Genomic DNA, 255,344 nt, shown 5'->3' with positions numbered 1-255,344 from the left:
GCAAAAAGTGTCGTGACAACTTTTCGTAAGAATTTTTTCCGTCTAGCCCCCTTTCACAACGCGCGATAAGGAACTTTGTTCCAATAATAAAATTATGTAAGTCTATGAAAATTAAGCTACAAATAGTTTAAATTTCCTTTTTCGCGTAATTGTTAACAGAGATAACATTTTTGGTATATGTTTCCTCAATGAAAACTCACAGAGCATCCTCTCAGCACCCAATTATATATATTTTTCTTTCAAACCATTAAGTTACATCCGTATAAAAATTAACGTAGCATAACACGTTATGGGTTATAGTCGTCAAAACGTGGGTTGCGATGTTACAACGTAGACTTTCGGGAGTATAAAAACACCGTAAAATTGTTATGCTAATTTTTTTATGATAACGTTTGAAGTATAGTAACGTTTGTGTTTTGCAAGTGTATGATATAGACCAGGGATTCCCAAAGGGGTCGATATCGAACTTAAAGCATTGCTAATTCTCACTCTATCTTCTTATATTGACTTAAGTCAGAATGAAAAATAATAATAATAACAATGATTGATCTTAAAAGTAGATAATTTGGCCATGGGATGTGTGGAAATGGTTCATTTTGGAAAAGGGGGTCACTTGTCCAAAATAGTTTGGGAATCCCTGATATAGACCAAGGGGAATAACCCGGAGAACATAAGTCAAACTAAATTATGATAGATCACTAGCGCCCTCCTGTCAATGTCAAAAAAATCACACAGTCCTATTCATAATGTATCTGGCATGTTATATTTTTCTTTCATGACATTTTTTATAACTATATACGTTTTATATATCACCTCTTTACAAGAACAACGTGATATTTTTAAACCAGTACTTTACAGGAATTTTACACATTTAAGTTTTGATAAATTTTAAAATATTGATAATTTTAGTGTCGGAAAACAATTAAATTGTTGTTGTAATTTTAGTGCTTTCTGAAAATTAGCAAAAATACTTAGTTCAATATGAAATAAGGATTTATCAACGCTTAAATATTTTAAATGGCTCTCCAGTAAAGTTGTGGTTTAAAAAAATATTACGTCGTTCTTGTAATGAGGCGATATTTTCTGACAGAGCTTACTGTGTTAGTAGCGCCTCTCTCATCGAACCAGACATCCTTGTTTGTTGTCATTGTACTTGAATTTCTTTACAGTAATTCCTTTTTTTTTTGTTGATTAAACACAAATATTCTAAAACCTATTAACCATATTTTTAGGTTTTGAATGTTTGGTATAAATCAAACGTTGATTAAGGTGAATATTACTGGTACGTTTTTCCCTGTGAACCAAACTACTAACGGTACTCGACAGCATCGTGACCAACAGAGCGTGAAAACAAAGGTTGCTTTAGTAACCGGAGATACGAGACTTTTTTATGTCGAATAATATATTTTTAAATATCGATAAATTGGGTACAGAGTATATTAGCAACACTATTTAATTCATTCTAACTACCATTTGTTAAAAATTTACATTATTTAGCGAAAGATCTATTTATTTGTACCCTTGTAAATATATATCTGAGAAAACAGAGACAATATCTTACTAATATTATAAATGCGAATGTTTGGATGGATGGATGTGTGTTTGAAGGTACCTTGAGAACGACTAAACGGATCTCGACGAAATTTAGCATAGATGGCTATTATGTTTATTTTTAATTCCGCGCGGGCGGAGTCGCGGGCGACAGCTAGTATATTATATTTATTAAATGTCACTGCAACCGAAACCTTCATCGTGTAAATGTTTCGTAAATCAAACTATTTTTGCAAAATAAATAACATGCGTGATTTTTTTTTTCAATCCTGTAATACAAATGTCAATTAAAATGTTGCCATGTTAAAATATATCAAAATGTTATTTTAAACATTGTCGTCTACAGTTTCCTGTGGTTAATTAAAAACGCAGAGGGAAAAGGTTAAAAACTTATAATTGGGTCAGAATGTACTGTAGCAAAAGGGGATGGTTGTAGATGACGCTGCAGTGGCAATTTGGAGCACTGTTTTTTCTATCGTGCAACGTTTGAAAGGCAAAAGGCAATGGAATTGCTAAACACAGCCAATCAATAAAGCATTTAAAAATGTAAAACATTTTTTTTATCTTTAAAAAAAGGCACTTTTTAAGTGAAATAAAAATTATTTGTTGTTTTTTTTTAAGCAATTAATATACTGATAGAATCATTTTATTGATCGACTGACAGATTTTTTTTATGTATGTTTAGTGCAACCTTATCTAGGCTGGTACGGGCTTCTCTCGCAGTTATTCCTGTCAAAAAATATGTAAAACATAGGATTTTTGCATAGAAAATTACATAAAAGAAAAAACATGTCACGACAGTTACAGTACGACAAGAATCTTGTGGCACTTTTTTGACACTGACAGATGGCGTTAGTGTGCCGTCATAATTAAGTTTGACCACCAGGTCCACTATTCAAGGCGTTTATACTGAGTTTTCATTCGACTCGTAATCAGTCGGGCTATATTTTTTTTTAAATTAGAATAGTTGTTTACTTATATAGCAAAATAACGAGCGTTCGTTGTTCATTTAAACGTGTTACGAGATAAACAATAGTTAAAAAAAACTATGTTTGTAAACTTGACTATAAGAATACATCATTCAGAGACAATAATACTATAGTTACGTAGATATTACATCATTCTTGATGTTAGAAAATAATTGTTGTATTTAAATATTCGTCAATTATCTTTAGGACAATGAATTGATAAGAAAAGAGAATGCTGTGAATGTGTTCGTCCTGAATAAAATGGATTGATACACAGCAAGAGACAGAGAACTAAATTATAATTAGCTCAGTAGCGCCCTCATGTCAACATAAAAAAAGTATTACAAAAGTAACATTTTCTGTGCCCGAGTTTGTTGAAGTATTTACATATTGGAACGAAGTTCCTTATCGCGCGTTGTGAAAGGGGGGCTAGACGGAAAAAATTCTTACGAAAAGTTGTTACGACACTTTTTGCTATAGTAACCATGGCAACGACGTGACAATATATAACAAAAATTCATAGAAATAAAATGTACTTCTTGTGAAGACTTAAGTTTTTTATTCATAGAATAAACATTGGTTCCTTCACTAATTAATCGAAAGGAACTTCGTTCCATCCGGGTGTCCCTTGACACCTCACAAGTTTTTTTTCTGACAGAAATAACCGTGACAGTAGTCTCTCATCAGGTCAGATAAAGCCTTGTTTGACTATAAACAATTTTCTCTTACGTGTCTAACTCTTTGGGGATAGGATATGTAAAAATATCACATTTTTTAAAATCCTTGCACGATTATTTTAAACTAGCTGTAGCTCGCGACTCCGTCTGCACGGAATAAAAAAAATCTTAGTAGTAGTTACATGTGCTCTTCCAAGCTATGTTCTACATCTATACAATTTTGATCGAGATAAGTTGAGTTGTTCTGGAGATAGCTTCAAACAAACATTCATCCATCCATCTAAACATTCGTATTTATAATATGATATGATTAAAATGTATCTTTCTTATATAATAAAAAAAATCTTAAATAAAGTTTTAGTAAACAATAAATCGTCGTCATCAAATTTCTCGTTAATAAGATTTAATTTTTGAGGATGGCAATTTTTTTACACCCGGTTAAAGAAATCATAAATCAATTTTGACCCGTGAATAAAAGCGCAAAGAGACTAATTTAAAGATATACATTCCTTAACTATGTTATACAGAAGCATCTCTTGTAAGACGCGTCACTCGAGACGACGATGTTTATACGACCAGTTAATAGACTTCTAAGAATGGTCAGAGAATGCAAACACATTGCTCGTATGCCCTTTGCACCTTTTATGGAGAGTACATCTTTTTATAAAGGATACATTATTTATCTTTATGCTTTTATATCTTCCTACTGCTAGAAGACTGAATAGGAATCTACGAAGCTAGCGTGTCGATCTTTCGGCCACAATTTAAGACTAACTGTAAGTTTATGAGACCAAAATCCTTATTTAAAACAGTATAGTTATCTCTAAAGAGCGTAAGTGGCTCAGGGGTTAAACACTTGACTTACAATCCGCAGGTCTTGGTTTCGAATCCCGTCATGTACCAATGTGTTTTTCAATTTACATATGTACATTTATCTGACGTTCTTACGGTGAAGGAAAACATCGTGATGTTGTACATATCTGAGAAGAAATTCAAAGATATGTGTGAAGTCAACCTGCACTGGGCCAGTGTGGTTGACTATGGCCTAGACACCCCTAACTTGGGGAGGCTCCGAGCCCCTCAGTGGGGATGAGTTATCTCTGTTTTGTCAAAGATAATTTTGGTCTCAGAAACCAACGGTATTCCTGTTAAATAGTTACTCTTAAATTAAGTGTAGATTACAGTTTCTTGGTCATTCACCGATTCTGAGTATGACAGTACTGCAAAGCCAAAAAACTTTAACAAAAATATATTCCAAACAGGATGCTAAAATATTTTAATACAAGTGTTTCAAAGTGGAAGGTGGCAAGGTGGTTCTGGAGATACCTCCAAACAAACATACATCCATCCATACATACATCTAAACATTTGCATTTATAATATTAGCATGATAGATGGAGTGTTTCGTACAAGTTTGACGTCTGATCGAATGTCGATTTTCGAAATATAATTTCGTGTCGTAAATAACAAAAATAAGATAATTTAGCTCATAAAAAGGTCTCCTGAGGCCTTTTTATGCTCCAGATTTAGATTATAATATTCAATAATTGTAGGATATTCTTATATATTAACAATAATTGAATCCCGAACTATTTTAAATGATTCCTCGACAGATTGTTAGACAGAATTTTCACGTAAAACAATATAAAATTTTAAATTAAACAAGACACTACCAAATTGATTAAGATGTTTAGTCATTAGAAATTCCTTATTACCTCGATTATAATTTTAAAACATACTGTATAAGCTTTTGATGTATAAACAAAAGCTATATATCTATAAACAATTAAACATACCCATCGGTTAATACAAATTAATATTTAGAACACATAATCATTCCATTAAAAACACAATAGCTTCACCATAAACACACTAACACAGAAACAAAACAATACAACATTTATTACATTCAAATTAATTTCGATTTTTCAATACGTCTGCGCACGCGCAACGTTTTCTCGCTACTGTCGTATTGTAGGAAAATCGTAACAAGAGAGAGCGATGTATCGCGATGAAAGAGATAGTTCTATGTTTGTTTATACTACGTTAGGTTTTGATAATCAAAGATTAAGTACCGAAGATGATTTAAACGTCCAATCTAGTTTTGTTCCTACTCAGTGAATATATCTGAGAAGCTGTAACATTAGAGTAATTAATATAATTAAAGTCTCGATCGTCGGTCACAACAGCTTCTCTTCTTTCTGTTCTTACATAAAACAACTTTTCATTTGAAAACTACAGTTAAAATTACAATATAAAATGATTTAAAAAATTAATTTAAATGTACAATATTAATAAGTGCCTGAATTTATCCGCGTCACATTTAAATCGGTCGACAAATATTAACAGTGGCTGAAACAATTCAGAGAAATCGTTTTGTAAATGTTTATTTAACGTGGTGCAGGTTTTTGAATTGAGTACTACTTTATAAAACTAATATTGTATTTTATCTAATTATTAATTCATATTAAAATATAGTATGAACATAAAAAATTTAAGGTTTAAACAAACTATCTACATAATAGTAAAAACACAAGACTTAACAACACATCTAACATTCCAAAATATTTATTTATTTCTTTTTCGTAACGTACCTTCTACTGTATTTCCTTGGCACTTGGTTATAAACAAGAGTAGACACTCGTCTCGAAGACTAACAAACGACTGTCGCATCTACAAACCGATCTAATCTATGACAATGTTTACACGATATGACACGTAGTTTTATTGAGATGAATCTCATAAAGGAAATCACTGTCACTAGATTTATAATTGCAACGTAGCACATATTTACTGTAAACTCAGTACAGTCTTTATATCAATAGCTATAAAGTCGAAAATCCTTTTAATCTATCGATCAAAATAGCAATCATGCATGAACCAAAATTATGTATAAATGTTAGTACTAAATCTGCGCCTAGTTCTCACAGCCTTATTCAAAAACAAAACATAATTGTTAAAACTAAAATAAATATCATTTGTTTCCATAATGAATACCAAGAGACAGGGGAATCCTTTAAAACAAATCCTCGTAACCCTATGACTGAAGCTTTAAGGTTCAAAATGGCATGTATTTTAAAGACTGATATCTGGTAACCAGGGCAGTGATAAGACGGTCTCTGTGATTACAGCCTTGGTATTTGAACTCAGGTGGGAGTCAAGTAAGGTCATTGATCGGAACTTTTAGGGTACCTTTACCTTTCCTTTAGGGTACCTTTTACCTATCTTTTAGAGTGGTAAGCAGAAATTACAAACTTCGATTTGGCGCGGTCCTAACACTTCCCTCGTTCAAATTCATACATCAACGCATACATACATTATTAATAACTATGCTAATATTTTTATTATTACGGAACCATTCTAATATTGTGAACACTTTCCTACTGAATTATTTAGTAAGAGAGGTGCGTTTAATTTTGATAAGAAGTAGTTAACACAATGATAACACTAGTAGCGTAAGTTTTACAACTTCTAGGACATAGTTATTTTTTTATATATATTATAAGGTGGCATATGAGCATGCGGCAAAGGGACCTTTAATCAACGGAGGAAGGGACACACAGAAAGAGCATATTTCCCCTTCCTATGAAACCTTCACTCCGCCAAATTCACATTCCATTCCCATCATTTCCTTATAACGAAAGGGTGGAAAGGAAACTTGGACTGATAAGCCTCCGGCACGCATACTCAGCAGACGAAACGAGGAATTGCTTCCACTTGACGTCTGTCTTCTGTGTGGTCGTGGTATTTCACCGGTCGGGCAGCCTTTCGTGCACCCAACAAATATTGTTGTTGGTACCACAGTTAGATGTTACTAACCGACTCAGGAAAGTAATGTTTTATGCGGTTAGCTCATACATAAATATACTACAAACATATATATAGAATTTAGTGTTTAAGCTAGAGTTAAACAAACATACCTGCTTACTCTCGAACTCTATTACCTACTCCTATTCTGTTACTTGCATACTCTAAAAAAACATTATCCTCTTTTTATTATAATAAGAAACGATGTTACTAATTTCCTACGAATTTACGGTCGATTTCTGTCAAAACATTGTTACCTAAAAAAACAATATTAAGAAGCAAACAACAAACTTCACCAAGTTTTAATCCACGACCCAGCTTTCAGCTTTGGCATTAAATCTCTCACTAAAAGTTATGCCTTAGTAATTTTATACTAATGGATACATGAAAGAACTTTCGAGAAAATTTGTTGTGACAAAATAATATCAACTTTGAAAGCCTATTAAAATTAATTAATCCATTAAAAATACAACAGGTTTTTTTCTTATGTTCTGTGGAGCTAGCAGGAATTTTTGTGCCCATCGTCATAAAATCACAAGATCTTGGGCCCAAAGCAAAGAGAAGACGGCAGCTGGAGAACCCGCTATAATGCAGAAATCGAGATGCTGGTGGGTGAGCCGAATATCATAGAAGCCAAAGCTCGCAGACTCCGATGGCTTGGCCACCTTATGAGGATGGGGGAAGACTGAAATGCCAAAGCACCGTATCTCGGGATTCCGACTGGCCGCCGACATCGGCCGGCCTAGATACCGCTGACGACCGTAGAGCTAGACCTACTGGAGCTACAAGTGATGGACTGGCAGGAGAAGGCACAGGACAGGCGACTCTGGCGATCTCGTGTCGAGGCCAAGGCCCCACTTTGGGTCGCTGCGCCAGCGGAGTAAGTATCGTCATACAATCATCAAGAATTTGGTATTAAATTTGTACACCTTTATTAGGTGTAAATTAGACTAAAAATTTCATACTAATTTTTTCATGATTGACGATGACTGATACTAAAGCTATTTTCATAAACATTCGTGCTAGACCGTGGGTTTCTGAGACCCAATTATTTTTAAAATATATCGTTATCTCTGTTTTGTCAAAGATAATGACAGGGATGACGATATGTTTTATACAGAGATTTTGGTCTCAGAAACCTCTGGTTAAAAGTATAATGATCAATTTATTTTATTAGTTTACACAAGCGTCAAAAGATGGCGTTTATACAAATTTTATGAAATATCTATAAAAAAATTATAATAATTAATATTATTTATGTTGTAAATACTTACATTGTTATATTTTAACGTAAAATTATAACATCAATTGTTATATAATTACCTGAAATGAAATATATAAATAATTAATATTTACAGTTACATTTCTAATATTACTGATATTATAATTGCGAAAGTTTAGATGGATACATGTTTGTTAGAAGATATCTTTGGAACGGTTCTATGGATCTTGATGAAATTTGGCACAGATGTAGAACATAACACAGATTATTCATTAAAATTTTAGAACCACTTAGTGTAGATTTAATTAAAATTATAAGAAAATACTTTAATTTTTCGTTATGTCTAATTCCAACAGATATACAGTCAAAATCTGTTATAACGACATCGAAGGGACTACTCATATTGAGTCGTAAAAACCGATAGTTGTAACAACCAGTGACAGGTATTAATAGGAAAGATATGTAATAACATTCAGCCAGGACCTTTGATTTTGGTCAATTTAACCGGTATGTTGTTCTAAACGATGTCGCTATAAACGGTTTTGACTGTATGTGCAAAAGCAGTTGGATTTTGTTAAAAATAAGCTTTATTTAAAAAAATAGTAAAAAAGTAGTCTAGACTAGATAAAAATAAACTCAACAAAGATCTTAAACACACAGCAAGTTTTTCTATAAATATTGAACACTAACAAATCTAGGATATAAAAAATAAACACTCAATAATCTAGACTAGACTTAACATAAGCCAGACTGACAAATATCCGCAAAGCTTTCAATATAAATGTGAATAACCTATGTTCCAGAATTAGCCATTCTCAGATTATTAATTCCTTGTATCAGAGTATTCGCGTATTGGATGTTCAATATTAGTTTTTTTTTTTTTTTTTTAAATTAATTTGGTTTAGGAAAACTGCTCCTAGATGGCGCTACTCGGAGTCTCTCGCAGTGTCACTTGATGATGGCCATCGAGGGGGTTTTAGTGAGTAGAAATCTCACATAACAGTGTCTATGCTCCGAAAAGCATTTTTAAAGATTTCCCCCTCAATAAAAAGTAAATAAAAAGATGGCGCTACTCGGAAGATTTCTGTAACTGTTTATTTTAAGCCATTCTTGGTGTAACTAGATTTACAAACGTCAATAGTCAAAATGTTAGTGTAGGTTAATATACAATAGTATTAACTTTAATAAAATAAAAATGCTGGATGTAAGATTATTAGAAGAAATGGGGTATTCCCGTAAATTTTTGTAATGCAATAATAAATTTTCAGCTTTATAACTCGTTGATTCCGCTGCGTCGCGCGTCACTACCCCGCGCTCGTTCCCCCTCTGGGGACGTTGGCCTACATACAATGACCCATGCACTACTAGTGATGTACTTGGGATTTATCGACAATCGTTATTTTTCTCGAGTAGTATTTTTACTGTGTATTATTCGTTATATTCTGACCAGTACACTAATCTTGAACAATTTTGAGAAAGGATGACATTGTTTAATTTTTTTTAAATAATTAAATAAGTTTTATAATTCGTCAAAGTAAAAAGAATATTACAGCTTCGAACATGATTCTAAAATATATAAAATACTAGCTGTCGCCCGCGACTCCGTCCGCGCGAAGTTAAAAAAAAATGAAAAATAGATGTTGGCCGATTCTCAGACCTACTGAATATGCTCACAAAATTTCATGAGAATCGGTCAAGCCGTTTCGGAGGAGTACGGGAACGAAAACTGTGACACGAGAATTTTTTATATTAGACAAGCTGTCGCCCGCGACTCCGTCCGCGCGCAGAAAAAAAAATGAAAAATAGATGTTGGCCGATTCTCAGACCTACTGAATATGCTCACAAAATTTCATGAGAATCGGTCAAGCCGTTTCGGAGGAGTACGGGAACGAAAACTGTGACACGAGAATTTTATATGTTAGATATATTATTCTTTCTATAAATGCATCATAAGTAAATACAGAAGAAAAAAACAAAGAAATACAGTCGTTATTAACTGTGGCCAAGGTAAGCTTTCGTTCCAATATAACTTATTAAAAACAGTCCATTTGAAAATGAATGAAACACTAAGAGAAGTGTACGTGGCAAGAAAATTAGGTCGCGAGAGGTTTAGAAATGAAACGCTTAGTGCTTTAACTTTGTAAGGCTTTAGGAGTCCGTGTAATTGAAGCCAGGAATTTTTGTAGCGCGGGATTTAATAACGTAGAGTATAAAATTATATTATTCGTAGAAACACATTCAAAACTTATAATTTAGGAGAGTCAAGCAGAGATTGTAGTAATGTACAGAAACTAGCTGCCACCCGCGACTCCATCCGCGCGGAATTAAAAAAAACTTACTAAGTAACGTATGTGTTCCTCCAGATCATGTTCTACATCTGTGCCAAATTTCATTAAGATCCGTTGAGCCCTTCTGGATATACCTTCAAACAAACATCCATCCATCCATGCATCCCTTTAACCTTCGTATTTATAATAGTAAGATTACGTAGTCAATTGTTACAATTATTTTTTATCATACATCCATAATTCGATAGATTAATATCGATTAAGATCATACGGACATCACTAGCACCATAACGGGGCGATAGGTAAAAGGATTGAAAAATAACTACGTAGTAACAACGGGCTTAAGATTTTAAAAATCTCATCAAATTACATTATAAAAAGTATATTACAGCCCAAAATAGCGTTCCTATTCTCACTCCTTAACTCATCTACTTATCAAATACTAGCAGTTGCCCGCGACTTCGTCTGCGATGAAGTAAAAAAAAATCTAGTAATAAATATAGCTTATTTCACTCGTGGATAGTGTAGCTCCCAAACAGTGATTTTTTCAAATCGCTACCGTTATTCCATTCAATGCAAACAAACAACCAAATATTTCCTCTTTGTATTATTATTATTTTTATCAAATGATATTCGAACTAGTTTTTCTACTATTCTAGAAATTTCACCGCAATTATATCTATTTTTATTAATAACTAGCTTTTACCCGCGACTCCGTCCGCGCGAAATAAAAAATAGAAAACGGGGTAAAAATTATCCTATGTCCGTTTCCTGGTTCTAAGCTACCTGTCCACCAATTTTCAGCCAAATCGATTCAGCCGTTCTTGAGTTATAAATGGTGTAACTAACACAACTTTCTTTTATATATATAGATAGATAACTCTGTTTTCAAAGACAATGAGTGGGACAGGCAATATGTTTTTGTAAATGTTTCGATAGTGGAAACCCAAATTACAAATGTTTTGAACTTTAAAGACCTCCCACACGGTCGGCGAGTCGTAAACGAGAAAAAGCGTTAAAACAACAGGATGGAAGCAATTCATAAAAACCGGTCAAGTGCGTGTCGCGAATTGCCTTCCGCTTCGAGATATGTTTCCTTTCACACTACATATGTATATGTTTTACGCCTTTACACAATCTGGGTAGACAGAATCACCGTTAAATATCACTGCCATCTTTTCCTATGCCTACATCTTCCGGTGTCCTTCTACATTAAATATTTAAAGAATGAAAAAAAATTTTGTTATCAAACTTCAGATTTTTACTTAATGCGAATGTTTAATTATATAGATGGATGTTTGTAAGAAGGTATCTCCAGAACGGCTTATCGCATCACGCTATAAAACATATGTAACACATAGTCTGGAAGAACACATAGGCTAATTTTTATTTTTTTGTTCAATTCTGCGAGTCCAGAGTCGAGAGTGAAACCTATATCTATATATATAAAAGAAAGTCGTGTTAGTTACACTATTTATAACTCAAGAACGGCTGAATCGATTTGACTGAAAATTGGTGGGCAGGTAGCTTAGAACCAGGAAACGGACATAGGATAATTTTTACCCCATTTTCTATTTTTTTTCCGCGCGGACGGAGTCGCGAGTAAAAGCTAGTCTAATTATAAAGTACAATTAGTAACGATTAAACAATACTTTATTGAGTATTTCAGGTTAGAATAGGGAACGTTTTAAACACCCTTTGTATATGTATGGCTTCAACAATTTTCCACTCGGTTAAACTGTCGGCTCGCTTTTTGTTTTCGTTTCACGTCTACCACCTGCTAGGTGTTTAAATACGGGCTGCTGTAAACAAAGAACTTCATTGCAGTAACAGTTATCATTTGTTTTAATATCTCATTTAACAGTGGTAGAGCCAGCAAGAACAATATTTGTTGGCTGGACGAATGGAACGCCTCGACTGGTGACAGGCGTCAAATGGAAGTAATTCCGCGTTTTATGAGTGTGCGTGATCGATCATTATATCGCCGCCCTCGCCCCCCAGCAACAGCCCCAGGGTACCGGATACGAGTGGATCCGTCACCTGAGGCTGGTGTTAGACCTCCGCACTATAAGGGTATAGGGGGAGCTGTCTCGGCAACTGACGCAGGCGGGGTCGCGGACGAAAGCGCAAACGTGGCCTCGTCGACAGAGGAACAGAGTGGTTTAGTGGGTATGCTTTCCATCCGGAAGAGAATCCCACATCACTACCGCGCCCCCAGGAAGCATAAAGCATTCCCCTCAGAAAAAGAAAGATGTCTATGGGCAGCGGTGGCTTTGCTATTTTCGCGAATCCTGGTGGAAAATTGCTCGTTTGCCGCCTTATAGTATAAAAAAACAGCTATTAGCATATAGAGTATAGACAATGCATATTAGATCACATTTACTGTCTACATCAATATTAGAAATTCAAATCGACACACTCGATCACTCATCTAAATACCGTATAATAACCCGTACGGTAACGCATTCGACCATATAATTTTAATTAACAGAAAAAAACAAAGACTAATCAAGAAAGAAAAGTTAATAAGTCCTAATTAATACGACGATGCACTTACTGTATACAAAGTCGAGTATTTTTTTGCGATAGTACGTCGCTTTGTAAGGTGATTAACTGTGGTACAAGTGACAAGCGATTAGACACGAAATTATTGACGTTTTTGAACAAAGGATCAATGTCTTCAGGTACGAAAAAACATTTGGAAACCATTTCATTGTAACCACTTATAGCCTAAAGGGCTTTTGAATTCAAAAGTAAAGCGTCATTTTATTCGTATTGAGGACTGTAGGAGTGATTTTGTTTTTCAGTCGATCAAACTTTTTTAAGCTTTTCCAGCAAAAGCCAGCCAAAACATAACTCATATAACGATATTATTTTATTATATACAACATAGTAATAATAGTAGTCAATCGCAACCTATTATACATATAACATACTATTTAATTGATCTATAAATATAATTTAAATTTGTCGCTATCTCTTGTGTTTTTGGACCCCAAATTTACAGTTAGGGGCCGTGACCAAATGAACGATTTGATGGAACCATCCGTCCACATCGTGTGTAAAGCGACCAAATTGTATCGTACCTTTATGCCACTATACGATTAGGTAATACGCAACTTTTTAAATTAGTAGGGTAATAGCTTATGCAAAATATTATGCGAGTACGGTAATCTTTTTTAAGACATGACGTATACATAACTGTAATTGGTTTGCGTTTCCGTCTAGATATATTATTACACTAGCGGCCGCCCGCGACTTCGTCAGCACAGGAAAAATAATACGCCCGCGTGCATCACCTACCTTGCCGTCAAAATCGGTCTAACCGTTCCGGAGATTACCCAGAACAAACGCGGCCTTGCAGACAGACATAATGACACACAGGAATCAATTCAGATGTGACGGCTGCTAGAGATGTAGGGAAGAGTAATATGTATGAACTCTACATAGCGAAAAACCCAAAATGTATCCTTCCTTCGTTCATGATAGGTTTTTTTAATAATGCTTTTTCGTCTTTGGGAATTATGAGGCTGAATAAAGAGTTACGTATGCCTCAGTTGCTGAAGTTCGGTCGGAGTAAAAACTATCCCTAAAACAATTAAAATTCCAATAAATTAATTAAATATTACATTCTACAGTCTTAAAAGTGATTTGTTTATTTTTAGTATTAAAATTAATTTCAAACATCCTAAAAAATCAGGTCATCTAGAAATTACAGATTAGCAAGATACTAGCAAGAGTGAACACAAAATAAAGAAAACAAAAGAAACATTTGCCATTTCATCATCAAACGATAATTAACTGTATTAGAAACGAATACAATACGTTTTTGTTTACCAAAAATGCCCCAACGAATTTGCCCCAAAGAATAAGTCAATAAACCATTTGTCAAAGAATAAAAGCTTTTGAGTTATGAATGACAAGAGTCATAATAGCATATCAACATTATTAATGGGTTAAAAATGAAGGTTAACTCGATTAAAGGTAAAATGTTATAGGTCAGTTCAGTATAGGGAAACAGTTACTTCACAAACATTTTAGCTGTAATGGACATGAGAGCATTTTTCGAGCTACACAAATATTTATGTACTAAAAGAAAAACTACAATGTCTAAAAGGAGGATCAAAAATTAAAATACCGTTATTGACCTCAATCAGACCAAATTACATGGCGACCGACAAACTTACAGACGGACGCAAGGACAAAAACTCATCAAATAGGGTTGCCAAGTTTTTTAAATGAATACACGAACAATTAATAAAATATTTTTTGCTTGTATGTGTACAGTCGCGTAACACCACTGTGTTACACTTACAGAAAAATTGTCTTGCTCCCTGCAATGAAATAAACTTCGCCTTTTCAAATAAGCAATTAGGTGTGTAACACTGAACTTTTTTTCGTACACACACATTTAAAAGCGTCTTTATTGATTATTGTTCCGCGTTGTCGTCTTTATGTGTTGAAAAGACTGTAGCATTTATGATGGAACACCGCCAGATTCTTCGATTGTATGTAAATTTGTATGAAGATGAGTTTTTTTGTGACTTCATATAACCTGAACGATTGAATCGAATTCGACGAGTGAGGTAATGTTTCGATTCCTTTTCTTCCCCTAAGTGTCGTACAGTCAGTGGAGTTTTTTTTTTTAAATAACAAAAGGTCTTTATTTAATATGCGACAGCCCTATCCGAGTGCATCGGCCCTCTCAATTCGCGTTTCGCACGACTCCTCTGCAGCGTTGATTCACAGACCGCAAACTAATTTAAGATACTGCTATGCCCATGGCGTAGTGGTAACGATCATTGAGGCAATATGTAGCTGTCATGGCTTCAATTCCAGCAGTTTTTACCTGAATCTTATATATAAAATTCTCGTGTCACAATGTTCGTTCCCGTACTCCTCCGAAACGGCTTGACCGATTCTCGTGAAATTTTGTGAGCATATTCAGTAGGTCTGAGAATCAGCCAACATCTATTTTTCATACCCCTATTAAGCTTTTTTTAACTGCGCGCGGACGGAGTAGCGGGTAAAAGCTAGTTTTTAATAATATATTCCAATATTCTATAATTTAATGAAATGAAAACACAATAATTTTAATAAGGGCAATATGTGTAGGCATTTCCCTCATAAAAAAGTGAAAGCAAGAATCCTGGACGAAAGAAATATAAAAAAGAACAAAGTACGTTGTCTCTATTTCTTTAAAGAGCATAAGAGAGATAGTGGTATGTATTTATACAAATGTATCGACAATAAGACTGTAAAGAACTTATTCCATTTAAAGCTACGCTCAAGCTTGTTCAGTCTATTTCAGTAGACGATATTGTCAGTCTTTTGTTTTTGCTGAAATGCGTCAGCGAATGTTTTTAACTTTCGCATTCCTTTGCGAGCACATTTAGTCATCTTACTAATAATATAAATGCGAATATTTAGATGGATGGATGGATGGGTGGATGTATGTTTGAAGTTATCTCGGGAACGGCTCAACGGATCTTGAAGAAAATTGACAGAGATGTAAAACATAGTCTGAAAGGACAAATAAGTTACCTACTTATTAAGTTTTTTTAATGCCGCGCGGACGGTGTCGCAGGCAACAGCTAGTAGTTTATAAATATTAAAATAAACATTAAATTGTGTTTTAAAAAAATAGTACTATCTATCCTTATAAATGTTAACATTATAATAGTCAACTATTCTTTTACACATTATCATATTTCTTATTCATAGGCTTATATATTTTTTATCTTTTAAAAAGACTCCTTTCTTTTCTTTCTTTCTTTTATCTTTACAGACGTCATAGCAATTACCTTTAGTATTCTGTAACATGTCCTGTATATAAAAACGTTTTAAGTACTCTGTAAAATGTCGACCTAGAAACGTATGCGTATTCAAAGATTTTCTTGCACAGACTTTCAAGAATGATATATCTTACTAGCTGTCGCCCGCGACTCCGTCCGCGCGCATTTAAAAAAAAAATGAAAAATAGATGTTGGCCGATTCTCAGACCTACTGAATATGCTCACAACATTTCATGAGAATCGGTCGAGCCGTTTCGGAGGAGTACGGTGACGAAAACTGTGACACGAGAATTTTATATATTAGATATAAGCTGTCCGCAACTCAGTACACGCGGAATTAAGAAAAAAATTAGTAGCCTATGTGTTCTTTGAGAGTACGTACTATAATTGTGTCAAATTTCATCGAGATTTGTTGAGCCGTTCTGCACATACCTTCTAACAAACATCCCCCATACATACACCCAAACATTCGCATTTATAATATTAGTAAAAACTAAAATTTACAATTGTGAGTTATACTTAATTGCTTGTGAGAGTATTCACTTAACAATACTATGTTTAACGGTCAATATCCCCCTGTACGAAAGTTACCTTATGTTAATAAGATTAGATCTGTTAATGCCCCACTTACAGCTGTTACATAAGTATTGTCGTATAACAATGACATAAGGGTAGATACACACGGTAAAATAATCGTCCGAGTATTCAAGCTGGTATTATTAAGGTAAAGTTACGGCGTTCGTTGTTAAAGGGACCCTTAGTATGAGAGATCTACGCAGAGGGTAACCCTTAATAATGAACTATTCTTAGTGCTTTTAGCTCAAAGCTTTAGCCAATTAGTTTAGCAAAATTAAAAAGAAATCTAGTAATAAATATAGCCTATGTTACCAAGTGATAATGTAGCTTTCTAATAGCATAAGAATCAATAAAATTGGTCCAGTAATTTTTGAATTTATTCGTAACATACAATATTTTTTTATACTATTAGTAAAGATAAAGATTAAACTTTCGTTCAGAAACATTTCGGCACGGATTTAGAATTCCTCATGAACCTTCCATCCAAACCGTTGAAAGACTATTTAACCGTTAAGTTACCAAGATGGCAATATGTATAGGTATTTGAAATTGAATTCTCAAGAAGAATAATACGATTGGAATCTATTTTTATTGAAAAAGAGATAGTATTTAAATTCTCTATTTATGAAAAAAAAAATACATACCAGTCGCACGCAGTCGTTAGTGTGTACCAATCCTAAGTACTACACACGGATGTACCAGTTTAAAGCCATAGTTATGACTACGTTTACCTCGCGCTTGTGAAATAATAATGTTCTTGTAAGAGGAAATTCTTTATTCCTGACTGTATCGTTAGTGCCCGCTTTTGTCAGATGTCAGATGAATCATTGATTGCTTTACACTTATATAGACGTATTAGCTGTCGCCCGCGACTCCATCCGCGCTGAATTATAAAAAAAAAGTAATAAATGTGTTCTTCCAGACTATGCTTTACATCGGTGTCAAATCATCAAGATCCGTTTAGGGGTTCCGGTGATACCTTCAAACAAACATCCATCCATCCATCCATCCATCTATCTAAACATTCACATCTATATATATAAAAGAAAGTCGTGTTAGTTACACTATTTATAACTCAAGAACGGCGGATTCGATTTGTCTGGAAATTGGTGGACAGGTAGCTTAGAACCAGGAAACGGACATAGGATAAGTTTTACCCCGTTTTCTATTTTTTATTCCTCGCGGACGGAGTCGCGGGTAGAAGCTAGTTTATAATATTAGTAAGATATTATTATGTACCTTTATTTAATATTTGCATATCGAACCATGCGATGAAAACATTTGTAACATTTGTAACGTATCGATCGATGTTACGTTAAATAAAATTAATTGTTACAAAAACAAAGAGATGACACAGCCTCTTTTGTTACTTGTATAAACATAAAAATAAAAAGAGAAGGCATATCACTAGTGAGTGGTTTTGGAACCATGTTAAGTACCCTTAAAGAGTTACGTTGCGGATGACATGTCTACATTTGTCATCTTAACCTAAAGAAACTAGCTCTTAGACTAACTGTATTACTATTAAAAATAATGTTAGACAATGTTAAGTTAAACACGTGTTTTAACCCTTTAACCGCCGCTGATTGTTATTATTGACGTCCATGTGGTGATATGTTTCACCATAAATATGTATCACCACAATGCTTTCAGTATAAATACCTCTTTATTTATTAATAAAGATCGCATTTCGCAAGCCTACTACGCATAATAAAAATTCAATAACTATGATTTGGTTAAAAATCCGCGCCGGGCGCTAGTGTCGCGGTATAAAAGGGTTGAAGTATGTTTAAGCTAAAATATATTTGCAAAACTGTTTAATTTTTTTATTGTAAGGCTCTAAATATAATTTGGTAGACAGAAAAAACACGTGAAGTGTTAAATTTCAATACAGTTTACAGTGCGTTTACATTGTATAAAATGTACAGCGACATTCTTATAGAAGATTATCGAGTTTATTTTCTATTTCTTTACCTCAATCTGTGTAAAAAGTCAATTTCAAAAGACCCAAGTTTAAACTAGATAAGTTCTTCAATTATAAAAGCCTTGTAAAATTTTAATAGCTCAAAATATTTTTGAATTATTGATGGATTTAGACCCGACCATTCATTACTAAAATGGGGTAAACTGTTCTCGGTTTCAATTAAATAATAATAAAATGATAATAAATAATTCAAAAAATTTACTGACCCATAATTTAAATAGACTACAGTATTAACAATTCAATGTTGCCAACATATATTTAATTGGCAATCGTAGTGTTGCAACCGGTTGCACACATCTCGACAACATTGAGATTTTAATAATGTCTGTAAATGTCAAAAGAGGTTTGATTGGTGAACATTCGACGCTACATTGATTTTTCTATATTGTAATGCTAACTAGCTATTTGTCTCTGCTTTAAATTGTTGGAGCGTAATATATTATTTAGTCTAAGAAAAAGTGTTACAACTTGAGTATTAACTTTACCTGTAACTTTATAAAAGTTATTTTGATAATATGTCAGCGTACCTATGCCTTTTTTATCATAAGGTGGCAAACGAGCAAGGGACCAAATGAATTCGCCAAAATAGCGAAGCGACCGTTACCCATAGACATCAGAAATTGCAGATGCATTGAGTAACGTTAATGAACGAAGGAGAGGGTGCACAGAAAAAGGATAAATCCCCAGGTATCCCCTCCTCTGTCAAATTTACTTCCCTTTCCGCTCCTTTCCTTATCTATATATATAAAAGAAAGTTGTGTTAGTTACGCCATTTATAACTCAAGAACGGCTGAATCGATTTGACTGAAAATTGGTGGGCAGGTAGCTTAGGACCAGGAAAAGGACATAGGATAATCTTTACCCCATTTTCTATTTTTTTTTATTCCGCGCGGACGGAGTCGCGGGTAAAAGCTAGTAAGATATAGATGGGAAGGGAAAGCCGACAAAAATAAATCAAAAACAAAAACACTACGTTTATCAACGAAAGTCATATGAAAATTAGTTTAGTAGTTTTAGAGTTAATCGCGTACAAACATACGTGGCGAGTTTCTGGTTTCCACTATAGAAAGATCTATACAAAAAACTGTAACTATGGTTTTTCAGAGAGAATATAAGATGACAATATATCTTCATATGATTACTAGCTGTCGCCTGCGACTCCGTCCGCGCGCAGTTAAAACTAAATGGGGGGGGGGGTTATGAAAAATAGATGTTGGCCGATTCTCAGACCTACTGAATATGCTCACAAAATTTCATGAGAATCGGCCAAGCCGTTTCGGAGGAGTACGGGAACGAAAACTGTGACACGAGAATTTTATATATTAGATTTTGACAGTTGATGGGTACCTTTATCTAGCATTCATTCAGTAGCAATGTCAAATGACATTGGGCTTAACCCTTTCGCTTCCGAATTAATCTCTAAATAGCACAGACCGACAAAACTAATTAAACTACGTATACGTTACAATTGGTAGCAATTAATGTTATATTTGCATATCCGCAGAAATTACCTTTACATTTTTTTTATATCAAAAGGGTTAAACGTGCAAACAGGCACCTAAATTCGCCGAAATAGCGATGCGACCGTTGCCCATAGACATCCCCAAATGCAGACGCGTTGCCTACCTAATCGTGAGTCCATTTTCGAAATGTAATTTTGTATTGTAAACATCAGTGAGGGAATTAATTCCAACAAAAGTCTTCTAGAAGCCTTTTTTCGCCTCACTTTTGTGTTCTTTTTTTGTATAAGAGAAAGGGGCAAACGAGCGGCGCAAACACCGAAGTGATCATCGACGCCCATGATTTCTTTATTTTATCAATCTGTGTTTATTATATTCATTCATATTATAACGACCTTTTTGGAATATATTTATAAGATTCAAAGTGATCGAATATTAATATATTGATTACGCAAATTTCATGCTCAAAGGTTATTCAAATTTTGTAAGCAAATGTTATTTCGTTTTGATTTAAAATGTATAAAAGACTACCTGTCGACCGCGACTACGTCCGTGCGGAATTAAAAAAACTAAATAAGTGACATGTGTTGTTGTAGATCAGTGTTTCGCAAAGTGGGCGATAACGCCCCCTTGAGGGCGTTTGAAAACTAGTAGGGGACATTAAGGGGCCCAAAAAAATGGGGATTAAATAGATGTAAATTAATTATTTTTATATAAATAAATTAATTAAGTAATGAAATTGTGGTTTCTAAGTTTTAGGGCTAAATAAAAATTAGGGGGCTCTGAAAAATGATTGATTTTCAAAGGGGGCGGTGAAAGAAATAAGTTTGAAAATCATTGTTCTAGATTATGATCTACATCTGCAACAAATTTCATCATACCTTCTAACAAAAATACATCCATCCATCTAAACATTCCCATTTATAATATTAGTAAAATGAGCATATATAAAAAAATTGTGACCAAAAATATATGAAACCTTGAGAGCCAGAGTGATCATTTTTTCAATACAAATTTTAATTGATAAACCAGCTCTAAATTGTAATAGTCATACCACCACAGCGGCCTAAAATTTTGTTCAATATTTTTTTCTTATAAGGCATTAGAATTGCCATCTTAGACTATCAGAAATTTAAAAAGTTTGGTAGCGGTGCGCTGGCCAAGTGTGTTAAAGTTTCTGGTTAAATTATTATGCCACTCTGGCTTTCATGGTCTCATATATATAACTAACTTTGTAACCTCACTCTCAGTTACATTTTTTTTTTTAAGAGAAGGGGGCAAATGAGCAGCGGGAACACCAAGGTTTTCATCAACGATATTCAAATATAAGTATTATTGAAATGAAAACACCCTTTATTTAAAAGAAAGGAGGTTTGTGAAAGGAGTTTTAGTTACAGTACAATAAAGTTATGTTTAAAGGCCATTCGTATAAAAAACATATAAAAAAATTTAAGTAATTTAATTTATAATATATTCCTTTGGTATTCCATTGTAATATTCATGGCCATATTGAGTTTTTTAGCATTGAAAAATGAGCGAACAGCCAATTTGTCACAAACAGACCTTGTATGGCTCTTAATTAGAACTAGTTCTATGAAAAAATAATAAAGACTTGAATATCATTCTTCCATTAGATTTTTTTTAATTTTAGTCAGACATTATTATAAACTAGCTGTCGCCCGCGACTACGTCCGCGCGGAATAAAAAAAACCTAAGTAGCCTATATGTTCTTCCAGTCTATGATCTACATCTGTGCCAAATTTCATCAAGATCTGTTGAGCAGTTCCGGAGATACCTTCAAACAAATATCCATCCATCCATCCATCTAAACATACACATTTATAATATTATTAAGATAATATTACACATTATATTTTTCACATGGTTACCTTAAAAAGGGGTGTAAGCTTTTTCTCTTCCCGTATAATGATTGGACAGGACTATATTTATTTCACACATTTGATGCAAGTACTTACTCTAGCCTGAATAAAATCTAATGTACCTAGTTATATTAAAATATTAATTTGTATCCAAATTACACTTATTTGAATTTTATTGACACCATAACTGCATAAGGCATGTTACTAACATATTATGAATCCAGTCAATTTGTAATTTGCCCACGGTGTTGGCAAATTGCATGTTTAACAAATACATTAAAATGTGCCAAGTGATTTCAACATTTTGTTTAAGATTTAGCATTTAAAATTATTTCAAAGTAGTAAATAATATGTACAGTCAGGGCCCTTTGTGATGTTCCACTTATAGAAAAATTACTATGTTCTTTGCAATAAGACAAACCCTGCCCCTACATATATAATTACCAATTAGGTAGCAGTAAGTTGAATAAACAACATCATAATAGTAAAAAGCAATTAGTTGCGTATCACTGAACAACCTTTTTTTGGATATATATTTAAAAGTAATATTGTTTCCGCATCACAATCTCAATGCTTATGAAACATTCAAATGACTCTTACTTTTAAAGTGGAATACCACAAGATGCTTGTGCTTCAATAGTATAATAAAAAAAATATTTGTCATATTGTAAAAATATTTTATATCAGTCATTTTATTTTTAGTAATATTATTACAATCTACAGCAGAATGTTCATTTATAAAATGTGAAAGGAAGTATTGGGTGACTCATGTCCAGATTTAATTGCTTACATTTATTTAGTAACTCAACTGCCATACTCAGAGATTTAATATGAGAAATCTGGACTAAGGGAATGTTAAAGTAGAGGGGATTATGGGCAACTGAGGTACATAAATGATAATAGAAATAAAAAAATTGTTTCTATATTCTATAATGATTCTATAATTGAGTCAACCTTATGAGGTTTTCTATGGTTGTGAGATCATGTTTCTATGATTAATTTTAAACAATAAAATGATATTAAAAAAAATATTTGTAGTAGTTCCAATTTAGTAATAATGGAAAATTTTCTACAAAATATGTTAAAAAAAATGTACAACACAAAAGTAAAAGTTATGAAATTAAGCCAGCAACATAGAGTATAAAATTAAAAAAAATATATAGCTTATCAATGATGGGTATAGATAAAGCAAACTGGAACTGGATGAGTAATAAAATAAGCATAATTTCGCAGTTTTAAATTTAGCATGGGTGGGGTGGTATTAGTCATGTGGACGAATATTATTTGTACCCTCTAAAAGGGAGTCCAGTAACCCCATTTCGTAGAAAAATTACATATCGTAACCAAAGATTAACTAAAACTTGAAGATCAAAGTCAAGGCCAAAATTCGAATTTAGAATACCTTTACAAAACACATAGAAATATGAAACACCGTGTGGGGTCCCCCTTGTGCGTAGAAAATCAATATCGTTCTATTACGAAGTCCGCACCATCCTAGCTTGAAATATTTCAACGTTTAAACGTAAACATTTCGACTTCAAGTCTAAGTTCATTCATAAAAATATTATTACGAAGGAAATTAATAAATCGATGACCCGTGTCATTATCTCGTGTTTACGTCCCACATTGCTCGAAAACAGAAGAACAAAACACAACTATGGCAAATACTTAAATAAACTACGTTCAAATTTATAACGACGGTAATAAATTAACAATTTATTTATTTGTTATGTTCACGAAAGCTCCGGATGGTTTGATGAACTCTGAACACTTACCTCATTTTGATGCTCGTATCCTTTGTCGAGATCAATCCTTATGCACTATTGCACGGCACGCAACAATTGTTCACTTATAAACTGCATATTTTTCACAGACACCAACGTACATTGCACTTATTATCGACTCGTGGAAACGTCTGGCTTCGGGGTGGCCATTTTCGTGTCAAAAAGCACTTTTCGATTCACGTTCCGTTTTTACCCCGATTACGAAAAGCGACGAGAGAGAGGACGCTAGTACTGCGCCGGGACTGAGAGCGAATTAAAAAAATTAGCTCACTCAGAGCACAGTCATACGGAGCTACAATGTATAACATACATATGTAATCAAACAATGGCCACGAGCTTATTTTACTACGACAGCTGAAGGCTAAAGTTCTATTGTATACGGTGATACGATCGAATGCATCCCCCCACTAACCAAGCTTAAATTACGGTACAGCGTGTGCTGTTCGGCGTGAGTCCGGAAATTAAATTTACATTTTCGTCCCTATTTGGAGCTACTTTATTTGGTTGTACTTCCAAATTTAGTCGTGTAATAACTACGCTCGCCGGGGACCAATCATTATTCGTGGTTCGCTGTATTTCTTCGGGTTTTGGCGAGCATTGCCATCTATTGTTCGCTATATTAAACAGCAGAAATAGGTCGACTTAAATTTAATATATAGCAACACTAGCTTTGTAATTTGTGCTGTCAGCATTTTTGTATACGTTTAAAAAATATGCTTTTACCATAAGAGTCTAATTTTAACTATTTTTTATGAAGATTATGATATTATTCGGGATAATTTAAATTCATTTTCATTTCAATAGGTAACACAACAACGATTTTTGACAATGCGTCACTCAATCTGACAATCTCGAAGTTTTCCGAAGAGTTTGTCCTGTTTTCAATTTGATAAACAGTTCCATTTTCGAAAACACAAAAAGGATGGTGGGCGCGATGCCTGTTAATATAATACCAAAATTTTACAACGACACGATCGGTGGTTGTAACGGTATGGAAGATGAAATACAAGTGTCTATCGGTAGCAGGGTAAAGAGTGGTGATGATTTTGGCACAGTGAAATATATTGGTGAAGTGCAGGGTTACAACGGTATATGGTACGGAGTAGAATGGGATGATGTTGCCAGAGGAAAGCATGACGGTTTTGTTGACAATATCCAGTATTTTAAAACAACGAAATCAAATGCTGGGTCTTTTGTTCGTCCTAATAAGATATCACCTCTGAGGACTTGCGCTGATGCCATTCGAAAATATTACGGTGATCGTGAGGTAAGTTTTCTTTATTATGTACTTTCATTACTCCAAACTTGTCAATACAAGGTCTTACACCCACACAATACCAAATGCAATAAACATCTGTTAACAATTATGCTTGCAACTTCATGTATGTGCAAAAAATTAGCTTTTACTTTATTTATAACACAACAATGTGTACAGAAAACAACATTATACTGAACTTGTTTAACTTATACAGTGGACCCATGGTAATCTGATGCCCCTTGTAATTACATCACATCCATTTTCATGCTTCTTACATTCATTGTGTCATAATTGTGATTTTAAGGCATAGTTTTTGATTATTTGACTACATTTGTATATAAGTCATCATTTTTGTATGTTTTACAGCATTCATGGAGTTAATTTTACTTATTACTTCAGAGTATGTAATTTGTCAGATTTCAAGGTACTCTTTTTTAAAATAGCCCATACTAAGAGCCCCTCTTTGGCAGTACTCTAAGCTCCGATAAATTTGATACTGTCCTGCAAAAAGTTTGTCAAATTACCGCAGGTCTATTGTAATAATTTACGTACTACAAAATTTTGTTGTCACAAACATGAATTTAAAAAATAACAATCTGAATGTTAAATATTTCTTACTATCAACAGATAATGACACTTGACACTATATACTTGATTCCAGGATGAAACTGTAGCTGCTCATCGTAGAACCGTAATTAATGAGTGGAAGAGAGAAATGGGGGCACCATTTATTGAAATGGTTGGCTTTGAGAAGATACATCAGAAGCAGTAAGTTTATTTTTTGTGACATTTAATTTCCAACACCAAAATTTAGAAAATAGGAACTGATCATAAATCAAAAAAATCAAGGGCTACTATAAGGTTATGGAGGAAAATCTGTCACAAGTTTAATATTACGTATCTACAAAAAGTCTGACAGATGCAAGAAAAAAATTACAAATTGTATCAACGCCCCCAACAAATAATCCCGTAATGCACTCTTACCGGGTGTTTGCTTTTCCATCGAATTCGGCATCTAAAAGTCATATTACACGCTGTGAATTTTTTTATATTTTTCTTAATGTTAATTACGGAGATAAAAATTAAATATTGAAACAGTTTTTTTTATTTCCGGTATTATAATTTTTCCTTCATAGCACAGAATACGCCCGGAATATATGAATGAAAATTAAATACAATGAAGCTATAAAAATTAGCTTTGTTTTGGTATTTAAAAGATTTTTGTACAATAATTATTGATGAAGTTATTAAAGGGTTTTTTGCTTCTCCTGAAAAATTTGATTTTTCCTATTACGGGGTTATTCGGCGTGGGCGTCGTATGGCATAATAATGAAACTTAGTAACTAGGATTTCGTCCATTACTTTGATTCCCAGAAGGATTCCATAGTTATAGTTTGAGAACCGCTGCATTACAGAGTAATTGTGTCAATTTAAAGTAAAAGTCAATAATATTTAATGTCTGCAGGAAATTTGACCGTCTCCAAGAAGTTTGTGTACATGATCAGAATGTGTCGACCGCTGGTGACGTCGCCTCCCTCTGTCCGAACGTCCGCAGTCTAGATATATCCCGGAACTTGTTCTCTAACTGGCGTGAAGTGATACAGTTGTCAGCTCAGTTGCCTGACTTGAAGGAATTAGATGTCAGGTATTTTAGGCGAAAATTTTATTAGTTACTAGCTGTCGCCCGTGAATCCGTCCGCGCGAAATTAAAATAAATAATAAAAAGTAGCCTATGTGTTCTTCCAGACTATTTTCTATCTCTATACCACACTTCATCAAGATCTGTTGTGCGGTTCCGGAGATATCTTCTAACATCCATCCATCCATCTATCTATATTCTAAACTTGCTTTTACCCGCGACTCCGTCCGCGCGGAATAAAAAAAAATAGAAAACGGGGTAAAAATTATCCTATGTCCTTATCCTGGTTCTAAGCTACCTGCCCACCAATTTTCAGTCAAATTGATTCAGCCGTTCTTGAGTTATAGTGTAACTAACACGACTTTCTTTTATATTTATAGATATACAATTGAGCCATTCATTCCATCAATATACTAGTCACATGCAATTCTTCCCTCATAATATGACCTACAATTATTTTTTACGCCTACCCACAAACATTTGCATTATTATAAAAAGTTCTATATCTGTTTCCTACCTTAAATATACTGGGAAAGGGACGCAGAGAAGGATATTTGCCCAGGACATCAACTTCCCTTACAAGTTCACTTCCTCTTCGCATCCTAGTTAAAAATTCAATAAAACTGAGGATTTTATTTAATGTTTCTTATTTTTCAGCAAAAATCGTATGGCAATAGACATGTCTGAAGAAACACTATCCCAGTTATCTATTAACTTTGCCAGCCTTGAGAAACTTAATATATCAGTGTGTGACTATGAGTGGTCAGATATTTTAGTGTTGTCACACCTTTGGCCGAAAATAAATGAAATTATAGCTGCGTATAACAGAATTAAAAAGATAACACCACCCGAAGTGACATTACGCACTTTAACTATATTACGTTTAGATGGCAACCCTATAGATTCATGGAATGAAGTGAACAATCTCGGCAGATTGAAAAATTTAAAAGTACTCAGTTTGAACGATTGTGAAATTTGTGAAATAAGATTCAATAATGACCCTGGGAATGGAAAAATCAATATATTTGATAATTTGGAAGTTTTATTCTTGAACAGGAATAAAATCAATGATGTAAGTTATTTTTATAATTATACTAGCTTTTACCCGCGACTCCGTCCGCGCGGAAAAAAAATAGAAAACGGGGTAAAAATTATCCTATGTCCGTTTCCTGGTTCTAAGTTACCTGCCCACCAATTTTCAGTCAAATCGATTCAGCCGTTCTTGAGTTATAAATAGTGTAACTAACACGACTTTCTGACTATATATATAGATAACCTAAAAAATGTTTGCTAGAAAAGAACCCTTTAGATTTTTATGGTAATTGAGTGGGCCACTGCCCATACTGTCTATGGGATGAGGAGGGGACACACAGAAAGAGGATATTTTCTCTTCCTATGAGTCCCCTACTCCATCAAATAAAGTGATATAATCATGACCACACAGAAGACAGGCGTGAAGTGGAATCAATGTTATGTTTCGGATGATGAGTGCATTTTAGAGACCTAATTTTAGTCCTCTTTCCCTTCCCACTCTTTTCTTAAAAGGTGAAGGGGATTTTATGGAAAAGGAAATGCAAAAGGGGAAATATTTTCTTTCTTCAATAGTCGCTTTGCTATTGCGGCTAATTCAGGTGGTCGTTCGTTTTTTTGCCACCTAATGATACATAAAAAATCCACTTCCCTTTCAATCCTTACGTTATAAAAAAGGGTGGTAAGAAAAAGAGGAGTAAAAAGAGACCTTCAGAACCACACTCATCAGACGAAACTTGGAATTGCTTCCACTTCACGCCTGTCTTCTCAGTGGTGTTAATTCAACGGACAAAATGTTGCCATTAATAAAATCTACTAATTCTTTTATAAAAGCTATTATATAATTTACTACATTTAATAACAAGTAAATCTTTATTTTTTTATAATTTTTTTTTATTATTTCAGTGGCGATCAATAAGCGAGTTGGATAAATTGAAAAATTTGAAGAAGTTATATTTCTTAAAGAATCCAATACAAAATAGTGAAGATTACGACACTACTTCACAACTTGTTATCGCTAAAGTTGGCTCTTTGCAGGTAAAATAATTAAATATATATTTATGTCTATATTTTGTTCCAATTCAAGTCTTATTTTACTAATATTATAAATGTGCAAGTTTGGATGTATGTATGGATGTTTCTTAGAAGGTATCTTTAGAACGGTTCAACAGATTTCAGTGAAATTTGTCAAATATGTAGAACATAGTCAGGGAAAACAAGCTAAAATAAAAAACCACATACAAAACTTTTTTCACATAAAATACATAAAACCACTTTCGCCTGAATACATACTAGCTGTCACAGGCGACTTCGTCTGCGCAAAATTTAAAAAAAAACTTAATAAAAATAGCATATGTTCTACATCAGTGCCAAATTTCATCAAGATCCGTTCAGCCGTTCCGGAGATATCTTCAAACAAACATCCATCCATCTAAAAGATTGAAAAAGTTATCCATTAGTGTGATGCCGGAGGCCTAATTTGGAAAGGATGGGAAGGGGAGGTGGATTTGATGGAGGAGGAGATGCATAGGAAGGTTAAATATTCTCTTTTTGTGCGTCTCCTTCGTCGATTGAGGGTAGGCAACGCATCTGCAATTGCCAATGTCTATGGACAGGTCGCTTCGCTATTTCGGCGAATTTATGTGACCTTGTAATATAAAAAAATGGATAATAACAATGTTCCAGGAATTGAACGGATCAATAATAACTAGGGAACTCCGGAGAGGTGCGGAGTATGATTATCTTAAACGATACGGAGCAGAATGGAAAGTAGCTCAGCAAGATGCTGTACAAAAACTTGCTTTTGATATTGAACATTGTAGATTTCAAGAACTAATTGATAGTAAGTATATTTGTATATAATTTTCCTTCCTTTTTTTATCTTAAAATTACAGATAAGATGTTTTATTTCAATAGAAAATGGCAGTGAAATACTATGGTTATAATGTGAACGTCAATAGTCAAGACATTTTTAAAAAATAATTCAAAAAGCTAGAAAAATGTTCATTTTGTAATATTTTTTTAGGTATTCAATTTAAAAATATTATTTTTAATCAGCTTAACCTCCAAAATTAGATTGAATATTTGATTTCTCAAAATAATACTGTATTATCTATGGTATTAAGGTTTTTCTTTAATTTATTCCAGAATACGGCATACCAGATGACAGCTTGTTAGTCAAACAAGTGAGGAATACGACATTGACATCACAACTATTAGAAATTCTATTACGCGATGAAAACGGAAAAATATTAAAAAAGAAATTCCCATCCACTATGGCTGTACAAAAACTGGTAACACTCGCACAAAGACTGTTTTCGAAGACTGGCAACACTGGTACACCGACCCTAAATCTTTTAGACGATCAAATGAAAGGTGCAGAAATACCTTTGGACAATGTTATGAAAGATCTTGCGTATTATTCTATAAAAAATGGCGATACAATCCTTGTTCGGTTCAGATAATGTGGAAATTTGAAGTTTTACATGGCAACACTAAACGCACGTTTCCTTTATTGGCTTATTATATTACAAATTATTTCTATTGTTCAATTATTTAACAAAGAAAGCTTTGTATATATGATTAAAATTCTACCTTTATTTATTGCTAATTTTATTTTCCAAAATAAATATCCTATTGTATTTTATTTCCTTGTTTTATTTTTAACGTAATTTGAAAAAATTATGTTAATAAAGAATTAATTTCATCCAATAAATTATATACGGTGAAAAATATAGATTATTAATACAGATACGTGGATTTTCAGCCCACCTGTGACCTTTTCATTACGTGAAAAGAAACATCTGTAGCCTTGAATTTGACATTGTGAAAAGATTAACAATAAATATAAAATTAGGGTAATTTTCAATGCCACTGATATTCATTTTGCTTGATAATTATTAATATCAGTGGTAATTATAAGATTTTTATGAAGAACTAGCTTTTACCCGCGACTCCGTCCGCGCGGAATAAAAAAAGAAAACGGGGTAAAAATTATCCTATGTCCGTTTCCTGGTTCTAAGCTACCTGCCCACCAATTTTCAGTCAAATCCATTCAGCCGATTTTGAGTTATAAATAGTGTAACTAACACGACTTTCTTTTATATATATAGATTGATTGTTTGTTAATGAAAAGAGTTCGTTATATATATATCACAGTTCAAATTGTATTATTCATATTTTCAAAAATAGTTACTCAATTTAGGTATTATTAGTTTTCTGATCCAAAATAATTACATCTATAAATTATGCAAAGCACTCAGTAATAACATAGGTATAATAAAATATATGAAAATAATATTTTAAAACAAAAAAGGTTAACAAATAATTAAAAATAAGGTTTATTACGTTTTAATACTGGTCACATCGAACTCGATCGCTATTGGTAACCGTTGTGTCAACAGAAAAAATATAAATGTTTACAAATGGCATCTGGCGACAAATTTAAAGTCTTGAATTGGATTTGTGTCAAATATAATTTTAATTGATATTATAGTGTATTAAATATAGTGTTGTAATGGGTAATTGTTGGGCTATATTTCGACGACGTAGATTACGTCGTCATATAGTTTTAATACTAATCGGTTTAGACAACGCGGGTAAAACTAAGACAGTGAATAATTTGGCTGGAGAAAAAGATGATAAAGTTTTGCCTACGGTTGGTTTTAAAGCTGTTAATCTAATACATAAAGATACACCCGTGACTATCTACGATTTAGGCGGCGGGCCGCAATTTCGTCAAATATGGAGTCAATATTACAGCGAAGTGCATGGAATCATTTTTGTTATTGACTCAAGTGATTTTCAACGCTTGGACGAATGCAAAGCTGTTCTCGAAGAAGTTTTATCACATGACCGAATATCAGGTATAAATAATTTATTAAATAGACTATAGAAAATTGATGCTTTGTACAAATGACATGATAGTGGTAAAATAAATATGAAAGTACCCTCAAACAAGGATATTATTTCATATATTATTAATTATTATCTTTCTCTGTATTTTCCGTATTGAGGTAGACATTTTAAACCAAACAATTTTAGCTCCTTTAAAAACAGTTTTTAAGTCGTAACTTAGGTTTTATATGGCTATATTACTGGCCACTAATATCGCGTTACGAACTCGAGCATGTTTTTAATTAAAACCTTATCAAGTTCAACTTGGTGGGGTAAATCAATTATTACACTGTTTATTTACGCTACGCTTATTAAGATAGTAAAATTAATATTTTTTTTTTTTGTCAAAACTACGGTCTTAGTACGTACTACGTGTTTTTATCGTATTCAATATTTCTGAATTGTGTGCCAATAGTAGTCAGAAGGACTACACAGAAGCACACATATGCTAGAACCGTAGAGCTGCGGCTCAATAACTAAATTGGTACCGACGACTCACCGCGATGTACTAAAACTTTGTGAGCTGATGAGCCGCGAGCTAGCCTGCAAGTCGCAGAGCTGACCTGCGAGCCATTTCGATAATTTTTATCGCACACCATGTGTGAACTGATCTGCAAGTCATTAATTTTATAATAGCTAGCGCTCTGGGCGAGATTTCTACGGCGGCCTCGAGGTTTTTTTGGGGTTAAAAGGGTTATGTAATACTGAAATTCGCAGACCTGTAGCGCTCTTTTTCTGTACAACTGTCCAATCCCTGGGCGGCCAACCGAAGCCCAACCGCACCCTACTTTAAAGCCTGGTTAAAAAAAATTGGCATAATCCACACCCTGTGATTTTCAAAGAGCGAAAGACATTTACATAAAACATATTGCCATTCAAGTCGATCTTTTAAACAACAGAAATAACGATGTCTGTAAAATACGGACAATCCAAAATGACTCAAAACAGACAGATGACTTAAAGAAAAGTCATGACAAGTCTTCAAAAGGATCCACCAAAGATATGTTCACATTTCTCTGATGGATCCAAATCATGTCTTCATGTCTTAATCCACAGTTGTCATACATTTTGTAGCAGGTCAACATAAACTTCGTCAACAATGTTGTCGGAATATAGCTAACAAAATTATATAAAACCACTTTTTCTGTATTTTATTTATCATTCGCGTAAAGGCATAGTGTGTTTTAACAGTGGTAGATCCCGCAACAACAATATTTGTTGGGTGCACGAATTGGCCTTGACCGGTGAAATACCACGACCACACAGAAGACAGGCGTGAAGTGGAATAATTCCGAGTGTCGTCTGATGAGTGTGGTGTCGGAGTCCTAATTTTAGTCCACGTTCCCTTTCCACCCTTTTCTTATAAGGAAAGGATGGGAAGAGGAAGTGGATTTGATGCGGAGAGGGGACATTTAGCAAGAGGATATATAGTTTTTCTGTGCGTCTTCTCTCGATTTAAGGTAGGCAACGTTTCTAGAATTGCGGGTGTCTATGTGCAGTGGCCGCCTGCTCGTTTGCCACTTTATGATATTTAAAAAAAACCTATTTTTTCATCCATCTTTTTTCTGTTTACCATCAGGTAAGCCAGTGCTTGTGCTGGCTAATAAACAGGACAAGGATGGTGCGCTTGACGACATCGATGTTGTTGAGAAGCTCAACATTGAACCACTGGTCAACAAGTATGTGATATTTATCTCGTGATACTAACACTATTTGTTAATAAACAAAACAACTGACTTCTTTGAACTTTCCCTCAGTGTTATAAAATGATACCACAATGTTCAGACTTCAGTCAATAATTCTCCAGTCACAATGAAATTATTAAAACAACGCAAAACATCTTTGTCATTTCAGCAAAAAAATAATTAATAAGTAGCCTATGTGTTCTTTCAGACTGTGTTCTACATCTGTGCGAAATTTCACCAAGATCCGTTGAGTCGTTCCGGAGATACCTTTAAACAAACATCCATTTAAGCATTCGCATTTATAATATTAGTAATATATTAATTTTTTAGCGTTTGTAGTCTAATTATTAAATAATTTGTTAGGTACAGATGTCCAACATTAGTTGAATCTTATACAGCGTATCCAACAGAAACCAAATCTAAGAAGCCGAAAATTGATCCCGGTTTACGCAAAGGCTATCATTGGCTGTTAAATTATATAGTCCGTAGATACGGTGATATTAATTTACGTGTACAAACAGACATACACGCTGACTTAGAGAGACGTAAACGATTATTAAATAGGGCTGCCAATCGAACTTCACAGACGTTTACAGCTGAAAGTGATGATGTGGGTACACAAACAGGTTTTGAAAACCCTAATTTTGATCCACATAGAGTAGATAGAGAGAAAGATCTAGAAAAAGGTGTGATTATAGTTAAACCTATTGGAATTAAACCCAATAGTTTGGACACAACAATCACTGTAGAGAGTGTCGAAGATACGGATACTAGTGGTAAACCGAAATTATCACCGTTGTTTGGACGTAGCAGTAATAGTACGGTAAACGAGACTGTCCGGATAGAATTGGAGCCTAGAAATGAATTTAGAAAACTATCTCCGATTGTCCGGAAGAAGAGCGCTGGATCGCAGCCGTTTGATTTCAAGAATAGGCCGCATTCGAGTCCGACGACAAATAAAATCAAGGTTAGTGGAACATTAGACAACTGTTTAAGTTTCTATTGACGAAACATCATTACAAAACATACTAATTTGTCGTCTTTATCATTCTTTTTGAAAAAGATAAAGATAACAATATTCTCTCAGTAGATGTTTCAGCAATGGAAATTTAAGATGTACACTGTGTTGTACTTATCACGATATAAGGTATGCAAATACAACTTATAGATTTTATTTTATATTACAAGGTGGCAAACGAGCAAGCGGCCACATATATTCGCCGAAATGGCGAAGCGACGACTGCCCATAGACATTCGCAATTGCAGATGCGTTGTCTACCCTCAATTGACGAAGGAGGAGACGCACAAAAAGAGAACATTTAACCTTCCTATGCATCTCCTCCACCAAATCCACCTCCCCTTCCCATCCTTTCCTTTTAAGAAAAGGGTGGGTAGGAAAAGAGGAGTAATACTAGGCCTCCGTCACCGCACTCATCAGACGAAACGCGGAATTACTTCCACTTCAAGCCTGTCTTCTGTGTGGTCGTGGTATTTCACTGAGCGAACCGATCACCATATTTTTAAGACATCTATACCACTTTTTAAACGTTGCTTTCTATGTTGATAAAGTCATGATTAAATTTTTTTAATATTTATTTAGGTAAAGTAACCTTTTCATAAAGTACCTTCGTAATCCGACCAAAATTCAAAAATATTATCGATTAGTAATGTGCAAGTTAGTAAGCTTTGGATCGCGACTTCTTCCGGGCGGAATTAAAAAAACAAATTATTAGCCTATGCTATGTGTTCTTCCAGACTATGCTGTATTTATGTAAAATATCATTGAGATCCTCCGTTCTTGGAATCCCTTCTAACGCATTTATAATGAGCGTCGTTGGCTCAGGGGTTAAGCATTTGACTTGCAATCTGCAGGTCCTGGGTTCGAATCCCGCCATGTACCAATGTGTTTTTCGATTTTCGATTTACACATGTACATTTATCCGATGTTCTTACGTGAAGGAAAACATAGTGATGCTGCCTGCACATATCTGAGATGAAATTCAATTATATGTGTGAAGTCAACCCGCACTTGGCCAGCGTGGTTTAATATGGTCTAGTCACCCCTAACTTGGGGTAGGCTCCGAGCCCCTCAGTGGGGACGTATAGTGAGCTGATGTTGATGATGCATTTATAATATTAGTAAGATTAGTTAAGATTGTAAATTAAATTCTAAGACCAGTTTATCAATAGGCCAGTCAAAGTACTGTATCAAAGAATTCATCAATCCAAGAGGACGACATCAAAGAAGACATGATCTTAAAATACTCGGGTGATAATAAAACTTGGGACTCAGGTCTCAAACATCGAGTTTTTGTCAAAGATGTGGAACTGTCGCAGATGCATAGAGAGATTGTGCTCACTGAGAGAGGTAGGTATTATTTTTATTCGATAACAATTGTATTTGTTTTATATAGTAACAATATTGTCGAATTTAACACTTTGTTTGTTTTTAAAATAAATTCTGATAGTAGTATAAGACGTTGTTCCGATCCTAAATGTAGACAAATTGCATATTATTTTAAAAGTCTTAAGTTTCAAATATACGAACACACTAAAACACATTTTTATCACATAAGTACCACAGCTTCTTTTAGTATACAACTTCATTTTTTAATTTCAACCCTTAACAACCCTTTTTTTGTATTAAAATGTAGCCTATGTCCTTTCTCAGGCTCTAGACCAGGGATACCCAAAGGGGTCTATATTGAACTTAAAACGTTGCTAACTCTCACTCTGTCTTCTTCTATTGACCTAAGTCAGAATAAAAAATAATAATATTTATAATAATTAATCTTAAAAGTAGGTAATTTGGCCATAAAGGTCTGTGGTAACGGTTTAATTTGGAAAAGGGGGGTCACTTGTCCAAAATAGTTTGAGGATCCCTGCTCTAGACAATCTGTGTACAAAAAATTTAAATCGGTTTAGTATTTTTGGTGTGAAAGCGAGACATTCAGAGTTACTTTCGCATTTATATTTATAATATTAGTAAGAATTTACCTACATGTATGTCAATTTGTATGTATCATAGAAGGTCAAGTGAAAACTGCATCATCAGATATATTGACTTCAGCGACATTACCACTAAGTGCTAGACCCGCCTCCGCTTCTCAACTGGTGCGTCGTCAGCTGGAGATCTGCTCACAGCATAAAAGACGGCTCAGTCTCAGATGTGAGTCTAAACAGCGATTTTATAAATATTACAGTGATAAGATAGACGCAGTTAATAATTTTAGTTTTCAAACGAACCTTTTTACATTATAATATGATAAACTAGTTAACAGTCACCTTAATTCGTCGAAATATCGAAGTTAATAGCAAGATGTCAAACTTTTATTTTAAAAAAAAATTTAATAGAAGTTAATTGTTTTTTATTTGAACAGCTTTACTTAGTAATGGGAAAATTTACAGCCACTCTTTACACCTTATTTATTATTTAAACCTTTTTATTTAAATTAATACAAAAATGTATCTTTCTAGAATTTATCAATGGACTAAAGTGAATAGCGTTTGTGTTTAAGATCGCAGCTTATTTTTTTTTAAACTTGATTATGTCTTAATATTGAATTCCTATAGATATGCAACGTAACAAGACAAGTCCTGAAAGAATGTCAGCTATGGTCTATGAACCGAAGTCTCAAAGACATCTCGATAAAGGTGATTTCCAGCAACCTACGATAACTAACTGAATATGGTAAGTTTTTTATTATATTTATAGTTTACTAGCTGTCGCCCGCGACTCCGTCCGCACGCAGTTAAAAAAACTACATGGGGGGGGGGGGTTTATGAAAAATAAATGTTGGTCGATTCTCAGACCTACTGAATATGCTCACAAAATTTCATGAGAATCGGTCAAGCCGTTTCGAAGGAGTATGGCAACGAAAACTGTGACACGAGAATTTTATATATTAGATTTGCTGACTTTTTCTTCTAGATTTCGGATACTATAAATTATATCAACGACAAATTAATTGACATGTCCATTGAAAACATGACATTTTACAGCAATGCAAGCAATAAATTTAACACAATAAAAGTCCGTATATACAATACGGGAACGCGGAGTATATTTTATCGCAATTAAGAGCTTTATGTCTTTTGAAACTAGGTTTAATTTAATTTTCCACGTCTTTTTATATGATTACTCTTGATAGAAAGATGTGTGAAGTAAAATTAAACCGTGTTTCAATAATACAAAGCTGAATTTGCGATAATTTGTTCTGCTCACCGCCAGGTCTGTCTTAACGAACCCTAAACTAGTCTATTCAAAGTACTTTCTAACACAAATAAGGATTTGATTTTTAAAATGTTATTTGACAGATGCCAGTGTTGCAATAAGAGAAGAAAAAAACAGAATTATATGTTATTCACTCTAAAATTATAAGATTTTTTTTCTAATTCATACCTTTATATATTTAAAATACATTAGTCGTATATAATACCAACTTACAAAATCGTAATTTTTACTAAAATGTTTAAAATATGTTGCCATATTGAAAAAATTGGAAATTGGTAGTTTTTGTGGCGGAATTTTACTGATTGAAGGCAGTTAAAGATTTACTTATGTATTTGTCTTTTACGAAAATGAGGGTATCTAGAGATAAAAAGAGATCCACAGAATTTATCACATTTAGTAGTTTTAATCGATCCCACGTAAAGAGAGTCGATTAGTCGAATTGAATGGAAATGAGAAATTATATTTACACATGTCACTAGCTGACAATGTCATTTTTTGTTAACTAGCCGTCGCCCGTGACTCTGTCCGCGCGGCATAAAAAAAACTTAAGTAGCCTATTTGTTTTTCCAAACTATGTTTTATCTGTGCCAAATTTCATCAAGATTCGTTGAGCTGTTCCGGAGATACATTGAAACATACGTCCATCAAAACATTCACATTTATAATATTAGTAAGATGTATTTATTTATTTTAGAACGTTTTAGTGTTTAAATCTGTTTTTTAATAACTCTGTGATTAAACTTTTATAAAACTAGCTGTCGCCCGCGACTCCGTCCGCGCGCAGTTAAAATACTTAATAGAGGTATGAAAAATACATATAATAACATTGTGACACGAGAATTTTATATATAAAGATAATTGTGTAGATGGGTTTGCTCTAATTTCTCATTTTCATCGTATTTAAATATTACAATGCGAAAATATTAAGGGTTATCTTTAGTAGGTTTCTATTAAATGATTGTGTGGCAGTTTGTCGTATTATAGATTTGAGATTTAATTAAAAAGTAAAGAAAAAACATTAAGTGAAAATATTTTTTGTTATTGGATTTATATCTTAACAGGGTACATAGTTATGTATTAATTATATATACAAAAATATTTATAGAATAATACTTTGAATATATTTGTCATTAAATTACAGTGATTTCATTAACTTTATTTTCTAATGAGTCATTATCGTACTAAAATATATAATTTTAAAATAGATATATAAAATTTACTGTTGTATGTGTGCACAAGTAATTTTCTTTATTTCAAATATAACGTTTTTTTTGACATAAGATCCCCTTCATCTTGGAAATTGTTAATTTTTCTACAAAATTATAAAAATAACAAGTTTTAAAGAACATTTTTCGTTTTAAGTAGGAAAGGTAATTTTCGATTAAAAATTAAACTGCTATTTTTTTGTATTGATTCTAAAAAAATATTGTATAAAGGATTACTAAAATGGTAGAAAAAATTAAGATAGCAACACTATTACAAGAGGAATAAATATATTTTATTCGATGTGATTTATTTTTTAAGAAAATATGAGACTAAGATATGTTTTTTTTAAGTGTTTTCAAAATGAAAAATACCCAATTGGTAACTTTAACATACTTTTTCAAGTAATCACTATAGAGATGAAAATATAAATATTAGTTTAAAAAGTTTCACTAACTTGTAAATTATTTGAATTTTATTAAGTTAGTGAAATTATTTAGACCATAGATTATAATATTAACTAGAATTGTTTAGTTTTGTATTTTATATACGATTAAATAAATTTATTAAAATTATTCAAATAATTATGTTTTATTTTACTATCCCCTACATAAGTTTTTTAGAGCGACTGAATATTAATTATAATATATTTGCACCCCTCGACGCAATAACGAAATGAGTGCTGCCCGTAGTCATCTGCAATTGCAGATTTTTCTACCTTTAATCGATGGGAGAGGAGACACAGAAAGAATGTTTCCCCTTCCTATGAAGGACGCATCATCCTTCATCAAATCCACTTTCATTCTTTTTATTATAAGAAAAGGGATGGGAAGAGATCACTCATCAGATGAACCGTCTTCTCTGTGGTCGTAGTATTGCAGTGAGCGAGGCCCATTTGTGCAACATGTTGCTGACGTCTACCGCTGTTAAAGTTTTTTTTTTATAAATGAAACAAGTCAAAGTACATTAATGACTTTATTTTTAAATATCAATTACATATTTGTTATTAATTATACGATTTTTACATATTTTTTTTTGTTCATAATTATTTATGGATTATAAAATATATCTTTACAGCGTAATATTTAGGTAATGTCCGGTAATATAACGAATTTCCGGGGACGTGTCCAGAGTAACAATGACAGTGAAAAAAAAAATGTCAAAAAACAAGTCAATTTAAAATATGAGCCCGTTTATTTTAGATGACTTGTTTCGAATAAGTTTTATTGCCAATGTCACTCTATCTGGACTTTTAAAATAAAATTTAAATTCAACACATCGTTCACACTCACAATAAAAATCATCACCAGAAACTCGTTTGACAGCTACCGGACATTGTTGTCAAAATTAAAATGTCAACGCTTTTATTGAATTGCCAGTACGAAAATTAAAATAATTACCATATTTTCAAACAAAGAGGTCTCATCGTATATTTTCGTTGTTCTAAACCCATTACCCGACTTACAAATAGAGAAAATAAAGGAAGAATAACATTTCAGCGTCACTCGCCTACGGAAGGAACTTTCTTGTGTTTTTCGCCCGTGTTAATTATAAGTCACAACCACGATTCCATATTTTTTTACTTTCATTAAATTAAAATTAATAAAAAAAATTGTTCAATCTAATTAAAACAATTGTTCTAAATTGAGCAATGTTTTGACATTTTACAGAAGTGACAGTAAAACGTTATTCAACAAATCAGATTTTATAGATCGACAAATTTTAGAAAAAAAAATTACGTTCCTAATTTATTTCCAACATATTTTTTAAAGATATCTTTATCGTTAAAATAAATAATTTTGATCTAATTAAAAAAAATATCGTTCTGAATTAAAAATATTTACAATACGGCTACTCAGCGTAAATAAATTGTAATGTTATATTAAAGGAACATTGTCAAATTTACAACGTAATTATATAAGCAATTCAAAGCCATCGTAATAGTTCCCTATGTCGTATACGGTGTAAATGCTTATTCAAAAAAGCATATCATAGACAAAATAATCAGTATTTCGCGCCAAAACTAACGTCAAAGACCATAGAGTTGCTGAAATAAATTTTTGCGGCAACAGTTATTTTTTGGCAAAGATTACAATGCGATATATATTGTATCCAACAAGTTCTTTACTTACCGTTGGTTTCTGAGACCAGAATCTCTGTACAAAACATACTGTCATCCCTCTCTTTATTGACAAAACAGATAATAATATGTTTTAAACGGGAATTTTGGTATCGGAATCCCACGGTAACATGCAATAAACTCTTTTCTAATTAAATATCGAAAATTATAAAAATCATGATACCCTGTCATTTCAATACACATTCACAAAACATTTTTAAATGCAATCTTTGGAGGCAAAAACATAACAAACATTTGGCACTACGAGAGACAAAAAAAAACTTTCATAGTTTTCCTTACTCTATCTTATTCTGTAATTAAAGCATCTCAATGTGATTACACATTTATGTATACATATATATAATAAAACTATATATAATAGTTACTATTATCTTTTGCAATAAATTTTCAATTTTTCGTCGCAGGTACTCAAAAATTTCTAAAACATAATAGGGTTTAAATAACTTTAATAATACTTGGAAACGAATAAATCAACAGGTTAAAAAACTTTGTTACATTGCAGTACAAATACGACTACTAAATACAAAAATGGCTAAACTCAACTATCTCTCCTGTGTCGGTTGATTCGGCACCGATTAGTTGAACTCATCGGAGGCCCTATGTTAGGGTGAGTAGGATTATTACGAGGTCTCCGCCCGTCTTTTACTGATCCTCCAAGAAGGGCCCTCGATGGTTTCGAAACTAGTCGGTGCCGGATTAACCGACATAAGATAAATATGTAACTGTAGTCGTTTTTGTTAGAATATAATTATGTCTCATGAAATTTTAAATAATTCAACTACATTTCACATAATTGTATTTCATTCTTGTGGTTACGATTATTTGTTTAACTTTTAAGGGCGGAATTACACAAATCACTACATCATTTATTTACAAACATCTGAAGCATTTACTACGTTATCTAAGATTCTAGAATATATAGAAATAAAATTAATTTTGGAGATACATATAGAAGTTTAATTGATATTTTATATTTGAAAATGATATTATTCGAATTCATACAAAAAACAAAATCAAAGATATCAAAATTTACATAGTTTCAGAATTTCAAATCTGACTTTTGAGGTAATAATTTAACATTCCAGTTTGACGAATTGACGTCGATAAATTTCGTTCAGAGAACTTAACACAAATATACTTCGATGCGCGCCTTCGTAACGACATCGACAAATTCGACGCCCCCATCGAATAATCCTGTAATGCAATCCTCTTATCGGGTTTTTGCTTTTCCATCGAATTCGGCATCTAAAGGTCCTATTACACGTTGTGATTTTTTTTTATATTTTTCTTAATGTTAACTACGGAGATAAAAAGTCATTATTGAATCAGATTTTTTTTTATTTCCGGTATTATAATTTTTTCCTTCATAGCACAGAATACGCCCGGAATATATGAATGAAAATTAAATTGTATTTAATTTTCATTCATATATTAGCTAGCTATATTATATTAGGTAGCTATAAAAATTAGATTTGTTTTGGTATCTAAAAGATTCTTGAAGAAATGCGGTTTTTTGCTTCTGAAAATTTTGATTTTTCCTATTACGGGATTATTCGATGAGGGCGTCGAATTATATTAAAATCAAAATATTTATGAGATCTGTTGGTGTACTTTACAAACGTCGATGACGTTACGAAAAAGTTCTCAACAATATTCGTGCTAGGCGACACTCATTTAATATGTTTAGGGTGACATGACAGGCATAATTATGGTCATTTTTACCATTAAAAAAAACATCCATAAACAATCAGTTTCTAAAGACAATATAAAAGTGGATTTTCATGGTCGAAACATTCATATAAAAACGTATTAATATCTTTGTCATCTGAAAAAAAATGAGATAAAATTACATTTCTTAATGATTTGACAATGGAAACCCACGGTAACACAGTTCCGTGAAAACATCTCTGGTATAGAAATAAAAATATAATATTGCCATAATTCGTTCATTCGTCTTAATTTTTTTTTTTGAGATAATCTAAAAGCGGATTAACTAACCAATGTGCGTTTGTTTGTTTAATTATTATGACATAGGGTCGTAAATTTTATAACACCGTCAATAAAATAAATAAATATAAATCTGAAAATGTATTAGTTAACAAATTATACAATTTCAATGTAAACAATCAAATTTAAAAATAACGTGTTTTTGCAAACCATTGAGCAAATTGAGCAAAGACAAAACGACTATGTTTTTTTCCTAAAAGCGTTTCACGAAGCCGTTTCTTTATTTTTTTATAAAATAAATATCATTAAATTTTTTTTTACAACAATAAAAACATTTTTGTACAACTTCATCGACATAAATACAAATCTCGAAATAAACAACTACTCACATGAATCCATATTATTTAATACTTACATCGAATTATTACGTCCGAAATTATTTACAACCGACATAAGTAACTCTATTTTTTTATTTTTCTAAATTTAAAAAATGTAAACGTCACATTTGTCCGACGGCAGCGCCATGAAAAACACCACAACCAAATACTGACAGATACGATTAATATCGGTTTTAACAACTGATTTCCGTTTCACCGACAAATTCACCGCCGTTGCTACCCTGTTTCGTTATATTCTTTCCGTTACCAATTTTTACTTCTCCGTAGTTTTTGTTTTTCTTTTTTACACCATTACTTCCCGAACTCGATGACGCATTGTCACTGTCAGCATATGGCACATCTGTCATGGGACCATTCAATAAACTGGCTGCTGAACTGGATTGTTTTAATTTGCATTTCTCCTCTTTATGTTCGGATTCTTTCGGTAGATCGTGTATTATAGCCTTCTTGGGATCAATTTGTATTGTTTTTGATTCGGATAATTTATTAGGAGTTACAACATTTATATATGAAGGTAGTATGTTCATGGTTGTTAAATTTACAGATCCGCTGTTTTTCTTTAACTCGTTCAGATTCTGTTCCAATTGTGCAGCATCTAGACAGAGTGGTTTCGGTTTTGGAACCAACTTCGGTGGTTCTTTGCTTGGCCATGCATTAATCCGAGGCGGGTCGGGAGAAGCGACCGGTGCCGTTTTCTTTTCTATTGATAAATTGTTTTTGTTGTTCTTTTCTTTTACATTAGCCTCTATCGCTAAAGATAGTGCGTTTTCAGGTGGTTTCGGTGACGTTGGTGTTATACTTATCAGCTTATCAACCTATGGAAAATAATATTTTATATTACAAACGGCCTTAATTAATGGCTAGTGTCCGCTGCCTATAGACTATAGACATCTGCAATTAATTGTAAGATTGCAAGTTACCTACAGGTAGTAGATGCTACCTTTAAAAGACATAGGAGAAGATGTTTACAAAAGGAAAGAGGTTTGAATTGGTCTTAAGTACACAAATTTATGAAGCGAACGAAACATTTCCATTTGATATATATTTTCTATATTGGCAAGGTAACTCACGGCGGGTCCAGTGTCGGCGTTCGGTTTGAGGTCCACAGAGTTAGTGGGCCTCGGCTCGGTGAAGGACGTCTCCCAGATGACGGGCTTGTCGTCTACTTCCGACGCGCTGTCATCGTCCATTGATGTACCTTCGATCGAGCTCAATAATCTATAAAAAAACAAACATGTATTCTAATGTTATTCAATTAAGTTATAACTTTATAGATTAGTCAAATTGAAGTCGCTGGACGGATAATTTTAGTCCAAGTTCCTATCCTACCCTTTTCTTATAAGGAAATGGTGGGTAGGGGAAGAGCATTTGGTGGAGGACGTATAGCAGATGCTCGTATGTAACTTCATAATATAAAAAATCAATTAACTCTTGGCTAATGTTTTACCTGTCAGTAGAATTAGACGGCAGAAACTTTGTGTTTGTCCGCGTCTCTGCGCCGGAAGCAGGGCAGCCGTCGCCGCGACGACCGCCGCTCCGAGACGCCGTTGGAATGTTGCCATATTCTTGTGATGCTATACATTGGTAGTTCATTTATTAATAGGTTGGTTAGTCAATTTTAGAATTTTTACAAAAATATATGTAATTATTGAGTTTTATTGAAATTTACGTGGTCATAAATTTTCGTTAAATCTTTGCTGTCTTATTTTTTAAGAATTGTTAAAATCTTTTAAACTTCTTCTCTTTTTACAATGTGGAATAATCTGGATCTATTTTTATAATTTTTGACATGAAGTGGACTTGAAATTTAAAAGGTTTTTTTTTGATCCACAATCATACCTTTCAGAAGAGGTAGATATTGTGAATCCTCCATTTCTGGCTGGTCCGGCGCTGCCGTCGGCTGTTTGCTATGAGGCGTCAGCGGTTCCGTTGTGCTACAACAATTCGTCAATAAACCGTCCTCCCTGTCCACAGTTCTCAATGTTGCCAGTGTAATATTTCATTTACTACCAGCAATTAAGCGACGAATCATTTACTCAGATTTAGAAAGATGCCAATTGTGGTTGAAAAGAAAATAAAATCATGCAAATTTTGCTATAATTTTATGCTCGCTCAAAAGCTACTAAATTGGTTCTTTTTTATCTCGCTTCATTAGCTATTTGCAGGCAATACAATGTCTATAAAATTGGTCTACTTTATTTTCTTCGTTTTTTTTCATTTACATACTTTTTTAGGTTAGATCTTTAATAGTTTTTAGGATTTAAAAATTTAAAGATGTATCGGTATGGGTTCGCTAAACATGCATGTTAATGGTTTGTTACTAAACAATGGTAATTTTGAGGTTATTTATTGAAATCTAAATTTCCCCACTTTTCCCAAGTTGCTATGTATCTTGGATATCCAAAAAAATTGTCGTATTATGTCCATACAAATATATATCTTATCACTTTTGCTTAGTTTTTTAAGAGGTTAAATTTACTATTCAAGATTATTTTATCAAATAAATAAATGTTAATAATTTCAATCAATTTTAGATTTTATTAAAAGAATTGTTCCTTTTGTAAAATTTCTTTGCAATCTTTAATATTAACTTCTAAAAACAGTTGTTATGAGGAAGTTTAGAAAACCATTTTTTCTAGTCAAATTTCAAAATAAAAGGTGATGGTACATATAAGTCTTTGCATTCTTTTACATTATATACAGGTGACAGTACAATTCACAATGACATTTCAGTGTGACCAGTTTATAACAGCTACAAAATTACCATGACGTTATAACTATGTGCACAAAATAATTACATAATTGATATTTAAAATAAAACAAGGTAGAAAACATAGGTTGGACGGCCATTTTGAACCAGGATATCAATGAAAAACTTTTAAAGTGTGCTTTCTGAATATAATTGCAGTTTAGACGAACTTTTATTCTCTATAATAACGTTTGAAAATTATTTTCTACAACAAGTTTTACTTAACTCGATAAAGTTAATTCAAAATTTTTTTTTCGCATTTTCGAAAGGAGTATAGTCTTTACCCAACAGTTTGTCACGTAAACTAAAACAGCTCTACTGAAAAATTGCATGTCTTAAGGAATATCCGGTTCAAAATGGTCGTTAGTGGTTACCTGGGGTCGGAAGGCGCGTCCAGCGGCGGCTTGGGCACCAGGTAGTCGGCGGCCGCAGAGCGCTGCCAACACCACACACGTCACACCGGCGCCCCGCGCCCGGCAAGGGAGATCGCTACATGGTCTTTTAGCCGAGCTACTTTTAGCCTGATCGTCTTTTAGCCAAGCTTTTTTAGCCTGGTCATCTTTTAGCCCAGCTATTCATAGCCTAGTCGTCTTTTATCCGAGCTTTTTATGGCATGGTCGTTTTTTAACCTAGCTATTAATAGCTTGATCATTTTTAGATTTGCCGGTGCTGCTTACAACTCTTTTGGACTTTGGTTTGTTGTTTTATAATAAGTTTTAGTTACAAATAGCAACTCAAACAAAATTGTAGTTTTTATTAATTAGCATGAATACGTTTTGACTCAGATTCTGACATTTTGAATGACCTTGCCTCTATTATAATTTACTTTGCCCTTTTAAAAAAATATTTTTGACATTTTAAAGTACGTAATTGCCTACATCAATGCATTTTATTAGGAGGCAAGCGGTCAATATTTAGTTAGTCACATGACTAAAAGACCATGGACACGTCTTTGGTATTTTTAATTTTTTTAAGCGATCTCTCCGAGCCATTCCACTTATTAACTAAACGTGCATTATAACGATGAGCTTTGTAAAATATCTCACTTGTCAAAAATTAAATTTCATTGACGTTGACAGTTGTTTTTTTTTTACAAAACCCATGTAAAGGGACAAAGGTAAACGAAAGATACAGGTAGATTCTCGCTATAGCTACTAGGCAAGTACACTCAAAATTTTGAAGTATTTTGGTATAAATGTGAGATTCTTTGAAATGTATAATTGCAAGCGAATGTATGGATGATGTATTGTTTTAATGTTTTATACAATATGTGTCACTCCATGCGAATGAATGAATTTTTTTCATGACATTCCAATGAATCTCTCACTAACTACAGGGGTTTTCTAATTCTCTACGCGTTTCTCATTCAAGGAGAGGGTAGTTAGAAAAAAATATGAAAAAAAATATAAAAGATATAGTAGTAATTCATGCGCACTCGCAAGCACGGTACTTTAAATTCACGGATCTAACATCGATAATTTAGATTTTTTTTAATTAAAAAGAACCCAGTTACTTGCTTCTAGTAGCCAGAGCGAAAACATTTTCAAAAAAAAAAGAAAAAACGCTGTTATTAAATTAGTATTTTCCTTTATAATCGTTTTCTTTATTATTGGGGAAGTTTAAATATCTTTATTAAAGGTTTTTTCTATTAAAATATTCTTTTTCAAAAAAAATATATTTTACATGATTATTGAAGGCGTTAATCTAAAAATATTAAAAAATGTCCTTATAAAAGTCACAAAAACTTCGCACAAAACAAAAAGTTGGAGAACTAACGTGTTACCAAATATTGTTTCAATGTAACAATACTTCAGCGTTCTTTATTTGAAATATTAAAATTAACAGCTTTATAAAAATGTTGCCAGTATCAAAAACAAATCTACTGAAAATTACCATGAATATTTTTAGTATAACGCCCGTATGTAGTAACTGTAAGCACTATCGAAACGACTGTACATTGCCATCTCTGTTTTTATCAATGATAATGACAGAGATGTCAATATTGTGGTTGTTTCGGCATCTGACCGCAGTGTTTACCTGTGAGGCGCTGTCGTCGTTCACTTGAACGTCTGCGGGCGGGAGCAGCAGAGAGCGAAGTACTGGTAAAGGTGCGCTCACTATTTCTGGATCCTGAACCAATATAACGACAATTATAGAGTTACAAAATTACATAGCTTAAGAGTTATTCATAAACTTATTTTGTAAATTCTATTAACAGTGTTTCTCTCTCTACTTAAATTATATCTTTCTTCTCTTTCATGTAACAAATTTATCAAATGAATCAATGTACTAATAATATTAGTAAGTAAAAAGTTTTTGGAACGAAGTTCCTTATCGCGCGTTGTGAAAGGGGGCTAGACGGAAAAAATTCTTACGAAAAGTTGTCACGACACTTTTTGCTATAGTAAGTATGTTAACGAATGAGCGCTACTTCACCATGGCAACGACGTGACAATATATAACGAAAATTCATAGAAATAAAATGTACTTCTTGTGAAGACTTAAGTTTTTTATTCATAGAATAAACATTGGTTCCTTCAGTAATTAATTGAAAGAAACTTCGTTCCATCCGGGTGTCCCTTGACACCTCTCAAGTTTTTTTTTCCTTACTTGTAAAAACCGCTGCAGTCTATCAAACATCTGCGCAAAAGCTGGTCTCTCTTCAGGATTTGGGTTCCAACATTCACACATTAGTCGGTAAATCTCTTGTGGACATCCTAAAAGATGGAATCCATATCGTCAACATTTCACAAAATGGATACAGCAATATTTATTAATAGAAGTTGCACGAAAGTCTGCGGTTAGAAATGCTAACTTACCATAAGGTTTCTCCAGTCTTCCACCACCAGAAACCATCTCCATGACCTCTCTGTTGGTACACCCTGTGTACGGCATCATGCCCAGAGAGAACACCTCCCACAGCAGTACACCGAACGACCTGCAGAAACAGGTGTCCAGAATTACATCGACAAGAAAAGACCATGTATTATTTAGTGAAGTATAGTACAAAGTGCTTTATAACTTCTCTAGACCTACTACCACACTCATTGTTCTCGAGGAACACAAAATGTCTTGTCTTTGGCAAAAGATTCGTGAGTTTCGAGAAACACCCGGCCTTCGATGACGGAAAAAATTTAAGGTTCACAAGTTGAAGGCGATATACAGCAAGAGTTCAATGAAACTATTACAAATTTGAAATCGGTCTACACGAACAAAAGTTTGAGGATCAATGAGCTAGTAGAAGTTAATTTCTACATACCAGACATCGGTTTTAATAGTAAAAACTCCATCAATATACGCTTCAGGTGGCATCCATTTTATCGGTAGCATAGCTTTGCCACCTTTCTTATAATATTCAGCGCGGTACACGTCGCGAGCCATTCCGAAGTCCGCTATCTTGACAACGCGACCTGGACCCCGGGATGTTAACAGGCAGTTACGTGCTGCAATGTCCCTGGTGATACAAATGACCTTTAATATGTATTTATTAATTATTATTAGAAAATAATTATTGCAACTGGTAACATTATAGGTCAACTAATATTAGAATCATCTAAATTTACTAACAAACAGGCAAGAGACTAGTGATGGCAACAAAAGAATAAAATGTCGGCGACGCGCTGTTAACCTCTACATTGTATTTCGTAACGAGGCGTTCATAAATTACGTGAGGTGTTTTTTTGAAATTTCAAATCCTCCCCCCCCTTGGTTAGATGTCGTGAGATTTTATTCAACCACCACCCCCAACCCCCAATCCCACGTGAAATTTTTCAAAATGTTTGTTTCTTACTAAACGCGTTAGATTATTATTTCGTCTTTCTTCGTGTTTTTATTTAAGCATGTACAATCTGGATTAAATGGACCAAAATAGTATATTTTTTTTGCTTCATTCAGAAAAAAAATTACGTGATATTTGCCGAGACCCCCCCACCCTCCAATGTTAGATTAGGTGAGATTTGATTCGACCCCCCTTAAACATCTCACGTATTTTATGAACGCCCCCTAAGTGATTTAAATCGACGGGTTTCGAAAATTTACTTTGCGTTATGAAGGGCTTTAAGTGTTGAGAAAACTCACCTGTGTATGAACCTCAAGCTTTCCAAATACCGGGAACCTTTGCATACATCCAAAGAACATAAAATGAGATCCTTCATTGTGAGTGCACTCGCCCGCTCCGGCTTCGGACGACTCTCTCGTAAGAAGTTCTTCAAATCTCCACCCGCGAGTAACTCTAGGACTATAAATCTGTTGGAAAACAAATTACTATAGTTTAAGTTATTAAAACTAGCAGTAGTCCGCGATATCGTCTGCGCGGAATTAAAAAAAAATCTTGTTAAAAATATAGCCTATGTCACCCTTAGATAATGAAGTTTCACGACAATGTAAGAAATTTTCAAATGGGTTCATTAGTTTATGAGCCAATTCAAACAAACAAACAAATCTTCTTTCTAATATTAGTACAAATTAGTGTAAGTTTGTCTAATCAGTGCTCTAAATATAAGTTTTTATAATAATTTAGTCTTTCTTTGATTTTTAAAATCTTTTTTATATAAATGAAAATCAACGTATACTCATCATCTAAACAAGTGTTTCCCAAAGTGGGCGATAACGCCCCCTTGGAAGCGTTTGAAACCTAGGAGGGGGCGATAAGAGGCCCAAAAAATGGGGGGCATTGAAATTAATTAAAGTAATGAAATTGTGGTTTTTAAGTTTTAGGGCTGAATAAAAATTAGGGGGCTCTGAAATATAATTGATGTTCAAAGGGGGCGGTGAAAGAAATAAGTTTGACAATCACTGGTGTAAACACTGGACCAATGGATAGACTTGAAACTTTGATAGCATGTTCTGATAACGTAAGAGAAAGTTCGTGTCCTCAAAAAAACTAAATGTTTTTGCTTACATCTATATATATAGTCAGAAAGTCGTGTTAGTTACACTATTTATAACTCAAGAACGGCTGAATCGATTTGACTGAAAATTGGTGGGCAGGTAGCTTAGAACCAGGAAACGGACATAGGATCATTTTTACCCCGTTTTCTATTTTTTATTCCGCGCGGACGAAGTCGCGGGTAAAAGCTAGTTTGATATATTTCTCACCTCGGATGTCTATCAAAGCATACACCGATCAGATGTACAACATTAGGATGGTTGAACTTGGCCATGATCGCAGCTTCCATCAGGAAATCGCTCTCCGCTTGTCCGGTTGACAATTCTGGTAAAGTTTTGACAGCGACTGGCATTTCCACTGTGTCTCCAGTACGATGTCGGTACAGACCTTGGTATACTTCTCCAAATGCACCCTGACCTAATGCTCTGCAATAAATATACTAGATAAGTAAGCTTATAACTCTCAAACAAAAAAAAACTTGAGAGGTGTCAAGGGACACCCGGATGGAACGAAGTTCCTTTCTATAGGTATTCATTAGTGAAGGAACCAATGTTTATTCTATGAATAAAAAACTTAAGTCTTCACAAGAAGTACATTTTATTTCTATAAATTTTCGTTATATATTGTCACGGCGTTGCCATGGTGAAGTAGCGCTCATTCGTCGTAACATACTATAGCAAAAAGTGTCGTGACAACTTTTCGTAAGATTTTTTTCCGTCTAGCCCCCTTTCACAACGCGCGATAAGGAACTTCGTTCCAAAAACAATTTCAAATTCATACAAATTCATACAACTTCATACATTACGCAAAAACATTACCCTTCTTAGTCAGCCGGGTTAAATTACTGCGGAGAAGTGAAACTGACTAGAAATCAAGTATCGTTTTCGGTAAACAAAACAATTCAAGAGTTTACAAGTAAAATGCTTCAAATAGGATACATACTTGACAAGCTTTAAGCTCTCCCTAGAGACCTTCGGTAGACCTCTAACATCGACTCCTCTGGGTAGAATACTCTCACTGCCGTAGTGAGGGTTGAAGGCCATAGAGAGAGGCTCGTTACCTCCCGGAGCGTTCCTCAGACGTTGCAACTGTACGTCCTGTTCTGCATGACACTTGCGACGGAGTTCTTGTTCTTTATACTTCTGATATCTGTTGTCTAAACACAACAGTTTCACTGATAAAAGAATTTTCCCTAACTATATGTATTGCTACAAAGGTATACATAGAAAGTATGGGTTGTGTAAAGATAAAAAATGTTAGAAATGTGAAGAAAGTAAAATTCAAATATGACGGCTGATAGAGTGTATGGAAGAGAAGTACTTACAATGCCGAAACTACAAAGGGAATGGTTTTAACAGTTGTAGACCCCAACAACAACATCTGTCACAAAAGACAGGCCTGGGTATAGTTAATCCGCGTTTCGTCTGACGAGTGTGCGTTGTGCCGCAGGCCTAATTTAGTCCTCTTCCCCCTCTCATTCTTTTCTTATAAAGAAAGGATGGAAAGGGGAAGCCGATTTGTTGGAGGGGATCCTTAATATAGTTAGCGTTTTAATGTATGACTTACAGAGACGTAGACAGAAGAAGACCACGCCACACAAGACTGCAGCGATGGCGACGATCGCTACAGCTACTAACATCCATCGTTTGTCCCACTCTTCAACCACTAGGGATCAAATTAAACATAGTTCACTTTGTATTACTATTATTTAATAAGAGTAAAAATACCGCAGTAGATCTCGTAACAACAGTATCTGTTGAGTGTACGAATGGGTCGACCGGTGAAATACCACGACCTCACAGAAGACAGGCCTCAAGTGGAAGCAATTCCGCGTACAGTCTGCTGAATGTGGTGCCGGTGAACTCATTTTAGTCCTCTTTCCCTTCCCACCCTTTTCTTATTAGGAAAGGATGGGAAGGGGAAGTGGATTTGACGGAAGAAGGGACGCATGTGAAGTAGAAATATCCTTTTTCTGGGCGGTCCCTTCTCCGTTGATTAAAGGTAGGCAACGCATCTGAATTTGTTGATGTATATGGGCAACGGTTGCCTCGTGAATTTAGGTGACCTTTTGCAACAAAAAAAAGAGTAAAAATAGCCTATGTTTCTTCTTTCTTCTTTCTTCTTTCTTTCTATGTTCGTCAGTAATTAAATATCTATCTGATGGTATAATTTTTTTTTAAATCGTTACAGTAGTTTTAAAGGTTATTCGACACATGTACATAAGTAATTACTGTCAAATCTTGCCAAACATCTCGCTATCCATACATATTATACAGGTGCTCTTCTGTAACGAGGACTCCTTTTTTCAGAACTAATCTGATCAATTTTCTGGAAGAAATTTTACGAATTACCACTCTTGTATAGAGGTTTTCAAATATGTCGGCTTGTAACATCTTAGGAGTCGCTGCGCTGTACACAATAGATGTAGTGGGGTTTAATGAGAGATGCGCAGTTTGAGCTGCCAAGATATTTGAAATGATTTGTAAAATGTCATACTTACATAATATACATTTGGTGGGGTCAGTTGTGTCAAACATCCAATCAACCGGACAGTAGCAGGTGACCTCGCTCCTGTACTCGTTCAGAACTATGCAGCGATATGCACAACCACATTTCTGTGGACAATAGATTGGTATTAGAAATTTCCTAAGAATTTCATCGAGAAACATAACTTATAAATGCTCTTATATCAAACAAACAGTATTTAAAATTACTGAGTATGTCTCTACAATTTAATTTGTAAGATCTCCATCGATATTCATATAATACTAGTTGCCGCCAGCGATTCTGTCCGCGTAGAATTAAAAAAAAAACCTAATTGGTAGCCCATTTGTTCTTCCATAGTTCTGTCTATATCTAGGCTCTGTTTCAAAAATCCATCCATTCATATAAACTTTCACATTTAGAATATTAATAGGCTTAAAAGAGTGAGGCAATTGCAAGATTCGTGTTATATAAGTGAGGTATAGTTTATCAGCAGGGGGGTTAGAACCGCAAGTTAGTGACTCACGTGGGGGGCGGGCAACACCATCACTTCTCCGGGGCCGGTGCGTGGCGCGGAGGAGACGCGCGTGTAGCCGCCGACACTGCGCGCTGAGTCCACGTACGACCACCCCCCGCCGCCGTGCTCACCCTCGCCCTCGTTTGTGTTACCACCTGGTCAATTACACTTATGTTGTCATGTTTCATCAATACGATGAGCTTACACTGTCAATACACCGGTATAAAACATGTCACAACTTTGATACCTTAAAGAAATCGATACAATTGTCAAGTACAGCAGAAATGTTGTTATAATGAATATAATAACAGACCAGGAGTGGGAGAACAATAACTACCTACCTTGCTCTTATCCGTTTATGTATATATATTTACCTAGCCAGCCGCCGCCCCCGCCGCCGCGCCTGCAGCCGCCGCCGCCGCCGCCGAAGCCGCCGTGGGCGCCGCCCACACACGCCAGACCCCCCACCGCACCCTCCGGCAGCGCCCCCCCGCGCGCCACCTCGTGCCCCGGCGTGCTCGGCCCCAGCCGCGACACCCAGCCACCGCCCGCGCCTACACCATCACATAGACATTGGTAAGACATTAATAAATACTGATACTAAACATCTGTGTAATTCTTTGATTAAAAAAAATTAAAAAGACCCAATGCATCTGCACTTTATCTCTTTTAAATCGCTAGCTTACAAAAAGGAATAAAAGCCGAAATCAATATTTGATCCTCCGAATTTTTATTTGCTCTTTATAAAATACAGAAGCGTATTAAATAGGTAAAAATCATTAGAGAACAAAAAACTACTTCGTTTGTTGCTGCACAACACTATAAAGTTAACCATTTGAACGCCGCAAACACATACTAACCAGAAGTTTTCCCCGGAGGCCCGTACATATACCCGGACTCGGGCGTGGAATTGGTACGACCCTTGGCATGTTGGGAGCCGTCGTCATGAAACACGCCAACACTTAGACCGCCGCCACCGCCCGCGATCAACAGAGGATATGCTTTGTCGTCTTTGTCGATCTATTTGAATATGTAACATTAATTAAGACCTTTACAAATAGAAAGGTTTAATATTCACTGGAATAGAACTTTATAAAGAGATTTAGATGTTAATCACTTGACTGTAAAACCAATTACTTATGTAAAAGAAAACTTATTCAGTCCGTTTTATAATCAAAGAAGACAAACCACAATTGTTGATTTGGTGTCCTTTTTTAGCATCATATAACAGAAATAGTGCCAGTTGTAACATGTCAGAAAGAGAAGGAGAATAAAGTACAAACAACCGCAAGGTGAATCTAAATATATATAAGCCTGTTACATCAAAAAGAGGACATTGGGGATAATATTTACTCACCACAAAGACGAACGTGGCCCCACCTCCCCCTCCTCCACCATCGTGTACTTGCGTGTTGCGCACTTCATGCGTCTTACTCGTGAATATCTGCTGCGTCTCATTCGGCTGCCTTCTAGAACATTCATGAGACTCCTGCGCCGATAGCGTCTGCAAGAAAGAGTCAGTGAGATAGCAAAGATCTTTTCAAACAGCAATAGTTTATTTCAACTATGTTCTTGTGTAGTTATTGAACATTATGGAATTTAAACTCACCTTCTTACAAGCATTAAGCCCCGGTTGCCCCACCAGGATATAGATATTCTCTCCATGATGTAACTCAAACACTGCCCGCACCTGAGCGCCGTGCGATACGCCCGCCCACGCCGAGCCCAGCCCGCCTGACCCACCCGTAGCTATTATACTAGTGGGGAAACGGTTAACTATTAACAAGTACACGAGAATCATCACTTTATTATACATCCTCACTGAGGGGGAGCAGCCTACCCTAAGTTAGGTGTGACTAGGTCATAGTCAACCACTCAGTGCGGGTTGACTTCACTCATATCTTTGATGTTGTTTATATCACAATATTTTCCTTCACCGTAACATGGAAATGGTTAACTAGTACCAAGTATTCTTGCAGTAAAGGTAAACTTATATATTCTGCTTATCAACTGATGAATGGTGTAATAAAGGCCTCATTTCAGTAATTTTCTATGTAGCAGTCTCTCAGTCAATCATGACTCTAGAGTAAACAAAATTTTTATTGTTAGACTAGCTTTTACCCGCGACTCCGTCCGCGCGGAATAAAAAATAGAAAACGGGGTAAAAATTATCCTATGTCCGTTTCCTGGTTCTAAGCTTCCTGCCCACCAATTTTCAGTCAAATAGATTCAGCCGTTCTAGAGTTATACATAGTGTAACTAACACGACTTTCTTTTATATATCTAAGATGTCCTTTGATTTGTTGCTCGGTTACTAAGGAGTTTAATTTAATACGTTCAGTACCACCGTTTCTTTGAGATCATTTTTGTACATAAATATCTTAGTGGCATTTAACGTGTTAAGTAAAATGTTTCTTGCTATTTATACAAAATTGGATACTAACGTATAAAGACCCTCTGCAGGAACCTTCCATATCTGTATGCCTTGGTACGGTGGTTCAGATACGACCGTGACAGAGACTCCGGTGGTGTTGTACGCCGCATCACACATTGTCTGGTTCGGACCGTATCTACCTGTCGCACCGCAAGTCGTGAAACGGTAGTCTGCATAAGAAGAAAATATATTGATTCATTTTGTATAAGTACTAGCTGTCGCCCGCGACTTTGTCCGCTCGTAATAAAAAAACTTCTTTCAGAGTAAGTTCTACATTTATAGCAAATTTCATCGAGATCCGTTGAGCTGTTCCGAAGGTATCTTCAAACATACATCCATCCAAACATTCACTTTTATTATATTAGTAATATTATTATATTAGTAATATTCTGCCGAAAAACGACAATTGATCGCATAATATTTATTTATTTTTTGGCTTTGGTCTAATTGAATTAAGAATATTTTGATGCGAATTGTTTAGTTTAAAATTAAAAAATATGTTTATTTCTTTTTTACATAACATATTCATGGCCATAGAACATATTGAATGAAATAAAAGTATATATGAAAGCGCATGGGTCATTATGACCACGTATCGCAGTTAACGTGTTAACCTCAATGACGAACTGAACTCCGTTACAAATAAACTTACAAGGAACATCATAGAGATCAGGATGTGGATCTGTCTTCTCTTCAAATGTCGGATCATAATAATTATAATCTCCCAGCTCTTTTGGATCTATGTTTAGACCGAAACATTCGGGTGCCATTGAGAAATCATCAATAGCTGAGTCTGAATATATACGCATTCCCATACGTGTCTTGAACTGAAGGAAGTATCTAGAAAAGAACATTGTTACTTATAAAGGATATTGTCATCCTTATCATTTTGTTTAATAGAATAGAGACAACAATATGTTTGTACACGACTGACTCAATGTAGTGATGTTTTTGCGCGTTTTTATGGATTTCTGTTTTTTTTTTGTTATGTCAATTACATTGACGAGTTCTTAATAGACTTCTTTACAGTCAATTTTTTAAAATATCTAGGATTGTCACTAACCTTCTGGTAACATTTGGTAGGAATATCGCTGCTCTATACCAGTTCTCTCCTTTGTCTTTGGTAGAGAACCATAAAGATGTCGTAATGTTGCCTCTTGCGGTTATTTCCACTACATCGACACTGAGAGATCCGTAGTTCCTACCATTCTGCTGATAGTAGAAACGTATCTGTAGGAAAGAATTTTAATTACGTTAATATTCAGTTTTTTATAACAATACTAACTTTTGCCCGCGACTTCGTCCGTACGGAATGAAAAAGAAAAACTTAAAAAGGAATCTATGCGTTCTTCCAGACTATGTTCTGCATCTATGCCATTTCAGTAAAATCCATTAAACCGTTCTGAAATTACCTTCTAAAAATTATCCATCCATCCATCTAAACTTTCGCATTTATAATATTAGTAAGATTGTGGACTTGTGATATTTTTTAAAACACATATTTCGACCACATTTATTGACATTACAAGAAAACTAGCTGTCGCTCGCGGCTCTATCCGCGCTGAATTAAAAACACGTAATAAGCCTATGTGTTTTACGAGACTATGTTCTAAATCTGTGTCAAATTTCATCAAGATCCGTTGAGCTAATCTGGAGATACCTTCAAACATCCATCCATCCATCTATCTAAACATTCGCATTTATAATATTAGTATGAAAATGTACTTATTTTGAAACTTCAAAGAATTAATTTATATAACAACTCACCATACAACAATTGTAGTAACTAGAGCTGATATTCCCATGAACTTTTGGCGGTGGATTAAATATGACAGTCCTCATAACAGCTGTGGACGCAAAATCCGCCCTCTCCTTGTTAGGACCAGTCACATTCATATTTACAAAGAAGTAATAACCAACGCATTGGTTGAGAGAGTAATTCATATGCGCGGGGACTAAGGGAGGAGGGATAGGTACAGGGGAGTATGGGTCAGGAGGACCGCAAGTGTGGTCATAATTAGGACCAGTCTTATCAGTCGGTGTTGGACCACTGTGACGGGACCATTTTAAAATCGGCCTGAAAGAAACATTTTTAAATATTAAGATTATTGCAAATAAAAACTACGTAATCTTAATAAACTGAAAACTATCTCCTTATATAAAAAACAGTACATTTTAGTAGTTTCTCGTATGAATGAAAATTTTGGAACTTAACATATTGATTTTTTTTCTGTAGAAATTGTGTAATAATTTTAAATTGAGGTTACAAATTACGAAACTAATGAATTTGTCAACGACATAATACTTACTGAGGGACATTCACAAATCCGCAAGCGCCCGTTTCGAAATTGCAATATGAACCAAATGGCATCTTGTCTGGAAAACGAAAAACATGTTTCAAAAAGAGTTACAACCTTTTTTTAAAGAGGTGAATGCTTTATGCATACGTCGTGTCCCGGGGGACACGGGAGTTATGTGGGCTTCCCTCCCCTAAACGGGAGCATACCCACTAAACCACCTCTTTTCCTTTAACGAATTTGGGACGGGACCACGGTCACGCTTTCGATTTCGTCAGCGACCAGAGTTACAACCTAAAGTAACTTGATCTTAGTTTATTTCCTGGTATTTTCTTAAAACCAGTGATTCCCAAAGTTCACCGAAGACCCGGCGTTGGTTTACAATAGCGGAAAATATATTTAAAGGTTTCCCAAGCAAAAGAAATGTAACGGCAGATATTCACGGATACCGGATAAATTTCGAATAAGTACTAAAATAAAGTTTGTGGATTTCTGCTTTAGATATTAAAATCAACTAGTGCTTGTATAAAACAATGTATTTAGACAGGGGCCGTTCATAAAATACGTCACGCTAAAATCAGCTTTTTTTGACCCCCTCCCCCTCTATTGTCACGCTGTGTCACACTTTCTGTGACCCCTCTAGAAATATTCCGTCACAAAAACTAAGACCCCCCCCCCTCCTTAGTATGATAAATTTCAAATGATATTACATAATTTTTGAGAATGAAAAATATTTATTTAGTTATTATAATAAAATTTAAAATAATGAACGGCGAACGTCACGTTGCCGTAGACTCCCCGTCCCCCCTTGTCACACTCAGCAAGACCCCTCCCTCCCCATGTATGCGAACGTATTTTATGAACGGCGGCACAGTGTAAACCGACTGTAAGTACTTACCGCAGTTTTGATTCTCATCGCTGGCATCATCACAGTCTTTCACCAAATCGCAGACCTGTTGTAACTTGATACAAGATTCTTTCTGCAAATTATATTGAAATTAATTTACTATAGATAACAACCAGATAAAAATTAAAAAGAAAAAAGACTTCTTGTGTATTATGTAAAATGTAAAAGGCAACGCTTTATTCCCTACTAGCTTTTACCCGCGACTCCGTCCGCGCGGAATAAAAAATAGAAATCGGGGTAAAAATTATCCTATACCTATCCGTTTCCTGGTTCTAAGCTACCTGCCCACCAATTTTCAGTCAAATCGATTCAGCCGTTCTTGAGTTATAAATAGTGTAACTAACACGACTTTCTTTTATATATATAGATAGATTAAAACGATTACTTTATTTCATAATCTCGCAATTGTTCTTTATCATTTTCCTTTATTTAATTCAAAACGAAAGGAGTTTTTTTATATTATAAGACGGCAAACGAACAAGACAGAACAGACACCTGATTAGTCCAAATAATGTAGTGACCATTGCCTACAGCCACCCACAATGGCAGATGTATTGCCTACCTTTAATCTACATAGGATGGGACGCGGAGAAATAAAATATTTCCCCTATCTATGCGTCCCGTCCTCTGTCAAATCCATTGCCCCTTTCCGTCCTTTTCTTATGACAAAAGGGTGGGAAAGGGCAGTGGACTAAAATTAGGCCTCCGGCACCACACTCATCAGGTGAAACGCGGAATTGCTTCCACTTGACGCCTGTATTCTGTGTGGTCGTGATATTGCAGCCCATTCGTGTGACCTAAGTTGTTGTTGGTGGCGTCCACCACTGTTAAACTTTAACAATTCGTCTGTATTTTTTTAAGCATTAGTTTCTTCTTATAAGTGAAAGTGGTTACAAAGGTGGTGAAACACTGAACAATGTAATAGTTGTGTGAAAGAGGATATGCGTAAGATATATTTGAGCTTTATAAAAGAGTAGTACATACAGTACTAATAACAAATGGATAGGCGATTGCTTGGAAATTATAGCTTTTATTTTGTTCCGATTTAAACGCGCCTTTTGATGTTACGTGACAGTTAAATCTATCTTTATTATTAATTCGAATCCACACCATCGCTAAGAACCGCTGCCATCAACGCGAAAATGGCGAAAATCAAATAGGCACAAAATCCCAAGTCTTATAGCCAGTCTATTTATACACGTTAGTGACATACCAGTACTAAATAGAGAAGAAGTTAACTTACATTCATAATACTGCATTTAATTTGTTTATTTTTGCACACTCCATTGAAGACCGGAGGCTCGGGTAAGCATTCTATCATTCTTATATTGTCTACAGCGAAGTGTGGCAGGCTGTGTGCCAAACTGACGAAGTTAGGTCGTGTCACTTCAACAATGATGCGAACTTCCTGCTGCATCTTACCGATCATGAAGCGCAATGGTTCCCACCTGAAGACAGAAATTATATCTCTCGATTTTTGTTTGTTGAAATAGCTTGAAGGAATTGAAGCAATTTAAAAGGTTTATTTTAAATTAAGTTAGTTACGATTTATTTCTTTTTATATTGTGATAAAACAATCTGTAGGTTAATAAAAAAATATTAAATTATTAACTTCAATTTTGAACTTTTAGTTTCTTTGATTTTTTTTTTAACTAAGCAAATTAAATATGAATGTTTTCGAAGCTGATGTTTAAAATTATAATTCTTTTCATATTATTTGTTTTAAAGTTGAAAACATAGATTTTTGTGTTTCTAGTACATTTCAGAAATTGCCATCTAACAGTTGGTCGTTTTCAAGGATAAAATCAGATGGGATCGTGCTAAAGTATAGATTTATTAGTTTTACAAAACAACTTACATTTCGTTGTTATTCCCTGCAACTTCTTGAAGAATCCACTGCACTTCTGACATCGTGGATTCCGACACAAGACGGATACTTGCGTTCTGCATCTTGCTCTGATGTAGTCGCACTTCGAACTGTATGGAAAAATATTTGACATTTAAACCTAATTTGCACTAAGGACGCGCGACTCTGGTACCGCGTCGCTGTTTTCTTGTTTAACCTATTTCCACTGGAGCTGCTACCACTATACAAAATATGCGGTAAACCGCTCAATGTAAATAACCTATAAATTATGTTATACTCTTCATTTTTATTACAGAAATTAACTTGTAAAAATTCTACTAAATAAAATTCGGTAATATATAAATATTTTGTGTCACTGAATCGTATTTAAATGACAATTTTACTTACTTTACAGAACTCGGAAAGTCCACGGAATGGTGGCGATTTTATAACCATGTTTTCCATAGTCGGGTCCACTGGAAGATATAGGAAATGTCCTGGAAAAAAAAAACATATAAATAAATAAGTATAGTGCGAGGAACTAATATAGCTCGGTGTGTAAAATTTTGATTTTACACACATTTCTAAGATTGTTCTACCTAACTAATATTATAAATGCGAATGTTTAGATGGATGGATGTTTGAATGTAGCTCCAGAACGGCTCAACGGATCTTGATGAAATTTGGCAGAGATGTAGAACATAGTCTGGAAGAACACATAGGCTTTATTCCGCGTTGTTTTTTTTTAATTCCGCGTGTTTTTTATAAAGTACAAAAGGACTAAAATGAATGTAAAAGTAAAGTTTTCAACGGCGTGAAGCATAAAATGCAGTCCATTGAAGCGAATATACTAAAAATATCTTCTACGGTTTAAAACGTTACAGATAATTTAATACTAATTGGCGAGTGTCTCTTTTTAAAATATTTAAGTCAAGATTTACATTTAATAATAAATCAAAATTATTTTATTATTTCCGACTCTTTAAGTAAAGATAACTTGCTTTTCTTAACAGAAGGAACACTACGTTTGTTTTTACGCAAAAATGTCGTTAACAATAAATAAGAATTAAAAAATTATTTTTGTATTCGAAAAACCAAATAATTACGAAATATTATAGACTATTTAACATCACGTTATAATCCTAAAGAGTCCAGCTAAATAGAAAATCTACAAGTCTTCTAGTTATTTAAAATAAAATGGAACCCATCTGCAAGCACTTCCTTTCGATTAAAATAATTTTTATCAAAATCGGACCACCAGGGGCGGAGCATCGAGGTAACACACATAAAAAAAAATAATTTTTATCAAAATCGGACCACCAGGGACGGAGATTCGCGGTAACACACATAAAAAAAAAATCAGTCGAATTGATAACCTCCTTCTTTTTGAAGTCGGCTAAAAAACAGTCGAATTGATAACCTCCTTCTTTTTGATGTCGGCTAAAAAGAACGCTTAATCCTTAACTATCAATTCCAAAGTGCTATAATTTTGTTTTTATTTTTTTAATTAAAATTTTAACTTACCGTGGCTGTCTCACATCAAAATCCCCGTTTAAATCATATTGTTATCTCTGTTTTATCAAAGATAATGACAGAGATGACGATATATTTGAAACCAACGGTACTTAACGTGCCTGTTTACGTTCCTGACAGCTAATTCTATATATATGATTAGTTTGAATCCTGGCCACCGCGCTACCAACCGCAACCGTCAGCGTTTAAATGGTGAAAATCAAATAGGCACAAAATAGCACGGTTTATAGCCTGTCCATTTTTAGAATGTCCACGTTAGTGTTAAGTGATACCCAAGTTCCTTAGTAAATTAAGTATAAGTTATCTACTCTAAACGTTTGCTTATGTAGTCAACTCTGAGTGAGACATTAAAACAGTAAAATACAGTCACTTTATCCTGTGAGTAGAACAATAAATTTGTTTAAGTTTGAACTACTTTTGACAAAATTTAAGCATCGACAATTCTGTAGGAATGTGGGTGGTACCGCCATCTTTAAACGTTTTACACCCACGCTATAGTAGCAATTTAGTAAATTGAAATAAAAGAGAAGAAAAATGAAAACATACAAATGTACTAGCAACCCCGACTTAACAAGTGCACAGAGCATGCGTTATTTGTAAAAAGAAATATTGAACGAAACGTTTTTAGGTTTGTCACAAATAAAACGCATATTTTTAAAAACCTATTGAGTAGGTGCTAACTTTCCACCGATGATTCCAAGAAGATAAGATATTCATTTATTTGTGTCAATTACCTAGAATTTAACGACGATAGTTGAAAAAAAGCAAGGCTACACAGGCGACGCTTCCAATTAAGAAGTAGTCATGTTTTTCAAGATAAAACGTAACGATTACTGAAGAAAACTAATATATTGGTACATAAATTACTAGTGTGATTATTGCTAAATTTTAATGTTAAATTGGTACATAAATTACTAGTGTGAATATTGCTAAATTTTAATGTTATATTGGTACATAAATTACTAGTGTGAATATTGCTAAATTTTAATGTTATATTGGTACATAAATTACTAGTGTGAATATTGCTAAATTTTAATGTTATATTGGTACATAAATTACTAGTGTGAATATTGCTAAATTTTAATGTTATATTGGTACATAAATTACTAGTGTGAATATTGCTAAATTTTAATGTTATATAGGCAAGTTTAATTTTGATTAATGTAACACCATCGTGTTAAAACACAATGTTCATTTTGAATTACAAGAAAGTTACAGAAACGTCGACTGAACAGTTCTGAAATCAAACATCAGATACATTTATTTTTAGACGTAACAGTCCAACTAAAATCCTTTCATAGTCAGCGAGGTGTACATTCAAAGTGCATACATTTACAGTTTCTATTTGAATAATAAATGTGAACTGGAGCTCTTTATGTTTTCAATTAACTTTCCCGCCTACTGTCAAAATGAACGCCATGACGGAAAGTTGTCGATGGTCAATCTTGATTAATTTAAAAGTTGATGCCAATTCGAAAAACAAAAACGTTATTAAAACAACCTACAGAAATTTCTACACTATCATTATTTAAATTCATTATAATTTTAGGTAAATGTCAGCAAAGAGTGAGCTGGCCGACAATCAAAATGGGGAAGGTATCCGATGATCATTGGGGTAGATGCTCACCCCCGGCCCCCCCTTGGCGATGCCCATGACTGTTAGAAACTGTGCAAAAGTTTGTTTTAAAAAAAAAATGTATGCTAGAAATCGATCCGAAGAAATAAAAAAATGACTACCAAAATAAAAACGAAACCAAGTGCCTAAGTGTAAATTTTAAAAGCCTCAAAAAAGTGTCAACATTGTACGAACGCTTTCGACGTTGACTTCGTAAAGCAGGACTTCATCCGCCATTTTAGTTACATTAGGCGGGAACTGGTGCGCATCTGCCACCTTCATAATTCATGTAGCAAATTCTGAAACCACGTCCGCATTAACGTTCTCCTCAGTGAATTGCGGCCACTGAGATATTGATGTTGCGTACATTACGCTCTAGGAATAGAACGCATATCAATATATTGAAGTTTCAAAGATACTTACGACCAAGGGAAGTATTAACCTAAACCACTAAATATTTTTAAAACAGATTTCATTTGATTTAATTATTATCTTTTTTTGACACTGAATGTTTGAATATATGAAAGTGGAGGAGACGACAGGGTCTTCCAGGACCACGCTAAATGGAAGTCGTATCTTCATCTCTGCCTACCACACTGAATTAGGAGCGTGAGTACTTGTATTTTTTATTCTTGTTAATAAAAAACTCAACTAAAATAAAAATAACCATAGACATTTTCAAGATTGTCTGTGGTTATAAATAGAAATGGAGCGAAAACAACTTATTATACTCTTTGGCTGTGCATCTTAAGTTCAATACTTCAAAGCGCTACAACTATAAAAGGATATTCCTGGAATACACTTCTGTAATTGCCTTCGCTGCAATTGATTCAAATTCTTTTGCGAAACTGATAAATTAGCTTTTAGGAATGCAGTAAAACGTTTGAAGAAATAGTTAGGAATAACTGCAAGTTATTTTATTACTTACTTTCACTAATATAACAAATGCGAACGTTTTGATGGATGGATGGATGGAAGAAAGTATCTCTAAAACGGCTGCACGAATGTCGCTGTAATTTGGCATTAATGTAGATCATAGTCTGGAAGAACTAATTATGTTTTTTTTTATTCCGCCCGAACGAAGTCGCGTGTAACAGCTATTTTCTAAATATAACTAACGCAAGTTTCATTTAAATCCAACCCCGAAATTAATTAAATAAAAGTACGTCTGATTCTATACGTGGCGACCATTACGCTCTAACTTTATCAATAAAATAAAGAGATGTAAAGTTATTTAGTCTAAAGTCATTTGGAATTTTTGATTATCCGGAAAATATGTGCAGTTTGTTTGTTACGCAGTAAACAATACTAAACTAACATTTAACATTTTAGTATAAACATTTTGACTTAGGATTCGAACGAATATACTCCTAGTTAGGAATTTTAGTTTCGTTTATTTTGAGGTTATATGTCACCAAATCTATTCCCAGTCGATTGTGGAATTTTAACAGGCAGTCGAGACGAGTTCGATGACCGTTACAGTGTTGCATGAATAAAAAACATCCACTTTAATATAATGTTGCTCGCTGCGATTACAAACTCATGGTCTTTTAAAACAACTAAACCTTTCGAGCTTAATCTTGTACACATTTATTATATAATATAAAGTAACAACTGTCAAGAAATCTTTTATTTGCATCTCTTGTCGCTGGTTACATTGTTTTATATCATGTGTAACCAACACAAGTGGACTCACACCTAAAAAGGATGTACTAATTTATGGTGATTCCTTCACTTTCTCTGTTAGTAGCAAAATTAGTTAGATTACCACGATCATTGTCAACTTTTTCTAAAAAGATAACACGCTCGTAACTAAGAGATGTAGGCAGTGATTATAGATTTTGCTTTGGCGCAGTAGACACCCTTTCGTGCCGTATAGAGTAATTATTTGCCATATTGTTATCATTTTATTGATGTTATTTCTTGTTATTCATGCAATTGTCACAATAACAATTTTTTAATTAAAATTTGTAAAAAAAAATTAAGTTACATTTAAACCTACTGTGCCTATGACATATTTTTAAAAATTCAAAGTGACGTCACAAAATGGCGGATAAAGCTTTATGCTTTTGAATAAATTTCCCTCCATTCGTCGTGATGCAAGGACTCAGATAAATTGATTTGCATCTTATTCTACAAAGCGTTGAACTAATTAATTTCTTTATGTACTTATACATTATGTATATTATGCGCATGAGATAAGAAAGTTATTTTGCATATTTCTTTAGTACTAGTGGTCGCCCATTGATCGGAAATAAACCCTCTGACAATCTTACTAATGTTAATGTTTGATGGATGTTTGTTAGAATGTATCTCTAGAACGGTTTAAAGGATCTCAGTGAAATTTGGCAAATACGTAGAATAAAGCTTGGAAAAACAAATAGGCAAACAATACAAATTTAATTAAGTTATTTAATTATGCGCGGACTGAGTCGCGGGCGACAACTATTAATTCATAATCAAAGATTTTTTTTTTCATTCTTATCGTAGTTATTTCTAAACGATCAAAACGTTTAAAGAAAATCTATATATATAAAAGAAAGTCGTGTTAGTTACACTATTTATAACTCAAGAACGGCTGAATCGATTTGACTGAAAATTGGTGGGCAGGTAGCTTAGATAATTTTGGAAGGATAATTTTTACCCTATTTTCTATTTTTTATTCCGCGCGGACGGAGTCGCGGGTAAAAGCTAGTATAGAATATTTGAAGTATCGATATATCTATTTTCTAACATTCTACAGATACATAATAAATACGCTACCTACGCATGGCTTTTGTCTAGGGTTGCCATCTTCGAGTTTGATATGAATTCTAGTTCTGCGCACATATTTGTGAACAAATTCATAGATATCTGAAATCAACGAACCCGCACTGGACCAGCGTGGTTTTCAAATGTCAAATTAATTTAGGGTAGGCTTGACAGTAGGGTTATATTTGAGCTGTAAAACTTACCCGTGCTACGGGTTTGACACCGATGTCTTCTGGTCAGAGTGAGTACTGACATGTCAGAGGTTATCACTTGACGTCTTTTTTTTCTCGTCTAAATAACTCAAGAGTTGACAAGTCTTATAATTTCAATCCAACGCCAAAACAAAGTAAACAAAGGAACGTCAAATTCCATACATGACGGCCATTACTCTATTTCCAGTTAGTTATTTTGTGAATAAAGTGAAGTAAAATTGAAAAATAAGGGTAGCTAATGATACATACTTATGCAAGAAAACCTTTTTGGTATAAATTTGATGTAATTAAAGAGTTAATGCAATTTATCACGGTAATGGCTTTGAATTGAAACAAGAAATTACTCGTTATTCGGATATATTATACACTAGCTGTCGCCCGGGACTCCGTCCGCGCGGAATTGAAATAAAAACTTAATAAGTAATCTATGTGTTCTTCCGACTATGTTCTATATCTGTGCCTAATTACATCAAATTCTGTTGAACCGTTCCGGAGATACCTTCAAACATCCATCCATCCATCTAAACATTTGCATTTATAATATTAGTAAGATTAACAAAAATTTGACAGCCCTACTTTCCATTTCTGTCGTAGGCTGGGGGGTTATCAAAGGACACCAGACATAAATATTGTCTATGGAGTACAATGGCATTTGACACTCTTCTACTATTTATAGCCTGGTAATAGACCGTCTTTGGTTAACGTACTACTCAATTTACTAAATAGTTTAATCGAATTATCCAATATATCACGCATAATGGTTTCCCGCGACTTCGTGCGCGCGGAATTAATAAATGCTAGTAATCAATACAGCCTATGTCACCCGGGTTAGTGTAGCATCCTAACAGTGAAAATTGTTCAAATCGCTTCAATAGATTCGGATCCTTTTCAATGGCAAACAAACAGACAATCAAATCTTCCCCCTTTATAATATTAGGTCCTTACATATGAAATTGGCGTTTTGTATGGGAGGAACAAAAAGTGGAATATTTTTTAATATAATATATTTAATTAATCAAAGTATGAACCATTATTTTCTATGCACTTTTGCCATCTCATAGGTAGTTCATTGATCCCTTTACTAAAAAAACCAGTCGGACGGGAATCAATAAAATCTTTGAAGGCGATTTGGACTGCCCCATCGGAGTTGAATTTTTTCCCTTGCAAGAAGTTATCCAAATTTCGAAAAAAATGGTAATCTGTTGGTGCAAGGTCCGGGGAGTACGGAGGATGTCTTAGACTTTCCAATTGAAGCTCTTCTAATTTAGTAGCCGTCTGTTGCGCAGTGTGTGGTCTAGCGTTGTCGTGAAGCAGCAGTGGCGTGGAGCGATTGACCAGCCTAGGTTGTTTAGCCGCTAGCTTTTCCATCATGGTTTGCAATTGCTGACAAAAGACATCATCCGTAATAGTCTGGCCAGATTTGAGAAAACTGTAATGAACAATACCGGCACTAGTCCACCAAACGCTTACAAGTAACTTTTTTGGGGTTAATTTTCGCTTGGGGCAGGATTTGGCTGGCTGGCCAGGATCCAACCATTGCGCTGAGCGCTTCCGATTATCGTAAAGAATCCATTTTTCATCACAGGTAATGATTCGGTTTAAAATACCTTCATTATTGTGCCGGTTTAGTAATGTAACGCAACAGTCGACGCGCGTTTGCCGGTTTGCTTCAGTCAATTCGTGAGGTACCCACCTTTCAAGCTTTTTAATCTTCCCAATTTGCTTCAAGTGAATTAAAACAGTTTTATCACTAACATCGCAGCCTGCAGCTAACTCGGACGTGGTTTGCGATGGATCCGCTTCCACAATAGCCTTCAACTCTCCATTATCAACTTGAGTCTCAGGCCGTCCACGGGGCTTGTTCTGCAGATCGAAATTTCCAGAACAAAAACGTTGGAACCAAAAACGAACTGTGTTTTCTTTTGCAACACGACCGCCATACACATCATTCACCCTTCGAGTCGTTTCCGCAGCACTAGTGCCACGGCGGAACTCGTACTCGTAAATAATGCGATATTTTAAGTTTTCCATTTTGTAAAATGAGTGACGCAAACAGAAAAAAACAGAAGAAAAAAAACAAATGAATGACGGTCATCGAACCACAAATACATGAGTCTATAGCTGTACAAATTTGAATTTGGAATTCCTTACCAAAGAGGAGAAATTCGTGATTAAAGTGGCCAGTACGAAAAACGCCAATTTCATATGTAAGGACCTAATATTAGTATAGATAACTTCAGAATGGTTACATCAGTTCGTCATTTATTTTGTTTTCCAACCGTTTTTCACTACCGCAATATATGGATAAAAATAGAGTTAAAACAATATTTTTCTATATGTTTTCAACAATGGAAACACGCCGTTTTATTGCTTAATTTTACGTATAAATTGTGGGATAGTCCTAGTCTAAATTGATCTAAATCTAGTATGTATTTCATAACCTTTCGTTGTACCTACCAGTTACCATTTATTTCAGTTTTTAAAAGGCAACGGTCTAATATTATAAATTATCTGTTGCGCACGGTGGCGCCCCCGTCTTTTAGTTTCAAAATGGACCTTTGACATTTAAAGGTTGAATGATTTTTATTTTGTTTCGTAAACGAAAAACATTGTAACACATTTCAGTATTAAGTGTTTGCCTATATATAGTATTTGACCTTTATAACATTTTATATTACTCTCTTTTACATTCAAAGGGGGAACGTTGCCAGTATTTTCAGAACCTTGAATGTAGGGACTCCTTCTAATGATATATTTTATTTTTTTAATGTTTTTAGTTTTATCATAAACAAATAAATGGTGATAGATGTCAACACCGTAGTTAAATTGACATTCCTCAAACTTTATACTACTCTTAGAAGATCTCAAAACATTTAAAAAACTGTCGAAGTTGTAGCAACAATTAAAGCAATGTTATACCAAACTTAACTAAGCAGTCAAATCACACAAATGTTAATAAATAGCTTTTGTCCGCAACATGTCAGCGCGGTATTAAAAAATAATTTTAAGTAGCTTTTATGCTACTTCTAATATAACTCTGTGCTTGTATTTAGAAAAAAACACCCGAACCTGTAACATTTCCATCAGCATCCTTTTTAGGACCAGAGAACTTTAGTCCACGAGTTGTCCCGTTCATGACTTCGAGATCCGCCGCCGTCACCACTTTGAATCCCAAACCGTGGCTCGATACAGTCGTGTTCCACTGCCACATACACATGTCAACTTGCGAATTATTGTTCGGTTCAAAGTTGCAATACACACCGGTCACTAGTGGCACGTAATTATACTTAGATACTGCTTCATATGTCAAACCATCACCACGTAATGCCTTCATCTTGTCAGCCAGCGTGTCTGTTGTATTGTCGGGCATCATTTTTTGTTTAGTCGCGATTGCACCTTCATTATCATTCAACGTATCATCATTCTGAGCTCTATGTTCGCGGTTTATTTGTAGAATTTTATTTAAATTGTTTTTCCCTCTTCGTCTACCTTCTCGATGGTTTTCCGTACGGTTCATTAGGTTCGATAGTTTCTGGAAGGAACCGCGTTCTCTGCCCGGATTCGCGGACCTAGATCTTTCCTTTTCCGCCGCCAGGGCCTTCTCCTTGTCCACGGCATGCTCGCAACCAACTATCGCAATTAGTACAAGAGTGATTAAAACCGTACTACGCGCCATTAGACCAATGCAGTTATTCAGTTGTTTAAATCACCGCATCCAGCGGCTTGTATTCGGCAGTTGTGATCCATTACGCGAGTGAATTTATCGCGTAATCGATTCATAACAAAAGATGGTAAATGTTAGATTCTATTGTGATTTACTGGAGCGCCGTGACCTCAGGGAATACAACGCTACGCCTTGGAAGACCGCCAGTCCTGGAGATATGGCATCGGTCGATAAACGACGCACAATACTTTCGCACATTTTATCACAACAGTCAATATCTACACATTATTGCGTCTTTATTTCGCACTTTTTCATTTATATAATTGTCTATTCACAGATAAATTTGTGTATAGTGACTACATCCCCGAATAATGTGATCGGTAATGGAGGATCGCCCTGGTACATCGGGCACGACGTAGATACATGGAATGAGATCGCGTGTAGCGCACTCGGCTCGCACTCAAATATCACCGAGTGACGATTATGGTTCAATAAAGACACTTGCGGAGCTATACATCCGCAATTTTTCAATTTCCACCACTAAAATTACGTTTTAACTAGCCCCTATAACAAGGTACGTACACCGACGTCCCACTTGTGCAGCTCGCAGCGCCACGGCGGGAATATGCGGAACTACGCTTGTGGACAGAAATAATCATTACTTTTCGCGAGATGTGATCTTGGTTCGGCGTCCGAGGGGATGCTGCGCAGGTGTTAGCCCGCCTTTAGCTCGTTCCCGGGTTTTTCGCGCAGAATGTAGTTGCGTCAAACACCGGACGCGCCATTGGTTCGGTTAGGATTATTGTTCACGTCATTCGAGATACATTGGTGTGTTTTACAAAATCTATTTTCCAATTGGCTCCAAAACGAATCAGTAAGGAAGCGGGCCAATTGTAATTCGCACCGGAAATTACATCGAAGAAATTTCCTCACAGATTTGTTTACGCTAACGTTGGGTGGTCGCGACTTTTTCACCGATGATCTGCGGAAATTAGATTGAGCATCGATCAGATACCGTTTCTGTCTCGTTATCTGAACAATTTTATCTGTATTTGTGAAATAAAACGCTCCTTTAATATAGGGATTTAAATTTTTACAAAATGCTTGCTTGTAGTATTGATTTTGTTATAGCTTCCCTCAGTGATCAAACAGTGTGTGTTTATAGGAATATCTCTTAAAATCCATGGTAACATTAGCACATAGGTGACATTTCAGCACATCACATATAGGTATAATTTACAAAAGCGAAAATTTAATGAAAAATTCCCAATTGTTAACTACAAATAAAAAAATCTATTTTTAATTTATTTCATAGTTATAATTATAATTTTTTATTTTCCTTCTCAAATTAATTAAACGTCAGAATCGATTATCATTTGTTCAATTCTGCCGAAAATTAAAAATTAACTAATACTTTTTTGACAGTTCATTTTCATGTTTCTGAACGCATTTCACCACTCCTTGTGTTTTATTTTGGTCTGAAGTTCTAGTTTGATTAAATTTATTCTCATTTCTGTTATAATGAATGAGTAACTCATAATTATGTGTCATTCGTGTAAGAGACTAACAATGCAGTGTGTGTTACAATTCGAACAATAATATAACTAAGGTAAGCAATAAATTTAGTCCAATAAATAAGATAAACAGTTATACCAAATACCTACGAGCATTCACTCCATATGATATGTATTCACCTTTTTTATTTTGTATTAATTTAGTAAATTAATAAGTACGCTATGATATATTATTTCTGTTTAGAAAAATAACCCAATTTGAATAATAAAATACACATAATTTTAGTTATCATGTTCTAATGAAAATTATTTTAATTGAAGAATGAAACAGACTGTATTTAATTTTGATTTTCTATGATATTGCTTTTAAAGATAACATACCATATTTTGTTAGTATTATACAGAAATATGTTACATAAAATAAAAATAAAAACCTTAAATAAAATTAGATTATATAAAGCAAGAAGTTGATTAAAGGTAGGCAATGCTACAATTGATTTGCATTTTTTTAATGGTAGGGAACCTCTCTTTCTGCAAATTCAGGTGGCCGCTTGTTTCTTTGCCACCTTTTGATTAAAAAATTAAGGAAAGAAAGATAGTTCTATAATAAAGGTAAATTTGGGTGAAATTATGTTATAATAAAATATTCCTCTTAGCCACTTTAGACTTGCTAAAGTGGCTAAGAGGAATATTTAAAAGTTATCTTTACTCTATTATCTTCAATACTCTTTTCTAATAAGAAAAGTTTTAGAAAGGCAGGTGAACTTAATGGCATCATATAATATAAAAATTGTAATATTAACTAGTTACAATTGTCAATATTTCTTACTACTTATACTTACCACCCGTAACTTCGTGCAGAATTAAACTTAATAAATAGTCAATGTATTCTTCCAGACTATGTTCTACATCCGTGCCAAATTTCATCAAAATCCATTGAACTGTTCCGGAGATACCTTCAAACATCCATCCATCTGAACATTTGCATTTATAATATTAGTAACTAGCTTTTACCCGCGACTCCGTCCGCGCGGAATAAAAAAAAAAAACGAAAACGGGGTAAAAATTATCCTATGTCCGTTTCCTGGTTCTAAGCTACCTGCCCACCAATTTTCAGTCAAATCGATTCAGCCGTTCTTGAGTTATAAATGGTGTAACTAACACAACTTTCTTTTATATATATAGATGATTGTTCCTTGAATATATCACTAGTATGTTGTGATGTTATCTGTACATTCACCTCGGTTATAAAACAACATATACATTATTTGCTATAAATAATATATTTAATGACAAAGAACTAGTTACATGTGTGGTTCACATTTAATTTGTTGCCCTCATTTTGTATGGCTTCATTAACTACCCTACATATATTCAAAACTAATTTTGTGCTAGTGGACAAATCGTATATTAAAAAGTTGCATAGAAATTCTAACAATTAAAAATACTTATTCCGGATCTATTTATTATACGAGCTGTACCCCAGAAGTCTAAATAAACAAAATATCACAGTCCAAGCTTTTATTTTCAGCTTTTTTTGTGTATAAACCTTCGTTAGTCTCTTCAGAACATTTAACGAAAGTTTCATAGAAATCTATCTTATGGCTTAGGAATGCATAGGGAACAAACATACTCATATTAATAAGTGACAAAGACATATTAGTGTGTAATAATCACTGACCTCTATACATGGATAGGATATAAATCGAATATTATGTGCCTATTTGAGTTTCGCCATTGGCCGCTGACGGATGCGGTTGGTAGCGGTAGTGAGGATTCGAACTAATAATATGGATTTAGTCTCAAGAACATCAACAAACACCATTAAGTCTAAAAGAAGCAAAAGATAAAAAATTATTATGTTTTATTAGAAGCATAAAACTATAAATATTTTTATTCCTAAACGAAAATTGTTTAATGGTTATTCCCAGAAGCTGATTACATTGGGAAAAAAATTATCGTATCACAGATTATAACACTTATCGTTTATCAGATAACACAGGGAAATAAATCAATAAAGAATAATTACTCATTACTAGTTGGCTGTTTACGTCGCATTCGCGCGCTTTTTGATTAGTGACGCTTTGGTTTTTTTTTTTAAGATAAAATCAGTGATTGTATTTTGGCTGAATTATGCTGTGACTTTTGCCTGTAATACTGAAACAGTTTTGTTGGATTAAAAAGGTACCGTGTGTTAAATTAATGGGCATAAAATTGGCAATTCATATCAGTGTCATTTTGAAAAAAAAAAAAAACCTTGAATAGGCAAATCAAGTATTGTAGTTTGTGTGTTTTTCTTGCTATTGAATTATAACTATTGTTTAAAAATGTACATTCCCTTACTTACAATTAGCAATGTATTGTTACATACAAATTATTTTCAAGGTATTTTTTTTAATAATTGAAAAGACAAAAGCTATGGTGTCCATTCAGCCAAAGTAATATTAGGATATGATTTTTTAAGTATTTTTAAAGCAGTTTAATATTTTCGTGTAAAATATTAAACTTGGAACTACCAATAGCATATATGTGTTCTAATAAGACAGCTAATACTCGACCTAAATCCGTTCTAGATTGCTAACCTAGATAAAGTCTATGTTATGAGGTTGCTCAAACGCCCGTTAGCGTATAAATTGAAATTGAAAATTGAAATTCTTGCGTATTTGTGTATTTGTGAAGACTATTCCAACAGATATCTTATAAACGGAAAAATGTATATTGAAGTAATTGTACTTCTAGTTTCTTAGTAGTTATGTCAAATTGTTATACTATCAATTGTTTTCTTAGTAATTTTCACTCAGATTTCTCTTTTGTACTTTCTAATTCTGGCAGACAATTTAGAACTCCAAGAGTCACAATTTAAAGAACGGACTTCACAACTACCTTGCCACTGTTGTAGCCCACAGCGCCAACGTCACGGTATCTCCAATCTTAGCGCTATGAATAAATAATGAGATGAAAAAATAAATAAATAAATGATATGTCAATTTGCTACAATTACCTTAAATCATGTTTATATCTTACTAGCTTTTACCCGCGACTCCGTCCGCGCGAAATAAAAAAAATGCACCCAAAATAAAAAAGTTCCTATGTCCGTCTCCTAGTTCAAAGCTACCTCCCCATCAATTTTCAGCTAAATCAGTCCGACCGTTCTTGAGTTATAGTGTAACTAACACGACTTTCTTTTATATATATAGATTAACATAGCATTTATCGATCTATTTATTGCTCTCTGTGTACCCCAGATGAGACAAGACACGTGAATCATGTCGGGCGGCAACGCGTCCAAAAACAAGGCGCGCTCCTCCAAGAGGCAGGAAGGCTGGGAGGAAGCAGGAGGGGAATTCTATCAGGTATCACCATCACACAATCTGAACCGTGGGTTTCCACTGCCGACATACTTTCATAAAAGTAAATTGTCACACTTATCGTAAAAATATGTTTTGTACAGATGTTTCAGCAGTGTAAATTCACTGTTAATATAACATGTAAAACGCATATAAGTTGTTACTATAACATTTTGTTGCAAGATTGACTGGGAGGTAATGTTTTTTTCGCTTATTGTAACATCCTGTAGTTTCAATGACTCGACTAATTTTACAGTTGAGATGTCATTCAATACATATTCACCCTAGCTCTGCACATAGATATAATTTGGCTTGTTAGTCTTTAAAAAAGCTATTACTTGTTTTGACACTTGACGCCTGTCTTCTGTGTGGTCGTGGTATTGCACCGGTCGACCCAGCCCATTCGTGCACCCAACAAATGCTGTTGCGGGATCTACCACTGTTAAACGTGATACGTCAATTTACTATGTAAACGTTGGACACTTAAAATTATCCAATATTTCCAGGAACTATATCCTGGAGGTGAACAGGAGCTGTTTGAGAACCTCCAGCGAGCTGATGCAGCCAAACTCGCGACTCTACTGCCCTCCAAACAAGCTAGGAATAGTGAGTAAAAAGTTTTCATGTGAACAATCTAATATTGTGTACTATTATCAAATCAATTGACTGTTTTAAGTTCATATTTATCTATTTTAGTATATCAGATTAAATAGAAATATTTCAAGGACATTTAATATACAAATCAATTTACATATTTACAATCTAGACTGTTTAATTCGTAACTTTTTCGATGTAATGTTATTTCTCATGATGAGCAGTTCAAAATTTTGTATCAACATATATCGATGGGTTCTGTGTATAAGAGCCATAGTAACAAATTGATGATTTTTACTTTTTTATGTTAATAGCTACCTCCTAGTCTAGTCAACATGCACTAAACACAAATACACATTAACGGGTGTAAGCGTTTTTTTTTGCTAAAGTAAAAGGGCTTATGCGGCATCTTCTCATATATGGTTGAAACTTTGAGAGCCTCTCCTGTATAGTTGTCAATTTGCACATTGACCCTTATTCGTAGGAGCCATCGACATGTTACTTTTGTATAATAATTTACTATCCGATAGTCATTTCTAAGTGGCAAGAGAATTTGATTTTTTAAGAGAATATATTCCTAAAGTAAGCATTTATTCATACATAAGAGCGGCGGTGGCTCAGAATAAGCACTTGAATTGCAATCTGCAGGTCTTGGGTTCGAATCCCGCCATGTACCAATGTGTTTTTCGAGTTTCGATTTACATATGTACATTTATTTGACGTTCTTACGGTGAAGGAAAACATCGTGATGCAATCTGCACATACGTGAGAAGAAATTCAATGATATGTGTGAAGTCAAACCGTACTTGGCCAGCGTGGTTGACGTTGGCCTAGTCACCCCTAACTTAGGGTAGGCTCCTCAGTGGGGATGTTTAGTGAGCTGATGATGATGAAGCATTTATTTTAAAGCGACTACAGTGAAGCGCGGTAAGTCACAAAATGAGAGGCGGCAGTCGACGTTCGCGCGCACCACACAGAGCAGGGACATACATCTCTCCATGTTACCCGACCTATCAGGTTAGTTAACTACTCTTGCTGCTGATCTCAGAGAGGTTTAACGATCGATAAGAAACCCTAAGTGTATATTTACTATGAGAAGCTTATACTCAAACTTGGCAGTTAGATAATTAATTTCTAGCAATTTTTTTTTTTAAATGGGATAGTTTTTTGCAAGATAGATTTGACTTTTAGTACAAACAACATAGCAAAGTTAAATTAATATAGAAAATATTTTTATATTTATTTTACACCGTCAACTGTCCTTGAATAATGTAAAATAGTTTGTTAAGACAAAAACTAAAGTATAACAAACAAGGCTCACCATGGGTTTGTTTTTTTACGGATTTCAAAATTCATATCAATTTAACAAACACATCGATATCTTTTTTTATTTAAAGTTTTCTGTACCAATAATAATTTCGTAACAGAAAACAACTTCGTAGTTTTAGAGAAAATATAACGGGTTTTTATCTACATTTTTATGCGACCAAATGCAATGGAACAGTAAAATAAGCTTATTTATCCTAATATTTAAAGTAATCTATACTACTATTTTAAAGAGGAAAAATTTGTTTGGTTGTTTGTATTGAATTGGTTGCAAAACTACAAAATGGTTTTTAAAAAAATTGTTTCGCCATTAGGAAGCTACACTATCTCCGGTTGACATGGGCTACATTTGTAACTTAATTTTTCTATTTTTACACACGGACGAAAAAAAAAAAGAAAATTTTCGTGACCGATTATCCTAAAAAAATCTCAACACGGTCACCCTACATTCTTTACATGCCAACAAGATTTTTGTTAGAAAACAAAAAGAATTGAGGGCAAACTCACGTTCGTGCCCGTTTCATTTAATAAACCGTCTAATAACAATTAATTATTCTAATTACTAAACGGTTCGTTGTACTTTGTACGTAATTTTTAATTTCGCGCCGAAATTTGACAGCTTTGTTTTTTTACGCTCGGGCAAAAAAGTTCGTGTTGTTCAGCCAAAGTTTTTATTATAAAGTTTTTACTAGAGTTATGGTTAAAAATAAAACTAGTTGTATTGGAATGAATCGTTTTAACAAAGAACATATAGGTCAGTAAAAAGTATTTTAAGTTATAACGACTAACTTTTTTATTGTGATTACGAATGTATATTTAAAGATTATTTCCTTAGTCTATGTAAGGGCGAAAGAATTTACTAGATAATTATTTTAGATTTTATCCGGAGCAAACAATCGATCAAATCGTTTCTTCAATATTAGTAAAAAAAAAATCGTTACTTTGGAAATCCGAGTTTTTTTTTCTTCAGAAAACCTGTCAAATGAGGAGCGTAGTTGGGAAGAAATCATGCAGATCAAAGCAATGCCGTTACCAATGGGACAGAAGAGAGAAATAAAGGCAAGGCTTCAGGTATGCATTTTATTATTAATTTAATATCGTAAAAACAATTTATACTCTGTGCCAATGTTTTTTTTAAATGTAGATAAAACTTTTTTTATGTATTTGAGTTCTGATGATTCTGACATTCGCCTAATAAATTGACATAGATACGATCGAATTTGATATAAAAATCTAGATAACACAAAAACACCAAAATCAGAGAAAAAATACGTAGTTCAAGATCCAATATTGTTTCCAGAATGCGACGAAACTTCGTTTACAAGGTCTTGAACAATTTCAATGGAGGCAAAGGAAAGTGTGGCACAGATTTAGAAAGAGATTTGCCGAAATATTGGGCAAATTGGAACTCTGGCAATCTCCGATGCGCGTCATCGAAGGGAAATTCGGCACCGGAGTTGTCTCATACTTTCTCTTCTTAAGATTTCTTTTCTTCTTAAATATAGCTCTATCTCTCTTCATAATACTCTTTCTAATCCTCCCAAATTCTATGATACAAGATGTTTGTGAAGATTGTGATGATAATTCCACTTTATGTTGTTCTTTTGACAACATAACCTCAAATAACGTAATCTTAGATTTAATTCAAGGTACAGGTTGGATGGAACTAACGATGTTATTCTATGGTGTTTATAGCGATAAAATATATGTTTATAATCTACCTAATTTATGGGAGGCAGATATGTTTTATAATATGCCTTTAGCATACATTTTAGTACCAATAGCTTGGGCTTTATTATCATTAGTCGCTATAGTGAAAACAGGGGCTAAAGGTTTTAAAGAAAAACTAGTTGAAAATGAAGGACAATTTTATTTATATTGCAATCTTGTCTTTGGTGGTTGGGATTTCTGTGTACATAATGCTAAATCAGCTAAAATTAAACATAAAGCTTTATTCAACGAGATAAAAGGTTGTTTGCAAGAAGAAAGATATAAAGAGGAAAAACAATCAAGAACCAGAGAAGGTACAATTCTTCTGCATTTAAGAAGAATTGTCATCAATTTATTCGTTATTATAATCCTGATAATATCTGGTGTAGTTATTTATAAAACTTTTAGTTATTCGACGGAAACGTTATATCAATATACGGAAGAATTGAATAAAACTTTACCAGACATCATTTATGAGAACTCTTTAAATCAAATCGAAAGTATTATATTAGAGTTCTTACCTTACATATGTATTGTGGTACTTAATTTATTTGTACCAGAAATATTTGGGTATTTAATAAACTACGAAAATTATAAACCACGACATGTCATATTGATAACACTTCTGAGAACAGTTTTACTAAGATTAGCGTCTTTAGCGGTTCTACTAAGTCAGATTTATATGCAAATTAGTGGTCTAGTAGAATCTGATATACGATTTAATTGTTGGGAAACTTATGTTGGTCAAATATTTTATAAATTGGTGTTAACAGATTTTGCGATACAATTTATAATGACATTTTTCTTAAATCTACCACGAGCTTTTATAGGTAGACATTCAAATAGCAGATGTCTAAGAAGTATGGGTACTCAAAATTTCTATTTACCTAAACATGTCTTAGACATTGTCTATATCCAAACAATAATCTGGATGGGTACATTCTTCTGTCCCTTTCTACCTATCATCGGAACTATCTTCTACTTCCTTCTTTTTTATATAAAGAAGTTTAATTGCTTGATCAATTGTACACCTTCACCTATATTATATAGGGCTTCGAAATCAAAATCATTGTTCATGTCAGTGTTGTTACTCGGTTTTGTGATATCGATAGGACCAGTGGCATATTCAATAGCTGAAATGACACCATCATCAAATTGCGGTCCATTCAAAGCGTATGGAACTGTATGGGACTTTGTTATAACTACATTTAATATGTTCCCACCTATTGTTAGAGAGATTGTGTTTTTAATCGGGACTTCGACATTTGCGGTACCTGCGTTTGCGATTTCTCTATTCTTGTTATACTATTACTGGGCTGTGGCAACTGCTAATAGACATATGGTGTCAGTTTTAAGAAATCAACTTGTTTTAGAAGGGCACGATAAGCAATTCCTGTTGAATAGACTCAGTGCGTTTATAAGACAACATCAGAAACGATGTGAAAGACGAAATAGAGCCAGTTTCGCAGATGACGATTCTTCCATTAGACAGGAATCTAAGTGAATCTAAGTTAACTAGTCGTTTAGATGTTTTAAGTTAGTCTAAGTTACAGGACTTCCGGATATTATGTGTATAGGGATTTGGAACTAAATTAAATATATGCATATATCCAAAATTGCTTTGTCTAGTTTACTATAATCAAGTGTTTGAACCAATAATTTTTATTATGAAATACTTATTTAGTGTCAAACAGGATGCTCAAAGTTTGTATGGATTTGTCTACTTTCCGTACATCCTGTATTATAGAAATGTACTCAGTAACAATAGCAGATTTTGACAGATATAAAACAAAATATACTCAGTAAAAAGCTTGCAAAAAATCGTAAAATAATTTATCGATATTTTTTTTAACATCCCTAGAGTTCAGTTTCTTGATTATGGCTCTCCCTCAGCGGTCAACCAGTGTGGAGTGTTTAAAGTTTTATTCATGTATTAAAGAGACTGGCAACACTCTGCTTATGGATAAGGTCCCTAGTTAGTGACATCTGTCAAAATGATTTTTTATATGTATGTTTATTCACAATGTTATTATTTCTGAATAGATTTTTATTTACAATAAAATGTGCGCATTTTTTAATGTAAATAAGTTTCATGTTAATATTTAAGTGTGCCATTTTTTTAAATTCATGAGATAAAAGTAACCGCGACCATTCGTCCAATATCTATAATGCAAGTTTAATTAAAAAAAATTAAAATCGTAATAATAATGTAATTACATTCGTTTTTTTAATAACATTCCTTTTTTATTAAATATTTCTTTACTAGACAAAAGTACAAAAAATATTCCTGACATATATATTTATTACCAATTTATTTATTCTTATAGTATGTAAAAAAAAGCCCAGTTATATTTATAATAATTTTTTTTTACTATATGATAGCCCAATTTAGTCCAATTGCAATATATTTTCATTTATTTTCTCGACGTACAATTAAAAATAAAACGAAAAAATTATCTATGATTGAAAAATAACTTTTGCAAATGAATTGGATTTTTCGAGTTTTTTTTTTTTTCAAGAAAAACTCTAACACACTCATATTGGAAAAAATGTTACAAGCGAATATGTATTTATTTAAATTAGTATTATATTATGTAGTTAGTCCAAGTTTTTGAGGATTTTTTATTTCTTTTTCCGAGATTTTACATGTTTATATTTCAGGAAACTTCTTTAGAGAATTTACCGTGATTTTTTATCACCTTAGCAAAATTTTACTTAGTGAAAAAAATTTTGTAAACTTATCTTAAAGTAATTGGCCTATTTTAACAGTAATTTAATCCAATCTTATGTAAATACGTTAAAAATAATAACTAATACGTAACCTAAAAGACAGAAATATTTTTTGGTTTGCATTGCTTTTTGTTTAATCGACAACTGTCAAAATAGGCCTCTTATTTTGTGAATATTAAAGTTAGTAAATTTGCTCATTTATATCAAGTATTTATAATTTAACCGTCTAATAATATGTAAACAGGGAATTATGTGAAATTTGCCAAAAAAAAAATCCAGGTTGTTGATTGAAGTCTTATTAAATTGTTGATTCTCCATTTTACTAATGCTTCCAAAATATATATACAATTAAAAAATAATAGTTTATTTTAGTTTTTATCTATTAAACTTGTCTTCCCTTATTTTTTTTTAAACGAAGGTCACAATATGTAATTGCAATTACGTATTGTATTGTAAATTTGTATATAAACCATTTAATAGTAGTTTAAGATGTTTTTTTACCATAGTGATCTCATTCTATACAAAAAAAAACATTAATATGAAGTGAAAAAATATTTATTTTTATCTTTCTAAGACTGTCCAATAATTCCTGTTTCTTTTGTCTGTTTTTTTATTTGTGTCAAGTTCAATTATGTGTTTTTGTATCTACTTTATGAAAAAAATGCCAAATAATTATATTATATAGGTGTAAATTGAATTTTTTTTCTAAAAATATTATTTTTTTTTGTAAAAATTTTTCAATATGTAATTTATAAATTACCTACATTGAAAAAAATAGGTACGAAATATGATTTTTGAGATTTTGTTAAATTTATATTATGTATTTTTATTACAATTTTTTTATTGCAATATGAGCGCTCACAAATAGATAAGAAATAAACTGTACATTTATAAGTAAGAAGTAGATATAATAAACGTTATTAGAAAATTATTTATTACATAACTCATGTCTCCTTATTAAATCAATTCAAAATATAAATAGAAAAAGAAGTTTCCTTATTAACAATAAAAATAATTAATAATAAATTTATAATTTCAAAGACTTGTGAATCAAGTTTACGTCAAAAATATAATTTAAAATTCAACAATTCATCTTTTTTTATTTAAATTAAAGTCCCGAAATAAATTTATAAAATAAACATACTTAGTCAATACAAGAAATGCATTTTTTTTATATTTATTGTTCAAGCCATTAGCTCGTATAAGTGCCTTTGCCGTAAGCTATTTCAAATAACCAACATATTCAATGAAAAAGTTATGACTTTACTTGATTTGCGTTATTCTACATAATAAATAAACTAGGATTTTATATTTTACTTAGTTATTTAGTCACCTCATGTCCAATCTAAATAAAAAAAAAACTTGAGAGGTGTGTTGGGACACCCGGATGGAACGAAGTTCCTTTCTATTAATTAGTGAAGGAACCAATGTTTATTCTATGAATAAAAAACTTAAGTCTTCACAAGAAATACATTTTATTTCTATGAATTTTCGTTATATATTGTCACGTCGTTGCCATGGTGATATAGCAAAAAGTGTCGCGACAACTTTTCGTAAGAATTTTTTCCGACTAGCCCCCTTTCACAACGCGCGATAAGGAACTTCGTTCCAAAAATAGATGTAAAATTCGACAAATAGCCTGTCATATGTATACAAGGATATTTGACCCGGTGGGCCATAAGTTGATAAATTATGATAGCACACTAGCGCCATTCTGTCAATGTCAAAAAGTGTCAAAATCATTTTCGTACTGTAGCTGTCATGTTTTATTAATCTATGTAATTTTCTAATGCTCGTATTTTTTTCACGTATCTTCTGAGAGAATTAACACCGTGTTCTCGGGCCAGATATCTTTCTTTGACTATAATTATAACACGCTGTATATTTTTAAGCACTAGAAAAAAATATTAATTAAGAATTGTTAGACAAACTGCAAAGATAATCGTAGCATTTATAAACTGTAATTAATGTTAGTTGAATTGATGTATACTCTACGGTCACTGCCATGACAGCTGTCAACGTTTCATATAAATAAAGATAAATAAAATAAAACATTATTTAAAAATGTGTTTTTTTTTTTTTTGTCAAAAAATTATAGTAAGTCCATTTGTAGATTTCAGCCACTTTCCCATAGCTGTAACAGTGGGTTTCTTAGACCAAAATGTCTTTATAAAACATAACATCATCCCTGTCATTATCTCTGTCAAAACTGAGATATGTTTTAAACGGAAATTTTGGTCTAAGCATTAAGTCTAATACTGCAATAGATAAAGTGCTCATTGCCATCTCTGTCATCCCCTTAGAGAAAAACAGAAATAGCACTTGTTGCGGCAACCCCGGGGAGTGTATTGCGGCCAAGGGGTTTTGTCCAGCCTTTTCCAGCCTTTTTGGACATTATTATAAAACATTTAAAAATCTTCTTTTGACATTCAAGTTTTGACGTTTTTGTTATCTTGTTCACATTTTTATCTTGTGCCTTTTTTATATTAAATTTATAGTGAAAATTTAATCACTTCCCGCCATATTTACTACTTAGATTTGAAATTCACGATTAAGGAACAAATATAAATAAAAATCAAATAATTTTCCATATAATCCTTTTTATTTTCTGTTAAACAATATTTGCGATAATTATAAAAATCCTAAATTGCTTCGAGCATCGAAATACAAATTTTGCCTTAAAAAAAAGCTACTTTTGTACGCGAATACTACAAAAACTGATATCGGATGAATGTGGAATGATATAAAATTCTATAAAAAGCATAAAAACACATTTCATTACTTGATTCTTAAATAATTAAAGCATTAAAGGGGTTTTGAATACAAATAAAAATATAAAATTCATTGAGATTTGGGGGAAAAAATTAAACTGTCAAATTTTGCAGACTAAAACAAAGTTTCAGAAACAAAAAGAATATTTTTTGTTGTCTATGACACTTTGTATTTACAATTAATTAGCCTGAATTAACTGATATAAAATATATTACTAAATACTGGGCACAAAATACTGTACTTTTGTGTAAGAGTATTTGCAAAGAAAAAATTTAATTAATTAAAATTAAATAATTATCAATTATCTTGAACATAATACATTTATTAAACATTCATAAGAGTTTGGATTAAATGATAATGAAAATTTAACAAATATTGTATTAATTACGACATTTTGAATTTATAATTTCAAATTATAAAAAATTTCAATTAAAAAATCATATATAAACAATTATTGCATTGTGTTACAAAATAAAAAAAAATATTGCAAAGTCCAAAAAAATAATTTGTAAATAAATTATTTGAAAATATTGCCTGTATAAAAAAATATATGGCTTTATTCTGCTCCGTCAGATTAAGGTTATAACGGATAAATATAGCAATTTTACCAATCTAATACAAAGCTAGAATTTCCTTAATGACGAACGCAGAAGCTTTGTTTCCTGATAGAATTAATTTTTGTTAGCTTTTTTTTTTTTTTAACGGAGCACAATAAAACCACATTTTGCATGCAGCAATGTCAAGATAATATGAAATATGACTGTTATCTATTTTATTCTTTGAAGAATTTTAGCTTAAAGGACGTTTTGAATTTAGACAGTCTAAATATATTTTTGACGGAGATCGGAAAAGTGTCTATTTCACTAAGCATTTATATTTATGATAATGAGTACATAGAAACCAAATAAAACTTGTGAAAAAATTAAATATTATGCAATTATCAATTATTAAATACATTGATATGAATTATATAATGAAAATACTAATTATAAATCTAATAGATAATAAAATTGTGATGATATATTGCACTAATATATAAAATTTAATAAACGACTACTTAACCTAAAAAAAAAAGTTGACATATAACTAGTCGATGTACCATTATGAGCCACTAACAGCTAAATCTATAAATAAATCCATAAGTATCGATATTTTAATTAAATGAAAACATTAAATTCAATAATTAATATTTAAAAAAAACTCACGTAAACCTACACTTTTAGTGATAGCGTTTGTTCATTCATTAAATAAGTTTTTTTTTATCACTACTTTATTAAAATACCACCAATGTACAAAGAAATAATGTAATTCCGAAATAATACGATGTATGTGAACGTTAATTGTGCGAAAGTTTATGAAATTTGAAATTAGAAAACAAATTAGCGACATTGAAAATGTTGCGTAAATGACATCTGTCAAAAATACGCGGGTAACATAGACAACATATTGATTGTACGAAACTACCACAGACGTAATAAAAATTACTTTTCAAAACCGTTTTTATTACTTCTTTGGATTGTATGATAATTAATTTTACACTTTCGCACCAAACATAGCACTTATAAGTCTCACACATTCCTATCACAATGCCATCGTAATATCGACTTTAATGTAAGCGTTTTAGAAGTCGTTGTCGCTCGAAGCGTCGTAATTCTCCACAATGTCTGTGGGAGGCGGCTGGTAGCGGACACTTGGGGACACTAGCACCTGCCCGTGGAACGACTGAGATCGCAAAACGCTACTGAAAAATACAATCAATAATAATTAGTAACTTAAATAATTATTTTACAGGCAACACTAATGTATAAAAGGAAAATATAGTTGTAAACGACTGGCTCAAAAGGACAAGGATCTAGAGCCGTAAAAGATAGTATAAAAAGGCAACAGTAATTTCAAAACTGTACAGATAAAAAACATTTAGCTGACATAGAATTCGTTATTGAAATAAAAATGCAGATACAAAAAAGAATGAAGGAAACTACAATTTTGAAACGTTAAATATAAGGCTTAAATTATTTACTATCCACAAAAAATATATTGAAATAATATTAGGTTATTTAAATTTTTTACAGCAAAGCAAATCTGTATTTCACCACAGATAAAAACATAAATTCGTGATTTTTATTATTTTCGATAAGTAATTTTAAGCATCAAAGTTATTAATTTCCACAGAGTCCATATATGTGGATGATGGCTCGTTTGTTATTATGCGTGAATTTGTTGTTTTTTTTAAACTACATGTGACAGTGAATGACATTTAGAGCGGAAAGCCGATGACAATTTGCATTTAAAAATATCAAAAGCAAGACGACACAAATTGAAAAGCTTGCTTTTGTTAACATAAGAATGAAAATGCAATGATTAATGAATGAAAATGTAAATCATGGACATATGAAGTGAATTGATAATTTTTATAAACTTTTTTTAAGGAGACTTTCAAAACCCACACAATTTTTTTTTTTTTTTTCACTTACTGAAAATCACAAAATAAATATGAAAATTCTAGAACAATAAATACTAAAATATTATTTTACTGGATCCTAATAAACATAGAGCATAAACATATTTTTGACTTTTTGCTAATACATTTTTTTTCTATTCTCGAAGTTAAAAAAAAAGTTAAACTGTTTATAAAATATTCAAATATTGAATTTATATATAATATTTACTATATATTAAAAAACAAATGATTCTACAAAATAAAAACATAAAAATACTTAAATATGTAAAAAGATGAAAGTGACATAAACAAGTTAAAAACCGCTATTTATAATCTTATATTAAAATAACCGTTACCAATAACTGTTATTTAAAAAAAAATGGCGTAAGCGTACGAACCGAAGACACTCCGCCTTTAAAATTTAACAAGCAATGATTTAACAAACATTTAGCCCATTAGCTAAAATTAAGATTAACACTAGGTTAAGCATCATTTTTAAAGCTTTTTTTACGAAAAAAAGTGTTGTGCCAATTTCTCGAAGACGCCAAAACCTTTGCCCAAAAAACTAACCTTCCAAGATGGCGCCTCTCATGTCACTTTAGCCAGAATTGCATGCATTTGACACCTGTCACGCTCTAGAATTTACAATAGGAAAAATTACAATTATTCCATCGATTCCTATTTACTTATATAAAATACATGTATACAACAATGAAAACAACATAAAATATGTGTTATACACAAAAAAAAACCAAAACCGTAAACAACTAAAAACAACATAAATATTATGATACAATAATAAATAAAATAAACAAAAAAATACATATAGTTTAGTCAAATCTACTCAAAAAGTCACACTCAAATACGTCAAACATATCTGAACCGGTGGGCATAAGATAAACTAAATTGCTCTCTAGCGCCCCCCTGATAATATCAAAAAAGCGTCACAAATCTTGTGACGCTTTTTTGATATTGGTCTTACTGTAGTTGTCTTGTCTTGATGTGTGATTTCTATGCCCAAGTAGGGATTACATATTTTCTGGTAGAACTAAATATATGATTAAGACAGATAACAGTGCTTCATCGGGTCAGATAAGTCTGCGGGACTATAATAACACAGAACTAACCTTGCAGTCTTCGGAGGAGCTTTGCTAGTCTTTCCCTGCGCCGCTGCCTTTCTCGGGTCGTATGACGCCCTACGTTTCCACTTCTCTAATTCTTGTTTCTTTTGTTCTGAGAAATATTAATAAATACTACTTATTTAATACTAGCTGTCGGTCGCGACTCCGTCCGCGCGGAATAAAAAAGAAACATAATAAGTAGCCTATGTTTTCTTCCAGGCTATGTTCTACAACTGTGTCAAATTTCATCAAGATCCGTTGAACCATTCCTGAGATACCTTCTAACAAACATCCATCCATATAAAGATTTGCATTTATATAGGTATTATAACATTGTAAGTTCCTTTAAATTAACAAATAAAAATATCACCGTGATAACTTTTTGCATGACATTTACATTGAAATAGAAACGGCCAAATTAAAAAAAATTGTCTTCGGGGATGACTTTGAAAATTAATAAAAAAACAGATATACATAGGTGGGCACAGTTAATCAAAAAGTTAATTTCGTTAATCGTTTACGAATGTAGCCTGATGCATAATTTAAATAAAATGACAACACGTCAATAAGTGTCTATTGTAACAATTAACGGAGTAAATTAACGGAAGTTAACAAGAGCGTTAACACTTTTTGAATTTAACTTAAAAGTTAATCCATTAAGGAAAATGTTAACTTCGTTAATTAACGATTAACGGATTAACGAGTTAATGCCCACCTTTGCAGATATGTTAACAGTGATCTTTGTAAATGGATAGGCAATTCCTTTGAAATGACAGCTTATGGTTCCATTATACTACGTCTTATAGCCAGTCTATTTATATAGGTCAGTAAAATGTATAGATTTATATTAAAAATCACTAAAAGGAGAAATAACTCAATTCATCTTTAATCAGTTTTTGTACCTAATGCTAATGTTATAAATGGGAATGTTTGGATGGATAGACATTAGTTAGAAGGTACCTTCAGAACGACTAAACCGATGAACTTTGACCTAGATTTAGAACTGTCTAGAAGCACACACTTAGAAAGTTTTTTTATAAATTTTTAATTTAGACAAAGTTTTTTTGGGAAAAGTTAGTCGTCACACACACTATGACGTCACAATATGGCGGTTAATTTGACTTACCCATCTCATATTGTTGCGCGCTTCCTTTGCTGGGTCTGTCATGTTGCGGCAAAACACTAACATAAGTCTTGCTGGGATCACGTCTCAGGAAGTTTTTGGGCGAATTGTCGTTCTTATATTTAGAAATATCTAGATATCTCGGCTGAATGTCTTTGGGTCGTTTCTGTTGCTGGCTGATTGAGGTCGTCGACGATGACATTGAAAAGTCACCGCTGTACCTAGGATTAAATAAAAAAAATCGTCCCACAACAATCTTCAATTCAATTTCCAAGCAGTGGCTTTTAGGTGTGCCAACTGGGCACCGATTGTTTCGCCACAACAATCTTATGACAGTTGGAAAATATGTGAACTGTCATCTTGACAGCGTCATATTTCGACCAATAAGGGAGCGGCAGCAAGGTGTAATGTTGCTATTTTAATAATTTTGAAATTCCATAAAAATATCACGCAATGTTTTAACATTTAGATTAACTTAGGCTGCTATATTTGGATGTTTTAAATTAAAAAGTAAGGAATTACTACGAGAATTCAGGTCATAAGTTGTAAATCGATTGCTTGGAGCTACTACATAGACGACTTTCGGAATAAGTTAGGAAATATTTGCTCACTGGCAACCCTTAAAATTTATAGGACCTGTCAATGTTAAAAAACCTATAAAAGATTCTTGTGGGACTTACCCTTAGTAACCAATAATTAACCTATCCTTAGGGTTACGATTATGTGGTCACTAAACTCTACAATTTAAACAATACAAATGAACCTAAAACTATATAGAATTCTATTTTAGTTAACTTACCTTTGTTTCGCTTGCGCTGTCCCTTTTTTACCACCCTGATGTCTCATAACAACGGGAGCACTTTCCGTTCCGCTCTCTCCTTCTGTATCACTTGTACCCGTAGTAAGAGAATTCTTCTCATGACTGAAGATAGAAGAGTTTCTAGGACTACTACCATTAGTGGTAGAGTTTGTATCACTGTCTAATATAAACGTCTTTCTCTTATCAACAGCTGATCCGTTCTCTCTCTTCGGTATAAAGTCTATGTTCTCTTTTGTTGGAGTGATATCTTCAACTATGTAAGTCTTTCTTTTGTCAGCGTCTTTACGCTTCTTTTCTGATGGTTGGTTAACCTGAAATTACAAGAGATTATTGATATTATAAAAATCTTACTAATGTTATAAATGCCAATGTTTAGATGGATGTTTGTTTGAAGATATCTCCGGAACGACTCAACGGGTCTTGATGAAATTTGTCACAGATGTAGAACATAGTCTGGAATAACACACAGGCTACTTATTAGTTTTTTCGCGCGGAAGGAGTCGCAGGTAACAGCTGGTATAGTACGAGTACTTAGAAATACTTATTTTGCTGTTATTAGCGTACGAAAAAAATCAACTTCTAATTGTGTCTATATGTAATATAAAAAAAGAAAAAAAAAGAATTTATATAAAGAAAGGACACAGATAAAGTATAAAAAAGACAAAACTATAAAACAAAATCTAACACCTAAAATAAACATTGAAGTCTTAAGATAGAAATTATTTTCATTGCTTTGTGTAAATCAAAGTACAAAATTTATTACAAACGCCTTTTAAACAATACAATATGTTTCCCTATCGCTTATGCGATCTTTAGATCGGATAAATGGATTACTGGATAATGGTTTTTGGCTTATTCAATTTATTAAATTCGGTCGTAAGACAATACCAGAAAATTTTCATCTTACCTGGAAGCTCGTGACGTAATTCCTAGACAATACTACGTCATTCGTCATGGCTTTTCTCCTCAGATTTTCCCTCGTAAAGTCTTTTGTCCTCAGATCCAGTATATCAGAGTGAGTAGAAGTTATCATCGGGTCTATTGGCAATGTAGCCATCTGATCGTCTTCTGATGAGTAGTCCAAAGTCTCCAAGTCAGCTATATTGGTTGTATGGAAAGACTGTGACCGATGGACCGGTGAAGAGTGACTGGAATTGTTAAATTACGATGTAAATTGCCAGGAATTGAAAAGACCGAACCCTAAACAAAAAACTGGCTGGTCTAGTTCTAGCCTTCCTTCCCCTTCCAACATTTCCAAGTAAGAATAGCATGGGGAAATTAAGTTTAAATTCACATCCTGTACGGGAAAGAGAAATTTTTAAACTAATTTTATAAAAGCTAATTTCGACTATAAGAGCACCAAATCACAATCAAATATAACTAAAAAAGACGTACCTAGGAGAACTAAGGTCGTCCTTATTGCACTCCTGTTGTCTCGCCTTTTGCTGTCTCTTTTTCCCTTCCTGCGCTGCCTTCATCGGGTCGTAAGATGATCTCTTCTTCCAGTTTGAGAATTCAACTTCTTTGGTGGCTAAAGCGGACGATGATCTATATTGACTTGCTTTCTTTTGAACTGGAAACATATTTTTATACTTAGGTTAGTATATTTTCTGATACAGTCTTGGCTTAGTTATAGTGATGTGAAAGATCTTGGTCTTTTTACATTATAAGGTGGCAAACGAGCAAGCGGCCACCTAATTCTCCGAAATAGCTAAGCGACCCCATAGACATCCGTAATTGTAGATGCGCTGCCTTTAATTGACAGAGAAAGGAACGCACAGAAAGAGTATATTTTTTATGCGTCCCGTCCTCCGTCAAATCCACTGCCCCTTTCCGTTTTTTGTTTTTTAAAAAAAGGGTAATAAGGGAAAGAGCATTAAAATTACGCCTCCGGAATCATATTCAACAAAAGAAACGCGGAACTGCTTATACTTGACGCCTCTCTTCTGTGGTCGTGGTATTGTTAGAAATGTAAACAAACAATAAAATATTCGTGTTTGACATTTATGATTTGTGACTTGCAACTGGCAATTATTATGTGTCAACAATGTCTATGCAATATTTTAAAAAAATACTTGCAACACTTAAACCCTCTCTTCCGTTTTTGGTAACTGTGGCTAGCTTATGTATTTTTTGTTCTTGCTTAATAAATCTAATTAACTCAAGTGCATCAACCGTTTATTTGTGCATAACCCATCAGGTTATGGGCCCAGGGCAAAAAGTCATCGTGATTAAATACATATTTTGGTGCAATAAAACATATTGCGTGAGTGACGCAATTGTGTTAACGCCGTTCGCCATTGCTTTGTGTGTTGGCGGCGTCCATCATGTCGGCCGGCGTAACTTCTACACCAATCGAGAAATTGCGTGGAGCAGAAAATTACTCAACGTGGAAATTTCTGATGAAAATGATTCTCATACAAGAGGACTTATGGGAATACGTCGAAGGAGAAGCAGACTCAAAGGCCCCGGACTATGCAAAAAAGTCACTCAAAGCTTTAGCCAGAATAAGTTTAACGGTAAATTCTACTGCGTTTGCACACGTAAGAAACGCAAAAGATGCAAAAGAGGCGTGGACGAACTTGAGCAAAACCTACGAGAGTAAAGGTTTATCTCGCAGGCTGGGCCTGATGCGATCACTGTTTAACACTAAATACAGTGGAAGTGACAGTATGGACGGTTACATACTGAAACTTACGGATTTATCGCAACAATTGACAGACATTGGAGAGCCACTCGACGATGAATTCTTGGCCATTGTTATGCTAAGTGGACTACCAGATGATTATGATCCCTTGATAATGGCCCTCGAGAACTCGAGTACCAAGTTGAGCAGCGATGATGTTAAGGCCAAGTTACTACAAGAGTATGAGCGGCGTGGCCACAAGACTGAGGAAGTAACGGCTTTGGCCACAGCTAACAAGAAGCTACCCAAGTGCTTCAGATGCAATAAGCCTGGACATTTCATTAAAGATTGCAAAAAATATTCTAAGAAGAAGAAAAACAAAGATGACCAGAAAGCGGGGACAAAGGACAAGGTGGAGAAGGATGACAAAACTCTGTTGACCGCACTGTCAGCATGTATCCAGAGTGATGTATGGTATGTGGACAGTGGTGCAACGGTTCACATGTGCAACAACAAAGGTATTATGTTTGATTTAGTTAATAGCAAACAATCACAAGTAACTGTTGCAAATGGTGAGAAATTGTGGGCGTCAGGTCAAGGTAATGTCAAAGTAAATTTAAAAGATTGTGTTAGAACAATTAAAAATGTGTACCATGTACCTAATCTTACAACTAATTTACTATCTGTAAGCACCTTAGTCGCTAAAGGTTATAAAGTAGTCTTTGATGAAAATAAATGTTTAATATTTGATAATGATGAAGTTTTGGCAACTGCATCGTTGATTAATGGCATGTATCAACTTGATGTCATTGTTCAGTCTCTGTGTAAGGAAATGGGTGATAATATTGTTTTTTGTAGTACTGTAGATAATCAGGTACATACATCAGAGCCTCAGAATTATGTAGTAAATAAGGAAGCATCCCAGGAAACATGGCATAGACGGTTGGGTCACTTAAATTCAAGAAGTATGGCACTATTAAATAAAGGTATGGTCGCAGGTATCAAATATAATTCTGATAGCTTCGTTCCTTGTTTAACTTGTATTGAAGGTAAGCAGGTTAGGCAATCTTTTCCTAAAAGGTCTTATAGTAGGGCTACTGAAATCTTAAGTCTGATACACACAGACTTGTGTGGTCCTATGCCGTGTACTTCTTTTGGTGGAGCAAAATATTTTCTCACTTTTATAGACGATTACACTAGGAAAACATTTGTGTATTTTCTAAAGACAAAAGATGAGGTTTTTTATCATTTCAGAGATTTTAAAGCGTTGGTTGATAAGGAAACTAACCATAAAATAAAAATTCTTAGGAGTGATAATGGTGGTGAATTTGTTAATTCCAAATTAGAGAAGTTCCTGAAAGAGGATGGTATTAAGCATCACACAACAGTTCCACATTCTCCACAGCAAAATGGTGTGGCAGAAAGAGCTAACAGGACTATTGTAGAGAAGACAAGATGCATGTTACGCGATGCTGGGCTGGATAACAAATTCTGGGCAGAGGCAGTCAACACTGCTGTATACTTGAAGAACAGAACACCAACCAAGGCTGTAGCTGGACTCGTCCCTGATGAGAAATGGAGTAATAAAAAGGTGAACGTAAGCCATTTAAGAATTTTTGGTTGTTTATGTTATGCTGTTTCACATAACCGCAAAAATAAGTTAGAATCAAAATCTAAACCATATATTTTTGTCGGCTACTGTGAAAATACGAAGGGTTACAGGCTGCTGGATCCTTCAAATTCATTCAAGTATATTAAAGCTAGAGATGTGTTATTCTTGGAAAATCGTTTTTACAAGGATATGTATAGGTCACATGATGATAATTTAAATATAGTCTCATTTAATAACCCCAATAGTGATGTTGAGGTTGATGTAGATATGGTTCATTTTCCCCAATCAATGGATGAAAATGAACAACAAATGCTGTCGAATAGACCGTCAGAGCCATCTACTGTGATTGCTGAGACATCTGATGACCAGACGATAAGAAACAGAATTAGCACAATTACAGTTGATGACTCGGACAGTCAAGATGACTCATGTGAGTCAAATATTCCCGATGATCCCTCATATCTGCCAGGTGAATCTACCTTGGAGGAGTTATCTACAGACACTTCATACGAAGACACTGAAACATTGCAACATTCTGCATTGTTGGTGAAGAAATTATGCAGCAATGATGAACCAGAGACTGCAGATGAAGCACTATCCAGTCCCGAGGCAGCTGACTGGAGAAAAGCCATGTCAGATGAGTATGAATCTTTTAATAAAAATAAATGTTGGACACTTGTAGAAAGGCCCATAAGTCAAAAACCTATAAAGTGTAGGTGGGTTTTTAAAAGAAAGACTGGGCTTAATGGGGAATTATTAAAATACAAGGCTCGACTTGTAGCAAAAGGGTACACTCAAAAATATGGAGTAGACTATGAGGAAACATTCTCTCCAGTAGTGAGGCATTCCACCATTAGAACTCTACTTGCTGTTGCTGCAGAATATGATATGAGCATTGATCATCTAGATGTGAAAACTGCATTTTTAAATGGTAATCTTGAGGAAAATGTTTATATGGAACAGCCGGACAATTTTAAAGTAAAAGGGAAAGAACAAATGGTTTATAAATTAAACAAAGCCATCTACGGGCTGAAACAGGCATCTAAAATGTGGTATGATAGGATTAATGAGGTCTTATTAAAGAAATTGTTTTTCAGAAAAACATCCTCAGAGCCCTGTGTTTATTTCAAGAAAACAGAAAGTGAAATGTTAATTATTGCTTTGTATGTTGACGATATCTTGTTATTTTCTACCAGAAATTCAACTTTAAAGAATAAAGTAAAAACAGAATTAATGAGTGAGTTTGAAATGAGAGATCTTGGTCCTGTTCATCACATTTTAGGCATGAGAGTTTGTAAAAGTAAAGATAAAATTACTCTTGATCAATCTAGTTACATATTAAAAGTTTTAGAAAAATTTCAGATGACTGATTGTAAACCATCAAAAACTCCCATGGAAACAGGTTTGAAACTTCAAAAATGTGATAAAAAGGATGATAAGTATTATTATAGGAATCTTGTTGGTTGTCTTATGTATGTGGCGGTGTGCAGTAGGCCTGACATTGCTCATGCAGTAAGTGTACTCAGTCAATTCAATGAATCTTATTCGGAAAGTCACTGGAAAGCTGCAAAACGTGTCCTACGCTATCTGAAAGGTACTTTAAATTATTGTTTAGTGTTTCAGAAAGGAGGTTTAAATGTCACAGCCTATGTTGATGCTGACTGGGCTGGGGATGAAGTAGATCGCAGGTCATACACTGGTTTTGTTTTCATGATCGGTAAATCTCCTATTTCATGGGAAAGCAGGAAACAGAAAACGGTTGCCCTTTCCAGCACAGAGGCTGAGTATATGGCTTTATCTGATGCATCCAAAGAAGCATTATTTGTTCGTAATTTCATAAAAGAAGTGTTAGATAAAGATGTAAAAGTTTGCTTGTATAATGATAATCAGTCGGCACAAAAACTGACTGTTAATTCTATGTATCACAGTAGAACTAAACACATAGATGTAAGACATCATTTCATTAGAGATATTATTAGTAAAAATTTAATAGAAGTTAAATACTTGTCAACAAACTTGATGGTCGCAGATGTATTAACTAAACCTCTGACTAAAGAGAAACATGATAATTTTGTTAAAGATTTGAGTCTATGTATTGTGTAACTTTTGAAGAAGTACATAAATGTGTTTCATGTTCCTTTTGGATAAGGTTATGTTTCAATTTAATATCTATTTAAATTGAGTTATTTATGTACCTATTCATATTGTTGTAATTCCGTTTATGTAACCAAGTGTTGATTTTCTCATATTCTGCACAGTGTAATGGTTATAAAGTTCTTTTAAAATGTAATTTTTCTTTTTCAATACATATCAGAAAACATGTTTGGTTTGTTGATATAAGTTTGTGTCATATTTGTTTTCACTCAATGTATGGCTATTGTTTGTCACAGTATATAATTTAGATCCTCTTGTTTGTATGGATATTAGGATTGAGGGCCAGTAATTTACACTTTTTCATTTTATTGTTAAGTTTAAGGGCCAGTGTTAGAAATGTAAACAAACAATAAAATATTCGTGTTTGACATTTATGATTTGTGACTTGCAACTGGCAATTATTATGTGTCAACAATGTCTATGCAATATTTTAAAAAAAATACTTGCAACACTTAAACCCTCTCTTCCGTTTTTGGTAACTGTGGCTAGCTTATGTATTTTTTGTTCTTGCTTAATAAATCTAATTAACTCAAGTGCATCAACCGTTTATTTGTGCATAACCCATCAGGTATAACACCAAGCGAGCCGGCAAATTCATGCAACAGATGTTGCTGGATTCTACCACCAACTAACTTTTAAGCCATATGCTACTTATTTAAGAGTTACTTTTAGTTCAAATACCATTACTAAAGACTCTAAGGACATTAGAAACTAAACATAATTGATTGTAGAACATCTCTAACTATAAATAGGTCTCCGAGTTACAAGCTTTATTATTCATTTATAGTAGACCGGAGATCACAATGTACGTAGTCACAATACACAATCGGTACAATCATAGTCAGTTTGCGGTGTAACAAAACACTTGTGAATCGACTGATACAAGGCTGTCTGTACTTAACACGTGCACTGCTAGTTATGGTAAGGTAACAGTATTATTGCATTATTTGTGTACTAGAACTTCGTGGCAGTGACAATGTTAGTTAGCTTTATGATCTAGCATTCTATGCAGCGAACTTCTCCTCCCGTAATACTTTCTCGAAATTCGTCAGATCCTGTCTTCACTAAAACTTGGTTACTGACCCTATTAGGAAAGCCTTTCATTTTAGTCAATAAAAATAAATAAACAGCGTTTTCACGCTGTTTATTGACGTCATGTACAGAATAAAAATAGAAAGATAAGGAAAAAACTATCAGAAGGTGATTCTACTAACCTTTCTCCTGAACCTTTGGCTGCAGTTCCCTAGTAGACGACCTAGATTTAGTCAATCTGCTGAGCACTGCTTGTCTTGTTGGATCCGATATCCTTCTACTCTGATGATTAACTGGTTTAGTCCTTTCTTCCTTAGATACAGGAGGTTCCGACATTCTAGAACGATCTTTGGCTTGTCTTCCTGCATTCCTGACCAGTCCAGGTCCAAATTTACGCTGCATTTCAGGAGTATTAGGACATCTTGGTGAGTTCGCGGGTGCGATTGATTTAAGATCTGGTGATTCTATTCTACCTCTATGCGTTCTTTTGAATCTAATATCTTGTGATTTATCAAAAGAACCAGTATCTGATTCGTCGGAAATACCATAGTCTTTATAATCTTCAGAATGACCACTAGATCGTCTAGATTTTATTTTCCCAGCGTCTATGTAGTTATTATTTCTATTGACCGTATTGAAGGAACTTGAACGTCGGATGGAAACACCGAATGCGTTTTGAACGGGCTTATATTGTTTACTATCACTGTAGATTCGTTGATGGGATTTCTTCACGTCGCCTTGGTAACGAGTTTGATCAATTCTCGGGTAGAGTTTTGAGTCTATCGCGTTGTTCTTTAATACTGCTTTTAGGCACACCGCTTCGTTCGTATTCGGTTTAACTTCGACCTTTTGTCTATATCTTGGTGATGTTTTGTATTGTGGTTTATTTGATATTGTTTTATCATCGGAACTGTTACTGCACAGACCTCGGTCTGATGATGGACTGTTCATGTTTGAATCATGTCTTCTATCCGTGTCAAGAGAGCGAGACGCTGTGTTTAATAAGACTTTAGTATTGGTTTTGTTTGAACCTGTGATAACGTAATGTCCTGGACTTCTTAACGGACTGCTATCATTAGAATTATCTTTTCTTCTGAGGCGATAGTTCAAGGAGTTTGATCTACTGAGTTGAGAGAGAGGGACTCGTGAGACGGCTGTCTTTTCGCTGATAAGACTGGAAGTTAACTGGGACGGAATGTTCGAGAAGTTGTTCGTTCTAGAAGATTGAAGCTTCGCTTGGAGGTTAGTGATTGCATTTTGTGTTTTCAACAAATACGATTCGGTGTCTTGAGGTGGTATTAGATCCTGTAACAAAGAGACGAGAAATCAATATAGAAATTAATTAGATATAGACATTACCTAATGGTTTCTGAGATTAAATTTTCTGTATAAAACATATCGTCATCCCTGTCATCTATATATATAAAAGAAAGTCATGTTAGTTACACTATTTATAACTCAAGATCGGTCGAACTGATTTAGCTGAAAATTGATGAGGAGGTAGCTTAGAACTAGGAGACTTACATAGGAACTTTTTTATCTTGTGTGCATTTTTTTTATTCCGCGCGGACGGAGTCGCGGGTAAAAGCTAGTCTTTGATAAAATAGAGATAGCAATAAGTAAGTTAATTATTAGTATGTTCTACTTTTACAAGAATATATTGGTTATCCCTCTTTTTCTCTTAAAAATAACAGAGACAAGAATATTTATGGTTGATGGTTGGATGTGGTTATGTCGGATCTTGAGAAGAGAAACGCTGTTACTTGTTCGAAATTTTATTAGCGACTCGCCATCTTTTACAAAGGTCATAGATAATTGAATAGATCATAGATCAATGAATCGATAGTTCGTTTACATTATTGATCATAGAGTAAATATCAATTATAAACTAACATGCCCCCCACCAAAAAGGGCACAGGCCTTTTTAAGAAAATTAATGAAATTGAAATTAAACTGTATATAAACCAAAGAATGAATTAATAGTAAACTGTCAAAATTTTAAGTTGTAAACACAAATGAATGAAAATCTTAAGTAATACAAATAGTGAAACAAATATGCAAATATGAAAACAAATGTATGAAATTATCCTAGTATTTACAAAACATCCTAATTTTAATTAATCATCCTTATAGTTAAATCGCTGTAATCAGTACAAATCAAAGTAAATGTAAACAAACTTAGCATAAATCAAAATGAAAAGAAAAACAAAATAAATAAATCTCAAAACCAAAATAAAAACTTAAAACACAACTGCTGAAATTAATAACACAAACATAATCAATTAGTTTTAAGTAGTTGCAAATTAAATATGTACACAATATAAAGAAAACATTAATTAAGAATCTAAGGTAAGTATTGAAAGTATGAATCAAGTAAACTTATTAGCTACAACAATTTATAAAGAAAAGTGATATAACATATATCTACTTAACAAGTTTTACAGTAAATTATGAATCAATGTTAACAGGTAAATGACACAATTTAAGCACATTTCTTTTAGTAACACTATCACCACACTTTACACTATACACTCTGGTTATCCCGTCTGGTCCAGGATGTTTGTTGAGTATGCGCCCCAGCATCCACTTCCCCGGAGGCATATTATCTTGTTTTATTAATACAATGTCATTAATTGAAAATTCCTTTTTAATTTTCAACCATTTAGGTCTTTGTTGTAATCTTGTTAGATATTCTTGTTGCCATCGATGCCAAAAATCATTTAAAAGTTTCTGTGTATAAAGCCATCTAGTATGTAAATTAAAATTAATGTTAGTAAAGTTAGGTGTCGGAACAATTTTAAGGGCTTCTCCAACTAAAAAATGTCCTGGTGTCAGCGGGTCCACATTATCTACATCACTGTCATCTATTGGTGTCAACGGCCGAGAATTGAGACAAGCTTCTACTTGACACAAAAGTGTGCTCATTTCTTCGAATGTTAAATTTGTTGTCAAAACCCTCTTCAAATGACCTTTCATTGATTTGACTCCAGCTTCCCAGAGTCCACCGAATGTTGGACTGTAGGGAGGAATGAAATGCCACTGAGTACCATCCATAGCCAAGGTGTTTGCAGTTTGTTTATGTAATGATTCTAAATTAGCTTCATCTAGGGACTCCTTTAGTTCTCTATTTGCAGCAATAAAAGTTCTACCCTGATCGCTCCACATCTGAGCACAATGCCCTCTGCGCGACACAAAACGTTTGAATGCTGCAATAAAAGCTTCTGAAGTTAAGTCGCTCACCAATTCTAGGTGTATAGCCTTTGTAGATAAACAAATAAATATAGCAATGTAAGCCTTGCTTGTGCGAATGCCCTTGCCCTTGGACATGAGGATGTTGAATGGTCCCGCGAAATCTACGCCGCTGTTGAGAAAAGGTCGTGATGGAGTTACTCGCTGACTCGGTAGATCACCCATGAGTTGACTTCTTGTTTTGGCTTGAAGTTTTGCACAAATTAAGCATTTAAAAATATGTGATTTAACAATGCTTTTTGCTCTTATAATCCAATATTTCATTCTCAAATATGAAAGCATGAGTTGCAATCCACCATGTAAAGTTTTTCTGTGTGCATCAGCTACAATAAGTGCGGTAAGTTTAGACTTGGAGTCGAGTATAATTGGATGTTTACTGTCTTCACTTAAGTTTGCATGACGCAATCTTCCTCCAACTCTGATAACTCTTTCTTTGTCAAGAAAAGGGTTCAAAGTTTTAAGGTGACTGGTTGGTTTGACATATTCAAACATCATAATATTTCTTATGTCATCACTGAAATGTTCGCTCTGATCCTTTTTTATACAGATTAATAAAGCTTGATTTAATTCTTCTGTTGTAATGCTGGACTCTTTGTATTCCCTTTTTCTGAAATTTAGAAATCTTCTACTGTAAACAATTATTTTTTTAAGTTCTTCTAGTGTATCAAAATTATCAAAATCTAAAAATTTATTTGAATAGTTATCTTCAGTTTCCATGGTATTTAAACAAACTTGTACAGATTTCTTCTCTAAATGAGTTGATACAATGTTAGGTCTTGAAAATGTTATTGTATTTTGTAGAAGCCATGAAGGGCCATTCCACCATAGAGTATCGTTTTGAAGTTCATCGACACTGCAACCTCTTGAGGCAACATCTGCCGGGTTCTCCTGAGACTTAACATGATACCATTGACTGTTGTTGATGTTGTCCAATATCTCCACTACTCGATTAGCGACAAATGGTTTCCATCTGTTTGGTTCTCCTAGCAGCCATGCTAACACAACTGAAGAGTCTGTCCATGCATAAACTTGATTTGATGGTATTCTCATTGCATTGGTTACATGGTGTAATAATGTTGATAGTAGGACTGCACCACATAACTCGAGACGTGGTAGGGATATTGTTTTCACTGGAGCAACTTTATTATATTTTTGTTTAAGACCTGGTGACTTTTCTAATTTGCTTTCTAATTGTTTGAATCTTCTCAATACTATCTCTCGACTATTTCCTTCCATGGATTTAGGCTTGTCTGTTTTGAAAGGTAATTGTACAATGTATCTGCCATTGCTACTTCTTGATGTTGTATTCTGAAATAATTCTTCACAAATTTGTTCATTTTGCGTTAATTTTCTTTTAGAAGTTATATCTATTTCCCATAGTGATTTTAACATATCATCTAGGTTTGTAATTTGATGCATAACTATAATATTTTCTTGGGTTGATTGTAAACTATCATCTATTGTTCCAAAAATTATATAACCTAATGTGGTGTTTTGAGCACATGGTGTTCCCGGTGGGCCTCTTATAACCTCACTCAGTATTATTTGTGAATATACATCTACTCCCAACAGTAGGTCTACAGATCTTGAAATGTTGAAACTTGGATCGGCTAACTCAAGTCCTTGTATGTGGGGCCAGTCGCTGTATTGCAATGTTGTGTTTGGTATTCTTGAAGTAAGTTGCCTGGAAATCACAAATGCCTTTATTTTGATGCTAAAATCTTTCATAAATCTGGAGCTTACTTCAATTTGAATTGATTCATTTATCCTTGACTTTACTGATCCCACCCCGATGATGTTTCCTTTTGTTGTATATCTCTTTGCCTTTAACAATTGAGCGGCTCGCTCGCTTATTAAACAACCTTGTGAACCTGGATCGATTAATGCTCTTAAAACAGTTGTGTATCCATCCTCGCTTTGTACAGCTACTATTGCCGTCCCTAATAAAACTGTTTTATTGTATGTTGTATTTGATTGTGAAGTCGCTACTGTATTAATTTGAATTGGTGTTTCTTCAACATTTGCATTTAAAACCGTAGGTTGAGAATGATCTGCAATGTTACCTTGGGTACTCGCTGTGGGTGAATGATGAAGAAGCGTGTGATGCCGTTTGTGACAAATCCTGCAAGTGCTAGATGATCGACAATATTTGACAGGATGTCCTGGAATTAAACAGTTGTAACAGATGTTATTCTGATTGATATATTCTCTTCTCTTTTGTAGATCCATTTTTCCAAAACTTTTGCAGTGACAAAGTGCATGATGTTCTTTACATAAGACACATCCTTTAAAATTTGTTGTAGTGTGATATGTGTGGACTGTATTTTTCTCCTTTGTAGATGATTGTAATAATTCGAGCGTTCTGAATTTAATTTCTAGAAACTTTTTTAAAATTGAAAATGTAGGTAGATCTCCGGAAACTTCCTTGCTTACATATTCTTCCCATCCCTTTTGTGACTCTAGATCTAATTTATTGGTAATTATATAAACAATTAGAGGGTCCCATTGGTCTGTATTAATGTTTAAATTATTAAGGCTATGGAGGCATTGGTTAGTGGTATCAAGTAAAGCTTTTATATGACTCACCGATGGACTCTGCAACCTTTTCTGGTTAAATAATTTCCTTAAAATAGATGTTACGATGAGACGTTTATTGTTATATCGCTGCCTCAACACTTCCCAGGCTTGATCGTAGTTGTCCTCCGTTACTTGTATATGTTTAAGTAAATTTTCTGCTTCCCCGCTGACACTCAATTTTAAATATTGTAGTTTTTGTACTTTACTAATTCCATCGTTCTTGTGAATGAGGGAGATAAAAAGGTCTTGGAATGTTGGCCAATCTTCATAATTACCGGCGAATGTGGGTACTTCTATATTTGGTAATTTTACCTGCTGCTTCATACTTGGTGGGCTGCCGATAGCTGGTATGCTGCTGCTTTGGGGATGTGCTGGCTGAAGAAAATTTTTCATAGCTGCTTTACCTTGAATGTAGTTCTCTTCGCAGTCGACGAATACTTCGTTCTTGAAATACTCCAATGATTTTCTTTGTTCTTTCGTTACTATCCTTATTAAGCTGTTATGATTATTTGTGAAGGCGACCCAGTATTCTTGTAAGATCGACATCTTGGTTTCAACATATCCTTCGGTCAGACGACTTTTTGGAGTCTTCTTGAAGTTCTCGTAAATTCGGGTAATGTGTTGGCGTATGTCTTGGAGCACTGTTAATAATTGTTCTACGTTATCCATGTTTTTTACCAATTTTTCCAAATTTTGAATAAAACGCTGAATATTCGGCTCGATGAGGCCACTATGATGGTTGGATGTGGTTATGTCGGATCTTGAGAAGAGAAACGCTGTTACTTGTTCGAAATTTTATTAGCGACTCGCCATCTTTTACAAAGGTCATAGATAATTGAATAGATCATAGATCAATGAATCGATAGTTCGTTTACATTATTGATCATAGAGTAAATATCAATTATAAACTAACAATGGTTATTAAGAAGTACAAATGATTTGTTGTTACATTAGTTTCTATTGAAAACGAGATGCTTTTTAAATCTATGCAAAATGTGTTACAAGACGAGATTTTTACAAGCAAAAATATGTCCCTCCTGAGTTGAATGGTTAGATTAATGGATGGATGTTTGTCTGAAGATATCTCTGTAACGGCAGAACGGATCTCGATGAAATTTGGCAAAGATGTAGAACATAGTCTGGAAGAACACATATACTATTTATTAGTTTTTTTTTTAAATTCCGCGCGGACTGAATCGCGGGCGATAGCTAGTTAATTATAAACTCAGGGTTCAAAATAATAAAAAACATACAGCAATCGAGATGTATTAAGGATAATAAAATCGATTGGTCCAGTTTCAAATGCCAATGTCCCAGATAACGTTGCACCAACCCCCTCCCCTTAACCTTCCCGCGATCACAGCGCCACTGAAGTAACAATTGACAAAATGGCCGACAAACACGCACCAAATGGTTGTGCCAATTTTAACCTAATTGTTATTTTTAGCAATTTAAGACGCAATCAAATATACTTAATTTGTCTAAAGGCTGAAATATACATTTCATTGACAGATTTAATTAACAAATGGCAATCACTCAAGCGTCTTTGCTTCTTATATTGACTTTAAAAAAGTTAAGTAATTCATTGTTTTTATTACAGAGATTTTAGATTTTTTTTAATCAGTAAGCTATAACTTTCGCGTTTGAATAAACAGGACATTAAAAATGTAAAGATGTTAAACAAAATATGAAAGACAGTCTCATTATTTTGAATACAGTTAAATCTTACTAACGTAAATGTGAAAGTTTAGATGGATGTATGGATGAATGTTTGTTAGAATGTATCTCCGGAAAGGCTTAACAAATCCATGATGAAATTTAGCTCAGATGTAGAGCATAGCCTGGAAGAACACATAGGCTACTAATTAAGTTTTTCTTTTAATTTCGTGCGAACGGAGTCGCGGACGACAGCTAGTATTACCATATAAATAAAAACAACTAATTATTATAACCGTTAAGAAAACGACCAGCGCTTACATTTAATAATCTGTGCAACTTTAAACATGCAATTTGTTATTACATAATCTGTTACGTTTCTACAATCTTATTTCCTCTTGCAATCTATGAAAATTATAAATAACTAGCTTTTACCCGCGACTTCGTCCGCGCGGAATAAAAAAAAATGCACACAAGATAAAAAAGTTCCTATGTCCGTCTCCTAGTTCTAAGCTGAGGTAGCTTTCTCAATTTTCAGCTCCATCAATTTTCAGCTAAATCAGTTCGACCGATCTTGAGTTATAAATAGTGTAACTAACACGACTTTCTTTTATATATATAAGATAGGTATACAATAAAATAATTCTAGAACCGTTTTCATTGCTTTGCAAAAAGAAATAACGATCTCTATTTTAAAATAGAACGATCACATAGCATAGAGGCGTTAGTACTTAGTACTCGTAGGAATTCACAATTAATTTTTGACCATCATGATTTTAGGATTTTTTTTAATTCACTTCATATTTCAAATTAAAAAAAAATAGGACCCATCTGCAAGACTTCCTTTCGATTAAAATAATTTTTATCAAAATCGGACCACCAGGGGCGGAACATCGCGGTAACACACATAAAAAGAATACAGTCGAATTGATAACCTCCTTCTTTTTGAAGTCGGCTAAAAAGTAACACCAGTGATAGAGATGTAAAATGTTAGCGTAGTATGGACATGTACGGAGAGATGGTCACATATACAAGAAAGTAATTGAATGTGGATGACCACAAAGGTAGAAAAACACAAAAATGGCGATGAGAAACCGAGACGCGGCGATCGTAGAAGGTCTCCTAAAAATGAGAAACACTACATCCGTCGCCACAGTTTAAATATTAAAAAAAAAAAAAAGTTATAGTATAAGTAATTTAGCCAGTAAGTTTAGTATAGTAAATGGTAAAAAAAAATTATAATTAAGTTAAATTATATGTATTTATAAGTAAGCAGGAACAAACAATGTAGCACAGGGATATTAATAAAATAAAAAAAAAGATAACTAAAACCTGTGCGGAAAAGGGTACGGATCAAGCGTCTGTAGATGTGATTTTATAAAAATAAAAAAAAAAATAAAAAAAGGTAGAAAAAAGTATGGATGGATGGTGTGAAACATGTTTATGTGTAATGAAGTGTATGAAGAGATGACAGCTGTTAGAGACATATGGAATACGTACAGTGCCGATCACTTAACGTATTTTGCCACCTATCCTTAAATCATACCAAACTATAAAATGTTACTCAACTTTCTTTGACAACCATCTTATTAATATAATAAATGCAAATGTTTTTTGGATGGATGTTTGTTTGAAGGTATCTCCAAAACGGCTCAACGGATTTCGTTGAAATTAAAATGAAAGGTGGCTAGACGGAAAAAAATCTTACGAAAAGTTGTTACGACACTTTTTGCTATAGTAAGTATGTTAACGACGAATGAGCGCTACTTCACCATGGCAACGACGTGACAATATATAACGAAAATTCATAGAAATAAAATGTACTTCTTGTGAAGACTTAAGTTTTTTATTCATACTCGTAGAATAAACATTGGTTCCTTCACTAATTAATCGAAAGGAACTTCGTTCCATCCGGCTGTCCCAACACACCTCTCAAGTTTTTTTTTTATTCCGCGCGGATGGAGTCACGGGCGACAGCTAGTATTGCTATAAAAATTAAATAATACATTGACCACATTCCGTAATCGAACACGGAAACAAAACGACCTTTGCGAAATAATCCGGACTTGTGGTACAGTGACCCAGTGGTTACTTTCACTAGCATTGCGGTCCACGGTTCGAATAAAGCCTCGGCAAATATGGTATCAAAGATGTCGCCGACGAGTGGCTTATATATTTAATATTAATTACTTCCTGTAGCAACTCATTATTTCATTATCTATGTATGTATTAAAACATATATGTATACCTAATTAAATTCCGTACGTTAATCTTTACTTAATATAAATACGAAAGTAACTCTTACTGTCTGTCCGTCTCTCCTGCTTTCACGTCAAAACTACTGAACCAATTTCAATGAAATTCGGTACACAGATAGTCTAGACCAGTGTTTCCCAAAGTTGGGGCATACGCCCCACCTGGGGGACATTTTGATTTAGAGGGGGGCAATTCGGAGATTTAAAAACTTAAGTCTACATCCTTACAATGATAGTCAGTGCTAAAAAGTACATAAAAACGTTTTAGAGACAATAATCCGTTGCATTTAAACTATTTATATGTGTTTTCGTGTTTAAAAATTTTATTTAAAAGTAGTATTTAATTATTTCTCTAACATTGTAAATTTAGGCCTCGAGAGAAATTAATTTCTAAACAAAATTTATAAGTGGGCAATAGTCATGTTCATCCTGAAAAATGGGACATGGATCCAAAAAGGTTGGGAAACACTGGTCTAGTCCCTGAGAAAGGATATAGACTATAGGTATAGGGTTGTAAGGGGGTTAAAAGTGGGGGGTGGAAATTTATATAGATGTTTCATTTTCACAATTAGAAGCTATAAACTTGTGTTTTTTTAATTTAAGTTTATACTTTACAAATCAAGGTCACGGATCAAGGTCAATATCAATGTGGTGTTTTTTAAACCGTCCACGTTTTATTAACTGCAAATCGCCTAGTCTTCGTACCGTACATGTACAATGAGGTCACCCACCATATGAGAGACATCAGTCATTAGTTTGGTATTCTATTCGGATAATGTACAACAACAACATAACTCACGCCTGTTACCCTAAGGGGTAGGCAGACACCACTGATAAAAATCGTCCAGAATTAAAAAAATACATAGTAAATAGCCTATGTATTCTTCCAGACTATGTTCTAAATCTATGCCAAATATCATCTAAATCCGTTAAGCTGTTCTGGAGATACCTTCAAACAAATATCCAACCATTCATTCATCTAAAATTTCGCATTTATAATATTAGTAAGAATTAAGACTAGCTTTACTTCTATCCGTAATAAAAAACCTAAACACTGTACAAAGCATTAAAATTGTAAAACAAACTAGAACCCCCTACGAAACATTATGTAGGCTAACTTAGTAGTACAACTTCATCAATTCTATGGCTTCCTAAAATATTTATAACGTAATACGGTAACAAACTTAAGCCACATGCTTGCCAAACAACAGCGAACAGCGAATACCAAACAAGAAATATGAACGTGTAAAATAGGAGTTTGTCTGTTTTTATTTGGTGTTCGCTGTTTGCGCCAGTGATAGACTTCGGGGTCAGATTTCCTACAAAAATCAAAAGATATTTAATAATGTTTTTGCAAATCTGGAAAAAAATTGCAAGTTTGCCAAGCGTAGGTATGACTGTGTAGGCTGTTTGTGATCGATGTTTGGCACTTGTTTGATAATTGTGGCAATCTTTCAATAAACTTGGAACAGATATTTTAAATTGTAACCTTATAATTCCTAACATAATATGTTAGTAAATAAAAACTTAACTTTTAAAAATTTGAGTTAGATGGTTCGTTTTGTATGCTAAGATTTTTTTGTATTTTTATTTATTTAACACAATATAAATTACAATAAGCATAATCTGAGATACAATCTACATTGACAGATACAGATAAAATTATTACGTTTAATGTCAAAGTTTTTTTTTAATTACATTCAGTGTAATAATTAATTACTTATGTTTTAGTCAGTGTTATAACTAAATACGTATGATTTAGTGTTAAACTGTATAACAAAGTGTAAAGCTTTCAATCGTACCTATAAACATAATCTAAAAGCGCGAAATTGAAATTGGCGGCAAAACGTTGCGAGTTCCGATGATGGAATTAAATAAATATGGCAACATATGATATCACAAGAATAAATCACGTTGAGTCAGTCAGTGTACACTGACTCACGTATCTGTGTTACCATAATCGGATAATTCATTTTAGGGTTCCGCAAATAAAGTATCTAGTAACCTTCTTATTGGTTACATTGAAGGAGAATATAAAAATCTTCAACTTTTATACTTCTGCAGTTGGACAAAAGCGTTTTTCACATTATGCCAACTTCGTCAAAAAAAAGTTTATTGCTATTTTAATAGTATTAAATTGTTATTTTTTTTCTTAAACACTATTAATTTAAGCGTCCATTTCATTACAGATTTGTACTTAAGTTCCCACTATTGAAAATCTCACTAATTTTTAAATTTTTAAAGGCGAATGATTAAATGAATGGATGGATGTTTGTTTGAAGGTATCTCCGGAACTGATCAACGGATTGATGAAATTCGGCACAGGTGTATGACATAGTCTGGAAGAACACATTGGCTACATAATACGATTTTTTTTAATCCGTGCGGACGGAGTCGTGTGCGACAGCTAGTATTGTATAAAACATAAAAGAAAAATATTACAAGTATATCAACAGTATAATCTCAAGTTTTATGATCTAATCCACTATTACAACTTTAATGTTACGGAACCTATTTAAGTTAATGTCCAATTCGTGTAAAAAAATATGACTGAACTTGACTCTTTTGACCTTCGCCAAAACCGTGTGCAATATTGATTGTAGTCTTTATGTTATTAATTAGGTCAAGTGCAGCTGTACATGGCAACATCGGAAATCTTTAAATTAAACTTATATTTGATGGCAACACCATCTTGAACTTTATGAATGTAACAAATTGTTGGCCACGTTTTTATCAACATTAACGTATAGAGTATTTGATTGTAACTAATAAACTCAAAAACTACTTGATCGATTTCAAAAATTCTTTCACCATTAAAGTGCTAGATAATTCTTGTGTAACATAAGCTATATTTAATATTGTTTAGAACAATTTGATATAATTCAATATTAGTCTATCAAATCTTTTAAAATTCGTTGTCGATCGCATCGCCACCAAAACTTGGATATCATAGGATTGTGTAGCCCATCTCTTATTCGTAAAAACAATACGAATAAAACTCGAAAGAGTCCCAAGCTCCAAGGGACTTTGTAAGGGACAAAGGGCCAACAATGAGCGGACGTGACGTCAGCGACAGGTGTACTGCATACCCTATGCCTTTTATGATGCGGATCAAGTAGACGGAGTAAGCGGAAAGGTCTTAATTATAATGAAATCATGAACATCAACCTGTATTAGTCCAAAATTGGAATTAGGTCATCCCCGATACCTTCCAAAGTTACAGTAACGCAAAGATCTAATTCATATGCGTCTCTTTTCGAAGATATGAAGAGACATCAGATGAAAATAGGCACATCTCGTAAGATATGGATCTCTTTTCGCTAGGAATTGTTACAGTTCTTTCGTAAAGAGTCAAGTCCTTTAACTGCATTCTTCACGACATTCGTGATTTACCAAACGCAATATAAAATTGCACAAGTGAAAATACATGACAAATACGTCCCTTAGCTAACAACACCGCATAAGTCATTTTTATCAACTTTACAGGAGACGAAACAACTGTCATGTAGACAGTTGTTTCGTCTCCTCGTCATTTAAAAAAAATCGCTAGATTTTTTTAGTAATTCCTTAACAAATACGCTATTCAGCAGTTCAGAAATAATTATTTCTTTAGTTGTTGTCGATTTACACTATTTAATTTTTTGTACTATATTTCTTTACCTTTCAATTATCATGTGACCAATGGTAAGACGCGGAATGAGCAGCTCCATTTAATGGCATTCAAATATAAAAACCGCCAACTTTCGACGTGGACGGTGTTATAAGCTAAGGGACGATATGTAGAGTTATTGTCACAAAATCGCTCTTCTCCTGTGACATGAGGTCGTCTAGTGAGCCGTGATCGTCGGTGCGTGAGTCCGGGACTTGCGGCGTGTATATGTTAAACGTGTATCAGATATAACACAGTCGAACTGGGGACGCGAGAAAAGAATTACAAATTCTAGGGACTAGAATAATCAAACCTAGAATCTAGGGTTCCGTCAAATAATTCGTTTCCCGAAAAGGTTCCGTGGGCAAATAAAGTTTGAGAACCGCTGCTCTAAAGAATGCTATACTAGTTATGGCCTAGAACCATCCCTACTATGTTTTTTTTTTTAAATTTTGTTCTTAATTCTTCCTTTGTTTATTCTCTCGTGTCGTTACATTGGAAGTCGCATTGCATTGCTAGCTGTCACCTGCGACTGTCCGCGTGCAATTAAAAAAACTCAATTAGCCTATGTGTTCTTCCACACTATGTTCTACGTCTATACTAAATTTCATAGAGATCCATGCAGCCGTTCTGGAGATAAATTCAAACAAACATCCATCCATCTATCTAAACATTCGCATTTATAATATTATGATTAAGGTTATTTAAAATATATCACTCTAAGCAAACGTATTATAATTAATTTCCTTAGTAACTTCCTTTTCCTCAATCACCTTAAAGAATACTATAAAGACTAGAAATATAAAACACAACCGTTTTTTTTTTAGTTAACATGGTCTACAACATTTTTGTAAGCGTTTAAAATGCTATCGTTAACAATGAACCGGAATCCTAAAACATCATCGTAAAAACACACATAAAGCATAGAAACGATTCATTCATTTCCCACGGTATTGATCTTGAATGAACTCAGTGTTGCCAGTATTTTTCTATTTAACCTTGTTCAGAAAACTGCATTTTTTTTAATGCAACTGCAAAGTTTTGAATTTTACTAATATTTTAAATACGAATGTGTAGATGCATGGATGGAACGACTTATCGAATCTCGATGAATTTACGTTTTTTTTAAATTCCGGAGGAACTCCGCAGACGGAGGTGCTGGCGATACTTAGTTTAATTATAAACAAAAGAAAAAAAATTGTTTTGTTCTAAATTCAAAATCGAATAAAACACAATTTATGAAGACGAATTTATAAGACAATGTGAATAATCAAACACATTTTCGAACATCATTATGAAACATCGAAATGTTAAATTCCATATTTGAATTGCGATTGCTAAAAGCATTCAGCACACCTTTTCTACTTGTAAAAAGAATATTGCACTCTATTCCCAATAAATAAAGTTCACATTACTTTGCAAACGTTTTGAATACAGACGTTAAATATTTTCGAACTAGGACCGCGCCTTTCCACCTGTTGTAGTCTACTTAAATTAATTTATGTTCAGAAACAGGTACGCAACGGTTTTTTTGTTTACGTAGGTGTGTTACTGGCCATAATGTAATAAATTATTTTTTGAACTGCATGTTTTTATGCTCTATGGTTTCAAACGGCAAACCTTCTACGGCAAAACTTTTAATTTCGTTTCTTTACTGTTTATAGACAACGTTTAGTTAAACATCACTTATGTAAAATATAAAAACTAGCTGTCGCCTGCGACTCCGTCCGCGAGGTATTAATAAAAAATCACTAAGTAGCCTATGTATTCTTCCAGACTATGTTCTACATCTATGACAAATGTCATCAAGATCCGTTGACCAGTTCCGGAGATACCTCCAACCATCCATCCATCTAAACATTCGCATTTATAATATTGGTATGAAGTAAGATTACTCACCGTGGTTTTCCGAAATCAATATCTTCGTATAAAACATATTACTATCTCTGTTTTGTCAAGATAATGACAGGGATGCCGGTATATTTTATACAGAGATTTTGGTCTCAGAAACCCACTGTTAATAATTGAATCGATGTTAATATTCATCATACTCATTTCCGAACGCATCCCACATCCGGTTACAGTGAAACGTCAAAAAAAACAAAATGGGGTCGACTCTCAAACACGATGGCCTTGAGAGATTTACGAAAAAAATAGACGCCTATTTATAATCAACGCGCTCGAATTAAAATGACCCAGTTAATTATGCGTATCATCTCGAGAATTGTTGTTTTACTTTGAATTTACGTGTGCAGTTATTTTTAAAGGAAAATTTAAATTTAATGCACGGTCATTTTATTTTATATTAAGTATGACTCGGCTACACTAGAGCCAAAATCTCTTAAAGTAAACTACATATCATTGAAGTAGGGTTGGCAACAGACAGGCGGACGATCGTAAAAACTTAAGCCAAAACTTTAAGGTTTATAAAACCTGTGTGTCAATCCCACGTTAGTGGGAAAAGGCTAGGAAAATGATGACATAATAAAGTGACCATTTCTATTCTACCATTTAGTGTTAGTCTTATTTAGTATGTCTAATTTAAATCCTTCCCCTTTCAAACTTTCTTATAAGGAAGGATGAGAAGGGGAAGTGGATCTGACGGAAAAGGGAATGCATAAGAAGGGGAAATATTTTCTTTCTGTGCGTCCTCACCGTCGATTAGAGGTAGATAATCTGAAATTTCGGATTTCTATGGTCAGCGGTCGGTTTGCTATTTCTGCGAACTCAGGTCGCCGCATGCTCGTTTTTCACTTTATGATATTTAAAAATAATACTGTAATTATTGCTCTTTTGAGAATTCTAGTTTGATTTTTTTTCTATACCAAAGTCTATGGTTTATCATGTGTTGACCTTTTCAATTGTTGGCAATACGCCTGGAAGTAAAATATTGTTTTATATACCGTAGTTACTTGGGTACGTTCCAGATTTCCATGAAATGCCTTGTTAAAGGAAGTGTAATTCAGGCATTTGCTAAATTTTACTGAGTCAATTTTTATTTCGTTCACTTTAAGATATTGTTGTAAGAATTTTTCCTAATTTGACTTGTATCTATTTGATTGCTTTTTACTTGTTCTTAATAAAAAAAACTTTTACATAAACCTCCTATATAAAATATGTTAAGTGAACGAGTTTATTGTTTACTAATTTTCACACAGTTTCTCTCCTTGCTGGAAAGTCTTACATTATCCTAACCATGTTACATTTCCCGATACGATTTCTGGGTGTGGTAAGTATTATTACTAGAATATTAACAATAGCGTCGGTGGCTCAGGGGTTAAGCACTTGACTTGCAATCTGCAGGTCTTGGGTTCGAATCCCGCCATGTACCAATGTATTTTTCGATTTACATATGTACATTTATCCGACGTTCTTACGGTGAAGGAAAACATCGTGATGCTGCACATATCAGAGAAGAAATTCAATGATATGTGTGAAGTCTACCAACCCGCACTTGGCTTGGTTGACTATGGCCTAGTCACCTCTAACTTGGGGTAGGCTGCGAGCCCCTCGGTGGGGACGTATAGTGAGCTGATGATGATTCCCTAACAAAATAACTATTTCCTGTACAAAGTAGACTATGATTTATACAAATAAAAAGTTCTTTCTCACGACATTCAATTGTTAAACGAAACTGTTTAAATATTATCAAGTGAACCTAGCATGATGCCTGTGCCCTGAATATACGTCCTGTTTTAAAAATGTACAAGCTAAAATCACCCTTATTACTAAGTGTATAAGAGACAATAAAACTAAGAGGTTACGTGCAAAGAAAAAGGAAGCTTTGTGTTAAAACTTAAAGTTTAAATTACAAAACCAAAAATAACAAAGACGGCAATTGTCTATTCAAGTATGGTCTCCATGTAAATTGGTTCTGTACATCCATCACAATAAATCCATTATTTAAATACGTTTAAAGTACAGCATCTTGACCCCTATTGCTTACGTTATAAGAATGATAATTGCTTGCCGTTAATAATTCAGGGGTACGTAACCTTTCCGCGTGGGCTACATTACAAGTTTCGGTGACTCACGTTATGTCATACGAAGACGTCTTTTTACCTCATTACGAATTCTTAAGGATACATAATCTTTGAAATACCGTGAGTGTATGCGTTATTTTTTATTATCTTAGGCCATAAAAATAAAATTTTGTAACTGTCAACCAATGAATAAGTATTGATTACGCAAAACTATAACAAATCTGAAAAAGATTGTGATCCAATAGTGCACTATTTTCAATCTAAATGCAGACACAAAACGCAATCAACTTTAAATATTATAATTTTTATACTGTTTCATAAAAAAAAACAAAAAAAAAGTTGACTAAAACTATATCAAATTCATTAAAATTGCTTGTAATCTGGTTCAAATATGACAAGGTTCATCGTAAATACTGTAATAGCCATTATTGTGGACCATAATAAGTAACAAGCTAAAAAAAACGAATTTTGTAATTGAATATAGGTCAGATGTCACAAACATTTTGACATTCCGCCATTAATTTAACCGCACTTGACCGCAAAATAGATCTTTTGGCCCGGGCATTGTGTTCAATTTTGAATGGTCATTGTACAACTTAAACAGAGATTAATTAATAATCGATTAACCATTACATTTTTGGGTGCGGTGACTTAATAGACATCGAAAAGGGGACCCAAATAAAAAAAAACACTTATAAATAACAAAAACAAACGTGCTTGAAACATACTTATTTAGGGTGGATGTTATAGTTTTTGACATTATATTTTGTGTGTGAGATCGAATAACTACTCTTATATTGCCGCCAAGTATTATAGGGGTATAACATTAAAAAAAAAAGTAATATAGAAGCTAAAATAATGAAATAGGGTGACCCGCATCCATTAATTTCCCAACCCTCAACATGAGTGTTTCTTTTAAACTATCAAATATTTAGTACATAACAAGGAAGGTAAAATTGAATTAATAATAATAAAAACCTACAGATGTGTAGTCATTTTTTTATTTTCCATACGTCAAATCAGCGTTGGCTTTACTATCAGAACGCTTTTTACTTTTTAACTTTTTTTAAAAAGCTCCGAGGCAACGACAATGCACGTTGAGTCATACAACCAGAGATCGTTGCCCCCGACTCCCGCGCTGTCAACATGGCGGTTGTTAATATTGAAATAAACATTATTACAATTTATGGGTCAAATTTTAATGAATAATTATATATTGAGCCGTGATAAGTGCCACTAAATGTTTATTGAAATGTAAACAACTAAGTTTTCTTTTTTGAAAGACTTTAAATTCGTGGTTATGTTTCTTAAAAAATATCTTACAAATTTTTATACAAATCTCTATTTTACTATAGCATCGAACTGTAGTGTTTAAGAATTACGTATCTAGAAGTAATAAAAATTATAATTATATTTTTAATGTGAAAGTTATTGATAAAAATTCTAAACTGTTTGGAGCTTTCATTATCTTATCGGGGAAAAAATGACAGCACAAACATATCCAATATGTCCGCTTGTACACTTCCGCCATACATTGTTTTGATGCCAGTGCATTTATCAAGTTTTAAAACTAGTTAATCTTAGTCACATCAGATAATTAGCCGAGATTTAATTTACTATTCATATTATGTACGTATTACCTTATTTTACCAACGTGTACCCATAATGTCTTCCCAGTTAATAAATAACCAATTTTTTACTGACATTAAGAATAAAAAACTGAAGAAATACGAATAGACCATTGAAGATGTCAAATTATTTTATCCTCACCTTTTACAATAGAATATATATTCTGTAATCCAATCAATACAGACTAAAAAAAATCAAACAGCAAAACTCAGACACAATAGTAACATCGAGAAAGTGTAAAAAAAGAAATATCATCAACTTTAATCATCGTATCGTAGATTTCTATAAATAAAACTGGCCACTCAAGAAGCGAGTTACAGTTGAATAAAAATAAAAAAGTAATAATAATCATTTTGCTTCTGAACGCACCGTGCACCGTACCGACATTGTTGCGCGCCTTTTTTGCCCGCGAAAGTTTGACAGGTGAGTCATACATGAAGGTTGCACATGCAATAAACACGAACCGAGACATTCCGATGCAAGACAACCTTGAGTTACTGCGAGGACCATGCCTAAATAAATGTTTGGTTAACAACACATTAGAAATAAACAAATACAAACAAAACATACCTAATCGTTATAATGCCATATTTCATTAATTATGTTAAGATATAAGGATATGAATCTTACTAATATTATAAATGCGAACGTATGGATGGATAGATGGATGTTTGCTTGAAGGTATCTCCATAACATGTCAACGAATCTCGATGAAATTTGTCACAGATCGTAGTCTGGACGAACACATAGGCTACTTATTATATTTTTTTCAATTCCGCGGGGACAGAGTCGCGGGCTAGTAATTAAATAAGAACGATCCCATATTTGTAATAGTGCTTTTTCTTATGTTATTTATAAAGCCTAGGTAAGCTTTTTTATTTGATGACACATTTATCTCCTTCAACAGTAATTCTTAATCCGTTATAAAACATTTTGACTTTATTAGAAATTTCCCTTTTAATTTTTATAACTAAATAATTAAGTTCATTCCATCAAAAATTAAGCTACCGTGTCACCCTACGGTAACCGTATGAAATATATTCTTGGCCCTATTTTTTCCATTGTGGCACCAATTCGTAGTGCCATTATTGTTTTTCAGTAATAATGTTACCATTTCGAAATTTAAATTTGTAAATTATGGTCAGTTTTATAAGAAAAAAAAACACGCGTACGTTTCGTTTTTAGTAGTGGCCAGTCTCATAATTTGCCATTTTATACAAGACTATTTAAATTTTAAACCCTAAATATTATAATTAAAATAATAAATTAAATACATCGTATTACTTTAATCTAAGATTCGTGCTCTATAGTTTTCAGTAGTCGAACAGACAATAAATCTAGACTTCCTACTTAGTCATGACCTAAACAGGCGCCTAGGATCGTTTGCAAACTAAAATTAGCTAAATTCGATGCCTCCTTAAGCCCAGAGGACATAAGATCGGGTATCTATTTGACTAATACGCAAATAACAGTCTTATTTCAAACTAAGAAGGATCATTTTACAACGTATGTGACAATTTTCAAAAACCAAAAATGAAGTATCGAACGTGATCTTTATGACAATAACATAAGGTTGATTTTTGAACGTTTGTAGGTCAAGCTAAATTTGTTTGACATGGATATTGTTAGCTACGTGTGTACGGAAAAGTTTTGTTGAGTAATTAATAACAATCACGTATTAGAAGTAGGAATGGAGTTAATTGTGTTCATGAACAAAAGGTGACATGTGAAATATTGTATTTAAACTATTATAGTCCTTAACTCTATACACAATAGGTACACATTAACTTAGACGGTGCGTAGAAATTTGATATGAAAGTTATGGAATTCCATCTCCATTTCCATTAAATACGAATAATATTTAAAAATTACAAGCAATTCAATTTTGCCTACGTAAAAAAAAAAAGAATATCCACCACAACACATGGTAAACTTTTTAAATCCACAAATGAAACTCGTCTATAGCATCTATATAAAATTCTGGTGTCACGGGGTTCGGGCTTGAACTCCTCCGAATCGGCTTGACCGATTCTCATGAAATTTTGTGAGCATATTCAGTAGGTCTGAGAATCGGCCAACATCTATTTTTCATAAACCTTTAGTTTTTTTTTTTTAATGCGCGCGGACGGAGTCGCGGGCGACTATAATTGAAGCTACTAATTTTCCAACAATTTTCTAACGTGCCAGCATCTTAATTAAAAAAAAACTTATAAAATTCGAATTATAAGAACGTAATACTTTACGATTAATTCAGATAAAAAAAAATATAGAGACAGCGTTTAATATTATTTTTATTTCAACATATTTTATTGTTTGAATTCTTCAATACAATTTGAATTTCTAAAGAATTGTATATAATTTGAAATTGTTATTTTCCTTCTAAGCAATTATTCACACAAGTTTATTATATAAAATATGAAATATTTATATTCTGCGTTGTCATTGTGAGGCATAGACCGTTCATACACCATGTAGAAAGTGTTATTACATTATCAAAGATAAACGTAACTGCTCGTACAGTGTAAGGTAACCACAAATTTTATACAATCGCTTACGAAATAAGATTCCATATTTTTAATCAGTGTAGAACAAGGAAGACAATTAGCCAGAGCGCCATATTTTGACGTTATAAGTTACTACTAAAAGAGAGATGACCAAATGTTTATAGAAATACAAATATATTCTCTCATAATTAAACGATTACTCAGGAACTATTAAAATAAATCTGTCTGTTCTAAATTTAGGACAGTCCTGTATTTAGTTTATGTTAGTATGGTCACCGTAACGATCAGTGGGATTGCGAAAATTTAACAACCGCGAAGCAGTTAAAGCACGATCTCAGTTAGCGGTTATAGAGGTCGCTAGTGTCTTATAGATCAGGTTTCCTGGCTGTAAGATATTTCATCTTCATTTTGTTACCAAATAACAAATTCCCTCAATTCACGCAAACTGTAATTGTTTAAATTTTTTTTTATTTTTAATTTCATTTTACTATCGTTTGTAATTTTAAAGGAGTGAGGAATGTTTGCTGTTTTTAATTTTCGAAACGTTTATTTTAATTTCGATGACAGTTGTCATAATTGCGCGGGAACGTACAGATTGATGAACAATGACACAGATAAGAAAATGTAATTATAATATTGACCAACACTAACCACAGATTAAATAAACAATACAATCTGTCTCACGCTCGACTTGAAGCGATAAGAATCAATACAATTTGTTTTGATGGAAGTTTTATCTTAATAAGTAATTTTAGTCCGAATCGCACGAAATGATAATGGAATAAAGTCAGATCGAATATCGAGATGTACTTATGTATTTATGTCTATTTCATTATGAACTTAATTTTATACTGTAAGGCAAAATTTACAGCTGTCGCCCGCGACTCCGTCCGCGCGCAGTAAAAAAAAACTAAATGGGGGGGGTATGAAAAATAGATGTTGGCCGATTCTCAGACCTACTGAATATGCTCACAAAATTTCATGAGAATCGGTCAAGCCGTTTTGGAGGAGTACGGGAACGAACATTATGACACGAGAATTTTATATATAACACTAGCTGTCGCCCGCGACTCCGTCAGCGCGCAGTTAAAAAAAACTAAATTGGGGGGTATGAAAAATAGATGTTGGCCGATTCTCAGACCTACTGAATATGCTCACAAAATTTCCTAAAAATCGCTCAATCCGTTTCGTAGGAGTATGGTAACTAACATTGTGACACGAGAATTTTATACGTATATAAAATGAGGCCGCTTTCTATGAAAATACAGGTAAAGTAAAAAAAAAGTAAGATAAAAATTGAACGCGAAAAGAACGAAGAGTGTAGTGAGTTCTAGAAAATTTATTTTGATGTAATATTTAATTTTAAAAAAAACCGAATGCTTACAGACCAACCCTTACTACGCGTGTAAAAGAATCAAATGACTTCTCAATCAAAATCTATCAAACATTACCCTCCTGGTCGGGCATATTTGTATTAAATATCTTATAACCTGTGACTTCGCCGCACTATGACAGCAAAAGTGAAATGATCATGCTCTCTCCGTTCCACTCTGAATACTAGGCTTGCATAAATAAGTGTAGGTCTTAATTTTATAACTAACAAAATTAGGGTTGTCAAAAACTAAAATATAATATCAAGGTCTTGAAACCCACCCAATTTTTATCAAAGTCCTACTTTATTTAGCACTAGCTTTTACCCGCGACTCCGTCCGCGCGGAATAAAAAATAGAAAACTGGGTAAAAATTATCCTATGTCCGTTTCCTGGTTCTAAGCTACCTCCCCATCAATTTTCAGCTAAATCAGTTCGACCGATCTTGAGTTATAAATAGTGTAACTAACACGACTTTCTTTTATATATATATATATATTAGATGGTATCTGCGACACCGTCTGTGCAGAATTTAAAAAAAAAACTTATTTAGTAACCTATGTGTTCTTGCAGCTCTATGCTCCACATCTATGTCAAATTTCATCAGGGTCCGTTGAACCGTTCTGGAGATACTTTCAAACAAACATCCATCCATCCATCTAAACATTCGCTGCTTTCCGGGTAATCTCCAGGACGGCTGGAACGATTTGGGCGGCATTTTGACGGGAAGGTATCTGATGCAAACGGGCATATAAGGCTACCTTTTATTTAAACTCTTCTCTGACGAAGTCAAGGGCGACGGATAATAAATAATAAAAAATGCATTTCAAAATTTTTTTTTTAATGATTTGAATTTTATTATTTTTGACAACCCTAAGCGTAGAGAGGAAAACCTCGTTCCCGATAATTTGCAGAATAACGAGCTCTATGGCAGCGCAGATAAAATTACGCTAATTAAATTTCAAATCTGAAAACATCCACTTGAATTCATACTCATCTTATGTTTCACTGAGAGTTTCCACCGCCGAAACATCTGTACAAGAAAATGTTATCTCTATTTTTTTAATACTTAAATTAATGTCAATTTGTTTTCACATCGACAGATAAACCCTCGATAATCATATTAAAAGTGCTTTGAAACTCTTTACTACTTTTTTCAACATTACCACGCTCGTGTCCCAGTGGGGTAGGTAAAAAGTCCTATTTGGCACGGTCGGAGTCGGATATAACATGCGCTTGTGGCTTTCCCAAGATACCCTATCTTTGTAACATTTCCCTCGACACCAAAAAAAGAGTGGGCGCCGCAAAAATCCCGGCCAGAGCGCCTTAATTGCTAAAACCGACCCTGGTCACCACCAGGGTCGGTTTTAGCTTTATAAAGGTAAAGTTGTTCCGATAGGTTTTTCAAACTCGTCAAAAATCCAACAGCTTTCAGTTATATTTTTTTTTTGACTGACTACCCACTGTTTGCCTTGAAGAGGCATTTACAGTTTCACCGGGCTTGAGGTGACCGAACGCAGATGGCGCTTAGCCTTAACCTCGTTTATTAGTAACTAAGCTCGAAGGCTCCCTCAGGAGCCTCGGCTCGGGCTGTTACTTCAATATTATAACCGGATTGGGGGTTATATAGAGTAACACTTTCCAACTACTGCATAATAAACTGTATTTCTAAATATATAAACAACAGAAACGTAATAAAAATGGATACGTCGTAAAACCGTTACTTTATTGTTTAATAAAAACCAGATATGTCTCAAGTAGTCGGGGTTCCGTATAACATTTTTAATACGTTTACTGCCACGGCATGCACACGTGTATAAGACGTAGCATTGAAAGTGTTAAAGTAACAATAACTTTGTGAAAATACAAATAGGATTGTACTTTAGCCATTCAAACCTTTTCCTAGTCAAACATTATCAATATGGAAAGAATAAAAAGGGAAAACGAGTACATTTAGGTCCTCGAAATATGACGTATTTAACGAAAAGAACGGAAAGTTTCACTACTTCACGCTTGTCACTAGAGTTTGACAAAAACAATTTATTCTCATACGGAACTCTATAAAGGTGGGCAGCATTTTATTATCTATTCTCACCTTTGTTATAATATACGGCTGTCAAATAAAAACTAAAATGGCAACACTGATACAAAAATGTCTAGAGCTTCTGTTTAGATCACAAAAGGAAGAAATAATAATAATTTATAAGATTATAGTAGGAATAGCAAACCTTTCGATATCATGCGTTCTGGAACCTTCCCACCCTTTTCTTATAAGTTAAGGATGGGAAAGAGGAATGAATTTGAAGGGACGGGATACATAGGCAAGGCAAACATCTCTCTGTTGAGAAAGTAATGGCCGCCATGTATGAAATTTGACGTATCTATGTTTACCTAATTTCGACGTTTGATCGTAAGTCGTAACGAATTATAAATTGTTTGTCTCCTTTTGCCATAAAGTTAATGTAAATCTAAAATGTATATGTTAGACGTAACCTTGCTCGAAATAAACCCACGTCTCTGCCAAGACATCTGTAATAATATAGGTTTTGTAGTCGTCAGCTGTTTAATATTTTTATAGTAGCATATGGTTTCTGTAGTTTCCCACAGAGAGCACTCATACAATATTATTGCCCTTTTCATACCAAAAAAAACCTTGAGAGGTGTCAAGGGACACCCGGATGGAACGAAGTTCCTTTCAATTAATTAGTGAAGGAACCAATGTTTATTCTATGAATAAAAAACTTAAGTCTTCACAAGAAGTACATTTTATTTCTATGAATTTTCGTTATATATTGTCACGTCGTTGCCATGGTGAAGTAGCGCTCATTCGTCGTTAACATACTTACTATAGCAAAAAGTGTCGTGACAACTTTTCGTAAGAATTTTTTCCGTCTAGCCCCCTTTCACAACGCGCGATAAGAAACTTCGTTCCAAAAACAAAGACAACGATATATTTTTACAGTTTTAAACAAAGAAACTATTATGTTCATATTCATAGTCCAAAAAATACGAAGGAATATTGCTGTATTTTTTTGGGTATTAATCCTACTGACAAATTTTTTTTTTGCACGTTATATTTTACGTTGCGAAATAGCCTAAACGACTGAATCAATAGAGATGTTATTCAATTCACATTTTTCCCTGCAAAGTCTTAAGAGTCAGTTAAGGTTTGCGATGTTCAAATTAATTAGTGATTACCTGCACTGGGCCAATATGCTTCTATAGTCACACCTGTGATAGGATAAACTCCGATGCCTCTTGGTAGCTACTTATATGAGCTAACTAACAACTAATAGTTTTAAAGTTATATAGTAACTTCTACTAATACTTTTGATCACAAAAGTTATTTATAAAAATACCAAACCTTCTAATTGCAACAGCTACATCAGATCTTTCACTGAGCTCACAAATAACTTTGATCAGGCAAATGTTTACATAAAACATTCAGTCTGTGGTTCAGTATGTCCGTACTGAATGTATTCATACTAAACATATATCTATTTCTGGAGTAAGAGTTAAAAAGTAAATAATTCTGCCGTGCTCAAAGGAGGGTACAGGGCCGCGCCTACAGAAAGTTTTTAATTTTACTAGTATATAAAGAAAATGTTTTTGATTCTACTTCTGTGATAAGATTCAATAAAAAAAATGGTTATTGTGAGAAAACTATAAAAGATAGATATATGCTATCGCGGACTTTTATTTAGGACATTTAAAGAGCTACAATTCGTCCATACATCATTTTTATGTAGGTCCTATAGTTTAGCCTACGTAAGCGCTGAAAGCAAAAATGTCCCTAATTTTCGCAACAAATTTTGAAGCTCAATTCAAAATCTACTAGTCTTCTAGTTATTTAAAAAAAAATCGGAGATTCGCAGTAACACACATAAAAAAAATCAGTCGAATTGATAACCTCCTTCTTTTTGAAGTCGGCTAAAAATGATTTTCGTGTATTACATCAGTTAATATGTATTATTTCATTCATAAAAATGACAGATATAAAAAAAAGTTAACGCAATTATCAAATATTTTCACTAATATTAGTAATGACTATAGATTGATCACTGTAATAAGTGAGCATTTATTAAAATGTAATATCAGCTGATATAAACTAAACAAAAAAAAAAACTAAAAATCAAATCTACAAATTAATAAACATTTAAAATAAATTAAATCTTTTAATTATATAATAAATTAATAAATAAATCTTCATTATAAAAAATCTTCAAAACTCAAGCGGTACAAACATCGTGAAAATACCTCGTAATTCCGCTCCCCTCATATCCTAGGAAAAGTTACAATAATTATTATAACTGTAGTCTGTTACCTAGATAACTATCTACGATTAAATTCTCACTAACTTATTATTTCATTGTTAAACGTAATCTTTCTAAATGTTTTCATTTGACCAATGTTTAATTATGTATCATAACCTCATTTTAAGACTTTATTCTACACATAATCTTACTAATATTACAAACGCGAATGTTTGGATAGTTGATTTGATTTGTTTGTTGAGTTATGTCCTTCCAGGTGGACCGACGACATAATCCGCACGGCGGGAAGTTGTTAGATGCGAAAGGCGGAGGACCGCGTACTGTGGAAGGCATTGGGAAAGGCCTATGCTCAGCAGTGGGCAGATAAAGGCTGATGATGATGAATGTTTGAATGGACATTTGTTATAAGCTATCTTGAAAATAACTGAAGCAATTTTACAGAGATCCTCTCTGTAAAATTTGGCATATATGTAAAAATTAGTCTTGAAGAACACTGAACAGGTGACTTTTCTTCATTCTGCGCAGACGAAGTCACGGATAGAAACTGGTTTTATAATAAATTCGTTCACTAATAAACTTTTATCAAGATTATCGAAGTAATTGATGTTAAAAATGGTACGCAAAGATAGAGATAATAAGAAGCAAAATGTTAACTTAGTATAGTCATATTACGAAGAGCTGATGGGCACTTAAACAAAGTAATGAGATTGACTATCTACAAAGGTAAAGAAAGAAGGAAGATTTAGATATAATGGATAGAAAAGATTTGAGAGCTGATAAAGGTTTATGGAATAGTAGCAGATACTAAGAGGGGATAAAGCTACTAAATGCGAACGTAATGTGACACAACTTAATAAGCCCTGGCTTATAATCAGTTAATAAAAGAAATTATTGTATTTATCAATCGGATATCAAAATAATGTTCAAGATAAAAGCTTACTAAATTTACGATTACAAGATAATAATATTTGTTATTGTTTTAATGTTTCACTGTAAGAAAGTAATGCATTTCGAGGATCCATTTATTTTCATTTTCATTTATTTTAATTTTCGTTTCATTTGTTGTAATTTTCGTTTCATTTATTTTTATTTTCGTTTCATTTATTTACAAAGGTATACTCACGGGTGTTCTCCTGTGCAGTAGAGTGCCAACAGGACTGGGAATCTTGGTGGGTGTACTGCCGTGAGAGCTGCGAGCTGCAATGGAATATAACATATTAAAAAAAAAATACAATAGCAAGAGGACTTTGCATTACATTGCTTGTTAAATGTCTCTAAATGAAGGTTTTCATGTTCCAAATCTACGTCATTTTATTATTTTGTCACATTAACTATCCAAACTTTATTAAAATTTTATATTTGTCTCCTAAAGGTTCAAAAACTTGACTGACAGATTACGATGAAACTTTGATTGAATGTTATGAGGAAACCAGAGACAATTTTTGTTTTATTTATAAAAAGGTATTTACATATATTTTTTCATTTTTAATTAAAACTTTTTACTTGCACTATAATCTGTTATAATGATATCAAACTAGCTTTTACCCGCGACTCCGTCCGCGCGGAATAAAAAAATAGAAAACGGGGTAAAAATTATCCTATGTCCGTTTCCTGGTTCTAAGCTACCTACCCATCAATTTTCAGCTAAATCAGTTCGACCGATCTTGAGTTATAAATAGTGTAACTAACACGACTTTCTTTTATATATATAGATTTTGACGTTATTTAAATCTGACATAGCATGCCTGAATGTGTTACATTCAAACAAAATAAACTCTTCATATAATTAATACCAAGGTGAACAGGTGACATATGACATTACATTGTCACGCGTCACGTTACCCCAAGGTTCCAATCAGAGTGAAACAAAAAATGTATCTTGGCATTGTACAAAACGAGATAGAAGATTAATAAAACTTCCATCTTTATTTAAATGCAAATATAATATTAACATATTTCAACTGCCAGAAACAACGTATTGCCATCTCTATTATTCTTTTTGAAAATCCAGAAACAACAATACATATGAATATTGCGGCAGTGTAAATCTATATATATAAAAGAAAGTGGTGTTAGTTACACTATTTATAACTCAAGAACGGCTGAATCGATTTGACTGAAAATTGGTGGGCAGGTAGCTTAGAACCAGGAAACGGACATATGATAATTTTTACCCCGTTATCTATTTTTTATATCGCGCGGACGGAGTCGCGGGTAAAAGCTAGTTTATAGATAAAGTTAATTCTTAAGTTAAAAAAAACACGCTTTATGTTATGTAGGATAAAGAAGTAAGACAGTTATGTGTGTGCCATTTGGGTATTAATATCTGCCTATACATCTATGATACATGCGTGATATTATAGACTAGCTGTTAGCGACTTCTTCCGCGCGACATAAAAAAAAATAGTAGCCTCTTTGTTCTTCCAGACTATTTTTTTTTATAAGAGAAGGGGGCAAAGGAGCAGCGGGAACACCAAGGAGTTCATCGATGCCCATGGACATCTGCAATACCAGAGGAATTGCAGATGCGTTGCCGGCCTTTGAGATGGTGATACTATGCACTATATCTGAACCGTTCCGGAGATACCTTCAACAAACATTCATCGAAGCTTTCGCATTTATAATATTAAGTAAGATGTTGTCATTTCTATATAGACGCCCTTTTACACTGTCACTTTCATTCGGTCACACACGAGCGAACCGGTGAGCGACAACTAGTATGATATATGAAATATCTACGTAACATACGTACACAGAGTTCAATAACTTTCAAACTTTCACATATACTTTGTATAGTAAACAAACTAGCTTTTACCCGCGACTCCGTCCGCGCGGAATAAAAAAATAGAAAACGGGGTAAAAATTATCCTATGTCCGTTTCCTGGTTCTAAGCTACCTACCCATCAATTTTCAGCTAAATCAGTTCGACCGATCTTGAGTTATAAATAGTGTAACTAACACGACTTTCTTTTATATATATAGAAGATAGAAAAGTGTTATCAAAACTTTTACAAAAACAATAACGGAGATAACAATATGTTTTTGTACTAATACTACTTAAAAACCGATTCATCCGTTTAAGCTACAAAGCGTCTATCACGAATATTTGCGTGACCATTTCGAGAACCTATTCGTAACGTCATCCAAAAAATTTATATGAGATGTTGGTGTACTTCACGCTCGGTAGGAGAGCTGAACAAATTCTAGTACAAATTTTATTAAGTTACGAAAACGTACACATGAGTATACGTGATAAGCTCTCTAGTCACAATGAAACTAACGCACTAATCCTCATACACGTGAAAAACATCCTACTTATCAGTCGGGTAAAATTATACTAATACTAGCTGTCGCCCGCGACTCCGTCCGCGAGCAGTTAAAAAAAAAAAACTAAATGGGGGGCGGGTTATGAAAAATAGATGTTGGCCAATTCAACCTACTGAATATGCTCACAAAATTTCATTAGAATCGGTCAAGCCGTTTCGGAGGAGTTCAAGTTCGAACCCCGTGACTCGAGAATTTTATATATAAGACTAGCTGTCGCCCGCGACTCCGTCCGCGCGCAGTTTAAAAAAAAAACTAAATGGGGGGGGGGGTTATGAGAAATAGATGTTGGCCAATTCTCAGACCTACTGAATATGCTCACAAAATTTCATGAGAATCGGTCAAGCCGTTTCGGAGGAGTTCAAGTTCGAACCCCGTGACACGAGATTTATATATATTAAGATTATAAATGCGAATGTTTAGATGGATGGATGGATGGATGTTTGAAGGTATCTCCAGAACGGCTCAACGGATCTCGATGAAATATGGCATAGATGTAGATCACAGTCCGGAAGACACAAGACAAGAACACAGACTTATGTTTTTTTTTAATTCCGCGTGGACGGAGTCGCGGGCAACAGCTTGTCTATAGTATAAGTTATACGATTTAAATAATTATAGACTAAGTTTTTTATGTTAATTTACACATTACCCCTCCCCCCTCCAACCAATCTTAATTTATTGACACAACAATCTAGCCAGAGGCTAGACTTAATGTTTCGTAAGGTCAACGAACTGTATTATTCACCTTATTAGGGTTATACCTTTCGCTACGTACATTCCTTATAAGGAAATCAAATTTTACTGCATTCCTTTAAAAATATCTTTAATCAAGATCCGTTAAGGCATTACAGAAATACCTTCTAACAAACATCCATCCATCTAAACATTCGAATATATAATATTAGTAATATAATATCGCAAGCTATCGTCTCGCTTAAGCATTTTGTGTGACATTTGGTAAAATAAATAGTGACGTGCACCTATGACGTAATCAAGCGTTAAAATATCGGTAACGTGTTGTTTTAACATCAATGACGTAATAAAATGATTACAAGTCAAGATAAGGAATATTACTTAATAGGGTTTTAATTAATTTTGAGGTGTTTAGTACATAGAAACAACATTGCAATAGAAATAAACCAAAAAATTATACGCCCAAAAATAATTGACTTCAACATAGTTAGTAGTTACTTACTAAACTGTGGGCCGCGACTCAATCCGTGCGGAATAAAAAAAAAAATTATAAGTAGCCTATGTGTTTTTCCGGACTATGATCTACATCTATGACAAATTTCATCGAGATCCGTTGAGCCGTTCTTGAGATACCTTCAAACAAACATCCATCCAAACATTCGCATTTATAATATTAGTTACTAAAATTACTAATTACTAGTTACTAGTTACTAATTACTGTCTCGAATACATAAGTTATTAAATAAGATTTTTTTTTTAATTTCGCGCGGACAATAGAAAGAATAAATATGCATTATAGTGCAAGCAAAAACTTAAAAGTACAAAACAAATTGATTTCAAATTGTTTAAGACAAAAACCTACTCAGGCAAAATAGGACACATTTTATTGCCTTTAGTAAAAAAAAAAAAACAATGACTTTTGTATAGATAAAATAACCTATCACTTAATAAAGAGGAGTAGGCAGATAGCAATTATAAATTGGTTATTCAAGTATTTAGGAGGAAAAATGTATAATAAATTAAATAACTTACGTTTGCCAGGCAAGCAACGTGGACTAAGAGGTACTCCGTCAGGATATGAAATGATCAAGTCTGCATCTTTAGCTAATGCATTGTTATTGTAATTCTTAACACTCTCCGCCCAATCTTGTATCCAAGTTTTATCACCTTTACATCTATTTAGACTCATATACGATAACTTTCCAACCATCTGATCCGGTGTTATATCAGATGATATACCACTATCATCTCTCAACGCTTTCTGTGCATTTTTGAGTGCGCTACTCTCAAATGCACCATCTTCAAATGGTAACACTTTACTGCTAGGCAGTGATACAGGGACGGATGACTCTCTAGACAATCTATGGATGTAATCAGTCTTGTCTATTTCAGATTTTGTTAAGCTGCAACGTCTCCGTACAGGTGTATCGATTTTAACTGAGTTTTTCATACTTAGCACACCTGAAGTTGTGACTGAAGTGAAGCTACCAATATCCTGATCTTCCATTACTTTCGGTTTTGGAAAAGTCTTTTCCGTGATCGTTCTAACTCTATTTTTTATTTTCTCTAAATAACTCCTTGTTGATTTAATTTGTTTTGATGTTTGAATAGCTAAGTCATTTTCGTTTGGAGATTCATAACAACATGATATTTCTAGTACGTTTTTGTCTTTGGACACTTTGTTAGGTATTTCGAAGGCGGTGTGAGTGACAGGAGAACGTAGGCCAACTTCTCTTCTTGGTTCTTTTGTTATTACCCTTTGAGGGTTTGGAAAATCAAAGATAATCTCTGGATCTCTTTCTATGTTACGTTTGTTTATTGAGTTGTCTATGGCTTCTTTGAGTAGGTCAGCACCAAAAGATCTGTCTATACTCATTCTAGCTTTTTGCTCTTCTGTGTAGTTGTCTCCTTCGATGGTATATGTACCAGTTGATGAGTTATTAGATTGTCTGTCAATATCATCATCAATGAACAACGGATGGGGTTTCGGAGGACACTTATTGAATAGTAAATCTGGAGTTTCGGACATAGCTCTCACTTTATGGATTGATGGACTCTTAGAAGGTTCTGGAGTGGATAAACCATTGTCTGGTGTTAGGATATCTAATTCAGGACTAGAGATATCAGTTAACATTACACCTTCAGGACTTTGGTCTATAATGTTGGTCATGATATGCTTCTGGTAGCTAAGGTTACCGTAACTTGGTGTTTTATGGATGACTGTTGTGTTTGAGTTACTAGCAGACAACGGCAGGATCAAAGTTTGACGAGAACTGAAATTCTCACTCCTAGACATTATGCTATCGACTATCGGACTTTTTGATTGTTTCTTTGGTTGTGATGAGTCAGTTATCGGTGATTTCACATGCCTATTTGTTATAGGACTGGTTACAAAAGTTTTATCGACATTTTGTGCGAGAGGACTACTTTTGAGTTTAATAGAGTTGGAAACGCCACTGTCTTCTTGGTCTGAGGAGAAATAGCCTTCGGAATTATAGCCCTGAGCTTTCCTTGGTAGTTTTACACTCATAGGAGGTCGCTGAACTGTCGGGCTTTGTCTGGTTGAGCCTGCCGACATTGACTGCACTCTCTGATGTCGTGCCTGAGACTTCTTGGCTAACTCTTCCAGCCTTCGATTGTCAAATTTTTTACTCTCCCCAAAATCAACTGTAAAGGCCATCGGATGTGGTTTGGGACTCGTGGGTTCCGATTTTTCCTGACCTGCCTCAACGCCATCGTTCTTCTCGCCTTGGTTGTCCGATGATGATATTTGCTCGTCGCAAACGGTGCTCTGCCCTTCCGATAAAGGGCTGGATACGTCGTCGACACTAACACTCATATTTTCAAGGATTTAATGACATCATAATTCACGAAAACCACCGCACTTTCGCAATTATTTCTCTTCACTTCTATGTAAAAAGCACGAAAAATAAAGCACAGATTTTCTAGAAATAAATATGAAGAATCGATTCGAAAAGTGGAACGAGAGCACAAGTAAAAAAATAAAAAGCAACTACGCCTACAACATACGTTCGCGACTAGATTTCGTTCGCGAATCGTACGCAATACATAGACACTACCGAAGCAAAACTACAATAAACTCTACACCAAAGAGCATTTGTAAGACATCTATCTGCATTCAACTTTGCCTGGCAGTTTTTGGATTTCCTATTTCCTTTGTCCTACTAATTGACTTCTTTGTCGTATTGTGGCAACACTTGTTAGATTTTTAAAATTAAGGTTGTAGTATTTCAGCCAACAGACTGCAAAAATATGAAGCTCCAATCAAATACTAATTTTAAAAATTTTATTTGCTAATCAACTTAAAAAATACCAGAAAACATTGTTTTTAAAGTCAGAAAAATAATTCTTAGGAAAAACTTTGATAAAATATTTTTTAGAATCAAGACAACGAAAATATTTTGCACTAATGGAACACAATTGCAATGTCAATTTATCGCCACAGATTACCCTAAAAATTTGGTGGGAAGATCAGTCACAGGCAGAATGGCAGATGCAGCATTTTCCGGGGACGGAAAATATTATTCTGCTCTGACTCATGATGGCAGGCTAAGAATATGGGATACAGAAACTAATATCCTCAAACAAGAGTACACTCCAGATCTACATTTAACCGCACCACCATTATGTTTGCAATGGATAAGTGTCACACAATCAGTGAGTACACACACGTGGTTTTACACGGGCTTTGTAATATTATAATCTATTAATTTATTATTCGTTTAAAGGCTTTGATATTTGGTTTTAAATATCTACACCTATAATGTTGTAATCCACTAAATGTTTAGTATAAAACCTTAATGTTATGGCATAACCTTTTCAGGTGTCACCACAAAAAGGTGCACGTAGAAAATCATTCAGTGATAATGCAACACAAGCAATAGCTTTAGGAACAACCAGTGGAAAGATTCTATTATACTCTGTAACGCAAGGAAAGGTGGAAACAGTGTTAGTTGACCAGAAAAATCATATACATAATAAAGTTAAAAGCCTTGATTGGCATCGAAAGTATGGATTATTGAGTTGTACAGGCGACAACGGTATCCAGGATTGGGATCTAGAAAACGCTACAATTAGAAATAGATACAAAATAAATGTTGATAATAAGAGTAAACAAACAAGTGGTATAAGTGCAATTAAAATAATTCCACACACTGAGGTAAGTGGAGGCAGTATTATTTATTTTTCTAAAACTTAAGTAAAGGTAACTATAAATATCTATCGACGGAAGAAAGCGATTTTGTTGTATCACAAAATATCTAGTTTTACACCAGAGCCAAAAAACTATTTCAAAAAATCTTAACTCCTAAATTAATAAAGATAGGATTTTGATCTTATATATTACAACATATTATTTCTATAAATCTAAACGTTTTTTGATACCGTTAATTGGAACGTCCTAAAGTTACTACTTCATTGATTTTTTTACTAGTTACAGTAATTAATGTTAACTTATTTGGGCAAATTTTCGAATTACGACATTTCCGCTTTCTGCCGTCGATATCTTGTGACATATATTGTAACTAGCTCTCACCTGTGACTCTATCCATAGAAAATAAAAATAAAAGAACTTAATCAGTAACCTATCTGTTCTTTCAGAATATATTCTACATCTGTGCCTAATTTCATTAAGATCCGTTGAGCCGTTCCACTAACAAACATTCATCTAAACTTTCAGGATAGGTTATTTTAAAATATTAATTTGTTATTAACTTTATCACAATTGAGTTAAATAACATAAAAATTACATATTTAAGAACTTATATGTATTCTACATTTTTTTTTCTGGTAATTAAAAAAAAACAATTCTTTAGAAAAAGAACAATATCTGAGACATTTCCCTAAAATGAGTATATACTATATTATTTTAAGCAATCATCAGCAAAATATATAGTAGCAGCATCATGGCAACTCGGGATATGGCGCCTCCAAGAAAACCAGGCTATATTAGTGAAGAATTTAGGACACAATGCTGCCCCAAGAGCATTACTCTCCTTAGCCACAGCAGGGAAGACATGCTGGCTAATAGAAGGATCACAGTATGTACTTTAGATTTTCCTTAACATTTTTCCCCCCTTTTTTAACTGTATGAAATGGAAGAAGTTCGGTGTAATTTTCTTTCCCTTTCTATCCTTTTTATTAGGATAGGATAAGAAGGGGAAGTGGATTTGACAGAGTGGGGAATGTTTAGGAATAGGGGAAATATTATTTTTCTGTGCATCCCCTCCTCTGTCCATTAAACATAGGCAACTCATCTGCAATTGCCAATGTCTATGTGTAGCGGTCACTTCACTATTTAGGTGAATCCAGGTGGCAGCTATTTTGTTTGCTATAAAAAAAAATCTTGGTTAATGTGATGTTCTTTTAAAAATTTACACATATTTAACTCTAGTGCAGTGATGGCGAACCAATGCCACACGTGCCATGAATGTCCTGCCACACGATATTTTAGACATGTTGATGATCACAAAATTTCATTATGTACTATGAAAAAAAAAGAACCTATATGAGGAATGAACGCAAGTGATCCCCACGCTATAGAATGTTTCAGATAATCGCAAAGTCAAAATTCGTCGACCTCACTGAATGTTTCTTGAAAACAAATGGTATATTTATAAAGATTTGCCATCTCTGCTCTAATGGTTACAAATCAATAATAATTATGACAGAATTCGACTTATAGATGTCACAGCAATGACATAAATTGAGGCAATTTCAGTTGCTATAGTCATTCATGAGACTGTTATGACACCCTGGGAACTAAGGTTTTGGTATAGTCAAACAAAGATATCTGAATTCATAATATGCATAAAAAATTATATAAAAAAACATGACACGACAGTTACAGAACAAAGAGGATGTTGTGACATTTTTTGATATTGGTAGGGGGGCGCTAGTGTGCTATCTTATGCCCACTTGACTTATGCCCAATGGTCCAGATATCCTTGTCAGTTTATAGCTATAATTGATGTATCTCTTTTGATTGTCTGTGCCACACTAATAAACATTATTTCCAGAAACGAACGTCTTCTATCATTCTGGGATGTTACGATCACAGAAGATCCACCAGTCAACGGTGATGAACCAACACCAAATAAACGTCAGAGAAAGAAATCCATCACCGCACAAGTTGTGCCAACCCCAACATATAACTTCGTACTAGAAGATGCTCCTAAGATTATAGATGTGAATGTGGAAAGTGAAGAGGGTGGTGTAAAGTTACAATTAGCGGCTGCAACAAGAAGCGGTGTAGTACATTATTATGGACATATGCTGAATGGGTAAGATTTTTTATTTGCAGAGACAATTTTTTATTTAAATAACACTGATATAATGTTTATTTTTCCTTATTTACTTATGCTTTTTCAAATAATCGAACCTGGATAAGTGTCAGTCCAAGTGACTGCGATAATTTTCTTTTAAGGAGGTTTCTCTCTCCGAGTTTCTCGCTTCGTGTTATATTGTAATTAAAGCTAGAAATGTTTTAACCATTAACATAATGCAAATTTATTGCTAAAATTCGATAATATCTGATATATTATCAAATATATGTATTTTCATACGTCGTTATAAAACATAGGAGTTGCCCGCGACTTTTACCGCGCGATTTCACAGAAAAATATAGTAATAAATATACCCAACAGTGAAAGAATTTTTTAAATTAGTTCATTAGTTAACAAACAAATCTATCCTCTTTATTATATTAATATACATTCCATTCACTACCTATATTTAACAATGTCACTGCACTTTATCTTCAAAATTTTGACAAAAAAAAAAGTAAAACAGATCTTTGTTTGAAATTTCCGTTCCTTTAATACACTTGAATATTACAACAAAGTAAATTTCATATTTTTAATTATTCAAGTGCATCAACGAAACCAATCAAGCCTTCGGTGACGGTACAAGTGACAACTGCAGATGCAACACCGCTGCCCCTACAGTGCTGTTGTCTGACCAACACCGGAGATATACTAATAGGATATACTAACGCCACTATATGGACATTTGAACGACTTGTAAGTTTATTTTTTTAAGTTAAAAACAAATAAGTATACTGGGATATGTTTTCACTGTCTAAAGTTATATATATAAAACTAGCTTTTACCCGCGACTCCGTCCGCGCGGAATTAAAAATAGAAAACGGGGTAAAAATTATCCTATGTCCGTTTCCTGGTACTAAGCTACCTGCCCACCAATTTTCAGTCAAATCGATTCAGCCGTTCTTGAGTTATAAATAGTGTAACTAACACGACTTTCTTTTATATATATAGATAGATGTACTAAAGTCGAACTTGAAATAAGCAGAATCCAAGTGTTGACTAAATTTATCTTTTTTTGCAAGAGTTTCTCGCTTATCTGAGGTCTCTCATCTCGGTCTCTTTTCTAGGTTCTCCTATAAACAAATATGTGCATTAATAAATCTAAACTGAACCCAGTCGATTGAAATTTTGTATAGATTTCTGTTACTTAAGGAAGCACTAAGCCATTTTTAATCATCCCTTAAAGTTTTAAAATAGGCAGTAATAATTTGAATTAATTTGTTTTGTCCTTTCAATAAAATAAGTCTAAAACCAACAAAAAATAATGGAGTTTTTCTTTAACTCTAAATTTCATAATAATTTTAAACGGACAAAGTCGCTTGCAACACCTAGTATATAAATATATGTTTTCAGATACCAGACCTAAGTACAAAAACACAAGTATTAATACGAGGTGACACAAAAGACAAGAAGACACACAAACAGACAAACGCAGTGAACAAACTCAGTTCTGACAGCAAGAGAGATGAAGTCACATATGTTGAGCCAATGGGAGGTGTTACGAGAAAACGGACGACGCCGGGTGGACAGGTATGTGATAAAGTTACTAAAATATTAGAAACGCAGTTAATAAAACATACTAGCAACACAGTTAATAAAAAATACTAGCAACACAGTTAATAAAAAATACTAGCAACATAGTTAATAAAAAATACTAGCAACACAGTTAATAAAAATGTCAATTCTCAGTATTTGTAACTATTTGGCCTTTTACCTTGAAATAATAAATAATTACCCAAGAATATAAGTACAGGAATAGAAGAGCGTTGATGGCTCAGGGGTTAAACAATTGACTTGTAATCTGCAGATCCTGGGTTCGAATCTCGATATACCATGTTTTAAATCTGTACATTTATCTGATGTTCTTACGGTGAAGGAAAAAGGTGATACCTGCGCGTATATGAGAAGAAATTCAATGATATGTGTGAAGTCAACCCGCTCTGAGTCAGTGTTTGACTAAGTCCTAGTCATACCTAACTTAGGATAGGCTCCGAGCTCCTCGGTCTGGATGTATAGTGAGCTGATGATGAATGTTAGGAAATAACTACTTAATTTAGATACTTTTACTTGATACTGGTGCAATACCACGACCACACAGAAGACAGACGTCAAGTGAAAGCAATTCTGCGTACAGTCTGATGAGTGTGGTACCGGAGGCCTAATTTTAGTCCTCTTTCCCTTCCCACCCTTTTCTTATAAGGAAAGGATGGGAAAGGGAAGTGGATTTCGCTGAAGAGGAGACGCATAGGAAGGAGAAATATCCTCTTTCTGTGTGTCCCCTTCTCCGTTGATTAAAGGTAGGCAAAACGCATCTGCATTTGCGGATGTCTATGGGCAACAGTCGCCTCGCCATTTCGGCGAATCCAGGTGGCCGTTTGTTCGTTTGCCACCTAATGATATTAAAAAAAACTTTTTGATGGTTCTTTGTAATCTAATAGTAACCTATTAATCTATATATATAAAAGAAAGTCGTGTTAGTTGCACTATTTATAACTCAAGATCAGTCGAACTGATTTAGCTGAAAATTGATGGGGAGGTAGCTTAGAACTAGGAGACGGACATAGGAACTTTTTTATCTTGTGTACATTTTTTTTTATTCTGCGCGGACGAAGTCGCGGATAAAAGCTAGTTTAATATAATTTGGTAAAACTTGTTTCTATTTTAAAAACTATTTTTTTATATATATTTCCAGGTTGAAGTATCAATGGAAGCTAGATTAGCAAATCTAGCTTTAGACGTAAAAAGTAGAGGGAAATCTGCAGTTAATCAGAACTTAACTAAATTACTTATGCAAGGACTACATTCTAAGGACAAAAAGTATGTATTTTATAAAAAAAAAAATGTTTTTTTTTTTAATTGTCTTTATTCTTTGCTTTTTTTAGTTTAATTTAATAACAACATTTGCTTTAAGTCCAAAATTATAATTTTTATAATTAATATTGTTTAAGACACTTAAATGGATAACGTAACAATAAAATAACAAACCATAAATTCGCTGGCAACAGCTGATTAAAAAAAAATCAATTATCTCTTTATGCTGTTAAAGTACCATTGATATGATGTAGTGTTGCCATTTTTTTTTAATTTATTAAGGCATTGGATATCGGTGTCCTTTAGCCTAGTGTTCCCATCTAAGAAATAATATTGCAATTATATGATCTTGTATTGCCATTTTTTTTTAATTTATCAAGGCATTTGATATCAGTGTCCCTTAGCTTAGTGTTGCCATTTTTTTATTTATTTATCAAGGCATTTGATATCAGTGTCCTTTAGCCTAGTGTTCCCATCTAAGAAATAATGTTGCCATGATATATTTTAGTGTTGCCATTTTAAGAAAAATTGCTGTCATGATATGATGTAGTGTTACCATTTTTAGAAATAATGTTGCCATGATATATTTTAGTGTTGCCATTTTAAGAAATAATGTTGCCATGTTGTATTGTATTCCAGTATAATCCTGACAGTACTGCAGAAGGATGAGCCGGGTGTGTCATGGCGCACAGTGTCACACCTGCCAGCAGACTATGTACCTCTGCTGCTGGACCAGCTCGCAGACATGGCTACTAGGAGAACCAGCCAGTGAGATATTATTTCTGTCTACCTCCTTTTTGATATCTGAATTTATGAATGTTAAATGTGTCAAAAGTGTATCCATGGATCTTACGAATAAGGGTCAATGTGCAAATTGACAACTTTTCAGTTGTTAACTAAACTAAAAGGTAGTTTTAAAAATAGAAAAGGTAAAATTATCAATTTGTTACTTAGGTCCTTATACATAGGATCCATTGGTATATTAGTAACGTCCTCAACAAAATTTGTATTGAATTTTGTACAACGCCTCTATCGGATGTAAAGTACACCAACAATTCACATACAAATTTATTAAATTTTTTTGTCTCGCAAATATTACAGCATAGATTTTCTGCCTATTACTATGACGTCACTCCTAACTTAGGTTCTGATGCCCGAATACTGAAACGTCACTTAAATATGTAAGAGCGTCTTAAATTATAAGACCACGCTTAAACTCCAATATGCAATTTTTGTAAGTCAGTTAAAGACGCATCTCAACTTTGATGCCAATCAAATCGTACCATGCTTAAAGACCACTCAAATTACATTTCTTATACTGGATCGTCACTCAACGACATTTTGCTGTCAAAAGAACTGTCATGTCGACTTAAGTACGCCAACAATTTAAGAGTGGTCGCGAGCTATCTTAAAAGTAAAAATCTAAGGTGTTAACATGTCTGCTTCATCATTATCATCGCTTTCGGACAAATAAAATTCTCATGTCACAATGTTCGTTCCCGTATTCCTCCGAAATGGCTTGACCGATTCTCATGAAATTTTGTGAGCATATTCAGTAGGTCTGAGAATCGGCCAAAATCTATTATTCATACCCCTATAAAGATTTTTTTAACTGCGCACGAACGGAGTCGCGGGCGACAGCTAGTATTTATATAAAAATGCCGACTGAACGAGAATATATCGAAATCGCAAATAGGTTTGTAGCGACATCTGTCTGCGACCGCTTAAACTGCTTAAAAAGTGTCTTGATGATATTATGATTTATTAAAATTTTATTAATTTAAACTTGTCAAAACATAACGCCAGATGCTTTCCATTCTACAAAAGTATGGTCAAATTTTTTATTTTTTTTTATTTAAAAATACTTTAAACAGAAAGGATATTTTTTAACAACCTTCTTTGATTTTTGATTATTTAGTATTTTTATTTTAAATTTCTTTACTATTTGGGAATGAACACGTCTTACAACTATAGGTTGTCCAAGCCATGCTGCGTGAAACGGATACGTAAAGTGAATTTTAAGAAAACGTAATCGAGAACAAGTATTTTTTATACACTCTTTGACCGAAAACAAAGGATGTTGCCATGACGTAAAAATAATACGTCTACTTACGGAATCACGCGCTTACATGTCTTGATTTGCGTTTGTGTATACCACTTAAATTTTGACGTCTGTTAAATTGTAAGCAATGCTTACGAAAGGAGATATTTAAGTAACGTTTCAGTATTCGGGCATGAGCCCCTCAGTGAGGATGTATAGTGAGCTGATAATGACTGACAAGTTACTATGGTTACTATGACGTGTTACCAACAGTTACTATGGTTACTACGATATGTTACCAACAGTTACTATCCATGTACATTTGAATGTGCAGATGTTCAGCAGTGTGTACATGGCTGGGGGCGACATTGCGCGCGCACGCAGCACTACTCCTGGCCACAGCACCACCACGACTTACCCAGCTGTTGGCCATACTCACACACAGGTATGTATGCCCTACTCACAGGAGGGCAATATTTATAACTGATATGTTCTGTTACATTGTAACTTGTAGATTATGGAAATCTTACTAATATTATAAATGTGAATGTTAAGATGGATGTTTATTTGAAAGTATATTCGGAATAGCTCAAAGTCTGGAAGAACACATAGGTTTCTTTTTTTTTGTTCGAACGGAATCGCGGTCGATAACTAGTATTTTATAAAAATTATCATTTGTTAAGTGCATTAACCTCTATACATGGACAGGCTATAACTAGTTTTATTTTGTGCCTATTTAATATTCGCCATTTTGAACTAATTAAATAAATACAGTCAAAACCGTTTATGGCGACATCGTTTAGAACAACATACCGGTTAAATTGACCAAAATCAAAGGTCCTGGCTGAATGTTATATACATATCTTTCCTATTAATACCTGTCACCGGTTGTTACAACTATCGGTTTTTACGACTCAATATGAGTAGTCCCTTCGATGTTGTTATAACAGATTTTGACTGTAGATAAATTACCCGATAGTAAAATTATGAATGTTTGAGTCGTAAAAAGTGAAAGCTGTTTTCAAGCAACAATTTAGTTACATATATATAAATGTTAAACCAAAATTCAATTTTGGCTTTTTCATTTAATGTATGAAGTATTTCGACTATCATCAAGGTTATCTGACATCTCCGAGCGGACATGAACTTGCGGGTATTTCAATAAAATAACTGTTGTAACAATTATCACAATTATAACTATAGATAATACAATTAATGTTATTACTAAAGTAATTTAGAATTGTTAAGATAGAATTGAATTTAACGTCCACCGAGCACGTGGTTGCGTGCGCACCTTATCACGATTCAAACCGAACTGACAGATTTGTCAAGATGGCCGCCCTACCAGTGCTCGGTGTTACACATGGTAGACGTCAACAACATCAGTTGTAGGAATTGTCCTCGCTCAGTGAAATACCTCGACCTTACAGAAGACAGACCTCAAGTTGAAGTCATTACAACAAGTCAAACAGTCTGATGAGTGTGGTGATGGAGGACTAATTTTACTCCTCTTTCCCTTCCCACCACTTTTCTTATAAGGAAAGGATGGGAAGGGGAGGTGGATTTGATGGAAGAGGAGATGCATAGGAAGGTTATTCTCTTTTTGTGCGTCTCCTTCGTCGATTGAGGGTAGGCAATGAATGCATCTGCAATTACGAATGTCTAGACAGGTCGCTTCGCCATTTTGGCGAATTCATGTGGCTGCTTGCTCGTTTGCGACCTTGTAATATAAGATAAATATTTATCTGATTGTGTTATATTTACAGACGTTCCCATCTCTGTCAGCTGTTAAATCTGAAGGGTCGTCTGGAGTTGGCAACTTCACAGCGTTCCTTTGAAGAGGAAGATATAGACCAGGAACCTGTACTGCAGTATGATGGTGAGAACTAGATTTTTTTATAATAAAACTAGCTTTTACCTGCGACTCCGTCCGCGCGGAATAAAAAAAATGCTCATAATATAAAAAAGTTCCTATGTCCGTCTCCTAGTTCTAAGCTACCTACATCAATTTTCAGCTAAATCAGTTCGACCTATCTTGAGTTATAAATAGTGTAACTAACACAACTTTCTTTTATATATATAGATAGATAGATTAAAATTTGAAGTAATTATTAATAACCTATAAATATTTTTTTTTTACAGACTCATCTTCTGGTGAGGAGATGGAGACTCAGTACCAGTCGGACGATAGCGCCCCCTCCTGGGAGGAGGGCGAGGGCGGGGAGGCGGGCGGAGGGAATTCCGATAGCGCGGACTCAGATTGACATAACATAATATATAAATTGAATTTTTATATGTCGTTTTATTTATACAACTAGCAGTTGAATACAACATTAACACGTGGAAATAAAAAAAATCTAGTGATTAATTTAGCCTACAACACCCGGAGAGTATGTTCTGAAAAACTTTGTGAAAATACAAATGACAACGGCCTTCGCCATTGGCTCAGACTTGCCGTTATCATGACAACTCTGCTGCTATTGACTTGTAATTTTTGTCCCTTTCTTGCATAATTCTTTTTCAATTTACTCACCCCCTAAGTTTAATGGCGTGATACTACTCGAAACAAAATAAGGTACACTAGTTTATTTACATTTAAGTGCACATTAGTAAACTCAACGTAACTGATTAGTAGCATTATATTGATATTACGACCTCTTTGGTGTATGATCTCTTTTATGCTGGTGTTCGTGTTCCTAATTTGAAAAGTATTGACCATCATTTAAAAAAAAATTGGATGTTATTAATGTTTTTCTTCAATTCTCTTCTAAACTTGTTTCGTTTATTTAAGAAATGTTTTACTTTTTCAATTTTATTCATTAATAAACATCATAAGTGTATGGCTTTTTTATTACAAAAAGTATGCAGAAGAATGCGTTACAAAGAAATGTGTGATTATTTCATACTTTTACCAAACAATAGCATAATGAAAGGGTAAAAAGAAAAAACACAATATTGTCAATCGCAACATATATTTCCTTCACAAACATACTTCTGTACTTATATCTAACTTATCTTAGGCACTATTCGGCCGAGGTATCAGTTTTACAATAACTGTGGGATCCATTATTTTTAAATAAAAAGACCTTATTTCCACTAGCAAGTCACGCTACTGAAATTGCTGAAAATTAGTACATATTTCCACTAGCACGACCACGAAAGTCGGGGTTATAACTAGAAATTATAGTCGTAAAATTTTTAAACAAAATTTAATATTTATTTCTATGATTTCTTAGGCGGTGGTCTAAAAACTCCAACAACAACAGCGTGATCTCTTTCATAAGGTTCTAATGTTAATTGTTCTTGAGGTTTCAATTTGTCTGCTTGTAATTTTTTAACTTCAGCCGCAAATACTGCTTCAGGTTGTGCGGTTGAGTCTATACAGGAAGCCTAGGAAAAAATACTAGGAATTAGTGTTTATTACTAGGTTTAATTATCTTTGTTATTGGGTTATCTCCTCAGTGAGAGAGTTCAATTCTTTCAACATGAAAGATTTAGTTTATATTTTGGTTTTATCATCACGGGAAATAAAGTTGTGTTAATTGAAAAAGTATAAAAGAATTAATGTCAAATTTTAACTTGAAAGTTATTAAAATCAATTAAATCTATGAATTTAATCCCATTATAAAGGGTTTTTTTTATCCAAAATGGATCTCTAATTGTGTAAAACATTAGTTCCTATTGATTTCAACACAGACATACATAAAAAATACATCTATATATATAAAAGAAAGTTGTGTTAGTTACACTATTTATAACTCAAGAACGACTGAATCGATTTGACTGAAAATTGGTGGGCAGGTAGCTTAGAACCAGGAAACGGACATAGGATAAATTTTACCCCGTTTTCTATTTTTTATTCCGCGCGAAGAGTCGCGGGTAAAAGCTAGCTTTAAATAACAATTTTATACAATTTGTTTGTGGCAAATAAAATAAACATTCTCACCTTAATAGATATAACAAAATGTCCTCCATTCTTTAGAAAGTGCTGAGCGTTCAGACTAACTATACGAGCTTGGTCCGGCTGCGCTACATCAGCAAATATTGTATCCACCATACCAACAAGCATTCTGTAAACATTTCACTATTAATATATCTAAAAGAGGGTAGACAGAGATGTGCTAGTGTTTGTATTTGTCAGAGAGAGAGTTCAAATGTATATCAACATAAAAGATTTAGTTTATTTGCATTCATCATAAAAAATAACACAAATTGAGAACTATTCCTTCTTGAAGTATATTAAAAAATACAATTTATGGGTATTTTTTAATATATAATACTAAAGAATTAAAAAAAAAACTAGGTTTTTTTTATTCTGTCAAGTCAATAAGGAATTAAACTGCATTTTACAGTAACATTAATTAACGTTTTTTAAATGTAAACATCTTATATATATATATATATATATATATATATATATATATAGTCAGAAAGTCGTGTTAATTACACTATTTATAACTCAAGATGGGTCGAACTGATTTAGTTGAAAATTGATGGGGAGGTAGCTTAGAACTAGGAGACGGACATAGGAACTTTTTTATCTTGTGTGCATTTTTTTTTATTCCGCGAGGAGTCGCGGGTAAAAGCTAGTTGTAGATAAATAAATAACTAACCTGTATTTGAGTGGATGTCTCGCATCTTCAATGATAGGAATGATATTAGTTCTTTTCTTGGCAACGTTGATGAGATCTCGACCTGATCTGTGCGAGAACTCCACCGCGTACACTAAACCTTCCTGCAATACAATTATTAATTCATATATAATCTATACAAATGTAAGAAAAAGAATTGTCTTTGGTTATTAACAAATACAAATATACTTTATTGTGCACTATCATGGAGTTACAAAAAAAAAAAAAGAAAGTACAACAGGATTTTCACAAAAGGCAGTCTTATCACTAAGCAGCAATCTCTGCCAGACAACCTTTGGGTAGAAATTAAGCTAAGTAAACCAAATCGGTAGGGTGCACACGAACAGTGATGAGAAATAAAAATAAAAAAATAGAAATATTAATAGGAGAAAATAAAATAATACAATATTTCAGCAATATATAGTCAAATTAGAGCTGCAGATAGTGATCTTTGACATGTTTTTTAAACGATTCAATACTTTTATTCCATCTAATAGAGAGAGGTAAGGAGTTCCATAGTTTCACAGCGTAAACCGTGAACGATTTTGAGTAGAAAGAAGAGGTGTGTGAAGGAGTAAGAAGAGAAAAGTTTGTACTAGAACGCAAGGTGTGGTCATGAGTGAGATATGTAAACTTAAAACGTTCTTTCAAATAATGTGGAGCAAGTGGATTGAACAGTATATTATATAAAGTAGAAAGAATGTGAGCATTCCGGCGAAGACGGATTGGGAGCCACTTGAGCTTTACACGATATTCGGATATGTGGTCATATTTGCTTATATTGGTCATATTGTTATTAACTTTGATTACTAGTATTTTTAGCCGACTTCAAAAAGAAGGAGGTTATCAATTCGATTGTAATTTTTTTTATGTGTGTTACCGCGAAACTCCGCTCCTGGTGGTCCGATTTTGATGAAAAATATATTAATCGAAAGGAAGTGCTTGCAGGTGGGTCCCATTTTTTTTTTTTAAATAACTGAAAGACTAGTAGATTTTGAATTTTCACTAGACGTGTTTAAATCTGCTCTGAGCCAGTACTGAAGTTTGGGTCGCTTTGACTTTGAATTGTTCTGCTTCAGCTTTATAAATCTCATCTCTATGTATTATCCGACGAGTTGAATTTTAGTTGAGTTACCTATGAGTAGATTTTAATTCTTTTAAAAAAAAGGAAAAAAGATAATGGAGTTCATCAATGGAAACCTAATTCTAAAGAATTAATTTACCATTACATATATCAAGTAATTTTGACAACAAACAACAATTATTTAAAATCAAAATTACATTTTTTTCATTCATCATTCATCAAAAAAGGTTTTTTTTAAACCACATACATACAAATTCAAGTTATAAGACCAGAATAATAATAAAATATAAACTTACAGGTCCGACTACATCTGATACATGACTGACTGTAGTCCCGCTAGCCGCACCAAGATATAAAACCCTGGATCCCGGAGGCATATGGATAGCGTCAACTCCTCCCATGATAGCTGCAGCCAACTTCGATCTGAACGGATTCCATACTCTGTATTCAATCTTCTCACCTTCATTCTGGAAGTACATACTTTATGTAGTTGAGGTTAATTTAGAAGTTTATTGGTTAATATATGTTCAAATCAGAAGTGGGTATGTGGATATAGTCTTCATGGATAGGTCCAGATTAGAGGGACCACAATCATCATTTTAAATATGTAATTACTTAATATATAATACTAGCTGTCGCCCGTTAAAAAAAAAAAACTAAATGGGGGGGGGTTATGAAAAATAGATGTTGTCCGATTCTCAGACTTACTGAATATGCTCACAAAATTTCATGAGAATCGGTCAAGCCGTTTCGGAGGAGTTCAAGTTCGAACCCCGTGACATGAGAATTTTATATATTAAACTAGCTGTCCTCCAAGACTTCATCTGCGCGTAATTAAAAAACAAACATAAGTAGTCTATGTATTCATCTAGACTATGATCTACCTTTGATAAATTTCATCAAGATTCATTGTACCGTTCCGGAGATACCTTCAAACATTCATCCAAACATTCGCATTTATAATATTAGTAATTAATGAACTCAAAAACTATATAACCAATATAAATAATTAATTTGCAAATAAATTTATAAGATTAGAAATTTACATTACTAGCTTTTATCCGCGACTCCGTCCGCGCGGAATAAAAAATAGAAAACGGGGTAAAAATGATCCTATGTCCGTTTCCTGGTACTAAGCTACCTGCCCACCAATTTTCAGTCAAATCGATTCAGCCGTTCTTGAGTTATAAATAGTATAACTAACACGACTTTCTGTTATATATATATAGAGATGATAAGAGTAAAATTCCGCACAGACAAAGTTGCGGCTAAAAGCTAATAATTCATAACTTACTATTTTTAAGTTTATTAAGATTTTTTCAAATCAACTCTTAAAACAAACAATAGTTAAAATGAACTAAAAAAAATAGATATATTGATAACTTTATTTTTAAAATGAGTTACAAACCTCAACAGATATCCTCTTTTCTCCGTAAACCTCAGATCCTGGCACTAAGTTCTTTGTTACTAATGCATCTTCTTTACCTCTTGCTATGAAAACACCTGGATGTCTGAAAACATATCTTTTTGTTACCAACATATTATTTTTTAAAACTAAATGTTATATTATTAAGTTAGATCAGAACAACATGTGTAACTTCAAGCATTCGCTTTCAGAAGAACGAAAGTTATTTGTTATATTACATCATTTAGGTTTTTGTTGATATTTTTGTACATATCGACGCTGGAAAACGTAAATGCTGTAACCCCGAAAGTATGAACTTTACAGGAGAGCCAAAAAATGATAACTCGTGAGCTGATACGCCTACAGGCATGCGGTATTTAGCAATGTTGTGTAGTTTGTACTAACCTATAATAAAATCATTATCGTTTGATAATGGTTGAAATTATTAACGTGTGAAAAACATATTCGCCATTTCAAAGGTTACAGCGTTTATGCTTTCCAGCATCGATATTATTTTTAATGCGAATTTAACGCGAGGAATTAAGAAAACAAACATTATAAGTAGACTATGTGTTCTTCCAGACTATAATCTACATTTTTGATAAATTTAATCAAGATTCATAAAGCTGTTCCGGAGATACCTTCAAACAAACATCCATCCATCCAAACATTCGCATTTTTAAGTATCAATGCCGTTTTTTTTTAATTACAAATGTAAATTTATCCCACATATGTTACAGTAAAGAAAAACATGATGAGCCATCATTGTTTGTTGTTAATTTAAAGCAGCAGAGAGACAGTTTAATTAGTCCCTGCTTCGCTGAACTGGCTTCCTTTTGCCACACTTTTGTATCAAAATTGTTCCTTGTGTGTTTTATGCTCTAAATGTGGTAATAAAAGTTTTTTTCTTTCTTTCTTAATACATGGGAAAGAAATTTCAATATGTGTATGAAGTTAACCTGCACTGGGCGAGCACAGAAGACCTAGTAATGCTGTAATTATTACTTCAACTACTACTAATAAATAAATTACTTTTACATACCTGTGTGGTTCAATAATAACTTGTTTTCCTCCTTTAAATCCACCTCCACCTCCTCTACCCCTACCTCCACCTCCTCGTCCTCGGCCTGTATGTTTTAACTTAGTTTAGTAACTTAAAATAATAATTAGTAACTTAGTAATTATAGTTAGAAATCAGAAGTGGGTATGTGGATATAGTCTTCATGGATAGGTCCAGATTAGAGGGACCACAATCATCATTTTAAATATTAACTATTATTTCAGCATATACAACTGCGAGCTAGTAGCACTAAATTAATTCAAGGTATTATAGCCTGGCCGGGAAAACAGAAACCAAGCTTAGTGATGCTTAAATCACTTTTTTATGTCTACAACCGACAATCAACATCATAGCTATGATAACCATTTTTTTAATTAAATTACTGTTGCCATTACAAATTAGTTCCATATGTTTTCCACAAAATGGTGAGGATTTCCAAATTCCTGGTTAGGTTAGGCTATTTTATATTCTTATAGCTGACTGCTACTACTTGCAACTGCTACACTAAAACTAATATAATTGAAGTACGAATTCTTCAGAACAAACATTACCTCCTCCTCCTCGACCTCCAAAACCTCTTCCTCCACCTCCGCCGCGTTTCTCAAATTTGCCACCTCCTCCTCCGCCTCCGCCACGGCCGCCGAAACCCCCACGACCTCCGCCTCCACCACGGCCTCCTCTGAAACCGCCGCCCCCACGACCACCGCCGCGTGGACTGTTAAACTCTGTAAATAAAAATCAATTAATATAAATTGAATAGTTTTATTTGTTTTAAAATCCGTAAGAAAAAGAATGATAATAATGTTTCTTTTGATAACAACGTGAAATTGCGCGATATCGTATTGTGTGGAATTTATGCAAAATAGCAATATCTCAAGATTTTTAACGAATTAGTAAAAACTAAATCTTACTGAAACAATATAATGACGTAAATACTATATTACCACGTGCATTAATATACCTATTCTACCAAAGTGTGTGCAATTCTTAGACCTTTTTTATAAGCCACGTGGTGAAACTAAATAATAAGACTAACAGGTACACGCAAGTTATCATGAATAGTTGTTAAAACACAAATGACTGAATTTTCGAGATAATTTGATTCCTATTTATAGTGACTGATTTACTTTAGTATTTGTTTAAATACAAACTTAAGTGTCACTAACACGTGCGTAATACACGTGTAAAAAAATAACCTTTTCACAAATTTTACGACTGATGCTTACTAAAATAAGCAAAATTTAATTAGGAATCATGTTTTTTATGAGTAAAATTGTATTAAATTACATAACAATTTATATCGCCAACCAACATAACCTAAAAATGCGGTTTGATAAGGTTATAATTTCATTTAATTTCGGTGTTATATTCGAAATACAACGATTAAGAAATTGTAATATTAAATTTAGATTCAATTTACAATACATTTCTATCAGCAATATAAAGAATGCGATAAAATTTAAAACCATGCGGCATCCATGCATGCAATTAATTAAGTAAAAATTATCACTTACCAGGTTTGCCCATTTCGGGAGAAAATGTTAATAAACAGAATCAAATTATATAAATCTATCTAGTACTATCTAAAAACAAAAATAAATTTTGTTTTTTTCATAAACTGACGCCGTGCATCGCGCCCGCGCCGTGTTGCCGTCGCCGGAAATGAAGACATTTTGTTTTAAATCGTCGAAACGGCTTGGGATGGGATGTAGCGATGATGTGACGTGAGCAAAAACCGGTAAATCAGTTTTACGTTTGGCGAAAAATATGTAAAAACCGATAAACTAAAATTTATTATAAAAATAGATTACTGCCTTTGATTTAGTTTGAAGTTACATCATCGTGTTTCTAGTAATGTATTAAACTTTTATTTGAAGTCAATGTATCGGCATGTCAATGAAGTCTATGTTTTCTTCGGCAATTATTTTTTATTTATTTATTTATTGTGTTGTTTTATTATTTCAGCTTTTTTTTTTCTTATTACTAAACAGGCAAATATTTTTAAATGTTTGATTGATCATTTAAACAAAAGTACACATACATACTTTGAAACACGTACATACTTTGGAATTTTTCCGTATCTATAAGTGGTGATAAGTTATTCTCAGATATTTACTAATCACATTACACTATGTCCATTACGAAATTCACCTGGAAAGATTTTTCGTGGCTTAATGAACCTAAAAAATGGAAACTAACCGATGATATCTTAGAAATCTTAACCAATTATGAAAGTGATTTTTGGCAAGAAACTTTTTACAATTTCAATCATAACTCAGGGCATGTATTTGGAATCTATGTTAAGGAAAATTTTACAATGCAGGTAACATATTTGAATACTTTGGTGCAAAACGCAACGCATTTAAACTATCTTCAACTTTTAATATTTTACACTGACATGCTTCATGGACAAAGTAATTACGAATCCATACGCCCACTACCGATGGGATAGACGAGCTGTCACAATATTATAAAGGTTACCAAAAAACTAAAAATTAATTATTTCAGGTGTGCGTAGAAGCAAATTTCGAAGAGCTATATGACCAAGCAGGTGTTATGATATATTCAGACGAAAAGCACTGGCTTAAGGCTGGTATAGAATTCAATGACGGACAACCAATGATCGCTAGTGTTTTTACTAACGAACTATCTGACTGGGCAACAGGTAACACTGCAGAGTTTTCCAAATATATTCGCCTGTAGATTTGCTTACCAACGTAAGATGAGCGGTTCAGTATATTTTAGTCTCTTATTCAAAGGATCCTCCGAAAAAACTAGAACAAATGTCTTTCCGATTACCGATAAATTCTACTATACTTGTTAAATGCAATAATTTTGATTCTTTCCAGGTATATTTACTGGCAACCCTGGAAAATTTTGGATGCGCATTACAAGAGTCGATCGTGTAATTTGCGTTAAATATTCAACGGACAAAATTGCTTGGCATCTTTTACGTCTATGTCCATACCAGGAAGCCGATAAATATTTTGTTGGAGTATTCTCTTGTTCACCCAAGAGAGAAAAATTAAAAGTTATCTTTCGTGAGCTTTCTTTTTCAGTACCACAAGAAGATATTCTCCATTCAAATTGAATTTTGTTGTATGGCCAGATCAGAAATGTATGCATTCGTTTCATGAGGCCGCCACAATCGCCTTCGATATTGCAACCTTCTACATTTACGTCAATATTTCCAACGAACCAATGCCATTTAAAATTTATAATTTTTCTCTGCGGCTAGACATATTTTTTTTGGCATATTAACATAAAAATGATTACGAACTCAAAAATTACACCGTGATTAAATTGAAATGCTTTGACAACTCGACGACGAACAATAACGTCAAAGCCATGGCAACAATTTTTTTTATGAAAAGGAACCGGTAAAAGTTATTAGAAGCCGGCATGTTTAGGGATGTGAATCAATAAACCGAAAACTAGTAAATTCGTTAGAAATGAATTCATTAAAAATTCCTTTTTTTTCTTGTTTTTTTTGCGACCAATTTTACTAAAATGGTATTTTAATTAAATAAAAATAACATTTTCATAAATATATTTATTTCAAGTAGACATAGAATTCACATTGTTATCCCATTGATTGTTATCTTACTAATTACGGAATGCATTATGTACACAAAATGGACATTTTCAAAATTTGGACGCCATTTTAATAAAAAATAAAAAAGAAAATACGTCCACCAAATTGTTGTATATATAATAACAAGAAAAGAAACTTTTTAACTTTATTTTACACTTACATTAAAGTACAAAATAAAAATGCACTTCTATCTTACTAAATATATATACGTTATATAGACTTCAGTTTAATTTTAATTCATTAACTTACACATTATTTGATCGCAATTTTCATTTTTCCTTATTAAAGAAACAAAATTTTAATACATAACAATTTAAACATAACTAATACATATTACCAACCACTAACAAATAACAAATAAAGATATTTAACCGTAGGTTTGTACGACCAAAATTCCAGTTTAAAAAATATTGTTACCTTTATTTTGTTACAAGAGAATTTTTCTCAGAAACCAAAAGTTAATACAGACAAATATTCCAGTCACAATACAACTGTCTAAATTATTATATCAAAAACTTAAAAATTAAAGTTATCACATTTCACTCTTCGCATTCAAACAAATTAACAAAGATTTCGAACATTTTATTGTCTGTACAAATTTTAATTTTTTTTAAATTTATTAAGGCATTGGATATCGGTGTCCTTTAGCCTTTTAAAGTTTTAAAAATGTTAATGCAGCCATGTTCAAGAATCTCCAATCTCCTAAAAATATTTCTCATGGACTCTATCTTTTCCATTTGAATGAATGAGGAATAAAAATTTTGGAGAAGTAAAATTATTTTAATATTATAGAACAGTGTAATTAAATAAAACAGTTTGAAAATAAAAGATTTTCAATATAAATAATATCAGAAGTGGTATGATAATTTGATGGGACATTAAGATAAATATTTTAATATTTGATTTCACATTATACCATCTTTTCCATTGTAAACCTTACGACCCTGTCAATAAGAATTACATTCGTACTTTTAAATTGGTCCATATTTCTTATATAACATGGTACCAACACTTAAAGAAATATTGATTGAACCGTGAAACTGGCACGAGAGTTCAAAAGTTTTTTTAATATGGTAACACTTTTGACATCTGTCAAACGATTTTGACGTTTACATGTTACTGCACTGCGCCGTCTCGAACGTGTCTATGGGCTCTGATTTGACGGTGACTTGCACAGATTGCGCCGCCGGTGTTGCTAGACTAGGTTTTGATCTTTCCAGGTTATACATCTGTAATTATTACAATTTATTTTCTACATTATAGCAACATCGGATATATATTACAAAAATCCATCCGAACATTGGATGGATTTTTTTAAGAAGGTATCTCCGGAACGGCTCAACGAATCTGGACGAAAATGGACATAGAACATAGTGTGAATGAACACATAGGCTACTAATTAAGTGTTTTTTTTTAATTCCTCGCGGACGGAGTCGCGGGCATCAGCTAGTCAGTTTATAATATCTCATGGACTTTGATGGCGGCCTCTTGTTACTGATCAAGACTCAAGACCCGCGGAGTAATGGCACATGATAGTTAAGGCTTGATTTTTTATATATATTTTACTTACCCTCATAAACATAGGTTTAGGAAGTTGTGATACACTCGTAGCCCTGTTTAATGTCTCATCGTACTCAGAGAGATGTGAGATCTCAACGGGCGGTACTTTCAGCTTGGGATACTGTTTCCTTGCGGTGGGTTCCTCTTCCGAGTCAGATGGAGGAGGACGGACCTGATAAATTAAAAGTAAATAAAGTAAAAATCTTAACAGTCGTATTTAATGCTCATTAATTGGTCGTTAAGAGAAACTTAGTGGCGATTAGACCATTTAGTAACTCTATGTGTGGCAGTATGATTATTAAGTATAGAACTTGACCATTTATATTTAAAATTAATTATTTAATGGGAAAATTGTTTTGAATGTAGTGATAGTGTTTAGTAAAAAAAAAATTGCATTATTGAATTTCGATTTTATTAAAACTTGCTTAAAATGCATTTTTAAAGCAAAATAATAACTTTTTTATTTTAACTAGATGAAATAAAATACCTTTCTAGGACGACCAGGTCCCCTCTTTTTGGGCGGCATCGGTAAAGGAGACGGAGAACGAGCCTGAATAATAAAATTATTATTATAAATCGCAATAGATATTAAAAAATTTATAAAAATATAGAAAAAAAATGTTATTAAACGACTTTTTAATTTATTATTATTAGCTTTATGTTTCCCTAAAATTAGTTCTCTACATAAATGATGACAACACTAAAATACAAGTCATTATAACGCATATTTAAGGTTAATAATTTAACATCACTTGACTGGCTGTTTCGTTTGACATTGACAAAAAAAAACTTACCCTTCGTTTCCTTACAGGTCTACTGCCATCAGCAGAACGAGTAGTCATAGATAATTTAGATTCAGGCAATCCATTCTTAGTAGAGTTAACTGGTGTATCCAACACTTCCTCTTTGGCCAATATACCGCTAATACGGTTCTTAAAGAAGCTATCTTCCGCCATTTTTAATGCTTCAAAGCATTTATTCCCTTGCAGAGCATATCTTATTATCTTCAAAACTTCAATACGGCATAAAAGACGGGTATCATCGTCCATCTTTTTAAAAAGAGGAAGTAGAGAATTCATAAAAAGTTTATCATCGTCGAAATGATCATCTGGTAGGATCGAATTCGCGTCTATTTTGATTTCTAGTGATGGGCTCTTTTTATTACTGTCTATGGTCGCCTGGTTGCATTTGTCTACTGTTTCCGGTTTCTCTGGTGGGTCCGGTTTCGTTTTGAGATCTAGAGGCTTGTCTATGGCCTCATGTTTGATTCTCGGTATGATTTCATCAGGCGCCGGATGTTGCGGGGAACTTGATACTTCGGAATATGATTCGTATTTGTCTTGAGAGTAGCGTGGCTTCCTGGAAAAAAGGTATAAGTTTTTTTTTATATGAAATGTTATCAAACATTTTTTACGTGGTTATGTTCACTGAACTTTTAATTGTATTTCTTTGTTATTGCGTACTGACCTGTTTTGCAATGCGCGGTGCAGGAAGGACATCTGCTTGTGATACTGGTAGCGGCGGCTGCCGGGCTGGCATTGCTCTGGGGCGCACTTGCCCTGCCGGAATGACTTGGTATACGAGTCTCGGATTGACCGCCATCGCTTCTGCACCTCTTTACCTATAAATATACGAGAAAAATTAAACATTTAAAGTGTTAATACAATCAGTAGAGCTGAAAAAATTAACATAAAAATCGAACTAGTCGTATTAATATTATAAATGCGAAAGTTTGTATGGATGTATATTTTATTATCACGAACTCCAGAACGGTTAAATGTATCTGGATGAAATATGGAACAGAGATAAATTACTCTTAAACATATCATAGATGTTTTTATCAATTTGCGGGCAATGCCTAGTTTAATATAAAAATAGATTTTTATTTACGTCATAACCTTAAAGAGACTGTATAAAAGAATGACGTAAGAGGGCAATGATGAGAAAAAACGCTATTAAAATCTAGTATATAATCAAATGAAGTGAGACTCAGGATGGAAATTATTTAAATTAGTGATTAAGTAAAAAAAATAATGAGAATTACTTCATTATGCTGTAAAAATATAACTAGGGCTAGTATAAATTTTAGGATTATCCTTGGCAGTAAGATAATTGTAGAGATATTAGTTATAGCGTAAGTTTCGAGATGTGAGGTCGTTCGGTCAAGTTGAAGGCCGATTGTTCAATAACAAAGTTAGTTATATTTTTATTTAAATAAGTTACGGATTTTATCCAACATAATTTAACTGGAAAATTGAAAATTATGTACTAATTTATAATTTGACATCACTGGATAAATATCAACTTATTCTTTGAATCATAATCTATGTTCACAACGTAAAACTTTATCTTTTTATATTTACTATTTATTATCTCAATATTAAAGCGATTTACGAGCTTTATTTGTTATCTGTTATCAAAGATTACGAAATCTACAAATTTCGACATTAAATAACTGAAAAGATATTGACCAAAAGGAATTTGATTAGTCATAATTTTGATTTTACGTTATTTGAATATAGAATACGAGGAAAAATTACCAAAAACTTGGGTAAATTAAGTAATTTAATAAGAAAGAGGTTTTTTTTCATTTGATGTAATTATTTGCTAAGCATAACTTTTTTATATAGAGAACGAAAAAAACAAATAATCGACTCATAAATTTATAAATAATTCTTAAAATTATGTTTTCATTTTATTAAAATTATATTTAATTATATGATTTAATTTTAAATGAATTCATATATTTTTCAACAAAGTGTGAACAGATTGCGCTTTAAATAAAATGCGCGGCAAACGCATGAACAACAAGATGGCCGACTGCCACTCCCGCCTTGTCACGAGAATCCGTCCATCGCGCCAAACTAATTTTATTGACGCTGTAACACTGTTGTAAACAAATCCTTTTCCGAACTAAAGATAATTTAATAACTAAATTTCATTTATACGGTTACATATAATTGAAAAATGCAATTCCTTCTATAAATTAGTGATACACATTTTAAACAAAATAAAAATAAATAAAAAAAACACAAAAACAACAAAAAAAGCAGCCATGAAGATTACTAAATAACTATTAATTATAGCTTGATAATTGATTTGTTAAACGACAGTTGTGAAAATCCTGCATTATTAAATCCAAGTATAACGTAACTTCAAACTTTATATAACGACAAACTCCTTAAACGTCGAAATTGCTCCACTTTGGTTGGTTAAGCTTGTTCTTTACAATTCACTCTGTATAGCGGTACACTCACACTTTTTTACAACAACAATACGGCAAATGTCGTCATATGATTTGGCACTTTAGTTAAAATGTGATAAGGAAAAATTAACGAGGAATTTATAATAAAAAAAACATTTGCTTCAGGGATCTCCCAAACAAAAATTTATATGAACTAGATATCTATGACTCAATATTAGGAAAATTATAACAAATTGCGTAATCAACGTGTTTTAAACATAAATATAAAGTACGGTGAAGTTTAATACGAGCTCTTTATACTCGGGAATACCGGAAATGTTTAATTTTCCTGTACATATTAGCTTTTACCTGCAACGCGGTCCGCGCGGAATTAAAAAAAAACTTAATAAGTAGACTATGTGTTCTTCTAGACTATGTTCTACATTTGTACCAAATTTCATCAAAATCGGTTGAGCCTTTCCGAACATACCTTCAAAGAAACCTCCTTCCATCCATCTACACTTTCACATTTATAATATTAGTAAGATTGTTACAATCTAGTAATAACAACACAACATATCCACAGAGGGGTAGACAGAGTCTCTTAATACCACTATAATTATAATTTTACCTTTTTCTCCAAATTAGAATCACAACATAATTTCAACACAGTTCCTCAAATTTACTTTCAAAATCAACAATAATCAAAATATTAAATGTAGGTACTATTTCATCACAATTACAAAATAATGAATGACAGGCGTTATAATAGACATTTCGACAAATACTATTGTAATATTGGTTGAATAGCGTATCGAATTTAAGAATAAATTGCGACCCGTAATCTTCTATTAGCGCGTATACAAAATTACACAACGCTTATTACCGTGGTAATATTTATAGTGGTAATAAAATTAGTTAGCTTTGATTCCCTAAAATGTATAATTAATAGTTGTCGCTAGACACCGTCCGCGCGGAATGAATAAAAAAAACTTAATTAGTAGTCTGTGTTCTTACAGATTATATTCTACATCTATGCCAAATGTCGTCGAGATCCGTTGAGACGTTATGGAGATAACTTGTAACAAACATCCATCCATACATTTATAAAATTAGTAAATTAGTAACTGTTATAATACAATCGTTGTATTTATATTGAAAAAATTTTAACCATCTAATACAATTATCATATTTTTCTCCGTAAATTTGTAATCTTCATTATCCAAACTTCACAACAGTTTACTTCAGCTAATTTTAGCCTAACATTTGCCAACTAAAATTTGCAAATAACATAAAAACTATTGCATGAATTCGTAGCTACGTTGTTCGGGAATTAAATCCTACGTAATACTTTCGAAAGGGCTTTCCATCCACGAGAGCAGGGTGGGAGGCAGACTACCCCTTCCATATCAACCCCATACCACCCTTACCGCGAATTGCACTGGGCTTTATACTGCGTACTTTGTTTCAGCGCTGACGTATACCTTTCGCTAATTGAAATTCCTGGATTGAGTTTATCAATAACGTTTTAATAGTACTATTTTTATTTGTTAAATATAATTATTATGTTTTTATATCGTCAAAACACTTATAAATTGTATAAAATATATTGTAATCTACGTCTATAAACGTATTCATTCTCATCACACATTTTTTTTTTCCACAGACTAATGATAGCTTAATGTTTTTTTACATAAACCTTTTTATGTTGCTTTACATTTTCCATGATTTCTAGTATGTATTTTACAATTAATTTAGTTTCAATCAGAAATTTAAAATCCTTGTTTTAAAATGCAGCCCATAGATGGCGCTATTTAATCCATTAGTGCCTGACAGTCGGGTTATTTTTTTTTTGTTAATTTAAGATTAGGTATTTATACAAATGATATGCCAGTGTTATTTCTCTATTAATTGACATTCCATTTTAGTATTGTTATTATTGTGAGTCTGATTAGGATTAAATGAATCTCTAAACATTTACTCCCCCGAGTCAATAAAATCGATTCTAATCTTATTGAATGGATGCAACAAAATCGATTCTAACCGTGTTTGATTTCGATTCAGCAAAATTTTGCAACTTGTATCTTGAAATTGAAAATTGATGTCGTGTTGAATTGCAAATTGAATTTAACTCGACTCATTGTTCTTTTATTGTTATAAATAGTTGTTTGTCAGATGACATAACCAAGCTTTATAATTTATATATTGAGTTTTCCGTACGAAGTCGTTAAATATAGTACTACAAAATTTGACCAGATGATATTAGTTTTGTTACAAAATATGCGAAACATACGTCGACCTAGAAAGGACCTAAGATATGCCAAGACATCTATGACCACAATTAGGGTTGCCAGGTCGCCAAACCTAATAGCCGGACAAACCAGCCAGTGTTGCCAGACATTTGGATAAAAAGGCCAGACACGGCCGTCAGTCGACTCTCGTCGCCGGCGCTCGGCCACTCGTTTGCGAAATGTTAAAAGCCTAACAAAAGCCGGACAACCCGGACACCGTTTATTTTAGCTGGACACGCAATCAAAGAGCCTATCTGTGTCCGGCTTTATCCGGACGCCTGGCAACGCTAACCACAAAGCTAAGGCAGCAAACTGAGACCCACAGATTGAACGCCGGATGTTTATCCTCTGAGATATTACATTAACAATAACATGAATATAATGTTAAAAAAGTACCGAGAAACGGAACGTATCAAATAACTGAAACAAAGCTTTGATTACGAAACGAAATTCTTAAGAATCCGATATACAATAACTCAATACTGCTTATTTTAGCATTTTACAATTATATCTTACATAAAAGTCGTCTTGTAATATAATAATTAAAACAATCGATGAACTCGGTTATTTTTATGTTTGTTTATCCGTTTTTTGTGGTTTTATTTAGATTAATTTGACAATTCAATAGGGATGTGTTTAGCGTTGCCAGCCGTCCGGATAAAGCTGGACATAGGTAGGCTTTTTGATTGCGTGTCCGGCCAAAATAAACGGTTTTCCGGCTTTTGTTAGGCTTTTTACATTTCCCAAACGAGAGTGTACCTATTAATACTGAGACAAAATCCTAAATAATAATAGGGTGTCCGACCTTTCTACCCAAATGTCCGGCCAAACTGGCTGGTCTGTCCGACTAGTAGGTTTGGCGACTTGGCAATCCTAGATGTGTTGAGTATAATTGAAAGTTTAGACTTTCAACCTTGAAGTTGCAAATCATCGAAAAAAACGATGGTGTCCACTATTAATTAAAATAAGAAGAAGAAAGTTCCTCTGATGACACCTCACACGTCAAAATCGGTTCAACCGTTCAAACTATAGGTCTCATTAAAAACAATACAAACCGTAATACATAAAGTTCCCGCGTAAAATTACCCTCTTGTCAGAAAGGAAAGAAATATAACAGTTCGATGTACTCATATTTTCATACAAATCGAATAACATGAAAATAGGGCTATTACAATTAATTCACGTATTCAACAAGCGACTCGAAAACACAATATTTAGTCTAAGTAAAAATTAAGCTATAATTAACTTAATTATAGCTTAATGTAAGAGCTTAAACTGTCACAAACAAAACAACTCAAAAGGAGAATAAGCCAAGCCATCTACAAAATTAATTATTATATTGCAACACTGAATCACTTCTACATAATCTGTGCATATTCTGAATATAGAATAAGCTAATATAGATAATAAAAAGAAAACTTCTTTTGTAAAAGTAAATTCTGTTTTACTCTAAAAAAATACAGTTAGCCACTGTTTAGTTAAACATGTGTGAATGTTTTATCTTTAAATACTATGTATTGATATGTACCAAAATTATTTTTTTTAATTATTTCTTAAAGTAGGCACGGCACGCCTGCAGAAAAAAAATAGAAAAAGAGTGCATTAAATTTTTTTTAATACTGACCGAAAATAATTGTATATTACGTTTTGTTGGAACTTCTATAAGAATAAACTAAAAGCTTCTTATATCGCGTTGCGTTTAAGACCAATAAACGGACGTTTAAACCTTAATAAAGTAGGGATAGATTAATAAAGATTGACTCGGCCAAAGGTTAAAAGGAAAACGTTTTGCTGCGACGAAGTGATAGCATTTTAAAAGATGGAATTTTTAGTGTACTAAATGTTAACTATTAATAATACAAGTATACTATCAATTATTTGCTGGATTTTACGATTTTAAATTGCGTAATAATATAGTTTTATTTTACAAATTCATTTTGCTTTATAAAAAAAAAGTTACTTATAAATCAAAGTAAATCCTGCCTTAACATTATCAACAAGTACAATAAAATGAGGTTGGTATCGTATTTCAATAAAGCCGAAGTATTTCATTACAATTGTTTTCTAACCGAGTTCCGAGTATTTTACTTTAACGGTTTTTATTATGATGCAATTTGCAGTACATCTCTAATGTAAACATATAACGCCATCTAGCGATGACTGGCAACATTAGAAAATATAAAAGTAGTTTGTAGTTTTGTTGTCTATTTGTCGTGTGTTGATCTTGTTAATAATAATTGTTGACGGCATGATGCGAAATAACAAAGAAACAAAGAGTGTTCGAATTTTCACGGGGGGTATTGGACATGCAATACCCCCTTTGGCGTAATATTTTAGGGGGAATAGATGGACTAATCCGAACTTTTATTTTTATTCAACAGTTTTTTTTAAAACCTTTTCATTAGTAAACCTGGAACACTATGGTATTTTTAATGCGGACCGAATCCTGAGAATAGGTCTGCATAAATATTTGAAAAAATTAATTAACCCTGTTTAATATAAGGCTAATCTAATTTGCCTTGTACTAAAATTTCGTCTTTACAAAACAAGTGAATTTTTTAACAAGCAAAGTCAATTTGTACAAAAAATAAGCTTTCCACGTTTTGCTCTTATTGCTTCGTATTCCGACAACTTTTTTTGCAATCGTTTTAAAATGACAATTAGATGGGTGATCATGTCATCTGACTATGTTTTGGCAGTGGAAAAAAAAGGTTACCTTAAAAATATTGGAATCCGTCCACCAAGAAAGAACTACCAGGCAATATCATACAATAAAAAAAAACATATTTCGCGAACTGTAACTAATCAATTTTTTAAATTTTCGTCTGTATCTGTCCGCTAATCCCCGTTTGTTTCAGGTAATCTCTGAAACGGTTGGATCTATTTTGACGGGACATTTACTGGACTATTTTTTTCTGTCGACAAAAAAAACATAGACGAATTATGAACCTCCTGTCTTTTATCTCGGTTTAAAAGAAGTAAGTTCGATGAAAAACGATGGTTGGTAATATAAATTGAAATCATTATGAAACTATATATCATTAGTGAAAATATTCAATTAGATGTTTATGTACTTTAAATTCAAATCCCATATTATTTTTGTTTTAACGCATTGTGCACGAATAACATTAGTAGATAAATAGATAAAACTATCACGCGTTTTACACAAATTAATTTTTCCATGAAGGCAACTTTACACCTGAAACAATTCCATTATCCTAAAGAGGTAGGCAGAGTCGTCGGAGATCCGTATAGAGCGATCTTCCAGCATGCTTCAAAATTCAAAACCGACATGCAAAGGCTATATATATAAAACCATTATATCTGCGGGTTCATACTGTCTAAAGTTTTGTATAAAAACATATCCTCGTCCATTTTATTCTCTTTGAAAAAACAAAGGCAATATTTTGTCATACAAATGTTACATGGCTGTGGAATGCTGCGATTATCTTCAGAGAACATAATATATAGGTAGTTATTGGGTTTTTTCATATTCTCTTTATCGATTTAAAGGGACTTTGTTTTAACTTTATCGAGAAAAAACTATTAAAAAAAATTACGTTCTTATTAATTAACTAGCTGTCGCCCACGACTCCGTCAGCGCGGTAAGAAACGTTTATCAGTAGCCTATGTCTTCTTCCATACTATGCTCTACATCTTTGCTAAATTTCATCAAGAGCCGTTCATCCATTGATCAATCCATCCCAACATTCGCATTTATAATATTAGTAAGAATTCTCATTAAACTCTTTTAAATTAAATTATTTAGTGTCATCAAAATGTGTCGAAACACTAAATTAGATCATTTTTCCACTCAATGATCATGCACGTACGATTCGTTTTTTGAAAAGACAGAAGTCGCTTCCTATTTCCAAACAGTTGCGACTGTTACAAAATGACGGCCGCTAGCCGACTAGCTTAGTGAAAAAAGGCACTTAGACGCCATTTTGAAAAGAAACACGACGCGCTGCTGTTTTAGTTTCTATTTCAAATTTAATAGATACAATGAAACTATTAATAACAAAGTAAATAAATTGTTTTTAACAATGCTTATAATTAAAAAAATAACTATTACCAAATGCCAACAAACACAAAATTTAGATAATTCATTATTTTTAATACAGTATTTCATTGTTTATAAAACGAAAACTCATTGTATATTTAAAAACATTTTTAATTTATTTTAAATGGGAAATTTATTTCAATTTATGTTGAGGAAAATGTTTTCTTGTAAAATTACCTTTTAGGTAAACTTCCTTCAAGAGTTTTAAGGAAAATAATTCATTGCGCATTCGTAAAGTTTAATAACGTATTATCAAGAAAATAAGATTGAAATTTTAAATCTATTTTATTAATGGCAATACACGTCATTAAAAAAAAAGAAAATAAAACCAGTTTGGATACACTCACCGTATTTTATGTTCATATTTTAAAACGTATAAAATATTAAACTTAGTTTTATATTTAACAAATAAAAATGAAAACTTACACGTAGTCAATATAGAGATCATTAACAAATGTAGTGATTTCGCAATGTACTTAGCAAACATTTTATAAATAAACCACGAAGCGAGCTAAAATACGTACTAATAACGAAATATCTTTGTAACCAAAAGTAGGACAACGTAATGTGTACCTTAAAATTAACTGCATAAAGTATAAATTAAAGATAAACTCATCAATTTATCTGGTTCTTAATAAATTGTTATTTTCATTACTTGTTTACAACGGTTATATTATGCAGGACAATTTACGTAAGAAATAAATCGTCAAAATCGTTAAATAACAGGAAATTTTTATTAATAAATTACATTTTAAATAGTAAACATATTATTATATTAGTACTGAAAGTATAATTTCCTTCTAGAAATTGAATAAAACAAGAACATTATTAATTTGTATTAATTATTAACCAGTCTCGTTGTAGTCATGTTCGTTTTTACCGAAGACCTTGATGTGTTGATATCGCTTAATTTAAAGTAATGGTGGAAAATATACGATGAAACCTAATAATTGTTACAAAAATAGCTACGAACATGTTACATAATTTAATAAATGTTTATTTTGTGTCGTACAAGTTAGTTGGAAAATAAAAAGAGAAAAAAAACGACCTCTATAGAGGTGGAAGCAAATGACATTGAAAATCAACGCGTTATTTTAAAATAATAATTAAAATTGTAAACACTTACTTTGTGAAATTAATATATTCATAATAAATTATGAATATATAAATTTTTATTAATATTTATTTAAATAAAACAATAAAAAAATATATTCTATAATTATTTTTATGTTAATTTAATGTAACAAAAAACGTTCAATACTAATTAGCAAAACTAATATAATACGTAAGTACCTACCCATTTTCGTGCCGAATTTGTTACACGACATCACAGCACTTTATTTGACACAAAAATCCGTCCACGTTATCACGTTTATTTATTGTTTCAACAAACAAAAGATATCTGTTTTATAAATTCTTAATGCCTTCGACAATAGGTTCGATATTTAAAAACCGCAAACATGACACGGCTCATTGAATATCACATTAACCATTTAAAAAAAATATATAAAAAAAAATCAAATTTCGAAACGTTCAACGGACATTTAAATCTGGAAATAGAATTTTTTAAATTTCGAACAATAACTGTACGCGCTCGGATATTCACACTAGCACAGCTGCGGTGACACGACCGTTCGCCAGGAGTACACTTCCCCAATGGATACGCCGACTCGTAGTCGCTCGCACCGACTCAAACTAGTCTCGCTCAAGCCGATGAGGTTTCGCTCTTGCATTCAATACATTGCATTTCAAGCAAATGTTTTGTTGCTTTAAATAACTAACTAGAATTTAGTAGAGCATACCTTGTTTGAAAAACAGGACTAAATTACTAATTACATACGGCATTCCGTACATGTTAAATTAAAAAAAATAATTAAAAAGAAATGTCTATATTTTTTAAACATATTAGTCGCGAGCTAACGTAACAATGATCATGTTATGAGTCGGCCATTTTATCGTGCCTGAACGATCTTTTATTAGATATAGCCCGTTTTCAAAGACTCTACAAACGCCTGTAATAAGTAAATAAGTTAATTAAAAATTTCTACTGCAATAATTTAAATAAAATACATTATACAATAATATTCCCACTTGCCTCATTAACTAAATTCTATGCATTAAGTATATTTATCGATAATCAGATTTTATGAATTTTTAATTCAGTCATGGCATTTTTTTTTTTACTTTTTCCTTATCCGTACGTCGATGCAAACATTTTATCCAGTTACTAGCTTAATGCGTTTAATATCGCCCTTCTTTAGTATGTCACCAATCTGGTCGATATATGTTCGCCAAGGACGTACCCGTAGACATTACCACTCACTTTTAAATGTGAAAATTTTCTCTTTTGAGTTTTTACCTGACAATTCGACTATTCACAGATTTTACATATGTGATGTTATTTTTAAGTAACATTTTTATAATAACTGCGATTTTATGAGGTAGCTGAGGCAAATACAGAATAGGATTCTTACATTAATATGTATACTTAGATAAGTAGAGTAAATAGACAGTGTTACAATTGTTCATAGAAGAAAGAATAAGGTAAAGGGGAAAATGGAGAAGAATAAGGAAGAGTAAGGAGTTTCATTAAATAATTAAAAGCTGAAATACATACTCTCCACATTCTTTTCTCTATCCATTTGTTACACTGTCTTTCACGAAGACAGGCAACGAATTTGTAACTTGTATGCAGTTGTAACTTAATGCTTAATTTCAATTCCTCTTTGTATTGGATCTCTATATTTGCTACCAATGCTTACTGTAATAGTAATAAGTATATCTACGAAATTTTTTAAACTTCACTAAAACAATTAAATTTTCAAGTATGAAATAATAGACAAAAGGGTAGTTTGCCATCTTGTTTGCTTGAAACGAGTTGTTATTCAAATAATTTGTTAATTACAACAAAGTTAATCGCTTGAAGTCATATTAATCACACTATTTATTTGTCGAATATGTATGTGCCGTGTTAGTCTTTGAATGTTTTGTATAGTCACGTTCAAAGTAGAGTTAAAAATATATTTTCCTGAATATCGATGTCATAAAATAAATGGCGTTAGTCTCATCGATTTTTGGTAAGTGTTTTTGTACAAAGGATTCATATTTGTATAGCCTCAATTGTACATTTCAGTATGATGCAAGCAATCTTAGACCAAATTCGCTATACAACTATTTTTGTGTCATTTATCGTAGTTTAAATAGCATCATCATCATTCTAAAGGCATTTGTAGACTACGCGTGATGCTAACCGTATTAAAATTAGGGAATTATCACATATTATTTGTTTAAATGGATAGTTAATTAATGAAAAAAATATACACGTGTACACAACTTTAAATTGTTCTAGTTAAATACAACATTTTAGTAAATAAACCCATTCGTGAATGTCTTAAAAACAAATAAACGCGTTCGAAAACCAAGATAAGATTTTTCGTGGCGTCGCATCATGGGACGGCAACGGCAATCTCGTCAGCGCCGTGCCGGGCGTTCGGATACACGTCGCGTAATCTGAACGCAACTAAATATGTAACTGGCTGTATGACTCAGCGGATATGATTTTTCGAACGTTGGCCGCTTTTTAATAAAAAAAAAACTTGTACTATAACAATTATAACATTTAAATTCTCTCTGGTAATCGAATTTTAAAATTATCAACTTGATTTTTGTTAGACTTTGACGTTTTACTACAAATTACGATAAGTAGGTAAATATTTTGCCAAGATAAAAAGAACAATTGACATTTATTACCAGTTTTGTAATCACATTTTGAAAGCTTTCTTCGAATTATGCCAGCAGTGCATCTGCAGTTACTCTGGTATTGCGAATGGATATCCATGGGTGGGTCTTTCTTATGCGATCCGTTGTTTGTTTATTATTTTCACCTATGAAAAACGTATGCATTTTGCGTCTAATTGGAGATACCAGTATAACATTTAAAAAGTTTTAGTGAAATTTTATTCGAGTGTAGAGCTCGTAAGACATTGCGACAGAAAAATTATTTCTTCAAACCAAAATTTATACTACGTTTACCAAAAATTATGATTTATTTTTATTGTTATCTATATCTATCTATATATATAAAAGAAAGTCGTGTTAGTTACACTATTTATAACTCAAGAACGGCTGAATCGATTTGACTGAAAATTGGTGGGCAGGTAGCTTAGAACCAGGAAACGGACATAGGATAATTTTTACCCCGTTTTCTATTTTTTATTCCGCGCGGACGGAGTCGCGGGTAAAAGCTAGTATTAAATAAAAACAACATGTACATACAAATTAAATTATTATAGATTACCGATAAAGAAATTGACCAAACTCAATAATAAGGATTAAAATTATAAATGAATTGGAGTAGTAGTTATTTAACGCGAAATAAACACTATCTTACAATTCTAGGTCTATTCCGCAACATGTTACAAAATGGCGAGGGTACACGTATCATCTATGTTAGGAGTACTACAATAATAGAACACTATTTGACCTTTATTATAAGAAGATCTCTAAAGATTCAAACGATTCATATCTCTATTTTCTACGGTTTTCTCACAATAACCACTTTCTTTTTTGGGAAAAGCATTTAAAAATCGCACATAATTTGCGCCGCAATTTTTTCGATTTAAATATTAATCCTTATTTAAATAACAGGAGTATTTAATGTAGGATAAAATTGACTTTTACAGTGTATATAATAAATCATTTAGAAGATATCACGATAACAAACAATCAACTGGAAGGTCCGGCGTACCCGTGTTTACAAGGTCTTTACGTAAAAGGTATATGACAGAAAAGAGAACATGCGTATTGCCACCCGAACGAAGCCGCAGTGCGTAGCTTGTTTGAAACTAAAAATAAACATTATTATACAGTAATGATATCCAAATAAATAAAATTGCGGTGTAACTAATAATTTGCAATTAACAAAATAGTAACAAATGTAATGTAACTATAGCGTAAAGCATCTTTAAAATTCCAAAGACTACGGCCTACCTACGGCTTCCTTGTAGAATATAATATCAAAGAAATAAAAATAAGATGAAGCGTTCATAAACTATTGTAAAATTTCGTAGTATAATTACTTTTTATACGTAGTTACTCCTACTCTATGACTTGCTTAAAAAACCATAGTCGAGTAATTATTGAAAAAATATTTTCCGTAAAGGTTAAAAGTGATCATATTAGTTTAAACCACAACAAAGTTTCAAAACAGTGACTTATTTGGACTTATTATTTAAAAACCTTTGATAAAAAAAACATAATTGAAACAATAAACAAGCTCATTACATTTCGATAAGGCACGACGCGGCCATTTTGTGCGTATGTCGCTACGTTGGTTTTCTAATCAATTTAATAAATATAATCTATACGATTTTGTAATATAAACGAAAACGTTACAGATGATAAAAATGTACTTACTTTTATACTTTCAGAAGATTTTAGCGACAACTTTCAAATATACGTTATACAACCTGAAAACGGATTTTGTTGACCATCGATATTTTAACAAGTGTTACTCGTCATACTGATGGTATTAAAACTGCAATGTATTGTATATAAATGAGTTAAGTCGTTGTTACTACGTAACAAAGAATAAGCGGGCGGGAGACGGCCCCTTGCGTCGATTGAGTCACGAACACCGCACTATTCTACCACTGCATTCTTCAACGATAATTTAGTTTGCGGCATTAAATGTACATTGCTCGTTTATAATAACTACATAAATGTTTGCGTGGAGTTGAAGGAGTAATGTATCGGATGCAGTGCGACTTTTTTTGAACGGTTGGTATCGAGCACATGATAGAAAAATGGACACGTCGTTGGCTCGATGGTACGAGTTTTTTTGTTTTCAAAGTCTTCTCTTGCTGTGATATAAAAATATTCGATGATGAAATGATTTCCCACAAATTGTATTAGTTTGAGACCTCCGGCTGATTCACAATTTAAATTAATAATTTAAATTTGATCATGAATGACGCACGAAGATTAATTCAGATGCGCGCCAAAATTATAATTGCATAACTTTAACAGTTTATTCAATAAAAAAGTAATAATAACATAGAGAAAGTAATTTTAATGAATATATCATTGTCATTACTTATGAAATTTCCTTTTCCCGTTAACTTAATTACATTTACATGCCTACGTAACGTAAAATTTACGCTCAATGTGACCATTATGGGTGTATAGACATATCCATAGACAAAAAAAGATAGGAAAAATAATTCTGTCCTTGAACAAAAATATCTAAAATTATTGTTACAATTTGTTACGCTTATTACAACTTCGATCTTTTTTTAACCGACCAAAAAGAGGTTCTCAAATTGTCTATATTTTTTTAATCACAATAATGTAACGCTCGGATATTATGTTTTTCAACGTCGACGGACCTATGCGTTCAAATCGAATGAAGTTTTACTGCTGAATGCGGACGTGACTCGCTGCAAGGTGAAGGTTTTCCTTTGGAAATTGTCGGAAATGTTATCCCGTGATGGAACATCATTGATTTTTTATAATATTCAAGTAATAAACCTATTTTTATAATTTATTGATTTTTATTTTTATGACGCAATCAGTAATTATGACGCCCTATAAAAATGATAGTAATTTTAAATTGAAAGAAGTTTTATTTTTAATTTACCATTCAACCTCACGCCACAATACCTCTTGATAATAAATAAAGTAGGTACGCATCGTCTACCATATTGTTACATTATATAGTTTCGTATGTACCACTCGTTATCGGCTGATTAATGGCGTCGCACCTCGCTCATATAATAACCGGCATAATGAAATGCATACAATGAATAAAGCGATTAAAAACTTTTCAAAAAACCAAGTTACTCATAAAAATACTGGCCAACAATAATTTATCATAGTCTATAGGAAAAAAATAATATCACGTGCGTTACTTCAAACTAGTCATATTTTGAATTTCGAAAGACGTCTGAACAAAGAGCACGCAAGTCGTCCGCGAGCGCGACAATTGCAATCCGACCGGTTGTGGAGCGCGGTGCGTCCGCAGGCGGGCCGTGCGGCGCGCCGACGTCCGCAAGTGTACGGGTAGCTCAACATACCGGCCGCCAGCCTCTCCGCCTGCCCCAGCGCACGCCACTCCGGCACCACGCTATCGCACACCTCGTCCCAGCATCGAGCCTTCTCTGCTCTATCGCCATAATTTGAATGGTTCGTATCGAACAGGCATGGTCTCTTCTCCACTTCGGTGACGATCAAAAAACTTTTGATTCCATCGTTATCCTTTGGCCGTACCATCGTACGTTCAAAAAAATAAAATCAAAAAGTTTTGAAAATTTTAATTTGGAACGCGGCGTTCGCGTACGTTTACGGGGTTGTTTTGGAAGTGCGTACAGATGTGTCGCGGGTGCGACACGCGACGGCAGCACGTCTGAATGCCCGCGTGAAACTGGCGGGCCGAGTCGAGTCGGGCCGGAGCGTGCGCGCAACGGGCAACATGGCCGCTGCCGGCGGGGAAACGTATAGGTGCGAACGTTCGGCTGAGGTCGTTGTGATATCGCCTTCCTCGACGCTAATAAATAAATAAGATGCATACGAAACATCCTATACCGCACGGTCAGTAAATATGCTCTCTTTGCAATTTAAGCGACAGATTGAATACGTGTTACAAATTACATTGCAACTTGGAATCGGATACAAAATGGGGTCGAAAGCGAGAAGTCTGTCGCGTAACAATCATACAGTAAAGACGACAGTTGAGCGTAATCGCAGCACAGATTTGGTGCAATTTTAAACGATTCGCGTATTGAAGGCGTATCTAAGAAACTAGGAACTGAAAAACTGAACTACTTGAATATTACCTAATCTAGGAATAGGCACATTTTCAGAGCTAGCTAAACGCTAGTACTCAATAGTTGCAAAGTTGTTTGCAATCCACTTACGGATAATTTACAAGTTTATCTAATACTAGCTGTCGCCCGCGACTCCGTCCGCGCGCAGTTAAAAAAAAAATAGATGGCCGATTCTCAGACCTACTGAATATGCTCACAAAATTTCATGAGAATCGGTCAAGCCGTTTCGGAGGAGTACGGCGACGAAAACTGTGACACGAGAATTTTATATATATTAGATTTACTAGAAACTTCTGGAAGAGGTTAAAAGGTTTCCTGTGGTAAGGACATTTTTAGGCATTTGCAGTACTTTTAATTGGTTTTCGTAACGATAGCGTGCTAAAGTTATCTGTAATAAGAACTTAAAATAAAACATTGCAGATTAATATTTAGGCTCTTCGTATAACTGCACTGTATTTGAGAAAACAGTTTTCAGCGCTGGCAACTGGATACTCCCGTAGTGCAAGCTCCAAAGCAAAGCAAGGTATATGATCAAAGTGTAACTTCGCCATTTAAGCGAAATGGTCGCTTGCTCTATTGCCATCTTAAATTATAAAAAAAAATCAAGAATGAAGTTTTGATCCACGACTACGTATAATTATTGTTTCTCAGTTTAATTTGAATGTGATGACATAAGGTAAAACTTTTCTTCTTGTATTTATACAACGAGTAGTGTCCAATTCCATACAAAACTGCCATTAGAATTTTTATATTTCCTATTATCTATATATATAAAAGAAAGTCGTGTTAGTTACACTATTTATAACTCAAGATCGGTCGAACTGATTTAGATGAAAATTGATGGGGAGGTAGCTTAGAACTAGGAGACGGACATAGGAACTTTTTTATCTTTTTATCTTGTGTGCATTTTTTTATTCCGCGCGGAAGGAGTCGCGGGTAACAGCTAGTTTTGTATAAATCTTACTAATATTATAAATGCTAATGTTTGGGTGTATGGATGTTTATTAAAAGGTATTTACAGAACGGCTTAACAGATATCGATGAAATTTAACATATATATATATATATATATAGAACATAGTCTGGAAGAATACATAGGCTATTTTTTTTAATTCCTCGAGGACGGAGTCGAGGGCCACAGCTAGTTGTGTTATAAAATTAAGTTATAAGGTTAGCCAATGTTTCATATTTAGGTGAAAAAGTTCTACAAATATTTTGAAATATACGATTTTTAGAGTAATTTCCAATTCATCTTTGTTTAACGGTTTGAAATATTAAATTTGATGTGACGTCATCTTCTTCGGAGGAAAACACTGAAAGCATTCGTAACAGCGCCACGGCGGTTAACCGGATTTCGAAATCAAAATTGTTACTTCAAATAAACAATTTCTGGTTTCAATAATATCAAGGGCATTAACTGGATATTATTTTTTTTTATTTAAATTAAATAAATACATTCACGATTATAATAAGTAGAGAGATTTTACGATTTGATATTTTTTTCAAAACTAAGTTTTTCTCTAAAACTAAGGTTTTCTCCTTTATTATCATATTATACTAATATTATAAACTAGCTTTTACCCGCGACTCCGTCCGCGCGGCATAAAAAATAGAAAACGGGGTAAAAATTATCCTATGTCCTTTTCCTGGTTCTAAGCTACCTGCCCACCAATTTTCAGTCAAATCGATTCAGCCGTCGTTCTTGAGTTATAAATAGTGTAACTAACACAACTTTCTTTTATATATATAAGATATAGAAGATGCTAATGTTAAAATAGATGAATTTTTGTTAGAAGGTATCTCCAGAACAGCTCAATGGATCTTGGTAAAATTATTAATTTATGTAGAATATAGTCTGGAAGATCACGTAGCACACTTATTAGGTTCTTCTTTAATTCCGCGCGGATAGAATCGCGGGCGACAGCTAGTTAATTATAAAGCTCTACAAAACGGCCGTGAACTCGTACACAAGCTACGCTAACCAATGAGTCATAGTTGGTATTTATTCTTTGATACACGTTCCACGTAAAATATTAGAAATTATAACATTATATTGTCTGTTTTATTTTTTTTGAAAGGAATGATTTTTTTGTTTGCAATAAATTCTGAAAATATTGAATTAAATTGTTATGAGAAAAAAAATGTTCATATTTTTTTTTAGGCGGAAATTTATTTTGTACAAAAATCTATGTTACAAGTGTTCAATCTGCTTTTGTTTGTTCTTTGATAAAAAGCGTCTCAATCTATACCGAATTTCCAATAAACCCAATAGACCATAGGTTCAAATTTTGTTTACAATTTTTACGATTAAATTGTAGATTTAATTTTTTATAATAATATACATTATTGAATTCAATCAATACAAATATTATAAAAAAGAAGGAAAGATTTGATTGTACGCTCTGTAACTACAGAACCGATTTGAAAATTTATTTTACTGTTGGGAAGCTACACTATCACCAGGTGCCATAGACTATATTTATTACTGTTTTTTTTTTAAATTCCGTGAGGACAAAGTCGCTTATTAATAATAAAATCTATTTAAAACAATACTAACTTTCGCCCGCGAATCTGTCCGCGTGGAATTAAAAAAATGATTAGTAACCTATGTGTTCTTCGACATCATGCTCTACCTCTATGTAGCCGTTCTTGAGATACCTTCAAACAAACATCCATCTATCCATCCAAACATTCGCATTTATATTAGTAAGATTGTTGTCTTTCTTTTCTTCTTTTTCCTTATGGGTAATTTTAAAGTTTTTCTTTTGTTGGTATAAAATTTGTCTGCAAAGATGTTTCGGCGGTGGAAACTCATGGTTAATTTAGAAAGTAAATGTTTAACAACAGCCTTGTCACTCTCCTGAGGGTAGTTCGTGATCCGTCTTCTTGAAAAAATGATACCAAAAAAATGTATAATACTTACAGTAGAATTTTTAGAAGATTCATTTTTTCTGTTAAGAATATGAATTGGTTGATGTGGAAAGTTAATTTGTTTTGTGTAGTTGGCAACATTACATGTTTGATTTTTATATAGTTTTTAGTGTAAGATTTGTTTCATAATGCACGCAATCCTGTACATCTCGTTACAACTAATATTCCGCCCTGCGGAACGACTCGTACGATGTTTTGGGGTGACAAGATATTTGAAACCTCAATACCTAATATTGCTTTGATTGATCGACTTCAATATAGATTGAAATCGATCTTCTCGTCAGTCAGTTTTACGCTAGATTTTCACCTCTTGATACTGTTTATGGGCAGGGGTGACTTGATGGGTACCATGGTTGTCAACCAACAATTAGCCGGGTCGACCGGTGCAATACCACGACCACACAGAAGACAGGCGTGAAGTGGAAGCTATTCCGCGTTTCGTCTGATGAGTGTGGTACCGGAGGCCTAATTTTAATCCTCTTTCCCTTCTCACCCTTTTATTACTAGGCAAGGATGGGAATGGGAAGTGGATTTGGCGGAAGAAGGGACACATAGGAAGGAAAAATGTAATCTTTCTGTGCGTCCCCTTCTTCGTTGATTAAAGGTAGGCAACGCATCTGCATTTGCGGATGTCTATGGGCAACAGCCGCCTCGCTATTGCGGCGAATCCAGGTGGCCGTTTGCTCGTTTGCCACCTTATGATATAAAAAAAAACTCGTTAACGCAGTCATTGTCTATTTCCGTAGTACTATCTCTCAGTAAAAGCATCGTGCAGTAAACAAATAATATATCCACATGTTATTTTTTATCTGTACACAAATATTGATAATTAAACAGCCAACACGTGTCACAGTATTGCATGCAACATGGCGGTTGTTGATGTATAGTGTTGCCAGATTATTCGTAATAAAAGTCCTTATAGTATGGGAATATGTAATTATTTTTCAGTAAATGGAACTGTTAAATATATCACTGCTCACCTGTTATTATTTTACTTTTATAAATGTTTTCGGACATCCAGATTCAGAAAATTGCCTTTATTTTTTAATGTTGCTTTGTTTCTAATTTATTCGAAAGATGACACGAACTTTATTTTGCATAAATGAAAGCTGCGATATTTTTTAATAGACCACTAAAATTATTTTATTTTCATTTTTTTAATATAATAATACAATTGATTTAATTTATTCTGGTATGCATTTTAACCTACATATACATTCAATGCAAAAACATGTTCTGTCTAAACTCGGAAACTTGAAAGTAAATAATGTGGCAAATAAAATTTACCAATTAATAAATAAAAAAAAACAATTGCAAGATGGAGCTGTTAATGTTGTTAAATGAGAAATGTTCGGATAGATGGCGCTATTTTCAGAAAACACCACCATGTCTACTACAAAAGTTGAAATTATCGATTGATCAATGTATTATTTACAGTTTTCAAAGATATACTTAAATATTTAAGAATTTTTGGTTTATGCTTCGGATATTTTTTTTGCCATTGAAAGCTAGTCAGCAAGTACAGTAGGTTTATTATATTTTTTTAATTATCCTAAGCTTACAAACAGAGAAAGTTTTTGTTAAGATGTAGTAGGCAGTGATAAAGAAAATGTATGTTAATTAATCTTCATTATTTTACTAAACTAAATATCTTCTTCTGTCCATTTTAAAGTTGGCAATGTATCAATACCTTGTTGAAGATGTCCATGGGCAGCGGTCACTTTATCTTTTAAAGAAAAAAGGTGGCCGTTTGCTAGTTTACCTCCTTATTTTATAAAAAAATATATTAGGCATACTAGATATACTGCAATATTCATAAACAGAAAAAGATTTTTTTCTTGCCCAATATGGTCTCCGTAATTACTTTACTGTTTAATTATTTTAACTATGTGGAAGGAAACTTTTCCAATACATAAGCAATACATTTTACAATTTGGATCTCATTTTATTGGGATGGATTTTAGGCATAAATCGGGGTTTCGAGCATATTTGTAATTTTATTTGTAGAAAATTAATATAAAAATGAAAACTAATTTGTGGATGCTAATTTACGCGACTGTAAGTAAATAAAGACTTGTTCTTTAAGTAGTATTTGAGGATAAATCAATATCTGCAATATCTTCCTACCTTTATGAAATGATTTAAAATATTTAAATCAGAAATTATACTTTCTGATGGCATTTGCATTTTTGGATGTCTTTTAAGATATTATGACTCAATTTTACTGTATTTCACTATAAAATACAATTTATAATTTATGATCTAAGTCCTTTATTTGTTTTTAATTAAATAAAATAAATTACTTACCCAAATATACCGGCACGAAAGTTGTTTAATTTTTTTTTTCTAAATTTTCAGTGACATTGACATCTGCGTTTAGTACTTGCTTCCAAATTGACTTTTAAATTATATCAATTCTCAAGGATGAGAAGGAAATAAAAATAATCTGATAATATAAAACTCCGTAAAATCATAACTTAGTTTAGATTATGATATTTAGAACTCAATTTCATTGAAAATTTTCGAGCAGTGCGCACTCAAACAACGCCGTGCATTATTTATATTTAATCTGTGATCCATCGATCAAATTAAAAACTCTTAAAAGGCTTAAAAGTAATGAACAAAACGTGTTTAGGCGAATTTATTTTGTTTGTTCTTTAACGTGTGCTATTAATATATAAATAACCGATCAATTACTAAATATAAGCAGCCTATTCTAAAAGTGTGGTGTTTAGAAAGTTAATTTTTCAAAATGGTAGTAGTTTCGCATTCATTTTCGGAACCGGAGGGTATTATTATGCAAACTCCTTCCACTAAATTACTTGTAAACGATCAAGAATTAGGAACTGCAACCTTATACATAACCCATCAGTAAGTCAATTATGAACACAGAGCACTCTGATCATTTAAAACATTATATAAACCTTTAAAAAATGATATTTGCATAATGCATTATTTGCGACAATTTTACAAACTGAAGTTGCGTCTTTTGTCCCGTAATTTATTTGTAAATATATTTCACAATTAGACTATAGCTAAATATAGTTTATCTCTAAAGATAATATCAAAATATTAACTGGAAGGTTGGTGATCCAAAAAATTATTACTTAGGTATAGCATAAGTTGGTGATCTAATTTATTGTTTAAATTTAAAAAAAAGCAATAAACCCGCCTCACTGTAGACCCCACGATACTCTGATGAATACAAATCGAATGACTCCTTTCCCATCAAAATTGGTTCCATTGTTTAGGCTCTAGAACCGTCATATTGGAATTTACAACTCTTGTCTCAGCTGGGTAAAAGTAATATTTTTCATGGGTACTACATGCAACTTGTTTATTATGATATCAGCGATACAGTCAAACCTGGATAAGAGAGAAACCTTCATCAGCATGAGTCATTGTCTAGTCCCAATGGACAACATCCATAAGTGAGAACCTTGGGTTAGAGAAAATCTTCTATGAGCTAGAACAATATTGCAGTCCCTTATACTCTTACTTATAACAGGTTTGACTGTATACATTAACTGTAATACTGTATTTAAGTATATTTTACTGAGATTTAATGTGATAATTCTTGTTTTAGTGATGTTGTATGGGGAGGTGGTGTAGGAAGCAATGGAGGTCCATCCCCCACAATCTCTCTGTTGTACCCAAACATCTCATTACATGCTATACAGAGGGAACCTACCCCAGCATTGTATATGGTGCTTAGCTATGAACTCAGGTGAGAAATATCTTAATGTTTAGATGGATGTTTGTTTGAAGGTATCTTCGGAGCGGCTTAATGGATCTTGATGATATTTGACACAAATGTAGAACATTGTCGGGAAGATCAAATAGACAGCCTATTTTATTACGTTATTTTTTAATTCCGCGCGGATGAAGTTGCGGGCGACAGCTATTAATACATAATTTTGTCTGGCATTTTTATCACACATGAATGTGTTGAAATTTAATTTGTTATGCTGATTAATGTAGGAAAACTAGGTGAAATTGTAATTTAGTCTTTTTTTTGAGCTTATTAACCATAGGCTGCATGGTAGCTGAAATTTGGCATAGATGTAGAACATAGTCAGGAAGAATACATAGGCTAACTTAGGTTTAATTAAATTCCAGGTTCACAGGTTCCTAAGTAGGGACATAAATGTAGCTATGTCTAATACATCTCAAATATAAAATTTCACTTATTTACTTTGGCTGACATTGACTGAGAAATAACAATAATTATACAATATAGACATGTTACAAGAAAGAACTTTCTTATTTTCGAGGGTTTTCATGACATTATTTTGTTACTTTTTAGTGCATTTTGATTGAGATTGTTTTTTTTATGAAGTCTGCTTTTTTCTTTTCCTATTTATAATGATTGAACTTTAGTGATTTCATCTAATTTAATGTTGTTTGTTTAGAAAGGATTGCTAAAAAATTAATAATCTATATATATAAAAGAAAGTTGTGTTAATTACACTATAACTCAAGATCGGTCGAACTGATTTAGCTGAAAATTGATGGGGAGGTAGCTTAGAACTAGGAGACGGACATAGGAACTTTTTTATCTTGTGTGCTTTTTTTCTATTCCGCGCGGACGAAGTCGCGGGTAAATGCTAGTTATTCTTAAATGGATTGTTTGTATTATTTTCAGACTACCAGAGCTGACGACACAGTCTGGTGAAGCTGGTGATGATGATGATGACTTTGATGTTGATGATCAACCTATCACACAGTTACGGTAAGTCATACTAATATTATAAATTCGAATATTAAGATGGACGGGTGGATGTTTGTTTGAAGGTATCTCTGAAATGGCAAAACGGATCTTGACGAAATTCGGCACAGATGTAGAACATAATCCGGAATAACACATAGGCTACTACGTTTATTTTTTAAATTCCGCGCGGACAGAGTTGCGGGCGATAGCTAGTATAAAGTGCAGTCATGATATATGATATTAATAGTTTGTTTCATGACTTAATATAGTATAGTATGTTTCATATATCCTGGTGGCTAACATTGAACTGTGTGCTGCATAAAGCATCTTATATATCCAGCTACATCTTAAAATTGTTTTCCGTGCATCAGTTCTTAGGTTGTTGCTAGCGGCTAAGATATTTGAAATATACTGCAAAAGATTTTTTTGTATTACAATGGTTTTTAGTTGAGTTGAACATTTTCAGTTTTACTGCTTCCCCCATTTGTTAATTAGTGACTGAGAGTCTCTATTTAGTATGAGACATACTACACTAAAGCCGGTTGCAGACTAAGCTATGCCAAGGCTAAACTAAGCTATACCAAGCAAGCTAGGCTAAGCTAGAAATAAATAGCATGCACACCAATAGCTAAGCCAAAAGCTCAGTCAGTGTTACGTAGTACAACAAAGAACACTGGACAGCACTGGCGAAGGATGTGCAAAGTGTGTGCAAAGTGTGTGTGGGGTAGCAAGAGAGGCTTAGCTTAGCTCGTGTAGCTGTGCATCGGCGTACACAACTAACTTAGCTTCGCATATTTTAGTTAGTTCGCATAGTTTTCGGTCTGCACACAAGTATGGAAAACTGCATCAGCTATGCAAGCTAAACTAACTTAGCTTAGCTCTTGGTCTGCAATCCGTATAACAATCCGATAATTACTTTATCATTTTTAATTTTACTTATATTCCAGGTTCATTCCACAAGATGAAGGTGATCTTCAGCAGATGTACTCTGCCATGAGTCAGGGTCAGGCTCTACATCCTGACCCTACCGATGAGGTTGATGATGATGATCCATATCTTGATGGAGAGGATTTTAATGAAGGTATACTAATGAGATGAAATATGCAAAGCTAATTTAATACATCAGGTACTGCATTTGAATTCAAAGCTAAATTTGCAAAAAAAGGGAACTATAACTTTCGTGAATGGCAGCCATTTTGCTATTTCATTTATTTTGCTTCTTATTTTATTACTTCTTATATTATAAATGCGAATGTTTGGATGAATGGATGGATGTTTGAAGGTATCTCCAACAGGCTGCATCGATCTCGCTGTAATTTAGCACAGATGTAAAACAGACATAGGTAGACATAGTCTGGAAGAACACATTTGCTATTTTAAGTTTTTTTTTTATTCCGCTGCGATCGGAGAAGTGGGTGACAGCTAGTGTAGATATAAACTAAAATCACAATGTAAAATGACACCTAAAGGTATAAAGTGTTGTGAAAAAAATTATTAACCGAATAAATTTAGCAATTTATTAGTTTGAGTGTAAACAAAATTATATTCTGTCTATGGTGAAATCATATCGATGGTATTGGAATGAAATATGTATCCTTTTTATTATTAAATAAAACTAAAATCTTAGGTGAGGAAGAATTTGAGGATGCAGAAGAGATTGAGGAGGCACCAGCTGAACGTATGAGACAACTCCGTCTCGAGAACTCTAATGGAGTACATTATCAAGGTAAAAATAATATTTAAAAAATATTTACCACAAGTTAGAAGTTTTTTTTTATATTTACCTATAAGGTGGAGGAAATAACGAAGTGACGCTACACATAGACAATATATCTGGATTGTCTACCTTTGATCAACAGAGAAGGGGATGAACAGAAAGATAACATTTCCCGTTCCTATGCGTCTCCTCCTACGTCAAATCCGCTTCCCCTTCTTATCTTATATGAAAAAAAAGGGACAGAGAAAACGTAGTATATTAGGCCTTTGGTAAATTATCCCATAAGTTGTTTTTTATTGACAGAAAAGGATATTTTCCTATACCCCTACCCTGGCAAATTCTTTTTCCTTATCCATTCTTATTAAGAGTGGCAGGGGTAGAGGGGTAGAAGAACCAAAGGAATTTATGCAGCGATGTCTAATTAAATAATTATTACTTTCAGACTGTGAAGATGCGGAGATTGGTGAGGAATAAATAATTCCATTACATTTACTTGTGTTTCTATTTTGTGTTATTTTTGTACGCTGGATGTTATTTCATTTTGAATTAATTTTTAGATATAAATACAACATATTGACAAAATATGTTAACTATGTAATATATAGAACATAATATGATTTTTCACATATATAATGTATGTTAAAGTAAACAGGTGTTTTATTTGTTAAAATATATTTTAATGGGAGATTTTGTGAAAGATTCGCTTAAAATAATTAAGACAGTCAAATTTTTAATAAAAGAGAGAAAGGGTTCAAGTTCAAGAGAGCGAAAGAAAGTTCGACTGAATTATTTAGAAAGGTCTAGATCAGTGTTTCCCAACTTGGATCCATGTCCCATTTTTCAGTATGAACATGACTATTGCCCACTTATAAATTTTGTTTAGAAATAAATTTCTCTCGAGGCCTAAATTAACAATGTTAGAGAAATAATTAAATACTACTTTTAGCTGACTAGATCAATTTCATATAATTTTTTTAAATACGAAAACATATATAAATAGTTTAAATGCAACGGATTTTTGTCTTTAATACGCTTTTATGTACTTTTTAGCACTGGCTATCATTGTAAGGATGTAGCCTTAAGTTTTTAAATCTCCGAATTGCCCCCCCTCTAAATACAAATGTCTCTCAGGTGGGGGAAACACTGGTCTAGAAGTTTCCATTCTCGAATACAATTTATCTCTTATTCCTTGTCAATTTTGTTGACAGACAGATATAATTATATATATATAAGTTTGAGTCTGTCATATGGCGTGTTTGTTTTTTAATTGATTGTGAATTATTTTGATTTTAAAAGATTTGTTTTAGTTTAAGATATTTTTCTTATTAATTCTGTATTATTATAAACGTGAAATTCCACTGCGGTACTTTTTACAAGATGTATCTTTTTTATTAAATAATTGGATAGTGTTTTTCACAAGTTTGTTGGCAATGAGAACACAGTAAATGTGGGCTTATTTTACCGCTTTTCTATGTCTCAATTCTAGTATTTATAAATGTGCTCTAGTTATTTAGTATTAGCTTATTCAGTAACCTCTAATAACGTAAAATAAAGTTATAAAAAACATTTTAAAAGTCTGAAGATTAACATTAAAAAAAAAGAGAAAATTTAATATTTAAATAAAATAAATTTTTATTCTTTAGTTATTTGAATAAATAAATCCAATGGAATTGATAAGAATAATAAATCCATATTTCGGATGAATTTAGATTTAAAATGTCAACACCATTTTGTCAATTTTACAGATAGAGACGGAATTTGAAATATTAATGTGTGTGAGCGAGACATTTACTCGAAGACTTAAAATTTTCTAGTTTATTATTAAATATTAGCTTGGAATATTTCTATTTCCCGCCAAAAATAAGCACAGATGCAAAAATAGCGCACATGTTTGTGTATTTTGTAAGTCGTAGAGCGATGTTGCTTTTTATATTAAGTACGTAAAACCAGTAATTGTTATTATATTCGGTAATAAAAAAATATTATAAATAATATTTTTGTTTCTTTTCGAAAACCATTTTTGTTTTAATGACTTCATTACGTCTTAGTTAGTCGATTTATAAAAGTCAGTGTACAAGGTCATTATATGTTTAAGTAGGTTTTATAAGTGTCGTTGGCTCAGGGGTTAAGCACTTGAATTATAAACTACTGGTCTTGGGTTCGAATCCCGCTATGTACCTTTTCGATTTACATATGTACATCTATCTGATGTTCTTATGGTGAAGGAAAAAGGTGATGCTGCACATATCTGTGAAGAAATTCAAAGATATGTGTGAAGTCAAAGTGCCCTTACTTAGGGTAGGCTCTGAGACCCTAAGTGGGGATGTACAGTGAGCTGATGAAGTAGGCTTTATATATATTCTGACAGAAGCCTCTTTAACTCGCCCCCGCATGTGACTGTATTTATTTAGTAAAATGACGGCTCTTGTCTAGTCCGTTTCTATATAATCAAAGGTAGTGAGGGAAGGGAAACATATAATGAAGGAAATAAGGAGAGTGCGGAAGGAGAAATAATAATCAAATATAATCTACCGCTTTTATTAGGAAAACACAATACATTATATTTCATTTTATTATAACAATTAAGAAACATAGCGTCGCGAGAAAGAGAACGTACATTTGTACTTTTTATAATAAACATGCACGAAAAAATTATATATAAAATAAAAAAAAACAGATATTTATTTATGTCCAACGAAATGATCTATAATCTAGATTGTCTATGCTCCCGAGTGTTTTTTTTTTGTTGCAATATGCAGCCATTCTCCGTCCGCGCTTTCAACTTAAAATTATTTATTTATTCTAGCAACCTCAGTTTTATTTATATTTTATTTTAAAGCTACTAAAGTAGCCGGAAAAGATACTATTGTACAGTTGGTAATCACATCGACTCGTTGAAGCGTTTTTAAATCGCTCGTTAGAATTTTCCGGCGTTTTAAAAACGCTCAGAAAACGCAACACTGTTTAGCATCAAATTTTATGCAAATAAAACTGTATTATGAAGAGAATTAAACTATTTGTACTTCTTTTTTTTTTAATTCTATTGCATTATTAATTTACATCAAAATACTAGTAAATGAAATCGTAAAAAATAAATGACAGGGAAAAGACATGTGTTGCAAAAAAATTTTTTTTCTTTTTAAGGCACCTTTGTCTTTACTTGGTTATATACAACTTAGTAACTTCATAAATGAGGGTTATATTTTGAAAAAATCAAAATTTCTAACTTGTAAAAAATATTGTTTTAATTGAATCAAGTTTTATTTACATAAAATCTTATGCAATAAAAATGATGCAGCCTAAAAAAAAAATCCCATAACATTTCCAAGTCGAGTGATTAACATTAATTTATTTAAATTATCCGAAGTTTGTATCAACACATCATGTTTGTATTTTTTAAATACCTTCAATATTTAAAAAAAATAAACTGAAAATATCTCTTAAACAGAATTTAAAAATAAAAAAAATAATTATATTAATTTATATTCCAGAAAATTATAAGATATATATGCCAATATATTCAAATACTTATCAGTCTCCGCATTCAAAATGCAAATGCATTATTGCCCTACTGAAAGGAGGGCAAAAATTAGATTCACAACGAAACAAACATGTCTCTTATTGTGATTTATATTTTAGTATTAAAGACTTGACCGATTTTTTTTTCTAGATTTAATTTATTATTAATTAAAAGTATTAAATAATAAAATCATATTTTGAAAATAAAATCAAGGAATATAATAATTATTTAAAAAAATACTTAATACACTTGTATTAAAACATTATGTTTTTTTGCAAAGAGAACGGTTTATAAACAAGTGTTTATACAATGGAAACAGAATGTAACACTTGTGTTCACAAACTTCGAATAAAAAATATACTATTTGTAGTAAATATTTTGATAGTCGGATAATAACCGGATAGTTTGAAGATTTAACCGTTTAGGGGTGAACAGTGTCTTAACTTGGAATTCAACTGCAGTGAACATAAGTCGAAATAATCTTACTAATATTATAAATGCGTATGTTTGGATGTTTGTATGGATGGATGTTTGTTTGAAGGTATCTACATAACGGCTCAACAGATTTTAATGAAATTTAGTATAGATGTAGAACATAGTCTGAAAGAACACATAGGCTATCTATAATCCTGGAAATGTGTCTGGTTTTTTCTTTTGAAAGATCAACAAATTTTATTGAAATTTAGTTCAGATATAGAACACAGTCTTGAATAATACTTGAAATTTTAGGTTTTTTTTTAAATAACAGACGAAGACGCGGATAAAAGCTAGTAATTTAAAATAAAGAATTTTTCATTATTATTTATGACTAGCTGTCGCCTTCGACTCCGTTCTTTCAGAATTAAAAATAACAGCCTATATGTTCTACATCTGTGCCAAATTTGTTCCAAGATCTGTTGAGTCATTCCGGAGATACCATCAAACATACATCCATCCATCCATCCATCCATACATTCGCATTTATAATATTAAAAAAATCTTTATGAATAGTGTCAAATTTCACATTTATAAATTTGTTACATAAAAAAGGGGTACAAAAGTTTCTCATCCTTTTTACTCTTTCTGACAAAAAAGAGACATTAGACAAGAAAACGGAATACAATCTCTGCAGTGAAACTCTACTGTTATTTTGTAACATCTTTTTATAACTATTTGTGCAAATAACAATAGATATGTTTTTAAAATGCACTTTATAAGACACTTTAAGTAAAAAACAATAAAATCGTTTTAAAAAAATAAACATTCATATGTGCTATCAAAAAAAGGGGGTAGGCAGAATGTTAATAAAAATACTAAAATCAAGTTTTTTTTAAATTAATTTAGCTTATAAAAAATAACGAAAAATAAGCTCCCAAAAAAAAAAAACAAATGAAAAAAACGTATTTACCAAATGCAACAATCGTCCAAATGAAATTCCTAAATTAGCAAAGTTAAAAGGTTGTAAATATTTTGCCTAACTTTAAGTCAACAGAGGAAAGGACAGAACAGATTCCTATAGTCACCTCCCCTGTCACTTTTAACTAAAAATGGCGACTATTACAATTTTTTTTTAATAGTCTCAAGTTATTTTAAGTCAATAGTACACTTATATTTTTATAACTATGACTTATATTAAGTTTATATACATTATGTATTATATATATATTTTAGAAAAAAATATACATTCTGCCTACACCCTTTTGATTTATGACATTTGATAACATTTCTAAACCCCAATATTTTGTAATGAGCTTTTTATATAACGGATATTACTCAGAGAGAAAAAAAAACTTTTTTTAAAATTTCAGTCAAAACTTAGATAAGCGAGAGTTCAAGTAGAATATTATCTCGCTTATAGAAGTTTCTCGCTTATCTAGGTTGGACTGTATTTTATACTGACTCATAGATTACAGGTTAATTCAGTCGCTATTAATTAATGAATCCCATACTATAAATTCAGTACGAGATATCCACACTAAGTGTCGCACTTAGGAATCATCTATTTTAAGTGTAACATGAATCGGGTCATTTAAATGTTAGAGATTGGTGGAGTTTTAAAAAAAATTACAAAACATTACAAATAAATATGGCGGAGGACAAAAATTTGATATCAAGGGTATTTATTAAATTAAAAAAAAATCATGTGATTAATAGACGACCCCTAAGTGTGGCAATTAGTGTATGTTGTAGATGAGTGTGAGTGTACACTTACCTGTTACTATCCAGTTATCCGAGCTATCACATACAGAGTTCATCACGCGGAAGTGATCAAGGCATTGTCGGTAGGTATGTGGTCCATCTTGTCCGTCTGTCTGTCTGTATTCATGTCATTCTGTGTATCCGTCTGTCCATCCGTATCCATAGGTTTGGATTCACTATCCGTTGTCTCCTGACTGGATGTATCCATTGTGTCGGGTTGGTTTGTTTCTGCTTTTTCCGCTTCTTCTGTCTCGTTCTCTTCTTCTGGTTCCGGTTTTTTGTCTTCTGTTTCTTTTTTGTCATCAGGTTTATCTGGAAAATTTTATTATAAATAAAAAATTAGTTCCAATTGTCAAATTAAAGTAAATAAAAAATATATTATAATTTTACTTTATCTTTTAAATATACTAGCTTTTACCCGCGACTTCGTCCGCGCGGAATAAAAAAGATGCGCACAAGATAAAAAAGTTCCAATGTCCGTCTCCTAGTTCTAAGCTACCTCCTCATCAATTTTCAGCTAAATCAGTTCGACCTATCTTGAGTTATAAATAGTGTAACTAACACGACTCTCTTTTATATATATAGATTATAGTTTATTTTGTTATTTACTTCAATGAGTAATCTTATTTCTTCTGTATTTTTTTTTCTTTGTTGTTCTTTTTTATGTACATTTTACGTATAATATCACAGATTAAAAATTTAATTTATTAATTAATTAAATTAATTTTTAAATTAAGAACATTAAGTATGATTGTGGAGATACACAGGTAGAGGTAAGCCTAGGAAGAGATGGATGGATTGCGTGAAAGGTGACATGATCAAGAAAGGGGGGTGACAATGGAGATGAAGATAGACAGATTGATTTGGAGGAGGGTAACCTGGTACACCGACCCTACATAAATGGGACAAGAACAAGGAGATGATGATCACAGACTAAAAATTAAATTATTATTTTAACTCTCACTCACCATTTTCATCAACTTCCATTGCATTTTCCTTTTTCTCGTCTCCGTTTACTTTCTGTAAAATTATAACAAAAAAAAAATCAACACAAAGTTTCCTTTCCTTTTTTTTTTTACATGCATATCTTCCTAACACCAAAATTTCAATACTCTTCAATCATATAATTCGAGTTATAGTTAATGGATATTTAACCCAAAATTACGTAACCATTTTTTTAACTAATATTATTACAAATCAATAAAAACATTAACCAATCCTTATTACAGTGGATTTTCACTGTCAAAATAAATGTATCAAATGCATGAAACATGATCTTTAAATAAAAAAAAAACAAATGTAATACATTTTGGTACATATATTTCGACAGTATTAACTTTATGAATAACCACTAAATTAAAGATATAATAGTAACATAATTTATATACAGTCGAACCTGGATAAGCGAGAGTTTGCAATTTTTCTCGCTCATAGAGGTTTCTTTCTTCCTTATAGAGGTCGTTTGTCGGGACCGGACAATGACTCTCGCTTATCAAGGTTCGACTGTAACTATACTTATGTATATACCAACTTAACCAGTTCACCAAGTTATATAAATGGACATCACAAACATATAACTACGGAACCTTTACCTTTATCTTACGTAAACTACTCATATTTCATATATATTTCATTATTTTATTTGTCAATTTAACAATCTACATATATTTCAATTAATGACACTTGTACAAAAAAAATCTACACATAATTTATTTATTTTGAGTTTGGGTACCTATATTTAAAAATGCAAAGTAATGAAATAAAATTTACAACAGTCGAACTTGGATAAGAGTCTCCGGTTCCAACGAACCCTCCACAAGCGAGAAACATAAGTTTCTCGCTTGTGGAGGGTTCGTTGAGAGATCTTTAGACTCTCGCGTATCTATGTTCGACTGTACATAGAAGTTAAATTAGCTTTCTAAACGCAACAGGCATATTTTGCCCGTCTTTTAGAAGGGTAATTTATTACTTTTCATCCCTAGATTGGTGTGGATTATAATTGTTGGGAATTGTAGATTTTTTTTTGTCACAAATGTCATTATAATAATGTAAAATATAATGAATTAAAGCGAATACCGCAGCGCTATTGTTGTTTGCTCTTGGCGGAGACCACGCGCTTCGTTGACGCCACGCGCCTTTTCTTTTTCTATATTTACATACATTTTATGTATTCCTTTTAAATAATTTTTGAATTGACACATTTAATGTATCTTATGTCTTTTTTGTAACTAAGAATAAAAAAACTAGTAAAAATAAATTCTAAAGTCTATCATTTGTAAAGTGATTTAAACCTTTTTTTCAGCTTTGAAATGGTAAAAATTAAAAAAAAAAACGTATTATCATAGATATATATAATCTATAGATGGATTGTTTTTTACAATTTTGAACTTTAAACGAGTGTAGATTTTAATACTCTGTTCTATATATAACACTTAGGGTATTTACCCCAGTAAAAGACCTACTTAGGTCTCTTTTTCGTCTTATTTTTGTGCTCCGGATTAAATATCTAAAGGTATTTATTTATACGTACAGAATACAGAGGACGTAATAAGTTTTTTATTTGATAAAATCAACATAATTATATTAAATAGGGGCTTTAATAACTGAAACGCAAACAAGACTGTACAGTCAAGGACGTTTATATCCTACCCATCTGTGAAATGTCTAGTCAGGTCTATTATTATATAAACATACAAACTAAATAGCTTTTATCACAATGTGCTGTTCAATAAGTGGGAAAGGAATTTATTTCTTTGTGTATTTTAAATGAAGTATATAAAATTACCTCTGGTTTCGCTTCCGCAGATTGAGCAGTCGACGTGGACGATATCTCTTCGTCTTGTTCTTGCTTCTTCTGTCTTTTCGTCGGCCGCTTCTTCTCTACCTTCTCTACTTCTGGTTCCTGCTCTTCTGCTGTCTCTTCTTGTGTTTCCATTTCCGCTTTCTTCTCTGGCGGCGGAGATAACTCTTTTGTTTCCTCCTTAGGAATAAATATTTTATTTATTAATAATAAAGACTGTTATGACAAATAAATATTTTTATAGCAATTACTAGCTGTCGCCCGCGACTCCGTCCGCGCGCAGTTAAAAAAAAAACTGAAAAATAGATGTTGGTCGATTCTCAGACCTACTGAATATGCTCACAAAATTTCATGAGAATCGGTGAAGTCGTTTCGGCGGAGTACGGGAACGAAAACTGTGACACGAGAATATTATATATTAGATATCTTACTAATATTATAAATGTGAATGTTTGGATGTATGGATGTTCATTTGAAGGTATCTCCAAAACGGTTCAACGGATCTAGCTGAAATTTGTCACAGATGTAGAACATAGTCTGGAAGAACGCATAGGCTACTTATTAAGTTTCAGCATTTTTTTTTAATTCCGCTCGGACGAAGTCGCAGGCGACAGCTAGTTATTCTATAAAATTTGTCTTCTTGTAAAGTGAGACCGAACTCACGGAAATAAAAAATGTCGGCGTATAATTTTAGATGGTATGCTTACTGACCAGCAGTATGACAGTGTGCTGACCACCAGCAGAGACAGCAATGGGTGGCCTGGTGTCGAAGGGGGCGCTGCTGGGAGGTGTGGGCTCGCTGGCGTCTGTCGCAGCGCCTGTACCCAGCTGACCCTCACTGCCCATACCCCATGAGAACGCCTCGCCTATAAAAATACATTATACAGTCAAAACCGTTTATAGCGACATCGTTTAGAACAACATACCGGTTAAATTGACCAAAATCAAAGGTCCTGGCTGAATGTTATATATATATCTTTCCTATTAATACCTGTCACCGGTTGTTACAACTATCGGTTTTTACGACTCAATATGAATAGTCCCTTCGATGTTGTTATAACAGATTTTGACTGTATATATATATATATATATATATATATATATATATATATATATATATATATATATATATCTACAAATAAAGTAAGAAGACAGGCCTCAAGTGGAAGTAATTCCAACTACAGTCTGATGAGTGTGGTGATGGAGGACTTATTTTTGGAACGATTGTAACGAAGTTCCTTATCGCGCGTTGTGAAAGGGGGCTAGATGGAAAAAATTCTTACGAAAAGTTGTCACGACACTTTTTGCTATAGTAAATATGTTAACGACGAATGAGCGCTACTTCACCATGGCAACGACGTGACAATATATAACGAAAATTCATAGAAATAAAATGTACTTCTTGTGAAGACTTAAGTTTTTTATTCATAGAATAAACATTGGTTCCTTCATTAATTAATAGAAAAGAACTTCGTTACATCCGGGTGTCCCAACACACCTCTCAAGTTTTTTTTACTCCTTTCTCTTCCCACCCCTTTTCTTATAAGGAAAGAATGAGACCGTTGACAGCAAATTCAAATTTGCTTACCTTTAATCAATGGAAATTTATTTAACCCTTTCAAACTCAAGGGAAATATTTTTCCCTTCTACAAAAATCGTTCAATTATTATTTAATCGATATTTTTTTTATTGAATCAAATAATATGTACATCCAAAGCAGCAAATGTTTCTGAACGAACAAAAAAAAACTGTGCTAAACTATTCTAGCTAAAATATTTAACAATGGTAGACGTCAGCAACAACATCAGTTGTAGGAATTGTCCTCGCTCAGTGAAATATCACGACCTTACAGAAGACAGACCTCAAGTTGAAGTAATTCCAACTACAGTCTGATGAGTGTGGTGATGGAGGACTTATTTTAAACTTCTTTCCCTTCCCACCACTTTTCTTATAAGGAAAGGAAGTGAATTTGGCGGAAAAGGGGACGCATGGGAAGGAGAAATATCCTCTTTCTGTGCATCTTCTCCATTGATTAAAGGTAGACAATGCATCTGTATTTGCTGTCTATGACCCATAGCATTGCTATTTCAGCGTATTCAGCTGACAGTTTGCTCGATTGCCACTTTTTCATATAAAAAAAATATTGTCTTGTATTGATAATAGTCTTGGAAATCTTATGATATTGTAAGTCAGTGTTTCCCAAAGTGGGGGATAACGCCCCCTTGGGGGCGTTTGAAACCTAGGAGGGGGCGATAAGGGGCCCAAAATGGGGGGCATTGAAATTAATTAAAGTAATAAAATTGTGGTTTTTAAGTTTTAGGGCTGAATAAAAATTAGCTTTGAAATATAATTGATTTTCAAAGGGGGCGGTGAAAGAAATAAATTTGACAATCACTGGTGTAATTGTTAATTATTTTATACTAACCATTATCAGTGACAGCGAATGAATTTGCTATACCAGTAGATATACTAATACACTTCTTGTTCTGTAACTTGGGTACAGGCTCCAACATCTCAGCATCTTCCGTCCTCTCACCCAAACCTAACCTGTTGATAATAAATTTCAGTTAATTCAACACATAAAAACATATTTTTTTAAACCTCCAATACAATTCATTCGCTATTTAGGCGAATTTAGGTTTGCCAACTTATAATCTTGCTAATATAAACTAGCTTTTACCCGCGACTTCGTCCGCGCATAAAAAAAAATGCACACAAGATAAAAAAGTTCCTATGTCTGTCTCCTAGTTCTAAGCTACCTCCCCATTAATTTTGAGCTAAATCAGTTCGACCTATCTTGAGTTATAAATAGTGTAACTAACACGACTTTCTGACTATATATATAGATGAGAATGTTTGGAGCATGTAATCTGCAGGTCCTGGGTTCGAATCCTGTCATATATCAATGTGTTTTAAATCTGTACATTTATCTGATGTTCTTACGATGAAGGAAAAAGGTGATGCTGCACAAATCTGAGAAGAAATTCAATGATATGTGTGAAATCAACCTGCACTTGGTCAACATTGACTATGTCCTAGTCATACCTAACTTAGGGTAGGCTCCGAGCTCCTCAGTGGTAAGTATAGTGAGCTGTGATGTATGTTTGGATGGATGGATGTTTTTAAAAAAGTATCTCCAGAACAGCTGCATGAATCTTGATGAAATTTGACATAGATGTAGAACATAATCTGGAAGAACACATATTCTACTATTTTTTTTTTAAATTCAGTGCAGACAGAATTGCGAGTAACAACTAGTTCAAAGTATACACAACTCACCTTCCATAATCAGTCCGTCCGATGGCATATAACTGTCCGTTACCATCTACAGCAAGGGAATGATGTTGTCCGCAAGCTATTGCACTCCATGTTGTATTCAAACTGGTAAACGCATCACATTCCGTTGGTGAAAATATAGCTGTTTTACGTTTCTCACCAGTTATACCTGGAAATTATATAATCTAGATTATTTCTATGAACAAGACATACCTCAGTAGGCCTTTTACTGTGGAAAATAACCTGAGTTCGAAATCGATTTACGAGGTTAAATTTGTATGACATAAAAAAATAGTTGAGGTTTATTTAATTTAAATTTTACTTAATATTATAAATGTGAATGTTTAAATGTATCTCCGGAATGGTTCAACGGATCTTGATGAAATTTGACACAGATGTAGAATATAGTGTCAAAGTATATATAGGTTAATTTTTTTTTATTCCGCGTGTACAGAGCCGCGGGACACAACTACTTTATCTATAACTAGCTGTCGCCCGCGACTCCGTCCGCGGGCAGTTAAAAAAAAACTAAATGGGGGGGGGGAGTTTATGAAAAATAGATGTCCGATTCTCAGACCTACTGAATATGCTCACAAAATTTCATGAGAATCGGTCAAGCCGTTTCGGAGGAGTACGGGAACGAAAACTGTGACACGAGAATTTTATATATTAGATTAAGTATCTTCTCTCAGAATCGCTAAATTATAACTGAAGTCATCACTTAGTGTAGAACTTAAGGGACTCTTTTAGTAATTTCAGACTTACCTAGTTGTCCGTAATTATTAAGTCCGAATGCAAACACTTTGTCACCATTAGCGTCTAACACAAATGTGGCATGACATCCTGCCCATATGCGGGATGCGCCTAACTTTAGTGTCACTTTAGCTGGCGTTAGAAGTGCACCTGGAAATAAACAAAATGTTTTTTTAATCTCATTTGAATATTAAAAACTAGCTTTTACCCGCGACTCCGTCCGCGTGGAATAAAAAATAGAAAACGGGGTAAAAATTATCCTATGTCCGTTTCCTGGTTCTAAGCTAACTGCCCACCAATTTTCAGTCAAATCGATTCAGCCGTTCTTGAGTTATAAATGGTGTAACTAACACGACTTTCTGACTATATATATAATAAGACGCGAATGTATGGATGGATGTATGTTAGAATGTACCTCCAAAACAACTTAACAGATTTCGATGAAATTTGACATAGATGTAGAAAATTATCTGGAAGAACACATAGGCTTTTTATTATGTTTTTTTTTTAATTCCTCGCACACGGAGTCGCGGGTGATAGCTAGTTAGCGTACAATATACTCGCATGTCTACTGTTAAAGTGCCATCAAAATTGATTCAACCATTTCGGAGATTACACGAAACAAACTTGCGGACAAACAGACAGATAAAATGTCAAAGTCAATTTTTGAAATTATTATCTGTCTATCCGTAAATCCGCATTTATTCCAAGTAATATAAGAAACTTCTAGACAGATTTTGACGGGATTTTAACTGAAAGGTTTATATGCGAAATCTAACTTAGGCTACTTTTATTTTAATTCTGAACTGAAAAAGTCACAGTAAACTGTTAATATATAATTAAAAATGTACTTAATTAATAAGTTAAGTGAAAAAAAACTTACTGAATCCCTGACGAGCATCTCTGGATGCTGATCGCTGTGAGAGACGACCAAGTTGTCCCTGCTCACCACAACCCATTGTGTACACAGCACCTGATGTCTGAAATGTAGTATACATCGTCCCTTAACTAACAATACCGCATAATTCAGAGATGTCAAACTAAATTTTGCAGACGGTCAAAAACCACTTAACATATTGGTTATAAAAAAATGCACGCTCGTAACCTAGAGGGGTAGGCAGAGTACTTTCTCGCTTCTAACACATTATCTTAATACTCAACAATTACAGTATTAATCTTTCTACGACCAAAAGTTATAATAAATACAACATCGGTTATTACAACTGAATATTGTCAGTCTCTTAGATATAGCTGTAACCGGTATTTAATATTTGAATAACTTCTGCCACAGTACATCTTGAATCTTTAAAAAAAAAATCCACTGATTGATGATTGCTAATAAAAAAATAACAGGCGCAAATAATCCAAATACAAAAAAAATGATTTTTTAATTGTTTTTTTTTGTTTAGTTTTAATATTTTAAAAAATAACTTACAGATAATATAACAAGATGGTCACCACCGGATGCGATGGCCACAGCTGTCTCACCGATGTCAACTCTGATCGGTTCCTGACAGCCTTTAGTTTCTCTGCCACGCACCACCAGCCCCATGCTGCCGTGAGAGTCCTACAGTAGATTGCAATTACATATATATATACATACTAGCTGTCGACTGCGACTCTGCCCGCGAGGAATTCAAGAAAAAATATAAGTAACCAATGTGTTGTTTCAGACTATGTTCTACTTCTGTGACAAATTTATATCAAGATCTATTAAGCCGTTGCGACGATACCATCAAACATCCATCCATCCATCCATCTAAACATTCGCATTTATTAGTAAGATTTATATATCTTACTAATATTATAAACTAGATGGATGGATGGATGTTTGAAGATATCTCCAGAACGGTTCAACGGATCTTGATGAAATTTGTCACAGATATAAAACATAGTCTAGAATAACACATAGGATATTTATATTTTTTCTTTCATTCCGAGCTGACAGAGTTGCGGGCAACACCTAGTATATCATAAAATTAGAGTTTCTGTATGTAATGAAAATAAATAAACACTAAAAAAACAATTTCTAAAATTAACGAAAGGTTTGTGAATTAAAAAATCAAATAAAAACATTATTCTACTCCTTCATTTTACTATAACATATACTGATTTCAACTAATCATAGAAACAAAAGTAGCACCAGTGGAAACGACCATTAAATACATACCCTAAAAGCTCCCCACGCGTACACATCACCATTATCAAGTAATGCAGCTGTATGAGAGTCACCAGCGGATATTGACACTGCTTTCTGTGGTAATGACACCGTCTTCGGCGTGCCCTCGTCTTTGTCACCTTTTGTTATACGACCCAATGCACCTTCATCATTACAACCGAAAGTCCACACCTGAAATAAACATACAAATGTTAATAAAAAAAAAACAATATATACCAAACTAGAAGATGTTAATAACCGGACGGAACAATTTGGCCGGACATTTGAGTAGAAATACCGGACACTATACATTATTGATAAAAAAATTGTAGATAAAAATCCGAACAAAAAAAAAACAACCCGGACACAGTTTATTTTGGACAGATATGCAAATAAAAAGCCTACCTATGTCCGGTTTTACAAGAAATTAAAAAATGCAATAATAAATATACTAGCTGTCGCCCGCGACTCCGTCCGTGAAGAATTAAAAAAAATTTAATAGTTAGCTTATGTGTTCTTCCAGACTATATTTAAATCTGTGCCAAAATTCATCAAGATGCGTTCATTCTAAAAATATCTTTGAACATCCATCCATACATCTAAACATTCGCATTTATTATTAAGACATCGGTTTGGATATAATCGGTTCTGTAATTTCTGAACCTATTCAATACAAACAAACAAATATTTCCTGTTTATAATCTATATATATATATATATAAAAGAAAGTCGTGTTAGTTACACTATTTATAACTCAAGAACGGCTGAATCGATTTGACTGAAAATTGGTGGGCAGGTAGCTTAGAACTAGGAAAAGGACATAGGATAATTTTTACCCCGTTTTCTACTTTTATTCCGCGCGGGAGTCGCGGGTAAAAGCTAGTTTATAATATTAGTAAGCTTCATAGTAAATCTATCGTTTTACGTAAGTACGCGGAGTTCATTAACATCGTGACCCCATAGAGAGCGTGGCGGGGGGTCGCTGCACCCTGGGGGGGGTGAAGCAAGAAGTGTAAACATCGCCGCCCTTGAACTTTATCCCTTGTTATTTCAAAACATGAAGACTTTAGTTTCGTTTATTACAACTTTTTTTTTTAGATTAATTTGTGGTTTAGTATTTGAAATTCTTTTAAATGAATGATCTATATATATAAAAGAATGTTAGTGTGTGTGTTAGTTACACTATTTATAACTCAAGATCGGTCGAACTGATTTAGCTGAAAATTGATGGGGAGGTAGCTTAGAACTAGGAGACGGACATAGGAACTTTTTTTATCTTGTGTGCAATTTTTTTTATTCCGCGCGGACTAAGTCGCGGGTAAAAGCTAGTGAAGCTATAAAATTAGTAAAATAGTAAGAAATACAATCGAATCCGAATAGGTCAGAAACCTGTTAAAGCGAGAGACATTGTCTCAACGGACAACTGTCATAAGTGAAGAAACAGCTACGAGAGAAACCTTTGTAAGCGAGAAAATATTGCGGTCCTTTGGACTTTCGCTTATCAAAGTTGGACTCGACTTAGACTAAGTTAACTTTATTTTATAGAATTAAGTTGACTAAATTTTATGCAATCGAATTAGGATTATTTATAATACGAAGTACCTACTTAAATACATCTGAATTATTTTCTTAAAGAGGTACAAAAGAATTAAATATAAAAAAAATTGTTAAATAAATGTACCATTGATTATAATTAAAAAAAAAAAAAAAAGATTTATAGTAATTTAATTTGAACAACCTTCGCAAAACCTCTGACTAATTTATTATGTCTAATAATAAAATTTTTCCTGTAAAACTAAACTGTCGCTGGCGACTTCATCCATACAACATAAAAGAAAACTTAATAAGTAACCTAAGTTCAGACTCAGTTCAACATCTTTGAATTTTCAGACGAGATCCATTGAGTTGTTCTGAAGATTCCTACCTACTATAATGGTAGAGGCACAGAAAGATGATATTTTCCCTTCCTATGCGTCTCCTCCATCAAAACTACGTCCCCTTTCCATCCATTCCTTATAAAAAAAGGGTGAGAAGGGAAAGCAGACTAAAATTAAGTCTCCGGCACCACACTCATCAGACTTCAGACTGAATTACTTCCACTTGACGCCTGTCTTCTGTATGCCCATATTAAGTTCTCCATCTATGCCAAATTTCATCAAGATCCAACATCCATCCATACATCCAAACATTCGCATTTATAATATTAAGTAAGATATTTACCTTTCCATCAGTATCTATAGCAACAGTATGCATCCCTCCTGCACGTATATCTACTATTTTATCACCAAGACCTGATACATATTTGAACCTGGAAACAAACTAATCATATAATATAAAGAACACAACAAAATAATAAATCAAAAATTAATATAGTACTAAACTTTATAGAAATAATTACTTTTAGATCTAATAATAACTAAATCTAGGAACAAAGACAAAACAAACATAAAAACCTTTATATATCTCAAAAAAAAAAAATATTTCTTTAGGTGAGTTTGAGATATTTTTCAGTTATAATATGTAAAATATAATTTAAAAAAAATATATATTATCTTTTCAAATATAAATTTATAAACAAAACCAATTACTCTTATTAAAAATCACACATAAAAGTTTCAAACGTACAAATATATACTCACTTTGTAGTCTCCACAACATCCTCTCCGAGTCCCAATTGTCCAACATCTCCCTGACCGCAAGCGAACACGCGGCCGCGCTTCTTTGGTGCACTGGGGATCTCTAACTGTACTGCTACAATGAAAAAAGACACTAATAAATAATATATATATACTAGCTGTCGCCCGCGACTCCGTCCGCGCGCAGTTAATAAGCTTATATGACACGTTCGTAGATTTACCATAGCAGCGCCATCTATCGATTACTTACTCAACCCAGTCGAAAGGTATCGACATCTGTTAGAATCATTTGGAGTTAAAAGATAATTGTGACTGTCAAATAATAACAGACAAATAATTAGCAATAAATTAAAATTGCGACTATAATTTGAGATTTAAACTATCTAATCTCTCAAGTTGGATCGAACTGCACATGGTGTGCGAATTTTATTATAATCGGTTAAGTGGTTTAGGAGTCCATTGAGGACAAACATTGTGACACGAGATTTATATATATTAAGATATATATATATATAAAAAAAGACATCTATGACACTTGGAGGCCAAAAAATACCAATTGAATGACACCTTACTCGCCAAAATTGTTTCGGCTCTTAGGTCATAATTAAATTGACACACAAAAAAAAATACATACATTTTATCTTAGTAATATTATAAATGTCAATATTTAGATGTATGTTTGTTTGAAGGTATCTCCGAAACAGCTCAACGTATGATAAAATTTGGCACAAATGCAAAACATACTCTGGAAGAACACATAGGTTAATTACGTTTTTTTTAATTTCGCGCAGACGAAGTCGAGGGCAACATCTATACTATGCAATAACTACTCAAACATTTGACCTTAACACTATATTGATAAACAAATTATGTTAAATTATATCATAGTTCAACAGACTTATCTGACCCAGTAGACTAAGTGACATTAAATTAAAAAAGATCACTAGTGCCTCCCTGACAATGTCAACGAAAACAGACCCTTGTCAGAATTTACCTTTCTTATCTGTCATATACATCAGTAGGAAGCAATAAAATAGTTATTAAGCAGCCTATGTGTTCTTCAAGACTATGTTTTATATCTATGACAAATTTTATACAAATCCATAGAGTCTATCTATCCATTTAAATCAGGGATACCTAAAGGGTTCAATGTCAAACTTAATGCATTGCTAATTCTCACTCTATCTTCTATTGACCTAAGTCAGAATGAATAATAATAATTGAAAAATTAGGTAATTTGGCCATGGGGGGTATGAGGTAACAGTTCATTTTGGAAAATGGGTCACTTCTCCAATATAGTTTGGGAATCCCTAATTTAAATTAAACATCAACATTTATAATATTAGTATTATTCGCTCACTTATGCATATCCTTTTTCAACCAATCCATACAGACTTCCTCTAAAACTTAAAATCATAACCTAATGTTTTGTAGTAAACAAAATGTTTAATATTATGTATTAAATTTATACATTTTCCTTCAATATTAAAATTAGGATGACTAATAAAAACAGGTTTTCAATGAGGTCATTAAAGTATATATTTCAAGTGACATAATTTTCTTATCTCACAATTGAAAGAGTTTTAGATAACATGTATTATATAATGTATGGATATTGCGATGGTTTAGTGTAGAAATCTTATATGTATAGTTATTTTCAATGATAATGAGAAATTATATTTACATTGTACATGGCTTTTTTTATATTGAAAAAGCTTGACCACAATCCCACCCGATGAAGTGATGCTGAGGTCTAAAGATGGTACACGCTAGCTTTGTAAATGCCTATTCACTCTACTCTAGAAGGCCTACATATCGTACTTGGACGGAAAAACTGACACCGGCAACTTGTTCCAGTCCTTTGCAGTACGCACAAGGAACGATGATTGATACCCTTTCCTTCGAACACACGGATTAATATGATTTATTGTCTGTTTAGTTTGGAATATGAATGTTTAAATTGATGATGTAAATATTTTTGTTTTTTATAAGTCTGATTACAGCCTTATAAAGGTAAAAATTGTTTGGACGGGTTTGTTATAATTTTTCATTTCTATTAAATTGAACTAGAAATATTTATAATCAACATCTCTCTGTCCACTTCCGTATGTCATATTGGCACAGTGTGTAGTTTTCATACATGTCTATCAGTCTGAATTCACTCTCTTACACATATTACTCTTTCATACAATCCAACCTATTATTTTTACATCATAAAGAAATTTCTGTTTTAAATGAGATCGCTAAACTGAATAAATGATTCTATTTTATTTTTGGTTACTTTTGCTTGGTTAGTAAGTCAGTTATGGTTTAACCCTTTCACTGTCACTGAAATTTTACTTAATCTTGAGCAATAAGTCACTATGATTTTTCTAATTTGAATACAAACTACTTATAAAATGGTAAGTTTTGGGAGTGCTGGGGTTCTTTGGCGAGCTGGGCTGGCTGGACTAACCCACAGCCTGCCTTCACGCAAAATACGCGTTTGTCGTGGAGTTGCGGAAAACTGAGCCCCAACTACTAACTAAATAAAAGTTTTAGCTCTTCCTGAAATCAATATTAAGTAATTTGTTTCCAGTTTCTGTTTATATTTAAGCATCTCATCACAAAGAGTTAGAAAAAAAAGTAAATAAACGCACAATGTTTTTTTTTTACTTTTTGCTAAAGTCTAACTAGGCCGTGTGTTAAAAACATTTATAAGTGATAAACGCGCGATAAGTCTAAAGAGAAAGTATTCGCTACAGGCTTTGCAATATACAGTTAAACGCCGTTATACCCAACTTGCAATGCAAATTCACATTGCCTATAGCTGTTCTTAGAATGAAACGCGCCAAAATTATACTGAAAAGAAATATGGCGCCAAAACGCAAATATGTGATTATTATTGTTTTATAAATTTAATAAGACTCTCTAACAGTATTTTAACAGTTTAGGACCTCTTTTCTACTTCTATCTATCGTTTTTAAAGCCGAAATATCGCCTTGTCCAAACTTAGCGATCCGTATCTGTTAACCTCAAAAAATTCCATTTAGACAACGCTTACGTAACTTTACAGCTAAATACGATAATTGTAATAATAGAGAGACGCGCCACTATTTATAATGCAAATTACCTATGAATAACAAATTAGTTTATGTTAAAACATATTTTAGCGCCAACTAAAACCTCAATATAAGCGACGCGTTTCCCGCCATCATGCTTTGACAGGTCATTGACGTTGTAATGAAATGTAAAGAAAACAACTGTCCGTATCATTGTTATAACGCTTACCTCCACGTTTTTTCTTGTTTTTTGGTCCTGTTGTTGATGCAGGGGCCGAAGATTTGGACGCCGTCCGTTTTACTCCGCGCGCCGCCGGCATATTGCCTGCAAATTGCAATGGACGCGTCAATAAACAGTCCACAGAGCGCGGCAAACGCTTTTCTCTTTATAGCACTGAATTGATTACGTTTTCGTTACTTTTTTAATCGTATGCGCTTCTCAAATCCACATCACTTGCATCTGCATCAATTACAAGGCTACGTCCCCATAGATTTATGTAAAGCGTAGATAGGTTATATTATGCATTTGTATAGCACTACACCATAAACCAAACAACGCACCCGTAACATACGGAAAAGTACTGTGTTGTATTAGTCTAATTTACTTACTGTTTTAATGAAAAATGATTGTTGTAATCAAAATTATAAACGAATATATGAAATCACTTTGGAATAAAAGATGACGTATTATTTCAACAGAGTACTAATCCCGTGCATTTCCTTCACTCGCTTCGCTTGGCCTTGCTGCGGTTCTGCGACAGATAAGTTAACAATGACATAGATTATAGATGACTAAAATTACATGACGTCACATTGGCCACAGAGTCAATAAGATGCGATCAAAATATTTCGTGTCACAAAATTAAACTAAAACGATTTTTTATATTATAATACATTTACAGACAATGAAAATATTTTGAAAGTTTAAACTAAATCACTAATTAGAAGAACATATAATGTAGGTTTTTTTTCTTTTTTTTTTTTTTTTTTATTTTATTACCAAAATACAATTTTACAATAAAAATATTACAGTTAATTAACGCTATATAAACCGCAGTGGTTTGTCACTAGCGCTAAAGTGACCATCTTGCGTACATAAATAATTTTTTAGCTTACGCTTAATGTTTTTTGGTGTTATGCATTTTACCAAACCTGGGGGTAGTTCATTAGGTTCATTAGGTTTATAACGTTTTTCATACTAACTGTTGTTTGAGACTCCGCCCGCGTGGAATTAATCTTTTTTTAATATAGATCTATGTGTTCTTTCAGACTATGTTCTACATCTATGTAAAAAAATTTCAGTAACATTCATGCAGCCTCTCAGGAGATACCTTCTAACAAACATCCATCCATCTAAACATTCGCATTTGTAACTTTAGTAAGACTACAAATTGTAAAATCAATGTTTTAAAAATGAGCCAATAGATGGTGCTATTTCATCAAATAGTCTAGGTAGTCAGATTTTTTCTTTGGTAATAAGGGAAGGTTATTTATTTTTCTTTGACTTCTGTTTCAAGAAGGAACATTTGAGTAAAGGATCCATAAGTTTGAGGAGGCAATGAAAACAACGAAGAGGACATTATTTTTATTATATATTGATATAAACTAGCATGTTATTTTGGATTTATTATGACAGATATAGCTTTCTATTTGTGAAAGAAATAAAAAGTTCAGTAGTTTTTAAGTCTGAATCACACTACCACGTTCTTAACGTTAACTGCACGTTAGCATAAATTATGTAAATTTAACTAAAATTAGTCTGTTCTATCTATATGTAAATAAGATGTGATCCAATAAGCAATTTCATGTAACAATTTCGGTGCCAGGCAGTGCAAGACATTTATGTTTAAGTCATATTCTTTTAGAAAAGTAATGTTTATATATTGAATCAAGTAATTTTCTGTGTTTGGTGTACGATTTTATGCTGAATTATATTATTTTAAACAAGAAAAAGTGCACGGTAAAACGAATGTAAATTTTATTTAGTACGTTAACAGATGTCGCTGTATAGCGTAAATTGACAAAACTACGTAGTCTATTTGAATTTTTTTCACACACACTATAATATTATACACTAGATACGTAACTGATATTAACGTTGTGGTAGTAAACGAACATTTCGTAATTAAAATTATAAAATTACTTATAAATCATTCAGTTTTAACAAATTTAAAAGGTTTAATGAATATTGTAATATTAATGACTTGGGTCGTTTTATATGAATTTCTACCGACTAGATTCTCGATGTTTTGATAAATAATAGAAAGATGGTATTAAAAGGTAGTTATGTTGGACGCTCGCCCCTCAGCCTTAGATTAGGGCTCTGTACCTAAAGGTGCAGCGTCATAGTTTTAGGAATTAGATTATAAGTTTTACTAACATTAGTTTTAAGAAATTAGATTATAACTTCCTTTATAACTTCCTAAACGATTAGAAGTAAGCAAACCTTTAATATTGTTCGTGCCTTCACATCGGCAGGACGTATTCGCTAGTTTAGATAATATTGTTCTCGCCTTCGAATCGGCAGGACGTATTCGCTAGTTAAGTCCTAATTAAATGTATTTCTTTAATTAGTAGTTTATAAGTCTTAATTAAATGTATTTCTTTAATTAATAGTTTTAATAAATAAAGTTAGTTTTTAAAAACACACTAAGGGCATATAGAAACAAGACTGGCGCTGCGGACAGGATACGCTCGTTAACAGTAGTGTTGTCTTTCGTATTTGGGTATCCAAATTTGCCTGAATTTACGCGAGTGCGACGCGATTAATACTGGAGCGTTTCCTAAATCAAATAAATTTGTCTTTTTCGAGTAAAACCTAGTGGTGTCAACATGGAATTAGCAGTCGGTTGGTGAGTACAACTTTTTGCCTTCCTTATCATCCTATTCCATGTATATTCTTGAAGTTAAAATCCTTCGTTAGAAATTTAAGTCTATTAAATTGTGCTATTTGAGATAAGACTTTTCTCGGTAGCGCGTTATCTGGTTTTTAGCCATAACAACTCCACATCGTTGTATGGTATTGTAGCATTAAGTTATAACATTATTTCGTGTGTGATTATATTGTATTTAATTTGTGCATGTTTAGTTTATAATTGTGTAATTAATTTTAAGTGCTATAAAAATGGAAGTTCAAATAAAGCCCGTTCCCGAGACAATGTTAAAAATCATCCCTATTTTTGAAGGAGATAATAGACATTTAAATTTATACATAAGAAAATGTGAATATGTAATCGAAAGATATCGCGGTAATGACGAACAAAATTTATATGTATACCACGTTGTTACTAGCCGTTTATCAGGTAATGCAGCCGCGTTATTATCTGAAAGAGACGATATAGTGACATGGTCACAACTAAAAGATTTACTAGAGCAACATTTTGGTGATCCTAGAAGTGAAGAATGTATAAACATCGAACTTGAGAGTTTAAAAATTAATCCCGGCGAAACTTACCTTTCTTTTTGCAATAGGATTCAGACAGTACGATCTAATTTAATTTCAAAAGTAAATACCCATACAAATCAGGAATTAAAAACTGCTAAAATCGCTATTTATAATAATACGGCCTTAAACGTCTTTTTATATAATTTGCCAGAGAATATGGTACGTATAGTGCGTTTAAAATCACCCTCTACACTAGAAGCCGCATTAAGTGTGGTTCTTGAAGAAGTAAATTTCCATGATCAATACACTTTAAGAAATAAAATGTATGGACCTTCATCTAAGCCCGCGCAACATTCGAATCATTTAATGCCATCGCATCCACCCATTGGATTACGTTACAAGCCTAACTTGCAACAAATACCAAGTAGAACACAACAAATTTTTGGTAATTCCGTTAATCAAAATTCCGGTTTCCGTTTACCTCAACCTGGGTTCCGGCTACCAATAAAAGGTTTTAGTAATCATCCCCAAGGTCAGCAGTTTGGCTACCGCCCTCAGTTACAACAGTTTGGCTACCGCCCTCAGTTACAACAGTTTGGCTATCGTCCTCAGTTAACCCAACAATTCGGTTATAAACCCCCAATAGGACAGACATCCTTTAATAAATCCATGCCCCCACAACAGTTTCAAACAGACGTATCAATGCGTACTGCCCCACTTAATAATAATGCCTTTAAAGTTAACGAACTTACGGAATCAGATTACGTAAACGAAGATTATTATTACGACCCCAATTACTATGAGCAACATCAATACAATACAGACAACTACGATGAATACCCCATTGAAAATGATACCAACGAAAGTATGAACGACCCTAATCAAGTTAACACTGACCAAAACCACCCTTTCGAGAAACAAGCCTCTCTCCCGAACAACACATAGAGTTAAATTGCGACCCAAGTCTAAAACTCCCATATATTTATATACCAGAAATAAATGCAAAAATGATGATAGATACCGGTAGCACAAGATCCTTTCTTAGCCCTTTAAAAGCTTACCAATATTTTCCTGAATACATTAATTACGAACCCTTTAAAGTAGTCAGTACACATTCATCAAGCCAACATAACCAGGTCGCACAAATACCCCTTTTTCCAACCTTCCAAAGTAACGACGAACATAAATTCTATCTATATGACGTCGATAAAAGATATGATGGACTCATAGGTAATGATTTGTTAAAACAACTAGATGCAGTCATTGATTTAAAAAACTTGAAATTACATACTAATACGACATCTATTACTATAATCAACAACAACTTAGATTATGTCTTACAATTACAACCGCGTAGTGAACAGCGAGTTAAGGTCCCCACAGACCAATATTCCGGCCATGCTATACTTGATTATTGTGAATTTCAACCCAACGTAAGAATGCCTTCAGCAATAGTAAATTGTACCAATGGATATGCTTCTACGGTTATCCAAAATACTTCTAATAAATCAGTTACTTTAACATTCTCAAGACCACTAAAAGTGACGACATATGACGACGTACAATGTAATATAAATTTTATGACGGACAACGATAACAAACAGACTGACGACTTATTAGATAAAAATTTACGTAACAAACTTAGACTGGAACATACTAATGACGAAGAAAGACACAAGATACAGAACCTTTGTAATGAATATAAAGACATCTTCTATTGTGAAGACATTCCATTATCATTCTCCAGCCAAGTCAAACATGAAATTAGAACGCGTAACGATGATCCTATATATGTGAAACCTTATAGATTAGCTCCTTTCCAAAACCAAGAAATAAATAGACAAGTCGAACAGCTATTACATGACAATGTCATACAGGAATCGCATTCACCGTGGAATGCACCTGTCCATTTAGTGCCTAAAAAGCCTGACGCATCAGGACAACAGAAGTACCGAATGGTGATAGACTTTAGACGATTAAACGAAATAACCATAGACGATAAATATCCCTTGCCCAACATTACAGACTTATTCGATAAATTAGGTAAAAGTACATATTTCAGCACGCTAGATCTCGCTAGCGGTTATCATCAATTAGAGGTTAAGCCAGAGGATAGACAGAAAACAGCCTTCAGCACACAACACGGACATTTTAAGTTTACCCGAATGCCGTTTGGCCTTAAAACAGCTCCTGCAACATTCCAAAGAGCCATGGATAGTGTTCTAAGAGGTCTTCAGGGAATCCATTGCATGATCTATCTTGATGACGTAATTGTATTCTCATCCAGTCTCGATGAACACATTCAAAAGTTACGAACCATTTTTGACAGATTCCGACAGACAAATTTTAAGATTCAACTTGATAAATCCGAATTCTTACGTAAAGAGGTATTGTATCTTGGACATACTATAACTAAAGACGGACTACGACCAAATAACGACAAGATAAAAGCAGTACTTGACTATCCCCTTCCCAAGACTACAACTGAAATTAAAAGTTTCCTAGGTTTGATAGGCTACTATCGACGTTTTATTAAAGATTTTTCTAAAATTACTCAACCATTAACCTCGTGTCTCAAAAAACGAAATAGAATCGTTATAGATCAAAAGTACATTGACGCATTCAACAAGTGTAAAGAACTTTTAACTAACGCCCCACTTTTACAATATCCAGATTATTCAAAACCATTCATTCTAACAACTGACGCGTCTAACGTCGCCCTAGGCGCAGTATTGTCACAAGGACAGGTAGGCAGTGACAAACCTATTGCGTACGCAAGTCGCACCCTTAGCGACACCGAGTCACGATATAGTACAATAGAAAAAGAGCTATTATCCATTGTATGGGCTGTAAAGCATTTCCGCCCATATCTCTATGGAAGAAAGTTCATAATTTATACTGATCACAGACCCCTTGCTTGGTTAAATTCATTAAAAGATCCTAGTAGTAAACTAACCAGATGGAGACTCCGACTACAAGACTACGACTTTGACATTATCTATAAAAACGGAAAACAAAACACAAACGCTGACGCTCTCTCCCGCATAAAACTTAACGCCCTTGACTCTGACGACGACTCTATGAAGGTTAACATAGATCCGAACTATCAAGCTAAAATTTCCGAAATAGTAGAGGAACTCGAAAAACATTGTGCTAAGAAACAAAGCCGACATGATTCCTCGACCATAACAATTTCTGATAAAAGTGCCACAATTAGCCCCATTGATAGATCTGAAACACTTTCTGTAGCAAGCACTGTCAAATCTAACAAACATCGTACAAATTCACCCTTAGGCTACCCCGTTAGGTCACCTTCGAACTCTAACAATTCACAAACAATTCATTCAGCACCTGATTTAGAGCCTATAGGAATTCCCATATTAAAAGAAGCAATAGATACTAAGCCCAATCAAATTTTAGTTCACTCTTGGTTTAAATCCGAATTTCAAGTTAAAAATTTATCGCATAATCAACAGAAAATCTTAGAAGTTTTTATGCCAATCGGTAACGATGATTTAATTAAGCAATTTTTAAAAGAATACATAAAGCCGAAAGTTAAATATTTTATATACTTTGAGGAAGAAGAACATAGACATCAATTTAGCAGAGTAGTTATACAGTTATTTAAGAAAGATCAGGTTAAATTAATCGAATGTACAGAGCGAGTAATAAGAGTAGAGGACGAAGAGGAACAACGTGCGATAATTCTTAAATATCATGAAGGAAAACAATGCCACCGTGGTATTAAGGAAACACTAGTTAGATTACGTAGAACTTACTTTTGGGAGAAAATGCAGGAAACTGTATCAGCCGTTATTAATGCATGTACCCTTTGTAAACGAATGAAATATGATCGCAAACCCTTAAAGCCATTCTTACAATTAACACAAACTCAAGACGCCCCTTTTCAAGAAGTTTTTATCGATATATTTAGTATTGAAAGCAAGTATTATCTCACATTAGTCGATTCATTTAGCAAATTAGGACAAGCGATTGAAATTACAAACAGATCAACTCCTGAAGTAATTAGAGCCCTCATGAAATACTTTGCATTTTACGGTATTCCCAAAAGAATTAGTGCTGATCCAGGAATGGAATTTAACAATATTTTATTAAAAGAATTCCTTAGTTTACACAAAATCGAACTCCACATTAGCACTCCCCGAAATCCTAATTCCATGGGACTTATTGAACGTTTTCATTCAACATTAATTGAAATTTACCGACTTGCAAAATACGAGAGGAAGTGCACTGATGCAGCCTCTGTAATGACGTACTCCATTATCGCCTATAATAACACAATTCACACGACAACCGGCCTTACGCCTTTTGAAGTGACATTCGGTCACACTGATTCAGATAGCCCATTCAATACTCATTTTGAAAAAAGTTACACACAACAACTCGTCCGAGATCATGCTAAACGTACAAAGTTTCTATATAAACATTTAGCGGAAAGCATGTTAGATAAAAAGGAAAAGATTAGAGAAAAGAGAGGAGGAGAAGGCGAAATTCAATTTAATAAAGATGATACCATTTTTGCTAAAGCAGTCAACACCCGGAATAGTAAAGATAAAGCCAAATACACAAAAGCAAAAATCATAGGTCCCATAGAAAGAAATGTAGTCCCCGTACAAATAGGAGAACGAAAAACGAGAGTCCCTATTAAAAATATTAAACGACCTTCACAGGTGGTGGCTGATGTTGATAGGTGCACCGTCGCTGGCCCTTCATCTGAAATCACTTGAAGGCAATCCTGGAATCTTACCCGTTAAAAAAGGAAGTGCGTATTTACAAAAAGACCATTGGACAATATTAAAAGTTCTAAATTTAGACCAATTATATACCGATCTTATTAATATCGATACAAACTACCAAGTATTAGAAAACTTGTTAAATTATAATCGTTCCATACCTCTAGAATTTCTTTCTCTTGAGAAACATGTTCAATATCATCGTTTTATTACATTTGAAAAGTACAGCCAACTTGTTCCTCAGCGTCTGAAAAGAGGCCTAGTTGATCCCTTAGGTTCTTTAATAAAAATTATTACCGGCAACCTTGATCACGAAGACGCTCTCAAGTACGATAAGCTTACCACAGAATTAAATAAAAACCAAATTGTTATCTCTAACAGGCTCACTTTAATCACTAAAATAATAGATGGTTTAATTAATAATACAGACCTAGTTAATACTAATATTAGACAGTTAGAAGAGAGACTTAAAATCTTTGAAACAGAATTGAGAACTCAAAAGAATTGGATATTTGGCACATATTTAATGGGATTACTTAATTTGTTTATCAATAATTATCGTACAATATTCATTAAGTTAAGTGAAATTGAAACAGCCTTAGCTCTAAGCAAATTGTCAGTTTTACATCAAAGTATTGTAAACTCTACTGAATTATTAGGTCATCTACAAGCTATATCTTTGTATGGTAATTTACTGTATACACCTACTGAAATGAATTTAGTAAAAATTGAAGAAACCATTATTGTAAAATCGTATATTAAGAAAAACCAGATAACGTTCATATTGGAAATTCCTCTTATTCATAATGTAACTTATAATTATTATAAAATCTATTCCTTACCCATCTATAATGAAAAGATAAACCTCACTATTACCATATTTCCTAATTACCCCTTCCTCATGGCAAAAGGTACGAAAACTATTCCGATTGTAAAACCTTGTCGCACCCTAGCCGCTGGAGAAGAGTTTCTTTGCACAGACAATGATAGAGCTCTATATGCAGAATCTACATGTTTGGAACAATTAATAACATTCAAAAATATCTCTAACTGTCAGCAACGATCTATTTTAATTGAGAACCCAAAGGTACAACAAGTAGATGACGAAAATTGGATCCTGTACAGTCGTACAGAAACCACCGTGTTACAAAATTGCAAAGACGATATTACTAGATTCTCTGTTTTTGGAACATATATGATGACCCTAAATGAACCCTGCGAGATCGTAGTGGACAATATTAAAATTTACCATCACTCCGCCTACTCCATGAATGCCGAGATTGAGCCAATGCCCATAGTGAGCCTGCCACAACTACATAGCGACATCAATACATTATCCGGTGCGCATGCACTCGATATAAAGGACGTCAACCTCGACGAGATCAAGTACATGTCACACGCGTTGAAAAACAGTGAATTAGTGCATAGTGTTACAAGTGTTACCAATGTGTACAGCTCTAGCTGGTTTATACTTACGTGTGTTTTAATGTTCATCTTTATAATTTCTGCATTTATAATTTTAAGAAAATATTTGTTAAAATTTGTATGTTTGCAAAATTATCGGAAAAGCCGTAAAAACGACAAATCCGATAATTTCGCTCTTGAGGGGGGAAAAGTTATGTTGGACGCTCGCCCCTCAGCCTTAGATTAGGGCTCTGTACCTAAAGGTGCAGCGTCATAGTTTTAGGAATTAGATTATAAGTTTTACTAACATTAGTTTTAAGAAATTAGATTATAACTTCCTTTATAACTTCCTAAACGATTAGAAGTAAGCAAACCTTTAATATTGTTCGTGCCTTCACATCGGCAGGACGTATTCGCTAGTTTAGATAATATTGTTCTCGCCTTCGAATCGGCAGGACGTATTCGCTAGTTAAGTCCTAATTAAATGTATTTCTTTAATTAGTAGTTTATAAGTCTTAATTAAATGTATTTCTTTAATTAATAGTTTTAATAAATAAAGTTAGTTTTTAAAAACACACTAAGGGCATATAGAAACAAGACTAGGTCTTACATGTTTAATACTTTGTCTTTTCAACCGACTTCAAAAAGGAGGAGGTTCTCAATTCCACTGCATGTTCTTTTTTTTGTAGTAAAACTTTCCACTGCATTAAATTTATTGTTCTATATTTTTTTAGAAAATAATTTTAGAGTGACCTCTGAGTAACTAAATTCAGCAAAAGTATAACGTATATTTAGATGAATCTGAATTAAGAATCATTTGTTAGATGTTATATGAAAAACTAGCAGTTAGCAGTTACCAGACTTCGTACGTGCGAAATTTAAAGAGATCTAGTAAGCTACTAAACAGTGAAAGAATTTTTTAAATCACTTCATTATTTTCGGAGCCTATTCAATGCAAACGAAACAATGAAATCTTTCCTCTATAATAGTGTAGCTGAAATAAACAATTTGATATACAACCTTATTGGAAAATGTGCGAGCGAGAGGCTAGAGGCTTTAAGGGAGGGCGGGGCTAATCCAGTCCCACCCACTCAGCAATTTATAAATATCTTCCTCCGAGAGCACAGACTATCAATAACAGTGTGAATTACTGTGGTTCATTTGGTTGTTAGTTTTGTTGGTTTAATATTAATTAAAAGTACAATTTTGATAATAATTTATGTTTAAATTTTGATTGTATTTAAAAAAAACTTTTTTTTTTTTAAATGTAGAAAGTAGTCAAAAGTAAAATAGTAACGAATAAAATATCGATTCATGAAATTTAAGTTGTGTTTAGTTTAAGCTAATTATTTAATAAAATGTAATGTAAAAAATAAACTAAGTTATTAGTTATACTAATTATTATGTTTAAACCTAAATTAGCTGTCGTACGCGACTCTGTTCAAGCGAAATAAAAAAAAACTATTAAGTTGCCCATGTGTTATTCCTTAAGATCTACATCTGTGCCAAATTCCATCAAGATCCGTTGAGCCGTTCTGGAGATATCTTCAAACAAACATCCATCTAAACATTCGCATTTATAATATTAGTATGATTTATAATACTAGTAAGAAGTAAGATATCATTATATCTTACTTCTTACTTTTTATAATGCGTATTCAGATTTTCTTTTTGTTTTATTTTATTTAAGTGTAGCCATGAACATTATTTGTAAGTAACAAATATACATATTAAATAATTAACAACCTTACGAAACAACAAGCATAATTTTTGCGCCACACACCGCGAGACAAAGCCGGTTTACGATACGAAAAATATTTTCGAAACTTAACGACTACAAGAAATATATTTTGTTTTTTAATCATTTTTATTGTTAAATTCTGGCTGTAACAATAATTTTTGACATTACTGCAAAAAAAAAACAACAATTTTGACAGATTCCCACAAGAATATTCCCGCCAATTTCGCATAAAAATTATAACCAATATTGTAAATTTGTGATAGTTAGCCCATTTGTAATAACTACGATGGTGATAAAACTTGAATTGTGCAATAACAAACTACTTCAGTAGCACAATGCCTTTGTAAGGGGAAAAGATGTGACGGTTCCGTAGTTTTTTTTTTTACTTAAAGCAAATGCTTTAAGTCTTCGTTCCGTATACAATAAAAATAATTATTTTATTCTTTATTTATTTTTTAATTTATCGATTAATAGTTTAAACAAATTAAAGGGATGAGAATTAAATTCAGTTGTAAATAAATATATAGATCTTACTAATATTATAAATGAGAATGTTTTCATGGATAGATGGATGGTTTGTTACAAGTAGCGTTGCCAGTCGTCCGGACAAAGCCGGACATAGGTAGGTTTTTGATTGCGTGTCCGGCCAAAATAAACGGTTTTCCGGCTTTTGTTAGGCTTTTTACATTTCCCAAACGAGAGTGTATCTATCAATACTGAGATAAAATCCTAAATAATATAGGGTGTCCGACCTTTCTACCCAAATGTCCGGCCAAACTGGCTGTTCTGTCCGGCTAGTAGGTTTGGCGACCTGGCAACCCTAGTTACAAGGTATGTACAGAACGGGAGAACGGATATCCATAAAATTTGGCATAGATATAGAACATAGTCTGAAAGAACACATAGGCTATAATTTAGATTTTTTTTAATTTCGCGTGGATAGAGTCATGACAGTTAGTAGGTATTATAAATTCGATTGTTTATTTGCAAAGATGGATGTTTGTTAGAAAGTATCTCCAGAACAACTAAACGGCTCTGGGTGAAATTTGGCATAGATGTGGAACATAGACGATGTCGTAGGCGAAAGTCAGTTCTAAATAATTTCTAGAGAAATGTACGATATCGTATGACTTAAGAGAATGGATTAAAAAAACAACTAATCCGTCCATCGCAATAAAGTTATTGTGTGTGCTTTCTTTTTTTAACTTGAAAGATTAACGATAATTATTGTTTCAAAAATATTTTGTAAGCGAAAATTTAAATAAAACTTTTAAATTTTTGGTTCCAGGGAACTCTAAAATAGCACAGGGTCAATATGTATTATGTCATTACTAAGCACATTGTTAACACCCCACAATAAAGATTAATGTGACTGGCAACCCCAACGTCCCGCCAACTTCACAATTACTTGTTAATTTATTCTGCAACTAGATAGTGTTAAATGAAATTAATTGTGTTTTAATTGTTTATATACGTGTATATTTATGTATGTTTAGTTTTGCCTGCGTTTACTTTGTAAGTAAATATTTTAAAATGTTAAGCTTAACATCTATTTTGGATTTAATTATAAAAATAAACGTTCACATATTATTCTTTGTTGCAACCAACAATTGGTGAATCTGACAACATATTTTTAATGTCTATATTAATAAGTAAATCCTATTAGAACAATTAAGATATATGTTTCTAATAATAGACACAACTCACGCCTGTAATCCAGAGGGGTAGACAGAGATCACGGACCTTCATTCGGTGGGGCTAAATGAACCTCCTGAAATCCACTTTTCGCCATTTCGGGTGACGGAACGGACCTTTTATTCTCCCGGGAATTCAAACATATGTGCGGGTTGCATCACGATAAATGTACATATGTAAATCGAAAAACACATTGGTATATGGCGGTATTTGAACCCAAGACCTGCAGATTGCAAGTCAAATGTTTAACCCCTGAGCCACCGATGCCCTAAGCCGTAATTAAAGTTGACTTAATTAAATCTAAACTACTTTTCTTTAAGATGTTAGGTTTCTCAATTGTTTTAACAATGGTAGACGCCAGCAACAACATCTGTTGTACGAATGAGCGTCGCCCGCTGAAATACCACGACCACATAGAAGACGTGTCAAGTGGAAGTCATTGAGCGTTTCGTCTGTATGTGCCGGAGGCCTAACTTTAGTCCTCTTTCCCTTCCTATCCTTTTCTTATAAGGAAAGGATGGTAAGAGGAAGTGGCTTTGATGAAGAAAGGGATGTATTGGAAGAAATATTCACTTTCTGTGACTCCCCTAGTTTGTCGTATAAAGGTAGACAACGCATTTGCAATTGCGGATGTCTATGGGCATTATCTATGGTCACTTCGCCATTTCGCCACCTTTTAATATAAAAAAGCATGAACGTGATACCTGTTCTTGTACAGGTATTTAATTAGTAGAAATTGTTAGTCCTTTAAAACACATCTTGTCTTTTATAACTCTACCTTATTTTATATTGCTAAAGGTGACAGTGTCCTTTATCTATAAAAAATCTCTCAATATATATTTAATGTACTTAAATCCTATTCTAACATTATCTAACAATATATTGTGCTATTTTATTCATTTTAAATCAATGCGGAAATGTCGTCGGTAGTCCAAAAGATACGATCATGCGGAAAATGCGATTAGAAAATTATTTAGAGGTCTTTGTGCGTAAGAGCCCATGTTTTATCGTGTTTCAGATCTCTTACTGCATTGTATAGTACTTGACTGCCGGCTTTATTGACAACAGACAAAAAAATTATCTATGTTTTAAAGGTTCCGTAGACAATTTTGGGTCTTTTTTACATAAATATCGCCTTAGGACCTATTTGATAAATGAAAGGAATTTAGACTATTTTTTTCAGTGACAAAACGAATCGTGTGGCAGTAAAAATAATATGCCGTGAACCGTTCCCTATTAAAAAAAATGTTATCTTAAGTCCGAAAAGCCTCATCGTGATACGAATTTAGTTTCTATTTAACTTAATTAAAAGAACAATGAAAAATTGTATATTTTAAATGAAATAGTAAAAATTATAATAAAATATGTTTTATTTTATACGGATCTCCAATATCAACGCCCCTATTTTTGACATCGAAAACAAGATGTCTACCGCTAAACGTCATCGAACAAAAGCGCGCGGACCCCTCAAAAGCCGTCCACAAAAGCACCAAATAAGCGTATAATGACCATATTCAAAGCATTATGTTTTGAAACAACATTAATTTTACATATTGATTTACCTTACCAACATAAAAATAAAGTCCATCTTCCTTTAAATGGAGCATAAAAGCTATTTGGTTGTTTTTAAGGTGTTTTATATTTTAAAGAATGGATCGAAATGAGCAAACTTATAAAGTCCCGCCTTTGATGAAGAATAAATGTATGTTTTGGATATACAAATATTTATAATTGTAGTGTTTTATTTGAACATATGGATATATTCATTAATACCTAAATTACTAAGGTTATTTATATACCTTTTAAGTGTGGGTTGCCAGTGTTATTAGTAGTAAACTTATTTTTTCTGTTGTATCGAACTTTATGAGAGAGATGACAAGATATTTTTACAATTGTAAACCACAGTTCAAGCAATAAAACAATGTTTCTTTTCTACATCTATATGACGCAGATACTAATATAGTTTTATAATGTTTTGAATCATTAAATTAAGAATCTATTAAGGAAGGTTCTAGAATATTATACGTAATTCATGTAGGTTTTGTTTTAGTGACATGGCAAAAATCTTGTATATGAAATAAGCGAGAGAGGTGTGACAGGAATTCCGTTTTCTCTGCTTACCCCTTTGGCTTTAAAGTGTACGATGTACTGTGTGTTTTGAACAAGACGGAGATAACAAAAAAAATCTGTGATATTTTCTAATATGCAAATGGAAACTTGTTTCACAATAAAAAACTTGGAATGCTGTCTGTAATAAATAAATATGATATTTTTTTATAACATAACTAGTGAGAACCAAATACGATACCTGATGACCACGACCAGTCTGAAAAAACTGCAGCGACGAAGAAGAAGAAGAAGTGAGAACCTCCACCTCATTCTTCACAAGTAAGGTTGGCGACAGACAGGCGGCCGACCGTAAAAATTTAAGCCAAAACTTTTAGGTTTATAAAACCTTGTGTCGACCCCACGTGAGTGGGAAAAGGCCAGGGAGATGATGATAACTAGTCAGAATCTCGGTACAAAAATGGGACCTAAAAGTCGACCATGTTTAATTTTAAAACAATGTATTTCATATGTTAAAAAGTTAGCAAAACGCAAGTCAAATTTCAGTCGAATTGTAAGATTTTGAACATACAGTCAAAATCTGTTATAACGACATCGAAGGGACTACTCATATTGAGTCGTAAAAACCGATAGTTGTAACAACCGGTGACATGTATTAATAGGAAAGATATGTAATAACATTCAGCCAGGACCTTTGATTTTGGTCAATTTAACCGGTATGTTGTTCTAAACGATGTCGCTATAAACGGTTTTGACTGTATTTAGTTAACACTATTTGATTAACGATGCTCTATAAAAGCTTCTTATAATGATGCTTTTTTGTTCTTCTGTGTACTTTTGCTTTAAGTTCGTAATTTTTTTACACGTGAATTTTTTCAGGCACTTTATTGTGATTATATCAGCTGTCCTGTGTGGGGCGATAATGTATATTTTTACATTGTATTTTCCCAAATGGTTCCGAGCCGACGATAGTTAACCGCCTACTTCAATAATTATAATTGTTCAAGAACGTCGAAAAATGGCGAACGGAGATGAAAGCCAATGGAAGGCGTTGTCTATGCACCACCGAAATCGACTTCATTGGTTCATACGACGTTCCGCGTGCATCTGACCAATCAGAGACGAGAACGGAAGTTAATGTCAAACCAGTTCCATTTTAGTGTTCGGGCGGTGAGGACGTATTTGACGTTAAAAAGGATCCAACGTTATTCTGTTCCAATGCGGGTTTTCGAATAACGTTTTTGGATATAATTGTGCGTTAGAGTGAAGTTTGTTTATATAAGTATTAATGTGTGACCTTATAAAGTGATTTATAAGACGTTTTATTTGGTTTAAATGTAGGTTGGTTTTCGTCATTGGATGTGGTTATTTTTAGCAGTAGCTTGTTAAACTTCTTGCGATCTGAGTGTCTTAATTTAGAGCGTTGCATGTGAGTATGGGACAAGACGTCTCTTCCTTATTATTTAGGTATAGACCGGCAAAAGCTTATGGGTAATTTCCAAATAGAACATTTACCATGTGCCGTCGGAACTTGAATTTTATGAAATAACTTCCTTAAAGAATTGAGAGAGAAGACGCTGAAAGTAAATTGGAAGCGAAATACATATTTTTTTTGTAAAATACACTTATTTCAAATAAAGGATATACCAGTGTTAGATTGAGTGATGTATATTTATTATTCTTCTTTTATTATCTTCTCATTATTCAGATATTTTGATAATTTCAATAATTATTCTAAGACTATAACTAATTGGTTAAAATCCTACAGATTCTGAGTTCGAATACGAATCGAATACTTTATCGTTCGAATACTTAGATGAAGAGTTAATCTTTTTTAGCTGTCTATTATTTCTGGTAGAGCTTTGTTACGGCTATAAGCCAAGTATAAAAGGGTTGGCTCGACTAGGGAATAACTACGATATCCCAAAAGACAGGCGTGAAGATTTTCTAGGTACTAACGACTCACACCGGATTCACACAAGGTATATATTATGATTGATATCTTTTCTGCAATATCAGCAGTACTCTTCCTGATAATGTCCCGTGTATTAGTAAAAAACATGTTAAATTGACGCGCCCGGGCCGCGAGCTCATTTTTCAATTATATTTAAGATATTTTTTATAATTGATAAATAATAAACACGGTAAATAGATTATGATTTAATTACTTTTTTCCCATCTATATGATGTCGTAATTTTTTTTAAATTTGTAACCAAAAATAGAGACGTCAATAGAAAAAGCATTTCATAAAAATATACAGATGTCGTTTATTTTTATTATTATTTAATAAGGATTTTATTAAAGACTTATTAAATAATAATAAATTCTTAAAATGTTAGAATTGAAGTACGCTCGTGAACATATGCGTAATGACTGTTTCCAGTGTCAAAAGATCTATCTTGTCATATGTAAAAAATGTTTCGTCAGTCAAAACGCATGGTAAGCGAAAGGAATGAGAAATGTTTCTTTTCTCATTACTCATTTAATTTATACTTTCCTTAAATTTATTTTAATTTAAATTAACTTAACTTATTTACTTTTATTTTATATTAATTTAAATTTAAAAATAATTTTTGATCCTAGAGTCAAACTTATAGTTCATTTGTTTGAAAATTTCTTATTTTAAAAACGAATCCATTGCAGTAGTTATTCAGACCACCCAATTTCACTGTTGTAAATAAATAAACCATTCAATAAATATGATGTAGATAAAGCTCTGATAATTTTACAATTTGAAGTAAAAAAAAATTGAACCGTATCTAAAAACGTAAAAGAATCTCATATAAATTTAAACTGAATCACCGAAACTATAATGATATTAAGTTAAAACATATGTCCGAAATGTTACCATGTTTATGTTATGTTCTTAGCTCGTAATTCCACTTGTAATACGAGACCACATGGTCATTAATTAAGCTCACAACGTGCCTGTGACCATAAACGAATCGTTTTACGTATTAAAGATAATATCGAGTCGGTTGTCGTTTTTAGGCCTATTTGAAACGGCGTTCGTTATTTTTTATATATTATAATTTAGATTATTTTGTAAAAAAAATGTTTATATTGTTACTGGCTGGAATTATTTTTCGAATTATCGATCATGATTTTGTTCATGACTGTACACATATATTATACGATGTTGTTTTTTTAATTTCGTTTAAATATTTCGAACCCAAGGCATAATGTAAATAAGGAACATATTACGTTAAAAGATTTGATAAAGTGATAATTAAATTTGTAGAAAATACAAAAATTTAATTAAAAATATTGGGTCGAAAAACGAAAGAAATATAGTAATAAAAACCTTAAATTATATTAAAAAACGTAAAAAACAGATAATCACAGTTTTAAAATCATAAACATTTTTAATTTAATTAATAAAATTTAAAGATAGCGTATTATTTCAAGAATGTCCTATAAAATGTTATTACAAATAGTGAGGTGATTTGTGCATTATCACGCGCGGCAATCTGTCGATAAATCTTGTGTTTTACAGCTGGTGTTGTTAGATAAGGATCGCAACGCCACGTGGGGTGGATAGTGATGTGCCGGTTTTATCGATATAATTAAAAAAAAAAACATTTTGCTTTATCAAACCTGTTTGTGTAATAAGATATAATAGATTTTATAAAGCCCGCTTTGGTTTGAAAGTCTTTTAAAGAATTTTAAAAGTTTGTCCTTGTTCTTTTTAGTACTAAATGAGATACAAACTATCTTTTTTTCTTGAGCTTTTAACTAGTTTCATTTGTCTTTTTGAAGAAAAATGGACAGTCGGATAATTTTGATGTAGAGGCAAACCTCTACCTAATACAAATATTAGAAAATAATAAGCAACATCTTTATTATACAAAACTAAACGACATAGATAACTTAGAAACAAAACTAGGAAACAATTTAATTTATTCTCTAGTACTAGTACTAATATTGCGAAAGTTTAGGTGGATGGATGTTTGCTAGAAGGTATTTTAAAACTTAACCAATCGCGATGAAATTTGTTATAGATGTAGAACATAATTGAGAAGAACATATAGGCTAGGAATTAGGTTTTTTGTATAATTACTCGCGTACGGAGTTACGGACGACAGTTAGTCACTAATAAAATAATCTAGAACGTAATCGTGGGATGAAATTCTGAGAACACTAAAATGTAAGTAGGTTGATGTTTTAAAGTACACTCGAAATACAAGAATCAAAATAAATAGTTATGACACGAATACCATAGACAACTTTTTACAGAACATAAGTTGACAAATAATAGATATTTGGAGACTCGCCAGAGTGGAAGGAAAAAAATAACGTACGAGAATAGATTTTAAAATAATGTATTATTACCTTGTTGTGTATTTTACTGTTGAATATATATTGATAATTTTGGGAAAAGTGATTTTAATGACTTCTAGTTGGCTAACTTTTGCGTAGTTTGGTATATTACATATACCAATTATCTAAAGATCGATCGAACAGTTCTTTATTTGTAAGTCATACAGACAAAACAACATCAGTTGCACGAATTGTCCTCGCTCAGTGAAATACCACGACCACACAGAAGACAGGTGTCAAGTGGAAGTAATTCCGCGGACAGTCTGATGAGTGTGGTGCCGGAGGCCTAATTTTAGTCCTCATTTCCTTCCCACCCTTTTTCTTATAAGGATAGGATGGGAAGGGGAGGTGGATTTGATGGAGGAGGAGATACATAGGAAGGTTAAATAATTCGTCGATTAAGGGTAGGTAACGCATCTGCAATTGTGAATGTCTATGGGCAGCGGTCGCTTCGCCATTTCGGCGAATTCATGTGGCCGCTTGCTCGTTTGCCACCTTGTAATATATAAAAAAACACTGTATTCGTACTATTAAGTTCGAATACATGTTTTTTTTTTAATTATAGACGTTGGTTTCAAATATAATACAAAAACACGTGTTAAAATTTATTGAATATTATAAGGGAACTTAATTATTACTAGTAATGTTGAGTGTTGAAGGGCTACATTAAGAAGCCCTTCAACACTCATGAAGTTAATTAGAATTAATTCCAAGTAAACGTGGGCGAAATTGGATGTTCCGGCTTACGCGTTATATTCTTTAGTCAGTCTATCAATTCGTTCTGTTAATTTTAAAGTAAAGTAATCAAAATAAACTTACAATCCTCAAAGGGAGAGCTATAAAGAAGAGATTGACTGATTGAAAATAAAGCAATGTATTAACGTAGTTTCTTTAATAAAAACTATTAGAAACTAGCCCTTTAAGCCACTCCAAAAAAAGGTGAAATTGTTGGCAACACAGGATATAGCGAAACTTGAGGAAGTCCCGTAGTCTGCCAGTATTAAATGCAGTTTGGTGGATCCGACATAGCTTTCATATTTAGATATTACTAGCTGTCGCCCGCGACTCCGTCCGAGCGGAAGTAAGAAAAATACTTTATTAGTAGCCTATGTGTTTTTCCACACTATGTTCTACATCGATGTCAAATTTCTTATTTATATATTTTGAGATACCTTAAAAATAAACATTCATCCATCCAAACAGTCGCATTCATTATATAGTAGCCAAGTCCTCGGTTACCACGTATATGAAACGACGACTAGTCGTTGAGAAGATGCAGATATATTGTCACTTTGAACTGAACGATAGAAATAAACTATCGATATTTATTAGTACATCACTATTAGGCCGTGAGCTATACATCAGCGGCCTCCCCCGCGATCGTGTCGATGATAAAAATTACTTAAAACACCAAGCATTTAACATCTTGCCCCTTCACGATTCTTCATCTCACTCTTACTCGTTAAATTAAACTGTGTCCGAAACAGATAGTGATATAAAAGATGTCGATCTGTTTCGAGAATTTTTGTAAACAAAAAAGTAAGGTGCACTTTCGTTTGTTTGTTTGTTTAAAATAAATAGTAAATCTTTTGTTGTCTTGATCTTGGTAATACTTTATGGTACGTGAAGGTATTACTGTTATAATATAATTGATTGCTAACACAATCTCAATTATGATTGTCGTATAAAAAAGAAAGATAGAATTTATTTGACAATAACAATGATTAATTTAATTTGTTATTTGATTAATCTTTCTGCAGTTTTATTTTTAGCCGACTTCAAAAAGAAGGAGGTTATCAATTCGACTGATTTTTTTTTATTTTTTTTTTATGTGTGTTACCGTGAATCTCCGCCCCTGGTGGTCCGATTTTGATAAAAATTATTTTAATCGAAAGGAAGTGCTTGCAGATGGGTCCCATTTTTTTTTTTTAAATAACTAGAAGACTAGTAGATTTTTTACAATAATGAATGAAGAATACAGTGACAAAAGACTCGAAGATAAATTGATTAAAAAAAAAAAACTAACCGAGGGTTTCTGAGACCGAAATTTCCGTTGAAAACATTATTGTTTATCTCTGTTTTGTTAAAGATAATGACAGGGATGACGATATAGGTAGGCAACGCATCTGTAATTGCGGATTGCAATTTCGGCGTATTCAGGTGGCCGTGTGCTCGTTTGCCACCATATAATATTAAAAAAAAAATACAGAGATTTTGATTTTAGAAACCAACGGTAAGAACATTTCACATGGTTTTTAATTATTTGTTATTCGGATTTGCTAAGTCGCCAGTTTCTTATCGTTTATAAAGAATCAAAGATTATTTTCTTTTTTTTCTAGGTTTAGCATCAAAGTGCGCATCACCTAAAATGAAAAAGAAGAGAAAATCAAGAGTGAATATAAACACATAAAGACAGTGAAAATTATTTAATAATTCTATAAAAACATATCAAATTAAATAAAGTCTAAAACCAGACAGGACTGGCCGGTTATAAAAAAGTGAACAAGAAGGATGTTTGTAAAAACAAAAAAAAATATACAAACGCTAAACATTTAAAGTAATTTTAATCTTTGGCTATTAAACCAAATAGTAAAAGCAAAATCAAATAATTTTAGTAAAATTATTTCTCAAAAAGGATTTTTCTTGTGTCAAAAAGCGCGCGAATCCGAACTGTCAAATCTGTTTTAGAGGTTAGAAGTGGCCAGTGTGTAAAGTGCGCAAATAGTTTGGTTGGTGTTAAATAGTGGCGTCAAAGTGGCCGGGGACGAGCACTTGGACATGCTGGGGGGCCCCGAATGGGGGCAGCGGGAGGCGACGCCCCCCCGGGACGCCCCCCTGCCGAGCTTCGGCTTCACACAGGAGCAGGTCGCGTGCGTCTGCGAGGTTTGTGCTCTCATTTCATGACTTTTTTTTTATTTAAAAAGGGTTACGAAGATCATTAATTTTACTAACTGTGGGGCAGTTTAGCGGTTCCCATAGTAACCATTTAATAACTAAACGTTGCAAAAAGTAATTGATGTGATTCTAGTTTTAAATCTTTAGGCCTAACCAGACTAACTAAGCTTAGACATTGTTTCAATACATTTTAGTTTAAACATATTTTTAAGGCTGATTTTCGATAGTTCATAGTTATGCAAGTTAGGTTACCTACAACACATCTTACTAATATTATAAATACGAAAGTTTGGATGGATGGATGTTTTGAGGTATCCCCAGAACGGCTCAACTGACGTAGAGCATAGTCTGGAAGAACACATAGGTTACTTATTACGTTTTTTTTAATACCGCGGGCACGGAGTTACGGGCAACAGCTATGTCAAATAGATACGAAATGAACTGTCATATAAAATAACCTACACTTTATAAGCGACAGCAGTCACACTGATCGTAATAAAATAATAAAATGTTATTAAAATTTTGCTGTTGTTTTTTATATTAATATTTAATTTCCGATTTCACAATACTATATCATATTGTAGCAGAACAAGTTATATTAATTATAAATTTATATTGATTTTTATTACAATATACATCGTCATTATATATTTAACATTCAAAAACAATTAATATGATTTATGACTATTTATTACAAGGTTTGAAGCCGCGACATTATAATATGCCAAAATACAAAATCTAATTTTAAATTTAAAAATGATTTTTGATCCTACAGTCAAATTATTTTAGAAAGAAAGAAAAAACATTTACTGCCACTCAAAAATCTATCTATATATATAAAAGAAAGTCGTGTTAGTTACACTATTTATAACTCAAGAACGGCTGAATCGATTTGACTGAAAATTGGTGGGCAGGTAGCTTAGAACCAGGAAAAGGACATAGGATAATTTTTACCCCGTTTTCTCTTTTTTATTCCGCGCGGACGGAGTCGCGGGTAAAAGCTAGTATACAATAAAAAAAAAGACATACATACAAAGTACAAAGTGTGGCAAAAGAGAGCCAGCTCAGCGAAGCGTTTTTAAAAAGTTTTGTGGGACGTAGTTGTATTTCCAAGGTAAACACTGTATTATAAATGAATAAAAAAAATTAACGTAGTCTATTTTAGGCTCAATATTGTGATTGGATTTTGAGGAGGGAGTAGTAACTCTTTTTTTGCATTTCATAAGGAATGCTTATCTTTAAGAATACTCAAGCTTAAGGGACAGATCTATATGTCAATCGTTAGACCTGTCGTATTGTACGGATCTGAATGTTGGGCCACCAAGGTTTCAGATGAAAGAAGATTGCATGTAGCTGAGATGCGTATGCTAAGATGGATGTGTGGTGTGACAAGAAAAGATAAAGTTAAGAATGTGCATATCAGAGGAAGTTTGAAAGTAGCGCCAGTTATCGAGAAATTAAGGAGCAGAAGGTTAGCGTGGTTTTGACATGTCATGCAGAGAGATGATGTTCATATAAACAAAAAAGTAATAAGATTGAATGTGGATGGCTATAAAGGTAGAGGAAGACCAAAGAAAGTATGGATGGATTGTGTAAAAAAGGATATGCGTAAGAAGGGGGTAAATTCAGATATGACGGCTGATAGTGATGTATGGAGAAGTACATACTGTGCCGACCCTCCATAGTGATAAGAGCAGGTTGATGATGATGAAGGAATGCTTATCAATATTTGGTCCATTTTTTATGAGTCAAGTAGTTTTTAAGCCAGCTGCCCTTGGCGACGTCCACAGTCAGGTATATTAAAGTAAAAGATTATTTTTAATTTTTCTTACATTCATAATTATACTAAGCACTATATCTAGAACATTAATATACTTTTAAAATAAACAGGTTTTTATTCAAAATGTCATATATTTGAATATTTATAGTAAATAATATAATAATATAGATGTTAAGTTTTTAATTTTACAATTTAACAAATCTAAGTCGTTTATAGTTTACTAGTTTGTTACCGCGATTATGTCTTCATATGAGTAGATTTTTTATCTGATATCTATCTGATATCTATGGTTAGGGTTGCCAGGTCGCCAAACCTACATTCAGAAAGGTCGGACATTCTATATTATTTAGGATTTTGTCTCAGTATTAATAGGTACACTCTTGTTTGGGAAATGTAAAAAACCAAACAAAAGCAGAAAAACCGTTTATTTTGGCCGGACACGCAATCAAAAAGCCTACCTATGTCCTCCAGCTTTATATTACGCCTGGCAACTCTATCTATAGTTAAAATTTTAAACATTAATACCTTCCTGTCCTACTCTATGTGGGGTAAACGAACCAGATTTCGTCCTCCAAATCGAATCAATGAAAAGTTATTTTATTTCATCTTGTTAAAGTTGCGTTATAATCCATTACCAAAACATCTTTACAAAATACATATTTACCTCTATATACGTAACAATATTCAAGTTGTGGAAATACACGATATGCTGTTCGGGTAGTAACAGGTAACTTTTTCATCCACACAATAAATTAAATTGCATAAAACAATATAAAAAAAATTAATTACGCTTAAAACAAAAATGTAATTTTTAAAATTTTTGTCTGTCTGTGAATTAGTATTTTTCCGGGTTCTTCGAAATCGGTGAACCTATTTTGACAGGACTTTAACTGGTAAATACCTGTTATGTGCGGTGATAACTTAGGCTGTTTCATTCTGTACTGACGAAGTCGCGGGCGCTCACTGGTATATCATAAAATTGTTTAATAGTTTGAAAATGAAACAAACTGACTTAGGAACTTTCCTGTTTATATTCACTAATAATATCGACAGTAAAGATTGTTATATTATGTAAATTTATGTAAATGAGAATTCAAACGACCTTAAACTAGACAAATGACATCAAATTATTAATATTTTTAGTTATATTATAATTCGTGTTATATCTGTGCTACTTTAAAAGTGTTACAGTGGGTTTCTGAGACGAAAATCTCTGTGAAAACAAAGAAATAGCAATATGTTTTAAACGAGAATTTTAGACTCCTCAGAAATTCATAGTTAATCGTTGAACACATGCTTTAATTTATCATTGACAAAATACATATTATTCTAATACCATCCATACCATCTGGAATGGTCTGTCCTCGGCGGTATTTCCAAACTAGTACGACTTAGGGTCCTTCAAGAAGCGAGCGTATCACCATCTCAAAGGCCGGCAACGCATTTACGATTCCTCTGGTATTGCAGATGTGGCGCCAGCCATGGGCGTCGATGAACACCTTGGTGTTCTCGCTGCTCGTTTGCCCACTTCTCTTATAAAAAAAATCTCCGTTTTGTTTCTAAGGAATAAAATATATGATAATATGTTGTTATACAGGTGTTTCGCAGTGAAAACCCAACATCAGATATACATATATAGCGTAAGAGGCTAGATTTTGAAGAATGCGGTGTCATTCGACGAGTCTTTCTCGCTATATACATTTAGATTTTATTCTATTCGTAAAATTATTTATTACACCTTGAGTTTCCATTACGAAACATGTATAGTGACAAATACATATTTTTATTTCAAAGAGATGTCAAAACATATATGTTTTACATATTATGCACATACAGACAGATAAATTAACTAATATTTGTTTCTCTACTTTTTTCAATCTTCCTTCTTTAATTTATTTTCAGTAACAATTATAAAAAGACTAACTGTCGCACGTGACTCTATCCGCGCAGCATTTAAATAAAACTTTATAAGTAGCCTATGTATTCTTCCAGGCTATGTTCTACATCTTTACCAAATTTTATCAAGATTCGTTGAGCAGTTCTGGAGATACCTTCAAACTTCCATCCATCCATCTAAACATTCGCATATATATTAGTAAGATAATATAAAGCGTAGTTAGAAGTCGTATTGTACCCTAAAAGCCTCGTAAACTCATCAAGTTAGACAAACAGTAACCATGACGACGAGGCTTCGCTAACCGGATATCCGGTTACGTGGGGCGGGGTTTTAGGGGCGGTTTCGATCGGTGGGTGGCATCCGGTTTACGAATGATACTTGCCTCACGAATTATTTCTATATACTAACAGAAAAGTTATCATTGTTAGTTCTGTTTACATAATAAAAGTATTGAATTTATATGAAAAATTCGTTTCATAATAACTATGTTAAAAAGACGAATTTTGTAGAGCAGGGATAAGATACCTTTATGGTAAAAAAATGCAATTTTTTTTTATCTTTATTAGTGTCATAGATGTAACGTCATATGATTCTATGATTATTTGGAACATACCGTAGCGTTTGCTCCTTATACAATTCTTTCATTCACACTTTTTTACATAGTGCATAATTTTGAGATCGAACGACGGCGCGACGCGTTAAGAAAATATTTTTTTTAGTAACGAAACATTTAAGATGTCGATAGTCAATTAAAAAAGGCAAACACCATTTATATAAGTTAAAAATTTGTTGGACAAAATACATACGTACTTTACTTTACCTCTTATTTTGGTCTATTTTGTTGGCATAAATATTTTTCGATGTTTGATTTTCCAAATATCAATTAAGCGACCTATCAACTTACTAATATTATAAACTAGCTTTTACCCGCGACTCCGTCCGCGCGGAATAAAAAATAGAAAACGGGGTAAAAATTATCCTATGTCCGTTTCCTGGTTCTAAGCTACCTGCCCACCAATTTTCAGTCAAATCGATTCAGTCGTTCTTGAGTTATAAATAGTGTAACTAACACAACTTTCTTTTATATATATAGATATCTAGAACGACTCAATAGATCTTGCTGAAATTTTCCATAGAACATTGTCTGGAAGAATACATAGTCTAGTAATTGATAGAGTCGTAAGCTTGTTATAACATAAAACTATTAAACCACCAACGTTTTAATTATATATGAATATACCATTACAAATCTGCATATAATTACTGTAACAACCCTGAGGGTTGTAACAATAATTTGGCAGCCCTAAGTCCATTATCTCACCCTACCCCTACACAAATTACTTGTAACTGATACTATCAAACCATTAGAGGGATGGTATTCACATTTTATTAAGGGTGGTATGCTTTAATTCTTCAATATGCGATTATAGAGTCTTATCATTTATGTTACTTGGTAGATATAAAAATAAGATATTTGTTATCTATACTTGTCTTACTAATATTATAAACTAGCTTTTACCCGCGACTCCGTCCGCGCGGAATAAAAAAAATGCACGCAAGATAAAAAAGTTCCTATGTCCGTCTCCTAGTTCTAAGCTACCTCCCCATCAATTTTCAGCTAAATCAGTTCGACCGATCTTGAGTTATAAATTGTGTAACTAACACGACTTTCTTTTATATATATAGATGCGAATGTTTAGATGGATGTATGTTTGAAGGTATCTCCGGAACGGCTCAACGGATCTTTATGAAATTTGTCACAGATTTAGAACATAGTCTGGAAGAACACATAGGCTACTTATTAAGTTTTTTTAATTCCTCGCGGACAGAGTCGCGGGCGATAGCTAGTAATATTATAAAGAGGAAAGATTTGTTTGTTTGTTTGCATTGAATAGTGAAAACTACTGAACTGATTTATAAAATCTTTTACTGTTGAAAAACTATATTAAATCCTGGTGACATAGCCTATATTTATTACTAGTTTTTTTTAATTCTGCCCGCACGAAGTCGCGGGGAAAAGGGTATATTATTATTACTAGCTGACGCACGAGACTATCCGCGCAGTATTAAAAATAAAAATAAGTGGCCTATGCTTATATGTTCTTCCAGACTATGTTCTGTCAAATTTCATGAAAAGTTGAGTCGTTCTGGAGATACCTTCAAACAAACATCCATCCATTCCATCCATCTAAACTAAACATTTACATTAAGTATAACATTAGTAAGACTTGATTATAGATTTATCTCTAACCTGAGTTTCTCGCTTAGGGAAATATCCGTCGGGACCGGACAATAACTCTGACTTACAGAGATTTTTCACTTATCCAGGTTGGACTGTGTTTAAAAAATTTATATCTACCCGTGCAAAGCTGTTTGGAATCGCTAGTTTTACTAATATTATAAATGCGAACGTTAAAATGGATGAATGGATAGAGTTGCGGGCAAAAGCTAGTAAAAAATAAAACTTGCGAGCCGTTCTTTGGGCAGCTCTGATATAATTTATTGATGAATTGCATGAAAATTCATGAAATATAACAAATATTACGGTAGAACTTGATTGCTCTGGCTGTTTTATTAATTTATATTAGCATCCTTTACATTCCCTTTCAAAAAATAGAGCCAACAATAAGTAATAATATGCGACGGTTAAAGTTTATTTGATTTTTGATGACGATTGTATTTCGGAGACCTGGTTTAGTTTATTTAAAATTTACATGACTCATTGTATACTTATGCAGAAAAGTTTTTGTAATAATATTTTAAGTGGGAGTCATTTTTAATTATAACTACGAGATGAATGTCCTATTTGCATTGGACAGGCTGTAAGCCGTTGTATTTTGTGCATATTTCATTTACTTCAGTTACGTCAACAGGCGCGTTTAAGTCGGAGCGAAAGAAAGGTATAATTTCCAAGCAATGACCGATTCATTTATTATTAGTGTCTATTTTTTAGCCCACTTCAAAAAGAAGGAAGTTATCAATTCGACTATATTTTACCGCGAAAATCCGCCTCTGGTGGTCCGATTTTGATAAAAATTATTTTAATCGAAAGGGAGTGCTTGCAAATGGGGCCTATTTTTTGATTTTTTTTAAATAACTAGTAGATTTTGTATATTTACTTGTTATGATTTTTTATGAATTTGATATAGAAGAACAAGAATATCTGACCAGATAGGTAAAAGTAAAACTAAATTATGACAGCGTCCTCCTGACAATATTAAAAAAGTGGATATCTAGCCCGATGAGAGACATTTCTATGGCGGTTAGTTCAGTAAAAGCTACAGTATCAAAAGAACTTTTGAAGTACCTTAGGTTTGATTTTTACTCCCCCGACCAGAAAACCTTATTTTTTTTATTATTTACTAGGTGTCGCCCGCAACTCCGTCCGAGCAGAATTAAGAAAAAACTTGATAAGCCCTGTTTGTTTTTTCCAGACTATGCTCTTCCTCTATGCCAAATTTCATCGAGATCCATGCTACCTTTCTAGATCCATCTAAACATTCGCCTTTATAATATTAGTAAGATTTTTTATTTATTTATAATACACTTTGCTAACTTTGGAATTAGAAAGAAGTTGTTTTATGCATGAATTTTTCTATGTGTAGGTGAAAATTACCAGTTAAAAACATAATCTATTCACATAAAGAGGTATAACAAGACGTAGGTACTAGGGTATCATATGTCGCACATATCGGATGTCGCAGAATCAACGGTTTCACAGTCGCAGACGGACATTCGCACGCTTAGAAATTCCTGCGGACAAGATAACTGTTACTGTGTGGAAATAGACGAAATAAATACATATTATACCTCTCACACTTGACAGAGAAAACTTTGAAATATTGTAGTTGCAGTTCAAGGAGAGCGATAGGGATGAGGATATGTTTTTGCAAAGGTTTTTGGTCAGTGGAAACTCGAGGTTAGACTTAGTCTGTGTCTAATGCTCGATAGATAAGAGAGTAAAGTATTTTTTTCATATCTTTACTAGCTGTTGCACGCGACTCCGTCCGCGTGGAATTAAAAAAAACACGTAAAAGTAGTTGGTATAACAATTGGCTCGGTCATCGTCTCTCGTGTCTTCCAAATAGATTTTCTCCCTTCACTTTTCAGTCAGATTAAGTAGTTTTCATGTTACTATACTAACATTAAAGCGTCGGTGGCTCAGGGGTTAAGCACTTGACTTGCAATCTGAAGGTCCTGGGTTCGAATTCAGTCATGTACAAATGTGTTTTTCGAGTTGCGATTTACATATGTACATTTAACCGACGTTCTTACGGTGAAGGAAAACATCGTGATGCTGCACATATCTGAGAAGAAATTTAAAGATATGTGTGAAGTCAACCCGCACTGGGCCAGCGTTGTTGACTTTGGACTAGTCACCCCTAACTTAGGGTAAGCTCCGAGCCCCTCGGTGGGGACTTATAGTGAGCTGATGATGATGATTTTGCGTTGTTTGAATCGTAAAAAACAATGTCTAACACGTTCACGGATTACAGTTACATACTTATTGTATTAAAGTTCTTAAACAAAACCGTCGGGAAGTTTGTTTTGTGGATCCGTTCAGACTGCAATGTTTGTTTAGGCTAGATTAGAAAAAAAAAACCGGATGTCTTAGGCATATGTACGTGCCCTTGCAGATATTATTTTTGTTTGCGACCACCCTTGGGTTAAAAGTTGCTTGGTATGGGAAAAAAGATTTTATGGAATTACTAGCTGTGCCTGCGACTTTGTCCACGTGAAATAATGTCCCCTGGTAGCAACACATATTAAACTTAAAAACATTCAAATAAACCTTACATATTCCCAGACAAATTTTCATCTCCTATTCCCTATTGTTATTTTTACAAACTTTGAATGTCATATTTATTTATATCAAACTAGCTGTCGCCCGCGACTCCGTCCGCGCGCAGTTAAAAAAAAATGAAAAATAGATGTCGGCCGATTCTCAGACCTACTGAATATGCTCACAAAATTTCATGAGAATCGGTCAAGCCGTTTCGGAGGAGTACGGTGACGAAAACTGTGACACGAGAATTTTATATATTAGATTAACAGCCTTAAAAATATGTTTCAAGCTTCTTTTTTCGTATTAAAAATACCCTATATCCTTTCCCAGTCTTTAAGACTTCCTGTGTACCAAATTTCACTTAAATCGCTTCTGTAGTTTTGTCCTGCAAGTGCGACAGACAGAGTTACTTAAAGTTAGGATAATAGAGTACAATTATTACAGTAATGCTCTTTGTTCCTCAGGTCCTTCAGCAAGCGGGTAACATTGAGCGCCTAGGCCGGTTCCTCTGGTCTCTACCCGCGTGTGAAAGACTCCACGCTCACGAATCAGTGCTCAAAGCAAAGGCAATGGTTGCCTTTCATAGAGGCAATTTTAAAGAACTCTACAGGTTGTTAGAGTCGCATACATTCAGTCCGCACAATCATACGAAACTGCAGAACTTGTGGTTGAAAGGTATGTCATAGATTAATTGTTATATCAACATTCTATGAATAGACTAGGTTGTTGGCAAATTGTAACTTGCTCAAAAGACAGATTTTAAATTGTCTGAGTGTAATAATTGAAATAAAAATGTATAGTTGGATTACATTATTACGTGAATTTTTGAAAACCAAATGATATGTGTTCACGATTTTTATAGTTATAGCCTAGTAAGATTATAAACTGACGAAATAAACATTTTAGTATCTGTGTCATCGTGAATATCTAATACGATTTTTTATTGTTTTCCTAACAGGTGTAAAAAAAATTATCTTTTTATGAAGAAATTTATCAATTTGTAATCCAGGGCTATATTTAATCACTGGATTGGAATAATGTAAACTGGAATGGAAAAAATAAAACAACATCTAAATTCATAATAGAGTTTTCAAAACATGTTGTATTGATTTTAAATTGTATATTGTATAGTCCGATTCAAATGAAGGCCTAAATATTATAAACAAATTTATTATACTTACTAGTATTCACGGACATCTTTAAACAGCTCGTGGCAGTAACGCAATACACTTACTGCTTGTCTACAAGTCCGTGTATGGCTTTTAATAAGTCTGTTCTTTCAGCTCACTATATGGAGGCGGAACGTCTACGAGGTCGGCCGCTGGGCGCGGTAGGCAAGTACCGTGTACGGCGTAAATTCCCCCTGCCCCGGACTATATGGGACGGCGAGGAGACATCCTATTGTTTTAAGGTCAGTTACATAACTTCGTTACATAAGAAATGTTAGGTTAGGTTGTAAAGGGATGCGGGATGATTGCGCAGCGTCCAGATGACCTCGAGCCGATATGATATTTGAAAGGATGTATACTTACAACTAGGTTTATCATTGTTTATTTGGTTTACAATGGAAAATTCTAGACAATATGGAAAATCTGTAGCCGTATTATACAAATGCATATATTCAATTTCGGTCGAACATTTCAACTGATGTTTAGTTACCTATTGATATTGGTAAAAAAAGTGTGTAACAGAGGCTTCATTTTATTCGATTGAAGAGAGGAAAAAACGATAATTATACTTTATTAGTTTCCTCCGTACAGTCTATCTCCCCTTCTGATCGATTCTTTATTAGAGAAAAGAGTGGGAAGAAGAGGTCTAGAATTTGGCATCCAGCAAACACGGGCGCGCAGAGCCATTCGTACAAAACTGCTCAGAACTTCTGAATGTAATATTAATATTATAATAATTTTAAATAGGAAAAATCCCGATCAGTTCTACGAGATTGGTACCTCCACAATCCGTATCCTTCGCCTAAAGAGAAAAGAGAGTTGGCAGAGACCACCGGCCTTACCACAGTACAGGTAAATCTTAACATTTTAGTATTAAAGATAATTGTTTCTTTATTAATAAGACAGTTGTATCATAATTTAACAGCTTTGTAATTTTCCTAACTATAGTACGGACAAGACTATCTGAACCGGTGGGCATAAGTCAAACTAAATTATGACGGCACACTAGCGCCCTCCTGTAAACGTCAAAAAATGTCAAAATTCTCTTTGTAGCTTTGTACTTATTTCTTTTTCATTTGTTATTTTCTATGTTCAAGTAGGTTTTATTAATAACAGACAAAGTGCGATTGCAGCGCCTCTCACAGGTTCAGATATCCTTTTTTGACTACACTGTTATATTCTATGCCATTTTAAGTAGAAATAGGTTTCAGACTATTGTTTAGATTCAGCTTATATTGGTAGATGGGTTGGACTCATGGGTTGGAGCCGAAATCGGTATCCGATCTTTTTGATTATCCGCGGTATTATAAATCAATTTGGTACAAATTAAATTAGCGATCTAAAACATGATCTATAAATCTATTTTTTAGACAAATGTAATTTTCGGATCGATCTCTTGATTCGAGTATTGATTGCGACAGTTGACTTTACCACTGTCTTATATATTGACTTAATTATTTTAAAATTATAATGTTAAAATTATATTTGTACCGTATTCAGGAATAATTTACTGCAATTTTAACGTAATATCTATATTACAAATATTGCTATATCTGGCATTATCTTCAAGAAAAACAAAGATGAAAATAATATTTTTAAACAAGGAATATATTTGACAGATAATGTAATTTGTTTCAGGTGTCAAATTGGTTTAAAAACAGACGACAAAGAGACAGACAGGCAGAACATAAAGATAGGTAAGTTTTATATTACTCTGCACCTACACAATAGTACTCCTCTCACCGGGCCGGATAACTTTGTCGCACTACCACAACTTACGTATTAGTTATTTTTTAATCAAGGCAGGTCCTTGCCTGTGTGGTCTAAATAAAAATACTATTAAATATAGCTGTCTATAGATAACATTATGTTCACATAAACAAAACATGTTTATTTTATCGTACACCCTAGCTGTCGCCCGCGAATATGTAGAACATGGACTAGTCTAGAAGATCACATAGGCTATTTACTATTATTAAGATTTTTTTAATGCCGCGTGGACAGAATCGCGGGTAACAGCTTGTATGTATGTTTCTCTACATGGTTGCTAATGGAAACGCACGTTTATAGATAAACAGCACATGTATTAGATAGAAATTTATATTTGAAAAGTACCAGGAGTTCATAAACCAATGGAGCATAATGTAAAATCATTAAGACTTGAACGCACATGTCTTTTTTTTTTCAAACTTCCACATCACAGCACAATGAATGAGGGTCCCTCAAATAGGATTAGACCCTTAGATCTATCCTGATAAATTTACTAATACGGCTTCTTTTAATTATTTCCCTTTATACTCATTTGTTCTGATAGTGTGTTGTAAAAACTACCAAATGTTACGTATAACGAAGACAAAGTATTTTTTTTGTTCAGATATTAGAGTAGGTAAATAAAATTTTTTAACGTCATTTGCTGACCGCTTTACTTGATCGTGTCTTTGCTAAATTGAAAAAGGAAAAAAAAAATTTTAGTAAAAAAAAAACACTCGATTGACATGCCTTTGTCATTCAGGTGAAGATTACGAAATGACATCGTCAAAATTGATTCAGTCGTTTAGTCCGTCATAATGGGTCTTACAAAATCAAACATAAAATTTACGTACTAAAGAATGATAATTAAATTGTTACATCAGCACGGTAACCAGAATGCTTTATTTTCGTTGTTAAATTCCTAATAATAAAACTACATCTCGTTGTTAAAATTTCCCGCGCGATTCTATTTCTTTACTCTATATTTTTCATTAACTTTTTCTTAATCTAAAAAGGTAAAGGTCTTAGTGGCCAGTATGCCACGTCTTTGGCAGAATGGAAACTCCATGTTTACCAAAGAGATGGGATACATAATTCGTCACTTAACAATACCGTTACGAGTCTGGAGGGTAAAAAAGGGTTTCATAGTCAAAAAGTTTTAGAACCGCTGGTCAGTCCGCGCAGTATTAAAAGAGAACCTAATTAGTAGCTTATATGTTCTTCCAGACTATGTTCTACATCTATGCCAAATTTCATCGAATTCCGTTGAACCGTTCTGAATTCCTTGTAAACAAACATCCATCCATCCATCTAAACATTCGCATTTATAATATTAGTAAGATAATAATAAGATTTAAACATACGATAATCTACGTAGGGACTGTCAATAAACAGATAATAAATATTTTAATGTTCTTGTTACAACATGTTATAATTAACACGTCAGGATATTTAGAACAATGGAAACGGAAAACATTGTTATTGTTAAGCTTCCTATTGCCTAATTGCACTAGTTTAACATCGTATCACGCCCGTAACCCAAAGGAGTAAGCAGAAACCACGGACTTTTATTTGGCGCGGTCCTGACGCACCTCTCTCGCATTATGCATGTAGTTTAAAGTGCTCTTAATACCGCTCTTTTTTGTATATTTTATCAATCTGGATAGCATAAGAATGTTCTGGAGTTCGTAAGTTCGTTGTAAAACTAGTGATACTGAATTCTAACTCAAAGGAATTAGAAGAGACTACGGACTTCCTAGAGAATACGGTCCTGCCACACCTTTTTCGCCTCTTCAACATACATGCCAAAAAAATGATTGAGCTGAAATTTTGCATACATGTGTGAATCGTGTGACAATGGAATACTATAATGACATGCTGCTTATCTGATGATGAAGTTGGATGATGGATAGGAACTGTAGAAAAAACGCAATAAAACGGCACAAACTCTTCGAGTTTGGAGTCGTTTTTATCGTCTTGACGAGTTTGTTCTATAAAATTTTTATTCACTATCTATGTGGGATGTACTTAATGTGTTAACAACATGTTTTGAGACATGTTTCAATGATTTTTCTCGTGATCGTGAGTATATGTTGGTACAGACCGCTGGGGTCAGCACAACACAAAATGCCAGCCGGCTATAGTTTCAAGCGACGTGCAGTTTATAAATAAACACGCACACACAAACACGACACGCACACACAAACACGACACGCACACATAAGTAATATAAACAGAGTAATCACTAATGACACCATGGTATGATATTATTTGCGGATAAGAGGGAGAGAAATAGAGCGTTCTTTTCAGCCAAATACGTTCTGTTAAACGCATTACTTGATGAAAGTTATAATAACTTACAATGCGTATTAATTTAAAAAAAATCTAAAGTCTTACTTATGTTATAAATGCGATAGTTTAGATGGATGAATGTTTGTTTGAATGTATCTCCTGAACGGCTGTACAGATCTTGATGAAATTGCACATATGTAGAATATAATCTGCAAGAACACATAGGTTACTTATTAAGTTATTTCTTTATACCGCGCGAACGGAGTCGCGGGCAACAGCTAGTGTGTCATAATAATTGTTGTGATTCTAAAACTCTACAATAGTTATTTGAATAATGTCCGGGAATTGCTTACATTATTGTTAACCTACAGTTTGCCTACCCATTTGGCTGGCTTCGTACGTAACCCGATCCCGTGGCGGAGTGCGTTCACGTTACGTTAATGTGTGTTACACAATTAACAACTTTATTGTCAAGTGTTACGGATGAAATTTAAATGTTTTTTATTTGTACTAGAAAAACAAATAGAGATATAAGGATGGATTTTAGACTTTATGAAGTTTGAAATAGGAAACTTGTTAGAGTTTTTATATTATTATTTAAAAAAATAATTAATTTATTCACAAAATATATTTTAGTGTGAAACTTTCAAAATAAAATACATTTCAAAATTAAGAAATTCTTTAACACAACATTAACATTGTTTTCTTCGAAAAAACGTTGTCGCTTACGCGTTCTGACAAATTTCGTTACACGAGAGAGAAGGAAGATTTAACGAAAGCAAAGAGCGATAGAGATAGACGTATACACTCAATATCTATTCGACATATTACGATGTAAACTGCAATTGAAAATGCTTTATATCGAAAATTAATTATTTTTTAATAAATTATTCTACATTTATTAATGTACTTAGTTAGCACAAAAAATATATGTCAAAGTGGATTAAGCATTTTTTAAGTTATGCAAACTTAACTTACCAACGCTAAGTAACATAATATTTCGCTACTTATTTTAAAAAGAAATACAAAAGAAAGTTATATGACAAACTTAGAACACAACTTGTGTTTGTGAATGTTTCGGCAATGGGAACTCAAAGCGATTCTCCTTAAAAACTAATGTTTCGTCTATCAAGGGTTCAACTCTATAATCTCAAGTACTAGTATAAATCTTTTCGTATTCTGAAACATAATTTACAATAATCATTCTTATTTTCATAAAGATAAGATTTAAATTTCAACAATTGCAAATCAATATAAGCAATAGATTCAATGCATAAACAATACATTATTGTTGGATCGTAATTCAAAATTGGAACAATTATTGATTTCATACGAATACAAACTGTAAGTTCAAACGCATAGAGTTCATAATTACTTTACTTAGTTATCGCATTTATGTTATTTCCCACTTATAAAATAATTCTATAACATTACAGGACAATAGAACGTATTTCAAAGGCATAAGATTAAAAATTGCGTAACAAATTTGTTGGTAATTATGTTATTTCATCACAAACATGTATAAATGATATGAACTGTATTGTTATGAGAATAAGGTTCAGAATTGTTTAATATAGTTAGTATTTATATTGTTCATTGGAACGGATGGTGTGTAAGAGACAGCAACACGTAACATGACACCGCCACATCTGTTCTGAAAGCAAACGCTCCACTGCATTATTTTATTGTAAATATATTTTTGTATTATATTTATATTATACTAGCTGTCGCATGCGACTCCGTCTGCGCAGAATAAAAAATACTTAGTAGGCGATGTGTTATGTTATGTCTTCCAGATTATGTTCTACATATGTACCAAATTTCATCAAGATCAGCTAAGTCGTTCCGGAGATACTTTCAAACAAACATACATTTAAACATTCGCATTTATAATATTAGTTTTGCCATATTATGGTGACAATTTCATTTGTTAGATTTCATACAATTATCATTTATTTTCAACAACGTAACTTGGATAGCTCTCTTGATAACAAAGATTGTATAAGGCTCTTCGTACACCAACGTAAAATGTCGAAACAACAACGCAGGAGACTGACGTCAAGTGGAAGTAATTCCGTGTTTCGTCTGATGAGTGTGATGCCGGAGTCCTAATTTTAGTCTTATTTCCTTTCCTATCGTTTTCTTATAAGGAAAGGAAGGGAAGGGGAAATATTCTGTTTTAGTGCGTCTCCTCCGTCGATTAAAGATAAGCAATGCATCTATAATTGCGGATGTTTATGAGTAACGGTTGCTTACTAATATTATAAACTAGCTTTTACCCGCGACTCCGTCTGCGCGGAATAAAAAAAAAAAAAGAAAACGGGGTAAAAATTATCCTATGTCCGTTTCCTGGTTCTAAGCTACCTGCCCACCAATTTTCAGTCAAATCGATTCAGCCGTTCTTGAGTTATAAATAGTGTAACTAACACGACTTTCTTTTATATGTATAGATATAGATGCGAATGTTTAGATGGATGGATATTTATTTGAAGATATCTCCAGAACGGTTCAACGGATCTTGATGAAATTTGGTACAGATGTAGAACATAGTCTGGAAGAACACATAACACTATGTTTTTTTTGTTATTCCCCGCGGACAGAGTTGCGGGCGATAGCTATATTGTAAAATAAAACCAACCACAAATTTCAAAGGTCCGTCTTTACAAAAGAAATCCGAAACACAAAAATCTTGTTTAGAATTAATCAGGCAGAATGAATCGCTTGACTTAGCATTTAAAGTGGACCGCTGCATTGAAATTAAAAAAAAACCTTATTACCACTTTGTTCATGATTTTGACGCTATTCCTTGTATTTACAGTTTTAAATAATAACCTAAATTTTATAAACAAAATTCACTGTAAAAAGACTTGAGTCTTATGCACTAGAAAAGAACAATGTACTATGGTTTTTTTTAAGTTTTTTTAAAGTAATGACCGCCATTGATTGATATTATGAATGTCAACGTGTTTATGAAAGATTGAGAGATTTTAACAATGGTAGTCGCCAACAACAACTATTGCACGAATGCGTCTCACAATACCACAACCTAGAAGACAGGCGACAAATCTGATGAGTGTGCGTTCTGGAGGCTTTCATTTAGCCCTCTTTGCCATCCAACTTTTTCTTGTAAGGTAATGAAGGGAAGGGAAGGGGATTTAATGGAGAGACGCATAGTAAAGGGAAGTATTACCTTTTTGTGCGTCTCCTTCGTCGATTTAAGGTGGACAACGCATCTGCAATTGCGTATGTCTATCGACAGCGATTGTTGGAACGAAGTTTCTTATCGCGCGTTGTGAAAGGGGGCTAGACGGAAAAAATTCTTACGAAAAGTTGTCACGACACTTTTTGCTATATCACCATGGCAACGACGTGACAATATATAACGAAAATTCATAGAAATAAAATGTATTTGTGAAGATTTAAGTTTTTTATGCATAGAATAAACATTGGTTCCTTCACTAATTAATTGAAAGGAACTTCGTTCCATCCGGGTGTCCCAACACACCTCTCGTTTTTTTGCCATTTCAACAAATTCAGGTGATCGCTTGCTCATTAGACACCTTCATACTAATATTATAAATGCGAATGTTTGGATGTTTGTTCGAACGTATCTCCGAAACGGCTAAACGGATCTTTATGAAATTTGGCATAGATGTAGAAAATAGTCTGGGAGAATACATAGGCTACTAACTATGTTTTTTTTTCGCGGGCGACAGCTAGTGTTTAATATCAGCCACAGATAAAAGGGTTTATATATGCTTAAGCTAAAATGTTATAGAAATTTTCTTTTTTTATGCTTAGGCCCATACTGTTGAGATAATTTTGTGTCTATAATCGTAAAGGCACTTTTATAGGCAATTCTGTCTGTTATATTACAAAAAAAAGACTGAAATCAATTTGAAGTTATTATCGAATATCTCAACAATACAAAATATCGTATATCCACGTTGTTCAGTGTGTACTAGTCGGTACGTCGGTTCGAATCAGCAGCGCAGTGACGGAGGCTCCCCCTGTAACTTGATATACAAGATGGCCGACTGTTGATAGACTTAGATCGTGCTTGTTTTTTTTTATTCTAGTTTTTTAAATGCGTTTTGTAGTTTTCAAACATTTTTAAGAAATTGTTGTGGATTAAAACCTCCGTAGATCTTAAGACAGGCAAAAACAAGAAATATAAATATGAAACTAAAAATGTAGACAGATGTCACTGTAAAAATGGCAGTCTAAAGATACGGAGATAGAAAATATCCCCAACATATTAGTGGCGACCGTGACTAATGACCACGTATAAGTGGAAAAATAAGCCGAAGAAATACGAATAAAAAATGGACCTTCAAAAATTAATTAGAGAAAGGTCTCAGCTCCGACGTATTTTTAATAGACACACGGCGACCGAAGAAAAATTTACAAACGTCGATGTCGAATTTTTGGAAGCTAAATTTAAAGCAATTATAAGCTTGGATCATAAAATTCAAGAAATTTTGTTGCAAGACGTCAACTATGACGAAGAAGCAGTAACAAAAGAATTCGACGATTGTCAAGAAATTGAGAAAAAATGGCTGGAAATAAAATTTAATAGACCAGGCCTGAACAAACAAGAATGCACACAAATACAATTTCACATACCCAAAATGGATATGAGAAAATTTGACGACAATCCAAAGTCCTGGATTCCGTTTTGGACACAGTATGAGAAAATTCATTTAGATGCAAGGATACAGAATGAAGAAAAATTTACATATCTACTAAGTTGCATGGCGGAACATTCGAAGGCGAGAACGTTGGTGGAGAGCTACCCGCCTACAAAGAATAATTACGAAAAAGTCATAGACACATTGAAGAAACGATTCGCCAGGGATGAAGTATTAATTGAGATTTATGTTCGCGAAATTTTAGATGTTGTACTTTCGAAAAATAATTTAGACATTGTTGACATTTTTGATAAAATTTCTGTAAACTTGCAAATATTAGAATCATTAGGCATAGGTAGGGATAAATATGAGTGCATTCTGTTACCATTAATTGAATCATCGTTGCCCGATGATATTTTAGTGCAATGGGCTAAAATTCCAACGCAGAAAGGGTCAAAACTTCAACAATTAATGACATTTTTAGAAAATGAAGTTGAGGCACAGGGCAGGTGTGACCTTGCTAAGTTTTCCTTTGATAACAGCGTTCCAAAACAGGTTATTCCAACGACGTCATGTTTCACGACGAAGCAGGAGAACAATGTCATCAAAGAAAAAGAAGGTAAGGTGATCATTTGTTTTTTCTGTGATAAAGGTCATAACACTCTTGAGTGCAACAAAGCAGATAAACTGTCGCTCGACGAAAAGAAGAATGCAATAAAGAAAAAGGGTGGATGTTACATATGTTTAAAGAAAGGACATCTCGCCAAGTATTGTAAAGCATTTATTAGATGTATGTGTTGTAGTAAGAGACATTTAGTTATCCTCTGTCCAACGCTCCACGAACAACCGAAGACGTGTGAACAGAATGCACCAGAAAAGCATTGCGATAGCAATAAGGAAGTATACAATAATTTATCAAGTAATAACATAACTACCTTGTTACAGACACTAGTAGTCAAAGTATCTACTGATAAACAAGAGAGGAAAGTAAGAATACTTCTAGATTCTGGTTCGCAGAGAACGTACGTAAAAAGGGAGTTGGCAGATGATCTTGGTCTACAGGCAACAGGTACCCAGAACCTCAGTCATTCGCTATTTAGTGGTGTGAAGAAACCAGCGAAGATACATAGAGTCTTCAAGTTTAAAGTTAGTAGTTTAGATGATAAGTTTCATACTACTATGACAGCGTTGGAACAAGATGTGCTTTGTGGAAGTTTACTCAAAGTGCAAAACCCAAAGCTGATAAATAACTTGAGAAGGCAACAGATCTGGTTAACTGACGCAGAAGAAGATATCAAAGATATAAGTATATTAATTGGATCAGATCAGTTGGGTTTAATCATTAAAGAAAACTTTATACGTTTAGATGAAAATTTGGTAGCAATACCAACAAAACTTGGATGGACATTGCAAGGGCCCATTCAAGGTGATTTACGCACATCGGTGAGGGGCATAAGTAGAAACAAGATGGTCTTCCAACATCCAAAGGAGGTTTTCAGCACCAGCTGCTCCCTGGTGGGGAGGGTGGTGAGAGCGACTGATAGGGCCAATAAAAGACACGTTTCGAAGAATATTACGCAGAACATCAGTGGTAAGGAATGGCAATCCTATAGGTATCACAACCACGTCGGAAAACACGATAATTATTAAATTAACAGATATTGTTTAAGTTCTGACCCTCGCTGTTGTTTTGGTTGATTTTATACGCTATGTTTATTTGTGTGTTGTTGATTTTTTGTGATTTATAGCGATATGTTATTTACTTTGATTTTTTGTGTAATGTTACGGATAATTTTATAATTTTGGTACTTTGTATGCCTCCCTCGGGAGTGTGTTGTGGATTAAAACCTCCGTAGATCTTAAGACAGGCAAAAACAAGAAATATAAATATGAAACTAAAAATGTAGACAGATGTCACTGTAAAAATGGCAGTCTAAAGATACGGAGATAGAAAATATCCCCAACAGAAATAGTGATACGTAGGTTTGTGTTTTTCGGAACTCATGTTCTGGGAGGTCTGAGTTTTGAAGGTTAAAGGTTTGGACGCGAGGGATGTCTGGTCCTTCGATAGGGTATGTGCAGACTAGAAAAATCCATCGTGGCACTTGTATAATACGACAAGCTTATCTGAGCGGTAACAACCACTATGGGTGTGACAGTTAGTGCCTATTTTCACTTGACGGATAGTCGCGCGACACTGAAATAAAACATTCGTATGCACACATTACGAACGTATACTTTATTATAATGACCATTTAGTATTAATATATTTTTTTGTTATTTTCCAGCGGCGGCGCTGGCGACAAGCCGCTGGACTCGTCGACGGATGATGACAGTGACGCACCGCACCCGCCCGCGCTGCCACCTCAACCACTCTACCCGCTGTACGAACATCCGCTGGCACATCTGCAGTACCACACCTGACATAACTACTACACGCATTAATGTACACGTCAGTAAGACCCTTTTTCCACTAACCGTTTATAGATATTTATAGGTTTCGATTGTGACAATTTATTCAATAACTAAACCAGTAATGAAATGTAATATTTGTTTAGCAATATCGATAAAATCCACAAATTTTATTAAAATGTAGACAGAAAAATATTTTAGCCGTTGGGTATAAATTAAAATAAATAAACGCCTTCAACACGTTTTACAAATACAGAGAATTGGAGCATTTAAAACACAAGATTCGTCTAGTGGAAATAGAGTCTAAGATTTTAATCTTTCTACTGTAAATTTCAACTTACATACATATTTCTTTGTTACAATTTTAGTAAAAGCTTGTATTAAATGAACATAAAAATTACTTACGTAGGAATTATTGATGCTTTTTAAAAGATAGAAAGAAATTAGTTGAATTCAAATAATTTTCAATCTTTAATATTCTGTTTCCCTATTAGTGTACAAATGTACCCTGAGTATACTGTCCTATACCCTGACACAAATGAAAATCATTGTAAATAAAAATTTCAACAAATGGCGAAGATTATATTATTTTATTTTATTGAAAAGAAATTAAAGTATTTTTTTTTTTGGAAAATCATTATTTTTTATAACACTAGTTTAAGTTCGTCAGCGCAGAAAAAAATGTATCCAATGTACGGCAACACCAAAACTCCTGTCAAAATAGATCCGACCGTTCCAAAGACAGCTCGAAACTAACGCGACTTAACAGACATACAGATAAAATTGTTTAACAATTAGTTTTTTCTTTATTAAATATAGATTTTCAATATCTTACTAATATTATAAATGCGAATATTTAGATGGATTTTTGTTTGAAGTTATCTTCAGAACAGCTCAATGCATCTTAATGAAATTTGTCACACATGTAGAACATATAGGTTACTTATTACGTTTTTTTTAAGTTCTCGCAGAGAGAGTCGCGGGTAACAGCTACTTTATATACAAATCTAAATTGTTCTCAATTAGAGAATATGACCAAAAAATCACTAATTTTATCATCTTTCTAATACTAATTTAATACTCTTTGAGGGATCTTTGGGGGGAGGCCTATGCCCAGCAGTGGGCGTTACGAGGATGAATGGAATTTTATCCTAAAATGATGCAGCGTTTGTTTAAAAAGTTTAACGATATAAAAGTTCCTTTTCAAATATATTTTAATACAATTTGATAAATTATGACTAACTTTAGACTAAATAGTCTTTCTTTTACGATCTTATCAGTTTTTTTTAACCAATAATTTATTGTAAAAATAACATCAGTTAGTATTAGTAATTAATAATAAATTTCCACTGCAAATATATAAATGTACTATCTATTTCAAATACAAATATATTTTATTTTGCACTATGATGGAGTTAAGAAAAAAGAAAGTAAATCAGGATTTTCATAAAAGGCGCTAAGCAGCGATCTCTGCCAGACAACCTTAGGGTAGAAATTAAATTAAGTAAACCAAATTACAGTGCACATGAACACGAACAGTGACAAGAAATGAAAATAATAACAATACAAATAGAATAAAATAATACAATATTTATAGCAAATATATATATACCTTCGTGAGAATGTTGATCATGTTATTAACAAAATTAGATAACAACGTTTTTGTTTAATTTTATTCAGTGGAAATGCACTTTAATATTCAAAACTAGCTTTTACCCGCGACTCCGTCCGCGCGGAATAATAAAAAAATAGAAAACGGGGTAAAAATTATCCTATGTCCGTTTCCTGGTTCTAAGCTACCTGCCCACCAATTTTCAGTCAAATCGATTCAGCCGTTCTTGAGTTATAAATAGTGTAACTAACACGACTTTCTTTTATATATATAGATTTAGGTGATAAAGCAATTGTCATATTCATATCTATATAGAAATAAAATAATAATTAAGTATAATATTTGTTAACTAGCTTTTTGCCATTGAATTCGTATTTTAAATTCTGAAACCAGACTCTCAATATAAAATATATCTTCATCCCTGTCATTATCTTTCACAAAACGGAGATAGTAATCTATATATATAAAAGAAAGTCGTGTTAGTTACACTATTTATAACTCAAGATCGGTCGAACTGATTTAGCTGAAAATTGATGGGGAGGTAGCTTAGAACTAGGAGACGGACATAGGAACTTTTTATCTTGTGTGCATTTTTTTTCCGCACGGACGGAGTCGCGGATTAAAGCTAGTATGTTTAAAACTTAGGTTCTGGTATCAAAAACTCACTCATTGTAAAAAAAAAAAATTGAATACAAAATTATCATCAAAAATTCATCAACTGGCAACACCAGTCACTATTTTAACAGTAAAAATTAATACATTTTTGAAATTCAATATTATAAATTTTTTAGCCAACTTCAAAAAGGAGATTATCAATTCGACTGTATTTTTTTTTGGATAAAGGTTTATGTTCTATCTTTTTTGGACGAAGTATAAAGTGTTTGAAAAAGGATATATAAAAGATGGGAATTTAAATATAACGTCTGATAGAGATTTTTGGAAGAAAAGATACTGTAACTGTTTAGTACTGAAAAGGATAAGTTATTGGAAAGGAATGCATAAAAAATGTATGATTAATGTTTATTTTTTAATTATCTATGTTTTTTTAATTATTTTAATCTACAATTTACGTGTAGGAACCAATTATTTATATATTTTTTAGTATTTGTTATGTTTATTTGTTAAAAGTACACTGACGTGCATAATTTTAAACGATTATTTGATTTAAAGATTTTTTTTTTAGAAGCGCACATTTCAAATACATATCGAAAACCGTGTTTTTTTGGTAAATACAGTTATTATTAAGAATCCAGATATTTTTTAAAATTTTACAATTTTTTTTCGATAATGCTTTTTTTTAATTTACTCGCGGTCACTCATTGGTTGAAATTCGACCATAATTAAGGCCATGAGACCTAGAATGGCTAAATTACCATAGGTGGGCACAGTTAATCAAAAAGTTAACTTCGTTAATCGATAATTCGTTAAATAAAAATTTAACTTCGTTAATCGTTAAAGCGTTTAATTTACGAAAATTTAACGCAAGTTAAAGTTAACAGTTAAAGTTAATTTTTGTTTATATTACGAGTATAAGCCGCAAGCGAGAAATGGCCATATGAATAATCTCCGAATGGTATGGACCGATTTTGTCGAGACTTTCAATAGAACTTAGGCTATTTTTTTACTGCGCTTACGAAATCTCGGGCGATCGCTAATCCTATCTATAGTTTAGTTATATAATATACTGAAATATAATTTAGACAATAGGAGCGATTTACTAATGCCTGTACCATAATAATGACATAGCATGCACTAGTTACACACACTTATATACTACACTGACAATAATGGACAATTGACTTTTTCAGTCAATTTTTTTATCGACAATCCGACGTCACGGAATTAGAGAGCTAACTAAATTAAGACAACATAAATTTTCTATTAAACAGTAAGAAATGTGATAATATTCAAAAGAAAACAATCAAAACATTTGTGCAGTATTTACATTTATCTGTTACTATTTGCACCCGGATATTCATTTGCTCCAACAACTGAAAATTTAATTTTATGTATAATTTGGTAATATTTTTTATTTTATTTTAGCTAAGGGCCCACGAACAGACATCATTTTTTACGTACTTTTTATTTATTAATATAGATTTAATAATAAAACTTCTAACATCAGAGGAAACTTATTATAACATTGATAAATAAACTATATAACCAATCCAGTGATACATCTCAACGCATCAAACTATACAACTGAGATGCCTTCGATAACTTCTATCATCTAATGATTTATCGTCCGATCTATTGTTATATGTTAAAACAAGTTAAATTACTCTCAGTGTATAGAGCATAAGTTACACGACATAACGAAAACAACCGATCGCGGGTGATGTCTTCTCTCTTTCTTATCACCTATAAAATCGTTATAGTTAATTAGTAAGAATATTTTTTGAATTATTTTCAACGAAATTCAATTAATTTTAAAATAAACTTTCGATATACGTAAAAAAATCGATGTCTTTTTGTAAAGGTCACTTGTGGCGACATTTCATATATTAAATTAAGTATAACACAGTTTAACATTATTTCACTAAAATAATTATTTTATCTTTTTCCTCATTCTTTCTCTTTTTGTTGTATACTTTTTTTTTGTAAACAAACAAATTATCTTCGCTATTGTCTTTGCGCAGCGCACGTGCATCCCCGACCATTAGAAGGGTTGGGGCCATAAATCCATCGAGTTCGTTATCGCATTCTCTGTGCGGCTGTCCATTTGATCCTTTGTTCATATTTTTGTTGTTGTTAAAATTATTTTTCGTTGACTATGAAGAAGCCCCAAAAAAACAAACGACGGTAATAAACACCTAAATCCCTTTTGTTTTTGAGGAACGTTTATTGCGTGCACATTTCGTCTTTCGAATTTTTAAATTTATTTTTCATTGTTTGTTTCTTATCTACGCAATGACAAAAAAAATCCTATTTGTACTCAGATGAAGAATTATATAGATATGGCATGCGCGTTCACCCGTAAGGGACAGATAGAGAGTACTATAGACTATACCTATATATAAGTAAAAGGATTGGGGTTACCAGTTATTTGTTTTGTCCCGAAAATGAATAATTACGATATAATTTAATATATACCAATTTATATATTCCCAATTATATTGTAATTAATAAATGTAATAAATGTAAAAAACAATGCGTAATTTTTGTTTGTGTGACTAAGATTAGGTAAACAGATTTTTTAATAATACTTAGTCAGGTCATAAATTCTGTCACATGTTTAATATAAAATAATTGAAACAAGTTTATTCATTATGTGACCATTTATATACCAAAATGAACTTAACAAAACATAGATTCTTATGACACTAAAGTTTATTCAAAATGACCTCCGTGATTTTGAATACAGGCCTTCAATCTGCGCGGCCAGTTGTCTATCGCAGCACGAACGAGGTCTATGTCAATATCGGCGGCTGCCTTAATCTAGGATGTCTTGAGTGACTCCAAAAAAAGAATTTCCCGATATTTTTTTCCCGCGTACCGCTTCAACAAAGCGCGGCATCTCTTCAGTCTTAGGTCCATTAGACCAGCATTCAAACGATGTCCTGTTTTTCTTCGATATGCACGAAGCCCTAAGTCTTCTTAAAAAGCTACAAAAAACATATCAATATTAAAGTCATATAATTTTAGATTATTCTGTATATCATTACAGTGAACACTATATGTAAAACTACTTAATATTTAACTATTTTGATTGTACTTTCTAAGAAATTAAGTAACCGATTTCGATAAAATTTACATGGGACAAATTAAAAAATATACTCTTTAAAATCAACGGGATAAGAAAGTATCAATAAAAAACACAGCATATACCAGAATTAAAAACTACTCATTTTGAAATCTGTTGAAAATAGTATAAAAAATGTGAATTGTTTCATTTATATACATTACAAATACTATACTTTATTTCCCCTAAATTCAGGGTAATTTTTACAACAAGATGGTGGTATTATTTTTACGGGTAATAACCAACCAATTTGAAAAGAAGTTTAATATGGCCGCTTGTTTCCCAGATCCACAGTATATTATTTGACACAAATGACATCTGCGTTTGGGCGCATAATGTTCGAAAAATACGATTTTATTTTAGCTGATTTTACACGTATTTTAACATATTAGTTATTACAAAGACTGTAAAGAACAACTATTTTGTATTTTCTTCCTTATTTTGTATGAATACATTTGAATAGGTGCGTAGTTACAGTACTTACGAGTGAAAGGTTATGTTTTCCTCTTTTCGCTCACTACGGCTTTTACATCCAACAATACAGCAGTATACCATGTTTTATAAACTTTACCTAACTAAAACTGAAATATCAAAATATTTTTACACAATTACAGCGACTAAGTACTCACAATTTTCGAAAAATAACACGAATGTCAAACTTTGTTAGGGACAACCTAGGTTGTTTGTAGGGGACAACCTTTGTTCCAAACAAACCCCAAAGCCTGGTACGCAGAAAGGGATAGAAGATAGTTATCCCTGTCTTTGTCACGTCACAGGAATTGGGTATAACTGTATCTCTCTCACTCACGGTATTATTATTACCGTGTCATAGACTTGTATTTGTACGCTTTTTCAAATGAACCATAAACTATTTTTTTTTGTTGTCTTTAAACTCCAACATTAAAATAAAAATTTTTGTCTGCAACAAAGTTTAGTTGTATTTTAGGTACGACGTTGAAGAGTAATGCGCACTCGATTATTTTGATTGCTATTCAACGCAGAGTTTATCTTTTTTAATAGATTTTGCGTCTCACGTATAACAATTATTGTATTAAGAGTAAAGTGTTTTCGAACCTTGTGTTGATTTTATAACAAAGTCTTGTTCTAAAAAAAGTGATGTTAAATAAATGAAAACCAGTTTTAATGTGAATAAAATGTAATAAATACTTTTCGAGATATTTGTGTAAATGTGAAATAATTAATAAACTTTGAAGGTGTCTAGCGCCTAAACTTCGCAATATTTGATAGAGGTAAGTTTGTTTAAATCGTCACTATTTTCTAACAAGGATTCTGTGGTACTCTTTTGATCACGTCTATCCCGGCCGCTCGGTGTATTGTATTTGCTATTTGTATAACATTCATCACACTCGCTCGTTCTCGTTCTCTCTCGTTCTCGTTCACCATTCGACTCGCCGACGGTCGCCGAACTTACGAATGTAGCCTGTTGCATAATTTAAATAAAATGACAACACGTCAATAAGTGTCTATTGTAACAATTAACGGACTAAATTAACGGAAGTAGAATTTAACGGAAGTTAACAAGAGCGTTAACACTTTTTGAATTTAACTTAAAAGTTAATCCGTTAAGGAAAATGTTAACTTCGTTAATTAACGATTAACGGATTAACGAGTTAATGCCCACCTTTGTAAATTACTTTAACAATAGTAAAGTTAAACGCTACCAAACTTTAAATTTCTGATAGGCTAAGATGGTTATTCTAATGCCTTCTATAAAAAATATTGTCTTAAATTTAAGACCACTGTGGCGTTATGGATTTTTACCATTTAGAGCTGGTTTATCAATTAAAATCTATATTGAAAAAATTACAACTCACTCCCGACTCTCATGACTTCAATTCATATTTTTTAACTTTTTTTTTTGTAATTTAAGAGGCAATGCGACCATACCGCCCCATAAGCCTTCCAATTAATTTTTTAACTTTATATCTTTACAGATCTATCTTTTGTCTATTTTATGTATGTTTTGCTAAGAAAATTTTATATAAAATTATTTTAAAACATTAAATAACATTGATAAAACTAAAATGTTATACTAACTACATTATTTTTTTTAATAGATTAAAGATAAAAAAACTAACAAATAAACTTTAATTAAGACTGCAATTTTTATTTAATTGTGTATAAAAATATGTAGGAAAAGTTCTAGAATAGCGCCAGGGATTCACACCACCATTAGACCTCTTATAAGATGTTCTAATGACCTGGTTAAGGTTGCGTGGCACTGGACTAAGCAATGTGGAAATAGATGGTTGAAGTCTACGTTCAGCAGTTGATGAACTCAGTCTGATTATTCTGATGATGAAGATATTTTGAAACTTTTGTACGTCAGTGTACTTTTTATTTGTAGCTTAGATAAAAATAGATGTAACTAAATCACACAATGTATTTATTTATTTATATGTATTAAGTATATAAGTTAAGTTAATAATAAATGTCTCTTATGTAAAAATAATTATAACCTAAGAAACTTATGTTTTAGGATTAAAAATAAGAAATGCGTGTTATATCAAATGTTGTTTTATTTCATCAAAAATACAATTTAATTTTTTAAATATTAATTTTAAATAAAAAATATCACATAATTAGATCAGTCATTTTTTCTCCGGTTTTCGTATCAAAAACTATTATTTGTGGGTTTGTATAAAATGTTACTTCTATAGTTTCTGTTGACGTAACCTCATTTGAAAGACCATTGGTTGACATTAATTCTTCGATATCCAATGCCCAGTAATGATGGTCTTTGTAACTTTGCATATAATTCGTGGCAATAGATCCTGATAGACTGGTTGTGTACTCCATTTCTATGGCCAAGTTCAGTTTCATAGCTCTCAATTCAGTGGTCACTGATTGACCGGGAAGTAATGAAATTTGCACGTCATCAGAACCGAAAACAGTTGTAACAGATTTCTCTGTATTTAAACCCCATAAAGAAGTATATGTCATAGTTTCATTACCTAAATATATAGCGTAGTTTATTCCCTTGTTGATTGTTAGATCGCCATTTTTAGTCCAAAATGATGAAACGGTATTTTCTAAATGTTTCTTCAATCCAATATTAAACGTAGTCGGTTTCGTTTCTGTGTTTACGAAGTTCTTGCTCATTATAGTTCGCATTTCGTTTGTTATGTTCAAAATTCTACCGTTCTTAGGTTTCATCGTTCGTTTCACTTCTTCCCAATTGTATGTTTTGTACAAATCCCCGAATGGTGTCGGACTACGTAAGAAGACATCGCTTGGTGTATCACCGAAGAATTTTTGTGCGCTCATTTTTAATGTATCTTCGTCTAAATGGAATGTTTTTTCTTCAATATCTGATATTACGCTCGTATCGGATCCATTAAAATCGATTACAACAGTCTTCTCGATTCCATCGTATAAACCGAATATTTTGACATCTATTCTTGCAAGTGACAGCGCGGGAAACAGCAACAGGTAAGGTAGAAACGACGCCATCTTGAATCTGAAAATTATCAGCGAGTTATTAATTTTTTTTCTGAAAAACTAATCGAATAATTTGCACTCTGCTTTATGCAAAGGAGTTAAAATAATATTCGGATCGATTTCTGAGATCGAATATTTTAGGCAAAAAAAATTGTCTGTTATCCAAAAATATTCTTATGCCATGTTTCTTATTAAACCGTAATTTAAATAGAGAAATATTATAAAAGATATTTAACGATTCATCATCACCCTGGCCTTTTTCCCCTCACATGAGGTTGGCACACAAGGTTTTATAAACCTTAAAGATTAAATAATTCAATATTACTACAAAAAATACACCAAAAATATAATTGTAATAAAACATTGTAAATAGAACACAACTTTAAGATATTTAAACGATAATCGTCACATATTAAGCGCCAATGGTCTTATAATTCATGACGTATCAATCATAAGTTCATGGGTGTTCATTATGTTCGCGAACCTCTTGCGCTCCGCGCTCTTGCAACAGCTCCGCATAGTGGATGCGAACTTGGAGCGCGTACGGTGCGCGCTCCGCGTTCAGCGCTTCAACGGGTATCAGTAAATTGGGCGAACACAAAGGGAAGCTCAGTCTGTTCGTGGACACGCGCATGCACGTTCCTATGGAGATACACGTACCCGTCTCCATCAGAGCGGTTACGGGAGCGCGGAGCGTAAAAGAGGTTCGCGAACGTAATGTATACCCACCTTTACACTATTGTAAACACCCTAACGCAAGAGCGTAAAATGGTATTATGATAAATAAATTTATTTAAAAAAATACAACTAGAAAATAAAAATATAAAATAAAATAACTTACATGCAACTGCCGTGAGAAGAAAAGAATGTACTTTTCTAAGAAATACGTGGATTTAAATACAATATTTTTATGTCGAGTTTGCACTATTCTTGAACGTCACATTTCTATGTTGTAGTAAAATTGAAATTAAGACTTTTACCAATTTAGCATGGATAAAAAATTACTTAACAATAACTTTGTTAAATACAACGCAATTAAGTACCTCTTCATAAAGACAAGAGCAGGTTTTCTTAAGTTATATTTAATAAAGTTGGTTAATAATAAGAATGGCTGCATGGATCTCGCTGAAATTTGACATAGATGTAGAACATAGCTTGGAAGAATATATACGCTATAAAACAGTGGTAGACGTCAGCAACAACATCTGTTGCACGAATGTGTCGGCTCGCCCGGTGAAATATATATATACCACACAGAAGACAGGCGTCAAGTAGAAGTAATTCCGTGTTTCGTCTGATGAGATACCTTCAATAGGTATTCAGGTAGCCGTTTGCTCGTTTGTTTATATTGCAGTCCAAAATATATGGTGGTTAACGTCAAAATGAACCACTCTTTGATTAGATTTAAACGTCTCTCTATCTGTCGCACGATTGTTATTGTATTCGCGTCTTAGAAACTTTAAAATTATATAACCTGTGTAAACTAAAGATTATAAGGACCATATCAATGTTTGTTAACAAGATGAACAACAAATAACAATTTTTGTGTGGGCATGAATCCCATACAAAAAGTAATGATCATATTCGCCGGTCATTTTCACTATTGTCTAACATCCCATCGTGTTTTAGTTTAACGGCAACATAAAAAATGCATTCTCAGCTAGAAAATAGAACGAGGAAATAGAAACAAGGCAAAATGATAAATTGAATTAAATCACATATTGTTTAAATTAAAATTGCTAAAGAAATTTTACGTTTTTATATAATTCTACAAAACCCCTTTCCAGACTATCCTGTTTATGTCTGGACTAGATGTAACGAGATAGGTTAAGAAAAATCTTCAGTACTGACAGTTTATCGTGTTTAAAGGCGGGTGCTAGCAATTTAGTTTGCCATTCCAAGTAAACTCAAAGTTTATGCTAGGATAGCGTTTACGAGAATAGTCTTATACCACTCTACGTGAGAGTCTCTTGTCTGAGCTCTTCTCTCTTGGTTGTGATCATCGTATAAAACTCAATTAAGTGTTACTCTTTTTGATGTCTATATAAATAAGTAAATACATAAATAAAACTTCTTTATAGTCATCATAAGGAATACAATATTTCAGGCATTAGTAACAGAAAAAAATATATGACAACAATGGGCAGCAGGCTCAGCGTGTACAGCAAGGCATAGCCTTGTGAAGCTGGTTTTCAGCCTGTCCCGGTGGGCCATGCGCCCGTTCAGAGGTGCCCATCTGCTGGATTACAACATTAAGAATTTAATAATACAAACAAATAAAAAAAATACAACTAGTAGCAGCCTAATATAGATAATTAAAAAAAATTGGTTACTAACAAAAATTTGGTTACAAAATATAAAGATCAAAAAAAAAAAAAAAAACAGTCGAATTGATAACCTCCTTCTTTTTGAAGTCGGCTAAAAAGAGTAACGAGGAGTGATTTTAAAAGATGTTTTTCCATTAGAATGATACATTTTCACTGAGTAACATACTCGTAGTATGTTATTACCAGATATTTTTTTAATTTCGT

The 255,344-nt window shown here is 33.2% G+C and overlaps 16 protein-coding genes across 26 annotated transcripts; 9 read left to right on the top strand and 7 right to left on the bottom strand.

Moving 5' to 3' along the window:
• The first annotated feature begins 24,815 nt into the window (after positions 1–24,815).
• Positions 24,816–30,479, top strand: LOC106707914 (tubulin-specific chaperone E). Its single transcript, XM_045684746.1, has 7 exons — positions 24,816–25,259; positions 25,912–26,018; positions 26,716–26,895; positions 27,547–27,961; positions 28,825–28,956; positions 29,605–29,761; positions 30,067–30,479. Exons 1-7 carry the CDS (start codon positions 24,915–24,917, stop codon positions 30,381–30,383), a joined length of 1,653 nt encoding a protein of 550 aa, XP_045540702.1. The 5' UTR covers positions 24,816–24,914; the 3' UTR covers positions 30,384–30,479.
• An 872-nt stretch (positions 30,480–31,351) lies between these two features.
• LOC106707913 (ADP-ribosylation factor-like protein 13B) lies at positions 31,352–37,889 on the top strand. Of its 2 annotated transcripts, none has more exons than XM_045684785.1 (7): positions 31,352–31,784; positions 33,395–33,494; positions 33,864–34,467; positions 35,691–35,868; positions 36,571–36,669; positions 37,074–37,191; positions 37,818–37,889. In XM_045684785.1, the coding sequence occupies exons 1-6, from the start codon at positions 31,436–31,438 to the stop codon at positions 37,184–37,186; spliced, it is 1,443 nt and encodes a 480-aa protein (XP_045540741.1). In that variant the 5' UTR covers positions 31,352–31,435; the 3' UTR covers positions 37,187–37,191; positions 37,818–37,889. The 2 variants fall into 2 exon arrangements, with proteins under 2 accessions (XP_045540741.1, XP_045540739.1); XM_045684783.1 differs by having other exon boundaries at positions 36,529–36,669.
• A 5,569-nt stretch (positions 37,890–43,458) lies between these two features.
• Positions 43,459–72,552, bottom strand: LOC106707446 (ALK tyrosine kinase receptor). The gene is made up of 29 exons (XM_045684821.1): positions 70,725–72,552; positions 61,953–62,041; positions 61,557–61,675; positions 60,942–61,146; positions 59,690–59,771; positions 58,804–58,870; positions 58,262–58,571; positions 57,558–57,724; positions 57,147–57,334; positions 56,505–56,664; positions 55,670–55,817; positions 55,418–55,564; positions 54,921–55,080; positions 54,435–54,614; positions 54,070–54,215; positions 53,560–53,674; positions 52,626–52,724; positions 52,002–52,215; positions 51,269–51,484; positions 50,249–50,416; positions 49,431–49,625; positions 48,991–49,109; positions 48,782–48,888; positions 48,209–48,301; positions 46,546–46,607; positions 45,262–45,356; positions 44,870–44,996; positions 44,493–44,640; positions 43,459–44,237 (listed from the first exon to the last, which is right to left on the bottom strand). The coding sequence occupies exons 1-29, from the start codon at positions 71,329–71,331 to the stop codon at positions 43,596–43,598; spliced, it is 5,175 nt and encodes a 1,724-aa protein (XP_045540777.1). The 5' UTR covers positions 71,332–72,552; the 3' UTR covers positions 43,459–43,595.
• A 192-nt stretch (positions 72,553–72,744) lies between these two features.
• Positions 72,745–81,853, top strand: LOC106707957 (transmembrane channel-like protein 7). Of its 3 annotated transcripts, none has more exons than XM_045684822.1 (6): positions 72,745–72,928; positions 76,079–76,186; positions 76,687–76,786; positions 77,684–77,791; positions 79,071–79,171; positions 79,401–81,853. In XM_045684822.1, exons 2-6 carry the CDS (start codon positions 76,100–76,102, stop codon positions 81,312–81,314), a joined length of 2,310 nt encoding a protein of 769 aa, XP_045540778.1. In that variant the 5' UTR covers positions 72,745–72,928; positions 76,079–76,099; the 3' UTR covers positions 81,315–81,853. The 3 variants fall into 3 exon arrangements, with proteins under 3 accessions (XP_045540778.1, XP_045540779.1, XP_045540780.1); XM_045684823.1 differs by lacking the exon at positions 72,745–72,928 and adding an exon at positions 74,885–75,017; XM_045684824.1 differs by lacking the exon at positions 72,745–72,928 and adding an exon at positions 75,167–75,218.
• Positions 81,854–86,626: 4,773 nt separating this feature from the next.
• Positions 86,627–132,511, bottom strand: LOC106707911. 4 transcript variants are annotated; one of them, XR_006756520.1, is made up of 10 exons: positions 130,439–132,511; positions 126,510–126,583; positions 98,423–99,545; positions 92,212–92,389; positions 91,724–91,964; positions 90,796–91,127; positions 90,000–90,217; positions 88,880–88,985; positions 88,323–88,387; positions 86,974–87,050 (listed from the first exon to the last, which is right to left on the bottom strand). XR_006756520.1 is itself a non-coding variant. In XM_045684786.1 (9 exons), the coding sequence occupies exons 1-9, from the start codon at positions 132,243–132,245 to the stop codon at positions 86,933–86,935; spliced, it is 4,200 nt and encodes a 1,399-aa protein (XP_045540742.1). In that variant the 5' UTR covers positions 132,246–132,511; the 3' UTR covers positions 86,627–86,932. The 4 variants fall into 4 exon arrangements, 2 of the variants coding, with proteins under 2 accessions (XP_045540742.1, XP_045540743.1); XR_006756519.1 differs by having other exon boundaries at positions 86,977–87,053; XM_045684786.1 differs by lacking the exon at positions 88,323–88,387 and having other exon boundaries at positions 86,627–87,053.
• Positions 103,023–104,958, bottom strand: LOC123722565. Of its 2 annotated transcripts, XM_045684789.1 has the most exons (3): positions 104,076–104,958; positions 103,553–103,651; positions 103,023–103,173 (listed from the first exon to the last, which is right to left on the bottom strand). In XM_045684789.1, the coding sequence occupies exons 1-3, from the start codon at positions 104,733–104,735 to the stop codon at positions 103,105–103,107; spliced, it is 828 nt and encodes a 275-aa protein (XP_045540745.1). In that variant the 5' UTR covers positions 104,736–104,958; the 3' UTR covers positions 103,023–103,104. The 2 variants fall into 2 exon arrangements, with proteins under 2 accessions (XP_045540745.1, XP_045540744.1); XM_045684788.1 differs by having other exon boundaries at positions 103,553–104,958.
• A 361-nt stretch (positions 132,512–132,872) lies between the features above and the next one.
• LOC106707910 (WD repeat-containing protein 43) lies at positions 132,873–142,871 on the top strand. Its single transcript, XM_045684744.1, has 11 exons — positions 132,873–133,084; positions 133,251–133,586; positions 134,300–134,466; positions 135,445–135,708; positions 136,296–136,446; positions 137,104–137,280; positions 138,443–138,567; positions 139,201–139,329; positions 140,937–141,047; positions 142,369–142,481; positions 142,745–142,871. Exons 1-11 carry the CDS (start codon positions 132,914–132,916, stop codon positions 142,864–142,866), a joined length of 1,866 nt encoding a protein of 621 aa, XP_045540700.1. The 5' UTR covers positions 132,873–132,913; the 3' UTR covers positions 142,867–142,871.
• A 686-nt stretch (positions 142,872–143,557) lies between these two features.
• On the bottom strand, positions 143,558–150,470 carry LOC106707953 (rRNA 2'-O-methyltransferase fibrillarin). The gene is made up of 8 exons (XM_014499406.2): positions 150,297–150,470; positions 149,334–149,507; positions 148,765–148,849; positions 147,726–147,828; positions 146,614–146,784; positions 145,216–145,337; positions 144,549–144,672; positions 143,558–143,992 (listed from the first exon to the last, which is right to left on the bottom strand). Exons 1-8 carry the CDS (start codon positions 150,307–150,309, stop codon positions 143,825–143,827), a joined length of 960 nt encoding a protein of 319 aa, XP_014354892.2. The 5' UTR covers positions 150,310–150,470; the 3' UTR covers positions 143,558–143,824.
• Positions 150,471–150,864: 394 nt separating this feature from the next.
• On the top strand, positions 150,865–152,273 carry LOC106707942 (regulation of enolase protein 1). The gene is made up of 3 exons (XM_014499395.2): positions 150,865–151,105; positions 151,291–151,447; positions 151,632–152,273. The coding sequence occupies exons 1-3, from the start codon at positions 150,914–150,916 to the stop codon at positions 151,871–151,873; spliced, it is 591 nt and encodes a 196-aa protein (XP_014354881.2). The 5' UTR covers positions 150,865–150,913; the 3' UTR covers positions 151,874–152,273.
• Positions 152,274–153,274: 1,001 nt separating this feature from the next.
• Positions 153,275–170,906, bottom strand: LOC106707927. 2 transcript variants are annotated; one of them, XM_014499374.2, is made up of 6 exons: positions 170,549–170,906; positions 155,405–155,558; positions 154,732–155,296; positions 154,425–154,487; positions 153,948–154,109; positions 153,275–153,606 (listed from the first exon to the last, which is right to left on the bottom strand). In XM_014499374.2, exons 1-6 carry the CDS (start codon positions 170,742–170,744, stop codon positions 153,487–153,489), a joined length of 1,260 nt encoding a protein of 419 aa, XP_014354860.2. In that variant the 5' UTR covers positions 170,745–170,906; the 3' UTR covers positions 153,275–153,486. The 2 variants fall into 2 exon arrangements, with proteins under 2 accessions (XP_014354860.2, XP_014354861.2); XM_014499375.2 differs by lacking the exon at positions 170,549–170,906 and adding an exon at positions 164,773–165,259 and having other exon boundaries at positions 153,277–153,606.
• A 5,950-nt stretch (positions 170,907–176,856) lies between these two features.
• Positions 176,857–181,208, top strand: LOC106707909 (methylosome subunit pICln). The gene is made up of 6 exons (XM_045684791.1): positions 176,857–177,100; positions 177,816–177,956; positions 178,875–178,961; positions 179,888–180,021; positions 180,568–180,666; positions 181,100–181,208. The coding sequence occupies exons 1-6, from the start codon at positions 176,982–176,984 to the stop codon at positions 181,129–181,131; spliced, it is 612 nt and encodes a 203-aa protein (XP_045540747.1). The 5' UTR covers positions 176,857–176,981; the 3' UTR covers positions 181,132–181,208.
• A 4,760-nt stretch (positions 181,209–185,968) lies between these two features.
• On the bottom strand, positions 185,969–201,784 carry LOC106714139 (regulator of chromosome condensation). 2 transcript variants are annotated; one of them, XM_045684725.1, is made up of 14 exons: positions 201,629–201,784; positions 201,249–201,344; positions 197,982–198,093; positions 197,563–197,650; positions 195,355–195,534; positions 194,620–194,751; positions 194,068–194,164; positions 193,197–193,334; positions 192,435–192,600; positions 191,581–191,702; positions 189,867–190,021; positions 189,141–189,335; positions 187,324–187,375; positions 185,969–186,667 (listed from the first exon to the last, which is right to left on the bottom strand). In XM_045684725.1, the coding sequence occupies exons 2-14, from the start codon at positions 201,337–201,339 to the stop codon at positions 186,411–186,413; spliced, it is 1,785 nt and encodes a 594-aa protein (XP_045540681.1). In that variant the 5' UTR covers positions 201,340–201,344; positions 201,629–201,784; the 3' UTR covers positions 185,969–186,410. The 2 variants fall into 2 exon arrangements, with proteins under 2 accessions (XP_045540681.1, XP_045540682.1); XM_045684726.1 differs by lacking the exon at positions 201,629–201,784 and adding an exon at positions 201,438–201,614.
• Positions 201,785–204,081: 2,297 nt separating this feature from the next.
• On the top strand, positions 204,082–205,449 carry LOC123722563. Its single transcript, XM_045684724.1, has one exon. The coding sequence runs from the start codon at positions 204,144–204,146 to the stop codon at positions 205,347–205,349; it is 1,206 nt and encodes a 401-aa protein (XP_045540680.1). The 5' UTR covers positions 204,082–204,143; the 3' UTR covers positions 205,350–205,449.
• Positions 205,450–209,105: 3,656 nt separating this feature from the next.
• LOC123722550 lies at positions 209,106–211,061 on the top strand. Its single transcript, XM_045684662.1, has one exon. It carries the CDS (start codon positions 209,106–209,108, stop codon positions 210,807–210,809), a length of 1,704 nt encoding a protein of 567 aa, XP_045540618.1. The 3' UTR covers positions 210,810–211,061.
• Positions 211,062–217,233: 6,172 nt separating this feature from the next.
• On the top strand, positions 217,234–244,128 carry LOC106714138 (homeobox protein SIX2). Of its 2 annotated transcripts, none has more exons than XM_045684638.1 (7): positions 217,234–217,402; positions 222,726–223,269; positions 232,209–232,419; positions 233,028–233,155; positions 233,661–233,765; positions 234,552–234,610; positions 243,874–244,128. In XM_045684638.1, exons 2-7 carry the CDS (start codon positions 223,165–223,167, stop codon positions 244,007–244,009), a joined length of 744 nt encoding a protein of 247 aa, XP_045540594.1. In that variant the 5' UTR covers positions 217,234–217,402; positions 222,726–223,164; the 3' UTR covers positions 244,010–244,128. The 2 variants fall into 2 exon arrangements, with proteins under 2 accessions (XP_045540594.1, XP_045540593.1); XM_045684637.1 differs by having other exon boundaries at positions 217,234–217,494.
• Positions 244,129–251,946: 7,818 nt separating this feature from the next.
• On the bottom strand, positions 251,947–252,825 carry LOC106714137 (spherulin-2A). Its single transcript, XM_014507094.2, has one exon. The coding sequence runs from the start codon at positions 252,823–252,825 to the stop codon at positions 251,947–251,949; it is 879 nt and encodes a 292-aa protein (XP_014362580.2).
• Between the last annotated feature and the right edge of the window lie 2,519 nt (positions 252,826–255,344).

The sequence above is a fragment of the Papilio machaon genome, chromosome 27 (assembly GCF_912999745.1).
Source record: "Papilio machaon chromosome 27, ilPapMach1.1, whole genome shotgun sequence".
NCBI lineage: Eukaryota > Metazoa > Arthropoda > Insecta > Lepidoptera > Papilionidae > Papilio > Papilio machaon.
This window is presented reverse-complemented; position numbering and strand designations above follow the sequence as displayed.

Excerpts from the sequence above, each read along its gene's own strand:
- LOC106707914 (XM_045684746.1), top strand. The coding sequence starts at position 24,915 with ATGGTGGGCGCGATGCCTGTTAATATAATACCAAAATTTTACAACGAC. Across the intron at positions 25,260-25,911 it reads AATATTACGGTGATCGTGAG|GATGAAACTGTAGCTGCTCA; the intron begins GTAAGTTTTCTT and ends ACTTGATTCCAG. Across the intron at positions 26,896-27,546 it reads TTGAAGGAATTAGATGTCAG|CAAAAATCGTATGGCAATAG; the intron begins GTATTTTAGGCG and ends CTTATTTTTCAG.
- LOC106707913 (XM_045684783.1), top strand. The coding sequence starts at position 31,436 with ATGGGTAATTGTTGGGCTATATTTCGACGACGTAGATTACGTCGTCAT. Across the intron at positions 35,869-36,528 it reads GATTGTGCTCACTGAGAGAG|AAGGTCAAGTGAAAACTGCA; the intron begins GTAGGTATTATT and ends TATGTATCATAG. Across the intron at positions 36,670-37,073 it reads AAGACGGCTCAGTCTCAGAT|ATATGCAACGTAACAAGACA; the intron begins GTGAGTCTAAAC and ends GAATTCCTATAG.
- LOC106707446 (XM_045684821.1), bottom strand. The coding sequence starts at position 71,331 with ATGGCGCGTAGTACGGTTTTAATCACTCTTGTACTAATTGCGATAGTT. Across the intron at positions 57,725-58,261 it reads GTTACTACAATTGTTGTATG|ATACGTTTCTACTATCAGCA; the intron begins GTGAGTTGTTAT and ends TCTTTCCTACAG. Across the intron at positions 54,216-54,434 it reads CGGGGGCGGCGGCTGGCTAG|GTGGTAACACAAACGAGGGC; the intron begins GTAAATATATAT and ends GTAATTGACCAG.
- LOC106707957 (XM_045684822.1), top strand. The coding sequence starts at position 76,100 with ATGTCGGGCGGCAACGCGTCCAAAAACAAGGCGCGCTCCTCCAAGAGG. Across the intron at positions 76,787-77,683 it reads CTCCAAACAAGCTAGGAATA|CGACTACAGTGAAGCGCGGT; the intron begins GTGAGTAAAAAG and ends TTTATTTTAAAG. Across the intron at positions 79,172-79,400 it reads AAATAAAGGCAAGGCTTCAG|AATGCGACGAAACTTCGTTT; the intron begins GTATGCATTTTA and ends TATTGTTTCCAG.
- LOC123722565 (XM_045684788.1), bottom strand. The coding sequence starts at position 104,735 with ATGGATAACGTAGAACAATTATTAACAGTGCTCCAAGACATACGCCAA. Across the intron at positions 103,174-103,552 it reads ACCCACAGCGAGTACCCAAG|GCAACTTACTTCAAGAATAC; the intron begins GTAACATTGCAG and ends TGTGATTTCCAG.
- LOC106707911 (XM_045684786.1), bottom strand. The coding sequence starts at position 132,245 with ATGAGTGTTAGTGTCGACGACGTATCCAGCCCTTTATCGGAAGGGCAG. Across the intron at positions 91,965-92,211 it reads GACGACCTTAGTTCTCCTAG|TCACTCTTCACCGGTCCATC; the intron begins GTACGTCTTTTT and ends TAACAATTCCAG. Across the intron at positions 91,128-91,723 it reads ATTACGTCACGAGCTTCCAG|GTTAACCAACCATCAGAAAA; the intron begins GTAAGATGAAAA and ends TTGTAATTTCAG.
- LOC106707910 (XM_045684744.1), top strand. The coding sequence starts at position 132,914 with ATGGCAGATGCAGCATTTTCCGGGGACGGAAAATATTATTCTGCTCTG. Across the intron at positions 136,447-137,103 it reads TATGGACATTTGAACGACTT|ATACCAGACCTAAGTACAAA; the intron begins GTAAGTTTATTT and ends ATATGTTTTCAG. Across the intron at positions 137,281-138,442 it reads GGACGACGCCGGGTGGACAG|GTTGAAGTATCAATGGAAGC; the intron begins GTATGTGATAAA and ends ATATATTTCCAG.
- LOC106707953 (XM_014499406.2), bottom strand. Across the intron at positions 147,829-148,764 it reads GTTATTATTGAACCACACAG|ACATCCAGGTGTTTTCATAG; the intron begins GTATGTAAAAGT and ends ATATGTTTTCAG. Across the intron at positions 146,785-147,725 it reads AAAAGAGGATATCTGTTGAG|AATGAAGGTGAGAAGATTGA; the intron begins GTTTGTAACTCA and ends ATGTACTTCCAG.
- LOC106707942 (XM_014499395.2), top strand. The coding sequence starts at position 150,914 with ATGTCCATTACGAAATTCACCTGGAAAGATTTTTCGTGGCTTAATGAA. Across the intron at positions 151,106-151,290 it reads AGGAAAATTTTACAATGCAG|GTGTGCGTAGAAGCAAATTT; the intron begins GTAACATATTTG and ends TAATTATTTCAG. Across the intron at positions 151,448-151,631 it reads ACTATCTGACTGGGCAACAG|GTATATTTACTGGCAACCCT; the intron begins GTAACACTGCAG and ends GATTCTTTCCAG.
- LOC106707927 (XM_014499374.2), bottom strand. The coding sequence starts at position 170,744 with ATGGTACGGCCAAAGGATAACGATGGAATCAAAAGTTTTTTGATCGTC. Across the intron at positions 154,488-154,731 it reads GACCTGTAAGGAAACGAAGG|GCTCGTTCTCCGTCTCCTTT; the intron begins GTAAGTTTTTTT and ends TTTATTATTCAG. Across the intron at positions 154,110-154,424 it reads GACCTGGTCGTCCTAGAAAG|GTCCGTCCTCCTCCATCTGA; the intron begins GTATTTTATTTC and ends TTAATTTATCAG.
- LOC106707909 (XM_045684791.1), top strand. The coding sequence starts at position 176,982 with ATGGTAGTAGTTTCGCATTCATTTTCGGAACCGGAGGGTATTATTATG. Across the intron at positions 178,962-179,887 it reads CAACCTATCACACAGTTACG|GTTCATTCCACAAGATGAAG; the intron begins GTAAGTCATACT and ends CTTATATTCCAG. Across the intron at positions 180,667-181,099 it reads TAATGGAGTACATTATCAAG|ACTGTGAAGATGCGGAGATT; the intron begins GTAAAAATAATA and ends TATTACTTTCAG.
- LOC106714139 (XM_045684725.1), bottom strand. The coding sequence starts at position 201,339 with ATGCCGGCGGCGCGCGGAGTAAAACGGACGGCGTCCAAATCTTCGGCC. Across the intron at positions 192,601-193,196 it reads TAATAATTACGGACAACTAG|GTATAACTGGTGAGAAACGT; the intron begins GTAAGTCTGAAA and ends TATAATTTCCAG. Across the intron at positions 187,376-189,140 it reads CTGCGGAAGCGAAACCAGAG|AAAGTAAACGGAGACGAGAA; the intron begins GTAATTTTATAT and ends ATAATTTTACAG.
- LOC123722563 (XM_045684724.1), top strand. The coding sequence starts at position 204,144 with ATGGAAGTTCAAATAAAGCCCGTTCCCGAGACAATGTTAAAAATCATC.
- LOC123722550 (XM_045684662.1), top strand. The coding sequence starts at position 209,106 with ATGTTGATAGGTGCACCGTCGCTGGCCCTTCATCTGAAATCACTTGAA.
- LOC106714138 (XM_045684638.1), top strand. The coding sequence starts at position 223,165 with ATGCTGGGGGGCCCCGAATGGGGGCAGCGGGAGGCGACGCCCCCCCGG. Across the intron at positions 223,270-232,208 it reads AGGTCGCGTGCGTCTGCGAG|GTCCTTCAGCAAGCGGGTAA; the intron begins GTTTGTGCTCTC and ends TTTGTTCCTCAG. Across the intron at positions 232,420-233,027 it reads GCAGAACTTGTGGTTGAAAG|CTCACTATATGGAGGCGGAA; the intron begins GTATGTCATAGA and ends CTGTTCTTTCAG.
- LOC106714137 (XM_014507094.2), bottom strand. The coding sequence starts at position 252,825 with ATGGCGTCGTTTCTACCTTACCTGTTGCTGTTTCCCGCGCTGTCACTT.